The 288,358-nt window shown below is 45.2% G+C and overlaps 2 protein-coding genes across 3 annotated transcripts; both read right to left on the reverse strand.

The window, feature by feature from the left end:
* Positions 1 to 30,841: 30,841 nt before the first annotated feature.
* LOC140508592 (major allergen I polypeptide chain 1-like) lies at positions 30,842 to 33,105 on the reverse strand. The gene is made up of 2 exons (XM_072616508.1): positions 31,570 to 33,105; positions 30,842 to 31,507 (listed from the first exon to the last, which is right to left on the reverse strand). Exons 1-2 carry the CDS (start codon positions 31,689 to 31,691, stop codon positions 31,252 to 31,254), a joined length of 378 nt encoding a protein of 125 aa, XP_072472609.1. The 5' UTR covers positions 31,692 to 33,105; the 3' UTR covers positions 30,842 to 31,251.
* Positions 33,106 to 36,410: 3,305 nt separating this feature from the next.
* RUNX3 (RUNX family transcription factor 3) lies at positions 36,411 to 136,046 on the reverse strand. 2 transcript variants are annotated; one of them, XM_072609357.1, is made up of 7 exons: positions 135,858 to 136,046; positions 135,365 to 135,430; positions 77,280 to 77,536; positions 74,635 to 74,791; positions 63,734 to 63,838; positions 47,041 to 47,193; positions 36,411 to 39,703 (listed from the first exon to the last, which is right to left on the reverse strand). In XM_072609357.1, exons 2-7 carry the CDS (start codon positions 135,420 to 135,422, stop codon positions 39,180 to 39,182), a joined length of 1,254 nt encoding a protein of 417 aa, XP_072465458.1. In that variant the 5' UTR covers positions 135,423 to 135,430; positions 135,858 to 136,046; the 3' UTR covers positions 36,411 to 39,179. The 2 variants fall into 2 exon arrangements, with proteins under 2 accessions (XP_072465458.1, XP_072465459.1); XM_072609358.1 differs by having other exon boundaries at positions 135,365 to 136,046.
* Positions 136,047 to 288,358: the final 152,312 nt, after the last annotated feature.

The raw sequence follows: 288,358 nt of genomic DNA on the forward strand, positions 1-288,358 counted from the left end.
TCTTTTATCCCAGGTCCTGGCTTGCCTGTGAAATTCTCCAGCCTTCCATGATGAGCTGATAGCGGAAAATGGCCCTGTGGGTGGTCACATCTTCCTAAAGCCCTGTCCTCCCTTCAGTTTCAGTAATTGATTTCATTCCAGGCTTCTGTTGGCTTCAGCATCCCAAGCCCTTACCTGTTCCTGGGGCTCAGGCTGGGCACTCACTCACTGTTGGGGTTTAGGCACTCCTTCCACTCTACTGGGCTGTGGATTTACCCTTCTCAGATGCTCAGCCTTCCAGCTGCCCTGGAAAGGGGTATTTTATAGAAAGCCAAAGAAGCCATGTCTATCCATGTGGAAAGACTCCCTACGGTCCCATTAGACCTGTTAGGTTTCCCACCTAGAACTCAGTTTCCTTCTCTGTGAAATCAGAGCGTTGGACTAGGTGATGTTAGAGATGCCTTAGAACATCTCATATTGTGTGTTCTAGGATTACAAAATTTCAGAGCTCAAAGGGACCTCAGAATTCACCCAGTCCTGACCAACGATCCCCTTAGCACCATCTTAGACCCTTGCATGAAGACCTCCAAGAGGTAGGGGATGAGTCAGACCCCCTCTCCTTCCCCCTCCTTCTCTGGGGTATCTGCTTCTAGCTTTGCCACTCATCCCATGATGGAAGTGCTTGGCCAGCTCTGTAGTTTATGTTTAATTTAATCCAAGAAGTGTTTATTAAGTTCAAAAGCTACTGGTCAGGAGAGGGCCATACAAAAATTTTGACTAACTTCAATATTCTATGTTCCTAGAACTTTACCTTTAGAATTTTGAGAAACCATAGAAGCCATCAAGTCCATGAAGAAACTGAGCCCCAGAGAAATATCCAAGGTCACTGAAATAGTAAATGGCAGGACAGGGTTGTAAATACAAGTCATCTCACTCCAAATCCATCACCCTTTCCATGGTACCATGGTACTATTCTAAAGTTCTCTCTACTCTCTGGTATCATAGGTTCTAATTTTCTTTTTACCCTCTGACATTCTGAGTTCTAAGGTTCTTTCTGCTTTCTGAGGTCTTGTGTTCTAAGGTCCCTCCCAGCTCTGATATTCCATGTTCTAAGATCCCTATTAGCCTTGACATCCTGAGTTCTAAGGGCCCTCCCAGCTCTGGCATTCTGTGTTCTAAGGGCCCTCCCAGGTCTGATATCCTGTGTTCCAAGGGCCCTCCCAACTCTGATATCCTGTCTTCTAAGTTTCCTCCTACCTTTGCCATTCTCTTTTCTAAGGACCTTCCCAGCACTTACATCCTGTTCTGAGATCTATATTGTTAGATCTTATGCATTCTAAGATCCCTGCCAGGTCTGGCATTCTCTGTTCTAAGATCCCTCCCAGTCTTGACATTCTCTTTTCTAAGATCTCTTCAAAATGTTGTATTTTGCATTCTAAGTGCCCTCCCAGCAGTACCTCTCCAAAGTGCCAAAGTGCTTTTTGCAGAGAGCAGCCCATTCTAGTGGAGATTGTTGTAAGCATTTGCAATGACCTGGGCACTTAAAAATGTCACCCCATTTTGATTGATCTTTTTTGTTTCTATATACTTACATTTCCTGGTGTATGTAGGTCTCTTCCTTTCCTTCCCAGAAAGCCATCCCTTGTAAGAAATAAAAGGACCCTAAAAAAACAGTTCAAGAAAAATAACCAACATATCAAACAAAAGTCAGATGTTAAATGTCGCGTCTCACACCCATAGCCCTCCACCTCTGCAAAGTATTCAGGAAGTCATGGGCTCATAGATCTGAAGATAGAAGGAACATCAGAGAACTTCCAGTCCAACACCATCATTTTACAGATGAGGAAAATGAGGCCCAGGGAAGGGCAGTGATTTGCCCAAGATCACACAGGTGGTAAAAAAAAACCAGAGGCAGAATTTGAACTCAGGCCCTCTGACTCTAATGTTAGAAGTCTTTCCACCAGATAGAGGGCCTGCTTGCTCATTATATTTTCATAGCATTTCATTTAATTGTTGTATTGTTGGTTTTCTCATTCACATTGTTGTAGACAATGTGTCTACTGTTTTCCAGGTTCTGCTTTTCATCAGTTCATGTAAATCTTCACATGCCTCTCTATATTCATTATGTTCATTGTTTGTTATAATTCTATTTCATTACATTCATGGACCACAAGTTATTTAGCCATTCTCTAGTCTATAGGTGTCTATTTTGTTTCCAGTTCCTTTTTTTAACTACAAAAAAAGTGTTGCTTAGCATATTTGAGTCCTTTCTTTAGGTCATAAATTTTCTTAGCATATCTGCCTAGAAAAGTGATTGCTGTATCACCGGGTACTGACATTTTAGTCATGTTCTTTGCATTATTTCAAATTACTTTCCAGAGTGGTTGGACCCATTTACAGTTCCACCAATGATGCATGAGTGTGCCTGTCTTTTTTCAAGATCTGGGCACTTCTGAGTCACAGGCAGGGCTCTGAATCAGGCAGAATGCTTTGTTCGACTGTCTGGAGGTTTATGGTGCTCCTCCAGCAATTCCAATATTTCCATTGGAGAAAGTGAGTATGAAGCCTGTTTCTATCTTGACTTTCTTCTTGTTTGGTTTGAAAGTCCAGGGAAGCAGTCAGGATTGCCTTTTGATTTCCCCTTTGCCTCTTTTCCCAGATTGGTGTGAGCCAGTGGGGGGGGGGGGGGGGGGACGGGAAAGAATGTCTATGGATGAGGCATTCACCCAGTCCACTGGTTTCCTACCTTCTTTTTATAACTTTTCAGAAGCATGAGGGTGGGATAGAAACAGCCCTGAGCTAGGAAGAGGTTCTGGAGCCTTAATTTCCTCATTTGTAAAATGAACATAACACTTGCCCTCTCCCCCAACTCCCCTAATCCTTAATATATCATGTTGTGGAAAGAACCTTGGACTTCAAGAGTCAGAAGGCAGGGGTTCATTGTCTCTCTTGTTCGGGTGTAAGCTCCCCAAGGGAGCATATCCTTATATTCTCAGCCCCTAGCCCAATGCCTGACATACAGTAGCGGCTTTATAAACGCTTGTTGATTTAGTGATTAATTTGACTTGAATTCTGACTGTGGTGCTCATAAGCTGTGTTATCAATGGGCAGTCCCTTCATCTCTTAGACCATCCATTTGCTCATCTGCTAAATGCAGATACATATTGCAATACAAGGATGTTTGGAGAACCAGATGAGAGTGTGGTTTTTGTCATGTATACCAGCACAGAAAGTACTGCTTTAATTGTTACAGACGCTAGACTCTCCTTCACTTTAGGGAATTAAAGGTCATGGAACCAGATGAGGCCTTGAAACAATAGAAGAATACTGCCCCCTGAAGTCAGAAGGCCTGTGCTCAAATCTTACCTTTGATGTTGATGAATGGTATGATTTAAAGAAATCTCCTCATATCCAGAGCCTCATCTTCCTTAAATGTAAAATCAGTTGGACTAGATAGCCTCTGAGATCCTCTCCAGTTCTAGAACTAGGGTCCTAATATTGAATGTTAAAATGGAGAATATTAGAGCTGTGAGGTTTCTTAGAACACGGAATGTTCTTAGAATACAGGATGTCAGAGCTGGGAGGGCCCTTAGAACACAGGGTGTCAGAGCTGGGAGGGTCCTTAGAACACAGGATGTCAGAGTTGGGAGGGGCCTTAGAACACAGGATGTCAGAGCTGGGAGGGCCCTTAGAGCACAGGTTGTCAGAGCTGGGGAGGACCTTAGGACAGAAAATCAGCTGAAACAGACCTTAAAACAGAAAAAGTCAGAACTAGGAGGGCTCTTAAAACTTAGAATATTTGTGCTGGAAAAGACCAAAAAACCTTAGATATCATATAATTTAGACTTCTCATTTTACATGAGGGAACTAAGTCCCATTAAGTGACTTGCCCATGTCCCAGCCAAGAGAATGGGTTGGTTCTGCCTCTTGGCCAGCCCTGACAGTGTCTGAACAGAAGCAGGCCCCATCTCTTAGTGCATCTTTTTTAAAATGACAGATATCTGTTACTGTGGACAACCTGAAAGCAGTGAAGCTCAAGCAGCCCCTCAGGAAATCTTGTTCCTTTTAGTTTCCTGACTTTCAAAGGGAACTAGCCCAGAAGAGCTGCTGTTCTGGCATTAGTTGATGGGACGGCTTATGTGTCTGCTGACCTCATCCTTAGGTGTTAAAGTTGACTCTGATTACCTGTATACCAGGGGTGGGGAACCTGCAGCCTCCAGGCCACATGTGGCCCTCTAGGTCCTCAAGTGATACCCTTTGACTGACTTCAAACTTCACAGAACAAATCCTTGAGGCCACATGTGGCCTCGAGGCTGAAGGTTCCCCATCCCTGGTCTAGACTTTTAAGTTCCCTGAGGGCAAAAGCTATTTTTATTTTTGCCTTATTATAACCATGTCTGGCACGTAATAGATGCTTACCAAATGTTTGTTGATCGACTGATTCATTGGCTCCAAATTTAGGATTTCAACTTAAATATACTCTCTGTGGATTGTTGAAAAAGTCTCTGCCCCTTTCTTAGCTTCAGTTTCCCCATCTGTAAAATGGGGCAAAATTAGACTAGATGACCTCCAACGTTCCTTCTAAGAAGTCTTAAGATCTTATGCTAGGTCTTTCCCTCAGTTAAGGAAATTTCCTCCTTATCCAATTTCTCCCCCAACCTTCCTCCTTCCAGAAATTCATTATTGCCTGCTATCTTGGGAAGGAGACTTTAGCAATTCTCTTTCCTTGACTGCCTCACCTCCTTTCCCCTCCATCTAGTCCCTAGACCAGGTCAGATTTCTCCTCAGATCAGAGCAGGGACCTTTCTGGGGACCTGGTTTCCAAAGAATCTTTGAGATTCCTTTCTAGGCCCTGGCTAATGGAGTCCCTGCCTGTGGCCAAGGTAGTTCCATCCTCTATGGGTGGAAAGTCATAGCAGTGAGTTTCACATGCCCCTCCTCCCCTTTTGTCCTCCTCCTTTCCTTTGAAAGATAATTATCTTTAAGCAGAAATATGAGGGCACTTGAGATTGTCAACATTTGTGTTGAAGTGCCTAAATAAACCTCTCTTTATACTTGCCTTACTCTACTTCCAGGTGAGTCCCCTTTGTTCCTCTTCTGAAAAGTGGTGGAGGGCTCCTCCCCAATATTTTTCAGCTTCAGTTGTGTCATGGTAGTATAGGGGCTTATGAATAGAAGAACAAGGATGTCTGGTGCTTGGGTTGCTATTTTCTCCCAGAGAGTAGCTCTGAATTCATGGAAGTGATGCCGTTGAGTGACCTCCACTCCTACTCAGACAGTCGTGTGGAGAGAAGCCATAGGTATCAAGGCATAATTCCAGTCCGATGCCAGAGATGCAACCCTGGAGGCCTACCTCCTGACATTTTGATATGTTGGATCATGGTGGGGATGGGGGGAAGGGAGAGGGAGGAAACCCATCATAGACTCCCTGAAGGGGAAGAGACTTCATGAGATAAGATCACAGATATAGAACCAAAATTCATCTAGTCCAACCCTCATTTTTTAGAGATGAGGAAACTGAGGCCCAAGAGATGATTGAGGTCATACAAGTCAAGTAAATCACCAAGTTGGAATGGGAACCCAAATGTCCAAATCCAATGCATTTTCCATTGAGCTCTGCTCACCCAATTCATTCTTTCTTGGATTCTTTTCTCTAACAAATCTGATAAGGGGCCTTTGGGCCTCAACTTGGAGGTCTCCAACGAGCAACCCTAAAGGAAGAGAAATCACAGGGTGGCTAAGCTTTGTTTATGTTCATTTGTATCTCCTAGGTGAGCTTTCAGAAGCCTGGCAACGAGGTGGCTGCCATCAGATGTGGCTGTCCAGACAGCAGTGAGGGATGGTTTATGTCCCGTGACATACCTGCTGTTCTCTGCTTTATCTGGATATTTTTCTTCTTTCCCCCTAGATTCCTCCTGAACCTCATTAAATGCATTTTATCCCTAAGCAAGAGACTTTTCATTCAATCCAGCATAATTCAATTGAGCACCTACTATGTGTCAGGCACTGTACTAAACTGGGAATATGATTAAGGAAACAAAGACAATTCTTGCCCTCTAGTAGTAGTAGTAGCTATCCTTCTTTCTCGAAGAGGACCAAAACAACTTCACCATGACAAAGTGAAGTTTCAGTGTGTCTGACTGTGGCTGATCAGACCAATACGAGCTTGGAATGTTCTACCACAGGTTGGGCACAGACAGTCTGTATGAATATTTGGGGTGGATAGCCCAAATTTGCGCATCCTGTGTTTACTTTGTGCTGTCTCAATTCTACTTTGCTCACAGAGAGCAGCACTTTTTCTGATGTGGGCATGCCATGCTGAGCAGTCCTGTGGCAGTGTCTCCCATGTTACAAATTCAAATCCAAAGTTCTTGAGAGAGACCTTGAGTGTGTCCTTGTATTGCTTCTTCTGACCACCATGTGATCACCTGCCCCATGTGAGTTCTCCATGAAATAATCTTTTTGACAAGTGTACATTTTGCATTCAAACAATGTGGCCAGCCCATCGGAGTTACACTATCTTAAGCATAGTTTGAATGCTTGGCAGTTCAGCTTGAGCAAGGACTTCAGTGTCTGGTACCTTATCCTGCCAGGTGATCCTCAGAATCTTCCTAACACAGTTCAAATGGAAGCGATTCAGTTTCCTGGCATGGCGCTGGTAGACTGTTCATGTTTCACAGGCATACAACAGTGAAGTCAGCACAATGGCTCTGTAGACCTTCAGTTTGGTAGTCAGTCAAATACCTCTTCTCTTCCAAACTTTCCTTCAGAGCCTCCCAAACACTGAGCTAGCTCTGGCAATGTGTGCATCAACCTCATTGTAAATGTGTACAACCCTGGAAAGTATACTACCAAGGTAAGTGAGCTTATCCACAGCATTCAAAACTTTTCCATTTGTTGTAACCGATAGTTCCACATATGTATGGTGTGGTGGTGGCTGATGGAGCATCTGTGTTTTCTTGGTGTTAATTTTTAGGCCAAAATTATCACAGGCAGCAGAGAATTGATCCATACTTTGTTGCATCTTGGCTTCAGAGGCTGCATTGAGTGCACAATCATCTACAAAGGGAAGATCATGCACCAACACTCCCTCCACTTTGGTCTTGGCTTGTAGCCTTTTCAAACTGAAGAACTTATTTCTCACTGGAAGCAGCAGTGGCATTCGGCAGCCCCTTGGGTGTCTGAGCAGCCTTTTAAGGATCACACTGCTCACCTCCTGGTGTGAGGAAGGGAGCTAGAAAAGGTGCCCTAAACATTATCTGCTTACCCAACCCTGGTCTGATTACCACGGCAGGAGGGGAATCCCACTATGCAGTCAAAACACACACACACAAAATGTAAAAAGTATACAAAAACATCTACAAAAATGATTCCACTCACCATTGACACACTTATGGACAACACAAAATTCAGTAGACCTGAAAGATGAACTATTCTTGTTGCAAGAGAACTCAACAGGTATCACATCCAAATAGCAGCCCTGAGTGAAACAAGGCTGGCAAATGAAGGCCAGCTTACTGAAGTTGGAGCTGGATACACATTTTTCTGGAGTGGTTGCAGTGAAGGGGAGCCCCATGAAGCTGGTGCGGGTTTTGCAATCAAAATTTTGCAAATAAAACTAATCTAGTCAGCAAGTTGGCATGCCTACCAAAAAGAGTGAATGACAGGCTCATGTTAATGCAATTGCCACTTGCAGGAAAATGTCATGCCACCATCATCAGTGCCTATGCTCCCACCATGACGAACCCTGATGAGGTCACAGAAAAATTTTATGAAGACCTAGAGACCCTTATCATCAATGTGCCAAAAGAAGACAAGCTTATCATTCTGGGTGACTTTAATACTAGAGTAGGCTCTGACTACCAGACTTGGCAGGGAGTCCTAGGGAGGAAAGGAGTTGGAAACAGCAACAGCAGTGATCATTTACTACTGAAGACTTGTGCATCACATGACCTTCTTATCACCAACACTAAACACAATAAAACTTCATAGATGCACCCTTGCAGCAAACATTAGCATCTAAAAGACTATGTGATTGTAAGGAGAAGAGACAGACAAGATGCGAGAGTGACAGAGGCAATGTGTGGTGCAGAGTGTTGGACTGATCATAGGCTTATCTTTTCCAAGCTAAATATTTGCATTCATTAAAAGCACCTCTCCCAAGACAAAATGACTACTAGAAGAATTAATGTCAACAAATTAGAGCTCTTCTCTGAGCGTGAACAGTTTGTCGCTAACTAGGAGGGAAAGTTGAGCCAACACATAGTTGGCAACAGTGGGGCAGAAATGGAGTGGTCAATTTTCAGAGATTTGGTATACAGCACTGCATTTGATCATCTGGTTCAGAATGCTCACAAACACCAAGACTGGTTTGATGAAAATTATAGGGAAATTCAGAAGCTGCCAAATGAAAAACGAGAACTCCATAGGATATACCAGCAGGATAGTTCATCCACCTCTAAGAAGGCAGCATTTAATTCCATCAAAAGCAAAGTACAAGCAAAGTATAGAGAGATGCAGGATTCCTGGCTCAGTAAGAAGGCAGAAATTCAGTTTTATGCTGACAATAACAATCCAAAACGCTTTTATGATTCTCTGAAAGCTATTTATAGACGAAAAACCTATGGTGCATCACAACTACTCAGTGCTGATGGAGCCACATTGATTAGTGATAAGGACATGATTCTAGAGAGATGGGCTGAATACTCCCTTAGTGTTCTCAACAGAACATCATCAATCAATGCTGAGGTCATTGGCCATTTACCTCAGGTTGAAGTCAATCCCTCCTTAGCTGAACTTTCAACTGAAGAAGAGGTTTTGAGGGCCATTAGGCTCCTTTCATGTGGCAAAGCACCTGGTGCTGGTTTTATTCCAGCTGACATTTACAAGGTAGGGGGACCATTGCTCATACAAAAGCCAATTGAAATTCTCCAGGTTATATAGCAAGAGGAAGTTATCCCCCAGGAGTTCAAGGATGCCTCCATTGTCCTTCTTTATAAAGGTAAAGAGAATAAATTGTCCTGAGACAATCATAGGGGGATTTCTTTCTTAGCCATTGCTGGCAAAATTCTTGCTAGAGTCCTCCTTAATAGGCTGATCCTTCACCTGGAAGATGGTCATATACTTGAGAGCCAGTGTGGCTTCAGAAAGGGCCAAGGAACAGCCAATATGGTGTTTGCTGACCACCAACTCCAGGAGAAATGCCAGGAGCAGAACAGAGGTCTGTACACAACTAGATCTGACCAAGTTCTTTGATGCTGTTAATTGTGAGGGCTTATAGAAAATTATGTCAAAATTTTGGTTGCCTGGAGAAGTTCATCAGAACTGTACATCAATTTCATGATGGCATATTTGCCCAGGTTCTGGATAATGGATAATGCTCTTGTGCCTTCTCAGTCACCAATGGAGTGAGACAGGGCTGTGTGCTTGCTCCCATGCTTTTTAGCATGATGTTTTCAGCTATGTTGTCAAATACTTTCTTGCCATCTAATGGGGAGACAACATGTAAAAGGAAGATGAGACTTCCCAGAGCCAAGATGGTGGAAGAAGTAGTAAATTGCCATCACTCTCTCATATTCGCTTACAAAGAATCATAAAATAACACCCCAAAATAAATCTTGGAACAGCAGAACCAGCAAAAAGATGGGTAAACAATCTTTGAGCCCAAGAAACTTGGACAATTGGCAGGAAAGGTCTGTATCACTTCAGGAAAAGGGGAGGGTAGATCAAGACAGGAAGCATCCCAGCAAACCAGCAGCAAGCCCCACATCAGCAAACCAGTAGGAGATCCTGAGCCCCAGGGCAGTGGAGCAGGCAACACCAGGACCCTACACTTGCCTCAGTATAGCCAGGGGGACAGGCAGACTCCACTCTGCTCCACATGCTTCCGCATAGCCCTGAGTAAGCAGATGGCTGCCAGTGGCCAGACCACCACATGCTTCAGTGTGGATCCAGGAAAACACAGAAACACCCCACCAGCCTCAGCACATGCAAGACGCCACCACTAGGACCCCAGCTCAGCACCAGATAAGCTGCCAGACCCCTATGACCTTCAGCAATGCCACCCACCCTTCCCACCCCACCCGCTCCCTTAGTACAGCACAAGACTTGAGGGTCCTGAATGGGGCTCAGAGAAACATCAGTACAGCACCAGGCAAACAGCAACTACCTGCAGTCTCTCACACAAGAAGCCTGAGACAATACCCCTCCCACCCTGCAGCTTAAAAGTCATTATAAAAGAGTTGGAGAAAAACTGGGAAAAGAAGTGAGAGTGATACAAGAGAATTATGGGTAAAGAGTCAACAACTTGAAGAGAGAAAACAATTTTAAAAAGTAGAATTGGCCAAATGGAAAAGGAGATACAAAAATCCATGGAAGAAAGCAACTCCTTAAAAAGTACAATTGGCTAAATGGAAAAAATAAGTACACAAGCTAATTGAAGACAATAAAAGGAAGGTAGAAAGTGGGGGGAGGGAGGTAGGCATCAGGGAGTACCCTGAGAGGGGGAAGGGAAACAAGCAGAGCTGCTGATGGAAAGTGGAGAATTACCTATATCTTACTTTATAGTCCAAGAAGCAAATTCCTTCCTGCACCACTTTAGAAAACTTTGAGTCAGATTGATCTTCACTTTACATATTCTTTTTCATTTTCCAAAAATCCTATCTTCAGCTGGCAACTGAGATAAAGGCACTACCTACACTTTTCAGTTTCCTGCCAGGTTTTTGTAATGCCTGGCGGAGGGATTCTACACTTAGGGGGGCCATGAATGTGTTTTAAAAAAAATTTGATTGTGATATTTCAATATGCTTGGTTCCTATGGATTTTGTTGAATGTATTTAAAAATATGATTCTGAGAAAGGGGTGTGTGTCTCTAGACTTCCTTGGACTGCTCAAGGGGGCCAAGTTTTCCCTCCAGAAGTGAAGAAGCTCTCCCTTAGAGTCTCTTTCCAGGTTCATTCCCACATGGATTGCCAGAAGAGGGTAAAAAACATTTAGCACAGTGCCTGGAACATAGTAGGTATTATATACATACATATTCTTTTCCCGTTCCTCCTCCCCTTTTCCATTTCCCTATTTCCTTCCTCTCTTCCTTTTCCCCTTTCTCCCTCACTCCTCCCCCTTTTCTTTCCCCTTTTCTCTTTCCCCTCCCCCTCCCTCTTCTCCTTCCTTCCTCTTTAGTCTCCCCCTCCCCCTTCCCCTTGCCTTCTTCCTTCTTTTCCTTCTCCCCCTCCCTTTCCCTCCTCTTTACCAGGTTTGTCATGCCATGGGAAGGCAATACACCTCTTCATTGTCTATTATGATAAGCAAGGTATCACAGTAGAAAGAGAACTGAACCTGGAGTCAAAAGACATGAGTTCAAATCTTGTCTCAGGCACTTAATAGCTGTGTGTCTGTGACCAAATCACTGAACCTCTCAGACCACAGCCTCCTCATCTGTAAAATGGGGATAATAACCCTCAAACCTGGAACACTCTCCCTCCTCTGCTCTGACCACTGACCGCCCTGTCTCCCTTAAGTCCCAACTAAAATCCTTCCTCCTACAGGAAGCCTTCTCCAACCCACCTTGATTGTAGCAAACTGCCTTGTGGTCATTATCTCCTATTTATACCTTACAGAACTGGCTTTGCTTAGATTTATTCACATGGTGTCTCCCCCATTAGATTGTAAAGTCTCTCAGGGCAGGGGCTGTCTTTTGCCTCATTTTGTATTTCTGGCACTTGGCACAGTTCTTGACACATAGTAGGTGCTTAATAAATGTTTGTTGATTGGTTGACTGATTGTGGTCTTCCTAGCTCCAGTTAGCATTTATAGAGCACCTTGGGAACAGAGATAGGGACCAAAGTTGTGATTTTATTGGTATAGGGACCTCCCAGATGAGGAAACTCCCTCTACCTGTGCAGGTAGACACCTTCCAAGGTGGTTGCCTGGTTGGGGGGGGGGGGGGAAGGTGTGATGGGACATGGAAGAGGAGTGATTTGGGTAGCAGATGTGTAGCAGGCAGACATAGTGAGTGCAAAGTGATTTTCAGACATTGTCATCTGAGCTTTCCCTTCCCGCTGTGACAAAAGTGCTGATATTATCCCCATTTTGTAACTGAAGAAATTGATGATCAGAGAGGCTAGTAACATGCCCAAAGTCATGCACATGTGTCAGAGGCAGGCTTGAGTCTCTCTTCACTCAAAGTCCATGACTTTGAATCTTCTCCATCTTTCCCCCCCACCCCCAACCTTGCCTTCAAGGCTCAGACCCACCATTTACCAACCTAGTGACCTTGGATAAGTCTCTTCCTTGTTTCTTGACTCATTTTTTATATAGACCAAATGAGAACAGCAGCCCTCGACCTACCTATTTCACAGGGTTGGGGAGAGAGTCAGATGACATTATGAACACAAAGATTCTTTTAAAGGGGGAGGGAGGAATTAACCTAGGAGACAGTGGGATATACTAAGAAGAACGTTAAGCTGTGAAGTCAGACGACTTGGGTTCAGATCTTGCCTCTGATGCTTGATACCTGTGTGACCTTCAGCAAATCACTCCACTTCCCTGAGCCTCAGTTTCCTTACCTATAAAATAATTACCCTACAAGGTAACAGCTAGTCTGGAGCCCTGGGTTAACTGTGAGCCTGACCAGCTGTGTGACCACCTCTCTGGCCCTCAGTTCCCCATTCATGTTGTCTCTCCTAACCTCCACTTCTTGACATTTCTGGCTTCCCTTAGGACAGTTCAAATCCCACCTTTGGCCAAACCCCTAAGCCTTGGTTTCTTCATCCGTAAAATGGGGATGCAAATGGCCCTTACTTCACTGGGCTGTGTCCAGGATCACATGAGATAATCAGTGAGAGAAGTGTTTATAAATCTTCATAGAATTAACAAGACAAAAGCTGGAAGAGACCCCAGAGGTCTCTTGGTCCAACCCCTTTGTGTTACTATTGTCAGAGAAAAAATATCCATACTGGAAACCTTCCCCAGGTGTTAGACAGGCATTGATGATTATTATCATAGCTGCTTATAGAGTAGTACCAATTAGCTCTTAACCAATCACAAAGCACTTTCCCCTCACCCACCGAGTGAGTAGAAATACAGCATCAATCAATCAGTTGGACAACAAACACTTATTAAATGCCTACTGTGTGTGGGCCATCGTGCTAAGGGCTGAGGTTACAAAGAAAGGCAAAAACACAGTTCCTCCCATGGAGGGTTTGACGCCTAGTGGAGGAGATGTGTAATTAATTAGGTACTTACAAGATTTATAACCAGAAGAAAGAATGAGATCTTCAAGGAGAAGGGACTAGCAGCTAGAGGGATTATATCAGCTACGTTGCTACTATTATTGCTATCATTGCTGTTATTACCAGCAGTTATAGGGATAGGCAGAGACTTTTTGCAGAAGATGGGATCTGAACTGAGTCTTCAAGGAAGCCAGGGGTGTCAGGCGGTGGAGGTGAGGAGGGCAAGCATTGGTGGGAGGGAACGGAGTATCAGAGAGGGATCTGCCCAGAGTCACGCAGCTAGTTAACAATGGAGCAAAATCTCGAACCCAGAGTTTCTGGTTTTGAGTCAGAAACTCTTTCCACTAGACCACACTGCTCCTTGCATAGAATGCATTTATTATAAGTTGGAAAACCCAGAATCTGTGGAAAGGGGCCAGGTCCATTGCAGTCTTCCACTTGTGGTCCACCCACACAGCAGCCTGGCTGTTTCCCCTCCCTGCTCCCTGAGTCCTGGCTCTGGGTGGTCATTCCTTCTCCCAGACCTACTAAGTATGCTCAGGGTGTCTGCTCCTGCCACCTCTGCCTGTGGTTTGGCAGGGACTGTGGTTTCTAAGCTGTGGATTAATAGGGATATGAACCACTCAGGGCCACAGAAGCACTGACCTCCCATACTGGCCTGGTCTGGGCCTCTCCTCATAAGGGAAGCCTAAGTCTGAAAGAAATCTCTAAAAGCCAGCCATTCCAGGTCCCTGCCCCCAGGCAGCCTCATAGTAAAACATCCATCACTGTGGATTCCTCTCATTTGTGATCATTTGGATAGGCCCTCAATGAGCTGATCTTTATACTAGTACAAAAAATAGATGGCTGAGAATGGGAGTGATGGAAATGGTCAGAGATAATTTTATTCAAATTGTCTTGCATAGAATAGGATTGGGGGGGGGGCAGAGCCAAGATGGCAGAGTAGAAGGATGACTTGTAGGAGCTTTCCTCCCCATAGCCCATAAAATACCTGTAAAAAATGACTCTAAACAAATTCTAGAGCAGCAGAAGCCATAAAATGACATAGTGAAAGAGATTTCCAGCCCAAGTCAACCTGGAAGGCTGACAGGAAAGGTCTATCACACCAGGCTCAGAGCAGAGCACAGCGTGGCAGGGAAAGGATTGCAGCAGGCTTCAGGGCTCCACTAGCAGCAGCTGTGGTTCCCAGATCCCTCAACCCACAAATGCCAGAGATGGCTTCAAAGGTCAGTGAGAAAACTCTTTCATTTAGGTGAGAAGTGAGCAGGGTCCTCCCCTAGCCCTAGTTCCTAGGCAGCGGTAGCAGCATCCAGTTTTGGAACCCCTGACCTAAAGACCCTGGGGGAGTCAAGTGGCTGATCTGAATCTCAGCCCTGAGTGGTGGTCCTGGGGTCAAGAGGAGTACTGGCTGGTAGAGATGGTGGAAGCTCTGGAGAGGGAATTCTACTCACAGATCCTGGGCAGAAAAGCAGACCAGGAGAGGCGTAAACTCCTCTTTTGATTGTGCCACCTTGGAGGAACTGAGAACTTACAGGTCCCCAGAGTATACCCTCCTCTTGACAAAGGACTCAAAAGTCAAGTAACTTCCCAAAAAAGGGAAAAAAATAAGACTATAGAAGGCTACCTTCTTGATGAACAGATATTTTCTTCCATCTTTTCAGATGAGGAAGAACAATGCATACCATCAGAGGAAGACAAAAAAGTTAAGGCTTCTGCATCCAAAACCTCCAAAATAAATATGCAATGGTCTCAGGCCATGGAAGAGCTCAAAAAGATTCTGAAAATCAAGTAAGAGAGGTGGAGGAAAAATTGGGAAGAGAAATGAGAGCAATGCAAGAAAATCATGAAAAGCGATTCAACAGCTTGCTAAAGGAGACCCAAAAATGCTGAAGAAAATAACACCTTTAAAAAGAGACTAACTCAAATGGCAAAAGAGGCCCAAAAAGCCAGTGAGGAGAAGAATGCTTTAAAAAGCAGAATTAGTCAAATAGAAAAGGAGGTTCAAAAGTTCACTGAAGAAAACAGTTCTTTAAAAATTAGAATGGAGTAGATGGAAGCTAATGATTTTACGAGAAATCAAGAAATTACAAAACAAAACCAAAAGAATAAAAAAGTAGAAGACAATGTGAAATATTTCATTGGAAAAACAACTGACCTGAAAAATAGATCCAGAAGAGACAATTTAAAAATTTTGGGGACTACCTGAAAGCCATAATCAAAAAAAAGAGCCTAGACATCATCTTTCATGAAATTATCAAGGAAAACTGCCCTGATATTCTAGAACCAGAGGGTAAAATAAATATTGGAAGAATCCACTGATCACCTCCTGAAAGAGATCTGAAAAGAAAAACTCCTAAGAATATTTTAGCCAAATTCCAGAGTTCCCAGGTCAAGGAGAAAATATTGCAAGCAGCCAGAAAGAAACAATTCGAGTATTGTGGAAATACAACCAGGATAACTCAAGATCTAGCAGCTTCTACATTAAGGGATTGAAGGGCTTAGAATATAATATTCCAGAAGTCAAAGGTACTAGGATTAAAACCAAGAATCACCTTCCCAGCAAAACTGAGTATAATACTTCAGGGGAAAAAATGGTCATTCAATGAAATAGAGGACTTTCAAGCATTCTTGAGGAAAAGACCAGAGCTGAAAAGAAAATTTGATCTTCAATCACAAGAATCAAGAGAAGCATGAAAAGGTTAACAGCAAAGAGAAGTCATAAGGGACTTACTAAAGTTGAACTGTTTACATTCCTACATGGAAAGACAATATTTGTAACTCTTGAAACTTTTCTCAGTATTTGGGTAGTTGGAGGGATTATACACTCACTCTCTCTCTCACACACACACACATTCATATAGACAGAGGGCACAGGGTGAGTTGAATAAGAAGGAATGATATCTAAAAAAATAAAATTAAGGGATGAGAGAGGAATATATTGGGAGGAGAAAGGGAGAAATGGAATGGGACAAATAATCTGTCATAAAAGAGGCAAGAGAAAGCGTTTTCAGTGGAGGGGAAAAGGGGAGAGGTGAGAGGGAAAAAGTGAAGCTTACTATCATCACATTTGGCTCAAGGAGGAAATAACATGCACACTCAATTTGATATGAAAATCTACCTTACACTTCTGGAAAGCAGGCGAGAAGGAGATAAGTGGGGTGGGGGATGATAGAAGGGAGGGCAAATGGGAGGAGAGAGTAATTAGAAGTAAACACTTTTGAGGAGGGACAAGGTCAAAAAAGAGAATAGAATAAATGGGGGCAGGATAGGATGGAGGGAAATATAGTTAGTCTTTCACAACATGATTATTATGGAAGTCTTTTGCAAAACTACACATATTTAGCCTATATTGAATTACTTGCCTTCTCAGTGGGGATGGGTGGAAGGAGAAAGGGAAAGAAGTTGGAACTCAAAGTTTTAGGAACAAATGTTGAGAATTGTTTTTGCATGCAACTGGGAAATAAGAAATACAGGTAATGGGGTATAGAAATCTATCTTGCCCTACAAGAAAAGAGAGAAGATGGGGATGAGGGAAGGAAGGGGTATGATAGAAGGGAGGGCAGATTGGGGGAAGGGGTAATCAGAATGTACGGTGTCTTGGGGTGGGAGGAGGGAGAGAAGGGGAGAAAATTTGGAACTCAAAATCTTGTGGAAATGAATGTTGAAAACTAAAAATAAATTAAATTTAAAAAGTAAAAATAAAAAAGAAGAGGATTGGGGCTCTAAATCTGGAAGGAATCTCAGAGAATCCATTCTTGTTTTAAAGAGGAGGAAGCTAGGGGCCAGAAAAGGTAGGTGACATCATTCAAGGTCACACAGGAAGTAAGTGGCAAAGTCAGGATTTGAACTCAAGCCTTTGGACTCCAGAACCAGCATTCTGTCTACTGAACCACACAGAAGCCTTCCCAGAGACATCATTCATAGCATTGTCATCATGACAATTTTTATTTCTCTGGGTCTTCCAGGCTTACAAGTACTTTCTTTGTGACTATCCTGGGAAGAAAGGAGAGGATATGATTCTGTCCATTTTGCAGATTTTGTCTTTGTATCCCCTATGCTGCTCACAGTGACTGGTCCATAGTAGTCACTTAAAGAAAGTTTATTGAATGAATGAGTGAAGACTCAGATGACCAGAGACTGTCCTGGACTAATATCCCTCCCACTAGGCTTCACTACCTCCAATTACTGTGATCCTGAGTCACAGAGAAAAGGTTATTTGATGTTTAGATTCCCCCTGCATTAGAGGGAAAGGGTGTAGGCACTTTTCCATCCAGAATGGCTAAATGATTTTGTAAAAGATGTAAATCCTCAGCGATCCAGAATTACTCATTGTCCATTGAGTAAAGATTGTTGAGGTTTTATGTTTCAAGTATTTTTCTATTTAAACATATGGTTGCTTTTGCCCTACAATTTTTTGAGGTTTTCTGAGATCACTTTAAAGTCGATGAAGAGTGAAGAAAGCAGAGTCAAAAAAACAGTGATTTCAGTGATTGCCTGCTGTCTATAAAGTCTACATGGAAAGTCAAGTTTAACGGTCAATGTCAGGACCATACGGTCAAAGCTGGTTTGTCGTTCACCCTGCTTCCCTCTCAGGGAATTGTGTTTGATGATTGGGGTCATTGTGAAGCCATGAACTGGGTTTAAACCTTCATTAAAGGTTTGGATGAGATGACAGCAAAGGTACTTTCCAGTTATAACAGTCTATACTCTAACATTCTCTCTTCAAGGGCCCTCCCAGCTCTGACGTTCTGTGTTCTAAGGGCCTTCCCAGCTCTGATGTTCTGTGTTCTAAGGACTCTCCCAGCTCTGACATCCTGTGTTCTAAGGGCCTTCCCAGCTCTGACATCCTGTGTTCTAAGGGTCCTCCCAGCTCTGATGTTCTGTGTTCTACCATTTTGTGTTCTGAGAAGTGATTTAGTGCAGTAGAGAACCCTACTTGCAAAGGTGAAGGGGAAAATCCAAGGAGGGTCTCCCTTGACCTGCCCTTTCTGGATCCCATGAAATCCTTGCTTGGCCTGCCAATCTCTTGTTGGCCCATAGTCCCAGATGGGGTTGACCCAGGCCGCAAGAAAACATCGTAATGTTTTTAATAAAACCTCAGAGTCAATAAAGGTAACCGTTCTCACTTGCCTCTCACACCCGACCTAGCTGTTGACTTTATAGCTTATGTGGAACCAAGTGGTTGAGGCCTCTGTCTAACTCCCATGTAGTTTGGGGAGATATAAGATAGAGAAGCAGGGGCCATTTTATAAGAAACAACAACGAAAAAAAACACACACACCCCACCAAAAACACACACACACCAGCTCCTGGAAAGATTCCACCATCAGCCAGAATCAAAGGCCCATTCAAAGGGACAGAACCCCTCACATTCACTGTTTAATGAAAACCAAATTTCTCTTGCCTCTGAGCATTTCCAGGGGGATACTACTGAAACAGACTGATTTAGAGAAATTGGCTACCCTGGCTTGTCACCAATAGGGCCTTACTGTGCTCAAATATTTTTATGATAATATGGGCCCCGTATTTTTATAATTTTAGGCCTTGGCGATTTGGGCCTGGCTTGTTTTCGTTGAACAAGAAACTGAAACCCAGGAAAGGGAATGAAAGTGACACCTCGGCAGCTACTCCCGCCACGTCTATACAATGTTTATACAATGATTGGCAAGTGGGAGGATGGGCCACAGTACACACCTTGGTACCTTGGTGTCCTAGGTCAAGGTGACTAGGCCCCCTGGGGGGGATGCTCACTGACTCTCCATTCTCATAAAGGAAGCATCTATTTCTCATGAACCAGAGAATGCCAGGGCTAAGAGGGAGCCTGAGAGAGAATCCAAGTACCTGGAGCGCCTGGACTTGTTTTTAAAATATTTGGGTAACTGCCCAATGTCACCTAGTTAATGAGTGGCAATGGAAACTAGAACCTGGGTCTTGTGGGACTCTGAGTCTTGTCGCCCCCTTTCCCTTGAAAATAACTCTGAAACATCTCTCCACTTGGGTCAGTATAATGGATAGAGAGCCAACCCCAAAGTCAAGAAGACCTGAGCTCACAACCTGCCCCTGAAAGATACTGGTGGCGAAATCTTGGGCAAATCACTTAACCTTTGTGTCTCAGGCGAGTCTTAAAAACTACAGATTGCAAAGTAGCTGCTGACCTTCATTGGGAGAAGGAGATTTCCTCATAGGCATTTCACTGTTCCTGATAAAATCATGGATCTGAATAAAAACAAACCAATGACAAGACCCCTGTCCCTCCAAGGTCCCTTTCTCCCTCCCAAGGTTGCTAACATATTCATAGAATAATAGTTTTAGGGCTGGAAAGCACTTCAGAGGCCATCTGGTTCAAACTCCTTTCATACATGAGGCCTAGAGAGGCTTAGCAATTATCAAAGGTGATACAGAGAATAAGTATTAGAGGAGGATTTGAATCCAGGGCCTCTGACTCTAGAACCAGGGCTTTTTCTACCATTGTTAAGGGAACATACGAATGCTTGGAGTAGGCTGATGACTTTTGGGTCAGGCATTAAGAGATGTCTGTTATCCTCATAGAATGACAAGCCCAGAGTCAGGAAGTTCTGAGTTCAAATGTGACCTCAGATGCTTCCTAGCTGTGATTGTGGGCTGGTTAGTTAACCTCCATTCGTTTCAGTTTTCAGATCTCTAAAACGGAGACAACAGAACCCACATCCCAGGGTTATTGTGAGGATTGAATGAGATAATAAATGTAAAACATTTAACGCAGTAGCTGGTACACAGCAAGAGCTTCATAAATGTGTTTCCTTCCTTTCATTTTGGACCCTTATAATGACTTTTTAAGTTGGTCTTCCTGACTCAAGTCTCTCCCCACTCTAATCCAGCTTCCATACTAATCATTACTAGTAGGAAATCACTAAGTGATTTTCCCAGAGTATAGATCTACCCATGTCATTCCCCAATTCAATAAATTCCATTGGCTCCGCATTACTTCTAAGATCAAGCATAAACTATTCTGTTTGGCTTTCAATATCCTTCATAATCTGGCCCCAAACTACTTGACCTTTCCAAAGTCATTATGCATTAATCATCTTCCTACACTTTATGGACTAGACCATAGAGCTTTGCTGCTCTACACACATGACATTCCATCTCCCATCACCACTCTTTTGCATTGGCTGTGCCTCATCTCTAAGAATACATTCCCTTCTCATCTCTGCCTCTTAGAACCTTTTGTCTCCTTCAACACTCTACACAAATGCCACCACTTACAGGAAGACTTTCCTGATTCTCCTAACTGCTGGCATCCTCCAACTTCCTCCCCCAACTCCATCCAGTCAGAATTAGCTTTTTCTCATCTTATATCAATCTTGTTTATTCTTACCTAGGTACTTGCAGTCTCCCCAATAGAATGTGGACTCCTGGAGGGCAGGAACTGTTTTTTAAATCTTTGTTTTTATAAGCTGAATGCTTAGCAAAGTGCCTGGCACATAGTAGATAATTAATATTTCTTGAATGATAGCTCATAGTAGTTGCTTAATAAATGCTTGCTGACTGGTGGCACATAATAGGTGCTGAATAAATGCCTGTTGACTGATGAAACATAGTAGGTGTTTAATAAATGCTTGTTGATTGGATTTGTGTCCTCAGGGCCTAGCACAGTGCCCTACATAAGGCAAGCCTCAATAAACACTTATTCAATTGAACTGAGCCCACGGTGTAGGACAGCCATAGGCAGCCAGGGATCCTGGGGCTGGAATTTCCCTCCAATCAGGGACTCTCAAGCTTGCTTCAAGCTGTAAAACAGGAAGCCAGGAATCCGGAGCCCCCCACCCCTCGCAGCCCTGGACCACCCAGATGCAGGCTGTGGGGTAGATATTAGCCCCTGGCCCAGGCTGGCCATCCCCAGCCTGTCTGAGTCGGAATCTGCGGGGCATTGCAGGTTTCCGCTCCCGATGTGGGGGAGAACAGCCCAGGCTTTCATTTGGGCCCCCCAGGCCCCATCACTGCTTTACAGATCATTTCGTTTATGACTGAGGAATGAAGCTGTTCACACACACGATGGCCAAAAATGCTGGGCCTTTGGAGCTGTCGGAGGTGCCCACCCGGCGACAGGTCAAGGCCAGAGCCCAGGAAGGAGCCCTGGGAGTTCCCCAGCGGCATCAGAGGCCAGGCATGGGTGGGGCGGGGTCTAGAGGGTCTGTATCCAGATTGGGGCAGGGAAGAATAATATCGTTATTACGGTTTCTGACTTAGCCTGGGGGGAGAGGGACTATAAAGTTCTCTCTGCCCCTGGCCCACCTCAGCTCCTGATTTTCAGCGGCAAAACAGTGCAGTGTTTCTCTAACATTTTTTTCAGACCCTAGGGCCTCCCTGCTTACTTGAGGAAAGGTAAAGACCCCTCCCTCCCCCCACCATAAGCAGACCATGCTGCCTGGAGTGCTGCCAGGGGCCTCCAGAAATCCGTTGGAAGAGAAGGAAGGGCCAGGGAAAAGTCAATTCACCGCAGCTGGAAGGGGAGGCTTAGGAGCAGACTAGGAAGAATGAAGGAGACCCAGGTGGTCTTATGGGAGCCTTGGAAGGAGACAGCCTGGGCTAGATGGAGATCCAGGGCAGTGAGCCCCCCAACACCTTCTAGGCACTCATACCAGATGATGCAGGGGAGGGGGCATTCAGTTGGAAGTCATAGGCCCTGAATTGGAATTTGGGCTCCACCATTTACTGTCTGTGTCATCTCAGTAAAGTCACTTCTTCTGGGCCTCAGTTTCCTCATCTATAATGGGCTAGAGGCCTCTAAGGACACTCCCAGCTCAACGTATGACCCCCAAGGTCCTTTTATAAAGCAGGCACAATCTATTCTGTGGCTAATGGGACAGCCACTCACTTTCTTACCAGCCTCTAGATCCTGAGTGCCAAGGCTAATTTGTCACTGACCACATTTTACTAGATACCAGCGTTCTGCCTCCATCCCCAAGCCCTTAACTCTTCTGTAGAACTTAACTAGATCATCCCCTTCCCTCTCTGCTCTAGCAAGTATTTGGTACATCTATGCCTCTCCTCAAGAGGTAGCTAGATGGCTTGGTGGATAGAGTGCCGGGTCTGGAGTCAGGAAGACCTGAATTCAAATCCAGCCTCAGACACTTATTAGCTGTGTGACCCTAGGCAAGTCACTTCACCCTGTTTGCCTCAGTTTCCCCTGTAAAATGAGAAAGAAATGGCAAACCACTCCAGTATCTCAGCCAAGTGAGATCAGGAAGAATCAGACACAACTGAACAACAATGCCTCTCTTTCCATCCCCCCACCCTAACCATCTTCTCATCCTGTCCATGTCTCTAGAAACCCTCCACCCAAGATCCATTAATTAGGAATTCTTCCTAATACACACACACACACACACACACACACACACACACACACATCCCATCCCTGTGAGTAATATCACGATTCATATTGAAACTAAAATTTTGTAATAATCATGATAGCTAGTATCTATGTAGCACTTTAAGGTTTGTAAAGCACTTTAAAAATATTATATTATCTCATTTGATCCTCACAACAACTCTGGGAGGTAGGTTGAGGTTCTTATTATCCCCATTTTACAGATGAGGAAACTGAGGCAGGCAGTGGTGGTTTTTTTGGGGTTTTTTTTTTATGTTACTTATTTGCTCAGGGTCAGTCACCCAGCTAATGAGTTTCTGAGGCCAGGTTTACACTCAGGTGTTCTGACTCTGGGTCCATAGCTCTCAGCTGATTCTTTTTATTTTTAAATTTTTAAATTTTTTATTTTTAATTAATTTTATTTATTTTCAGTGTTCTACAATCACTACAATATAACTTTGATTTTCCCCCTTCCTTCCCCCTACCTCCTCCCTCCCTCCCCGAGACAGCATACAATTTTATATAGGCGCTACACATACATTCCTATTAAATACATTTTCACTTATAGTCATGCTGTGTAGCAGAATTAAAATAAATGGGAGAAACCATATAACAAACCAAAACACAATACACACACAAAAAATGATCTGCTTCATTCTGCGATTGAATTCCATAGTTCTTTCTCTGGATGTGGAAGGCATTTTGCCTTAAAAGACCATTGGGAATTTTTTTAAGTCCTTGCATTGCAATAAAGTTCCAAGTCTACCAGAAAAAATTCTCACACATTGTGGTCATTGCTGTGCACAAAGTTCTCCTGGTTCTGCTCCTTTCGCTCAGCATCAGATCATGTGAGTCTTTCCAAGCCTCTCTGAAGTCTTCCTGTTCATCATTTCTTATAGCACAACAGTATTCCATTACATTCATATACCATAATTTATTCAGCCATTCCCCAATTGACGGGCATCCCCTTGATTTCCAGCACCACAAAGAGTGCTGCTATAAATATTCTTGTACGTGTGGGACCCTTTCCCATTTTTCTGATCTCTTGGGATATAGTCCTAGAAGCAATATTGCTGGGTCAATGGGTATGCATATTTTTGTAGTCCTTTGGGCATAGTTCCAAATTGTTCTCCAGAATAGTTGGATCAGCTCACAGCTCCACCAACAATGAATTAGTGTTCCAACTCTCCCACATCCTCTCCAACATTTATCATCTTCCTGTTCTGTCATGTTTGCCAATCTGATAGGTGTGATGTGGTACACCTAAGAGTTGTTTTGATTTGCATCTCTCTAATCAATAGTGATTTAGAGCACTTTTTCATATAACTATAGATATCTTTAATTTCTTCCTCTCTCAGCTGATACTGTGAGAGGCATAGAGTCCAGGAATATAGCCGGGATAGTGTTAATGACCTCTGCATTTATCAGACTATACCTGGAGAACTGGGTTCAGGTCTGGGGGCCATGTTTCAAGAAGGACATGCCCACCTAGAGGATAGCAAAGGGCCTTTGAGATGCTGCCAAAGGAAGGTCAGTGGAAGGAGCTAAGGGGGCAAGAGTGGGGATGGGGAGGAGACATGTCTAGGATTTGGAAGGCTGACTCATTAAACAGTGGGGAAAGGGCTGAATTTTGACTTCCAAGATCTGGGTTTGAATCTTGGCTTTGCCACTTGGGCTCTAAGACCCGAGGTAAGTGAATCATTTAGCCTTTCTGCGTCTTGGTTTCCTGATCTATGAAGTGGGGGGATTAAATTAGAGGACCTCTGAGACAGGCATCTAAATCTGTGATTAATCAGCCAACAAAATTTTATTGATGCCTACGGTGCACCAGACAGGATGCTAGACTACAGGGATACAAAACCAAAAAGGTCTTCCATTCTGTTGTTGGAGACAATAGCACAAGCACACAATATAATCTTGGAAAGAGGTCTCTACTGGAGCATCCCATGAATGTATGCTTGATCCTATGTACAGACATTAGGTTTACCAAATTTGTAATAATGACATGGAGCTGGGAGGCATGACATAGTGGATGAGGATCAGGATGCAGAAAATAAAAACAAAACAAAACCATGCTGAAAAACTGGGGCAAATCTGGCACAATGGAACTTAGTAGAGTTCAATATATAGTTTTCCACTTGAGTTAAAAAAATCACTTTCACAAGCACAAAATGGGGGAAGATGGTGATTCATCTGATAAAGAACCAAGATATGCTAATGAATTGTAAATCCAAGATGAGTGAACAGTGTAACAACGTGGCCAAGAAAGGGTACTGCAATAATACAGGCACCAACAGAGAGGTGGGAGCCCTGGTGAACTCTCTCTTTTTTAAAAAAAATTTAATTAATTAATTAATTTTAAGTTTTCAACATTCATTTCCACAAGGTTTTGAGTTCCAAATTTTCTCCTCATCTCTCCTTTCCCCTCACCCCAAGACACTGTGCATTCAGATTACCCCTTCCCCCAATCTGCCCTCTCTTCTATCACACCCCTCCCTTCCTTTATCCCCATCTCCTCTATTTTCTTGTAGGGCAAGATAGATTTCTATACCCTATTACCTGTATTTCTTATTTTCCAGTTGCATGTAAAAACAATTTTTAACATTAGTTTTTAAAACTTTTAGAGTTCCAACTTCTCTCCCTCCCTCCTCCCTCTCCACCCATTCTCACTCAGAAGGCAAGCAATTCAATATAGGTTATACATGTGTAGTTATGCAAAAGACTTCCATAAAAGTAATGTTGTGAAAGACTATATTTCCCTTCATCCTATCTTGCCCCCCTTCTATTCTCTCTTTTGACCTTGTCCCTCCCCAAAAGTGTGTTTACTTCTAATTACCCCCTCCTCCCATTTGCCCTCCCTTCTATCATCCCCCCCACATCACTTATCCCCTTCTCCACTACTTTCCTGTAATGTAAGAAAGATTTTCATACCAAATTGAGTGTACATATTATGTTCTCAAGCCAAAAGTGATGAGAGTAAGCTTCACTTTTTCCCTCTTACCTCCTTACTTTTCCCCTCCATTGAAAAAGCTTTTTCTTGCCTCTTTTATGAGAGATAGTTTGCCCTATTCCATTTCTCCCTTTCTCCTCCCAATCTATTCCTCTCTCATCCCTTACTTTTATATTTTTAAGTTCTCATCCCTTCCTATTCAACTCGCTCTGTGCCCTCTGTCTATATGTATATAATCTCTCCAACTACCCTAATAATGAGAAAAGTCTCAAGAGTTGCAAATATTATCTTTCCATGTAGAAATGTAAACAATTCAACTTTTGTAAGTCCCTTACAATTTCTTTTTCCTGTTTACCTTTTCATGCTTCTCTTGATTCTCATGTTTGAAAGTCAAATTTTCTATTCAGTTCTGGTCTTTTCCTCAAGAATTCTTGAAAGTCCTCTATTTCATTGAATGACCATTTTTTCCCCTGAAGTATTATACTCAATTAGGTGATTCTTGGCTTGAATCCTAGTTCCTTTGACTTGTGAAATATCATATTCCAAGCCCTTTGATTCCTTAATGTAGAAGCTGCTAGATCTTGTGTAATCCTGATTGTATTTCCACAATACTTGAATTGTTTCTTTCTGGCTGTTTGCAATATTTTCTCCTTGACCTGGGAACTCTGGAATTTGGCCACAATATTCCTAGGAGTTTTTCTTTTCTGATCTCTTTCAGGGGGGGATTGATAGATTCTTTCAATATTTATTTTACCCTCTGGTTCTAGAATATCAGGGCAGTTTTCCCTGATAATTTCATGAAAGATGGATGTCTAGGCTCTTTTTTTGATCATGGCTTTCAGGTAGTTCCATAATTTTAAAATTATCTCTCCTGGATCTATTTGCCAGGTCAGTTGTTTTTCCAATGAGATGTTTCACATTGTCTTCTATTTTTTCATGGCTTTGTTTTGTAACTTCTTGATGTTTCATAATGTCATTAGCTTCCATCTGCTCCATTCTAATCTTTAAAGAATTATTTTCTTCAGTGAACTTTTGGACCTCCTTTTCCATCTGGCCAATTCTACTTTTCAGGACATCCTTCTTCTCATTGGCTTTTTGGATCTCTTTGCCATTTGGATTACCCTATTTTTTAAACTGTTATTTTCTTCAGCATTTTTGGGTCTCCTTTAGCAAGCAGTTGACTCATTTTTCATAATTTTCTTGCATCTCTCTCATTTCTCTTCCCAATTTTTGCTCTACTCACCTGATTTTCAAAACCCTTTTTGAGTTCTTCCATGGCCTGAGACCAACTCATATTTTTCTTGGAGGCTTTGGATGGAGGAGCTTTGACTTTATCTTCTTCTGTTTGTATATTTTAGTTTTCTTTGTCACCAAAGTAAGTTTCTATAGTCTGATTCTTTTTCCAGTTTTTGCTCATTTCCCCAGCCATTTACTTGACTTTTGAGCTCTTTGTCAAGGTAGTTCTCTGCTTCCAGTGGGGTTAGGGGATGTGCTGTCAGCTGCTGGATCCCCCCCCACCCCAATATGTGGGCCTAGAGCTCTGAAAACAGTCTGTGCTTCTGCCCCTGCTTCTGCTGTGGCTGCTGCAGGTTCCTCGGCCCCCTCCCTGCTCTGCCGCCCTGACACTGGGTTGGACCACTCCACTCTCCTGCACTGGTCCCACAGGCTTTTTCCACTGACCTTCTAGTTTATCCTTAGGTCATTTTGGGCTAGGGTCATGAAGTCTGGAAACCACCACAGGTAACTGAGATTCAGTCCCCCCAAGGCCTGTTCAAGTCCCATCTATACTGGCATGGCCTACACTTGACTGTGCTCTGCTCCCAGTGTGACGTGATAGATACTTCCTGGTGACCTTCCAGGCTGTCTTGGGCTGAAGATTTGCTTTACTCCATCATTCTGTGGGTTCTGCAGCTCCAGAATTTCTTTAGAGCCATTTTTTTGCAGGTATTTGGCTGGGTTTGGCAGAAGCCCTCTAGAAAGTATGTGCTGTTACTCCGCCATCTTGGCTCCACCCACCTCTCCCTTTTCTAGACTCCATCTGGAGCACTGTGTTCAGGACTGAGGTCAGGGTCACATTAGACAAAAGATGTTGATGAGCTGGAGGGGCTGTGGAGGAAGGGAAGGCCAATGATGAAGAGCCCAAGATTGCACTATCTGGAGATTGGTTGAAGGAACTAGGGACATTTAACTTGCAGAACAGAAGACTTAGAGGAAATGTGATAACTATTTATGAGTACTTGAAGTGCTATTGTGAGGAAGATAGATTGAACTAGTTCTGCTCGATCCCAGAGGAGATGTCTGGGAGCAGTTGGGTAGACGTGGCCAAAAAACACATTTCCACTTGACATAAATAAAAACAATTTAAGGACAATTCCAAAAATGGAATGAGTTATCTCAGGAAGGAGTGAGTTCCCTTTCACAGGGGTTTATCCCAGGACCCCAATCCTTCTTTGAAAAGGAGGAAAGCAAGATGGACCAATCTTCCCACTCTGGGAACAAGGGCAGGGGGATAGCCAAATACCCTCTATTGAGGTCCCTTTCCAACAGTTCCTCTTTGGAAATGAGCAAACCATGATGTTTCAAGTTCAGCCAAAGCCTGACTTAATAGGTGGTTTCTCAGTGGCTGTAAGCCTGGGGAAGGGTATTTAAAGCCATTCTGAGGACAGAGACAGAGGCCCTCCTGGAATGACCCCTAATGAAAAATGATTTCTCTCCATGGGAAAAGCTAGAGTGGCCTCCTCCCTGTTCAGGCTGCCTTTTCAAAGGTTCTGAGGGGATTCCTGGCAGGATGTGGGTTGAGGGTTGGAAGCAGGCTTCTTTGAATTACTATGTTTGGTCTAGTTGCTAGTACACAAAATGACATTCTAAGGTGGGGCTGGGGGAAGAGTTGAGCATTTTGAGACCTAGGGCAGCTAGGTGGCCTTGGAGTCACAAAAATCTGTGTTTGAATCCTTCCTCAGAGATTTACTAGCTATATAACCTTGGGCAAGTCACTTAATCTCTTCACCTCAGTTTTATCACCTTAAAATGAAGGAATTGCATTTGATGGTCTCTGAGGTCCCTTCCTAAGATCCCATGACCTTGAGCTAAAGAAAAGAGAGAAGCAATGGCCAAAGGTCATGACTTATTTCTCTATCAAGGTTATAGTTCCTTCCTCCGCATCACCAACTTTTCTTGCGTACTGGGAAAATTGACTCCCACCCTTGACTGGGCAGGGGGAAAACTAACCTTTCAAGATTCAGTTAAATTCCATCTTCTCCACTAGCTTTCCCTGATCATCCCAACCCAAAGTGACCTTTCCCTTTTCTGATCTTAAGTACTTCTCTCACTTATGAAATGGGAGACATGGGAGAGAGATGGGAGAAATCTTGGATTTTTACTTCCTACTTTCATGGTTGAAGAAGCTGGAAGAAAGATTTGAACTGAATAAGAAAGGAGAAGGAAATTTTGAAGGTGACGAAGGTCTTTACACTAGTAGCTAGGTCAAATTTGAATTTGGGGAGGGGAAAATCTGATGACATGTAGGAGATATTGAGGAAGCCAGATTCTACATGGAAGAGGAGCAAACACAAAGCTAGGTAAGGAGGATATAGGAAGATTAATAAGGATAAAGGAGAATTAGGGAGTAGGATCTGAAGAGGAAGACTCAAGAAAGAAAAGGTAGTTGGCAAGAAAGGACAAGTTAACTAAGAAAAGGAAAATGTAGTAATTAGAAGATAAGGCTCATTGAGAGAGTGGGTTGTTGGGTGGGGTAAATTGGGGAAACAGGTAGGAGAAAAGGCTCTTGGGAAGGTGGGTTATGTTTTTCAGACCAAGGAAAAGGAGTTGATTGGGGACATCAGGTTATTAAGAAGTGATAATTACTTGTAAATGTTTTAACCAACCGCTTAGAGTTGAGGTTAATCACTCACAGCTAGTTAAAAATAAAACAAAACCAAGGATAAAAATTTTCATCATCTCCTAGAGTAGAAGAAATTGTGCCATGACTATCATTAAATGTGCAGATGCTTTTATTTCTACCACAGACAAATAACCATTATCTGTGTCCAAGTGTAAGCTGATGTACCTCCTGGAAAAGGTGAAGTGACCCAAAGAATGCCTCTCCACACTCTAGGTTGTTAGTGTTCCTAGGGGAAACATCATTGAGTCTTCAATGGGGAAAAACAATGGGAAATGGAGTAGATAATCATTGTCAAGATGTCTGGGAGTGGAAAAGTACTATACACGAGAGACAGGACAGGTCAAGGGCAGCTGTACAACTAGAGTTTAAAACCAGAATTGGAGCTCCTCATGTCGAGAAAGGAGATGGATCCTCTGAGGAAGGAGAAGTGCCTTTTCTCCCAAGAAGGAGAGAGTAGAACCTTGGAATTCATTGGGTGTGAGTCCATCAGTGAGAAAGGGTAAAGGGAAGAAGAAAAGATCATTCTCTGCTCAGGTTTACTGAGGCAGCTATCTGGCACCTTGATAACAACAACAGACAGATCTGTTGTCTTCCTGGGAAATGGATGACAGAGAACCCCCCAAGACCTATCCAAACAGATGACAGCTACCTGAAAATGTCAGAATGACCCTCACAAGTACTGGCAGCAGTTCTGAAGCCTTGGTCAAGGTGTTTCCCCTAGTATTTGTCCGTTAAAAGCAAATGATGCAAAGGAACAAAATGAATTTGGGAAGTGAACACCTGGCTAAGAAGGAAGGAGGTAGCTGAATATGGGATATGGACCTCTGGATCATGGGTTAAAATTATAGGGATGACCAATTCTGAGTCAAAGATAGAACACAACGTAACAAAGCCTGGGAAGACTGCATTAGCCAGGTAAATGTGTAGATCTAATCAAAAGGCCCTTAAACTAAAATGGGGGATGGAGGATGGGGGAGGGAAAAAACTACTTATGTAGATACCACAGAGATTAGCTATAAAGCAAAAAGACTAACATTTAAGATACATAGAAGTTGATGATATAAACTCCAAGAAAGAAGCCAGTACTAAAAACCCATGGCCCCAAATGCCTTTACAAATGTCTGAGCTATATGATCAAAGTTTGAGTAATGTACAAGAAGAACTATAGATTCTAACTCAAGCAGGCAAATTTTACTTGAAAAGTATCCTGGGGGTATATGATTGTGATGGAATATTATTGTGCATGAGCAGGATGATTTCAGAAAAACCTGAAAAGACTTACATGGACTGATACAAAGTGAAGGGAATAGAACCTGGAGAACATTGTACATAACAACAGCAACATTGTTCAACGAACTGTGAATAACTTAGCTATTCTCAGCAATACAATGATCCAAGACAATCCCAAAGGACTAATGATGAAACCCGCTATCCACATCCAGAGAAAGGACTGATGTTGTTTGAGTACAAACTGAAGCATGCTATTTTTCACTTTTTATTTTGATTTTTTATTCAAGACTCAGGGAGGGGAGAAGGGAGGGAAGGATATAATTTGGAGCTCAAAACTTAAAAAAGCCAAATGTTAAAATTGTTTTGACATGTAATTGGGGAAAAATAAAATATATTACATTAGAAAAAAATTATCAGAGGGATCAAGTGGTATGAAATCTGTGACTTTTTTTAAGTGCAGGCAGTTTATTGAAGATTCATATGCCAACTGCCATTCTGCACCAGGGTGAGGAGGAAAGGAACACTGGGTAAGGAGAAGCACTATTGATTCAGTGTAAGAATCTTTATGGATCAGTTGCCAAGTGTGAAGATTCAGGATAAGTCTAGGCATTCAGTTGATTGACATCCTCTGTAAGTCAACAGAGCATACACTGGCATTTATTTTCTTCATTAAGTTGACAGCAGCATCCTTGTCTTCCATTGTCAGTTTTGAATCAATACAGGCTTTCAGGGTTCTGGCATTTTTTAAAATTGCCCGGTTATCTGTGTTTTTGCTCATTATATCTATATACTGTTCAGATGCACCATTAATAAATACAAAGACATCCTCTGTCACAGGTGGGCATAGTGTGCAGTCAAATGCTTCTCTGCCTTGGGAGCAGGTGCTAGTTGGGAAGTCTGCTCTCATGAGCACCTACTCACTGGGAACTCCAACAGCATGGCAACGTCACTGAACAGCATGAAGACCGCTACCGACTTCATGATGCAGGAATGAGTAGATGGACATTTCTTATTCAAAAGAAATAAAATAGGTTGAGAGTGTGGGGGCATATTAAGAAGGTATATTCATGTGAGGAAATCCAGGAACATATAGTAGGTGGGGTAGAGAGGAAGAAGGAAGCATAACTGAGAGAATTTGGCTGAAAATGAACAGAAAGAAAAACAAAATTGGAAATTCTATCATGAATCTGATTCTTACTGATAGGGAAAAAAAAAACTGGTTATTGGGTTGAAATAATGGGAACCCTGTAAGGGAAGTGGCTGTTTCTTCCTAGAGACTGTGACAGAGGAGAGGAAATCTGGGCACAGGCTGACATGCACCTTAGATCTTGGAAAAGCTACTTTCAAGGGATTAATTGGATTCTATGCAATATTGCAAGTCAAAATGCTACAGGGGAAGTTAGCCCAGAAGGCATACGAGATGTTCAAGAATGAATTTTGAAGACACAATTCCAATAAGGAAGAAAAATGGGATCTCTCTGAAGATAGCAGTGTGGATTCAAAGGAAACTCCCCAACCAACTCTGATCCTAAAAAGAAATATCCAGAAGATGGAATTATGGCTAAATAACAGAGGATGAAAATAAGAGTGTGGCAGAGCCCTGCAAAAATAGTGTCAGGAATGCTAAAACCCAGAATCAGCTAAGGCTGACAAGGGGCACTCTAGACCAATAGAAAGGATTTTAAAATTTCAATCAGGAGAAAAAAAGAATCAAAGAGACTGTTGCTAGGGTGAAAGGACAATGCTAACAGACAACAGAGAGAAGGCCAAGCTGCTCAGCTTTGATTTTTCTTTTTTTTCTCTGTTTGAAAATTTCACAACAAAAGTGACTAATGGGGGTTTGATACCAAGAGCATGTGGAAGCCAACTCAAATTGACCAATTGTTCAATTTTCATTACAAGCATTTACATGTAAGAAATTGGCAAATGCTACTAATTAAGGCTTGATTTATTGTTCTGTTGATTGTCTAGACTTAAATCAGTGGAGGAAACGTTAGCAGTACATATTAAACTTAAAAGTGTGCCAGGTGTACATTTTTGGAAAGCTGGTTATTAAACCTTTACCAAAACATTCCTGATTGATAGTTGAGAGATGTAAAGTGATAGTAAGAGAGTCCCAGACTGTCCTTGACGAATTCAAGTCCCCTGGCTCAGATGAACTATATCCTCAGATATGGAAAGAATTGGCAGATGGGACTGCTACATCACTGCCAGTGATTTTCAGTGGCATATTGGCAAATGCTTAAAAAAAAATCTCCTTTGGTGGAAAATGTTACCATGACATACTTTAAGATTTAAACTGCATTATGAAGACTTTAATTAAGTTATTAAGACTAGACTTTCTTAAGTCTAGACACTATAAATCAAGCCCTCATTTGCAGTGTTTGCTTCCAAGGTGTAAATGCTCATGCTGAAAATTTAACAATTAGCTCTTGGGAGCTGGTTCTACACCACTACCCCCTCCAATGACATCTGTAAGATCATAGAAAATGGGAGCAGTGTCACAAGACTGGAGAAGGACAAATATCCTACTTTGCAAAAAAAAATAAATAAAAGGGAATGGAACAATGTCTGACAATTATAGGCCAGTTAGCTTGTCTTAAATTCCTGGGAAAATTCTGGAACAAATCAGTAAAAGGATGTTGGTGACCATCTAAACAGGAAGGGAGGCAATAATTAAGAAGAAGCCATTACTAACCTCATTTTCTTTTTTTGGACATAACTACGAACTTGGTAGATAGCAGGAATGTTATGGGCATAGTTTATTAAATTTTCAGCAAAGCTTTTGACAGCTCTAATAATTTTTTTGTAGAGCAAATGAAAAAATATAGATTAGATGATAATACAAGTAGAGGGTTACAGAATTTTTTAGAAGGCTGGATTCAGAAAGTTAATGGTTCAGTGTCAACATGGTAAGAGAACTCCTGTGGAATGCCCAGTGGAATAATTTATGCTCAGCCTTGTGATGTTTAGAAATTTTTATCAATGACTTAGATAAAGGCATAGATAGTGTAAGCACCAAGTTTTCTGCTAATCCCAAAATATCTTCAGTTCCATATTTTCCCTTTTGTTTATCTTTCTGTTGGACTTGTCCAAAACTAAGAAGAGGATATTGAAATCTCCTGTCATTATTGTGTTAAATTGTGTCATATTGTGTCAATATCTTCTTGAAGCTCAGATGTTCCCTTTATGAATTTGGATGCTAAAGCATTTGGTGTATATAATATTATTATTGATATTGATTTATTGTTTATGTTCCTTTCAGCATAATATAGTTTCCTTGTTTATCTCCTTTTATTTTTGAATGGTTGTTTCTGCTTTGTCAGATAACACGATCACAACTTACTTTTACTGGATTCACTTGATTCATAGTAAATTCTACACCCCCCCCCCCGCCATTGGTTCAAAAGGATCTTGACAGTTCTAAGTGTTGGGCTGAATCTAATTAGGTGAAACAGTGGGGATAAATGTGAAGTGCTACATGTGGGTACAAAAAAAATATCCCCTCAAAAATACACAATAGGGAAGGCATTATTGAATAGCAGCTGTTCTGAAGAAGATCTGAGGGTATTAGAAGACTCCAAGCTCAGTACAAATTGGCAATAGGGTACAGTTAATAAAAAAGCTAATGAGATCTTGAATTGTATTAGGAGGCATGAGAGTCCTACTGTCTTTTGCCATCACCATACCTCATTCTGAATACTGTGGTCAGTTCTGGGTGATACAGTTTAAGGAGATTGATAAACTGGAGAGGAGAGAAATTCAGTTAGTAAAGGGTTGTGAATTCTGTCATACAAAGATTGGTTGAAGGAATGGGGTGTGTTCACTCTGGAAAGGGAAAGATTCAGGAGGGAACATACTAGCTGTCTTCAAATATCTGAGGGACAAAATTGAGGAGAGATGAGGCAGAACTAGCACAACTGGGGAGGTTTGCTAAGAGGTCAATAGGAGTTTGAGGTCATAAATAGCTTCCTAACAATGAGAGGTGGAAGGCTACCCCTGCCTGGAGATCCTCAAACAGAGCATGAAGGACCCCTTCTGAGGTTTTGGAGAATGGATTCCTTTGTACAGATGTTGGCTGAGGTCCCTGCCTATTCTCACATTCTGTGAGTCTGTAAATAGAGAATGTCAGAGCTGAGAGGGGCCTTAGAACCCAGGATGTCAGAGCTGGGAGGGCCCTTAGAACACAGAATGTCAGAACTGGGAGGGCCCTTAGAACACAGGATGCCAGAGCTGGGAGGGGCCTTAGAACACGGGATGTCAGGTTTGGAGGGGCCTAAGCAATCATGTAATATAGTAGAAAGAGCACTGGACTTTTGAATCATCTGATCCGAGCTTGACCTCTGGCTATGACAGGTATTGTCCATTTTGACCTTAATAGTTGTGTGACATTGGGTGAGTCCCTTAATTTCTCTGAGTCTTATTTCCTCACCTGTCAAAAGAGGATGATGATACTGGTTGTTTTTGAAGAATCAGGTGGAGAGAAATGACTCACGCAAGATCTCATAATGATTCAGTGGCAGAAGTGAGATTTGAACCCATGAACAAGACACATGGCAATCAAGAAAATGTAAACCTGCGGTCATCTTTAGTGAAAAGATGGTTAATTTGTCCAAGTCCTTTCCACGTGAAAGGGAGACTAAGCTCTGCGGTTCTTAACTGTCCCCAGTGAAGAGAGCTACCTTGAATGTGGATTGGGGGAGAGGAGGTATGGAGAGCTTTTCTGAGATCATCTGAAACCAAGTACCTTTGATGAGCTTCTGGAGAGAGCTGCAAGGGCCCCCTCCCCCAGAGATGGTTAAGCCCATCCCCTTCCCAACCCATCAGCGTGCACATACCTCTCTCCCTCTACCCCATTGCTTTCTGAAGGCATTCAACTCCAGAAGCAGCCGTAGCCACAAGGAAATTTGGAACCTTCGATGAAACGCTTCCTTTCAGTTTAACATTTGCTTTGCACGGATTTCCTTCCCTCCCTGAGCTGACAGGAGACACCAGTTAACCCTGGAGTCTCTACTAGAGTTAGAGACTAGTTAGCCCCAGCCTGGGGAGACAGGGGACAACATGATTAGAAGGGTTTAGGGGAATGGGGAAGGGAAGATGCACAGTTTTGGGGTGTATAATAAATGGGACGTCTGTGGTCAGTTTTGACATTCGGTCTGATCCCCCCAGGTCCTTGGGAGAGCCCATGTTAAAGCATGGGGACAAACAAAGTTCATCAGAAGCCAGTCCTAACAGCATCCTTGAGAGCACATCTCATCGTTTCTGGAAGTTCCTGGTTTTCTCTACTCTCTTCCTAGGTTCTATGGTTGACAGCAAATCAGGGGCTGCCTTCCCCAGCTCCAACAGCTGAGCCTCGAGGTACAGCAGCTACTCTGAAGGAACAGCAGGGAGAGCTGTGACCACGTGTTTATTCATGCAAGGTGAGAAGTTCCATGGTAAACAGAAAGTGGGGTAGAGGAGCATTCTGGGGGGGGTGGGGATCAAGTGTTCATGGGAGCCATCTCACCCTGCAGGGGCTGCCCAGGTGGGCTGCTCCGAAGAAGGCTGATTTCACGGCCCTTTTTCCATACAGAGCAGATCAGGAGGGCCAGAGGCTATGGACTCAGGGGTTTTTATTGGTTAATTGACTTCTTTCTTAGTAACCCTAAGTGACTACTGCATTCAAATCTATTACACAAACTGGCACCATCATCTTGGCTTTGCCCTAAGGGCCAGTGGGTGGCACACACACATACTAACACACACATACACAGTCTTAGGACAGGTTGCTTCAATGTCTCTCAGAATTATATTATTATAACAAGTACAACAAAATCGGATTTTACCATTAAATAGTACAGAAGGCAGACCCAGGTTTACCGTACAAGCATTAAAAATACTCCGGACACTCAAGCGAATTACAGTGCAAAGCCTATTTTCACCACCCAACAAGAGACAGGGGAACGGGGGTGGAAGTTTTCAAAAGACTTGGGGGAAGGGTTGGTATCTGGGCACCAAAATGGAAGGGGATCCTTTGGCTGGGCAGGGGGAGAAACCTCGCCACCTGTCTCCTGCCATCAGCAGCATGTTAGGCCCTTCCTTCCTGTTCCTGCTGCTGTGCATAGGGGTGGCCCCGTTCTACTTTCTAGGTGGAGATCAGGGTCAGAGCCCCTGCCTCTGCTGGGCGTGGCTGATGGGGGCACAGCGCTAGGTGGGAGCCACATGACGAGGAAGAAGTCACTGTTTCTGCTGGTATCCTTCTGGCTGGCAGGAAGGTGGCCACACAGGGGGGTGGTCCCTGGGACAATGGGTTTTAGAGATTTCCCAAAAGGCCAAGGTTAGGATGTTTGAAGAAAACAGGGTGATTAAGAAGGTAGTGACTATGCCTTTTTCTCCAGGGAACAGAGCAAGAAGGTACATAGGGGAGAATTTAGGTGAGCACTTCATAACGGCTCCCTATATCTACAGGAAACCTTCCTAGGAGCAGGCATGCTCCTGGTAGCATCAGGGATGGGCGACCTCACTGCAACAAACCCCATGGCAACCAATGACCTTTTCTTTTTTCCTCTTAGAAATTATTTCCACATCCCAGTAAACAGTTCTAAGTAACAAGTGCTTTCTTATCTGTTTACAGCAAACTGGAGGCAATGGATAGGTTCTGTACAAGAAGCTTCCTGCTTCCTAAATCCTTTCACTTAACAGTCATTTTCTATAACAAAAGAACCTGATGCTGACTGCACTATGGGTAGAGAATTGGGCCAGGGGAAACTCAGAATGTCACAGCTGGGAGGGCCCTTAGAACACAATGTCAGAGCTGAAAGGAGCTTTAGAACACAGGGTGTCAGAGTTGGGAGGGACCTTAGAACACAGAATGTCAGAGCTGGGAGGGGCCTTAGAACAGAGAAGGACAGAACCACAAGGGGCCTTAGAAGAGTATCAAAGCTACATAGGAACTTCTCACAGTGACAGACTGATCACAGCATGTGGCAGCTGGAAGGGCCCTTCCAACAAAGTGCCAGGAACAGAATGTAAGTGTTGTGGGTGGGAGGGGCACAGTAGAATATAGAATATGAGAGTTGGTAGAGATTGCAGACTGTCAAGGCCTTAGATACCATAAAAAAAATGGAATTTAGGTGGAAAAGCACCTTAAGGGTCATGTAATCCAACTTGTCTCATCATTCGAAGGAAGAAACTGAAGACAAGAGGGGAAATGCCTGACTTTGAGCTAAGGCCCTACTCTGTGTGCTCCAGTCAAGGCAAGCCTTCTGGTCTCCTTCAGGGATCTCTGTACCTCCCTGTGCACTTTCACCCTTAAAGTTAGGGTGAAAGATCTCTATCCTTTTGCTCTCCACCCCTTTTTATGAACCTCAAATAGAGCTGTCCTGCAAGGAAAACTTTTGATAAAGATGGTACCCAGTCAAGGGACCTGTGTGTGGACTTTACTGGGAGGCCTTTGCACCCTTCTCCCAGGACTCTCTGTCCCAAGGGAGAAGCCCTGGGCTTCATATCACTAGGAACTGGATCTCCCTAAAGCCATGGTCCTATTGTGTCCTTGGCCTGATACTTGGCCCATCCCAGGCTGTGAAAGAGAGATAGGGTCTAGCAAAGGCAGGGAGCAGAAAGATGTGGGAGGGTAGTGGGAGACCTCCTTTGCCTTTCAAAGGATGAGAGGACACTGACCAGGAGCAGAGGCTGTCAGGCACCAGATGAAGCAGGAGCCTAGAGCTAAGCAGGTGGATGGCTTTCCTGGTGATTGACAGTGCTCCATTGGGCAATCACTAAGGAAGGGATACAGTCCCTGTCTTAAGGAATCAAGTACTCTGATGGATAGAATGCAGACCTTGGAAAACGGAACAGGGAAGAACAAAGGCAGGGGATGTTGGGCAGGAGGAAAGGGGAAAGTTTTCCTTCTCTGGGGATTCAGTCTGAAGCGAATCCTAGAACATACATAGAATGCTAGAAGAGGCCTTAGAACACTGGCTAGAGAAGGAAAGGACCTTAGAACACAGAACGTTAGAGTGGCTCTAAAGGATCTAAGGGCACAGAACATTAGAACTGGAAGGAACATCAGAACACAGAAAGTTGAAGCATGAAGGTGCCCTAGAACACTGAAAAAAGTGGCATTTGAAGGGAACCTTAGAACACAAGATTTGGAGCTAGGAGGGACCTTGGAGGTCACTGGGTCCGGCTCCCTCATTTTACAGAAGAGGAAACTGAAGCTCAGAGCGGGGAGGGACTTGGTCTGAGGTCACACAGCACCTCACAGTCCTCGCCCAGGTTCTCCCATTGCTTCCATGATGGTTCTTGGAACATGGGTCCTATGTACACAGCAGTCAGCAACTGAAACGCATCCCCCCTCCCTCCCCAAGCCTGGGTTTGATGTGTGGACAGCTCCATCTCCTTCCTCCCCTGAGTCTCAGGGCTCCCTCTCTCTGGGAAGGAGGGGCCCTCGCAGTGAGGCTGGCAAAGCCCTGCTCAGAGCCTGGTACTTCAGGCCAGAGATACTCCATAGGGACCTGGAGTCAGCGTTGGCATGGGAGGATTCCAAGGAGCTGCCCATCAATATGGCCTCCATACAGATTCGTCCATTCTTCCGGGGGTGGTCATGGCTGTTGGGGAGTTGCTGTGGCTGCCATCGGCTTCAACGCCATCGCTCTGGTTGGCCAGGCTGGGGTTCATAAGGTTGTTCCCCGGGGCAGTGCTGGTGCAGGAGGAGAGCATGCGGGTGGGGGAGCGCTCCCCACCAGCCACCATGGAGAACTGGTAGGAACTGGAGGAGGTGCCGTAATACAAGTGGTAAGGTGAAGGATTGGTCTGGAAGGGCCCGCTCTGGTTCTGGGTGGAGCCTGGGTAGGGAGGGGGAAGGTATGTGTGGTGGAAGCGGGTGGCTGTAGGCATGCTGGTCATGCTAATGCCACCAATGCCAGTGGGGGAGGGGTTGGCCGTGTAGGAGAAGGCTGCTGACATGGCCCCCGGGTAATGCATCCTGGGGTCGGGAAACCTGGGCTCTGGGAGGCCTGGTAGGCTGGAAAAAGAGCGATCAAACTGGCGAGGATCGGTGAATGGACTTAGGTCAGATGTGCCTGTTAAAGGAAGGAGAACGCATCAGTAAAATGGGGAAGGATTTATTAGGGATGTTATCAGGGGGCAGGGCAGGGAGAAGAGTATGAGGCCTTAGAACCCAGACTACCTGAAAATAACACAACATGACACTCAGAGACTATGGGATGTCAGAGCTGGGAGGGCTCTTAGAACACAGGATGTCAGAACTGAGAGGACCCTTAGAACACTGGATGTCAGAGCTGGGAGGGCCCTTAGAACACAGGATGTCAGAGCTGAGAGGACCCTTAGAACACTGGATATCAGAGCTGGGAGGGCCCTTAGAACACAGGATGTCAGAGCTGAGAGGACCCTTAGAACACTGGATGTCAGAGCTGGGAGGGCCCTTAGAACACTGGATGTCAGAGCTGGGAGGGGCCTTAGAACACAGGATGTCAGAGCTGGGAGGGACCTTAGAACATATGATGTCAGAGCTGGGAGGGACCTTAGAAGTATAAAAACATTCAAGTCTCCTAGACTGCCACACAGTATCTGCTTCCAGGATTTCAAACCCCCAGCTTATGAGATGAAGGAAGGCTGATTCATGGAATGCTAGGACACAGGAAGAGGATAATGACTCCCACGGTTGTTGTGAGAACAAAAAGATAATATTTGTAAAACATGCTTAGCCTAGTGCCTGGCACACAGTAGGTTCTATGTAATGCAGACCATCCCCTCTCTCCATGTTCCCTTCCTTTTGCTCCCCAGAAGATAAAAGCTTGGGGGCAGGGGTTGTTTCATTCTTAATTTTTTTCTGTACAGTGTCTACCCAGGCTGGGTACCTAGTAGGTGCTTAATAAAAGCTGGTTGATTCACTGCTGAGCACCTAGAACATTCTATGTTCTAAACATAGGGGAAGTGACTGCTCTGGGTCATTTTGGTAGAAAGTGCGATAGATGGAGTATGAGAAGACCTGAGTCTGAGACCCAGCTCTGGGACTAACCGGATGCATGGTCTTGGGCAAGTTCACTTAGCCACTCTGGGACTCAGTTTTCTCTCTTGCTATGTGGGCGCATCGAACTTGGAAGGACTGGGCAGGTCCACCCTGCTCTGAATTCTCTAGTCCTAGATTTAGAATACAGTGTCAGAGCTGGACCAGGGCACAGGCCATAGCAGTAGCTGCCATTTCTACTGCCTGTAGAGATAACAGTGGCCAAAGGGCTGTCCTTGGACACCAGAAACCTGGGTTCAAATTCTGTCTTGCATACTAACTGTGTGACTTTAGGAAAGTCACCTGACCTTTGACTGCCTCAGTTTCCTCAACTATAAAACGGGGATGATAACAGCATTTATCTCCTCAGGTTGTTGTGGGGATTAAATGGAATAATGTTTGTGAAGTGTTTAGCCCAGTGCCTGGCACAGAGCTGGGGCTACAGAAATGCCAGTATTATTATCATCACAAGAACCTGGTGAGGCTGGGCTCTTATTTCCCTCCTTTGAAGATAAGGTAACTGAGGCTCAGAGATATTAAGTGACTTGCCCACAGTTACATTGCATTGTCAGGGATGGAATTTGAACCCAGGACCTTAAGAGGCCATTGAGCACAATGCTCTCATTTTAGAGACATGGAAAATCAAGGACAAAGAGGACTAGTGACTTGCCTGACGTTACATGGTAAGTTAAGGGCAGAACTGCGATAGAGATCCCGGCTCCCTGATTTCTGGGGGTTGGGTTTTTAGCCCGGACACAGGAAACTGCTTCCCTCTCTCTGCCTTGCCCTGCCGTAGGCACATCAATGGCCAATGGAGTGTGGACTCAGAGCCCTCCCCATGCCCTTGGGTCCCCCAACATCAGAGTAGCGCCAGCCTCATCGACGTTGCCCACACGCCCTTCCCGAGGTTGGGCCAAGGGGCGGCCCCTGGAAACCTGAGATGCATACTGCTGCTGTCTGGTGGCCAATGAAAATAGTGGAAGGAAATGTTTATTTTCTTCTCAAAATTGCCCTGGCTGCTGTACTCACTGAATGAGTCCATTGAAGCTGTAAGAATTTCTCTGTGGCGGGGCGGTGCCTGGGCCCCATCCCCCAACTGAGCGGGACTGGAGAACGGCTGAGGTGCCTGGACCACTGGGGCTCTGTCCCCCCTCCTCCAGCAGACCTGGCTGCCTCCACCCTACACAACCCCAGGGCTGCTATTTCCTCTGAGGCCCCCAATGCCTGGGCCTGCCTGGTGGTCGGCAGATACACAGAAGCTGAGCTGGGGGCTCCCCACTATTAACAGATGAAGAAGGAAACCCCAGAGGAGGAAGGCCAGCTAGAGGTGGGAATGGGGGAGGCCAAAGGGAGAAAAGAGAATGATGTCCCCCCAGCCTGCCCAGGTGGGAAGCAGAGCGAGGAGGAGGAGAGGCGACAGAGTACTGGGTTCAAATCCCACCTCACATGGTGTTGTGAACAGGGTACTAACTCTGCAATGAGAAAAGCTGGTTCTGAAACCCAGATTGGTCATGTACACCCTTTGTGACTTTGTTCAAGACGCTTGATTTGAAATGGGGGGCAACTCCTCCCCCATTCTCTATGCTGGGCAGAAGGGAATGCTACTGGAGGAATTCTCTGACCTGGAAACTAAATCTTAAGGCCCTTCCCAGCTCTGACACCCTGTGTTCTAAGATCCCTCCCATCTCTGACATACTGTGTTCTAAGGGTCCTCCCAGCTTTAGCATCCTGTGTTCTAAGGGCCCTCTCAGCTCTGACATCATGAATTGTAAGGGCCCTCCCATCTCTGACACGCTGTGTTCTAAGGGCCCTCCCAGCTCTTACATCCTTGGTTCTGAGGTCTCCTTCAATCTGACATTCTATACCCTAAGAAGGGGTTCTGAACCTTTTTGGAATTATGGACCCCCGTGACTGTTTAGTGAAACCTACATACAGATGGACCCCTTCTCAGAATATGATTTAAATGAATAAAATACAATCCATACGATTACAAAGGGACCAATTATATTTAAATAAAAACAAAGTTTATAGATCCTTGGTTAATAAGCCCTGCCCACCATGTCTTTAATGACCTATGTTCTAAGGTCCCTTTAACTCTTCACGGTCTTTCTTGTAAGGGCCCTACTAGCCCTGATGCCCCTTATTTCACATCCTTCCCAGGGCTACCATTTTCTGCCTCAAGGCAGAAGGCCTTCCATGATTTTCAATCTGGCTAAGTGGACTCTGGGCATTCCTGGCTGAGGCTGCTGAAGGTAAGTGTTACTTGTCACTCACCAGATTCCCTGGTTGGGCCCTGTGCTGGGGAGTGGGAAGAAGGAAAGGGAGGTGGCATGGGATGGGAGGCACAGTGTGGCCAGCTCCCTCCTGGCTCCAGGGGGCCAGAGCTCTCCAATCTCCCAGTGCTTGCTAAAGGTCTCTGATTATGGCGAGTGTGACATCCAAATGAAGGTTTCCTTGGGGGTCCTCACTGGCATGGGGCTGGGCATGGATGCTTGGGCATAGCCAGTACCAGTGGGGAGACCTACAAGGCTACTCTGTCTGAATAAAAATCCCTGCTCTGGAATCACCTCATGTGTTCATCCAGCCTCTACCTGAAGCCCTGTGAGGTTGGGGAGCCCAGCACCTCCCTCGGAGGCCCATATCACTTTACTTTTTCTTGACACCCTACTGGCATCTTGGTGACCCTCACTCTTGGGCCTAATGTTCTGCCCTCTAGGGCCAGGCTGAATAAGACCCTTTTTCTGTGGGTTAGTGAAGATCATATCCCCATGGGCCCCACCTTCCTCTTCTCATGGCATCATCCCTATATCTCACCTCACCCAGCTCCCAAAGCTAACATTCCTTTGAGATGCCACCAGTTTTCTCTCTGTCTGTGTAGTTTCCCTCAACTTGACAGGTCGTCCTAGGACACTGAAGTACTCCAGACCCAGCCACTCATTCAACAGACAAGGAACCCGAGCCCGAAGGGGTTCAGGTGAACCGCATGCTTCCAGTTACACGTAGGGACCAAGTGGCAGTATGTGAATTCTCCCTCTGCTCTGGAGCGTTTCCTGACTCCAGACCAGGCTTCCCCCAGAAGCAGCTACTGTACTTCAGCCCTAGCTGAAAGTGGCTACTATCTGGCTCTCTTTTATCCCCTCAAGGCCAGTCCCCCTAGGCCAGTCCCTCTAGTCCAGCTGAGCCTGGCTCTCTGTCACCAAGGCACAGGGACAAACTCAATCAACTCGCTTCCTCCCGTACAGACTTGCTGTCACTAGGGCTGGCTGAAGGGCTGTGGTTTTATCCTGAGAAATGGATATTCTAAGTAAAAAGGCAGCCAAGACAACAAAGCTTTTTGGCTGGACTATCTACCCCTACTGCAGCCCCAAACCTCTTCTGCAGAGGGATAAGGGTACCAAGGAAGGGGAAGATGTGGAGGTGGCCAATCAGCTGATCAGCAAGTATTTGATAAATATATCACTCACTGGAGAGGCAAAGACACAAATTAAACAGTTCCTATCTTCAAAAACACTGCATACCTTAGAAGAGAGAATGTTAGAGCTGGGAGGGCCCTTAGAACACAGAATGTCTGAGCTGGGAGGGCCTTAGGACATAGCATGTCAGAGCTGGGAGGGCCCTTAGAACACAGAATGTCAGAGCTGGGAGGGCCCTTAGGATGTAGACTGTAATAACTTAAGACTTGGATGAGCCAGTCAAGGCTGAGCTCTCTGGACCTCTCCCTCCTGGTCAGCCAGGTATGGGTTTAGCCAATATTTTCTTAGGCAGCATGAGTACAGGTGAGGGAAAAAGAAGTAGCCCAGAGCTAAAGACCAGGGTGTCATTCAGACTTTCTCCATCCCTTTCTGTCTAGGCTTCTCTGCCTATGGACTTTATGCTACAACTTAACATGTACCCCTTCAAAGAAAGGAAGATCTTGGTGGAAGCTGCTGTCCTCAGAAATAGATTCCCAGTCATCTTTCACAAAAGATGCCTTTCCTGTGAGAGAAGGGGGCAATTCTGGGGGCACACCCTGCCTGAGGCCTCACTAACTACATCAGGAGATGAGCCAAGCATTGATAGAGAAGAGGTAGCAAAGTCTCTGTTTGCTCAGGTGTCGAACACGTTAGGAGTAAAAGGTTTATTTATTTACGAGCTATAACTTAGGTGATGGTTTTATAAATCATATAAAATAACCAGATCAGAGGAAAGTAAGGAAATAAAAAAATACACACATATACAAACATACACACACACACAAATGGTCTATGTTCTGAGGCTTCTTGGAACATCCTCAGACATCCTCTGAATTTCCAAGAGCACGACCTCTGTTTATATTCTAGGTTCTCAGGGTGCTTCTAGCTTTGATTTCCTATTTTCTAGAATTTCTAGACTCATTCAGCAGCAAAAACCTCATGTTCTGGGGTGTTTCTCAGGTCTCACATTTTATGTTCTAATATCTTAGGTTTTACGTTCCTTCCTAATGTTTTAAAAGTCTAAAACATTCTTGAAGGAACTGTTGAGCTTGTGTCTTTGTATTCTCAGAGTCTGGCTCAGTGCCTGATCTATAAGAGCTATTTAAGAAAGTTTTCTTGAGTTGAATTGAATCTTACCTTTAGCTCTGATATTCAGCGTTCTAAAGTCTCTTCCATCTCTGACATTCTGTGTTCTAAGCTTCCTGCCAGCTCTGATATTCTGTGCTCTAAGGATACATCCAGCTCTGACATCCTGTGTTCTAAGGGTCCTCCCAGCTCTGACATCCTGTGTTCTAAGACCTCCCAGCTCTGACATCCTGTGTTCTAAGCTTCCTCCCAGCTCTGAAGCTCATAGAACCCCAGTTCTAAACAGGAAAAGACCTCAGAGTTTGCAGAATTCAAGCCCCTCATTTTACAAAGGAAGAACCTGAGGTGGAAAGAGGACAAGTGATCTGCCCAATATCACACAGATGTTAAGTACTCTCCCTTCTGCCCGGGCAGTGAGATAATATTTGTAATGTGCTGGGCACAGTGCCTGGCACCCAGTAGGTACACATAAATGTCTTCCCTTTCCCTCTCAGCCAGGCTACCCCCAGGCATCCCAGGCAGTCAGCCCTCTGTCTCTAAAGCTTCCCTTGTCTACCTGGGGTATTGTCAACTCCCTCTTGGAACAGCTGCCCTCCTGGGATGTGGAGAAGCCTAGCTGTTCCAGGGGATTCCATTGGAACAAGAAGGGGAGGGTTTACAAACATCCCTTCCTTTCTGGTGTCCTCACTTCCCCTGGGGACATGATCCAAATTGGCAGGGCCAAAGTGCCCTGGATCACCATGTCCCAGTATCCCTGACAAGCCTTCTAAGGTAGTGAGGCCTGGGGCAAGTCACCCTGTTCCATATCTTTACTATCAACCTTACTCAGGGAGGAGGGGAAATCTCTGTGAACCTTTCATTCATCCCCTGCTACTTCTGGTTTCTCTCTTCTCCCCACTACTCCCCAATCCACCCTTCCCACCTCCTGCCCAAGTATTCTTTCTAATGTCCTGCTAAGGTTTATCTCTTTCCTGTTAAAAAATTTTCTGTGGCCTTCCCCATGGCATTCAAGGCCCCATCCACACTGTGGCTCCCATGTGCCCACTCAGGCTTATCTTCCCTTTAGGTCTTCCACCTTCCAGAGAATCTGTACCCTCCTCTGTCCCTAGTTCTCACCCTATCTACTCCTAGCTCAGTACCTCTGCCCATGCTGCTCCCCATAGCTGGAACACTGTCCTTCTGTTGCTCTCTCCCTACTCCTGAGCTCCCCCTTTCAAAGTCCATTTCTGTATATGGCCTCCAGAAAACAGTCATTTTATAAAGTCATTTTATAAAGAAATCTTTTTATACACTTCTATATATACACACTTTTCTTTGAGACAATGTAAGACCCTTGTTTCGTTGTTTGTTGTACAATCGTGCCCGACTCTCTGTGATCCCATTTGGGGTTTTCTTGGTAAAGATACCAGAGTAGTTTGCCATTTCCTTCTCCAGCTCATTTTACACATGAAGAAACTGAGGCAAACTAGCTTAAGTGACTTGCTCAAGGTCACACAGCTAGTAAGTGATTTGAACTCATGAAGAGGAGTCTTCCTGACTCCAAGCCTGGAGCTCTATCTGCTATGCCTCCTATCCTTGAGGCAGGGCAAAAGTATTTATTAAACTCTTATTATATGCCAGGAACTAAGTTGTGAAGATATAAATAAAGGCAAAAACCTGTCCATGCCCTCAAGAAGCTTACATTCAATGGAAGAGACAACGTGCAGGCACCTAAATCAATCTATTCAAATCAGGATTAGCTATTTCTCCTGGCTTACCTTCCTTCCACACCCCACTTATCCAGAGGAGGGGCCCTTCCCCTGCTCCCTCCCTCTCCTGGGCACTGGCCTCGATCTGGCCCCAGCCCCTGTACCTTGTGCTGTAGCCGGAGTGCTGAAGTGAGTGGAGGTGGCCAGGGAGCCCCGGGGACTAGGCGTTGTTGGTGTCACTCGCATCCGAAGTCGGTCCAGGTCACCGAATCGATCAGGAAAGGCCTTTGGCTGGTCTTCCATTTTCTGCCTGTGCCCTGACAGGAGGGAAGGAGAATCTATCAGCATCGCATTCAAGGACTTTACCTGCTTGTCGTCCATACCCACCTCATCTTGCCTCTACTTACCCAGGGAAGGAAAGATTTCACAATCCCCCCCACCATGACCTTGCCAGGAAGGGCTTCCTAAGGGTCTCAATGAAAAGTCTCTGTATGAATCTCCCACCCCAGAGAGCCAGGATGATAGGATGGAAGTAGCATTGGAGAACATGAGCCTGAATCCTGACTTTGCTACTGTGTGACCTTGGGCAAGTTATTTCACCCTTCTAGGCTACAGCTTCTTCCTTTGTAACCTGAGGGACCTGGACCTAGAGCAGAACTTCTTTCTGCTCTAAATCCTATACTCTGAAACAGAAGCAAAACCTGGGGAGATTGGGGGAGGGGTGATGTACCTTGGTGGCTGTTACCAGCACCCTAAAAGATTCAATTCAGCCAACATTTGTTAAGCTCCCCTACTCTACCCGAGGCACCGAGAATACAAAGACAAAAGCAAAAATGATGCTAGCCTCCAAGAAGCTTCCATCCTGTGAGGTGTGTGGGGGAGAATACAACGCAAACATACTCACAAGTAGATAACATTATATATGCAAAGTAACTTCAAGAGGGAGACAATGATAACAATTGGTTGGACGGCGGTAAAGAGAGGGAAATAAGGGAAAACTTCACTTAGGAGGTAGTTTTAAGGATTGCAAAGTGCTTTCCAGACACCTCTGTAAAGCAGGCAATGAAGACCTCAATTTCCCTTTTACCTACTAAGAAAATGAAGCTAACTTTCCACACAGGTGGAAAGTGGCACAACTTGGATTTGAACTCAGATCTTCTAACTCAAGTTGGGCTCAATTTCCGGGTCTTCCAGATGTCTTCCTACATATGAAGGGGAATCATGTGGAAGAAGACATCAGTGGTACTGAGATGCCACTCTGGACTCCGGTGTTGTGACAAGTGGTGACAGGGACTTCTAGGGCTATGAGACTGAGTTGGAGTGAGGGATGGCCTCCCTCAAGAGTATCCTGGGGAGTCCAAAGGCCCTCTGGATTTTATCTGAACCAGGGGCAGGGAGGAAAATGACTCTCTTTTCTATTCAGGAGGAGGAGGGAAGGGGAAGCAACAGATGGGCCTCCAGAAAGGGGTCGGCACTCAGAAGCTCCAAGTGCCCAAACCGACTTGTCCAAAATGCTTTCTTAGTGCTAAGCCCTTCCCTGGGGCCTCATATTTCTCTAATAGAATATTAAACACTGATTAAGCATTTATGTAGAAAGGCAGCATGATGTAGGAGTTATAGTGTGGCATGGTGGAAAGACCATTAAATTTGGAGTCATGGGCCTGGAGTAAGAACATCTATTCTGTCAGTGAGTACTTTTGGGTCCTTAGGCAAGTCACCTAACCTCTCTGGGCCTCAGTTTCCTCATCTGTAAAATGAGGAGCACTAGACTAGAGGAACTCTGAAGTCCCATTCAGCTCAGAGCCTCTTCCAGAATGCTAGACTGGAGGCAAGAAGAGCTAGGTTCAGATCCTCAGTAGCTGTCTGACTTTGGGAAAACAACCTCTGTAAGCCTCAGTTTCCATATCTGTAGAATGGGGGAATGATAGCACCCTTCTCACAGGGATATTGTGAGGTTCTAATGATATGAAGTACACAAAGTGCTTGGTAAACCTTAAGGCCCTCTATAAATACGAATTACTTTCACCATCCACCACCAACAGAACTATTTTCAACCACTACCATCAACCACTGCTACCACCATCTATCACTACCACTAACCACCACCGTCCACTCTCACCTATCACCCCCACCCCCATCTACCTCCACTCCCATTCACCACTCTTTATTGCCACCACCATCCACTACCATCACCACATAAACCACCTCCACCCCCCACCACCATTCACCACCATCACTATCTATCACCACCAACATCTACTACCACAACCACTTAACCTATCTCCATACACCACCATAATCTACCACCATCACCTCCACCATCTATCACTACTATCACTACCTATCACCTACCACCACCACATGCCAGGTGCTACACTAGAATGCGAAATATTCCTTGACCTCAAGGAGCTTAATGCCCTATTGAGGGAAAGACACTCTCTCATGCATTTGGACATGACTTGTATGTCCAAACTCTTAATTCTTCCCCCTGAATCTAATGACCCCTCATGGTCTTATCTCAAGTCTGTTACATGCCTGGGGTCAAGCATAAAGCCCAGCTAATATGAGAAGTTTAACAAGTACTTTTGAATAAATATGAATTGGAAAGGGCACTTGATGGAGAGTCAGGAGACTCCCAGGTCTCCCAGGTCAGTCTCTGTGTGACCTCTTTATTTAGGTCTCAGACTTCTCATCTATAAAATGTGGAAGGAAGTGAGGATGTTACTAACATCTCAGGATGTTACTAACAATGACCAACAATGACACAGGTTCAAAATTTGCAAAATGCTTTTATGTACGTTATATGATAGGGCAAGAAGGCATATTAGTGATCATCTAATCTTACTCCCCTCATTTTACAGAGGAAAAAACTGAGGTACAAAGAGATGAGATAGACTGCAATATATAGATGTACTGGGAAAGAGCACTGTCTCTGGATTCAAAGGGCCTGGGTTCAAATCTCACCTCTGACAGGTGTGACCTTAGGCAAATCACTTAAGCTTCCTGGGTCTCAGTTTCCTCAACTGTAGAAGAGGGGCACAGGGTTGGCCTCTGAGGTCTCTTTCCATCCTAAATCTACAATGTGGCCAAGCTAGAATTCAAAAAAGTACAAAGAATGTTGGGCCCGAAGGAACAGGCAGAGGAACTACTACCTGAATAACTCTGGAAAGTAAGGCTTCCCTGCTCCTCAGTTTCCTCATCTGTAAAATGAGGGAGTTGGGTTATATCGCATCTGAAGTCCCTCCTGGCTCCAGCTCCATATGATCTTGCGACCAAAAGCAACATTTTTTGTCCCAATATCACTGTCCCCCCAAATCTCTCACATCTCTTCTCACTCTGATTCTACGAATGAATGAATCCCCTTGCCTTCATGAGAATACATGCGGGACAGAGGAGCAGGTGAGGAGGGACAGGGGGTCTGGGGAGGAAAAGAGCTCAGGTTACCCAAACAGAAGGTAGTAGAAGGCCCTGGAGCTCAAGGCAGAGAGGAAGAGGACTGAGAGGCAGAGAGGAGTGGTGTTCAGGGGCATTAGAAGAAGCACACAGAGCCCCCAGCCCAACCCAGCCTGATCCAGGGGAGGAGAGCTTTCTGAGGCCCGGACTAACTCATCCCTCACTCGTTTGAAGTGGGCCCGCTTACAACATCAGGTCATGCTATTCTTGGCACCGACCCCCTCGGTGGACTCACACACAGACTCTACTGTCTCTTCCCAGCCAGAGGCTGCAGGGGAAAGGGCTGGGGGAGGAGGTGTTGCAACAACAATGGCTTGTCAGGAGATTTACAACGATTGGCAGTCATCTCTGAAAAGCCAGATTAAACCGAAGAGAAAAAAAAACAACCAGAAAACATCCTTGATCCTTTGACAAGGTCCCAAAGGCCATCATGACCTGGGATGCTGATGAATGTGTTTGTGAGGAGGCTGCAGAGGTAGACCTGGCAGCCAGAACACCTCACAGCTGAAAATGAGAGATGGAAGGGTCTGGCATGGAAGAGCCCTGAGCCCCGGAGGCCATTTTCTACTAGATTTGTGATAGTATCTGAGTTTGAATGCTACTTCTGATGCTAGCTGCATAATATTAGGCAAGTCCCTCAATTTCTCTGATATTTCATCATTTGGGAAACAAGCAGGGTCAGCCCAGCACTGAACCCTGATAATTCTTCCCCTCTATGATTATTCCACCTGATACTCTGGAGGGGTAAGAAGATTGAGTCGAGGCTGGCCATTCTAAACCCATTCCTGAACATGGATATAGGGGTTGAAAGAAAACTGGTGCTTTTCCTTCACCTGAAACAATCACAGCTCATTCTCCTATAGCCCTAGTAATGTTACATGTACTTCCAGTTACCTTCTCCGATTTTCAGAAGATGAGGATAATTCTGCCCATTTACAGTTAAGAGAACAGAGGCTTGGAAAAGGAGGAACACAGAATCTCAAGAGATGGAACCAGTAACGGACTCCAAATCCCCTCTATAACAGGTGCCAACAAGTGGTGGTCTGGCCTGCACTAGAAGATTTTAGGTCAACAGTGAACCAATTAACGACAACTCTTTGGGTCCCCATCATTCAACTCGATCCTAATTCACTCACACAAACTATCTATCAGCTAACCTATCTCTCCATCTGGTCCACAAAGGCAGCAGGGAAGACCACGCTTCAGAAATAAAGACAAGCCCACTCAACTCATGGAAGCACTACTGCTATAAAACCAAATGAGATGACAGATTTGGTAACACACATCACAAACCTTAAGGCACCAGATAGGCAGTAACTGTTAGGATAGAATCAACTGTTAATCTTATTAACATAAAAGAATTATGATGATAATAAATAATAAAAAGGACTATTATAGTCAGTTATTAATAATAATAATATGTAATTATATAAAACATAGAATATATTCTATATGTTCTATAGAATATATAGTAATTATTATTATAACATGATAATAATAATCTTATTAATATAAAATGGTCTATTGGAAAGGGGAACATCCTGAGTGGGCAGGAATCAGAAAGGTCAGCCATTCCTGGTGTCACTCCATCCAAAGTGAGGCAGCTGGTAAAGGCTGGACTTGACCCAGGTCTCCAGATTCCCCACCCAGGGTTCTTCATTCTATCATCTCCAGATGACTTCCATCCCTCCTATTGCAGTATCACCTTTGCTCTGGTGTCCCAAAGATGAAGGTCAGGGAGCTTATAAGCATATAACTTGGGAATCAGGAAGACCCGAGTTCAAATCCCATCTCGGACACCAGCTGTGAGACCCTGGACAAGTCACTTAACTTGCCTGCCTCAGTTTCCTCATCTGAAAATTGGAGATAATAACAGCACCCACTTTGTATAGTTATGAGGAATGAATGACATATACATAAAATGCTTTGTAAACTCTGAAGCACTATAAAAATGCTACCTATATTATTATTGTTACAAGTAGTAATAAGACAATGAAGGAAAGAAAGGACAAAAAAGTCCTAGTCCTCAAGGAACTGACAGTTTAATAAAGGGAGTAAGACACGCATGCAAATGAAAATGATCCAACACAGAGTGTAAAGGGACAAAGGAAAGATTCTGACCGCAAGCTCAAAGACAATCTGAGGAGGGAGTAGAAGGTTTCCAGCTTAGACAAGGGAACGTCCTGGCAGACTTCATGGAGGAGGTAGTACAAACTGGGCCTGGGCAGAAGAAGGGGCAGGGAGGTGTTCCGGGCACAGGGGGTGAGGTTGGGGGTGGACAGCCTGTCTGGAACAGAAAGTACAGGAAGCTTAGAATATAATACTGGAAAGGTGGCTTGCACCAGCTCACAGAAGGCCTTGAAGGCCAAAGTCAGGCAATGGGTTATCCTATAGGTGTCAGGGAGACGCTGATGGTCTGAAGAGAAGAGGGCTGGTCTGGTCTAATTGTTTGGCCACTGCGTGGGGGGCGGGTGAGAGGGAAGGGAAGAGAGGACTGAGAGAGAGACAGAGACAGAGGACAGAGAAGGGACTCAGGATACAAATGCTCAGAGGGTGGACAAAAGATTATGGAGATGGAAATGCCAGTGGTGCGAGGGGAACCAGGAGAGACCCTCACAGGAGCCAAGAGGAGTGTTTGGAGAGAAAGGGTTGGCCAATGGTGTCAAAATAAAGGTCAAAGCATCCAGGTGTCAGAGTAGTTACAGCACTGGGCAAAACTGGAGGGATCCGAGTTCAAATTCTTCCTCAGACTCTCACTAGCTGTGTGACACTCTTTACTCCTGCCTCAGATGAAGTGTCTCCTCTCTTGGCCAAGGCCAACCCTTCTACCTGCACCTTTGATCTCATTCCTTCCCATCCTCTCCAGACTGTCCTACTATCACCCCACTGTTTAATCTGTAATCTCTCCCTTTCTCCTGTCTTCTTCCCCGATGCCTACCAGCAGGTCCATGTCTCCTCCATCCTTGAAAAAAACCTAACTAGATCCTGCTGCATCTGCAATCTATTAAAATAAAATTATTTCTTCATTCCTTTGAAGCTGAGCTCCCTGAGAAAGTCGTCCACACTAGGTGTCTCCTTCTCTCTTGTGTCTTCTGCAGTCTGGCTTCCAAATTCATCCTTTATCTCATCCTTTTCCTGGTCTCCCCAGAGTATCAACACTCTCTCAGTGGTGACATCTCACGGCTTCTCCATAAACCGATGCAGTCACCCTCTCTTACCAGACCCTCTGTCTTCTCCAGGTTTTCACTATGTTATTCTTTCCCTGGTCTCCTCCTACCCTCCCCACACTCCTTCTCAGTCTCCTTTTCTCGATCTTCATCCAGGTCACAAGCACTAGGCCATGGACTGTTCTGGGTCCACTCTACTCTCTCACCTGATGAGCTCATGAACTCTTGTGCATTTAATTACTATATCCAGGTGGATGACTCCAGGATTTATCCATCCAGTTCCAGCCCCGAATCACCAAATGCCTCATGAATGTCTCTGAATGTCTCATAAACATCTTCAACACAATAAAGTGTGACGGGTTTAAAAGAAGATCCGTTATCTAGCCCTCAATTTCTCTTTCCAAGTTCCTTGCAGGTAGTCATAGAACCCCCATCCTTCTAGTCACCTGGACTTAGGTCTTTGGTGTCACCCAATCTTCACACAATGGCCCATCTATGTTCCTTTCTCTTCACTCACAAAGCCACCAACCTCATCCCTGCCCTCATCAGCACTTTCCTGGACCACAGTAACAGTCATCAAGTGGGTGCCCTTGTCTCAAATCTCTCCCCACTTTGTTCCATCCTCCACTCAGAGGTCAAAGGGATTTCTCTAAAGGTAAGTCTGAACCACAATACACTTCCCTCTCTGCAAAAACTCCAGTACCTCCCTATTACCTTCAGGATCAAACACAGTCTCCTGACTTTTTTCTTTCTAACTTCTTCAGCCTTCCCAGACTTTACTTCTCCCCAGGCACTCTATGATCCAGAGATACCCACTTCCTTCTTACTCCCTGAATGTGACACTTCATCTCCACACTCTGCCTTTGCACTTGGCTGTCCTCCCACCTCCACCTCCACCTTTTTGGTTTCTTTATCATCAAGTCTCAACTCAAATCCTGCTTTCTACAGCAGAAGATCCTTCCCTCTTTTCTTTACCCTCCTCTCCCCTACCCCACCTGCTAGTGCCTTCCCTTTGGGATTCCCTTCTATTTACTCTGTGTATGTGGAAAGAGAGAGGCAAGAGACAGAGATATATACAGAGAGATACAGAGAGATACAGAAATAGATAGAGACAGAGAGACAAAGACAGGGAGGGAGAGAAACAGAGTAAGAGATAGAGAAAGAGAGGGAGAGAAAAAGAGAGACACAGAGAAAGAGACAGAGAGAGATACAGAAAGAGAGAAAGAAGAGAGAGAGAGAATGAGAGAGTGAGGCAGAGATAGACAGAGAGCTTGTGCTCACAGGACTACACACATGGTCCTCTGTACATGGTACAGTACAGTTATTTACCTGCTCTATCTCCCATTAGAATGTGAGTCCGTAGAAGGAATGGCCTCTGCTCTTGCCTTCTTCTTGTGGATCTCCAGTGTTTACTTAGCATGGTGTCCAGTCCACTGACTGACTTAGGATAAGTCACTTGACCTCCCTCTGAGCCTCAGGCCTTGAAGGTCCCTTCCAGCTCTGAATTCACAGTCCTGTGTTTAAGGGGGTCACTGGCAATGACAGCTTTGAGGGGTGGGATTAAAAGGCAGATTGCCAAGAGCTCAGGAAGGAGTGGTTGGTGAGAAACTGTAGGCAGTGAATACCGGTAATTAGAAGTTTGGCAGTCAAAGGGGAGGAGAGGAGGATGAACAGGGCTTAAGGAGTTGGCAGGATCAAGAGAAGGTGGTTTGGGGTTTGTTTGCTTTTTTTTAGGGTAAGGGTAAGAAGCTAGCTGAGAGACTGTTGAATATGCTTGAGAAGGGCTGGGCCAAAGTCAGAGAGGGATGGAATCCAAGGTACAAGTTAAGGCACCAGCCATGGCAAGAAGGGCCAACTTCCTATGCTGAGACATAACACAGAGAGCATCCAAAGGGAAAGGCTTTAGTCTTCTGGATCAAGTAGGAGGTAAGGTCGCCAATGGGGACTCAAAGGATAGAGATGGTGGCAGTGGTAGAATAGGGCAGGGCTGATACGAGGGACCAGAGTGAGGAAGAGGAAGCCTGGAACAATGACGAGGAGGCTGGCTGTAAGCTACCCAGCTTACAGAGTAAGAGATAGAGAAAGAGAGGGAGAGGAAAAGAGAGAGAGACACAGAGAGAGGAGAGGAAGAGAGAGACACAGAGAAAGAGACAGAGAGAGATACAGAAAGAGAAAGAAGAGAGAGAGAGAATGAGAGAGTGAGGCAGAGATAGACAGAGAACTTGTGCTCACAGGACTACACACAGGGAAGGAGCCAAGCTGGGGACACAGGAGCTATGTCTCCTAACTCCACGCTCCACTTTCTGAGCCCGGAGCCCGGGAATATACCCACTCATGGTCCTATGTATTGATGAGACCAGCATCTACTGGTCCCTGGGGAAGGCCTGGGGTCCTTGGGAATCTGAGGACAATTTCCACCACAGGGCAAGGATGGTGACAGGTCAAGTGATTGCCTAGATTCAAGAGGCTCTTAAGGGGAGGCACCTGATAGTCCCTCACACTAACTGGGGTGGGACATGGTTCTAACCAGCTTACTCTGAAGGTGGTCACAGAGGGCAGGGCAGGGAGCAACCAGAAGCCAGAGTTCCAGAGGAATTAATCTCCTGGGGCCCTAAGCAGGTGGGAGTCATTTCCTCCCTTAGGCTGGGGGCTCCCAAAGAGCCAAGATGATCTGGGGTATGGACTAGAGACCATCTCCTCCCCACAGATTGAGAACTCCCTCAGGGCAGAGACCATGATTCTCCAAGGGGGAGGAGAGTTCTCTAAGGATAATGATCATCTTGGCCCTCAAACTTCGATGCTCCTTGGGGGTACTGAGGTCACGAGCCATTCACCCCATAAAATAAGCCTCATGTGGCATCTCTTCAAGGAAGCCTTTCTTCATCCTCCCCAGGTGAATAAAAACACCACCGACATCTAAAGGATGAAGGTGGTGTTGGTGGTGGTGAGGATGATTAACACACACTGAGTGCTTTAAGGTCTAAAAAGTACTTTCTTCACTACACTGAGTCTATGATAGAAACAGTATAGAGAATGCTATAACCATTTAATGGACGAGGAAAATGAAGTTTAGAGGGGAAAGGGATTTGCCTGGGTTCTAACAACTGGTAAGGGCCAGGGGCAGGATTCCAAACCAGGTCTACTGACTCTATGCCCAGCAATCTAGTCACTACTCAATGGTATTTCTGGCAAGAGATGATGTTTAATGGTGTTTCAGTGGGGGTAAAGTTTAAACACCTCAAGGATGGTACAGGACAGAGTTTTTAACTAGGGCCTGTGAACTTATTTCAAAAATATTTTAATATAACCACGTCAAGAGAATTAATAATAATAAAGCTAATGATAGCTACGTATCACAGACCATGCTAAGCACTTTCCAAATATTATTTCATTTTATCCTTACAATCCTTACAATATCCTCACAATATATCCTTACAATCACCCTAGGAGGTGCTATTTCTATCCCCATTTACCAGTTGAGGAAACTGAGGCAAACTGAGTTTAAGTGATTTGTCCAGGGTCTCAAAGCTAGGAAGTGTCAGATGCCAGATCTGAACTCAGATCTTCCTGAATCTAAGCCCACCTCTCTTCATGATCTCATGCATTTTATGATTTAAAAACCTTCTTCTGAGAAGGGGCCCATGGGCTTTCCGAGTGCCGAGGGAGCCCAGGACATGGAGCATTTTAGGAGAGATTAAGATACCATCCCAGACTCACAGGTTGAGAGCTAGAAGAACGGCCAAGTCCCTCACTGTGCAGGTGAGGAAAGCCAGGCCCAGAGAATCTGACTTCCAACTAGGCCACACAGGTAGAAAGAATGCAGAATTCAAACCCAGGTCCTCTGACTGGATAACAGAACCCAGAGGGGATGCTAAGCCCAAGGGGACATGTCCAGGCTATGCTACTGTCTCCATCTCTCTCCCACATTGTCCACCAGAGTCAGGATGCAGGGGGGGGGGGGGGGGGTTAGGCTAGGGAAGATACAAAGGAAGCTTCAGAACCAGAGACCCAGGACAGTGACAGAGAAAGGCAGAGGACCATCAGTTAGTCAACAAGCAGCTAGTATACTCTTCCTGTGTGCCAAGCTCAAAAGAAAACAAAGAAAGGTCCTTGACCTCAAGAGGCTTATGTTCTAATGGGAGAAACATGTCAATACCTAGATACATACAAGACCCATGAGGAGAGCAGGAAAAGACCCCACAGAAGGTGAGATCTGAGCTGAGTCTTGAAGGAAGGCAGGAAGCTAGGAGGCAGATGGGAGCAGGGAGGGCAAACCTCATCTGTGAGGGTCAGTCACAAGCACTGAGTCCAAGGACTTCCTAGCTGTGTGGCCCATGACGAGCCCACATAACCTTTTTGAGTCTGTCTTCCTACCTCAAAAATGGGACTAATGACAATGTATCCTCTCCACCCTCACTGGGAGGTGGGAATTAAGGACTTTGAAAGCCTTCAAACGCTACAGAAACCTCACTGATGATTACTCCAGTCCTGTAATTTGGGGGCTAATTATGCAGCAAGAATTAGATTAAAACTGGAAGGAATTAACAGGAATTTTGGACGGATCAAGGAGTTCCTGAAGCCAGTTGGAGAGGCAGTGACAGCATGTCTGAGTTCAGAAACCACAAGTTTGTTCTGCCGGGCTTGAGGTCATCCAAACACCAAAGACGAGGGTGGAGGAGGTGAGCCGGGTGTCGACAAACAGATACACCTAAACTGGGGGCGCCTGAAGACCAGCCAACGCCTGACTGAACTGCTAAGAGGGCAGGAAACTGGACAGTGGTTTGGAAGCTCCCATTTGAAGGAATTCCCAAAGGAAAGGAACAGGAAGGGAAATGGAGGTTTTCGGCTTAGGAAAAGTGGCACGTGTCTGACATCCCTGAGCAGGGGCTGACGGAAGCAGGTTGAGGGAGGGCTCATGCAGCTACTGGGGGAGACAAATGTGCCAACAACTATGTGTGGACAAGTTATATACTGGCTGAATGGGAGATGATCCAGAAGGAAGGCACTAGCATTAGGAGGTATGGAAAAGGCTTCCTGTAGAAGGCTGGGCATTCAGCTGGGACCTTGAGGAAACCAGGACGCAGAAATGAGCATGTTGGCTCTAAGTATTCTGTGTGCTAAGGTTTCTTCTGGACTAATGTGCCAAGAGCAAGATTCTAAGTACCCTTCTACCTCTAACATTCAGTGGTTCTAAGGCCCCTCTTGGGACTAACACTCTATTCTAAGTTCCATTCCATGTTCTTAGAGCCTTTCCAGCCTGAGATCTGGGGCAGAGCTACCTTGCCCAATCCCCAGACATACCTTTTCACCTCTGTGAAAAACACAACAGTGTAAAGCCACCATCCCCTCCCCTCCCTTTTCACGTCCTTGTGTGGTATAAAGAGAGTTGGATTGAGTGTTGGAGGTCCTGGGTTTGCTGCCCCTGACTGAATGAAGTGTGACTCGGGGGGCAAGTCATTTCCCCCTCTTGGTGCCTCAATTTCCTTATCTGTGCAAGGAGGAGGTTGGACTGGATCAGCGGTTCCTTTTATTTTGAGCTAGGGACCCCTGGGTGGTCTGATGAAGGCTACGTACCCCTTGGCAGAATCGTATCTTTAACTTGTAAAATGAAATACATAGGATCACAAAAGAAACCAATTATATTGAGAGATAGCAGTCAAATTCTGAGACCCAGGTTAAGAGCCTCTGCTCTATATTAAAATACAAATGTCCTGACTTAGCACTGCATGGCTATGGCAGTCACGTTTGTCTTATCTCCCATAATTCTGCTTTGTGCACTCTCTGTTCCAGCCTAAATGGATTCCTAATTGCTCCACAAGCTTGGCCCTGCTCCCCTCCCCAGCTTTCCCCAGGCTTAGCTCAGGTGCCATCTCCTAAGCACCCCCTTCCCTTCCTCCACCTGGCTGGCAGGGATCTCTCAATGGCCTTGGACAGGGATCTCCCCCTCCCTCCAGGGACAAAGGCTCTCTGGAGGCACAGATTGCTTCATCTTCCTTTCTGAATCACAAGTGCCCAGGGTCCCTCGTGTCTGTGCCACACGCCTACTTCCTCCCCATCTCACCCTGCGCGTCTCAGCTGAAACGCCATCCTCTGTTGGAAGCCTTTCCCTTCCTTCTAGGGCCTTTCCTCTGTTAAGCACTGGAGGGAATGAAGTCATCCTTCAGCTGAGCCTGCATTTTATCTGTACAGGGTGGTTTGTGTGGCCTCTCCCCATCCAACTGCCACCCAACTGGGAGCTCCTCCGAGGCAGGGACTGTCTTCCGTCTTTCTTTGTCTTCCAATGCTTAACACAGTGTTTGGTATTCAGTAGGTATTTAATAAATGCTTATTGCCTAACTTATGTTTGTAGAACCGAATGGAAATGTTGGAAAGGCAGAGCATAACATAGAACAAGATGGAAGGGATCTTAGAATGTCAAACCTAAAGGATTTTAGGCAGAGAATCTAAGAACTGGGAGGGACTATAGAAAACCCAAAGTCAGAGCTGGAAAGGCCCTTAGAATATGGCATGTCAGAGCTGCGAGAGCCCTTAGAGCATGGAGAATGTCAGAGATGGGAGGGCCCTTAGAACACAGAAGCTCAGAGCTAGGAGAGAACTTAAAAATACCGAATGTTATAACTGGGAAGGGCCTTAGAACACAGAAGGTCAGAGCTAGGAGAGCCCTTAGAGCACAGGATATCAGAGCTGGGAGAGCCCTTAGAACATGGAATGTCAGAGCTAGGAGGACCCTTAGAGCACAGGACGTCAGAGCTTGGAGGGCCCTTAGAACCCAGGATGTCACAGCTGGGAGGGCCCTTAGAACCCAGGATGTCAGAGCTGGGAGGGCCCTTAGAACCCAGGATGTCAGAGCTGGGAGGGCCCTTAGAACCCAGGATGTCAGAGCTGGGAGGGCCCTTAGAACCCAGGATGTCAGAGCTGGGGGGTTCTTAGAACACAGAAGCTCAGAGCTAAGAAAGAACTTAAAAATACCGAATGTTATAACTGGGAAGGGCCTTAGAACACAAAAAGTCAGAAGTAGAGAAAACTAAAATAGAGAAAATCAGAGACAGAACTTTAGAACATAGAATGGGTGAGGATTTGTTCAGCTCTAGCTCTGTCCTATTTACAGAAGAACTTGGGGCCATGTTGCTTTTAGCCCAGTTCCCACATGGCGCTTTCCTCTGTTATTAGAAAGCCTTTGGGGCTTTCCCTGGGGATTCTCAGAAACAAGACGTTGGGTTCTTCCCCAGCCCTTTGCACAGAACTGCTCAGGCTCAGAGTGTTCCTCTTCCTCATGGGCCCTAGGAGATGGAGGGAGGGTGTGTAGGGAGACACTGTTCCCCTCTGAGGTGGCGGTGGCTCTGTTCTGGTCTGGGATTCTTTCTGTCTCCCTGCTGACTACTGAGGATCTGCGTGACAGAGAAAGGGGTGGAAAGTTGGAGGACCCCTGATAAAGGGACACCTAGAAGACTGCCACCAGCTCTCTGCAAATAACTCAATAACCAGCAGAGCTCATGGGCAGATCTCAGCTCCTCTGAATGGACTAATAACAGCATTTGGAGTCAGAGGAAGTGAGTGTGAATCCTGGTTGTACTACTTTCTATGTGTTTAACTGACTGGCCTATTCTAAGACTCATTTTCCTCCTCTCCAAAGGGGCTGAGTCAGATGTTTCCCCAGTTCTCTTCTATGCTGTGATTCTAGGGCTCGAAGAGGTCTTTAAGTCAGAAGACCTGGGTTCAAATCCTGCTGAGACACCTAGTAGCTGTGGGACCCTGACTTCTCAAATAGGGACAATAGATGCCTATGGCTCTTTGCAGCAGGGCTGTTCCGGGAGACTCAGAGGAGACAAGCTATGGCAAACACTTCTGTGAATCTCCGAAAACAATTTAGTTTCCCCCATTTTTAGCAGCTATTAGACCATATAGAAGGGGAATTGTCTCCAGGAACAGCCCACAGGCCTAGAGGGATCTAAGGAAATTGGGAGAAGGCCAATTCTCTGCCCCCAACATCTGAAATTCCATCAGTAGTGAGTCATTCCTTTTGGTCAAGTATCGTCTTTTTCCAGGGTCCATCTCTGCCATGTAAATGACTCTGGAAGTTCTGACCTAGCTGAGAGGGCAGTTCACTCAGAGCCAGATCCAGAGAGAAGAGGGTTTGGCCTGAGCACGGGATGGGGAAGATAATGAAGGCCGAAGACAGTGACCTGCAGGAACCACTGGACACACAGTGTCAGAGCTGGGAGGGCCCTTAGAACACAGGATATCAGAGTTGGGAGGGACCTTAGAACACAGAATGTCAGAGGTGGGAGGGAGACCTTAGAACACAGAATGTCAGAGAAGGGGGTCCCATATTATCAAGTTCATTTCACTTATTTCATAGATAAGCAAACTGAGGCCCAGAGAAGGCAGTGACCTGTCTAAGGACATACAGATGGCTGAGGGAGCTGCCCAAGTGGACACCACTTCTAAGGAACTTTGGTCTCATGAGGATGCAGGTGCAGGGGTGTGTGGGGAACTCAAGCCCCCTCCTCTCTGAGCAGCTGGGGCCTTTTGAGGCTCTCCACGGGGCATGGGTATCCATGTGGGAAGTGAGATGGGCAGTAGCAAAAAAAATCATGAAATGAAAATCTTTCTTGGCCTCAGCTCTGTGTATTTCTAGACCTTTTTTCTCCCTCTCATCATCAAAAACTCCTCTGAGGGTTCAGGCCCAAGACAGAGTACTCTCCCTTCCCTTCTGCCTTCTTCCTCTGTCTCCTAGTCCTTGTTCACCACTCCAGGGCCTGCCCTGCCCACATCTCTCTGGTACTCTTCCAGATAAATCTCTAGCTTGAAATCCGCTCATTCTTAGAGACTAAGGCTCCAGACTATTGAAGCTAGAACTCAGACATACCAAGGGTATGGCCCAAAGGCACACAGCCCTGTGGGAAGTGCTGAGGGGGCGAGGAAGGGCTGGGAAGATCACTCATGGCCTGTGAGAGCCAGCAAGGGTTTGGAGACCACCTAATCTGTCCTTTTTTTTAAGATGAGAAAAAAAAGCTAAGACCCAGACAGGATAAGCCCTAGTGATATGAATCACCTTTTACAATGGTAGGAATGGTGAGCAGAGATCTGGACCTTGGAGTCAAGAAGATCAGAGTTCAAATCCTGCCCCAGGAACTCACTAGCTGTGTGACCCTGGGCAAGTCATTTAACTTCACTGCCTGCTTCAGTTTTCTCATCTGTAAAATGGGGATAATAACCTCCCCTACTTCCCAGAGCTGCTGTGAAGATGAAACATAGTAATATTTACAAAACAGTGTAGAATCTAGCACAAAGTAGGCCCTATATAAATACTAGCTCGTATTGATAATAATAAAGTATGATGCAAACCAAGGTACTATTATTAGTGCTTTTAAAGAACGTTATTTTAAAGTTTTGTTGAGGCCTCTGATTTTCACATGACATTCATTTCAGGATACATGGCCTTATCCTCAATCTACTCTTCTAACAGAAACAGCATATGCAATGATCTGCACCCATAGTCCCCCACCTCTTTGGACTCAAGGGAGGTACAACTCCAGAGGCCTTTAATTTTCCAGTCTCCCATGGATGCTGCTCTGCTAGACCAATCCCTTCATTTTACTGATTAGGAAAATAAGGACCAGAGAAGTTAAGAGAGTTGCACAAGGTCATAAGGGGCAGGTTTTGAACTCTGATGCTTTGACTCCAGTGTTTTTTCTACCGCACAGCACTCTCTCCTGAACTCAGGTTTCTCTGTCAGCTCCTTTTATCCTCATCTAGCAGTGGAGTTTGTGTGACTTGCCAAGGGTCACACAGGTAGTAAATGGCATGGGAGATTTGAACCCAGCACCTCTTGACTAAAGCACATGCTTTTCACACCAAATGTGCGACTGCTTCCTTGTTCCTTTGTTTCCCATTCCCTCCTTACCTCTCGGCCCACAGAGAAAACTAAGGCCCAGAAATGGGGGGAAGCACCCCCCAGATAGTTAGTGGTAGAGCCAAGATGCCAACAGACGTCTCCCCTTCTGGGAGCTCCTTCTACCAATGAGATCTAAGATGTGGTCTTAGGCCCTCTCCCTGTGGCCTCCCAGGCTGGGGGCTGTTTTGCCATGTCTACCCACAGAGTGGTGCTAAAAGCACCCTGCATGGCCCCAGGCCCACCCCCTAGATGGTTGAGGAACCCACAAGCTCTACTGATAGCCTCACTCTTCTCCCCGCACCCCATCAGCAAAAGCACCAGTGGCACCTTAACACTTACTTCTCGGCTCTCGAGGCCCATCCACGGTCACCTTGATGGCTCGGTGGTATGTGGCTACTTGGGTGGGGTTGGTAAACACTGTGATGGTCAGCGTGAAGCTCTTCCCTGGGGGTGAGAAAAGGTGGGAAAGAAGAGATGAAATCAGGGAAAGGTGGTAAAGGGGTGAAGCTGGGGGCTCCACAGAGGAGGTGGAGATGCAAACTGCCAGGATCAGAGTCATCCTGGGGATCCATCCCCACCCAGGTACCAAATCCTGACTGTAGCCCCCCTCTCTTTGACCCTGACAGGGAGGGCAGAGAGAACTTATGGGGTGAGTGGGGATTGCCCTGGAAAACCCAGGAGACCAGGATCATATTGGAGGGGATTGACAGAGGAGGAAACTGAGGTCTGAGGAGAGGGGGACCACATAGGGAGTGACAGAAGCAGCATTTGAACTTGGATCCTATGACTCTAAGTCATTTTTCTCACTACCATGTAAAGCTGCCTTCTGAATTCAGGCATCTTCACTTCTCATCCTCATCCTGCCCCAGGTCAGGGGCCAGGAAACCCAGCTCTAGGACTGCTTCTGCTGATAACGGACCAGGTGACCACAGAGGGGTCATCTACCCTCTCTGGCCTCAGCATCCTACTCTATAAAGTGATGGAGCTGGACTAGGTTATCCCTTACAGTTCTAATATCCTGTGGTCAAGCACAGAACATGGAATAGACATAGTCATAGGATGTTTTTAAGTTCCTTCCCAGCTCTGACATCCCATATCCTAAGGGCCCTCCCAGCTCTGATATCCTGTATTCCAAGGACCCTCCCAGTTCTGACATTCTGTGTTCTAAGGGCCCTCAAACCTTTAAGATTATAACCTAACTCAAACTAGTTAATATGGATACCCTGGATTAATTGACCTTATTCTGTGGCAACACAGCCCCTCTCTGCCCACTTTTCTAACCTGACATCCCAGGTCCTGGTCTAACCCTGCCACCTTATCTCTCATTCTTCCCCTCTATGTCCCTTTAGCCAAACAGAGTGATTCATAGTCTCACAAAACCCAACCAGAAATTCCCTGCCTCTATATCTCAGTTCGTCCTTTTCCTTCTGCCTGTTAAAACTTCTGTTCATCCTTCCAGGCCAAGCTCATATTCCCCTGCCTCTAAGGATAACCCCTAGCCCACAGCCCCCTGTCCTTCCCCTGAACTCCTAAGATATTTGGCCCACTCTGCCTGGCTCAGAAATTGATCTGGGTGCATGCAGGTCCAACTTGGCTGAGGGCTGGACCCCTAGTCCTCTTTATGTGCCATGTGGAGATGCTACTTCAACCCAGAAATTTCAAAGAACCTTAGAACATGGGGTGTCAGAGTGGGGAGGGCCCTTAGAACCCATGATGTCAGAGCTGGTAGGGCCCTTAGAACACAGAATGTAAGGGCTGGGAAGGCCCTTAGAACAGAGGATGTCAGAGCTGGGAGGGCCCTTAGAGGACAAAAAGTTAGAATTGGGAGGAATTTCAGAGCTGGAAAAAGCCTATGTCTGAACTAGAAGGGACTTTAGCATAGAGTGTCATAGTTGGAAGGGATCCTAGAATAGAGAATTTCAGACCTAGAAAATACCTTAGAATGGTTTCAGAGCTGGAAAAGAGCCTAGAACATGGTCTGAGCTGAGAGGAGCTCTGAACATAAAATGCCACAACCAGGAAAGAACATCGAGAGAGTGACTTGACTCTGACCTGTCACCACTAGTTAGTGGCAGGTCCCAATCAGATCCTATTACTGTATGACTCCTAACTCCAGTGCTAGGCACACTGCCGCACCCTGAGCAAAGCCATCTAGGGGATAAAATCCCTATGTCCCCAGGAGGGCAAAGTCAGATGTTATCTGTGGTCTTATAGTCAGACTCAGTGCCGTGACTCAGACTACTGGGTATTCCAGACTCAGATATTCCAGACTATGGGGTACTAGTCTTCAATGCCTTTACTAAACCAGTTCTTGCTAAGACCTCAAGTGGACAGTGGCCCTTCCCTATCACACAGACTCAGAGACCTTTGGAAGAAGGAGATGGGAGTAAGCATTTATTAAGCTCCTACTGTGTGCCAGGCACTGTGCTGACTTCTTTACAAATGTTATCCCATTTGATCGTCACAACAACTCTGGAAGGGAGGTACTATTTCTGTCACCCCTATTTTACAGTTCAGGGAACTGAAGCTGAAAGAGTGACTTTCCCATTTGGGGAGGACCCAGAAGGTCTGAGGGTAGATTTGAACTCAGGTCTTCCTGACTGCAGGTCCAGTGCTCTGTGCACTATGGCATCTCCTACTTGCCTTGGTCTGGCTTCCCAGTGCCTTCCCACACCCACTGCAGATGGGATTGTAATTTCCTGCCAAAATCATGCTAGATGTCCACAGACACACTAGCCATGTGGGCCATGAATGTCTTTTTCACCCCACACAGGATGGTACCCTGGAGTTACCATAATTAGCAGGTGCCTACTGTAAGGGAGGCCTGTGAAATACATAAGGGAAAGTCACATCTACTTCAGGTATGAAGAGACTGGCTTGAAGTTACAGCAACTAAACCACAATACCACAGTGAAAACTCCAGGACCCTGGATTTTTAACCAATCAGAAAACCTGAGGAACTATCACTTATGATTTTTCTCAAATACAAATAATTTCATAAATCTGAAAAAAGACCCTAAGTAAACAGGCTGTCTCACTGATGACTTGGGCTAAGCTGGTGAAAGCCAGGGAGGAAAGTGAACACAACCTTTTCCCCAAACTCACATTGGTAGAAAGTAGCAAAGGGAAGATGGTAGACCAAGTGGCTTAACAAGTAAAATAGGATTAAAAATATAAGTTAGAAGTATCTCCAAAAAAAGAGAGAAAAAGAAATCAGAGACTGTATTCCCATCACGTTGGGAAAGAGAGCAAGAAATATGAAGGGGCAATCTCTCCCTGATTTTCACGTGTTAGGGGTGGCAGTAATAGGTAGTCTCAATTGACATACATTCCTTTCTCTGGGCCTCTGGGCTAGGCTGTGAGGAAACAGGAAAGCTATTGCCTTACTGGTAGAACTGTCTACTGGTGCCACCTTTTGAGAAAACAGTCTGGCGATTTTCAATGGAAACTGTGAATCTCATTTTAGCCTTTGACTCAAAGATCCCTCTGCTAGGACTAAATCCTAAGCATGTCACTGAAAGAAGAAGGAGAAGATGGGGATAAGGATATAAATATACACACATATGGATTATGAAAATCTTTAAAATACCTAATATTTGTTACAGCAAAAAATTCAACTGGCCTACGTATCCAAGATTGAGGAAGGACTGGACAAACTGTGGCCTATTTTAGGAGCATAGGAATTGTATCTGGAAGCATCCTTAGTGACTATCTGGTCCAGTTCCATCATTTTACAGATGAAGAAGCAGAGGAGGTGTTTGCAGTCACACACACATACACAGAGAAGAGTGATGCTCTAAAACTCCAAATTCCATCCATCTAACAGGCTAATATGGAACCATAAGTTAAGATAAATCTGAGGAATACAAGGTGAAATGACTTTATAAGAAGTGATGTAAAACAAAGCACGATTAGAAAAAGCGCATATAGGATGACCATATCTTTAAAATGTGATTAAAGACACAGGCAGTGAATAAGCATTTATCAAGCAGTCTGCAAATTATTCACTATGTATTATATAAAATTTATAATATATGTTACATCACAAATATACCATTATTTACATTATTATATTATACACATAAGATATTATATATCATATAAACATTATATAATATATGTTGCATTATAGACATTATGTATTATACACATATCATGTTATATATCACATAAATATTATATAATAAATACCATGCTATATTATAGACATCATGTTATATACATATTATATTACATATCATGTAAATATTATATCATAAATGTTATATATAAATGTTATGATACCATATGTAATGTTATATATAATTATGTGTGACATGATTATAACATATAGTATTATATATGTATATTTATATAGCATCTACTATGTGCCAGTCATTTTACAAATATTATCCCATTTGATCCTTACTACAACCCTTTGAGATAGGTACTCTGTTATTATCCCCCTTTTACAGTGGAGGAAACTGAGGCACACAGAAGATAAGTGACTTGCCTAAGGTCACACAGCTAGGAAGTGTCTGAAGTCAGACTTAGGCTAGGCACTATGCTAATTGCTGGGGATACACTCCCAATAGCTCCTGCCCTCCGGTGGCTCATAGTGTAACACAGGAGATAATATGCAAGCAATACAGGCGAAAAAAAGAGGTCAGAAGTAGGCACAGAGAAACTAATGTTATTACTTTGTTTAAAATTCACATATATACATGCTTGTATATATTTATATATGCATTTCTAAGTTCATATATGAATAGGTATGTGCGTGTGTGTGTGTGTGTATGTGTCTCTAAGCAACAGTGTGGCATGCTGAAGAGGGGGTTGACCTCAGTGTCAAAAAGACTTGACTTCATGTGGGATCTTGTGTAAATCACTTCTCGGTTCCTCATCAATGGTCTAAGACTAAACTACAGATAAGGTGCCAACCTGCATTAATGGAGGGAGTTTCCACAGTGGGAGTTCCCCATATTGATGAAATTCCCCAAACCCAAATATATTTACAAACATAAATGCTCCTTCTATCAGACTCTAAAGAATTTGGAATTGGTGCTTTTAAGCGTGATTTTTCTTCTTCATTTAAGTGATGGCCATTTTTTTCATGAAAACTGGAGTTTTCTTTGAGGTTTTTTTTGTTTGTTTTTAATTCAGAAGAGGGAGAGTCTGCAAAGTATTTTGTCAGTGCCACCAAGTCTAAGGTTCTCTCAGGAAATTCAAATCTGAAATTACTCTTCAGGCTTTAGCTAGAGCAAAATCAGTTGAGAAGCTGAATCTTCCCACCCTCCCTTCCTAAACCAAAAAAGGACTTCCCTACAGGTTAAAAGCACAGAAAATTCCCAAGATAGAGTGCTGAGGTCAGGAAGACCTAACTTCAGATCTAGCCTCAGACCCTTAGTAGTTCTGGGCACTTCTGTCTGCCTTAGTTTCCTCATTTGTAAAATGGGGATAAAAATAGTACCTATTTTTATATACCTATTGGCTATTATTATTTCTAAAGTTTTAGGGAAAGTCCAGATTGACTCTATTTCTAATAAAAGGCCCAGCATTTGCTTCCTGACCTGCTCCATTCCTATCCTAGGCTCCTTCACTCTATCCATCCATCCTCTCCTCTGTCTGATCAGGTTAAAGAATCTGGGGATTGGAAGCAACTTTAATTTCCATGCCCACTCCTGATTCCTTTCAATCTGCTTCCTCTAAGAGAGAAACATCACCAGGCAGCAGGCCCGTATCCAAACACTCATCCCTTTCCTGATGGAGAGGTGATATAGCTTTTCCTGAAGTCCCAGGATCACTGTGTTCTCCTGTCAGGGGATGGGGGCAGGGGGTTCACCTGTCTGCCCATGACCAAGAATGGGAGTTCCTTGAAAGCAGGGATTGTCTCCCCAATGCCTAGCACAGAATGCCATAGGCTACTTATTAAATGCCTGTTGGCTGACTGTATGTCTCTCCCCCGTGAAGTCAGACCACACACCCTCCTTCCCCATCAGTTGGGTTGGTCTGACCCCCTCTCTCTTGAGGGAAGGAGTCACGGCTTTAGAGACAGGTGGGGATCCCGCAGATGACCTAGCCCAATTCCCTCATTTAACTGATGGAGAATTGGAGCCGCAGAGGAGGAAAGCTGAGTGCCCAAAGAGGCAGGTAGTAAGCATCTGGGGAGGGACTTGAACCCAGGATCTCTGACTGCACCACTCACTCAATGTACCACCCCCGTGGCCTTGCCTCCTTCCCTGAGCATTTGTTCATCTGACCCTCTTCCTGAAGGTGTTCGTCTGTCCTTCTCCCACTGTGTGTCTCTTCTAATCTGGGATTCAATGAGGCAGATCAGTTTTGCTTTATTATTTTGAGAACAAGTCTCCCTATGTTGACCTTGCCACTGCCAAGGGGGCCACTCAGGCCCCTGAGTCTATTACTGATCAGTGTGAGAGCAATCTTTTTCCAATTAGAGTCAGTCTGCCCTCTGTAGGAAGCCTGGACCAACTCGCAGGGGTTCCAACCTCAACTCCCAGGGGTTCACCAGGACTCAGTGACAACTAGGGGGCCCCATGAAGAGTATCAGGTCTGGAGGATGGAAGACCCGAGTTCAAATCCAGCCTCCATCACTAAGTAGCTGTGTGACCCTGGACAAGTTACTTAACCACTTTTGACCTCCGTTTCCTCATCTTAAAATGGAAGTAATAATAGCACCTCCCTTCTAGGGGGGTCATGAGGATCAAATGAGATATCTATAAAACGCTTTGCAAACCTATCTACTGTATCACCTAGCTATCCATTAATGATAAAAATTTATGCTAACAATTATCATTATTTAAATAATAATAACCTCTCTGGAATTCAGATTCTTCCTTTGTAAAATGAGGAGACGGGATCCAGTGACCTCTAGATCTAAGAAATATTTCTATGGTGCTTTCAGGATCTCAAGGTACCTTCTTTACCACAGCCTCAGGACAGAAGAAAAGGAGCAGGGTTCTGTCCCTCATCTCACAGACATCATAATGGGGGCTTAGAGAAGGGAAGGCACACAGCAGTGCAGGAGCTGGGCCCTGGGCCTTCTGACCTCACCCCTACCTGACCCTGACCCTGACCCTTGACTGCACCCCCTCGTGCACACAAACCACCCTGCTGTTAAGACATGGGACCATCCACCTCCTGGTACAGATGAAGCCCAGGGAGATGAATCAATCTGCCCAAACTCACAGAGTAAACAAAAAAAGTATTGGAGCCAAGATTTGAACTCTGCCTTCCAATCCAATGCTTATTCCGCCACATCCCCTTTCCTCTCTTCGGGCTATTTCTATGTCAGTTGGCAGTCTATTCCCTCCTGAGGGATGGCCCATTTGCCTCTTCCCTACAGAAAGAGGTGGGGGAAGCCCAAGCTGGGACCAGCTACTGTCCTAAGTGCCTCTGTGCTGGGGACAGCTGGTAAGAAGGGCTGAGAAGCCTCGCACCCTTGTCAATCACAGACTTGTTCTCTCAAAAGGGGAGTTTCCCAATCTGTAAAATGGATCTTTCTGCACAGGGTTGCCAGCTGCAGAACAGGCACAAGCCGTCTTTAGAGATGTCTGGTCTTCTTACTCATAGCTGTAATCCTCTGCCTCTCCCACCTAACCAGATTATTTGCATCTCCTGGGATTTCCTGTTTCTCTGCCCTCCCCCCCCCACCTCACCCCGAAATCACATCTCAGTTCTGGAATCAGAGAATATGAGGGCTGGAAGAGTCTTCAGAATCCAGGAAGTTAAGGCTCAGGGAGGGGAGAACCCTGGGAGGAGAGCAGGGTCAGAAACCCTGCTTCTCTAACTTCTTCCTGGTCTAGGCATCCTAGCACCACAGATTTAGAACTGAGATGGCCCTCAGAAGTCATCGGGCCAACCTCTTCATTTTACAGATGGGGAACAGGCCCACAAAGGTCAAGGGCCCTGCAAGGTCACACAGCTGGTGTGATCTGACTGGGGTCTTGGGAGCCTGGGGCCAGTAATCTTTCGACTGAGCCCCAACGCATCTTTCCTGACCACAACAGATTGCCTGCACTGGGAGCCAGCTGACCCTGGTCCTTTCTCAAGCTAGCTAGCTGTCTGATCTTGGGCAAGTTGATTTTCCTCTATTTGGAAATTTTCCCTCTATGTTAAACCTCAATTTCCTCATCTGTGATATAGGAATCACCATCCTTGCCCTGCCTCTCTTCAGGGGCTGAGGTAAGGATCAGCAAGGTGAAAGCTTTGAGATATGAAAAAAGTCAAGATTCCATGTTTGGCAGCACTAGAAAAATATTACTAAACATCACTGTCTTTTCCATGTCGTCCCCCCTCCCCCACAGTCCCCAGCAAGCTACCTGAAACTTTTCACCAGTCTCTCACAACTAAGGGACAGTCAAATGCATAAGGAAACTACTGTGTGTATTTGCTGTCTGAAGTATGGGGTGGGGGTGGGAGGAGGAAAAGAAATTAGCAGTGGCTCCCATCAGAACGTCAGCAGTTACGAGGTAGAGAGAAAGAGTGTGTGTCTGTACGTGTGTGCGTGCGTGAGTGTGTAAGAGTGTGTGAGTGTGTGAGTGTGTGTGTGTGTGTGTGTGTGTATGTGCGCTTTGGGGTTGAGGCTTGGGGCTGGGGTTTACAGTTTTATCAGTCCTTCCGCCCAAATAAGATCGCTGGTAATGACAACTTCCTGAACTTCTGGGGGGTGGAAGGGTGTCTCTAGTCCTTAGGACTTGTACCCTGTTCTGTTCCGGGGTATGTGGTGAGTGAGGGCAGAGATGCAAACACCACCAACAGAGAATGAAGAGAAGGGGAGAAGAGAGGATTCCCAGGGAACTAAATAAGGGAGGGTTGGGGGAGCTTGGGTGGGGGCTGTGTGAGGTCAGGGAGGTGAGTGGAAAAGGGGAGGGGGAGGGGAGGAGAGGTGAGAGACTGGTGGATAATTCAGGGAGAAGAGGCAGAGGGCATCGATTCATGGGTACACAAGTGGGGAAGAAGGAAGGTGATTGATCTGCGGGTATATTGGGAAGAGGAAGGAGAGGCGAGAGATTCATGGGTAGGCTAGCCGCTAGGAGAGGTCATTGATTTGTGGACACCAGAGGGAGAGCGGGGAGATGGGAGGAATTCAGAAGAACTTGGAGAGAGAGAAGTAATTTGTGGATCCACCATAAGAGTGGACAGAGAGGTGAGCAACTCCTGGCCTGTGAAGAGGAGGAGGGAAGCAGAAATCTGAAGGTCCACAGAAATGCATGAGCAAACTAGGGGCACAGAGAGGGAGCAGAGAGAGAGGAGAGCACTTAGGGAGGTACCAGGGGGAGAAGAGGGAAGCAACCTGTGGCTGCATGGGGCAAAGTGGGGAGATGGTTGATGGGGGGAAGGAGGAAGAAGTGAGGAATCTGAAAGTACATGGAGAGAGATGAACCCATTTGTGGGAACATAGAAGGGGACAGACAAGGGAGTCATTTGTCAGCATAAGCGGGAGAGGAGCAAGAGATGATCAACTAGTGAACAGAGAAAGGGTCAGACAACAGCGGTGATTTGAGGGAAGATGAAAAGGGGAGGGAGAGGTGAATGATTTGTGAGTCCATCAAGGGAAGAGACAGAGAGGGGGACAACACCCCCCCCCTCCATGACCCTGAGAGACACTACATGTAACTCCCTTGATGCACGTCATCTTATGAGCAGAAAGGACCACCAGCCTCTCTTTGCATGGTCAGACCTAGACAGGTTCAAGGGGTCACCCCAGGCAACGGGAGGAGTGTCTAGGGTGAGAGTGCTCCCATATCACAGCCCCAGGCAAGAGGAGGGGTGTCTAGAGTGTGAATGCCCCTGCTCCACTCCGTCCTATCTCGTTTAAAACAAAGGCACCAGCCAGAGTGAATCCAGAGTACCAAATCAGGGCTCAGATTCAGTTCCATGCAGTTTGGAAATTTGGGGATGAAAAAAATAAAAGAGCCTAACAGAATAATTTAGCGCAGCAATGAAAGCTTAATTCATAAAAGAAAACATTTTCCATCCATCAACCTGTAACCAGTTAAGGGCAGTGTTTGAAAGAAATCTGCGACCGGGAAATCAGGCCAGCAGGAACAGGAAACGTCTAAAAGAATGTAAACTATTCCAGTTTCATAAAAAGCACGAATAAACAGTTATTACATGCAAATAATGCCCTGGTTTTAATTAATGCTGAAAAGTCAAAATATGTTTGACGTTTAGATGTATACATTTGAATAGTTAAAGAGAAAAAATGTAGCCCAGATGCCCGTTAAATGCAAGATTGGCCCTTTCTGAGGAACGAGAGCCTTCCCCCTGTCCTTGTTTATTGGTGATGAAATGCACAATTCTGTTTACTGAGTATCAAAAACCTCACAGTTTATACAGAATCAGGGAGGGGATGGCAAGGGACACCATTGGGTTTCTTTACAGAGCCGGCTGGCTGGCAGGCAGGCAGACCGGGCCCCTGAGGGACAGAATGGAAGGAGGGCATTCGCCCTGCTAATAATGTGCTACCATCAGCATGGAGTCCCTCGCCTCCCGCTGTCATCTGTTATCCTTCCTTGAAGTCATCTTGTGAGGCCCTGGCCCCCACTTTCTGCACTCCCCTACCCATAGCGGAGGAGATGATTTAAGTCCTGAGTAGGTTTCAGATCTAAACCGCCTGTCACCCACACTGAGTCTGGGTCTTCAGAGCCTGCCCGCAGAGGCCTCCTCACCACCTCAGAGGCCCCAAGGCTTTTCACCTCCTCGGGCTGGGCTGGGCTGTGCCTATAGACACACCATCATTCAGAAGCAGTCCCTGTTCCTGGAATGTCTGTGGGCCCTCTCAATCTGTCACTTACTCCTAGGATGGCTCCTCTGCCAGTATCCCCCTTGCCCACCTATTCTGAATGGAATGCAAAGAGGGTGGGCTTGGAGTCAGAGGACGTGGGATTGAATCTCAAATCTATGATTCTCTACCTGGGTGACTGTGGACAAATCACTGAACTTTTCCTCCTGTGCCTTGGTCTTCCCAAGTATAATCTGAGGGCATTGGATGTGATGACCCCTAAGGGCCTTCCTTGTTCCATAGCTTATGGAGCCTCACCTTGCATCTCCCTCTTGGGTTCTCCCAATCTCACAGCTCAGACAGGAGCCAGCATCTCATTAAGGCTGCTTCCTTTTAGGGACCTCTCTGCCATGCCCTGTCTCACACTCCACCTTGTAGCCATGCTTGGCATGACCTTCCCGGGCACCTCAGCCTCCCCACCGCCCCACTCCATCCAGGACAGACCCTGATTCCTTACCTCGGCCACTCCTGCCAACGAATCGAAGGTCGTTAAATCGGGCCACCTGGTTCTTCATGACGGCTGAAGCATTACGCAGTTCAGCCGAGTAATTCTCATCATTGCCAGCCATCACCGTCACTACCGTGCCATCGGGGACATCCCCTAGGGCCACCACCTAGGGAAAGGTAGTGAGGCAAGGGAAAAGAGGAGTCTGGGTCAAACTGGAGAGGAGCCATTAGGGGAAGGGGAGCTGCAGCCCTCAGAGCTCCCATTCACTAACGGAAGCATCTTACGAGAGAAAAAAAAAATCAGAAGTGTGGGTTTTAATTCAGGCTCAGTCCAGTATTGATTGTCTGAGGTTAAGGTTAACTTCAATGGCCTCGTGTCATCATCTGTAAAATAAGGGAATTGGACTCCACAGGGTCTGAGGCCCCTTCTGACTAAAATGAAGGTGCTGGACTAGGCAGTCTTTGAGATCCTTTTCTAGGGCCAATATTTTCTATTTGAAGGTCCCTTTCTAGCTCTAACGTTTCTTTGACCTCAGCTTTGTGACCTTGGGCAAGTCCCCATCTCACTGCCTTTGTCTATAAAAGGAAGGTGAGTAACCGGCTAATCTCTGAGGTCCCTCTCTATTGTCTATTCTCAGAGCCCTTCCAGCAGAGACACTCCATGAAACTACCCGAGGGCCTGATGAAGATTAAAAAAAAAAAAAATCTAAGATTTAAAACCCCAAACAATACCCTGCTCCTCCCATACCCTCCGTCCCAAAACAACAAGAACAGGGAAAAACGAACATAACGATGGGGGGCAAAGAACCCAATACATTAGATCAATAAAGGGCAAGTTATGTTCACTCTATTAAGCCTGCTTCCTCACTGGTCAAAAAAAAAAAAAGTGTATTTGTGAGGAATAACACCCACACTGGTCAACCTCCTAAGGCTGTCGAAGAAAAGCATTCTTATCATAACAAAGTGTTCTATCTATCCATACGTCTGTCTGTCTCTCTAAATGGGAGCCAATCTGCAGCTGGGACCTTAATTAGCTCGGCTCGGCTAGGGAAGAATTAGGACGCTGCCCACATTCCTGGACCAAAGACAGGAATGAAATAAAGACCAAAAAAAATAATAATAGCGCTGATAAAAAAGAAACGCAATAGGTTATTTTAAAAATGTCCTCCTTGCAGCCGTCAAGGCGGAGGACCAAATGGCTGGTGGGTTCATCCTGCGACCCCACAACTCCAGCCACCCGAGCCGCAGAAGGCGGGCTGGGGCTGGGCTGCCGAGCCCTGGATGTGCGGTTTTCTGGTTTTGCTTTGTCTTTTAGAGGGAGGGGGCGGATCCTGGGAGGGGAGAGTCTTTCCTAAGCTGGGGCCTTTTAGACCGAGTCTTCAGGAATGGGGACACACGGGGGTCTTCTCGGACCAGGATGCACCTGTCGGTCTCCCTGCAAAGCAGAGGGGAGTGCCGCTGCCCGCAGCCCACTGGACGCGAAGGACCGGTCCGCGGAGTGCCCTGCGGCTGGGGAGGTGTGCCCACTCTGAAAACGGAGGGCTCAGCTGCTGCGGTGGGAGCCTGGGCACCAGTCGCTTTAACGTGACTGCCGCATTCAGAGACTTGGAATCCAGATGGAAAAAATTTCAAGGAGAAAATTTTTTGGGGTCTGATTAAAAAGGCCAGATTTCCTGTCAGCATCCTGTCTTCTTTTAATTTCAAAAGATTCCTTTTAAGCCCCGAATGACAGTGCAACCCATGATCGGGCCATTCAAGTCCCAGTGGCCTCCTTTTCCTCCCCTCCCCCACGAACTGCCACTCCTTCCCCCTTCTGACCCCCAGGCTTTGTGCAGGATTTTCAGATGTCACCCCGAGAAAGAGGCACAGTTTCTCTTTTCTCCCCCCAATGTGGGATTGATTCCTTAACCGGCAAGGCCCCACTGGGTCGGGGATCCACCCAGGTGGAGGGAGCAGTACCCAGCAGCAGCTTTTGTGTCCCCCCCATCCTCCAGCCCATCCTCACGACATGAGTGTGATCGAGCTTCACGCCGATTTTTTAGGGGAAAACCGGCTACTTTCATTTCATCGCTGCCTCTTTTAAAAAAATTAAAAATAAAGAAGAAAACGAAACAGTTCCTGCGTCCCAGTTGCGGAGAAAGATCTCTCCAGATGACAGCGGAAGGGGGTTCCCACGTCTGGGCTAGGGGTTTGCAGGGATTAAAAAAAAATCCAGGGCTTGGGCTTGGGGTGTGGAAAGGGGGCCGCCCCAGCCGCGAGCACCCGTGGGGTGCTCTGCCAAGAGCCCTAGGTTTGCAGTCAGAAGAGCTGCGTACGAATTCTCCTCCTCGCTACTTTAGGGCCTGTGACCTTGGGGTGCCACCTCCACCTCTGTGCCCTCAGTTTCCTCTATCTACAAAATGGGTGACGGTGGCCAGAGGGGAGAGCGGACCCAGAGGCCCGCCCAGCTCTCCCGCAGGCAACACTACCTAAATTCTCTCAGAAGCCTGCTGCCGCAACTTCCTCTATCTCCCAACCGTAACGAGACAGATCGTGCGAGATGACCAGCGGCTCCCCGAGGATGGGCAGTCCGGTCGGGCCGGCCGGCCGAGGGGGCGGGGCCGCGGGGCCCCCCTGCCGTGCCCGGCCCGCCGGCTCGGGGCGGGAGGCACTCACCTTGAAGGCCACGGGCAGCGTCTTGTTGCAGCGCCAGTGCGAGGGGAGCACGGAGCACAGGAAGTTGGGGCTGTCGGTGCGGACCAGCTCGCCCGCGTGGTCGGCCAGCACGTCCACCACGGAGCGCACCTCGGGCCGGGCGCGCCCGCCGGGCCTGGCCGCGGCCGCCTGCGCGCTCAGCGCGCCGCTGTTCTCGCCCATCTTGCCGCAGGGGAAGGCCGTGGAGGGAGGTGTGAAGCGCCGGCTGGTGCTCGGGTCTACGGGAATACGCATAACAGCGGGAGTCAGGGCGCCGCGGCCGGCGGCGGGGCAGCGGCGGGGGACTGCGCGGCGGGAGGCGCGCGCCCCCGAGGCTCACGCGGGCCGCTCCGGACAGAGGGGGCAGAGAGGCGCCGGAAAGGAGAAGCGGGCACGGCCGCGGCGGCTCGGGGCTGGCTGCGAGCCGGGGAAGCCCCGAGGGGGGACCCGCCGCCTGCTCCCGGCGCGCCCCGGGCGGCCCACGGAGCCGTCCCAGCCCTCGGGGAGCGGACCCAGCGGGCGGCCAAGCTCGCCTCGAGGGCGCGGTCGGTCCGGAGCTGGGGCCTGCGACGCTCGCCCTCCTCGGCCCCTTCCCAGACCCCCCCCCGGGCGCCTAGGGCAGCAGAAGTGCGTCCCCTGCGGCAGGTTGCCCCCCCTCCCCCAGAGCTGGGGCGGCGGCGGCCGCGGCGTGGAATCCCGACGGCGGCAGGCTGCGGGTCCCGCCGGCCCGAGCTCTCCGAGCCGCCAGCAGCGTCCCCTCCCCCGCGCTCCCGCTTCCCACAGACGTTTCGCCGACTCTGACACCAGCTAAAAAAATAGAGAATCAAGCGGCGGCGCCGCAGCCACCCGGGGAGGGGAGTTACCCGGGGGCCCGCCGAGGGGCGGGGTCGGCCGGGAGCGACGGCCTGGACTGCCAATCGGCGTAGCCTGCTGGGGAAAGGCTTTACTTAAAAAAAAATTAAGAAAAGAAACCCAGCGCGGAGGGGGCGTGGCCTGTCCCAGGCAGGCCCCGCCCCCGCCCCGGAGGGTGTTGGAGCGCAGAGTAGGGGAGCTGAGGCTCCTCTGGGGTGAGACGAGGGGGGAGGGGGCAGTTTGCCCTGTTTATTTATTTGTTTGTTTTCTAAACGACGCAGTTAAAACGGGAGCTTCCGAAGTCCCGGGAGGTTGCACCTCTTCGCTAATCTTCCTTTCCTCCCTGCCCCCGTCCTGGCTTCAGCTCCCCTGCCCGGTGGGCGCCGCCGTCTGGGCCCCGGCCCAGTCTCCTTGGTGCGTTCCCTAGGCGCTCAGGCCTGGAGTGAAGTTTCCCCCTGCGTCCAGGCTAGGCTCCTAGAGCCCCCCTGGAGCCAACCGGTGTGTGTGAGGGGAAGTTCAGTGGCCGCAATTAGCGGCTGGGGCTTGAAGCTTCCGCCAACCCTCCCCGACGCCCCAACCTACTCTGCTCCCTACTTTTCATCCACCCTTCCAAACTCCTCCACTGCTCTAAGCTCTCCCCTTCCTCTTCTCGACGCACCAGCCTGCCTGCCCTTACCCACCCACCCCGTGCCCCAAGAAATCCGCAAACCGGTGGCAAGGACTGTAGCAGCCAGACAGGGGCGGGGCGCGGAGCAAACGAAATTTCAACAAGTCTCTGTTTTAAGGCTTGCTTCTTCTCTGGAAGCCGGCAGCTGGGACAGAAAAGGAGATTCGGGAACTCGTCGGTCCAGCGGGGGGCTCTCCAGGCCGGGGCCCTGGGGCGCCAGCCCCCGCTGTCTTTGCAGGGCACATCGTGGTCATCTGAAAAACCCCTACTCGAAAGGGAAAAGGAAACGGGCTTTCCAAGGCCATCCTTTCTGCGGCCTCGGGTCGGAGCTTCACTTCCTGGCACCCGGCCTCCTTGTGCCCAAGGAGGACCCTCTGTCCCTAACTTCGAGACGGCATTCACGGGGCCCCCAGACAGACAGGACCAGAAAGCTTGGCTAGGTTAACGCCCTTCGGTGCGCCCAGGGCACTGTAGGCGAACCCTCTAAATCAAGACACCTGGCAGGGCCACCGCCCTTTCCTTCGTTGGCCGTGACTAGGAAGAATTGGGCTTGGGGGCCAGAATGACCCAGGTCTTTGCTTTATCTATTTGCTAATCTTTTGTGGGCACGTTCTCCAAGTAGAGGAGAGTACCAGTTTGATGAGGAGAAGAAATGGGCAAAGGCCTTGCTCGCCAAGAGTCTTTAGTAAAGTGAGGTGTTTTTCCCTCCGGGGAAAAGGGGAATTTCCTCTCACCAAACGCTTTCAGGAGCTAGAAGAGTAAGGGGACTCTACTGAGCGACCCCACCTGAGCGCAGACGCCGGCGGTAGGCCACTTATACACATTTGTCCAGAGCAGTCGGCCCTACTGGGGCCGGTGTGAGCTCACCTCTCGGGCCCCAAGTCTTCTGCAACCTTCCTGAGCCGGGGTCGCATTGGCCAAGGTACCAAATACACGTCCCGACTGCAAGGGCCTGCTGACAGAGTAGTCTCCATGGCTCTCTGTTCTCAGACCCCTCGGGACTCGGCGCCGGTCTTCGACCCCTCCCCGGCCTCAAGGTCTATTTTTGCGAGCACCTCTGAATTACGCCCGGTTGCAGTGAATTGCAGGGAGAGGAGGGGAAAGTAGGCTTAGCCAACAAAGGGCCAAACCCGTTACTGCTCACAGAAGCCGGGGAAAACAGTCCAGGATTCGGAGGCGGTGCATCTGTTTCAGAATCCTGGCTCTGCTTGTTTGCTAACCTGGGTGACCTTGGGCGAGCTGCCTGCCCTTTTTCAGCCTCATTTTCCCCACCTGTAAAAGGATTGGGGGGGGGGGGGGGAGAGGAAGTGACTAACTGCTCTTTAAGATCTACTATCGAATTATTTAGTTTCTTATTTTAGTTATTTAGTTTCTTCTCTACCTTCTGTGCCGGAGGTGACTCAGAGGCCAGAACCTAACCCGGAACCTGCATCTCAGCTGCTCGCACCAAGCCCTGGTCTCTGATGGTTTGCAAAGTCCGGGAGACCGACTGGGCATTGACCGAAGCAGCTCGGACTCTCGATGGATTAGAAAGGTACTGATGACCTTGTTATCAATGCATTTTTAAAGACAGGTTTTCCTTCCCTCCTTTTCCCTGCTCGGTCCCAGCGCCACGGGCCTAGGTACACAAAACTGCAGGAAGAGCATTGAGAGTGAAAGGGCGAGCCAAGTCCGACGAGTGCTTGGACAGTGTAAGGAGCCCTTCCGAAATGAATTGCCTTCTTCGCCGGCGTTGTGCCTAGTAAACCCTGCATGATAAACAAATTCTTGAGTTTGAAACAAGCCGGGTCGCAACCCTCCTCCGAGCCTCAGTCTCCTCCTCCGTAAAATCACAATTTCAGAATTGGAAAGGACCTCAGTGTACCTCTACCTCTAGTCCAGCTCAAACCTGAGTAGAAGAACATGAAGGACAGAACTCTCTCTTTCCATTCTGGATAGATTTAACGGTTAGAGAGGTCTTCCTTAATCTGCCTCCTTGGCCACCTCTTAGCCCACGTCAGCTTCTAGTTCTGCCCTGTGAGACCCCTCTCCCCTCAAGAATAGGTCTAATCCTTCTGTCACCTGGACGTCCCTTCATTCAGCCACTAGGGGAAAAAGGCCACCATCTTCCCTTTAAATAGTGTTTAAGCTTTTGGTGCCCTGTTCTTTCTGCATTTCCTCAGATGCCACAGCCTTAGCACAGTGCCTGGCATGTAGTGAAAGCTTAATAAATGCTTATTTCTTTCCTTCTTTCCCCACCTGACGTCAGGAAGACCCGAGTTCAAATCCCGCTTCAGCCAATCGCTTTGCTGGGTGGTAGTAGGCATCACTTAACCAGCCAGCTTCTGTTTCCTCACCTGTACGTTGGAAATAATAATAGCACCTCCCTCTCAAGGTTAGGGTTGTTTTTTGGGGGGGTTTTTTTTTGGTGAGGTCAAAATGAGATATTTGTGCAAAGCGCTATATAAATGCTAGTTATCATTATCATAGTTATCTTCCACGTCACCCCCCTCTGGTTGCTCTCCAGTTTGTGAATGTCCTAAAGTGCCTTCCGCTTGCCCTCCCCCCCCGCTCCTCCCCCCCTTCCCGGGACTGGTCCCAATACTCCCTCCGCTGACCACTGAGCCAGGCTGGAACTCTTCGGAACTGTCAGTTCCCTTAGCCTGACCTGGCTCGCCTTGCCCCTTTGCCCAGCCCAGTGGGCCTAACGGTCCCTCCCAGCTCCCGCATCCCCGGATCCCGCGTATGCTGCGAGAACTGGAGACTTGGGGAACTGGAAACCGTCCGGGTGGCCAATGGTGATCCGGCCCTGCGGAAACGCCTTTCGATGCCTCAGTGGTCATGTGACGGATCACTATTATAACGATTAACCTATAGAACAGAGTCACAACGTCCCAATCGTTTTCGCTCCCGTATGCAACGACCAACGGCTCTGGGAAGGAGGCCGAGCTGAACTTGTGATTCCCATTAAGAGGTGGGAACTGAGTCCCTTATTGGACTTGCCCAAGGTCTCGCAGCGAATTTGGTTCCCCACCCCCCCATTCCCAGTGCAGGTCCCTCTCTCTGTGCTTGCAGGCGCGTACACAGGCCCCCCTCATCCTCGCAATTTGCCCGAGAAGACCCCAATTTCAATCTGGTAGGAAAAACACTGCTCTTGGATATCCGACTGGGCGGATGGCAGTCGGGCCGCTTCCCCCCTTTTAATCTTTTTCATTTTTCCCTCGATGTTACTTCTCCTCCCGCCTCCCCAGGCTCCAGCTGCAGCTCCTCCTGGGCTTCTCCAAGCATCCCCACTACCTGCAGGCCTCGTTTCGATCTAGCCCACGTTTTGATAATGCCTTCTAATGTACGCAGGCCCTTCTTCTCAACAGCCCGCGAGAGTTAAGGAGCCAAGAGATTTCCTAACTCCGTTTTGCACACTTAAGCACCCGGTGCTCGGAGAGGTCAAGCGACTTCTCCTAGGTAGAAAGTTTCGGGCTTGGGACTCGTGTGCACCCTAGCTCTGGGGAAGTCATCGGTAGTCATTCGGCTGACTTCTCCCAACATGCAGGGAAGTTACAGAACCCATTTCTCAAGGTCCAGCTGAAGAGGGAGTGGGGAGGTGGGCTGCAGGGGGGAAGGAACGGGACGTACAGGCCACCCGGGGTGAAGAGAGGCCTCTCCCCGTGCTGGTAACCGCGGAGAGGGGCAGAGTATTGTCTCTGTCCCACTGCATCCCGGGCAGGAGAGAGCAACCGCAGCCCTCGGAAGGGCGGGCTGGGGAAGCGGCTGGCTTCCACACCTCCCTCCCTCCCTTTCTCCGTCGGTTGGGGCTCGCTTTGGCCCTAGCCCGGGCAGGAAGAGCCTGGGCGGGACCCAACCGTTACCGATTCCCGTTACAACCGCTAGTAGGAGCCTGTGTCCCGTCGATGGCTACCTCCCCCTTCCCCTCACCCCCCAGCTTCGGGGCGTCTTGCGCACAGATGTGTCCCAGCTGCGGCTGGCACTGTCCAGGCCTAGGCAGCTGCTACTCGGGGCCGACCTGTTCGTTCTTGTCAATCCTAGCCCCAGGAGAGAAGCGTGCATGGCTCCTATCCCCCTCCTCCCGAAGACAGACTGACAGTCATCTCCCCCACGGTCGGGAATGAATAGACGCACTTCTTACTTTCTCGGCACTCTTCTCCCTTCTCGATCAGCTAGACTGACATCCTTCTTCGCTTTGCCTTGCTGACCGACATCCGTCTTTCTCCCTCCTCAGATACACCGAGAATCCTTGTCTCCATCAGATTAAGACCCTCTCTTCTTCCTCTCCCCCGCCCCGTCTGATAACCAGACACTCATCTCTGTCCCAAACTCATCTCCTCCGCCCTGTGCACACCTGATGCTGTCCTTTCTTTTTCCAATCCCCGGACAGAACATGTTGTTGGACCTGCTCTTGAGAAAGAGGGAGCAACAGAAAATTCCCTCGCGCCTCTTCCTCCGGGGATAGTTCCTAGGTCCTAGAGACCTGGCAGGTCCAGTCCTCCAGCAGGTAACCTAACGAGTCAGCCTAGATTCGACCTTCTCTCCACGTCCCAAGAGTTGTACATTACCCTTTAATCCCAGTCTCTACCTGCGCTCCTCAGCCTAGTTCATGGTCCCTCGCCCTCAGCCCAGCCCTGAGATAGTCATTCAGCCAACAAGCATATGGAAAACGCCTACTAAGTTCCAGACACCGTATGCAAAGAACAGCAAAAGCAGTCCCTGTCTCAAGGAGTCCAGCATCCGATGGGCGGAGGGAAAAGAGTTCGGCTGTTAACTGTCAGGCTCATGTGGTGAGGAGACTTCCACTCACACACACACACACACACACACACACACACTCACACTCGAAGGCCAACTGGACAGGTGAGAATAAGAACCTGTGAGTGAATATGGTTTTTTCATGTGGATCTACTTGGGAATACATGTACTGTATGAGCCTGAGAGTATGTCCTGTGAGTCTGCGCGGGTGTGTTCCATAAGCCTGAGTGCGAGGACTCAGAGGTGCGTGGTGCGTTGGGGTTGGGTGCCCTGTGAACATGGGAGTATGGGAAGACACAGGTCGTGTGAGCCTGTGCTTGTGTGAGTTGTCGCAGACTGAAAGGAGTGTGTGTGTGTGTGTGTGTGTGTGTGTGTGTGTGTGTGAATGTAAGCCTGAGTGGAAATGGGAAGTTGTGTGAGACTTGTGCCTTGGAGGCAGCGGTGGGGAGGAGGTGTGTGAAATAACCAAGGGAGGGGGGCAGACACGTGCACTGGTGGGGTTCCCGGTGTAATGGGCCTTGTTCGTCCCCGCAAACACGCGGGCTTTGAAGAAAGGCGCCGTGCCCAGCGGCTGGGCTGGTAAGTGGCAATTCTTCCTAAGCGCCACGTGTCCTCCGCTAACGGCTTCTCCACTGTTGTCGGGATCCTGGGGCCGAGACTGCCTGTCCTTTTTCTGGCGCGCATGGCCTTCCCAGGAACCAGCTGAGGGTGGGGTGGTGTGTGGTTTTCCTAAGTTCGTCTCAGCGCCCCTCCTCTCCATTCTCGGGGAGAGATCTGACTTGCCTTCCTCCCTTGGGGCCTTCTATCCTTCCGGCTGCTGCCAACTCTACCCTCTTGCCCTCTGGCCCAGGCTAACTACGCATCCCTCTTTCTCTTCCGTGTCTGAAAAGCCAGAAAGTGTCTGTAGTGACCGAACTGAAACTCGCTTATAACGTAGCCTCCTGGAAACAGACTATGTTCTAAGTGGAAGCGAAGAATGAAGGATATCGGAGCTGAAAGGGGCCTTTGAACATAGCATATAAATGCTGGCAGGGGGTCCTAGAACATACAGTATCCGAGATCAAGTCTAATCCTCTTGTTTTACAGAGGAGGAAATTGGGGTAATGAAATAAGTGACTTGTTCAAAGACATTCGGGGAATTGATGACGGACTGGAAACCCACTCTACCTACAGCATTTGGGGGAAGTCAGTTCAACACATATCTTCCCAGAACCGGGCTTCATTTCAGCGCGCACCTCAAAATTTCAGGCATCCCTTCTTGCCTCAATCCCGAGAAAAGGTTTCGATTGCATTTCTTAGCTCTTAGGAACTCCAATCATCATTTCAGGTCCCTTTTTCAACCTTCCAATCACAGACTCCAACTTTTTTAGTTTAGTGATTGTCAAGAGGAAAACTTAGGGGAAATGGTGATGTAATGCCAGGGAGTGACTGCCTGTATTTGTATGGATGTAGGTAACGGATCTCACACTATCGCAATCTTCGGGCTCCTGGTTTTCGAACAATCTTGTTCAGAACTTTAAGTTTTACGGTGAAGGAAACTAAGTCCCAGAGCGGTTCAATAACTTGCCCGAGGCAGAGCTGTTATTCGAACCCTAGGTCCATTGAATTCAAATTTAGCAATTCTTTTCAGCACACAAAATGCACTTCAAATGCACTCATAGGTCTCATGTTCAAATAATTTTTCCTAACGCAATACTCCCTGAGTGTCCCTCCCCCAAATCCAGCCTTTCACTGGCTTGGTATTGTTAAGGGTGGGGAAAAGAGAAACCCCGATAGCCGAAGTACTACAGTCTGCTCAGGTTCCAAGTTTGATGTTCTAGTACCGCGCGCTTCCAAATCCCTTTCCCTAAAAGTCATTCTGTGTTCTATTATCTCGCGTTCTAAGCTGAAGCTCTCCCGGCTTTTACTTGGTGAGTCTGTTTCCCCGGGCTCCCTCTGGATCTGCTCCCAGGGCCCAGCCGCAACCAGACCCCGGGTCTCACACCCGGTCTCGCCCGCAGGCAACTTTAGAACCCACGCAGGGCCGAGTCAGAGGCCCGCGGGAGTCCTCACCACGTGTAGTAGATGGCGATGGCCAGGGCCCTGGGTGGGATCCGCACGTGTCCAGGGCCGTGGGGGACTCCTGATTGGAAATGGTTTCTATAAATATTCTCCTCACGGTTCATTTTTCCGGAAAGTTGTTATTTTTCCCCCCTCTCCCTAGGTTATATTTAGCCAGTCGGTTATTTTCAGCGGCCGCCGCTGAGCTCAGCGGCCGGCCCAGCTCCCAGCGGAGCCGCCCCGAAGGCTGCTCGGGAAATGTCCGATCGCTGCTGGTCCTTGTTCAGATCTCGCTGCAACAGCAGGGGCCAGGATCTCCAAGACTCCAAGGTTCTGACCCGTAAGGTCCGGAGAGAGCCACTGGAGGCGTAAGAGGCCTGGCTGAGCCCAGTGAAACTCGTAGAGGGGAAGAGGGGGGCGGAGAACAAGCATTTATTAAGCTCCTTCTATGTGCCAGGCACTGTGCCATTATTATTATCTCATTTGATCCTCACAACAACCTCGTGAGGTCAGTGCCACTATTATTGCCACTTTACAATCGAGGAAACTGAGGCAGGCGTTTAAATAACTTGCCCAGGATCACACAGCTAGTAATAAGTGTCTGAGGATGGATCTGAACTCAGCTCTTCCTATCTCCAGGCCCTAGCTGTTTTTAAAGACACCTCAGAAAGTATCCCACCAATCCAATCCATCCAATCCCACCTAGACCTGACCTAGAGCCAGTCCTCTCTATAACATCGGAACAAGTGGGCAGCCTCTGCCTGAAGAACTCTAGCAAGGGGGAGCCTACCACCTCCGGACACAGCCCCCTCGGCTTTGGGACAATCCCTGACTGTTAGGTAGAGTTTCCACATTGCAAGCTTACATTTAAGTGTCTGCATTTTCCATTCCCTGTTCTTAGTTCTGCCTCTTAGGACCACAGGGAACAAGTCCAATACTTCTTCCAATTGAGAACGTTCAAATACTTGAATACAGGGAGTCTGGTGGATGGGATAGAGAGCCAGACCCAGAGTCAAGAAGACCTGTGTTCCAATCCCTCCTCAAACTCGCATTAGCTGTAAGCTTCTGGACGTGAGGAATGCGCGCGCTCTCTCCCTCCCTCCTTCCCTCAGCTTCGCTTCTTTCAGTCATAAAATGGGGGTGAAGATAAGTCTAAAAGTGCTCCTAACTCAAGAATTGGTTTTGAGGATCAAATGGAGTAATGCATGTTACTTTGCAGGCCCCCCCCCTTTAAATTTAAAACAACACATTTATTTTACACTTTAAAATAATATAAGGAAAGAAAAAAATATTGCCACTTACCCAGCAGAACATGAGCGGATTCAATATAAAGCAATAAATTTCCATTTCAAGAAAACCTATATAATAAACACTACACATTATTTTCAAAGCTGTCCATCTTTTCTTTGCTTCCTTGTAGGTTTTCTTTTGTTCTCTGCTGTGCACTTTTTACTCCTCCTTACCCCCACAATTAAGCTCGGAGACACACGCAAACACATACATATATACATATATGTAGATATCCATAAACACACGTATGTACGCATATATGTGTTATGTTTAATTCCACTTTGTAACCCTTAAAGCGCTATATAATTGTGAATTATTATAGTTATTAAGAGTGGGATGGGGAGCATCTTTTCTGCTTCAGGGGAAGTTTACATACTGCTGAATTGGGGTCCAAGGAGGTGGGTTTCAGTTCACATTCTGGCTCTACCGTTCTTCGCTAGCTGTGTAACCTTGGTTAATTCACATCATCTCTATGGACGTGTTTCCTTAATTGTAAAAGGCAGGGATTGGACAAGATGGCCTTCGACTGAGAACGAGCTTGGGAGACCCGCTAGGGAAGCTGCCCAGTAGGCGGAAGGCGAAAAATTTGCTCTGGATGTAGCCCGGCAAAGGGACAACACTGCACGGTTCTTTGAGCTCGGAAGTCTCAGACTGAGGGACTCCGACCCTCAATGCACAAAGCCCTGGCTCTGAACTTGAAAGATCTGTGTTCTACTCCCAGAGTCAGACCTGTGTGAGTCATGGGATCATAGATTTGGAGCGGAAAGGGACCTTCATGCTACTCATCGAGAACAATCCCAGGCGTTTTACAGATCAGGAAACTGAGACCCAGGTTATTAAGTGACGTGTCCAAGGTAGTAAACTGCATGCAGAGGTGAGATTCCAACCCCTACTATGCTCCAAGTCTCTTCCCCCTCGGCTTCCTCCGAAGTAAAAATGAGGAGATTGGATTAGCTAGGCTATCTGAAGTTTCTTTCTGCCTCAAATCCTGTGATCCCAAGGCCAGCTGGCGGGGCATGCATGCAGCTGCAGAGCTTAGCATCTACCCTAGTCCCGGCCTCCTCCCTTCCTCCAGCTAGGCCCCAAGGTGGGGGCCCTGGGGATGTCCACTGGTCGGGCAAAGGGAGCGCGTCGCATTCGTTTGGAAGAGCTATTTCTCCAGGTCCTAGAGCCAGACTCTTCAGGGAGTTCTGGGGGTGGGGCTCAGGCGCGACGCAGGTGGCGGGTGGTTGATTCCCGGTTCCTCTTTCATCTTCCCTTCCCCCTCCCTCCCCGCTTCCTGTCTCCCCCCTTTCCTGGTTCCCTGACCCTTGGTGTTCGTGTTCACCCCAAAAGAGAAGGCTGCATGTATTGGGGAGGAAGGAAGAAAGGCTTCGGGTCCGAGGGGTACTCCCCAATCGGGGACGGCTAGGGGTAGAAGGACTACAGGGGAGATCAGATCACAGTTCCAGCCCCAACCCTAGGCCATAATGCAAGGACACTGAAATGTCCTTCAAAGAGATGTAAGAGAATGCTGCTGTTGCGGGGGGTGGGGTGGGGTGGGGGGTGCTGAGCTTTCTCTGGTGAGAAAGAGTACACATATACCCCCTTTCACCGCAGGGAGGATGACTGCTGAAGGGGTAGGGTCTTATAGAGAAGCGATGGGCATACAAATCTGTGGAAGGCATCGGGGTCTTCATTTGGAAAATGAGTGTGTTAGACTAGCAGATCTCTAAGGTTCCTCTCAGCTGACATTCTATAGTGTAAGGCCCCTCCCAGCTCTGACATATTCTATTCATTCATTCTATGTACTAGGGTCCCTTCTAGTTTAACAGTCTGGAATTTCTGGGCCCTTTTAACTCATACTCTTATGTTCTAAGCTTCCTCCAACCTCTGACATCCTGTATTTTAAAGCCCATTCTAGGTCTGACATTCTGTGTTCTAAGATCCCTCCCAACTCTGACATTTTGTGTTCTAAACTCCTTCCCAGCCCTGACATCCTATGTTTTCAAGCCTCTTCAGTTATGACCTTCTGAGTTCTACAGCCCCTTTTAGGCCTGACATTTTGTCTTCGCCATTAGACCGTGAACTCCTTGAGAACAGGAAGGTGCTTAAAATATGTTTATTGATAGACTGACCAACTGGAGCATGTGTAATGCAGAGTACAAGTCATTTGGAAATAGAAAGATGAAAAAAGACATGATGGCAGACCTCAAGGAATTTCTAGTCTAGTAAGGAAGATGATATGCTTGAGGTAGCCTGGTATTATTGGAAGAATGAGGGAGTGGGAGTGGAGAATGGAGAGACAGACCTAGGTTCTGGTCTTGGAAACTGGATTTGAACTCAGGTCTCCTGATTCCTGGCTAGGCAAGTCACAACCTCTCTGAAACTCAGTTTTCTCCTGTGTAAAATGGGGCCAATAATATTTTGGCCACCTCTCTCACAGACTACTTGTGAAGAAATAAACTCGAATGTGCTATGAATATTTGAGTTCCTATCTGCACAAATAAGCAGCACATTAGAGAGCTAGGATAGTGGGGATCAATAACAGGAGAGTTCAGATCTTGACTCAAACTCTCAAACTCTCCCTAGTGACCTTGGGAAAGTAATTTATCTCTCTGGGATTCAGTTTCCTTTCTGTAAAATGAGGAAGCTGAACTCCATGGCCTCTAAAGTCCCTTTTAGCTTTAAATCCATGATCTTTGAGAATGTGATAAGGGCAGGGGAAAGATGCTAGGAGAAATCCAAGGAAGTGGTCAGTTTTGATGGCCCTCCCCCTCCCCCTAACTGGAAATGCCTCTCCAAGGTCACTGAAAGGCTCTTAATCATAAATTCAATGGCTTTTTCTCCATACTTCTTCTCAATCATCTCAATCTCCTGGGTAGGCTCTCTTTCTCAAGATTTTACAATGCTCTTCTCTCTCGGTTCTTTTCTTATGTCTGACCACTCCTTTTCATTGTGATCACTCCTTTGCTGGATGATCATTTATGTCCTACTCCCTAAACATAGGTGTACCCCAAGCCTCTGCCCTGGGTCCTACACCCTCTCTCTTGAGCATTTCATCACCTCCCATGGCCTCAATAATTATCACTGTGCAGGTGACTCCCAGGTCTATATAATCAGCCTATGACTCTTGAGTTCCACTCCAACATCCCCAGATGCCTGTTGAGCATTTCTAACCAGTTGCTCCAAAATCAATTCATACTCAACATAACAAAACTCATCTTTTTCCTTAAACCTCACCTGTTTTCCAAGGTACCTTGTTTCTATCAAGGTTACCACCATCCTTCAAGCCACCAAGGTTTGCCCTCTGGAAGTTATCCTTGGCTCTTCCATCACCCTCCCTCACATCCAATCAGTTGTAAAGACTGGTTGTCTATTCCTAGAGTATTGCTTTCATCCTTTGCCTTCTTTCCACCATTCTGGTTCAGGATCTTTGGATTGTTACAATAACTTCCTAACAGAACACAGCTTCTAGTCTCTCCTTGTTGCAATTTATCCTCCATATTGACTTCAAATAGTTGTTTTCTTTTTTAAAGCACTAAAGGTCTGACCATGTACTCTGCTTGAGAAGCTTTCAGTGACTCTCTCTTACCTCTAGCATAAAATGCAAATGGGTCTGATTGGTATTTAAAGTCATTTGTCATCTTGCTCCCACCTCCCTCTCCAGATTTATTTCCTATTACCACTTCCTTACACTCTGCAAACTAAAGTTGAACTCTTTTACCTGTTATTCCCTGTACATGGAATTCTCTTTCCAGTCTTTGTTCCTTTGTACTGGCTGTCACTCAGACCTAGAATACACGTCCTCCTCACCTTCAGCTCTGGGATCATCAGTTCCCTTCAGGGATAGGTGCATGTGCCATATATTACAAGAAGACCATTAATTTGCAAAATCATAGGATTTAAGAACTGGAAGAGACTTTAGCAGCCATTTGGTTGAACTCCTATCATAAAGTGCCTTCTCTACTCCCATTATTACATATTTGTCTGTACATGATTTATCCTGTAGTAGCATGCAAGTACTTTAAGGGAAGGGATTTTTACGGGGGGGTGGTTTAGTGGTTGGGGCAGCTAGGTGGTGCAGAGGATAGAGCACTAAGCCAGGAATCAGGAAGACTCGTCTTCTTGAGTTCAAATCTGACCTCAGACACTTAATAGCTGTGTGATCCTGGGCAAGTCACTTAACCCAGTTTGTTCTAGTTCCTCATCTGTAAAATGAGCTGGAGAAGAAAGTGGAAAACCACTCTAGTATCTTTGCCAAGAGAACTCCAAAGATGGGATCATCGAGGGTTGAACATGACTGAAACAACTGAACAAAAAAAAATCTCTAGTGTCTAGTGTCTAGAGTCTAGCACAGAGCTTCATGTAATGAATATTATATTTAATATATAAATATATTTAATATATTATATAATATATAATAAAATAATATATGCAATATATTTAACAAATGACCATTGGATGGGATTGGATTGGAATCTGGGAAGGCATCATAGAAGAGATGGCGTATAAACTGAGTCTTAAGAAGTTGTAGAGGGATTGCGTTCTGGTGGGGGAAGTGTTGGGGCGGTGGCAGGGGGGGAATATTTTTGCAAATTCACAGACACTGAAGGGATTAGGACCATGGAAAGGGGCAATCGTAATAGGAAAACCTGGAAGGAACAATGGATTTAGAGGCATAAGCTTTGGCTTCAGGTCTCTGCTCTGCACTTGGATAATTCATTTACACTTTACTCTCTAATATAAAGCAGTAGGGTGTCTTTAAGGTCCTGTCCAGTTCTGAATCCTTAGGTATTAATATGGAATGTGCTGTGTTTGCCCATTAACATCCTAGCATCTCTTCCTCACCTAAAAAAAGTTTGTATGCTATCTTTGTTTTTAAGTTTGTATTTTTTTTTTTAGCAAATTTTAGTTAATTAAAAATAGTTCAGTTAACTTTTAGTTCCTTTATTTTGATCAATAAAAATAATGTTCTTTATGCCTGAGATTTCAGTAAATGTTCACCTAAAATTTGTGAAATCTGGGTACTTCTTCTAATGAAATGTGCTGTGTATACCTATGGCTAAGTCCTACAAGCAGAGTGAAATAAGGCTGGAAAGTTATGTTGGAGATATGTTCTGGACAGACACGGGTCTAGAAAAAGTGGGGGAGGGGAAAAGAGAGAGAGAGAGAGAGCTGGTCAAGAAGCAGGGGTAGATTATCAGGGTCTAGGGAAAATATTCTTTGGCACTCAGTGTAACAACTGGAATTAATGGACAAATTTAGCACTTTCTAAATCCCATTCCAGATATTTATTAGCTGTGTGATCCTGATCAAATGACCCAACCTCTGTATACCTCAGTTTTCTTATCTGTCAGTTGAGGGGGTTGGGTTCAATAGCCTTTAATATTCCTTCTAGATCTAGGGCTATGATCCAAATGGGACTGGACCAGGTGCCCATCTGCAGTTTTGGAGGTCAGAGGACAAACCAAATGAAAGAATGTAAAATGGCCCCAAGATAAGTGTCTTCAGGTTTTGATATAGGTTGGAAGAAGATTCATTTGCAAATTGTAGGGAATGATTTTGACCTTGTTCTGGTTTCTCCCCAGGGCTGTGAGGGTCATCCTTTCATTTCTCCTGAGTCTATCTCTTCTTTCTTTTTTTCTTTCTTCCTGTCTTTCTTCTTTTCTTTCTTCCTTTCTTCCTTTTTCTTTCTTTTCTTCCTTATTTCCTTCTTTCTGTCTCTCCTTCCTTCTTCCTTTCTTCTTAAGCTCCTACCTAGATCCTTGAGCCCCTTTTTCTAACAGATTCAGGTGACCCCCTCACCCTTGGCCCAGTACAATGGGAAAGCAAGGGTAGAATGAGATCTGGGGTCACTAAGGCAGTCTTTGCTGCAGTGCCCAAAGTTACCTCCGGCACTGTTTTGCAAATTCCTCAAATCCTATTCACACCATGTATCCCTGGAACAAACAACCTGTGTCCTGTTCCTTTCCCACATTCCTTCTCCATGAAAGTTAGTGTCCAGACCTGGCATGACCACATCAATCCAGCCAGCCCCTCTGAGGCTGACCCTCAAGGACCCTCAGAGGAGGTAATGGAAAGATTGCTTGACTAAGAGTCAGAATACTTGGACCATTGCTATGAGCTGTAGCCTTAGAAAAATAATTTCCCTTCTCCAGGTCTCAGTTCCTTCCTTGTGCAAATGAGGGAGTTGGATTAAACTGGATTTAAGACCCCTTCCAGCTCTAACATTCTGTGTTCTTGGGTTCCTGCCATCTCAGGTGTTCTGTGTTCTAAATTTTCTTCTAGGTCCCTGTTCTAACATTCAACATTCTAAGATCCTCTTCCAGCTCTGACATTCTATTCTCTATAGCCCTTGCTAGCTCTGGTCTTCTGTGTTATAAAGTCCCTCATTGCTGTGATATTCCAAATTCTAGGGACCCTCCCAGCTCTGATATTCTATACCCTAAGGTCTCTTTTTAGCTCTAAACTTTTTTATTCTAAGATTCCTCCCAGCTCTGACATGCTGTATTCTAAGGCCCCAAGGTCCAACACTCTAGGATTTTATGATCACCCAACACTGCCCGTCAGTTTTCAGAAAGACCTTGCACTCCCTTCTCTGGCTCCCCTCCCCCTCGTTTCCCAGCAGCCTCTGAGCAGAGGAAGGGGGGAGTCAGGATATATGGATGGATGGCAAAGGATAGAAGCCGAGCAGCCCAATTGGGTCTCTGACCGCATGTCCCACATGGAGTTTCTCCTTGTCTACATTTCTGGGGGAAATCAGTTCATATTGGCTTGTGGGAAATGCATTTTAGAGCTCTTAACAGATCAGATCTGGCTCCCTGTGAGGCTCTTCCATGGCTATGTTTTAGCAGAGGTTAATAGCCAGTGTCATTTCCCTTCTTTCCTTCCCTCCCTCCCCAAACACAGGCCTCATTGGAGGAGGCTTCAGAATCTCTGGCAGGGAAGGAACCAGTCCCTTCCATGGGAACTGGCCCAGATGATGCCCCCTCCCTCAGGCAGCCTCCTGGGCTTTAATTCAGTAAACTGAGGTGGAATTGCAGCCACCTTAGCATTAACCTCAAAGAAATTCCCTTTCAGAAATTTCTTATTAACAATTCATGTCTCCCAAAAGTTCCAAGGTCAAATCGAGCGGCTTTGTGGTATAGGGGAGGGAGCAGTGGGCTAGGAGTCAGGAGGCCTAGACTCTAGACCCAGCACCTTCATTAATGTTCTATGTGCACTGGGGCCCGTCAGCTCCCCCACCCTGAACCTCAGCTTCCAAGGCCCCTTGCAGCTCTAACGTTCAATATTCTAAGGTTTCTAAACAGCACTGATACACGAGGGGAACTGAGAACACGGAATATCAGAGGCATGTTAGAATGTCAGATGTTAGCACACAGAATGTAATGTTGGAAGGACCATAGAATGTAGCACATTAGTCTCTAGAAGGTATAGTTAGATCAGGAGGAGAATGCCATGCTGTATGCATTCATTTATTCATTCATTCAGTAACAAATAGAATATATTAAGTTTCTACTTTGTACAGTAACCTCTGCTAGATGCTGGGTAAGGGGGAAAATGTATATAAAATGGGGCCCCTGCTCCAGGGACACAGAGAGAGAGGCCAAGTTACTTGTCCAAGGTTGAAAGACGCATATTTGGTACAGCTGGGAACAGAATGTGGGTCTCTCTGACCTCTTGACTTTCGGTCCCACCCAATTTTTTCCCACTCTAGCACGCTGAGTCCCTCTTCCTTCCTCCTACCCAATCCATGTTCTAGTACTGAATTGTCCCTTTCTCTCCCATCCTTCCCAAAGTCTGCAGAATCCTATCTCCTCAGGGAAGCCTGCCTTGAGTAACTATCCCTGAAGTACACTGGTGAGAGACTAATCCAAGGTCATGAACCATTTAAAAATGGTGCCCATGGAAAGGGACTCTCTGGAGTAGGCCAGAGCTACACTGCAAGGCTGGGAACGGGAGCGTTAGGGAAGGGGAAAGAGAACAACACTGGCCTGTCCTTTGGCCCCTGGCCCAGCAGGTCCCTGGGCTGGCCAGTCTCCATGGCCCAGTGCGGGCTCCATTAGAGTTTTTCTTCCACCTCCCTGGAAAGGTCCTAATGACTGTCAGCCCTAGTGGAACCATAATTAATTTCAGAGGCTGATTGCTTGGAGGAAACAAGGGGGCTTTGCCCTTACGCGCAGGAAGATTACAGCCGCATTTCATGTGGTTGGCCAGGAACGCAGCCCCCCCCAGCATTCCTGCTAGCAATAAAAGCCACATGGCTTTCAAATGTCGCCCTTGAAAAACACACACACACACTCACACTTGTGCGCGGGCGTGCACACATGCACACACAGTTTTCGGAAAGAAATCAACTATGTTTTGTATGCATGGCATAAGATAAAAAACCAGCCATAAACCAATGCTCTAAGAACAGTTGGGCCTTTATGTTTGGGTTTCAGACAGGTCCTGAGAGGGTTGGGGCTACCCACAGAGTGCCAAATGCCAATGCCCACTTTGGGCCCAGCTGCCAATCTCTGGGGAGCAAGAAGGACACTTTTGGACAACATAGGGCTCATGGAGGCTCATGGGACATCCCGGGGGGGATCTGTAGGGACCCCTGTCTTGGATTCTGCTTCTGCCTTAGGGGATTCTCCAAGTGAATTGATCAATGACTGGATCTTTACTGAGCTCCAGCTGTGAATCTATAGTGGGGGAGTTTTAGGGGGTGGTAGTGGTACCCCAGACTCAGAGGGAGAAGGAATGGTCACACACTTAATATCTCCTATCTGACTGGGGAGACAACACTTTGAATTATAGAAAGCTCTAACACAGAACATCCCAGCTAGAAGGGACCTTAGAGGTCATTTAATCCAACCCTTTCACTTCACAGTAGGGAAACTGAGGCATAGTGGTCACACATAAAATTAGTGCCAGAGGTGTGATTTTCTGGCTTCCAGTGTTGTTCTCATTCAACTACCTTTCATATTCTCCTCTTCTCCGAACCCTGCTCCCTTTCTCCTCAAGCTGGCCAGCCTTCCCTTCCATTCTTCCAAAAGCTCTAGAAATATTCCTTCTACCAAGAAACCAGCCACAACTAACAGGGGGAAGAAGAACCTGAATACTGATGGATTTTCTTCCTAGAAAACTTTTAGGAAGAAGGTTCCAGAGAGTCCCTTTCCATGGGCACCATTTTTAAATGGTTCATGACCTTGGATTAGTCTCTCACCAGTGTACTTCAGGGATAGTTACTCAAGGAAGGCTTCCCTGAGGAGATGGGATTTTGCAGACTTTGGGAAGGATGGGAGAGAAAGGGACAATTCAGGACCAGAACAGGGATTGGGTAGAAGGAAGGAAGAGGGACTCAGCATGCTAGAGTGGGAAAAATTGGGTGAGACTGAGAGTCAGAGGCCAGAGAGACCAACATTCTGTTCCCAGCTGTACCAAATACATGCCTTTCAACCTTGGACAAGTAACTTGTCCTCTGTCCATTCTAGAGGCAGCAGATGGACTAGATGGCCCCTAGGGTTCTCTTTCCCAAAAGATTCTGTCAGTTTATGATTTTTTTCCTACCTTGCCTCCAATGTTACCTTTCCCACAAAGCCTTCTTGGCCTCCCCCAGTCCACACCGATCTCTCTTTTTTCTGTGCGCTCATCACTCTTCCTGGCCGTGTCATTGACGCCCCTTCTCCCCTTTATAAGCTCTCCATTCATGTGTGTTAAATGAAGAACCAAATGTGTCTGAGGACTAAGGCATGACCAAAATGAGTCTGTTCTTACTTGAGTCAGTTAATGAGGAAGAACAGAATGGACTATGATTGCTGGTTAACTTAGTAATTAATACTGGGGAGGCTGAGACTAGGTTCCATGGAAGGTGAACTGGAAGACAGGATGTGGATCGTTCTGTACAACCCAGCCACTTTCTGGAATAGGAAGTCCTTGTGTACAGGTTCCTGATGAAAGGTCAGGAGTCCATATCTTGCTAGAATAAGAAGGGTGGCACTTTTTTGAAAGTTTTTTTAACTTCCTTCAAGTGGGTGAGACGTGTGTCTGCGCACCCTGCCCTGTGGCTCCTTTCACAAAGTAGAGGGAAGCAGATAAGGTCTGAGTCCTTAATCTATGTCCTTTTCCAGGGAAAGAGACAAACTCTTGAAGCCTGAAGGTTTCTCCATCAATATGGTCATCTTAGAATTGGAGTCTCAGCTCAGTTTTGCTGCATGACTTTGGACAAGTCACTTGCACCCTCTGGGCTTCAGATTGCTCTTCTGTAAAATGAGTGGTCTGAGAATGAGTCTTTAAGGACCCTGGCCATTCTTATGGGGGAACAAAGGCCACCATAAAGGTTGGTGTGTGTTCTCAGTTTTGAGAGCTAGAGAATTCTCAGAGAATCCACTGGTCTCCTCTATCTTCTTGTTTTTGCCAATTCTGCATTCTTCTTGGGGCCCCATTTCCTCCCCAGGACATACCCCATTCCCTCCCTTGAGTATTTGAGCCTTGAAAGTCAGGGAATTCCTCCTCATGTCTAACTGAATTACCTCCTGCTTCATTTTTAACCTTCCCTTTGTGACACTGTCTTCATAGACCAGGAGAAAGTTCTGTTCTGAGACAGTGCCCCTAGACCAAGTTGGCAATCAGTAGTTCATAAATGTGAGCCCTAGAAGGAAATTTAGAAGCTAGGATGTTAGAAATGGAGGGACCCTTAGAACATAGAACATCTGATCTGAGAGGGACCTTAGAACAGAGAATGTTAGAGATGGGTGTTGCCCTAAAGTATAAAACAGTATAGCTGGGAGGGACCTAAGACCATAGATTGTGTGATCTTGGAGAGATCTTTAGGAAATATAAGGTCAAAGCTGGGAGGGAGCTCATAGAGTGTTTCTTTCAAACGTTTCATTTTATAGATGAGGAAATGGAGGTTTAGGGGATGTTGGAACTTCCCTGAAGATGCCCAGAAAAATGATTGGCAGGGGCACGGTTGGAACCCAGCTGTCTGGACTCCTTGGCCTGGGCTTTTTGCACAAGATCTCTTTATTCAGGGTCACCGGCCAATCTCAGACCTTTTCTTCTTCAAAGGTTGTGGCCCCAGCCCTTTTAGTTTTCCTTCCCTGGGGGCTCCTGGCTGCCCCATTGGGGCATAGTCTCCTCCCAGCCCCCTCCCAGGGCCTAGTAGCTCTGGCTAGAGCCCTTATTATGCTGTAATGACCCTCATTAGAGAAACACCTCTTCATGGTGGAGACACCTTTCCTCCCCCTTTTTTCCACTCGCATTAAGGCTGGGTCAGTGTTTCCATAATAAACCCTTCTTTTTCAAGGGGCTAATAATTTGGCTATAAAACTGCCAGAGCTGCCGAATGAGGGCAGTGGGGACAGCCGTGGTGGTGGTGGTGGTGGTGGTGGTGGTGGTGGTGGTGGTGATGGTGGGGTGTGTGTGCGTGCATGTGTATGGTGGAAAGATTCTAAAATAATATGTATTTATAAAAGTACATCTGGCCCATTCCCCCAAGCTCTGAGATATTAGTGGGGACACACCCCTGCCTATAAATACACATACACATGCTCATAAACACACACACCTGTAAACACATATACACATCCATGAGCACAATGTCTGGCACACAGTAAGTGTTTAATAAATGCTTGGTGACTGATAGGCTGAGCACATTCTCAGAGGATGGGGAGATGAAGAAAGGAGGGTCCTCATGAATCATCTCATCCAGATAAGGAAATCCCTTTTAGTTATACCTTCCAGAAATCCATGAGAATTTAACAGGCAGCCCAGAGAAGTTAGGTCATTTTCCCAAGGTCACAGAGACAGAAAGTTGTAGACTCCCAATCTGATGCCCATCTGGTGTTTTTTCTACCATATTGTGCTGCGTTTTGTAAACCCACACCCTCATAAAACACCTGTAAATACCCATGCCTGTCATCACACAAGTGCTTATAAATTACATACAGAGAGTCCTAGGCACATTCCTATGTAGATGCACACATTTAGCACGTGGGGAGTGTAGTCGATCATGAATCAAGTGCTGCTCCTAGAAGCAGGAAGCCCTGGGTTCAAAACCCAACTCTGATGCTAGCTGTGTGGTCTGGGGTAAGTGTCTTAAATTCTCTCAGCCTCTGGTTCCTCATCTGTAAAATGGGGATAACAATACTTATCTCTGGTGGTATCAGGAAAAGCACCTGAGGAGTTGAAGACAGTCTAAGTAACTTGCCAAAGGTCAAGCAAGTAGGGAGCAGCTTGAACTGAGAAGCTCCAGCTCCAAAACCAGCACCTGTTCTGCTGAACGGCACTGCCCCTTCCCAAAGCTAACACATGTAGAGGGGGACATGTGGAGATATTGGGGCACTTACATGTGTACAAGAACACATGGCTCTGGAGCCACTCTTGTATGCAGCACTTGCTCACACATACACACATATGCACACACACATATACACACGTGCACATATGCACATGCACACGCACCTTTCCTCTGGGCCTTTGAAGTCCCTCTTTTTATTTTCAGGAGACCTTGGGAGAGTTCTTATGTGTCACCCATTGCACTTAGAACACCTAGGGCTACCCCCAGGCATCTATGTGGGCCTAGAACACTAACTGTCACACCTCATACCTCTCTAGACCTAGAATAATCAGTGTAATGCCATATATATCTATGGATTCAGATCAGATGCTTTTATGCCATATACTTATACATATGCATAATACATACATACATATATGTATATTTTTGTTGTTGAGTCATTTTCAGTTACTTCCGACCCTCTGTGACCCCATTTGGGGTTTTCTTGGCAAAGATAGTGGAGTGTTTTGCCATTTCCTTCTCCAGCTCATTTTATAGATGAGAAACTGAGGCAAAGAGAGTTAAATGACTTACCCAGGGTCACATAGCTAGTGTCTGAGGCCAGATTTAAATTCTGGTCCTTCTGACTCCAGGGCCAGCCTCTATCAACGGCACCACTTAGCTATCTGTTTCTGTCTCTATACACACACACACAGACACACACACAGCAGAACATTTAGTATCAACCTACATACCTCTATGCACCTAACACATTCCGTATCATACAACATACACAACTTAAAAGTACCCAATATTGTACTACATAACTTTACAAATCTAGAACATTCCATATCATGCCACATACCTCCATGTACCTAGAACATTCCAGATCATACCACATACCTCCATGTACCTAGAACATACCACATATCTCCGTACCTGAAGCAACTCATAACATAACACACATCTCCTGTGGACTGAGAACAGTGAGAGGCATGCCACATATTTCCACGTACCCTTAATATGCAGCATTGTGGCCGTACTTCCAAAGACTTAGAACACTCCATGTCACCCTGTGTTTTGTTCTGTACCATAAATCCCATCTCTGGGTTCTTTGAAGACCCAGTATCACACCACCCACCTCTGACAGTTTGAAGGCACAATATCACACTATTCAAATTCAATTCAATAAATACATTGATTAGGCTCGTACTATTTAGTTCAAAAACATTTATTAAGTGCCTACTATGTTCAAGGCACTGGGTCAAGGGATAAAGATACAAAGAGAAAAGTGAAACAGTCCTGCCTTCATGGAGATTATATTTTGGGGGGGTTAAAATATGTACACATGTAAGTGAAGGTCAAGTATGTTTAGAGCTATATGAGAACATATCAGAAAGGAGAGGACTGGTGGTATCAAGAAAGACACCCAAGAAGATGAAACCTTGATAGCATAGAATGTCAGAGCTGAGAGGGTCTTAGAACACCGAATGTAAGAGGTGGAAGGGACGTTAGGATACAGGATGTCAGGGCTGGGAGGGCCCTTAGAACACAGAATGTCAGTGCTGGGAGGATCCTTAAACTACAAAATGTCAACACCAGAAAGGACCTTAAAACACAGAATGTGAGTTAGAAGGGACCTGGAAGGGACCTAGAAGGGACTTTAGAATTCAGAGCCAGAACTCAGAACATAGATGTCAGAGCCACCTGAGAATGTTTGGTGAGAAGGGGAAGGGAATAAGCATTTATAGAGTACTTACTATATGCTAACTAGATGACACAGTGGATGGAGTGCTGAGCCTGGAATCAGGAAGACCTGAGTTCAAATCCCACCTCAGATACTAATTATATGACCTTGACAAAGTCTGTTAAACCCTGTCTGCCTCAGTTTTCTCATCTGTAAAAGGAGTTGGAGGAGGCAACGGCAAAACACTCCAGTATCTTTGCCAAGGAAATCCCAAATAGGGTCAGGAAGAGTCAGACATGATGGAAATGACTGAACATCAGTATGTCGAATACTGTGCTAAATGCTCTACAAATATTCTCTCATTAGGAGAGTAATTCTCAAACTTTTTGCTTTCAGGATCCTTTTCTATTTTTACAAATTATTGAGGACCCTAAGGAACATTTGTTTATATGAGTTGTATAAATAACATCTTAATATAATTATGAAAATGAATTTGGACCCTTTGAAAAGGTCTTAGGTCCTTGGACCACACTCTGAGAACCCCTACTATGGAACCTAGGGCATAGAATGTCCGAATTTGAGAGAATGTGTAGATCATCTCAAACTTTCTGGTCTCAGGAAATCCTTTAGAAGTCTTGAAAATTTTTGAAGCCCCTGCCCTCAAGCACTTGAGGTATTGGATGGATCCAACCTGAGAGTCAGGAGAACCCAAGTTCAGGTCCCAGCTCTGACTCTGACACTTAGTGTCCCTTAGCTTCTCTTTATCTCAAGGCCAGTGCCAACATGAGTTGGTATAAGGAGTTTCCACACTGGGAATTCCCTGCATTAGTGAAATCACAGGTCTAGCAAATAATATTAATAATTATAAATAACACTAATTTACCAAGCACTTTCCAAGTCCTGATCAGACTCTCTCCGTAAGGGAGCTAATCTCATTACCCCCAATTTGACAGAGACTTAGAGAGTCTCTGACTTGCCCAAGGACACACAGCAGGTAAACCCCCTGAGGGATTTAAAATAGAGTACTGAGTATGACATGAGGCTTTCTGGTCCATGGCACAAGACCAGTTTTGTTCTGGAAGGGTAGAATGATCATTTGATCAGGGACTTACACCTAACCCCCCGGCTCTGTGGCACTCACTGGCTGTGTGACCTCAGACGAGCCTCTGTCCCTGTCTGAGCGGGGAGCTTCCCAATCTGTAAAACTAGGTGGTTGGACTAAACGAGGGTCTCCAATGTTCCCTCCAGCTTTGACTCCCAGCAAGCCTACAGTTCTTCATTTCCCAGGGACTGCTCCCACCCTGCACTGGGCATCTTGGCTTCCGCTGCTTGGTGGGTGGTATGCCTGCCCAGATCCCACATGAAAGGTCTCCTCCCTTCCCTGGGTGTCCCGGCACCTGGAAAAGCCGGCAGCCTGCCCAAGACCTGGCTGGCCCTGTGGCTGGAACACCAGGGAGGATCAGTTAGGCCTGTCACCTTGTTCCAATAATGGGTAGACCAGGCAGCCCGCCTCAGCCCCAGCCTTGTGTCTCTCATCAACAGGCTCTCCAGCCTGGATCTCTACCTCTGAAAAACAGTTGAGGCTCTCTTCTTTCCACTGCCCCCAGAGGCAGGGCATAAAGGAGGAGAGGGAGAATGGGCCCTCCCCCCACCCCTCCCGCTGCTACAAGGCCAACAGCCATCAATGCAGCATGCATGTTGGAGCATAAATCACTTTTCTCTGGGCCTTCCTTTCAGCTCTCAAAGCAAACCTTCCCCTTTTCAGGGGGTCTGGAAGTCAAAAGTATTTTCATAATAAACCTAAAATGCTTTTTGAATACAGTGCATTTTAATAGGGGAAGGATCTTTCTTGCCCATCAATGGGGTAATTTATGGCATGTGAATGTAACAGAATAGTGTACATGCTATAAAAGATGATGACTATGGAGAAGGAAGTATGGATTTCTACGAACTAATGGTGGGTGAAGAACCAGAAGAATGATGTTTATAATGGCTACAAGGAAACTAACCTGGAAAGAGTGAAGGACTGTGATGAATGAGATGATTCCAGAGGAATGCCACCCATATCTTTGCAGAGAAGTGTTAGACCATAGGTGGACAATGAGATTTATTTTTTTGACATGGTCCATGTGTGAATTTGTCTTGCTTTACTACAATATATGTTACAAGGCAGGGCTTCTATGGAAGGGGACAGAACTGAGAGGAAGGAGTCAGTGAATGGTGAGAAGGGCACAAAAAAAGAAAAGAAAGAGAAGAAAAATATACAGAAGAAAGTAGAAGAAAATTTTGAAGGGGATACAGATAAGCAGGGTAGTATTGGTACTATTGAAGGGCAGCTAGAGTGCCGGCCTGGAGTCACGAAGACTCTTCTTCCTGAGTTCAAATCCTTCCTCAGACATTTCCTAGCTATGTGACTCTAGGCAAGTCACTTAACCTTGCTTGCCTCAGTTTCCTCTTCTATAAAATGAGCTGGAGAAGGACATTCCAATATCTTTTCCAAGAAAACCCCAAATGGGGTCATGGAAGAGTCAAAATGATTCAACAACAATTGGTACTGTTATGTTAAATTTAATATATACTTTCCAAAAAACCAACTTCGATGTAACAGAGATTCATGGTTTCATAAACAATCTTTTTTTCCATTTTTTTCTGTACACAGGAATGTTGTTTTTGAGTTCATAATAAAGTACAATTTTTAAAAAGGCTCTTGGCTCTTCTGCCCCAAATAATTCCATCACCCACCTGAATAGTGGTGCCTGAAATTCTACCATTAGAAATCCAGTTCTTTGGTTTTTAAAAAGTCTCCCATAAGAACACTAACCCATGAGAAAGGCCAACTCGTGTAGACAGTGGATTGTGTGGTAAGATCAAGGCGATACTATCTCATCTAGATATGGCCCATTAAAAACAAGGCCATGTAGACAAAACTTGTATAGACAATTCCTCATGGAGTTACTATCCCACGGAGATATAGCTTATATAGAAACCAACATGAGACACCATCATCCGTTGTAGACATAGCCTATATAATAGACATCCTGGGTAGATACTACCAATCTAGACTTTGCTTGCAAGGAGAAATGAATGACAGACCCATATGTCACACATTGTCTGACATATACACTGCTTCCACAGAGACAAGCCTATGTAGACAAAGGCTGTGGAGACTTGCTGCATGGAGTTAGAGCCTACTTAGAAGCTCACAGATGAGACCATGAAGACTCTGACCAATGGAGCCCCCCTTCTTGGGAAGACCTACTTTGTGCAGAAACTGCCCTTCAGGAGGCAGCCCCACATTGACTCTGTCCCACAGACTGGGGGAGAGAAGGGAGGAAAGCTTCATCTTTGTCTCTCTGTCCTTGGGACAAAAACATGACATCTTGAACTGGCATTCAAAGTCCTTCACCCTTTGGTTCCACTCTACCTTTTTAGCTCATTATTCCTTTTGCCATTTTAGATTCCAGACAAACTGGACCATTCCCTCAACCTTGAAAGGTCTTCTACCTCAACTCATATACAAACCAGAGCCCATGCCTAGGGTGTGCTCCTTCAGCCTCTTAGGTTCCTGCCTTTTGAGGATCAACCCAGCTGTACCTTGTAGGCAAAACCTTTCCTAACTCCCCCCACCCACTTTGTAAAATTACACCTCAAATTACCTTGTATTTACTTTGTCCTGGATGTCAGTCCCTTCAGAAACCCCTTTAGGATGGGGAGGGTTTTATTTTTGTCTCTGTATTCCTGGGACTAGCCTAGTGTCTGGCACATACTAGGTACTTAATAATGACTTCTTCAGTCAAATTTAATCAATTTATGGCTGCTGCCTTCCCCTGGCCTTGGGAATGTTTTCAGCCTCTGAGACAGTCACCCCCATAGATATAAGCAACAATATGGAATCAAAGGATCAGGGGTCAGAGAGGATGGGACCTCTGACCTGGTCCTACCTGTGACTATAACTCTGTGTGACCTTATGTGACCTTGACCAACCACCTTTCTGAGTCCTCTTTGTAAAATCAGGAGTTTAGACTATCAGGGGTTCTCAGCCTGGGGTGAATGAATTTTTTTGTTCTAAGGCGGTAACTGTATTTCAGTATAATTGGTTTCCTTTGTAATCCTATGCATTTTGTTTTATGCATTTGAAACATTAGCCTGAGAGGTGATTCATAGGTTTCCCCAGATGGCCCACTGGGTCCAGGACTCGGAATACATGAAGGCCTCCTGGATTAGATGATCGTGAAGGTCTCTGATGGCTCTGGAATTCTACATTCCAAAGCTCCATTCGATCTGTACTCTGAAGTCCCTTCCAGGTCTGATGTCACTTTAAGTCTCACCAAAAATCCCTTCTCTTATTGGAAGCCTTCCCCCTCCCCTCCCCACTTTTTTTTTTTTTGAGGCAATCTGGGTTAAGCAACTTGTCCAGAGTCATATAGCTAGTAAATGTCTGAGGCCAGATTTGAACTTGGGTCTTCCTGACTGCAGACCCAATGCTCTCTCCATCATGCTTCCTCCCCCATCCATCCCCTCTTAATTCTAGGATCTTCCCATGTTAATGACCTCTTATTTATCCTGTATATGGCTTGCTCTGTTTGTATGGTGTCTCCCTGAATTCGATTGTCAGTTCCTTGAGGGCAGGGACTGTCTTTTGTCTCTTTTGTATTCCCAGTGCTTGGCACAGTGTCTGGCACATAGTAGGTGCTTAAGAAATGTTTATTGATTGATTGATTGGCCTCATGTCCTAAAGTCCCTTCCAGTTCTGACCTGTTTTTAGGTCTCTTCCATCTCTGAAATTCTATGTTCTAAGGTCCCTGTGAACTCCAGCATTCTATGTTCTAAGTTCTTTCTTTGTTTTTACAGTCAATGTTTTAAGGCCCTTTCGAGATCTGACACTGTATCCTAAGGGTCTCCCAGCTCTGACATTCTGTTTTAAGGGTCCTCCCAGCTCTGACATTCTGTGCTCTAAGGGCCCTCCCAGCTCTGATATTCTGGGTTCTAAGGGTCCTTTCAGCTCTTACTGTGTTCTAAGGGCCCTTCTAATCCTCAGAGGATAAGCAGTGCAAACTTGGGTTGAGGAAGGGGTGGGGGAGAGGGCATGACCGATGCTGAGTCAAAGGAAGAAAGATTGGCTAGGCTGGGTGCTTTAGAGCAGCAGACCCTGACGTCTGGGTCTTGGCAGGCAGGGGAGGGAGTTTTATGTATGATGGGGAAGGAGGGCAAGCCCCCTTGGAGCTCCTCTGATGACTGGGATAGAAGGCTGACCTCCCTCTGACCTAAGAGAAAGAGGGTGGGCAGTCTAGGAAACTTACTTTTAATAGGCTAAAGAGTGAGGTGGGGACAGAGATGACTTCATATTAGCCCAAGCCCCCACGGGACCTCCCCATTTGCATCCTTCCCCACAGGGACCATGTGGATTTTACTGAAGACTCAGACAAGTGGCTGATACACCTGGAGGATGCTGGCTGGGGAGTGGAAACATCTAATGATGAACTTCCTGTCCATCAAAGCACGCAACACTGCTAGAACACAGAGTGTTAGGGGATGAGGAGACCTTAGCTTCTGGTGGGTCATCTTACAAAAGAGGAAACTAAAGCTTAGAGAGGATAAAGTAACCTGACTTGCTTGAAGTTACATAATGAATTAGCGGCTTCCCTGGGCCAAGCCTCCAGGCCTCCTGACTCCCGGTGAGGGACTCTGGGTTTTAGTTTGATGCTTCTCTCAAGAGATTGAGGATCTTTCAGTTTCTCCTCTCCTCCATGGTCTTTTCTCTAGTCCCAGATCTCCACCTTCCAAATCAAGGTTTCCTGCCCAGGTCTCTCCCTGCCCTTCCAAACCAGGGTGTGTGTGTTGAAAAGACAGAAAGAAGTAGCTCCACTCTCAGAAAACCCTTCAGTAGACTTCAGAGGAGGGCATGGTGGTCTTTCCCCTCCCTTCCCCAATTTGACTCTATTCGCTATGGGTTCTAGTCCTCCTTCAGTCTAAAAGAACACTGAATTCAGAGGCCCCTGTCTCTGATGCTCATTACTTGTGAGACCTTGGACAAATCACTTAACTTGATGTACCTTGGTTTCTTCAACTATAAATTGAGAGAGTTGGATTGGATGTCCCTTCTTACTCTAGATCTGGAGTCCTATAATCTTGACCAAAGCTTTAACCCCAGTTTTGCTGTACCAGAGGGGAGAGGGTGGTTTACTTCACAGACAAGTGAGTGGGAAAGGGGACCTCAGCTACTGCTGAGTCCAACCCCCTCATCTCACAGAAAAGAAAACAGTCCTAATGTGGGTAAAATCACTTGAATTCACTTAATTTGCTTAAGATGACACAGTTAGGGCCATATCTGGGACCAGAACCCAGATGGGTGTTTCCTTCTTGGGAGCCCTTGAAAGGGAGAAGAGAGGGGCCCTTGACTCATTATCCCCCTTTTTTTCAAAAGAGGAAACTGAAGATCAAATTATGGAAGGAATTAATTCAAGGGTATATAGCCATTAAATACTAGGCTAGAATTTCTAGCTCTGACATTCTGTGTTCTATGGGACCTCTCAGCTCTGCCATTCTTCATTCTAAGCTCCCTCCAAATCCTGACATTTTCTGTATTAAGGTCGTCCATGGCTCTGAATTTCTGTGTTCTAAGCTCCCTTTACTCCTCTGATATTCTCTGTTCTAAGGTTCATCAATTATGAGTGTTAAAAGGGACTTGACAATCATCTGCATATCCCCTTCTTGTCATCATCGTCATCATCATCATCATTTTTGCAGATGAGGAAACTGAGGTCCAGCGATAATGAGAGATTTCCCCAAGCTCACATAATTAATGGCATAGTCAGACTCCAACCTGTTTTCTGACTCTTAGTCAGGTACACTTCCTACTGTCCCACACTGCCCCTTTACACTTAAGGAAGTTGAAGCCAGGAAGTAGACATTTCCCTGCATTCCAAGGTCCTATAATGGTTCAATTCCTGAAGAGATTTATGATTTCATGCACCAACCCTACAGCCTTAGTGAATGGTCCCCCACACGTTATTCATTCTTAGGATAGCCACTCCTCTGGTGACGAGATGAAGTTGGTGCTTGGAATGTTAGATGCATATGAAGTATGTTCAGTTTAGGAGGACCTGCCAGGCTCTGACCTGCAAGAGTCCAAGGTCACCTGTACACTTCAGAGAGGCACTGAGGAAGGATGCCAGTAAGGCAGGCTTCTATGAAGAAATGTGTCATTACTGGGCTCTTCTGCCTAACTAGGAACCTAGGACACCAGCCAATAGAGTTGTCCTTACAAATCTCTCAATGGTCTCCCAGTTTGAGCACAGGGCTCTGTCCAAGGTTCTACTTAAAAACCTGAGACTTACCTTAATAATATTCTGAGATGTTAGCATGGAGTGATGCCCTTAGCCTTGGCTCTGATAGGGGATCTGTGAGGAGGGTAAGATTGTTTATGTAAATTTAGGGTTGTCCCCAAACAGCCCAGCTTCCCAGGCTTGAATCTGTCCTCCAAGGGTGGTTTTCTTAACCTGCAGAAGTTTCAGCTCCTTCCAGATTCTTCATCTGGGAAAACCCCCATGACCAAACTTGGGTGATGAAAACATCTGAGGTCAGAGGATTTGGTTTGGGGGAATTAAACAAACTATATATGTACATCTATTCCTGGCTTAACTGAGCTGGGGATGTGAGGCTGGGGAAGGTGGGTCAGCTTGGAGGAGGGGGTAGTAGAAGCCTGGAAAGGAAAAGAAAGCAGGGGATGGTGGAAAGGTGAGGACTAAGGAATGAGGATGGGAGGTGAGGTTGAATTAGTGATGTTGGAGAGACAAAGTCCAGGATGAGATCAACAAGGTGAAGCTAGGAGGCAAACAAGGCCTGGAAGGTGGTCACCACTAGGTGAGGGAGATGAGTAATGAGGAGGGAGATGGGTAAGGTGGGGCTGGGAAGGCAAGATCAGAAAATGGAGGATGTAGAAGTGAGGCCAATGGTGAGGTAAGAGCAGACACTGAAAAGTGAGGCCATTGAGAAAGTGACTCCAGGAGGTTGGAACTGCCTTTGAGTGAGACAGACCGAAGAAGTAGGTGTGAAACATGGGATGTCCCCCAGCACGCTTCATTCCCAGTCGGCCTTGACCAGAGTCTTATGCCCAGGTGCGAAAGAGGCTGCGATCTGGCACAGGAGGGAAGGAGGGGGTGTTGTGCTCAGGATTTCCCTTCACAGGCTCATGCCATGCCCTGGAGGATCTAAAAATTAAGGAATCACAGAATGGTAGGCCTAGAAAGAATCTTCAAACATAGGGTATTCGGGATAGAATAAATCTTAGAAACGATCTTGTCCAAGCCCCTCAATTTACTGAGAAAAAAACTGAAGCTCAGAGAGGAAAAGGTGAGTTAGAGAAAGACCTTTAACTCAAGCCTAGGTCTCCTAAGTTCCAAGTCTGGGAGACTCTTTTCTCTAAGCCAATAGGAGCCCAGTGCTTTTCCTCACACATTTAAGGCACAGAGTTGCAAAGCTGATCTCCCCATCAACAACAACAAATCAACCACACTTCTTAGGGTCATGAAAATTAAAGATGGGATGGTGTTAAGGGGATTGGGTGGGAGTCACCATGTCCAAGCCACAGGGACAACAGGAGTGCCCCCCCCACCCCACAGCTTTGACCCATCTTACTCTCCCAGTCCTCAATATTCCCAGCCCTGACATTCTGTGTTCGAAACTCCCCCCCAGCTCTGACATCCTGGGTTCTAAGGGCCCTCCCAGCTCTGACATCCTGGGTTTTAAGGGCCCTCCCAGCTCTGACCTCTGTGTTCTAAGGGCCCTCCCAGCTCTGACATCCTGGGTTCTAAGGGCCCTCCCAGCTCTGACACTCGTTGAAGTCACAAATCTAAGCCTGGGAGTGCTGGCTTATAGAGCTTCATGCCTATGTAGTTTGTGATCAGTACCCCATTCCCAGACTGACCCCTATTTGGATTCTGACTTGGGACTGTCCACTGATCTGGACTTCAGACTAGTGAGTTCTGACTGTAGCCACAGAACCAGTCCCACTAACCTTTGACAAAGACTAAGCTAGAACCCAGGACACATTGAACCTTAGTCCTGGTCCTAGATTGAGTTCAGGTCGTCCAGTACTTATCTCTCAACATTGTTGTAAGCATCAAATGAAATAATGGATGTAAGACATGTGCACAGATCTCTAAGTTCTATGTAAACGTTAGGCGTTATTAATTATCATATAATGCTTTAAGATTTGCAAAGCGCTTTGTACATATTGTCTCATTTGCGCCTTTCAAAAAGGCTGTCAGGTAGCTGTCATTATTACCCGCTTTTGCAAATCAGAAAACTGAGGCTGAGTGAGATTGAGTGACTCACCGAGGCCATTTATTAAAGCTAGTTGAGTGTCTGATACAAGATGTGAACTTGGGTCTTCTTGACTGTAATTCAGGCCTTCTATCTACTATGTAGATGCCTTATGTAAGTGTTTTCTATGCACAGAGTGTGTGGTCAGGGTTGGGGGAGGTTCCAAATTTAGGATAAACATAATCTTTTTCCTCCAGGGGCACTAAAAATGTATTTAGGACCTGGGATAGTCCGGGGGAAACAGGTAAAAAAAAAGGAGGGAAATTGGCTCTAGATGAGACAGAAAGCTCAGACTGAAGAGACCCCCCCCCCCATAAACATACTTTATCATGGCATGCCAGGGACAGACAGGACCCTTGTTATAAAGCAGTGAAATGTCTTTATGTAGGTGTATGTTCATGTATGTGTGTGTAATATAAGCATGTATATATATACATATGTATTACACACATATTAAATATATGTATGTATAGGCATCCAATAGAGTTCTGGGCTGGAGTCCAGGGTTCAGATCTATCCTCTGATACATAATAGCTGGGTGCTCTTGGTAGGTCACTTAAAAAAAAAGACATGTGCCTCAGTTTCCTTATCTGTAAAATGGGGATAATAACACCACTGACCTCCCAGGGTTGCACAAGACCAAATGAGATATTATTTGTAATGTGCCTACATATAGTGGGCACTTAATCAATAGTTATTCCCTTCTTTTTCCTTTTTAATTAACTACCTTGCTTCATTTTTTATGCTGGATATATATATATATTACGCAAATATAGACACATACACAAATATTTATTTGGAATATATACAAATATTTCCACATGCATATGTACAAATATCTATTCTGCATGTATACATATAGATGCGCATTTATTCTGTATATAGAAATACATTTACATACATATGCATTTACTCTGTGTGTGTGTGTATATGAATACCCATCCTTGTGTTTTCATGTATGTTCCTGTATAAGCACCCTGAGAGTAGGAATTATTTTTGGGGGGGTTTCTACATCCCAGAGGCCTTCCATTTCACTTAGCAGGTGCTTAACAAATGCCTATTGACAGATTGGTTGCTAGGTATTTGTTGGCATGTGTTCATGAGTACATGGCTTGTAGCAGGATAATCCTTCGGGGATTCCAGGGGAATTCCTGAATAAGGGAAGCCACAGACAGGGCCAAGTGGAATCTGGGAACCTTGGAAAGGTGTTCCTTTAGTTATCCCTTGGAGGGGTGAGGGGAGGCTTGGGGGATCCCCTGAGGAGCGGCCTAGGAGCCCTGGAAGCCCAGGTCAGCTCCTGGCCTCCCCCTTCCAGCCCCAGCCTGCAGCAGTGGATACCACGCTGAGGGCAGGAAGGCAGGCCAAGCCTCGATGGGGGAGAAGGGGACGCATTCTGAGAACTTTCACATGGTTGCCATTGACGGAGAAGCCACTTCCTCTGTCTGGGATCTACCGGCTCCTCCTACAGCAAGCCACCCTCATCTCCACACATCAGCCCACGAACCCTCCCCAACACACACGCAAACAGACTTGCACATGCACTCGCATTCTGGTCAGCCGTGTGGGGCTGCATACATTACCACAGCCCTGTAGCCCTGACAACAAGCGCCCACAACGCACATACACCGGCACACACACTTGCATGGCTGCTAACACACCCAGCCTGCAGTACGGAAATGCATCTCATGGGCAAATACCAAGACCCAGATGTAGGGGTGGCTCTGCAGAGTTTTCCTGCTGGGGTAGGGGGTGTATCCTAGAACAGATGCTCTCTCAGCAGGACTGAGATAGACAGATATGTGGCCTCCAAAGGCCCCAGAGCCCTAAGGGACCACTTACTTAGAATAACTTGGAATACTAAAACTGGAAGGTGCTGTGGAGTACTGAATGTCAGAGCTGGGGGAGCCCTTAGAACACAGAATGTCAGAGCTGGGAGGGCCCTTAGAACACAGGATGCCAGAGCTGGGAGGGCCCTTAGAACACAGAACGTCAGAGTTGGGAGGGCCCTTAGAACACAGCATGGTAGAGTTGGGAAGGCTTTGAAAATGTAGAACATACATCAAAAGGGGTCTGAGAGCATAAAACTTCAGAACTTTGACAGAACTTAGGGGAGGGAAAATCTACACTGGGAGGTACCTCAGCACCTAGAATATTAGAACTGGGAGAATCCTTGAAACAGAGCATCTACATTTTGTGAAATCTGGATTAGATTTAATTAATTTTACATTTATTAGGCAATTAGTCAATACAGGGGCAAGATATGGGTCCTGATTTCATGTAGGTTATAGTCTGCTAAGGAGATGAGAGAGACACAGATAACTAAGGCCTAAATTAGACTGTGAGAAGTGGGCAAGAGAAGGACAAAGTCTTATGAGGTTGAAGAAAGCCCTCTCCACTGGCTGTAGGGGGAATCAGAAGAAGTCACATTTGACCAGGATATCAGGGGTCAGCAGGTAGGGATTAGCGGGAGGGCATTTCACTAGTTCTTCATTAATTCATTTAACAATCATTTGGAAAGCACCCATTGTCTGTAGGGCACAGTGTTGACTGCTAAGAAAGATCCAGAGAGGGCTAAGGCATTAGTGGCGAGCCTCACTGGGCTCTCAAGCCAGCATTAGCAAGGAGCAGATCCAGCAGAGGCAGGGCTCTCTACCACACTCACCCAGAACTTCCTTGGGTTCCTCTGCACCTGTGTTTGCTATTTCTCAGAACCTAGAGGCAGTTGGGGTAGCAGGAGAAGCTTGGAGATGCAGGCTAAGCCCCAACTCTGACACCTACTAACCACTTGGCCTTTGACTTCCCAGGTCCTTGGTTTCCCTATTTTTATAAATCAGTGCATTGAATTCTATCCTTAAAAGACTCCTCCAATTCTGACATCCCATGTTCTATGTGCCTTTCTAGCCTTGACAGTTTTTGTTCTAAGGTGTGTTCTAGTTCTAACATTCTATATCCTAGTGTCCCTTCATCTCTAATATGCTATATTCTGATATTCCATGTTCTCAGATCCCTCCCAGCTCTGACATTCTGTGTCCTAAGGGCCTTCCCAGCTCTGACATTCTGGGTTCTAAGGGCTCCCAGCTCAGAGATTCTCTATTCTAACCTTGTTTGTTCTTTGACTGTTATTTTAGAGGGTGGAGGAGGGCTTGTGATCCAGTCTCCAGCTTGTTTGTACACAGTTGTTTGCAAGTTTTCTCCCCCATTAGATCGTGAGCTCCTTGAAGGCAAATACCATCTTTTTGCCTTTCTTTGTATCTCTAGAGCCTAACATAGTATCTGGCACACAGTAAGTGCTTAATAAATGCTTTTTGCCTGAGTGGCACATAATAGGTACGTACTAGATATTTAGACTGACTTTAGTATACAAAACTCTCTTCTGCTGTAAGATCAGCACATACTTCATCATTTCTAGTATTAGCTATTTCCCTGGAGGCACTGAAAGGTGGAATGACGGGACTTGCACTCAGTTCTCCTTGACCCTGAGGTCTCTATCAATGATACAACAGAACCTCACACTAATTCTTGGATAAAAATGAACAGGATATTTGGGGAGGGGGTACTGCCAGTATCTGCATTTAAAAGAGAACTCCACTGCCTTCAAGACTGGTGTATGTTCTATCCTGTTGGGATGCCTCTTCTGACCAGTGTACCTAGAGAGGTAGGGTAGAGTGACTCAGGGGCAAGAGCTCTGAACTCACAGTCATGGCCCCTGAGTTTGCTTCTCTGTTCTGTGATGCTAAGTTCTCTTTCTGTGACCTTGAGTAGGTTAGATTAAAGTTCCTGGGCCTCAGTTTCCTCATCTGTCAAATGATAGGACAGGCATCAGAGGTGTCTTCCAGCTCTAGACTCTTGACCCTATCATTGTGAGTCCATGTGTGTCCACACATGCACAGATATGTTGTTAGCATGTTGGATATATGTATCTATACTTATCCAGAGGGAGGGATGTGTGGGCTCTCACACATATGCACGTACTCAGCGGCCTATTTAAAACCAACCACCCACATGTATCGTGGGAAACCACTGCCCTGAAGATCTCACCGCTCCCCCCTTCTCAGAAACCAATCCATTCCAACAGGTATTTATTAAGCACTTACTACGTAGAGTAGTCGTCGGACAAAGACAAAACCTAAATGCTATCTAACTCCTATGGAACTGGGTCCAAAGCATTCAGCTTGGCCTCAGAGGAGCCCCCAAAATATGCACCCACAAGTTTTTCTCCACTTATCTTCCCACTGCCCTGCCCCCATTTCCCCCTGCCCCCTCCATGCAAGCATATCCCGGAGGCCTTAGCCTGGGCAAGGGGATGGAAGGAGGCCCTGATTGGAGGAAGATTTGGGTCTCTGTGTGATACTGGGCAGATCATGTAAGCTTTCATTGCTCTAAGCACTCTCTAAAACTAGACATGGAAGAAAGGTAGTGGCGTGCATTGATAAAGGGCATTTCCTCACTGCGAATTTTCCTACATCCATGAAATCACAGGTCTAAAACCCTATCCCTATCCCTTTCAAGTGAATCAGCCCAATGTAACGGATAGAGAGGGTTGGACTTGGCATTAGAAAGACCTGATTTCAAATCCTACCTCAGACAGGTTAGTTATTAGCTATGTGACTCTGAGTAAGTCACTTTACCTCTGCCTCAGTTTCCTCATCTGAAAAATGAGTGGTCAGACTCCACTGTTCTTAGGGGCTCTTCCAGCTGAATCTAGGATTAACCTTTTTTTTTTTTTTGCACTGTCTCCTTGGCTTCAAATGCTTACCAATGTTTCTTTAATCATATCTGGCCATGATCTCCCTCCCTGCCCTCCCCCTCCCCAACCGAGCAGTATTCTCTTGCCTCAAAGAAAACCAGTTCCACAAAACCAGCCAACAGCATGTCATGGTCCTCCACCTCTCCAAGAAACAGGAGATTCATTTCCTCATCTCTTCTCTTTGACTAAGACCGGTCATTACAGTCACACAGTGTTGTCTCGTTGTACAGTGTTTTGTCATATCCACAAAATCGTCATGTATCTTTTTCCCAGTTCTGCTTTCCTTTCCATGTCAGTTTGTACCAGTTTTCCCATGTTACCCTGAACTCATATTTGTAATTTCTTATAATGTGATAATATTTCTCTCCACATACCACCACATGCTCAGCCATTGGCCCTTCGATGAGTATTCAATGCAATGTTACCTCGATTAAATGCCACCTCATTCAGGAAGCTTTCCTTGATCCTACCCATCCAGAATCAGAGAATGATCTTTTGGGATCTTTATAGTTCAACCTTCTACCTGTACAGCAATCCTCCCTACAACACACCGGATAAGTACATATCCATCCATGCTCTGCTTGAAGACATCCCATGAGGTCAGGGACCTCATTACTCCCTGTGGAGGTCCACTTCATTTTTGGACAGCTTTCATAGTTAATAAGGTTTGTACTGATATCAAGCTTCTTTTTAACTTTCCTAGTTCTGCTCTCGGAGGGCAAACATCATCACCTCTTAAATACTCAAACGAATGAATGAATGAATGATTTCCTGGCATCATAATAATGAGTTGTTGTTATTCAGTTATATCTGACTCTTTGTGACCCCATTTTGGGGTTTTCTTAACAAAATACTGGAGTGGTTTGTCATTTCCTTTTCCAGCTCATTTTACAGATAAGGAAACTGAGGCAAACAGGGTTAAGTAACTTCCTGGAGTCTTGTCTGAGGCCAGATTTGAACTCAGGATGATGAGCATTCCTGATTCCAAGCCCAGTGCTCTAACCACTGGGACACCTAGCTGCCCCATCATAATAATAGCCCCATCATAATTTAAAATACTTACAATTATTAACTAATAATAGCAATAGGTCACATTTCCTCAATGGTGTCCCCTAACTCTCTCTTCTCCAGCCTCAAGAGCCCTCATTTCTTCAGCTAATTCTCACAGGTCATGATCTCAAAGTTCTTCATTGCCCTGGTTGCCCTATTCTGGATTCTCTGAAAATTCCCTCCTCTGAACTCCTGAAGCATTAACAGCTGGGCCATTCACTTGGAATTTGACCTGGCACATCTTAGATTCTTAAATGCTTATCTCATGGCCAGTGTGCACATTTGTTTTCCTTGACTATCCTTTTTTTTTTTTTTTTGTTACAAGGGAGGACATTATCTTGGAAAGAGTTAAGGGATGGAGAGAATTAATAGTGATGTCAAAAGACAGAGAGAGAGAGAGAGAGAGAGAGAGAGAGAGAGAGAGAGAGAGAGAGAGAGAGAGAGAGAGAAAGCAGCAACGAAATGTTTATAAAACACACAGGAGATAACAGAAGTTCACAAAGAGAAATAGAAAAGCCAGGCAGTACTGGAATAGTCAGTTTAAATTTATTATATATTTTTGTCAGGTACTGTCTCTTTAAGGTCCTGACCTTTGATAGGAGATTTTACACTTTAAAGAAAACCAAGTTATACGCAAGAGAGATTCATGGTTTCACATACAATTCTCTTTTTCAGTTCTTTCTTGTATATGGAAATGATTCTGTTTTGTTTATTGCTGTCAAAGTTCATAATGAAATTGTTTTAAATGTTTATAGAATGAATAAGTGATTTCCTGACATAATAAAAATAGCAGACATTTAAAATATTTTAAAGTTCTAATTAACCATAGCAATAGGTCACAATTATTATTACTCCCATTTTATGGATGAGAAAACTAAGGCTCAGCAAGGGGGAAATGTTATGGTGTACTACACCCATATGGAGACCCACAGTTTAAGAAGTGCTAAAGGGGGTTGAGTGGAAATAATTTAAGAAGCCCTGGTGTTGTGAATAGAGTGCCAGACCTGGGGTCAAGAAGACTTAAGTTCAAATCCAGCCTCAGATACTTATGTAGTTGTATGACCCTGGGCAAGTCACCTTACCCTGTTTGCCTCAGTTTCCTCCTCTGTAAAATTAACTGGAGAAGGAAATGCAAACCACTCCAGTATTTTTTACCAAGAAAACCCCATATGGGGTCATGAAGGGTCAGACATGACTGAAAAAATGACTGAACAACAAAGGAGTTGACTTACCCAAGGTCTAGTAGCTAAATCCTGACTTGAACACAGTCCTGATGCTTACCAATATAACCCGTCACCTAGTGGGTCATCAAGTGAGATAATGTCACCTGTCAACCTCAAAGCACCATATAAAACATCAGCTATTATTCTCTCTCTTCAGAGTCAGAAGAGACAGGAGAATGGTTTGTAGGGTGCTCTTGAGATTGAATCTGTCTGAGTCAAACTCAGAGTTGGTGTTCTGGGACACAGGTTGCCATTGTTTTCAGTATAACACCCTAGTAAGCTTGTATATATTCTCTGGTGTGCTTTCACATTCATTTTCTCAATGGGCGTCCTAATTGTTACCTTTGCCTCCCTCCAGCAGCTTATCTCTATTGTATTCTCTTATCTGTTTGCATAGGATAAGAGATTCTAGCTTTAGAGTTGAAAGGAACTTCAGGGGTCCTCTAGTCTAACCCCCATCCCATTTCACAGAGGAGAAACCAAGGCCTATGTAGGACAAGTGCTTTAGGGTCACACATTTGAACCTTGTTTCTGAGACCCCAACATGAGCACTCTTGCCATGTTTCACCCTAACTTGTCATATCCTGTTAAAATGGGAAAGAACACCAGGTTTGATCTGAAATCAGAGGACCTGCATTCAAATCTTGACTCTCTCCTTTTCCACTTCTTAGAACCACATGGCATGATGAACAGAGTGCTGGATTTGGAGTCGGAACAACTGAATTCAATGCTGCCTCAAATACTAAGCTACATGACTCTGGGCAACTCATTTAACCTCCTGGGACTCAGCTCCAAATCTATAAAATTAGGACTTGGACTAGATGACCTCTAAGATTCCTTCTGGCCCTAAATTTATGATACTAAGATAAATGAGTGACCAACTTACTTGGTATCTTTGCCTCTACTTTCCTCATATGTTAAATGGGTTAGTAGTTGGACTAGATGGTCTCCTTGTAGCTTCATGATTCTATGGTCCCAGTCAACCAGTTGTTTTCCACCTTGAATGATGCCTTATTTTGTATTTCATATATTATCCACTTTCACATTCTTTTAGGTTTAGCAATTAGTTAGCATTTATTGTGTACCTACTAGGTACTAGGGACACAAAGATAAAAATGAAATCATCCCTGACCTCCAGTAGCTTACATTCTATTTCTCATAGGTTCATTTTTGTCTTGAATCCCCACCCTGATCTAGCACATAGTTGGTGCTTAGTAAATAGAATTGATGGAGGGTCCTGAAGGCAGAAACTGAGAGCTGAGTAGTTGTTCTTGGGGGAGGAGTATGGCAAAAGTAGCCTAGAGGATAGTTCTACCCATGGTTGCAATTGTGCTAGGAAAGAAATCAGTCTATCCCTCAGAGAGTCAAGCTCTCAACTCTGTGATGAATAGGACGATGGTAACTCCAGGGAAAGGATTTCCCTGGCAGTTGTTATGGGAGGACCTCAAGACAGGACATGACAATAAGGTGGAACTAGAAGCAATGAGTGGAAGTTAGAGAAAACGTTTCTGATGCTGAGAGTTGTCCAAAAGGGGACTGAACTGGTAGGGTCCCTCTGTCCCTACAAGAAGTCAGTGACCTGGGACAACACCACATTTACCACCTGTTAGTTCTGGCTCTGGATTGGGACTGTGTTCTACTCCTCTGTGTGAGTACCACATAGGGAGCTTTGAGCAAGTACTCAAAAAAAAAATACCTGCTAAATGAACTAAGTTCCATTGGACAAACATTTTTTAAAAGCTCACAACATGAAAAGATTGGAAGGAAGGAAGCAAGGAAGGAAAGAAGGGAGGGAGGAAAGAAGGAAGGAAGGAAGGGAAAAGAAAGGAAAGAAGAGAAGGAGGAGTTAATTAGCCAGAAGATTGGGGCTTCCCTTCCAGACTCAAACCAGGACAGTTTCCTCAAGAGGAGATCTCTGACTGCACCCAAGCACTTCAGAGATGAACAGAAGGGACCTTCTGGGGTCCAAATGAGAATCTTCTCTCCAAATGACCCAACCTATCCAGCCTGAACTGGGAGGCCTCTAGGGAAGGGGTGGGCCAGCCAGAAGCCACCCCTCCATTCACTTTGGGGTCACTCTAGTTGTTAGGAGGTGGCTCCATCAGTTTCTATGGTTGCCATGTGAGTCCTCTGGCCCCTGGAGCGTCTTGGGGTGAGCCCCAACCCTGTCCTGGGCTAGTCTCCAAGGCAGGTGGTGACCTAATCCTAGAAGCCTTCCCTCCCCACCTAGGTTCTGCCTTAATCATGCCCATCTCCCCCATGGTGACCTTGGAGCCAGAATTCCAGGCTTGGCTGTATCTCCAATATGGGAGCCTGGAGAAGCCGGCATGCCTGGGAGTTGGGCAGAAGGTGGCTTCAGATTTGGATCTTGGACTTGGATTGTGCCCTATGGGAACTGAGCTACATTTGGAACCTAATAGTCCTCTCCCTCAAGGGCGGGAGGGAAGGATTATATCTCCCACACATTTGGGGAGTAAGTTTGTTTATTTGTGGTTATACCTTCTGAAGTCAATATTTCTTGCAAAAGCTAAAGAAAAGAAGCTGAGGCCACCCTCAGGTTATAAGGAGGTCTCAAAGGAGAGAGTTATTTGAGGTGAGTGAGTAAATGAATGAATGAATGAATGAATGAACTTACTGCTAGGAGAAGAAAGAGTTAATGACACTGGTAGGGAGGGGAGGGGAGGTGTCTGACAGAGCTAAGGAGAGACAAATACATTTAAGAACCTGGCTCTGAGTCAAAGTTGTACTTTTTTTTGTGGTTCAACAAACACTCAACAACCCGGACACCTCCCCACTGTTTCCACACTCTCTATAATTCCCTCCCCCTCTTGCATGCACACACACACACACACACACACACACACACACACACACACACACACTCCTAATCAGTCTCTCTGACTCCACTCTCTGCCCTGATATTATATCCTACATGTGGCTCAAAATGAATCTTCTTAATTTGCAATCTTTTTCCAACTCATATTTTTCAACAAATATGCATGAAGCATCTCTCATGTGCCCAGAGTATGCCACTCCAATGATGCCATTCCCCTGCTAAGAAACCTTCTGTAGCTCCAAGAACACTCTTGTTAGGCTGGTGTTCAGGGCTCTTCGTAGGAAAACTCTGCATGCTCAGCCTGAGCTCCTACTCCTCCACCTCCTAGATTCTTTCTACCGCAGCCAAACGGACCTATTTGTCATCCACCAAATAAGTCTGCTTCTTTTCTCACCCTACTTTATCGTCCCCATTCTCCCCAGGTTGTCTGACTCTACTGCCCCTGCCACCTCTGCCTGCTGCCATTCTGCCTGTCCTTCAAGATTCAGATCACAGAGACTCATACGAGCTGAGGCAGGGTAATGGGAGCTGACCCAGGAGAAGAGTTTATCCAACCACAATGTACAGAAAAAAAAACTTCAAAAGACACAGGAACTCTGATCAGTACAATGGCCAACCAGGATTCCAGAGGACTCATGATCAGGAGACTCAGGGCCCAGAGTGGGGCATAGAATTTTAGATGTAGTCAATGTGGGTATTTGTTTTGCTGGAATACACATGTTTCTTAAGAGGGTCATCTTTTCTCTTTCCTTTTCTAGGGGACTGGGGCAGGGGAGTTAGGAGGGAGAGAAAATGAAAAAATTAATTTTACATACAATTTTTTTAAAAGTATATATGTCCTTTAAAACCTCCCCCCCCATCAAGATTACAGAATTATAGAACTGAGAGTTAGAAAGGACTTCAGTGGACATACAGTTCAGACCATACAGAAAGGAATTCAAACAGGCAATAAATGGTCATCCATTATTTTGTTGAAGACCTCTAAGGAGGGGAACTTACTCCCTTAAAAGTCAGCCCATTCTACTGGACAACTCTCATTGTCAGGAAGTTGTTCCTGACATTAAACCTGCATCAACAGATTCATATCTTCCATGCACATTTTTGTACGTCTTTCTTTTTTGGTCTAAACTTACAGTTTCTTTGGTGTTGAAGACTCAGAACTTGTAACTGGGAAATATTTAACAAAATACAAAAGAACATAGATAATGTTAATATTATGTGAGGTCCACAGAGATCCTTATATACTGTTTAGTAGCCCCCCACTTTTATCTGAGTTTTGACACCCCTGGCATAGAAACACCCTTGATGAGGAAACTCCCTCTAACAATACAGAATGGCACCGGCTAGTCTTGGAGAGTTGACTAGGGTACTGAAAGGCTGAGAGATTTCCCCAGGGTCACATAATCTATGTTTGAGGTAGGACTTGAACCCAGGTCTTCCTGATTCTGAGACCAGCACTCTATCCACTACACTAGTCATGTCAAACTCAAATAGAAATAGGGGTTACTAAACCACACATGAGGACCCCTCTGGGCTGCATATTGACTTATAAAAACCATGTATTAATATCATCTATGTGCTATTATCTTTTTACTTATTTTTATTAAATATTTTCCAAATATTTTAACTGGTTTGGGCAGCATTCTCAAGTGTTACAGTTGCAATGTAGCCCTTTGACAGCATGTCTGCATCATACTATGCCATGATGTCTTTAATAATAATCATAATGATTTATTCTGTCTTATTCTATTGCATAGTTCTAGCAGGGGCGAGGAATCTACATTCTTGAGGCCACATGTAGCTCTCTAGGTCCTCAAGCGTGGCCCTTTGGCTGAATCCAAACGACACACAACAAATCCCTTTTGTAAAAGGATTTGTTTACTTGGACTCAGTCGGTGGGCTGTACCTAAGGACCTAGAAGGCCATATGTGGCCTTGAGGTTGCAGGGTAAGTCTCCACAGGCAGCCTCCTCTGATCTCTCACCATGGCCTGGAGAGGACTCAGGTTCCTTAAGGCTCTGACAGGAAAGCAGAAGCCCTAGCAGCTCCTACCCATCTGGAGACCCTTCAAGCCTAGGACCAGTTGGGAGGCTACCTTTTCCTCAGTGAAGCCTCCCTGATCTCATTCCCTTTCTCTCTTCAAATCTCTTAGGCCTCTTTTTTTTTTTTATAAGTACTCAGGAGATAGTTGAGCTGAGCTTGTGAGCTTGTATTTGAATGGTCATTCCATTCCCACCATCTCCTCTAGATTGAAAGTTCCTTCAGGGCAGGAGCAGTGTCTTTTTTTTCATCCTGAAGACTAACCACAAGGTCCTGTATTGGTCAGTTCCTGGGGACGAACCTAACTCTGACCTTCCAGTGGCAATTAAAGACTAGCCTTTACTAAGTATTCACCTTGTCTTTGGGTGGCCTCTTTAACATCTGGCCTCAGTCTATAAACTGAAGGGAGTGGGTCATATGATTTCAGTGGGGTCTTCTACCTCTGACATTCTGACTTCTAAGTTCCCTTTCATCTCTGACATTCTCAGTTCTAGGGATCCTCCCAGCTCTGACATTCTATATTATAAGACTCCTCCTAACTCTGATATTCTTTGTTCTAAGGACCCTCCCAGTTCTGACATTCTGTGTTCCAGTTCTAATGTTCTCTCCTCCAGGAACATAGGTTTTAGAGTTAGAAGGAACCTGAGAGAGCAACTGGGGCACTCCCTTCATTTGAAAGAGGAGACAATCAAAGCTTAGAAAGATACTTTTTGGTTCTAACACTCAAATTTCTGAGGTTCTCCTTTCTAGCTTTATAAATCTGTGATTCTTTGTGTCTTGGCTCCCAAGATGCAGAAGACTTGGTAACTTAGTGCCTGGGACTTTTTGAGGATGGGATGGGGAGAGGAGGAGCTAAGGGAGGAGTGGGTTCAAGAACATCCTTCTCAACCTCACTTCGTTTAGCTGGATCTTGGAGCTATGGCATCCTCTTCCTCCCACTGCAACTCTTTACGGGTGACATTGCTTTCCTTCCTCTACCTCAGGTCAGGGAAATTGTAGTTGCTTCATGGGGTAAGAGGACAGGCCAGAGAACAGGCTGGACATCCCCACACCCCAAAGAGGGGATTATCATATTATCTCCCAGCTTACCACAACCTCCTGTAACCAGTCATCATGAAACTAAGGGGCCTATAGGACTGTGTCCGGGCCTCATTCAGGACAGCTCCCTGCCTGTTCTCACACATTCTTTGGAGGAGAGGAAAAGTCTATGCCTGGGCTGCATGGGATGGTACCTCCTAAGGGAATGAAAGGGGATGATGGGGTTCGACCCCACATTCCTGGTGTGAGATAGGGAGAAGCTTTCTAGTGGCCTCTTCTGAGAGGATGAGACTTTGCCCTCCGAAAGATGCAAGGGAGAGGCCCTAAGTCAAGACTCCTCCCATCCACCCGACTGGAGGCACATCCCCCAAAGCAGGACCTGGGGAGGAGATTTCAGGGACACTCTTCTCACTGTGGCTAGCTTCCCCCAGATGTGGATTTTAGCTGCCCTTTCTCATGGGCATCGTGCCACTCTGGCCAGGACAGAGAAGAGAGTCCTCTGGAATCTTGAGATAATTCAATATTTTTAAGTGTCTACTACACATCAGGTACTTGTGCTAAGAGACAAAAGGCAGTTCTTGCTCTTAAGAAGCTTATAATCTGATGGGGAGACTAGTTGGGCCTATGTTGTTTCACATTGTTCGAATGCAAAATGTACTCTTGCCAAAAAGACTATTTTATGGAGAACTTGCATGGGGCAGGCCATCACATGGTGGTCAAAAGAAGTGATACAAGCACACTCTCAAAGTCTCTCTCAAGAACTTTGGATTAGACTGTGCTACATGGGAGACACTGGCACAGGACTGTTCAGCATAGCGTGCCCACATCAGAAAGAGTGCTGTGCTCTATGAGCAAAGCAGAATTGAGACAGCACAAAATAAACATAGGATGCACAGATTTGGGATATCCACCCCAAAAATTCACATGGACTATCTTGACCAACCTGTGGTAGAGCATTCTGAACTCATATTGGTCTGCTCAGCCACAGTTGGACACACTGCAGCTGAAATTTCATTTGATCATGGTGATATCATTTTGGTTCTCTTTGAAGATGAAGGACAACAACCAACCAACTAACCATACAAAGCAAGCTATATACAGGATAAATAGGAAATAACAGAAGGAAGCTACTGGAATTAAGAGGGGCTGGGGAAGGCTTTCTGTAAGAGGTGGGATTTTAGTTGGAACTTAAAGGAAGCCAGGGATATCAGTAGTCAGAGCAGCATTCCAGGCCTAGGGACAGCCAGAGAGAATGCTTAGAGTCAAGGGATGGTCAAAGGGAGGTCAATTCTCTGGCAGCCAAGCATGGGGTGGGTTTAGAACAGGAGTGGGGGTATGCCTAGGGTTAGACTTTCCGACTTCTTACCCCTTCCTTCTTTTCTCTCCCCATAGTATATGCTGTTGCTCAATTGTTCAGTTGTATTTGACTTTTCGTGAGCCCATGGACCATAGCATGCCAATAGTGCCCGTGGGGTTTTCTTGGCAAAAAGATATTGGAGTGATTTGCCATTTCTTTCTCCAGTGGATTAAGGCAAACAGAGGTTAGGTGACTTGCCCAGGGTCACACAGCAAGTAAGTATCTGAGGTCAAATTTGAACTCATGTCTTTCAGACTCCAGACTTAGTGCTGTATTTGCCACACCACCTAGAAATAACCCCATGTGGAAAACAGCCAATTTTATGCCAAGAGGCTCTAAACACTCTTCAGAATCCATCTCAGAGAAAGCCCGAGATTTGGGCTAATGAGTGCTAACAATAACCCCTTGTGTGTGAAGGGCATTTCAAGGTTTTCAAAGCATTCTCCCATTCATGAGCTCATTTACACCTCTCAGCAGTGAGGGCCAGGATTAACCTCTCCCCTTTTATAGAGGAGAAAGCTGAGGCCCAAATGCGCAAGAACACAGGGCCAGTTTGTGACAGAGCTAGGCCTTAAGCCCTGGGGGGGTATAAGTGAGAGAGGAAGGGCAAATCTATAAAGATTTAAAGGCTCTCCAACCAACCCAATTCCCATTCATTCATTCATTCCATATTCACTCAACTCCTACTATATGAGACTTAGAACTCACAGGGAAAAGGGAATACAAAGGGCGGGCCACTTAGCCCTGCCCTCACATGGCTCCCAATCTAAGCTGTTCAGGCAAGGCTCAGTGATAGACAGGTCCAGATAACTGAACTCACCTGAAACTTACGGTGTTTAGCACACAGAGCATGGTGTAGAAAGGTCAGAGATGGGAAGAAAAAAATCATTCTGTGCTGAGGGTAGGTGGTCAGGGAAGAAGGTGCTGGTGGATCTGGGCTTTGAAGAGGGGAGTGGGTGGGAATTTCTTGCCATGTTAATATTTTTAAAACACAAATCATTTTGTTGTATATTTGAAAGGAATAACAAGCTGTGTATGATAGATTTGTACTTTCTTATAAAATCATCTTTTTATTGTACTATATTATGGAAATGCTTGTTTTATTCAATAAATTAAAAATAAAGTTAAAAAAACATTTTCAGAAAAAAGCTTCAACACACCGATCTGAACCTGTTCACTGCTGTTCCCTTCCCACTCCCTTTTCCTTCTCCAACATGCGTGTACTTTCACTCTAAAACCTTCACTGACTCCCTATTGCTCCTGATTGTAACAGCATAAAAAGTTTAAAGCTTAGCACAGTGCCTGCATACTGTAGGCATTTGATAAATGTTTATTGATTGATTGAAAGTATTTTACCACCTGTATTGTTTCACATTTTGGGCATCCTGTCCCAACCTGCTAACTGTTCCCCATAACAAACACATCCCTGCTTGATCAAATCCCTGTACCTTCCAAGTCCAGCTCAAGTGTCCCCTCCTAACACGACACCTTTCCTGATCCCCTAAGTTATTAGCACTCTCTCCTTCTCAAGATTACAGTATTTTTTTCTGCCTATATGCTTGTACCTAGGTTGGGTCTCTCCCCTCCCAGTCCTGGAGGACAGGGACTGTTTGGATTTTAACTTTTTATCCTGAGCACTTGGCACATTATGGGAAGGCAGGACCCCTCCTCTACTTTGTTTATCTCTCCCTGCTTTCTGAAGATCACTATCTCTAAATCATTCAATGATCCCAATGATAATGATAATAATAAAAACTGACACTTAGAAATTTACAAAATGTTTTGCATACATTATTTCATTGGTTGTATTATTATCCCCATTTACAGATGAGATGATTAAGACTCACAAAGGTTGCAAGCACTGCCCAGGGTCGAACAGCTGGTATGTATCATGGCTGCCTCTCATCAGTTCATTCATTCAAAAAATATTTGTCAAGCCCCTACTATGTACTTAACATCGTGCTAAGCCCTGGGGACACAAAAAGAGGCAGAAGGCGGTCAGTCCCTGCCCTGAAGGAGCTCACAATCTAAGGGAGGAGACAAGATGCAAACAAATGTATACAAAAAAATCTCTATACAGGAAAAATAATAGACAAAGGGGAAGCACTGGAATAAAGAGTGGTTGGGGAAGGCTTCCTGCAAGAAGTAGGATTTTAGTTGAGACTTAAAGAAAATCAGAGAGGTTAGTAGTGGAAATGGAGGAGAGAGAGCCTTCAAGGCACCGGGGACAGCCAGAGAGAATGCCTGGAGTGGAGAGATGGAGCAGCCAGGAGGCCAATGTCACTGGATCAAAGAGTATGTGTTGGGGAGTGAGGTATAATAAGAAGGCTGGAAAGGTAGGAGGGGGCTCAAAGTTAAGAAGGGCTTTGAATGTCAAATAAAGCATTTTATAATTGATCCTGGAGGTGATAGGATGCCGTTGGTAATTAGGGAGATGACCCGATAGGAGTTGAGCTTTAGGAAAATCACTCCAGTGACTAAATAGAGTACTAGATTTGAGACCTAAGTTCAAACGCTGATTGACACTTATTATAGCCAGGTGATCCTGGCAATAAGTTAGGGTCAGGAGGGGAGGAGAGAACAAAATAGGAAGTAGGAAGTAGGAAGAAGGAAGAAAAAAGGAGAGAGAGCTCTGGATAATCAATTTCCAAGGTGGACAAATTGAAGAGTGAAGAATTAGAATTTCATCTTTATATTTCCAGCAACAAACACAGGACTTTATGTATGTAGGTGCTTATTACATTAAAAATAAATAAATTCTATGTTTTAAGTGTTCTAAGATCTTTTCTACCTCTATGTTCTAAGATCCCTTCAGAAGCCAATATTCTGTGTTCTCAGTCCTTTTTCTGTTGTAACAGTCTGTGTCCTAAGATCCCTTGTAGATCTGACACTGTATTCTAAGGACCCTCTCAAATCTGACATTCTGTGTTCTAAAGGCCCTTCCAGTTCTGACATTCTGTGTGTTCTAAGGTCCTTTCCACTCTCATATCCTTTGTTCTAAGGACATTCCAAGCTCTAATATTCTGTCATCTAAGGTCTCCTCCTGCTCTAGAACATTTAGAATATTCTGTGTTCTAAATTCCCTTCCAGTGCCTTTATTTATGATTCCCTGAGAAAAGAGAGCCATGTTTCTGGAGGTTGAGATGATAACTCCAAACCATCCAAGATATCACCTTGGACTTGCTTCTGTCCTTGGGATTTTTGTCTAGGACATGTTTCCAGATGGGAAAACTCTAGCTCCAGGCTACCTGTAACCTTCCCTTAGCCCTGTCACCTCCATCCTACCACCCCTCAATCATTGTAGAAGGCCTATGTGAGCCTTTAGTCATGCTAGCTCAAGACAGGCTGCCTCAGGGGCCCTGTACCCTTCAGATCCTTCTGGTGGGTCATGCTTTCAATGCCTGCACCTTTTGGGTGACCACTCCCTGTCTCTTTCCCCACCCTGTTCCTCCCCAGGTGGTTTAGAAAAACCTCATTCTTTCACTGGGACCACAGGACAGCGGTCTGCTGGTTGGGAAGGGCTGGTGAGCCTTTCAATGGTCTCTCTATGTGGATCGTGGTGGGCAAGGCTAGGACATAGAGTCCCTGTTGTTTGCAGATGAATCAGGAGAGAGGGTGAGGCCCCATCGGCTTGAGGTGGGATCATGTGGGGAGAGAGAGGAAAGGGCCACCCCTTTGGAATGTGCCACACTTTGGTCTATCTGGGTGGTCTCTGGGGTCAGGCCTAGGTATGTACAGGAGAGATTTCAAAGGACCAGCTCTGAAACTGCTGAGTGGGCACTGCCAGCCCGCCCATCCACCTTGGAGTCATCCCTCTACGGGCACAGCCAGTGCTGTGACCCCAGCCTTTCATGGATCCATGCTGGCTGGCCATTGCGGCTCCAGTTTCCTTCCATGCCTAGCTGGGCTTTTTCACTCTCAAGGGGACAATGAGTCAAACCTTGATTAAGTCTCATCCTCCTTGGGCCTCCGTTTCCACATGTTTAAAATGAGACTAGATGCCCTTTGAGGTCGTTTCCAACTCTAGATTTAAGACCCTATAATCATGATGAGTTTAGACTTTGGCACTCCTTCCCCTATCCCCACCCTTCAGTCTCTGGACAGAAGAGTTTAGATACAAAGGGAAGTAACTCTCAAGTTTTCATGGTTTAGGGGAGTTTCTACAGGTTATCCCATACGTTTTCCACCTCTATCCAAGTTTCTACCTGCTCATATTTGTCTACAGCAAGAGTACTCTGTGTGTGTGTGTGTGTGTGTGTGTGTGTGTGTGTGTGTGTGTGTGTGTGTGTGTGTGTGTAATGGGTCTCTTTGTCAGTCAGGGATAGCCTATAGACCTTTTCTAAGAGGAATGATTTTAAATGCCTAAATTAAAATGCAGGAGATTGGAGGTTAGTAAAAAAGAAGCAAATTTTCCTTTATCCAAGATTATAGGCTCCTTGATATCTCTCCATGGAGCTGCAAGGTAGAGGAGGCTTAAGACCCCCTAGTGTCCAATTGTTTGACTCCTATAGATCTTCAGAAGAGTGAAAGCGCCCAATCCCACCTAGAGCGCCCCTACACCTTCTAGCAGCCATTATGAGCAGAGGATCCTTCCTTTTGAGGTCTAACCCAAATCCTGCTTATTGCAACCCGGACCCATTTCCTCTTTTTCACTCCTTGGTGGGGGCGGGAAACAGCTGCCTCCTGTCTTCCTCAGAAAAACCCTTTTATTCGTGGGAGGTGTTTGGGGCTGAGCACAGTCACTGGGAAAGGAAATGAGACCTTCTTGTGACGTGCCATTCTAGTGTGAGGATCAGCCCACAGGGGAGAGATGAGACCAGAGAAGGACAGGGAAAAAATCAGTGACAGCCAGGGGAAAAGGAGGGAAGGTCCTGGACTGGGGCAGGAGGGTAGGGGGGTGTGGGTGAAGAAGGATGCTTCACAGACTCACAGAATCATATATTATCAGAGTTAGGAGGATCCTTGGAATACAAATGTTGAGTTGGTAGAAGATCTTAGAACTGATAAGAGATTATCAGAGCTAGGAGACACCTAAGAACACAGGATGTTAGAGATAGAAGGGGTCTTAGAACATAGAATATTAAAGGTGGAAGGGACCTTAAAACATAGAATGTTATAGCTGAATGGGTCCCTAGAGGCTGTCTAATTTTTTTTACAAGTGAGGAAACTGAGGTTCAGAGAAGTAAGTAAATTTCCTAATGTCATACAGCAAATTAGTGCCAGAACTAGGAGTAGGACAAGGGCCTCTCATTGTTAATTCTGGACTTTTCCCACCATGTCACATTAAAAGTTAGCTGGTGCCTCATGGGTGTATCTCTGAAGGGGTTACTGATTTCCTCCCATAAGTAGCTAAGATCCTCTAAGAAGGGCCATGGAATTTGTGCACTGTTTGTATCCCTACAGCTTCTCCCTGCCTTCATCCTTTTGGCTAAACTGTCTCAGGAAGAAATGGGGGCTTGCCTTTCTTGGCATACCTCATGCCGGCAGAATGAAAGTAGTGACTTAGGATGACACAGTTGGCATAGCACTGACCAGTTCGACCATTCCATAGGTGAACAAGTCACTTCATTTCTCTCTGGGCCTCAATTTTTTTGTCTGTGAAATTCAGGGGTTAGACTTGATGGCCTCTAAGACCCCTTCCAGATCTGACATTGTATGTTGTAAGTCCCCTATCAGCTCTAACATTTCACATTCTAAGGTCTCTTGTACTTCTGACATTCTGCATTCCAGGGTCCCTTCCATCATCAACATGTTGGGGTTCTAGGGTTTTTTTTGACTAACATTTGGTGAACTGATGATTCCATAGCTATACCAGGCAGGGGAAGAACATAAGGCCCTGGGATTTGGAAGTTCCATCAGCAGCATATCTGAACTAAGGGAGGCAGATGGAAAAACACCTATTCAACAGCAGGAAAACAGAGGCACAGAAGGTGTAAGGAAGTGAGGGGCCTCATATTTCCAGTAGTGGAACAAATGAGTGAGTGAATGAATGAATGAATGGAAAGGGAGTTCTGAAATTCTTACTGTATGTAAGTCACTGGGCTGACCCTGAAGCAACCATGCCTATTACCTCTCCAGTGACAAAATTCAAAGTTTCTGTTGCAGCTGATATTCAGCATGGAATAGTGGATGATATGATGGTGACCCTCAAGTCTGGAAGACCTGGATGCAAATCCTGCCTCTGTTACATACTAGCTGTTTGACTCTGGACAAGTGAATTCAAGTCTGTAAACCTCAGTTTCCTCATCTAGAAAATGAGGAAGTTGGAGTAGTAGCCTCTGTGTTCCCTTCTTACTCCAAAGCTAGGGTCTAGGAGTTAGTCAGTCTTGTCTGGGACATATTGAGATTCCTTTTTCCAGCTGCCTTGACAGCTGCCACCAAAACCCTGAGGGATATCAACTTAGAAAGACCTCCTAACACCCTTAGCCCCTGGGCCTCCAATCTCCATTGAGGTGGGAGTCTGCTATATGGGATTCCTATGATGGAGGACTAGAGTGCTTCCCTCTGAGGCACAGTGTAAGGTGTCCTGCTTCACATGGCACGCTGACACCCCCATTCCCATACTGACCATCCAGCTAATTCTTCATCCCACCCCATCTTGACCTCATATCCTCCACAATCCATCCTGGAGATGGACCCATTTAGGTAGGAGTCAGTCAGTCTCAGAGAAAGATTCTCCTTGGACAGTAATTTCGACAGACGTTCTTGTAAAGAAAAATGAGACTGCGCCATTCACTGCCTTCTGTTACACCTCTTGCAGATAATAGAATTGTGTGGATAGTATGTGGCAGACACAGTCTTTGACTTCTCCTTCCCATTACCCCCTCTATCCAATCTATTAACGAGTCTTGCTATTTCAACCTTCTCATCTTTTGGCTACATCTTCTCTCCATTCACAGAGGCCCTCATCACCTGGACTACAAAATCCACCATCTAGTGGGTCTCCCTGCCCATCCTCTACAAATTTGCCAGTGATGATCCTAAAGCATGGGTCTGACCAAGTTACTCTCCTGCTCAACAAACTTCAATGGCTGCTTATTACCTCTAGCATCAAACACAAACTCCTTTGTTGAGTTTTCAAAGCCCCTGCCACCTGGATCCACTCTATTTTTCCAGGTGTATTAAAAGTTACTCTGTTCCTTGATGGAGACAAACCATCTTTCTTGCTGTTTCTCACACAGATCCTGTCATCTCCCAGCTGGTCCCCAGGCTCAAAATATACTACTATCTTCCCACTGCCATCTCTTAGGAGCCCCAATTTCCTTTAAATCTCAGCCCAAACATCCCTTCCCCCGTGAGGTCTCTCTTGATTCCCCTCAGTTGCTAGTGCCTGCCTTCTCTCCTTCATTAAATTAATTTTTATTTGCTTTGAATTTATTTTTGTGTGTTTTTTTTTTCAGTCAGCTGATATTTACTAAGCACCTACTATGTGTCGGGTACTAGGCTAAGCTCTGAGGCTTCAAAAAGTAGCAAAAGGGAGTTCCCTGCCCTGGAGGAGTTTATAGTCTAATGGGGGAGACTGGCGAACAACTGTACAAATAAACTGGAGACAATGTATATCCTTATAGATGTAAATGTTGTTCTTCACAGTAAAATGCCAGTTCCTTGAATGGAAAGATTGTTTCATTTTTTTGTATCCTTAGTGCAACAGGCAGAGAGGTTAAGGACCTCCCCAGGCCACACAGATAGCGGCGGGTCTGTGATTTGAACCTACAGCTTCTGACTTGAAATCCAGCTCTTTTCCCATTGTTCCCTACTCTGCTTTAATAATAGGGGCTTAATAATGCATGATAAGAATTATATTAATAGTTAACATTTATGCAGTATTTTAAGGTTTACAAATATTATTTCATGTTACAGACGATAACTGAGGAAAGGTCGGTATTATTGTGATCCTCATCATACAGAATAAGGAAACTGAAGTTTTAGGAAGTGAATCCACTTGCCCATTACATAGCTAATACAGGTCTGAGGCTGGATTTGAACTTGGAGCTTTCTGATCCCAAGTCCCGTTTTCTAACCACTTAGATGCCTAGTTACCTAGTCGTAATCTGCTTGGTCATTGATTGAACTTACTTGATCATTTGGGAAATTTAAATTTAAGACAGGCAGGAGCGTGTCTGTCCTGAGAACCCTGAGTCAAACCCTAGTATTTCTTCATCTGGCTGGTAGAAGAGGGAACAGACATCGTAAAGAGTGGCGCAAATGTTTCTTATAAACTCCTATTTTCTTGCCATCGAAGCTGTCTTTCATTAGCACAGTGAGGGGACAAAGGGACCTCTATATAACAAGAGCATCCTAGAAGGAGGGAGTGGAAGGAGCTCACCACAGTACACCCAGGCCCAGCGTTTCCCGAAGGACTGCTTTCTGCTGGTTGCTCAGGCTTGGGGAAAGAGGACCCAGCTAATCTGAAGATGGCGATCCCAGCTGGTGACCTGTCCCCCCTGAATCTGCAGCCTTCTCCTTAATGCACCTTAGGGGTCCTGTTGGCCTGTGGCCTGGATCAGCCTTAGTTGGGGAAAAGAGGAAGCAACCAGACAAATGATACTGATGTGGCAGCCTCTGTAAGAAACTGAGTCTCCCAATTACCAGGCTGGAGCCTCCTCTCCTCTGGCCCCAGAGTCTTGTCCTGCCTGGGCCTGGCTTCTAGAGATGGAGTCTGGGATTTGACTCACAAGACCAAATGACTGGATTCAGTGAAATGCAGGCTGGTTGGACACAGATGGACAAACTAGGGAATGGTAGTGTGACCTCCAGCTGGCCTCCAAGTCACTACTCTTGTGGACCCAAGTCTACTAGCGATTTCTACTGTAATATAAAGAACACTAGCTAGGCAACCAGGAGACAGTCCAAGTCTTAGCTTAGCCAACAAAGTCTGTTTCCCAAAGCCTCCTCTAAAGAGCCTTAGTTTCCCCACTTGCTGAATTCTTCTCAGCTCGGATAGTCTCTTTTTCAAGGTCCAGATCTCACATTCTGTTCTAACATTCTATAGCCTTAGGTCCCTTCTTGCTCTGACATTCTACATTTGAAGGTGCTTTTGAAAATGTTATTGCAGAAAGAACACTAGCTTGAATCTGAGGATGTGGGTTCAAATCTCCCTTCTGATGCCCTTTCCCTGGGTATGCTGGGACAACATCCCTAGTTAATACCTTTGTCCATAAAATGAAGAAATTGAGTTAGATGGGCTCTGAGTTCTGAATATCCGTGTCCCACAGATCTTACAGAGATGAAAGATCTTGTACAGTTCTAATAGTCTATATCTTAAGCTCTTTTATATTTAGGGTCTCTTCTTATATGCTGTTACAGAAAGAACATGAGCTCTGGAGTCTGAGGTCCTGGGTTCAAATTCCACCTTTGGGACACAGACACTGGACAAATCATAGAACCTCCTAGAGGTTCAGTTTCCTCATCTGTAAAATGAAGATGTTGGGCCGAGTGGTCTGAGGTCTGGTCCAGTTCTAACTCTGTGTCTTAAGAACCCTCCCAGCTCTGACATTTTGGATTCTAAGATCCTTTCCAGCTCTGACAGTCTGTGTTCTAAGATTCCTCTCAGTTCTGATACTCTGTGTTCTCAAGTTCCAGGTCTGACATTCTATGATCCTGGAATGGACTTATTTCCTGTATAACATTGATCAGTACAATGAGGGGCCAGTATGCCTATCCCCATTCCCCCAGAACCTCACATTACACACACACACACACACACACACACACACACACACACACACACACACACGGTTCTGAATGTGATCATTTAAGCTTCTGACAGTTTCTGAGAAAACTAGCAGCTATGGTTGAGCATGGTAAGGTGAGAGGACTCTCTCTCTAGGATGGTTTGTCCATCAGAAACATCAGTAGGTCTCCGTCCAGTGGACTGCTCTGGGGAAGCCAACAGTCGGATCCTGGTAACCCAAGGGTAGGAGTCAGCCTGGGCCACCATGCTCCAAGATGTATATTTGCAACTTTGCCCCCTTGCTGCTCTTGCCCTCGGCAGATGCTGGACAGAGTTTCTATAGAAATACACCTTCTCCTTGCCCAGCAATAGAGACCGCAGATCTCTCATAGGGGAAGTTATTTTCTTACCCTTCCACCTAAGCAAGAAGCCACCTGAATTCTCAGCTAGTCGCTGGGTGTCTTCCTTTCCCTATTTCCTACCCTGAGAATGATAATCCTTGAAACGAAAATGTTAGGAATATCACCTGACTTCACAGCTCACACCATCCCTGCTTTGTTTAGAACTGGGCCTGGGATATTCCAGAGGGCTTCACTGAAAGCCCAAATCCAGTCCCCCAGTCTCAGTTTGTGACATTCATGGTCCTTAGCAGGTAAACCCAGAGGCCAAGCTCCCTTCTCCTCTTTCTCTGGCCAGATCAGGACAACATTTGCCCCAAAAGCCAGAGCAAAGTGAAGGGTCTTGTGAACACAGTCAGTGGGTGAGGGGACACTGGTTCCCCCTACTCCCAAATTAGCCAGGGGAACCCTTCCAGGAATATTGTCTTTGAGATACTGAGCAGTCACCACCCACCCTTCAAACAGCCATGGCCTAGCCCCTCTCAGCCCCCATAGGCTGAGGACAAAGGCGGCCCCCTACCCCCACAGAGAGGCTAAGAATATCTCTCAGGTCATCTATGAAGATTCTCCAAGGGGAGGGTCCCAATGTTCAACAGAAGAAATTCATTCCAAGAATCAACTGTCCTGTCTTTGGGGTGGCAGTGAGGGGTAGGGGGAAGGAAGTGTAGGGAAAGGAGGGGATTGAGTTGGGAAGGAACAGTGGCGGACCACCTTCAGAAAAGCCAGCGTAAGGTAGAAAAATGCCCACCAGCCAACCCAGCTTCTCACTCCCGCCCCAAAGTTCCCCCTATACCCCTGCCCCTGCAGTGGGCAATGGGCATCGGGTAGCCAGTGACTACGTAGGGATTTCTCTACTCACCGCGAATGAAGGGCTGCGAGTAGGTCGTGAAGGAATCAAAGATACTGTTGGACGCCATGCTCTGGTCTGAGGAAGGCAAGAATTCAGTCCTTGAAGGGGGTTGGGTTGGAACTGGTGTGTGTGTGTGTGTGTGTGTGTGTGTGTGTGTGTGTGTGTGTGTGTGTGTGTGTGTGTTTTATTTTTTTCTGCTACTTTTGAAAATAATTTGAAAGAAGGAGAGGGGGACAACAAGAAAGAAAAAAAAGTAGAGAGAGCAAAAAAAAAAAAGAGAGATCCCAGAGGAAACTAATGCCTATTTGTACCCAAGAATTTGGGTTCTCAGTCCCACAGGAATGTCTGGCCACAGAGTGTTCAACAGAAGTATATGCAGACTATCATTAGTGATGGAAGGGGCGAGAGCAGAGGCAGCAGCGGGCAGCAAGGGGGGAGACCCACAGCAGGAGCGGGCAGGACAGGCTGGGGGCCAGGGCTCAGAGGAATGAATGAAACTTACCCCAAAGGCAGACAGAGCGACACCCCCTCCCCAACCTATGAGAGGTGTAGGCAAGGCTAGGTCCCCCCCTCCCCAGAGCAGGGGAGTGGGGATGAGGGTGTGGAGAGAAGCCAACCTTCCCCCCAACTCAGGTACCCCTGGGGATGGCAGAGGACTCCCAGCTTGTGGTTCTGTGGTTGGGGAAGAGGCCTTCAGAGTGTCAAGCCAACCTCAGCTCCCCAGGCTGAAAAAGCCTTTAGCCCAACACGGGCTCATTGGCCCGGGGGGAGTCACCTGACCCAAAACGTCACCCTGGCCCTTGGATCTCACTGTGGCTCCTTCTTCTTTTGAAAAAAAAAAAAAGAAAGAAAGAAAAAAAAAGAAAAAGATAGTTTCTGTGTTGGTTGGTAAAGAGCAGCCTATACTGTTGGCCCAGTTAGTTTTCTGTTCTGAAAACAGTTAACATGGTGGAGAGGGGGTGTGGAGCTAAGGAGAATTTTTTTCTCATCCTCCCTTTTAATTAATGACAGTGTCCTCCTGCCTGGGCTGAGAATAATGTGGATAGCTAATTGGTTGATGGAAGTCATCATCCCTGGGCACGAAGAGGTTTTCTCCCTTGAACTGGCCCTTCTCCCACACCCACCACTTGTCTGTGGTGCAACTCTCATCCCACCAGCAGGGCCGACCCTGGGCCTTTGCGTCTGACTATTGTTACTGGTGAGACCACTTCCATATGTGTGGATGGGTGGCTCTTGACGGGGGTTTTATATGAATTAGTATTAAGTAAAAATTCAAAGCATATGCCGCAATATAAACAGTGCTCAGGGCTGGTCTCTGGTGTCCCGTCCTTCCCCCTCCCTTCCTTCCCCCTTCCACCATTCATAGTTCTTGCAAAGTGGCTGGGCCTTCCTTATACACACAATAAATGGATAGCCAGGTTGTATTCCAGTGGCATTGTGGGAAGGGGACAAGGAGAAGACTGGTGTGGAAACACACCAGTTGGGCTGATCTCCACAAAGTTCAGGTTGTGAGACTGGAGCCCAGATAAACTCAATCTCCTTTCTGAAATTCACTAAACAGAGTGACTTGAGAACCCTGAAGGTCTTCTGACTGGTGGGCAAAGAAGATCCCGAGGAGGTTGAGGGTCAGCATTTACTCCCCCTCCTCTTCCTCTATTCCTACCCCTACCTCTTGTCCTAGTTAACAAGGGCACACATTTTGTGACAAGAGCCAGAGGGGAAGAGGATCAGGAAAGCACACTGGAATGGGGGAAGGATCAACAGAGCACCTTAGGTGCACTCACAGGCAGCAGCTGAAAAGGACTTGTGGTTAATGACAGAAGGACTTCATTAAGGAACAATGTCAAAACTGTGGTCAAGACTCTGCTATCCTCTGCAGCTAGGCGGTGCCACAGTGCACAGAGCACCTGGTCCAGAGTCAAGAAGTCTCATCTCCTTAAGTTCAAATCCAGCCTCAGACACTTACTAGTTGTGTGACCCTGGGCAAGTCACATAATCCTGTTTGCTCATTTTCTTCGTCTGGAAAATGCATCACTCCAGTATCTTTGTCAAGAAAACCCCAAATGGGCTTATGAGGAGTCAGAAACACCTGAAATGACTAAACAACATAGTAAGAGTTGTTGGTAGGCAGGCTCTGATCTTGGTGACCCGGTTTGGCTGCTGGCCTTTGTTTCTCCACTGACTTGGATTATCATTGTAGGGAGAAGCTTTGTTGGCTCCCCTACCCCCACCCAATCCCCATATACACACATATTTGCAGGACAGTATATACCATGGAACACCTCACCCGTATGCTCGGACTCTGAACCATCTGGTTGGGTGAGTTGTCTGTCCAGCTGGGTCTGGGTCTGGGAAGCTGCTCCTTATTTCTGCGTTCTCCAAGCACAAGAACCCCATGGCAGGGGACTTCTTGGCCTGTGAATGTTCCAGAAATGAGTGCTTCTTTGCTATGTTCTAAGGTCCATTTCAGTTCTAACATTCTCTTCCAGTTCTATTATTGGTCTATGGATCTATGATGAATTTACAGTTAGCCCAGGGGAAGATTGGAATCCTGAGGATGGGGCATGGGAGGGTGAGGAGCAGCAGGGTTATCAGGAGGAGGGTAAAGGATGCTGACATGGGAGGTGGTAATGTACCCAGGGCCTGGGGGTGGGAGGTGGATGGGTAGGTCAGAAGTCTAGCCTGGAGTCTATACTACGGCTTCCTCCAGCCTCAGAGTAAAAAGGAAAGCCATCTATGTTCTTCAAATTGACTTTTGGTCTTAACTACCCCTGGCCCACCCCCTGCCCACCACAAGCCAGTTTCCAAGTCCTACGATGTGCACTGTCAGCTGGTGATGTAACCCAATAAGAATGTGCAGCTGTTGATGACCACACACTTTTAACTGGCTTCCAGAGGTTGGAACCCCAGAATGGGGTGAGGAGGAGGGAAGGGGAGGAGGAGTGTTTCAGAACCTTAGTCGGCCGGCTGAGCACCGGGCATCACAGCAGGGCCCTCAGAAGCAGTTAGCCCAAGCACCGACCCTTGTCCAGGGCCTTCCCCAGCCTGGAACTTGCCACCCGTCTCCTGAGCTGTGGCCATCTCAGGATCATGGGCATTCCCGACACCCTCTATTGCCAGAATACAGCCAAAAGCCCTTCCAGAAACTCTAGTCCCTGTTGGAGCTATTTTTCCATGAAAGTGCCCATCCAGCTCCCTCTAACCTGGGCCAAAGGGGCCCATGGGCCAGAGTTGGTGCAATTGTCTACAAAGGCTACTATTGTTCCTCAGCTCCATTCCAAGGAGGTTCCTGGCCCCACATGAAAGAGAGAACATATTCTTTACCATAAAAAGGTCTATGGTTTTTCTTCCCCTCCCCCCTTTTCCCTTTAATGACCCCATTTTCCATGGGTGTGTCTGAAAATTTGAAACATACCAAGTTTACTTACTCGTCCAAAGGAAGGGGGGTCATTATGTGGTTGAGAAATTGATGGGTGTTCCATGTGCTATCGATGGAGCATCTCAGGCATGTACCGTCACTCCAGGAGATTAGGCAATTAACACGAAGGCCCCAAACCAAGCTTCCTGGCCGACAGTGGGGTCTCATAGGGGCAGAGCTTTCTGTCTAAAACAAGGAGCTTACCTTCATATGGATACAATGCTATGGATGGAACCTAGAAGGGAACTATTTACCTTATCTCTGTACTTCAGGTATACACATTACTACATATCATAGAATACACAAGGTCAGAGCTGGGAGGACCCTTACAACTCAGGATGTCAGAGCTGGGAGGACCCTTAGAACACAGGATGGTAGAGCTGGGAAGGGACTGAAGTCTAACTTCTTCATTTTACAGATTGAAGAAACAAGAAAAGATGAGATTTACTGAGAAAATTAGAACTAGAATCCTGGTCACCTGATTGCTATTCATGCCACTCATGGAACCATATAATTCTGCAAAGAATCTTAAAGGTCCTCAAGTCCAAATTTAACTTATAGAAAAGAATATTGAATCTCAGAAAGGAGGAAATGACTTGCCCCGAGTCATATAGACAATAAGAATTTGAACCCAAGCCTTCTGACTCTATGGCCAATGTTCCTTCCATTACATCAGGAGGCTTCCATATATTCATAGGGTCATAGATTCAGAACCAAATTTGTTCTTTAAGATTATCAAATCTACCCAATTGATAAATGGTCAAAGGCAGTTTACAGAGGAAGAAATTAAACCTATCTATCATCATATGAAAAAATGCTCTAAATCACTATTGATTAGAGAAGTGCAAATCAAATTAACTCTTAGGTATCACACCACACTTATCAGATTGGATAACATGACAAATCAAGAAAATTATAAATGCTGGAGAAGATGTGGGAAAATTGGAACACTAATGCATTGTTGGTGGAGTTGTGAATTGATCCAATCATTTTGGAGAGCAATTTGGAACTATGCCCAAAGGGCTATAAAAATGTGCATACCCTTTGACCCCGCAATACCACCACTAGGTCTGTATCCTAAAGAGATCATAAAATTGGGAAAAGGACACACATGTACAAAAATATTTATAGCAGTTCTTTTTGTGGTGGCCAAGAACTGGAAATCGAGGGGATGCCCATCAACTGGGGAATGGCTGAACAAGTTGTGGTATATGAATGTAATGGAATACTATTGTGCTATAAGAAATAATGAACAGGTAGATTTCAGAAAAACTTGGAAAGACTTACATGAACTGATACTGAGTGAGGGGAGCAGAACCAGGAGAACATCATACGCAGTAACAACCTTATTGTGTGATGACTAACTTTGATAGACTTAGCTCTTCTTAGCAATGCAAGGACCTAAGACAACTCCAAAAGAATAGTGATGGGAAATCCCATCCACATCCATAGAAAGAACTATGCAGTCTGAATGCAGATTAAAGCATACTACTTTCTCTCTTTAGTTTAGTTTAGTTTAGTTTAGGTTTTTCTTCCTCATGGTTCCTCCCATTCATTTTAATTCTTCTATACAACATGACTAACATGAAAATGTGTTTAATAGGAATGTATATGTAGAGCCTGTATTGGATTGTGCATTGTTTTGAGGAGAGGGAGGGGAGGAAGGTGGAAAAAATTTAAAACTTATGGAAGTGAATGTTGAAAACTAAAAATAAATAGTTTGTTTAAAAATGTTTTTTTTTATAAAGATCATCAGATCCATTGGGAGAGAGGGGCAGAGATAGAAGAGGAAAGAAGAAAGAAATAGAAGAGGAAATTGAGACCCAAAGAGATTAAGTCGTTTGCCTTAGGATTCTAATTCAGATCATCCTGGTTCAAAATTCAATGTTCTACCCCTCCAACACCCTAAGCCTCTTTCAACAACACTCCACTATCCAGGAGGTGAACTCCCAATGGAGCCCATTTATAACTCATCCACAGGTCTAGTGATCACCTTGAGACTGGAAAGGAGAATTACAAAATCCTAGTGTTTAAAAGGACCCTAATTGTCATTTTCTCTGCTACTTCCCCTTCCCCAGTATTGCTATGGTGTGTGGGCAGGGACTAAAGAAGGCAACCAGAGGATGAGGGTGAAGGTGTTGGAAAAGGAAATAGCTTCTCACCAGTTATCTCTGAAAGATCTCTGAAGTTTGACTTCTGGGGACTAGAGGGTCACTGCCACTGATGAGCCATCAGTGATTAGGATATATGTTTAGGCATCTCTACTTATATGAAGTTTTAAGAACTACGGGAGAAGTCCCTATGTCCTGCACTCTTGACCCTGCAGCTTCTGTGTAGATGAGACAATGGCTATTTATTCACTGAGTTTGATGTGCCTCTTGAAGGGGAGGAATGGCAAGGAAATGGGGCTGGTGAGTTTCCCATGCAGCCTTGCAAGGAGTAAGGGGAGAAAGATACTCTCTCCCTCTTTGCCACCCCCTCCCTAACCCCAGTTTGCCCCTTTACACAATTTCCCCTTTCCAAAGAAATACCCCAAAGAATAGATATTTTAGTTAAACACTGGAAATGCAAAGAAAGGTAAAAGACAATCCCTGATGTCAAAGTTAATGGTGGAAACGTGAAAACAAGTAAGTGTAAACAAGATACAGGCAGAATAAATTAGAAACAATCAACAGCAGGAAGGCCCTAGAGTTAAGGGGGTTTGGGAGACAGTTCCTGCAGAAGGCATGTTTTTAGCAGGAACTTAAAGGAAGCAGAGACGAGGAAGGAGAACATTCCAGGTGTGTGCGCGTGTGTGTGCGTGTGTGTGTGTAGGGAAGAGTCAGGGAAAATGGCAGGAGATGGGAAGATATTGCATCATGTTTAAGGAACAGCCAGGAAACCAGTGTCACTAAATTGAAGAGTCCATGGGGGTATGTAAGGCATAAGGAGGCTGGGGAGGTGGGAGAAAAGGCAAATTATAAAGGGCTTTGAATGTCAAGCAGAAGGTTTTATAGTTCATCTTGAAATTAAGAGGAAGCCATAGGAGTTTCTTAAGTAAGGGTGTGACATGGTCAGTCCTTCAATTTAGAAATATCATTTCCTACTCTTTGAACACTATTTACTAACCAGGTCTCCCTGAACAATGATTGCTAAACAATACCATGTCTTTGACCACCAGTCACTGAATAGACAGGCCCCTGACTGTACAAATCCAACAGCAGAGGAATGCACCAAATCTTGAGATTTCCAAATCAAAGAACTGTATAGATTATTAGAACAAGAAGTACCTTTTGGAATCACAGGATCTTAAAATTTAGAGCTAGAAAGAACCCTAGAGACTCCCCAATTTAATCTCCTTTTAGCCAAGGAGGGGCAGCTAGGTGCTGCAGTGGATAGAGTGCTAGGCTTGGAATCAGGATGACTCATTTTCATGAGTTCTAATCTATCCTTAGACACTTACTGGCTGTGTGACCCTAGGCAAGTCACTTAACATTGTTTGTCTCAGTTTCCTCATCTGTAAAATGAGCTGGAAAAGGAAATAGCAAACCACTTGAGTATCTTTGCGAAGACAACCCCCAAGTAGGGTCACACAGAGTCAGACAGGACTGAAAAACAAAAACCAAGAAGGAAACCGAGGCCCAGAAAATGATTTGCCCAAGATCTCTCAGGAAGTATTAGAGTCCAGATCACTTGATTTCCAATTTACCAAGTGGGGTTATTGAGAGATGAGTCCATCTTGGTACACCTTTTATCTCCTGGTCCAGACAGGTCTTGTGCCTAGGTTACACCATGCCACTCTTACATTCAACAAGTTTTGATGGCTCCCCATTGCCTTTGGAGGAAACTGTAACCCTCTCTGTTTGGCCTTTGAAGACCTCCACGATCTGGTCTCCGTCTCCTTTTCTGGGCTGATTGCCAATTATTCCTCCTCATTCACTCTCTGCTGTAGCCCAATGGACCTGCTTGTGAGCTATGTGCCATCTTCTGCCTCAGTACACAGGCTGCTCTCCATGGTAGGAATTTCTTCATCCTCGCTTCCAGCTTTTGGAACCCCTACCTCTCTTTAAAGTCCAACTTGAGGGCCACCTCCTTCCTAATTTTCCCTGATTCTGCACCAAATTTTAAAATTTATTTATTGTATTTCTTTTGTATGTAACATGCAGTTAATTTTCTGTGAGTATGTTGGACTCACCTAGTAGGATGTAAAATCCCTGAGGGCAGAAACTGTCTCATTTTCATACTTGTATCTCCAACCTTCTCTTAGTGGGTCCCCACCCCTGAGTCCTAAGCCCCAGCTCAAGATGTTTAAGGTTGGCTGGAAAGCTCTGATTCAGCACCACATTCTCAGCAGAAGGGCTTTGGAAGGTTTTTCCAAGTTTAGAAGTTGGTTGGAAACCATAGACAGAGCTTGCCCCCAGGGACTTTTTCTTTCTTCATCAAGGCTGTGGGGACTGGGAGGGAAACATGATCCATGACTTTGGGGGCCCCCTACACAAAAATCATTAGTGCTCTGAGTAGGAGGGAGGAGGGTGTGGGGGAGGGGAAGGGGAGGAGATGGGGTAATGTCACTGACATCACTGAGCAGTCAAACTGAGCTTTGGAAATTGACCTTATCTGCTACAGGAACACTGTTCCAGTCAGCCTAGGCCCTTCCCTGTCCCCACACTCCATATGAAACAGAGTCATAAAAAATCAGTACTGGAAGGAGCTTTAGAACACAGAAAGTCAGAGCTGGGAGGGCCTTAGAACACAGAATGTCAGGACTACGAGGAGGCTTAGAACATAAAATGTTAGCTGGGAGGAGAACTTTCCTATTCTCATCAACTCACATACAGAGGAGGAAAATTGAGGCCCTCAGAGGGTCCAGGCCCCCTGCAAAGTGATTTGCTGTCAGTCATTGTCACCATAAGTGGCATCCCCAGGACTGGAGCCCATGCCTCCATGTTCAAGGCTACATTTTGGCTGATTGTTCACCTGTTGTAATAGCCACTATAGATGGCATTTCATGATTAGGAAAGAGGTGGGGAAGGTTCCTGGGGCAGTTCCACAGTCCAGAAAGCTATAGCATCATGGTGGTAGATTTTAAGGGGCTGGCCAGAACAACCTTAGCTCTTGGCTTTGTCTCCAAGTTAAGCTGAGAACGATCTGCCTCCCCAGAGATCAACCAAGTTTTTAGTGCCCACCCCAGGAGAAGAGCACAAACAGAGAGGAGGGAAATCACTCCTCAGGTACTCTGAATTGGGGCACATCAGATAAACGTTTTGGCATATCTGTATGTGGTAGAGGTGTCATACCAAGCTATACGTGCCTGTTTTCCTCTGTGGTTCTCCCTGCCTTTGGGGTATTTCAAGGAGATACTGGGAGGACACAGCAAATCTCCAACACCAAGAAGTTTTCAGTGCTTACCGTGTGATGTTGGGTTAATTTCATCTTGCTGACGGGCCTCAGTTTCCCCCTAAAAGACAGTGTAGGGGAAAGGATAGAGTTAGCTCAAGGTTCTAGTTCTGGCACAGTGACAGACTAATTCTGTGAGCGTGGGCAAGTCATTTCCTCTCTCTGGGCCATGGTTTCTTTCTCTGTAAAAGTGAGGGTATTTGTCTAAGATCCCTCTCAGCTCTGACATCCTATATTCTGATACCCCTCCAAGCTCTGACATTGTATGTTCTAAGTCCCCTCCCAGTTCTGATATTCTATGTTCTAAGGCTCTTCCCCACTTTGACATCCTGTATGCTAAGGGCCATCTCAGCTCTGACATTCTGTGTTTTAAGGTCTCCCCCAGCTCTTATATTCTATATTCTAAAGTCCCTCTTAGTTATAACTTTCTGTTGTAAGGTCCCCTCTGAGCTATGACATTCTGTGTTCTAAATCCTTTCCCAGTTCTGACATTCCCTGTTCTAAGGCTTCTCCCCACTCTTACATTCTGTGTTCTAAAGGCCCTCCCAGTTCTAACACAAGGCAGTTAGATTTAAATTCCTAAGGCCCTAGACATTTAATGTTTGCGGAATGGAATTGACTTATATGGCATACTCATAAACACACACACACACACACACACATACAGACACACACACATGTGCACACACATGCACACAGTCCCATGCAGACAGAGGGATAAAAGTTTGGATCCTCAGTTTCCCCATCCATACATTGAGGCATTTGGACCAGAGAGCCTCTAATATTCTTTCCAGCTTGAAATCCTGGGCTCCTGTGACCTGTGGTTGAGAGTAAAACTATTGTATCCTCTCCTCTCTCGCTCCCGTTTTTGTGGATTCCCTCCTCCCATCATGTTCTGGGGCCAAAGGAGGAAGAAAGGAAGAGCAGATGACTGCAGGGTGGGCTCTTTCTGAGTGAAATTGTGTCTAGGGAACCACATAGTTTGACTTTTTTGAGATGGGGAGCCCACAGAATGTCAGAGCAGAAAGGGACCTTAGATATCACCCAATCTGACCACCTCATTTTCTAAGGGAGGAACCTAGGCTCAGAGAAGGGAAGTGACTTAACCAAGGTCACACAGGAGACAAGTTTTTGAGATAGGATTTGAACTTAAGTATTCCTGACTCAAAGTCTAGCACTCTATCCACAGCAGACTGGAGCTGTCTCTGAGTAAGTCTTTACACTTGTCCCATGAAGAGATTGTGTTTGGATTAATTGTTTCCCCAATGGGCAAATGTGCTGCTCCCTTCAATGTGATCTTGGGCTTCTCCTCCCTCAGGGCTTCCTTTTCCTCATCTGTAAATAGAGGACTCAGACCTCTTCCAGTTTGTACATTTTCTGCTCTCATAGCAACGTGGATAGCAAGCTGGTCTAGACCTGGGTCCCAATTCACTCTCTCATATTTGCTATGTGACCTTGCGTAAGACCCCCTAACACTTCTGTGCTCTGGCAAATCTCCAAGTTTCAGGGAATATGTTGGACCGGCAATCTGGATGTTCCTCATAGTAGTGAAATAAACCAAAGGTCCAGTTCTCATTCCTAGGCCTTGTTCTAATGTACCCTTCTGCTATGACATTCTGTAGAGTTGAACTCTGTTCCAAGCACCAGATTCTGTGGCTTTGTGTTTTCAGCTCTGAAATCATATAATCCCAGAATTTCATAGAGGGAGTAGTGTTCAGAGATTGGGAAAGATAGATAGATCTAAATATATAGATTGTCTACCATCTATCTATAATCATCTATCATCTATCCATCTATCCATTTATCTATCATCCATCCATCCATCCATCCATCTATCTCTCTATCTCCATCCGTCTGTCTGCCTATCAGTCTGTCTGTCCATCTCTCTATTCATTTGCTTATCTATCTAGTCATCTATTTGTCTATTCATCCATCTACCTAACTTTTGAGCTACCTATCCATTCATCTATCATCTGTGTGTCTATCTATCTATCATCCATCTATCCATCTCTCTGTCTCTCTCCCTCTCTCTCTCGCTCCTCTTTCTTTGTGTCTCTGTCTCTCTCATTGTTGTTCCATTGATACTGTACTGGTTGACCCTCCTGTTCAGAATGTATTCCCTTCTGATCTCTGTCTTATTGAATATCTTGGTTTCTTTTGGAAGGTCAGACTAGGTGACCCCTGAGGTGCCTCATAACTCTAAGTATATGATCCCATGAGAAGTGAGGGCCTCTCCTCTACTCCACTAAACCTCAGAGAACTCCAGTAGAGACAAAGGATGACACCTATCAGCCAGGTAGCTTGTGACAGATGTTTGAAAACCATACAGCTCATTCTCCTTTGACACCTTCCATCTTCTACCTGAAGCCTTTGCTCAATCTGTGCCTCATGCCTAGAAAGGTCTCCTTCCTCACCTCTGCCTCTGAAAACCCCTAATCTCTTTAAGACTCAAATCAAGTTCCATCTTCCCCATGAGGCCTTTTCTGAAACCCCCAATTGTTAGTTCCCTTTCCCTCAGACACACAAAAAAATAGGATCATAGACTCATAGAGCTAGGACTGGAAGAGGCTTCTGAGGCTGTATAGTTCACAGATGGCTTCCTGAGGCTCACAGATTAAGTGACTTGTGTAAGGTCACAGAGCTAGGAAGTATTTTATCCTTAAGCCCCCTGATTGTCAATCCAGCACTATTTACCCATTTGTGCTCATGATTTTTCTCCAATAAGTAAAATGTAGACTCTTTCAGTGCAGGGGATTATCATATTGTCCTGATAGCCTTACCCCATGTGTCAACATGGTCATTAACAGACACTTCAGTCTTGTCTAAAGAAAGTCTGTACCTGAAACCCTGCCCTGACCCCTCCTCTACCATAGAGGTTTCCCTACAAATCCCTAGTCCAGAGTTGTAGACCTCCAGAGTCACAGGTAGCACCCTACAGCAACTAGGACAGAGGAGGGTATTTCTAATGTTTGCAAATACTCCAGGGTCAGATCAGTTTACATCCCTTTAAAATTGAGGATGAGACATTTCTTTTGTTCTGTTAAAGGGGATTTTTGAAAATGCAGAATGGAGCCCCTCAGACCTGGGAGCCCTGGAGCAGCTGTCACTTTCTGCTGGTGGATGTTAATCCAATCCTGGCAATACCAGGCATTTCCCTGCGAAGATGAGAAAGGGGCTGCCCCAGGGGATCTCCTGACAGTCATGGCCATGGGAGCCAGGGAGTCTTTGGAATGTTTCCTCCACCCTTAGAGTAGTGGCTGGGTAAGGGGAGACAAAGGGGTGAAGATGAGAGACGGCAAGGTGGGGGAATCCCTAAGACAGGTAACTGATTGGAAGATAAATCCATGTCCAGGACAGGGTACAGAGAGAAGGAGATAAGAACTTAGGACAGAGCCTTATACCTACAGTAAGTGGGCCCAAAGTGGATGACAACCCAGCAAAAGAGGGACTGGTGGGAGATGAGTCAAGAAAGAGAAGGGTAATGAAAACATAGAGTCTCCAGGAGGAGAGGGCGGTCAGCAGGGTTAAATATTCCAGCTCTGAGTTAATGATCCTGTAACCTCATCTACTAAGAGGCAGCATTATACTGTGAGAAGAATGCCTGGATTTGTATATTGCCTCAGTGGTAATGGTAGTAGTAGTAGTAGTAGTAATAGTAGTAATAGTAATAGTAGTAGTGGTAGTGGTGGTAGTAGTAGTTTCTTAATTCTGGCCAGGTCGCCAGCCCCAAACATGTCCACCACATATTGCCTGTATTCACCAAGGCTCTCTATATTCCCTGTCCTGTGCAGGACTTCTCAGTTCTGAACACATCCCTAACCCTAAGCAGGTCTTCCTTCCACCCCTAAGCAGCTTCTGTCAATGTTGTGCCCATAACTTAGCCCGGAGTGGCTGACCACCTCCAGGTGGGTACTGACTTCTCTATCAGCCCAAACCACACCCTCTTCTCTGAACATAGTCAACCCTTGTATATTCTGCCAAGCAGAAAACATCATTCTTCCACTGTTTTTGTTGTTGTGTCCAACTCTTTGTGATTCTGTCTGAGGTTTTCTTGGCAAACTGGAATAGGTTGCCATTTCCTTCTCCAGATTGTTTTTACAGATGAAGATACTGAGGCAAACAGGATGAAGTGACTTGACCAGGGTCACACAGTTAGTAAGTGTCTGAGACCAGATTTGAACTCACAAAGATGAGTCTTCCTGACTCCAGGCTGGCCCTCTGTCCGCTGTACCACCTACCTGCCTCCCTATTCCTCCCTAGCCCAACTCAATAAACATTTATTAAGTACTTAAGGTGTCGGATATAAAGAAAAAAGCCACACCATGCCATCTCTTAAGGAACTTTCATTCTGTTGGGGGAGAAATAATACATACATATAAATGTAGCATATGCTGAGAAATTATATTCCCAGCTGCCCACTCCCCTTCACGTTGATTTTCAAGAATTTCTCCTCTGGTAGACATCTATCACCTTATTTTCTCCCTTGCTTTTCAATAAGTGAGCCTTATTTTACCTGGAACCAGGCCCCCACATCTCTTCCCACACATCGTTTCTGAGCCACACTGCTGTGACTGTGTCCTCTCTCCCTCAACTTTCTATCTCCCCTATATGGACTGTCCTTTCCCCATTAGAACGTAAGTTAATTAAGGGGTATCGTTTTCTTTATTTGTATGTTTTGGAAAACATCAGTTCATGTCCCAATCCTAAAGAAGAACAATACTGAGGAATGTTCAAAATACTGTAAGATTCTGTAACCTAGGCTTCATCGATATGTGAATGGAGAATTACCAGAAGAACAGACTGGTTTTTGAAGAGGCAGAGGAACTAGAGACCAGATTGCCAATGTTTGCTGGATTATGGAGGGAAAGGAGTTCCAGAAAAATGTCTACTTCTGCTTCACCAGCTACACTACAGCCTTTGACTCTGTGGGTTACAACAAAAAGTGGCAAGTTCTCAAAGAGGTGGAAGTATCAGATCATCTCACTTGTCTCCTGAGGAACCTGTATGTAGGTCAAGAAGCAACAGTTAGAACTGAACATGAAATAAGTTTTTGGTTTAAGATGGGAAAAGAAATACAAGAAGGCTGCACATTGTCACCTTATTTATTTAACTTATATTCACAATACATCTTGCAAGATGCCAGGCTGGATGAATCAAAAGCTGGAATTAAAGTTGAGGGCAGAAATATCTTCAGTCTCAAATAAGCAGATGATACTGGTCTGATGGCAGAAAGCGAAGAAAAATTAAGAAGTCTCTTCATGAGGGTGAAAAAAGAGAGCTTGTCTTGAAGCTTAGCATCCTAAAGCTAAGGTCTTGAAGTGGTCCTATCACTTTCCATCAAATAGAGGAAGAAGAAATGGAAGATTTTCTATTCTTAGGCTCAGAGATCACTGCAGACACTGACTGCAACCATGAAATTAAAAGATGCTTGCTTCTTGGGAGGAAAGCTATAGTAAATCTGGACCACAAAGTAAAAAGCAGAGACATCACCTTGCCACCAAAGGTCCATATAGTCAAAGTTATAGTTTTTCCAATAGCGATGCCTTGTTGTTAGAGTTTGACTATATGGAAAGTTGAGTGCCACAAGATAAGACACTTTTGAATCGTGGTGTTGGAGAAGATTTTAGAGAGTCCCTTGGGCAGCAAAGAGATCAAATTCGTCATTGTTTAAGGAAATTCATTCAGGCTATATTATTCACCAGATGGTCAAATACTGAAGTTGAAGCTTGAATACTTGGGTCACATAATGAGAACATGGGACTCATTGGAAAAGACCCTGATGTTGGGAAAGATTGAAGGAAAAAGGAAAAAAAAAGGGGACAGCAGAGGATGAGATGGACCAATAGTATCATGGAAACAAGAAACATGAATTGGGATGGATTTTGAGAGATAGTGGAGGACAGAAGGGTTTGATGTGCTGTAGTCCATGGGCTCACTAAGAGCTGAAGCTCTGAACAGCTGCAGCAATTTATATCCTATGTACTTAGCACTTAAGCACATAATAGGTGCTTAATTCCGGGGAGGGGAGGGAAACAAGCATTTATGAAGCACCTACAATTATACCAGGTACTGTATTAAGCATTTTATAAATATTGTTTCATCTGATCACATAGTTGATTGTATATATTTAACGTATAATACATACAAAATATATAAGGTAATATACATATTTGTATGATAAATTCCTTGTCATTTATTCATTCTTATTCTAACTATTCTAATGCCCTTGATTGATTGATTCAATAGGGGTACCCTCACCTTATTTACTTTAAACGGGGTTGAGTGATTGATTCAGTAGAAACACCAAGGCCTTCTTCACACATTGTTTCTGCCTTCTGGTGACCCCCTACCCTTATAGAAGTAAATATGGTTTCCTGGGTATGAGTGTGGGAAAGGAGTGAGAGATTGGGAGGATCAGGAAAGGGGAAGTAGACCTTGGGTTGAACTTTGAAGGGAGCTGGGGTTCCAAGAAGTATTGATGAGGAGAATTCCAGGCATTAGAGACAGGATGTAAAATCATGGAAAGGGAGATGGAATGTCTCACACTGTCCCTTGTTCCCCTTCCCATTTTGTGTTCTTACTTCCTCTGTGTGAAATAACATCCTCCAATAATGGCCTCAGATCCTCCCACTAGAGGATCCCAGGGCTGTCCTGTGTGAAGGACGGAGGGTGCTGGGGGGAATTGCTGGGGAATTGCTGGGCCCCTGGCCCTTTCCACTCTTAATCCCATGAGACTACAACTCCACTCCCCAACCCCGACCCTGATCTTTCAACAGGATTCTGAAGCCTGGCCTTCTCCAGACACTTAGGCCAACCCGTCAGTTTCTTAGTAGCTCATCCCTTCATCTGCAAAATGGGACCAGTGATAGCAGTTTTGACCTCCATGGGTCCCAAGGACCACCTTGACTCTGTTTGTGACCTATTTTCCTTCAGGACCAGGGGACAAGGGAACCAGTCTCCAGTCTCACTTCTTTGGAATTGGCTCCAGTTCCTCCAAACTTCTCCAGTCCTCCAACAAGGGGAGGGACATCTCAAAGCACCCAGGAAGTGGGGGGGATGCTCAGTCACCAGCACCACAGACTTCATAGGAACATTGGCCCCTGGCACATGCTTAATAAGGGCTTGTGGGCTAATTGATTGCAGACAGACCTCAGGAAAACCTAGGAAGGGTTCTTGTGTCTGCTCTGTGGCTTGGTGGGATGTAGGATTGAACCCCAGTTCTTCCGGGGGTTAAAAAGTGGGTTAGAGCACCGTGGTCTCCAGCCTTAGGTAAAGGGATGAACTTTGGGGCAGGAGGGTTTGGCAGCTTCACCAGGGCTGGGTCAGGCCACCTCCTGGGACTCAGCACCTCTCTTGTTTGGTGATCACTGGTTCTGGGACTTATTGCATCTCTGTCCCTCCATCTGACTCTCTGTGTCTCTATGTTCCCTCTTCTCTCTCCCCTCCTCTCTCCTCCTCTTCCCTCCCTCCCCTTCTTTCCTCTCCCTTCTCCTTCTTTCACCTCCCTTCCTCTGCTCTCCTTTCCTCCCTAACCCTTAATTCCACTCCTCTCCCCTCCTCTCCTCTTTCTAGGCAGGACTTTACAGGGTTGATTGGTTTGTTTTTTTCATCTTCTTGAGAACAGGACGTGAAAGGCCCAGATGAATTTCCTGTGTCAAACGGCAAATGGGGTTTGTAAGCAAAACACTGGTTGGGTTGTTGTCCTGAAGGCCCAAGGACCAGGACTAGACATCCCCCTCTCCCCAATGAACCCTCCCCCCATGTCTTCAACTGCCTCTCTCTCTCTCTCTCTCTCTCTCTCTCTCTCTCTCTCTCTCTCTCTCTCTCTCTCTCTCTCCCTCTCTCTCTCTTTCTCTCTCTCTCTGTTTCTGTCTCCTCTCTCTTCCTTCTCTCTCTCTTTCTCCCTTCTCTCTCTGCTAGCTGTCTTTCTCTCTCCTTCCTCTTTGCTTCTTTCTGTGATGGGGAGTGTTCCCAACAGGAACAGAATTTGCACTCTCCCCTAGCTTCTCCTCGGTGAAGATCTTTTGGAGGCTAGTTCATAATTGTAAATCATATTGACAAGAAGGTTGAGTTCTTGATGGAGACTGAACTTTGAACTAAGTCCTGGAGGGAATTATCAGAACCCTAAAAGACTCATCCCCTGCCCTGGATTATATATCACAGAGTAGGGAGGGACCAAATAATATAAGATGTCAAAGATAGAAGGAACTTCAGAGTAGAGAATGTCAAGCCTGAAAAAATACTTTAGAATATGGGACATTAGGTTATAAAATGTTAAAGGATTGAAAAGGATTGTAGATAACCATATATAGAAAAGACCTTGAATACACAGGGTCAGAACTGAAAGAAACCTTAGAACACAGAATGTAAGAAATAGAAGAAATCTTAGAACACAGAGTGTCAGATCTAGAAGGGCCCTTAGAACACAAAATGTCAGAGCTGGGAGGGTCCTTAGAACTCAGAATGTCAGAGCTGGGAGGGCCCTTAGTGCCCATCTAGTACAGTCCTCACATCTGTAGATAACAGCCTGAGGACAATGACTTACCCATAGGTTAGCAAGGTCTCCTTAGCCCAAGTTCAAAACTCTTTCTATTATACTGGGAGTGTGGGAAAAGACTTAATTACTTAATTAATTAATTAGCTGTTTAGACATAAAGACAATGGTTTTGAAACAGCCAAAGGCTTTAGAGCTCATCTGGCTCTTTCCTCAGAAGGCCACTGCTTGGAGTTTCCCCACTTCAGGCTATATACTCCACTCATCTGTCAAACTGATCTTCCTAAAGTTCAGGTTCATGACTCTGTCTCTGAGCTTCAATAAAACTCCTGTGTCTCCCTATCACCTCCAGGATCAAATATAAAATCCTGGCATGTAAAGCCCCTGGAAATCTGATCTTGTCCTATCTTTTCACTGCTCCCCACTCCAGACTTGTAACGTTGGCCTTCTCGTTGTTCCTTGAACGAGAGACATCCTCTCCCAGCTCTGGAAATTTTCACTACCTGTCACCCAGGCTGGAATCCTTTCTTTCCTCATCTCCACCTCCTGCCTTCTCTGGCTTCTTTCAAGGCTCAACTAAAACCCCACCTTCTGGAAGAAACCTTTCCCAAATACACCTGGATCCTAGTGCCTTCCCTCTGCAGATGACCACCCATTTATCCTGGATACATTCTGTTTGAAAGCAGTTGTTTGCATAATTGTCTCCTCTTTGGACTAGGAGCTCTTCAAGGGTGGGGACTGTCTTTTACCTTTCTTTGTATCCCCAGAGCTTAGCACAATGCCTGTCATACTTTAAAATGTGCTTTTAAAATACTGATTTATTTGGGAAGACAAGGACAAAAAAGAAACAGTCCCTGTCTACAAAGAGTTTATGTCTTATAGTAGGAAATGTATTCAGAAAATTACAGACAGAATATAAGGTGTTCCAAAAGTCACAGTGCAGTTTTAAGTATTAATAATTCCAGAAGTATCGATGCCATAAAATTTTAAAAAATTATTTGAAAGGTAAATTGTTTACATTTTAAAAATACTGGCATCCTCATTAAAATTCAAACTAACCACTGCCTTGGGTGCTATTAATTGCTCTAGTCAATTTTTGAACTTGGTAAAACTTTTCAGCAACTGCTGCTCAGTGATTTCAAAATTGGTTTCATTGCATTTAGTTTCAAGATCATCCAAAGTAAGAAGGCTGGAGGCAGACATCACAGTTTCGATACAGCCCCATAAGTTTAATGGAGATAAATCTGGTAACCTGGGTGTCTTCTCATCCATCAACCTGAAGAAGTATTATCTAGCAACTGTTGCACACTCAGTGCAAAATGATAGGGTGCTTCATCTGGTTAAAATTGAATAGGAAATTAAGGGGAAGCCTATTCATTGGGGAATGGCTAAACAAGTTGTGGTATATGAATGTAATGGAATACTACTGTGCTATAAGAAATGATGAGCAGGACGATTTCAGAAAAACCTGGAAAGACTTACATGACCTGATGCTGAGTGAAGAGAACAGAACCAGGACATTGTACACAGTAACGGCAACATTGTATGATGATCAACTGTGAATGACTTAGCTATTCTCAGCAATACCAAGATAATTCTGAAGGACTCATGATGAAAAACACTATCTATTTCCAGAGAAAGAACTGATGGAGTGTGAATGCAGATTGAAGTATACTTTTTTTTACTATGGTTATTATTCTTGGTTTATTTTTGTTTGTTTTGGTTTGCATTTCCTTTTGCAACGTTGCTAATATGGAAATGTTTTGCATGACAGCAATATATAATTGATGTTAAATTGCTTGTCTTCTCAAAAAGGATAGGGGAGGGAAGGAATTTAGAACTCAAAATTTTAAAAAATGTGGATGTATGTATGTGAGACATACACACATATACATATGTGTATATATGTGTGTTAGATTGAGCCCCTCATCTTAGCCTCTGGTATTCAATGTGTTAGCTTGTCCACAGAGGCAGTATGGCATTGTGGACAGAGTGATGGGCCTGGAATTAGGGATGCCTAGGTCTTCTGCAAATCCTGCCTCTGACATTATGTAAGACCTTCGGCAAGTCACTAAGCTTCTCTAATCCTCAGTTTTCTCATCTGTAAAATGAGGGCATTGGATGGGTTAGTTTCTCCAATTCCTTCTTACTCTAAATCTATGATCCTATGCTACTGCTCCTTTCAGCTTCGTTCCATAAAGCTATTATGCTATGACACACTAAGCTACAAATTTGATAAGTGGGCCGTCTATGTATTCATTTGGGTCACGAATAAAAACATCAGGTGCAAAATACCATAAAAAGATAAGGAACATTTTTGAGTAAGGACTTTACTGCTGAGAAAAGATCAGGGTCCATGAAATATGGGGATTTAATGGGATCCAAATGGATTCCAAAGAACATGAAAACAGTAGCCAAGGACTTTGTCAGTGGGTGGCGGGTCTGTTTGCTTTTCAAGCTTACCTTGTCCCCACAGTGCTGATTCATTATCAGTTATCAACTGGTTTTGATGCCTGATACTGATACCAGGGAAAAATATTTTGCCTCTTATCTTTCCAGGTGAACAGAGAACCCTGATGGAGCCCACTGATCTGTGACTGACTGTGGGCAGCAAGAGAGGCAGGGGGTAGGTGAACATTGATCTGGTTCCTGAGAGCAACAGATGAGACTGTTTAGAGCCATTTATTTCATTGATGTCTCCCTCCCCATCTTAAGTCTGGATTTCTCAGAATAATGTTTGTAAATGCACAAAATAAAATATATAGGATTAACAAGGAATCCAACTGTGTTGAAATACAATTATCAGAATATGGATATGAACATATGTATGTATATATATGTACATATCCCCACATACATACATATCTGTATATATAAAATTAAAATTCCCAGATCCCAGATTAAGAAAACCTGGTCTAGACTCATGTCTGAGAGTGTGACTCTGAGGTTTCCCCATGGTGAGTGAGGGTTATTAGTCAAGAAGTGTCTGCAGACTCCTTTTCTTCCCCGATCACCCTGACCTTCTCGGGCATTACTCCCTTGACAGTCTCGACTTTGGGGATATTACCAAGCTCTCCTGCTCAGCCCAACTTCAGAGTCTAGTCCTTCAGGCAACTCAATCCTGCTGCTGTCCGTGCCCACTGTGTGTATGTGTTATGTGTGTGTGTGTACATGGTGTCAAATGAGACAGACTCCTTGGAGAATGAATTTCAAGTTGTGTACAAATAGATAATATTGAAAGGGATTAGGGCTAGAGAACACCATGGGAGGTGGGGAGGTTACCAAATCAAAGAGGATAAAATTAGTGTTTAGGGAATGTCAAATATGTCAATACTTTGATTCCCCCTAAGTGCTCACTGGCTTTCAAGGCGCTCCTACATGTTTGGGAGGGAGCGTTATGCATCACAAGGGCAAGACGGGACGGAGGATAGGTGTGTCAAGAATGTTAGAACATGGGAGTGTCAGGGCTGGAAGGGCCCTTAAAACAGAGGACGTTAGAGCTGGGAGGGCACTTGGAATACAGGATGTCAGAACTGGGAGGGCTCTTAGAACCCAGAATGTCAGAACTGGGAGGGACCTTGGAACACAGAATGTTAGAGCTGGGAATGACCTTAGAATATAGCATGTGAGAGGGACCTTAGATCATAGAATGATAGTCCCAGAGGGAATATGAGACATTACCTTGGGCCAATTTTCTTTTTATAGAGAGGGAGACTGAGGCTCAGAGAATGGAAATGATTTGGTAAAGGTTACACCAGAAGCAAAGAGACTGGCTCATGACTCCCAAGACCAGGGATTTTTCCTGCCCACTCAATTCTGCTCTCTTCTGACAATAAAAGCTAATCTAGTGAATTAAAAACTCAACCCTCCCCCAAAAAAACCTCACCCAGAACTTTTTTTTTAATCCTAGACTGAGGTTCTTTCTTAACTCTACAGCTTTTCTAAGTTAACTTGGCTAGTCCAAGTTTCTGGAGCTGCCACCAACTCTCTTCTGGTTGGAAGATGAGTAGGAATATTTCCAATGGGCCTCAGCTGAGAGACCTCTTAATAGGATTGGGGCAGACAACTAAAAGTTAAAGAGATTTGTAAGTCTGGGGCTAGATAAATCCACACACACACATCCTCTCCCCACCCCCACCCCCCAAATGATTGAGGAGGGGCTTTAGGTCAGAACTGGCAAACCAAGATGAAAGGGCAAGCTTTATAGATTGAGTGTGTGTGTGTGTGTGTGTGTGTGTGTGTGTGTGTGTGTATGGGGGGGGCGGGGGTTGTGGTGGAGTGGCAAAAGCAGCTGTTTTCTTCCCAATTGGAGATCAATACTGGCTGACCCAACAGATGGAAAGGAGACAAAAGATCCAGGAAATGGCCAGACCCAAGTTTCGGAAATGAAACAGCCAGGTTGAGGCTGTGGGGTGGGTCCCTGGGCCAGGGTCATTTACCTAGAGACCCTACCTTTCTTTTTTCTTTTAAATAAGTTTTTATTGATATTTTGTTTCTTACGTCACCACAGTATCCCATAAATCCCTCCCCTTCACTCTCTCAGTGAGCCATTCTTTATGGTAAATCATATTTTTTAGAGAGGAAGAACGAGTCAGCGCAACTGAGTGATCCATAGAAAAAGCATGGAAAACACATGCAATATGCGACACTTGTGGACTTCCCACCTCCATGAAGGGCTAGGCAGGGCTGTCTTCTTTCTTCCTTTGAATTCCATTAGATCTTTATAATTTTTTTACATTTATTTTTTGATATTTTGATTTATCATTGGTCTTTCCACTTGCATTGTCATAGTTACTGCATATGTGTGTGTGTGTGTGTGGTGTGTGTGTGTGTGTGTGTATGTTCCTTTCTTGGCTCTGCTCACTCCATTCTGCATCAGTTCATATAGATCTTCTCATGTTTCTCTGTACACAGCACACACATTATTTCTTACAGCCCAGTAATATTCTATTATATGCATGGACCATCTTTGTTTAGCTATTCCCGTTGATGGGCATCCATTGTGCTTTCAGTTCTTAGCTATCATGAGAATGCTGCTTATGGACACACTACCTTTCTATTATTATCAGAAATCAGTCACTACACTAATAGACCATTAGTTCTAGGAGGGAACTCAGAACCTAGAGCATCAGAGCAGAGAGGGATTTTAGAATAACAGAATGTTTGAGCTAGAAGGGGTCTTAGATCAAAGAACACAGGCTATTCCAAAGACAGCTGTGGGCTGTACTTGGACTTAAGAGAAACCTGAGGGTAACTTGGAACAAGTAACTTTTCTCTTAGCCTTGATTTCCTCATCTGTAAAATGGAGATGGTATCTTTATCATACGTCTGCTAGGGAAGTTCTTTGCAAATCTTTACATGCTATAGAACTATGAATTGTCATCCTTACTATCTTCTCCTTATATAATAATAATAGGTAGCATTTATCCAGCGTCTTAAGGTTTGCAAAGCACTTTACTGATGTGATCTCATTGGATCCTCCCAACAACACTGCGAGGTAGGTGCTGTTATTATTCCCATTGAACAACTGAGGAAACTGAGGCTAAGAAAGTTTAAGAGACTTGTGTAGGGTCCCACAGTTATCAAGTGTCTGAGGCTGGATTTAAACTCAAGTCTTCCTGATTCCCATTTGAGCACTATCCACTGTGACATCGGAAATAGGGTAAGTCATTATCTGGCTATTCGTTTTATTTAATATTTATAATTTATATTTACTATATCATCATATATTTCATATATATTATATTCATTACATATTTATTTATATTTATTATACAATAATAGTAATATATTAATATATTGTTTAACAATATATTATATTTTATAATAATATATTATATTTATGTTTCATGTTCCTTGGTCTCCAGGCATTTTCACTGTCTATCCCTCTTTCTTGGAACTTACTTCCTCCTCATCTTCCCATCCTGACCTCCCTAGTTTCTTTGGAAGTCCCTAATGGGACTAAAACCCTGCCTTCTGTAAGAAATCTTTCCCAATCCCTCCTAATGCCACTGTAGTCACTGTGGGTGATCTCTAATTTATCCCATCTATATTGTTGTTGTTCAGTTATGTCCAGCTCTTCGTGACCCCATTTGGGATTTTCTTGGCAAAGATCCTAGAGTGGTTTGCCATTTCCTTCTCCAGCTCATTTTACAGATGAGCAAACTGAGGCCAACAGGGTGAAGGGTCCGGGGTCACACAGCTAGTAAGGGTCTGAGACCAGACTGAAATCCAAGTCTTCCTGACTCTAGGCCTGTAGCTTGTTTTCTATAGATGTTGTCTCCTCCATTAGACAGTGAGCTGCTTGAGGACAAAGACAGTCTTTTGCCTTTCTTTGTCTCCCTATCACTTGGCGCAGCATCTGCTACATCGCAGGTACTTAATGCTTATTTACTGATTGAGGTGGAAGAGATGACTGCTTTTTGTGCTTGCATAAAGGCATTCAACTGTAAGATCACTGATAGGCCCACTGAAAGCATTGTCAGGTCAACTCCCACAGCAGACCCAAGAGCTTCAGTACGACTGTGGGATATGCTGGATATCAGAATATTGCACATTCTTGTAAATTTATGTTGCTTTATGGGTTGGTTTTCCTTCATTCTTTTTCTTTGTTATAAAAGATGATTCAATGGTGGAGTGTATATTAGTAAAAGAAAAACTACTGTAAAAACCACATGCATCAACAGAAGATTTTAAAATATTGAATTGGATTGGGTTGAATTGAGATGATCTGAGTTGGGTTGAATTGTTTTATATCGAGGGAGATTAGATTGGGGAGGGTTGCTTATATTTGGGTTGAGTTGGTCTAGGTTGTGATTGAACTAATTTAACTTGTGTTCTAGTGGGTTGGTTTGAGTTGGGGTAGATTTATTTCAGTTAATTTAGATTACATTTCATAGGTCAATGGATGGCCTGAAAAATATGAACAAATGCCTTAGCTGTACACTACAAGACCTGCTCCCAAGGGTCTCTCTGAGTCAGATTAAAATGCAGTTGAGGAATATTTAACAAATCAAAACAAAATTGAAAATTAAAACAAATAAAAAAATAAAAAACAAAAATATAATAAGCTATAGATAATGTTAATATGTGGTTTTCTATGTCAACATGGGATCCTTCTGTATGGTTTAGTGACCCTCTTTTCTATTTGAGTTAGACATCACTGCTCTGCACCATCTCAAGCTTTGACTCTATGAGCTTAGGTTGGGTCACTCAGTCAATGAACATTTATTAAGCACCTATTATGTGCCAGGTACTGGGCTGATTAAGTTGAATTAGGTCGTATTCTGTCATGTTAGAATGTATCAGGTAGTATTGTATCCAGTAAGGCTTATATTATGTTTTGTTGTGTTGACTTAGGTTGGGCTGGGTAGGATTAGGGAGAATCAACTGGTATACAGAGTGAATATGACCGTGGTTGGCCTCACGTAGTTGGACTGGGTTAGATTAGGTTGTATTGTATTGGGTTGAGTTTGTATGTAATAGATTAGTCACAAGGGGTGTTAGGCTATAGTAGGGTGACATTAGGGTAGGTTGTATTATGTTGACTTAGGTTGAGTTATATTACGTTGGGTTAAATTGAATTGAGTTGGGTTACATTGGTTTGGTTTAGACTGGGTTACTTCGGCTTAGGTCAATTGGTATTCCGAGAGAACATGGATAATTCATTCTGTTGTACACAGCCTCAGAATCTGACCCCATTTCTGGGAGTGGGGTGGGGGGTGTAGTGGTGGTGGACCAGAGAGTGGTGTTGGCTGCAAATAGCTGTGGTAAAAACAATTTGGGCTTCAAAGACCTCCACACAGCTGGTAACTTTCCACCCCCAACCCTCTCCTGCAGGCCTTGCCTTCGGCTCTCTGGGCTGTTGTTTCCTTTGCATGCAAACCACAGTACTGCGGAGGGGCCTGGGGGCTGAGGTTGGGGGGGGAGGAGAGGTGGTTGAGGGAAGGGAAAGGGGGGACTGAGCCTTCTCCTTTGCAAGCAACCTCTGTGATCTCAGGAGCTGGGCCCCAGGGGTTTCAGTCCCCTCCACCCCCACTGCTTGTCTGCAGCTTAGCTCAACTCACTTGTATATGGCAGCCCCCCACCCCCACCCCAAGACATTAATAGAGAAACCTCTGGGTTAGAGATGGGCCAAATCTTAATCCCTCCCAGCACAAGAATGGAGTGGTCCGCCACTGCTGGTTCTTCTGACTTTCTTAGGCTTGGGAGGTTTCTGGGAAGTGGCGGTGACTACACTGTTTCAGCGTTCATAAGGTCACAGATCAGTGCTCAAAAGGACCTCAAAGATCATTTAATTCAATCCTCTCATTTTACAGATGACGTAACTGAGACCGATGGATATTAGGTGACTTGATCAAGGTCATAGAGGTAGAAAATTTCAGAGGCAGAATTTCAACCCAAGCAATCTGATTGGATGAAACTGAGGTCCAATTTTCTTTTCCTTAATAATCAGTCATGACAATGGGGGCTTATATTGAGATATCACACCTTTTTATCATACCTTTCAGAAGGTAAAAGTGGATGAAGGACTAGACTCAGATTCACTAAGACCTACATTCAAGTCACCTTTGACACTCACTGGTAGGTAGACTGGTGTAGTGAAGTATCTTAAGTGAGCGGTAGCAAAAGTTGGCTCTGACACTTCCTACCTACGTGGCCCTGGCAAATTGATTTGCATCTTTAACCTCAATTTCTTCATCTCTAATATGGAGTAATACTTGCACTAAAGCACATCAAGGGTCATTGGGAATAAGGCGTTTCATAAATTGTAAAGCATTATAGCCATGGGAGCTAAGATGAAGTGACAAAGAGTACTGAACTTGGAATCAGAAGACCTGGGTCATTAGTCTGTGAGCTCCCTGAGGGCAGGGACTGTCTGTGACCTTTTTTTGGATCTTACCACTTACCGTAACGCCTGGCCCATAGCAGGCCCTTAAATGCTTGTTGGCCTCATTTGACTTGACCTGGTATAGATCCCAGATTAATTTCACACAGGACCTTAGGCAGTGGAACATCTTAGAGCCTGAGTTTCCTCATTTGTAAAATTTTTTATTGGATTTGATAGGTTCTAAAGTTCCTTCCAAATGTTCTTCAGTATCTCAGTTGAGCAGGGATCTCATCAATCTACAGTCAACTAGCATTTGTTAAGCATCTACTTAATAGTGCACCAAACACAGCTCTAGGCACAGACAAAAATGAGACAGTCAAGGACTTTCCATTCAACTCGAGAAGACAACGTAGCCACAGACAAGTACAGCCCAGCCGAACGATTCAACCCAGAATGTATGTCTCAGTCAGTATCTCTAACTGGTCAGCTCTCTGCTGAGAATTGGGAGGTAGATTTCATTATCAGTCTTCTGAAGTCAAAATTGTTCATTGCTATGATCAGAGTTCAGAAGACTTCATATTCCTATTGTGGTCATCATGTTCTTTGTATATCGAAATGCTTGTGTTGGTTGATAATGGTTAAACATATAATAAAAGAAAAAGCATTTACCAAAAAAACAAAAACAAAAACCCAACAAAAACCCAAAACCCAAAACCCAACAAGTCAAGCACGTGGTAAGGACTGTTTTGATTTTGCTTGTGTAGACCCAAGACCTAGCACAGTATTTGACATATATAGTAAATGCCTGTTGAATTTAATTAAATTAGAGACTAATTTGAAGAACATAGTAGAGGATGGTAAAAAAAAATGTTATAGTGAAAAATAATGAAGGCCAAAATCTTGAAGATTACTCAGAAGCCTCTGGCCTGTATATTATTGTGGATACATTTTTCTAAATGAAAACCAGAAAGTACCGAACATGGTAAGCACAGAATAACATCACCACCACCCCTAATTGAAATTGACTGTATCTTAATAAGCAGGAAGAGACAGGTAGTCATCTCTGAATCAGATGTACGTGTGCCATCAGACCATATACTAGTTGACTTGGTTTGGAGGACCTTGTGAAGTTCACAGTGGCAAATGCTGGCCCATGAATTGGGATTCTGTTCTTTCTTGTTCCCTTCAAGAGGACCCCAAGACAAAATGACCAAGAGTCCCATGAAATGGTGAGTTATTTTTGGTAACCTTTGGGTACACAAAGAAACCTCCTCTTGATGATTTCTTGATTTATCTCTATGAGGAGAAGCAATGAGCCTTTCTTTCACTGAACTAAAACTTCTCTTTATCGCCTGCTTTCATGTATAGTGAGAATATCTTTTCTGATGTGGTATGGATCCTTTGTCATCCCATGCATCAGTTCATGGGTCATTGGGCAAAGACAACCAACTTTTATGTTAATGTTGAAGGAAAGCCTGAAAACCAGGTGATACTTTTGTACCTTCTGGTACCCTTTCTGATAGGGGCAGCTAGGTGGTGCAGTGGATAGAGCACCAGTGCAGGAGTCAGGAGGTCCTGAGTTCAAATCTCACCTCAGACACTTGACACTCACTAGTTGTGTGACCTTAGGCAAGTCACTTAACCCCAATTGCCTCATCCTGGGTCATCTCGAGTCACCCTGATGAATATCTGGTCACTGGATTCAGATGGCTCTGGAGGAGAAGTGAGGCTGGTGACCTGCACAGCCCTCCCTCACTCAAAACAAAGTCAAGTGCAAGTCATGTCATTATTTCTCTGATGGCATGATCTTGTTCGCCAATGAAGGATGAACACATACCCTTTCTGACATCCTGTTCCCATCACCACAGAAGGAGAAAGGGTCCACAGAAGATGGAAGATCATTTTGTGTTTTTCTTTGTTTCATGAGTTTGCCATGGCCAAAAAATTCATCACTAAGCTGCCAGCTTACTGTGCTCAATTCTTCTATACTTAAAGGCTAGTCCTATAACAGCAGGACCATTGGATCCTCTCAGTTCTATGGTTCTAATCCTGGAAAGGATCTCAGAGGCCATACAGTCCAACCCTCCTGCTTTCCTTTTACAGATGAAGAAACTGAGATCCAAAGAGGATCAAGTGATTGGCCCAAGGCCACACAGGTAAAAGTGGCAGAGAGAGAATCTGAACTCAGATCCTTTGAACTCCAAAGTAAGTTTTAGGAGTTTTTTGGTTTTGTTTGTTTTACACAACTTGTCCCCAACATCCTCCAGAATGATAGAGCTTACCAGAATGTGAACTCCATTAGTTTGTCCCTGCCATGATGAGGCATGTCCTGGAGTAGGAGTCATGGAAGATTTCTTTTACCACTAGGTTGAATAATATTACTTGAACTAATAGCTTGAATAACATTACTTGAATTCATAGGATCATAGGAATTAAACTATTCCTTACACAATACTTTAAGAATTCAGCATCTCTGTGATCTCCTCTGCCTAAGTCGTCCTTGCAATGATCTTCTCATCTTGGATCATCGTTAGCTCTGTCCTCTAACAAATTCTCCATCAATGATCTCTTCAGTGTGGGACAGGCCTTTTGATATTCTGTGGGTTCCACAGCATCATCCCAGGGGTCTCCCCAGTATTCTTTACTCTCACTAAAGGACTGGCTCTCCTGCTATTCCAATCCTACATTTAAATGTAGGATTTCCGGAAGACCTTCCAGAAAATTTAAATGGACTCACTTAAACCCGGATTTAAGTCTCTTCTACACTCACCAGAAGGGGGACGGTGATATAGTACAAAGAGCATGAACTGCGGGATCAAAAGACCTGAGTTCAAATCCTGCCTTTGATACTTAACAATCTATGTGACCTTGGTCTAATCAGCTTGGTTTACCCCTTTATAAAGTGAGGGGGTTGGACTAAGTGGCCTCCCAGGTCTGTTCCCAGCCCCCCAGATCTATGATCTTGGACTTCATGACTCTGAGCAAACTACTTAACTCCTCAGTACCCCAGGCAGCTCAATGAGACTAAGTTACAATCTGTATTAGAAGAGGGAGTTCCTTCTCCACCATTAAAAAATTAGAGTCTAGAATTCTCCTCCATGTCCCCCATCACTTTTACCACTTCATTCAACAACTACTTATAAAGTATTTACTTTGTGCAAGGTGCTATGCTCACCACTGGGGATACACAGAAGATGGGGGGCAGGGTTTTCTCTCAAGGAACTGAAAAACAAACATTAACAGTCAATAATGGTTAATTATTAGAGGCAACCAGGTGTTGCACTGGATGGGGTCCTGGACTTGGAATCAGGAAGACCTGAATTCAAATCCTAATCAGATATTTTAAATCTTAGTGACCTTGGTCAAATCATTTACCCTCTATCTGCCTCAGTTTCCTCATCTGTAAAATGGAGATAATATTAGCCCCTCGGTCCTGGGGTTGTTGTGGAGATCAAATTAGATAACATGTGCAAAGTGCTTTTGCAAACCTTAAGTGTGCTGTAAGTGCTAGTTATGATTTTTACAGTTTATTGTTGTTGTTATTAGCTGAAGATGATACAAGCAAGAGGTGAATAACAGCGTGGTCTAGTGGATGGAGAGCCAGCCTTGGCATGGTGTTCAAGTGACCTCTCTGGCACACACAGGGCCACTCACACCTTATCAGGGAAATTCTATAGGATTATAAGCTATAGGCAAATGGCTTCTTGTAATGCTAGGGTTTGTCCGGTATTTATTTTGCTTGTATATAGTTGTTTGCATGTTGCTTTCCCCATTAGATTATGAGTGCCTTGAGGGCAGCGACTGTCTTTTGCCTTTCTTTGTATCCCCAGGGCTAAGCACAGTGCCTGGCGCATAGTAGGGGCTTAATAAATATTTGCTGGTATACAGTGTGACTTTGGAGAAACCCATGAACGCCTCTGGACCCTAGTACAGTCTTTGAACTAGAGGGTCTTTGAGGTCCCTTTCAGTTCTAAGTGTGCGATCCAATAAACAGGTGATGGGAAAGGAAATGGTGTAGGCAAGAGGCATTCCCATTAGACTCGAAGAAGGCTGGAATACTCTAATTTATGACCCAAGAACATGGAAGAATCCAAATCTGCCTTGTCTTCAGTATCCCAAGTGGATTAGCTGTGGTCCTGACTACAGGTGGGAGCCTGAGTTGACGAATTACTTCTTTATAACAGTACAAAGAGCACCAACTCTTTGTTCATATTTCACCTCTGATGTTTACTTATCTCTATGACTTTGGGCAAATCACTTGATATACCTGGGCCTCAGTTTCCTCATCTGTAAAATGAGGGTGTTGGACAAAATATCTGGCAAGGTTGCTTCCAGCTCTAGACCCTATGATCCCATGATCGGACAGGGATTTTTGTTGTTTAGTTGTGTCTGACTCTTCATGGCTCCATTCAGTGTTTTCTTGGCAGAGATACTACAGCCATTTGCCATTTCCTTCTCTAGCTCATTTTACAGTTGAAGAAACCGAGACAAACAAGATTAAGTGCTTTTCCCAGGATTATACATCTAGGAAGTGTCTGAGGCCAGATATGAACTCATGACTACGATGAATTTTCCTGATTCCAGGCCCAGCACTCTTTCCACCGTGCCACCTAGCTGTCTTCAGAGAGTGATAATACTATACATATCTTTTGCCTTTACCTCTCAACAATCTTGTGAGGTCGGAATTGGTAAATATTATTCTCTCCATTTTACAGGTGAGAAAACTGAGGTGACATGGCTTGCCCAAAGTTACAGAGGTCTCGAGAATAAGAACCAGGATGGAAGTCCAGGCCTCCATACTCCAAGTTCATACCTCTTCCTATTCATTCACACTCTGGTCCCCTTTCCAGATTCACAGTTCTAAGGCTTGTGATTATTTTTTTCTACCAAACCAAAGGGGAACAAAAGTCTCTTTGTCTCCCGATGAGTGAGTGACAAGAGAGCATTGTACGTCTGGTGCTGTTTGTCAGCTGCACCTTTTGAAGTGGTTCTTCCCTGAGTTCTTAGAGGGGCTTGGATGGGGGTGGGTGGGTGGAGCACCCATTTCCTCCCCCAAACAGCCACCCACCTGCCCACAAGCTCTAGCCCCCTATCCCTCCCCACCTAGATTCTCAGGGCCCCAACCCCGTCAGTGTCCTCACCACCCTGTACCAGCCTGCATTCGAGGAAACATGGCGGAAGACTGGGCTGGGGTTGGCCTTTGGGTTGAGTTGGGTCTTATTTCTTTATTTTTCTAGCAGGATAGTTTCTCAGGCTTGAGGCCCAGAGCTGGGGGGCTGGCTTCGTTTTCTCTCTAGGTTTTCCCTTCCTGAGCTGGGGTTGACCCATTTCCCAGTCCCCAAGGCTCATCCCACCCCATTTTCGTCAGGACTCTACAGTTAGACCTCACGGGGTGGTAATACCATAATATAACAGCAATGGCTGATATTTACGTAGCACTTCAAGGTCTATAAAACATTTTACCCATGTACCCTTATTTGATCCTCACAATAACCCTTAGAAGTAGGCCTTTAATGTCTTATTAGCCCCACTTTGGAGATGAGAAAACTGAGGAAAGGAGAGCTTATCCCTTGTCCAAGATCACACAGCTAGTAATTGTCCTAGATTATTCTAGCCAATGAGTTAGAAGGAGATGTGACTAATATACTGCCACCACAAAAAGATATTGGGCAGAAACTTTACCTGAGACAGGCTGTTATTAGAGGCATCCTTGTGCTGTCCAGGGTAGTAGATGCTCAATAAATTTATATCAGTCTATTGATTAATTGTTCTTGTCATAACATAGAAGTGACTCCTCTGCCCTGGGCAATTTCTCTTTGCAGGGGATTCAAAAATCAGAAAAATGCCTGTTTCTATAGCCCAGAAATGTTTAAGAACTGGAAGAGATCTTAAAGGTCATCTAATTTTGATTTTTCCTTTTGCAGATAAGGAAACTGAGGCCTGAGGGAGTTGAAGTAACTTATCCAATGTCATACAGATGGGAAGTGAGTCAAACTCCTGTGCCTCCTTTCTGATGTTCCAAAGTATGACCTCACAACATAAGTAGTACAAGAACCACTGACCCATTTTACAGATGAGGAAATGGTGAGTAAAGTGAGGTTAAGCTCTGTGACCCTACCCAAGTGAGTATGAAAGCCCCAAAGCAGCTAGTTTTTTCTGCCCTCAAGGAACTCGCATACAAAAGGAATGGAAGAAAATAAACTGAAACAAGGCTGTAAAGGTAACTCAGCAGTCTAATGGAACAGTCTGGTATTGGAAGGCAAATCCCAGCTCTGTAGCTTACTAGCTCTGTGATTTTACAGGAGTGATTTCAAGTCTCTGGGACTCAGTTTTTTCATCTATAAAATTAGAATGCTGAACAAGGAAGTAGCTCCCAACATTTTTAAGTGTAAGAGCCTCTTTTAGCATCAAAGTATTTCTTGGACATCCCCTTCCCACCATGAGAGTATTTGCCCTATTAATATCTGTAGATTTTAGAATAGACAATAGTTTTTAAAAACTACTATGAATTTGATGCTTTTAAATGAATCTCTACTTTATTCATCACAATAGCATTGACACACATTTGAAAAAGAACAATATGTATAATTCTTTCAATCTATGTAAGGTGTGGTTGCTTAATAATGACACTGAGTCATTGAGAGAGATGACTGACAATTTACAGGTCTGGGGGAAGCCCAAAAGTTTCACCCTGAGAGATAGCGTCGAATCAAGCTCGCCTCAGTCTCGAGATTTCAACACACTGAGTACAAAAAACCAAACAAAAGCCTGCTTTCACAGATGTGGTACTTCATAGCTCTCTATTGGGGAGTTCTGGGGCCAGAAACCAATCCACCTGATGCTCTGGAGCTGACTGCGAGCTCCACAGTCACATCACAATCATCGCAAAACATTTTTACTGAGCTATTTGTTAAGCCACAAAACGTGACTCCCTGTTGCCTCTGAGATCAGAGGCATACATAAGATGTTTACTAAATGCTTACCCTGGGCAGGCACCGTGCTCAGCCCTGGGGATGCTGAAACCTTACCTTCCACCTACCAGGCATGAATCCTGTACGTACCTGGTTATTTTCCTATTTAGACAAACGTATCTTAGGACGTGAGCTTCTTGAGGACAAGGCCCGTCAGGGTTTTTGTTGTAGTTGGTTTTCTGTTTTCTTTTTGTGTGTTTGTGCTTGTGGTTTTGTTCTGCTATTCTTTTTTTGTTTTTTGTTTTTACCCTTCTTTGTATCCTCCACATAACACAGTGCCTGACATGTTGTTTAGTCATTCAGTCGAGTCCAACTCTATGTGATCTGGTCAAAGATACTAGAGTGATTTGCCATTTCCTTCTTCAATGTGAACCTATTTTACAGATGAGGAACTGAGGCAAATAGGGTTTGAGTGACTTGCCCAGGGTCACACAGCTAGAAAGCATTTGAAGCTGGATTTCAACTCCAGCACTATTCACTGCACCACCTAATTCTTAGGTGTCCTCAATAGATGACTGTTGACTGGCCTTGCACTGTTTTTCCTCTCCTCTAGATATGTTCTCTCCCTCTGGGTCTATTAATAACTCTCAGTCACCAGCCTCAGTGTCATAAAGGTAGAGAGCCAGCACCTACCCTCCCCATTCCAGAGGTCTCCACTATGCCACCCTACCACCATCAATTTCTCTCACTCCTTTATTAAGTAACATACTTTGTCTTTCTCTCCAGACCACACTCTCCAGATGGATCCCCGAGCTCCAACATCCAAAATATCATTGGCTGTTTCCAAAAATGAGCCCCACCCTTGGAGGAGGGAAGATTTACTCTGAGAAAAAGGACTCAGAAGGTTTCTTACCAAGAGGAAATCAGAAATGATCCGAGGAAGCCCCTTTGTGGGGAGGAGAGTGCGGCCTCCTAAGGGGGACCTGGAGAGGGGACAGTTACCTTCTGGCCTCCTTAATGACCAGAGAATCTCTATTTGTTAAACGCTCAAGTCAGACCCAAACAGTCAATAGTCAAGAAGCATTTATTAAGTACCTCCTATGTTCTAGGCACTGTGCTAAGGGCTCAAAGAAAGGCCAAAGAACACCCCTGCCCTCAAGAAGCAAAGGGGGAAACACCTTGCAAACCACTCTGTGGTGTACAGAACTGGAGACAATCACCAGGTGGAAGGCAGAGAAGTAAGGGGGCTCCATTAAGCCTTCTCCAGGAAGGTAAGATTTCAGTTGGCAATTGAATGAGATCAGGGAAGGCAGGAGGAAGAGAAGACGGGAGCAGATCTTGCCGGGTATGGGGGATGGCATTATTTTTATGATCACTAACATCATGCAGGAGGAGGGAAAATTTGTGTTTGTCCTTCGTTGCCAAAGAAGACCATGCCATCAGAGAAATGATGACATGACTTGCACTTGACTTTGTTTTGAGTGAGGGAGGGCTGTGCAAGGTCACCAGCCTCACGTCTCCTCCAGAGCCATCTGAATCCAGTGACCAGATATTCATCAGGATGACTGGAGATGGCCCAGGATGCACTAGGAGACCTTGGGCACTTTAGGCCAAGGTCTTTGCAGGTACTCACTTAGAGTGAGGCAATGCCCATTCATTGAATAGGCCTGTTAAGAGGTAGCCAGGGCATGGCCCCTTTAATGAGGCCAAGAGAAAGACCTCAGGCTGGGAGGGAAACAGCAACAATTACTATTGATAATCACTCTAAGCTAGGAGGGGCCAGAGGACACCTCAGGCAGGGCCCATTGGAGTCTGGGTTTTAGGACAGGGCAGGAGAAAGCGAAGGGAAGGGAAGAGAGAGGAGGGGAAAAGAAGGGAAAGGAGAGGAAAGGAAAGGATCCCTCCCAGCCCGATGTCTGTCTTTATCTTCACCTCATTAAAGAGGCCATGCCCTGGCTACTTCTTCAACAGGCCTATCCAATGAATGGGCATTGCCTCACCCTAAGTGAGTACCTGTAAAGGAGGGAAAATACGGCACAGTGGAAAGACTAAAGAACTGGATGGCAGGGACCCAAAGTCCTCGTTTCAGCCCTGCCATGAAGTGCTCTGTGGCCCAGGCTCCTCTGTTCTCTGACCTTCAGACATCTCTGGAAAGTGAAGGTTTTCAATTTAATGGTTGCTCCTGTCCCCCCCATCCCCTGTCCCCAGCTCTGACATCCTGTGTTCTAAGGGCCCTCCCAGCTCTGACATCCTGTGTTCTAAGGACCCTCCTAGCTCTAAATACATATATTCTAAGGTCCAAGACAAAGTGCAGGGACCCTTAGGCTTCAGGAAGTCAGCTGGCAGTGCCGGGGGTCTGGGAAGCAGAGTGGCAGTCGACAAGGTCCAGTGGTCTTCCATCTCACTTGAAGGAACAAAGTGGGAGACTCCCAGTGCATCATCCAAGCCATTTGGGCATTTGAGTGGTCTAGATGTGTTCTGGGTGACCCCAAACTGGGGGAGGAGGTAAATGGGAAGATCAGAGAGGGGAAACCAGGACCCCCTGGGTGGTGATGGGTCTTTAGGCCCTGAGATCCTGTTGAGAAGAGTAGTAGTATATTAAGGTGGTGTAGGGCTGGGGTGGGGGAGGAGGAGATTGTTGAGGCCTCAAATGCCAAGCTGAGGCACTTAGCCACAAGGGACATATTTGTAGTATTCACACAACTGCATTTTCTTTCTCTCTTTCCCTCCCTTCACTCTCTGGATCAGATGGGGCCTCCCTTTTCCAGTAGTGACACTTATTGTTGCAATTTAAGCAAGTCTAAATATTTTTTTAACAAGGTAAATTCCTTCACTCTAAACTGGCCCCCTGGAAGGGCTTTCAATTTGCCAAAGGAAGGCAGAAGCCAGAGCTGTCGTCTGCTTTTCAGCAGACCTTTGCCTAGGTCCCCAGCAGAGCCCAGCCTTATGGTTTCAGCTTATTAACACCAGCTTCCTCAGCTGGCCTGGCCCAGCCTCCTTAGCTGAGGAAAAGCCAGTGGCCTGCCTCTGCTCGCTGACCTTTAAGGCGAGCCCTTCCCCTGGGCCATCCCCACCTTCCCAAAGTGACCACTGACAGCCTGGGCTTGCCTGGATCTGGAGTCAGAGAAGGCAGCAGATTTAGTGAAAAGGTCAAAGACCAATATGACCTGGTTTCTAATTGTGCTTCTACCTCCTCTCTGGGTGAGCTGTAACCTTGGGCAAATTCACTCTCAGTCTCAGTTTCCCCCGCAATAAAGTGGGGAGGTTGGATGAGCTGATCTCCAAGGTTTCTTCTAGTTATGATTCAAAGATCCTAAAACCTTAGACCTGAAATTTAAGAGTTCCAGGAACTTAGAATAAAGACCATTTGAATGTAGAATCCCAGAGGTAGAAGGGACCTTGGAGATTAACTCGTTAGACCGTCTTCTTTTACAGATGAGGAAGCTGGCGTCAAATGAGGGGAAATAAATGGACCAGGACCATACAGCAAGTTCTTAGCAAAGTCAGAACTAAAACTGGGGTCTCCTCATTCCCAGTCTGGTATTCTACCCTGTTACCAGGGAAACTGGACAGGATGTGAAGGTCAAGGGGTAATGATTGATGTAGGTATTTCAGGCCTCAGTGTGGGGATTAGAGTGGACTGAACAATTCTGTGATCTATGGGCCCTCCCAGCTCTGACGTTCCGTATTCTAAGGGCCCTCTAGCTCTGACATTCTATGTTCTAAGAGCCCTCTCAACTCTGATATTCTATGTCCTAAGGGCCTTCCTAGTTCTGATATCCTGTGTTCTAAGGGCTCTCTAGCTCTTACATCCATCTCTGATATTCTATGTCTTAAGGGCCCTCCCCACTGTGACATGTTCTAGGATCACTCCCCCCATTCTAACTTCTACATCTTAATCTTCCATGTTCTAAATACAATCTAGTTCCAAAATTTCATGGAATGTTTCTAGGATTCAAAGGGTCTTGGCTACTACCCTCTCCTTTCCATATATTCCCCAGCCTTCATATACTCACTAGTTTTAGACTTGGGATCTACCCCTTAAGAAGACTACTAGGGTTTGGGGGTAGAAAGCTGAGTACATTCTCAGGATCGATTTGTCTGCCCTGTTGGAAAAGCTGGCCACTAAATCTGAAGTCGACTCAGTTCTCATGATGAGGGTTCCCATTGGCCTGTCTCAAGGGCTTCTGGCCACTGCAGGAGGTGGTTAAAGCTTATTCGAAGGCACCCCTCTGCCCTGGTGGTCCCAGATGAGGAGAGAGAAGTGCCCCCAGCATGCTTGGCACAGACTGTGATTTTATTAGTTAGAAAAACATGTCGCCTTCTCTTCCCCTTGTAATTCTTCCCCTCCAATCCACCTTTTAATTTAATTTCCCTTGAAAAACAATAGTGTAAATGAGGGGGAAACAAGATTTTCCGAAACCCCAAAAAGTTTTGCAAAAACCCTTAACTGTCAAAAAATGCTTTCCCATCTCCCTATCCCCAAATGAAAATCGAAGAGCTTTTCCCTTAAATCCCCAATCCCAGCTCAGTCAGCTTGCTCCTCTGCTCCTCCTCTCTCTAGATCAGCATACAGTGTGCCAGGACCTACCACTGCCTACGATTCCCAGAGAACTCACAGCCACTTGCCCCTACCCAGCCTCTTGGACATTGAGAGAGGTCAGTATCACATCTCCTCACTACTTGTTCTCACAATACAGGCATGGGATGGAGGAGAATGGTCCCCTGAGGAGAATCTCATTGGTCTCGTGAACCCCTAACTTCTCTGAAGTCAAAGGAATATTGAGTGTTCCCCCAGGCCTGGCAGAGCACTGGGAAAGAGTTCTCCAAGAACTTGAGATCATAGAATGTCAGAACTAGAAGGGATCTAGAAGTACACTGTCATCTGGAGAAGGAACCTAGGACATAGAATGTCAGAGATGGGAGGGCCCTTAGAATATAGAACATCAAAGCAGGGGAGGCCCTTAGAACAGAGAATGTCAGAGCTGGGAAGAGTCTTAGAACATAAAATATTAGGCTTGTGATAGATCTTAAGCCAAAGAATAGTGGAAATATGGGAGACTTCAGAAATCATCCTGTTCAACCACTTCATTTGTACAAAGGTTGAAAGGAAAGAGCAGAGAAGGAAAGTGACTATCTCAAAGTCACACAGCAGATTCATGGCAGAACCCAGACTAGAAGATTGAGGACAACTTTCACTAACCACTGCCTGAGAAGGTAATAGGGTCTACCCAGAGCTTCCTTGAGCAGGCCTGCACTCACTGCCTTCTGCTCCATAAGGACAGGTGGCACTGGCTTTAAGACCTCAGTCCATATGGGCTTTTAAAGTGTTTGTTAAAGAGTCTCACTTTTTAGCCACAAGAGCTCAGTGACACCCACTCCCCTGTGGCTCTTCTAGAGGTTTCCAAGTTCATGTTCGAATCGATATTTTGGTTACACAGTCAACCACCAATTCTTGGGTAGGCGGGTAAGGACTAAAACCACTTGCTTTCTCAGCACTGGTCATGCCCAACTTTCTGCCCTCTCTTATCCCTTCTCCTCCACCGTCTAGACCTGTTCCCCTCCTCCATAGGACCTTGGTAGGTCACATTCTAGAGCACCAAAGAAGTGTCATAGAAGTTCTCTTGGTCTAGGGGTCAGGCAATCTAGGTTTGAATCTTTGCCCTGACATTTAACAGCTGTTTGACTTTGCAAAAGTCATCTTTCAAAAGTTCGAAGAAGAGTGATTTTCCTTCCAAACCGGCCTATGTATCTTTCATCCCATTTCTGAGCCTTTGCCTGGCCTGGCCACCATGCCTGAGATTCCATCCCTCTCCACCTGCTCCTAGGAATCATGAACTCTCTGCCATGTTTAATTCAGATGGTGCCTTTTTTTGATTACCCCAGGTGTTAGTGCTCTCCACCCCAAGCCCCAGAAATTCCTTTGTATTTATTTATCTGTTTGCTTATTGTATACCCCCTAGTAGAATATAATCCTCTTGAGGGCTGAAACCATTTCATTTCCACCTACTGCCTCCCACAGTCCCGGGAAGCAGTAGGTGCTTATTGCATGCTTATTGAATTGAGTCATCTCTAGATTTCAAGGAAACCAAGAGATCTGTTTTTTAAAAATTCTGATCTTATCCACAACTGAATTAATGGGGGACTTGTGTGTCCAGAGCAAGGACTACTCTGATTGCATCTGGAGTATGGTATTCAACTCTGGGAACCATGTTTTAGTGGAATCTGTGGTCTTAGGCCAAACTTCAGGGTTTATAGCAGCAATCCTAGAGGCTTCTTAATAATCCTTTTTGTGCCCCTACCCGTCTATAGCACAACTTTCAATGGGTGTGCTAGAGTCAAGACTCTTGTCTCAGATAAGTTCCACCTTCCTCAGGGACTTTCAGAATAATAACACTGCCCTGGAGCTGAAGGTCTCCACCAAGGGTAAAGAACTCAGGACTGCTAAAGAGTCAGCTCTGAACCTGCATAGTCCACAGAACTCACTGTACCAGAGAAGGGCAATATCTGAGTATGAAACACTGCCTCTTGGCTCTGTCTCCAAATGTTCTTTAGATCCATTCCTTAATTAGTTCAGTAACTCATTCACTTGACCCAGGAACTCGGTGTGGAGCAAAATCTCTGCCATCACCCCCACTTCCACCATTCCTCTGCTGTAGCTTCCAGCTTGGCCCAGGAGCTCCTTGACCATCACTCATCACCACTACCCACTGCCATTCCTGGGACTCTTTGATTCCTTCTCCAAGTCCAAAGCTGTAGTCAATGAATTATCCTTAATGTGTTGTCAATGGATCAAGACATCAGTCTGATAGAATCCTTCTCCCAGAATCAGGAAGACCTGAGTTCAAATCTGTTCTCAGATACTTACTAGCTGTGTGACCCTTGGCATGCCACGTAGCCTCCATCTGCCTCAGTTTCCTCATCTGCAAAATGAGAATAATAGTAGCAGCTCCCTTTCAGAGTAGTTATGAAGATAACATTTGTAAAGCATTTTGCAAACCTTAAAGCGTTATATAAACGCTTTTTTTGAATGCGAGCTATTAGCGCCAGCTATTATTTTTACTATGAATGCTAACTAGGACTAGATCCTTATAGCTAAGCATTACCATAAATTATCTTTATTACAAATGCCAGCTATTATCTGGGTTAGCTGTATTAGTATGAGCTGGACCTTGAGGATAGTTAGGGATTCCAAGAAGAGGAAGTGAAGGGGGAAGCCTATGCAGACACACAGGTGGAAGATGAACTGTTATATGTGGGAAACAGCAAGTAACATTTGCCATGAAAGAGAAACAAAGAGGGAGGGTTCTGAAGAGCCCACCCACAGACCCCCTGAAGCACTCACACAAGGCTGACCAGCACAGAGAAGAGACTGGACACCATGAAAGGTCACTTGAAGGAACCAGGAACATTTAGCATGCAGCAAAGCACACCTGGAAGTGTATGACAGTCAAGTATCTGAAGGACCATCATGCCTCAGGGCCACAATCCAGTCCAAACCGGTTCAACCTGGTCCAAACTGGCTCAATCCAGTTTAAATTGGCCCGTCTGGTCCAAAATGATCCATTCTGGTCAAGTCTGGTTCAAACTAGTCCAATCCAGTTCAAACCAATTCAGTCTGATCTAAACCAGTCCAGTTCAGTTCTACATATATTAAGATTTTAAAATACATGATTTTTTATTTCAAGGAACTAACATTTTATGCCCAAAGTGGGGTGACATTTATCCTGAGGAGTATAATCCAAGATGCGATTTTGTGGGGGGAATGGACACATAGCTTTTTCAGAAAATGTGAAGAGATAAGGTTTTTCTACCTGAAAGGATCAGTGAAGGCTTAAAGGTGCCTGTGTGTGAGAGAGTATTGGGGGTGGCACAGACCTTGCCTCCTGGCTCCCCTTGTGGGACAGGGGCTGGCAGAGGGGGTAGAGATGAAAATGGCAAGAGGGAAAAACCAATTGGCATGAAGATTCTCCCCAAGGCAGAGGGTGTGGGAAGGACTGGCCCTCCACTAAGACTTCTTCTTGATGGCATGACTAATCTTTGGGCCCAATCCTTTAACCAGTTCTGAAATCCCCTAATTTTACTATTGTCCACACTATGTCTCTCTACTTTGTTCACAAGAATAGTACAGGAGACTTATCAAATACCTTGCTGACATCTAGGTAAACTAGGTAAAATTCTCCTGATTTACAGGAAAGAGAAAAAGAAAGAAAGAAAGAAGAAGAAAGAAAGAAAGAAAGAAAGAAAGAAAGAAAGAAAGAAAGAAAGAAAGAAAGAAGGAAGGAAGGAAAGAAAGAAGGAAAGAAAGAAGGAAAGAAAGAAGGAAAGAAAGAAAGAAAGAAAGAAAGAAAGAAAGAAAGAAAGAAAGAAAGAAAGAAAGAAAGGAAGAAGGAAGGAAGGAAGGAAGGAAGGAAGGAAGGAAGGAAGGAAGGAAGGAAGGAAGGAAGGAAGGAAGGAAAGAAAGGGAGGGAGGGAGGAAGAAAGGAAGGAAGGGAGGGAGGGAGGGGAGGAGGGAGAGAGGGAGGAAGGAAGGAAGGAGGGAAAGGAGGAGAGGAAGAAAGAGAAGGAAAAAAAAGGGAAGGGGAGGGGAGGAAGCTAGTTTGATCTGACCTGTACTGGATGAAGCAGCACTAGCTCTTTGTGATCACTGTTTCCCTTTCTAGCTGTTCACTAACCATTCCTTTAATAATATGGTCTCAAATTTTGATAGGAATCAAAATCAAACCCATTGGCTTATAGCTTGCAGGCTCCATTTGCCTCCCTTTTCTGATAATTGGGACAACCATTTGATTGGACCAGGAAGCACTCCCATGCTCTCTGATTGGGCCAGGGCACACCCCCTCGTTCTAACTGGGCAAGGAGATGCTTCTTTTACCCTCTGACAGGACCAGGAAGCCTCCTTATCACCAGGCAGGCCAGGCGCGGCCTTTCCTTTCCTTGTCCTCCATCAAGGCACCAGCTTTGCCCAGGAGAGCTGATGGCATATGGGGAAACAGTGCCATGTGATGCCAAAGCATGGAACCGAGTGTTTTCATGCCCATTCATTCATAAAAAGTCTCTCTCCTTCAACAACAGGCTGCCTCCAGTTCCTCTTTCCTCCTCCTCTTCAGTCTTCAGATGTTTCGTCTTGATCCCATGTGAGGCAGTTCTGCAGCAGATCTCCCACTGACAGCTGAGAATAGGAGGGAAGCCAAAAGGAACATAACAGATTGGGATCTGAGCATCCACACATGGGAGCTAGAGATCAGAGGATTTGGGAGAAGGAGCCAGGGCCCTGTGAAGGGGGCAGGGGAAAGGAAGGGATGAAGTGAGGCAGACAGATTCTCTACACACACTCAGTCCATGACTGGGAGGGGGAAAGCCTTCTCAAAGCCGACTCTCTCTCCATAGAGATAAGGAGACCCCTGTCATGGGGTTGGGATCTAGAGAGACATTGCTGGTTAGGAGGTGGGGTGGATGCGACAAGAGACTCAGTGGAACCTGAGAGAGAACTAAAACGAGGGTCCAGGATAAATGGGTAAAGGGTATCCCAGGTTGCCTTTCTTATAGGTAAGATAAACAGTTAATGAGAACAATTTAAGATTTGGGGGATGAGGTGGGTAGACAGACCAATAATCTCTTCAGTGAATGGAAAAGTCCTCCACCAAGGCAGATGCACAGTTATTTTGCTAATTAGTCTTACATATGTCATTTCCCCATATTGAGCCCTCTGAAGAGTTTGACCCTGTTGACTTTCCCTCCTCCTGGATACTCTCTCTTTCCTTAGGTTTTTGTGATCCTGTTTTCTCTCACCACTTTCCCCCTCCCCGTCTAATGGGTCTTTCTCATCATCCATGTCTCACGTGCTGTGTGAGGGTGATCCCCAAGCCTCCTCCCTAGGTTTTCTCTTCTCTGCTTTTTTATGGATCTCATCTGTGCTCAAGGGTTAATAAATAAATCCTTGTTATTTGTCTATTGACTGAATGGGCTTGGCTCTCACCACTATGTTGATCACTCCCATTTCTATATAGACGGCCCCTCACCTTCCTCTTGACATTCAATCCCATATCTCCACGCTGGTTACTGATGCTTTGGTGTCTCATTGGGGTCTCAAACTCAACACGTACTGAATAGAACTCATTATCTTGTCCCCTAAGCTTCCTGACTTCTCTCTTCCTGACCAATGCCTCCATCGTCCCTCCAGATACCTCATTTTGCAACCCTGGAATTGTACTTAGCTCTTCACAGCCCTCCATATATTCAATCAGTCCCCAAGTCTTGTCATTTCTATCTACCTCATCTCCATCTCTCACATTGTCTCCTCTCTAGTCTATAATTAGAGGCAGTGTTGATTTAAATTTCACCCTGGAAAAACAATCTCATTTGGATTGAGGGAAGAAATATTTGGTGAAACGTCGCGGAAAGGGGGTGGGGGCTAGGAAAAGGAAAGAGCCGTTTTATAAAATACACTGAAACTTCAAACCCAGAATTTTTTCTCTCCTCTCCCTCTTTTTATTGATAAATTTTATTTCAACACATCATACAAAACCCCAACATTCTCCCATGGGGTTGCATGAGAGCCCCCCATGGGTGGTTGAAAAAGAAATAGGCTTGCAGTGCAGGAACCGTGTGTTCACCTCTTGGCCCCAGCACTGACCAGCTACTCCTAATTCAGTCCCTCATCACCTCTGGACTGGGCTGTGACAATAATCTTCCAAGTAAGCTCTCTGTAACCAGCCTCCCCCGTTCCCAATTTTTAACAGGTCTGCCAAAATGATATTCCTGAAGCAGAGGTCTGGCTGACTACCTCCTGGGCACAAAAAGGCTTAGTAACTCCCTATCATTTTCAGAAGAAAACTGCAAGCACATTGGGATCATAGATTTAGAGCTAGAAGTGTGTGTATGGGACGGGGGAAGGGGGTCCCCTTTCCAGGTTCATACCTCTAAGGCTTGTGAGGTTGGAGATCTTAGAAGATCATAGAATGTGAGACCTGAGTTGGAAATCCTAATTGTTAGTTACCCACTGCCAGAGTGAGCTAGAGTAAATCTGGGCTTTGGTCTCCCTCACTGTTAAACAAGAGGATTGCATTCTATGTTCTCCCATCCAATCCCTGTGCTGATCACTAATCTCTAAGGTCCTTTCCAGTTTTATCTTTGTTCCTAGGTTTCTATTTTAGAGGTGAAGAAACCTAGAACTTAGAGAAGTATAATCTGCCCACAGCCACACAGCATTTAATGCCAGAACTCTTAGTCCCTTCCCCCTCACCACTAGCATTGGAAAGAGAGCTGAAATTGAAGTCTGAGGTACTGGGTTTGAATTCTGACTGTGCCCCGTCCTTCTCTGGGTGTCAGTTTCCCTTCATGTAAAACAAGAAGGTTGGGCTAGGTGGCCCCTAAGATCACTTCTAGCTGTAGAACTATGGTTCCTAAGTGGAAGATCATGTGGTGCATCAGAGGCAATCATTCCTTTATTATGTTCTGTTTGGTTGTTTTCAGGGATTTTATTTCTTGGGGAACTAACTCAGCCGGGAGCATGTTGGGGTTTTGTATGATGTGTTGAAACAAAATTTATCAATAAAAAGAGGGAGAGGAGAGAAAAAATTCTGGGTTTGAAGTTCCAGTGTTTTTTATAAAATGGCTCTTTCCTCTTCCTAGCCCCCACCCCCTTTTCGCGACGTTTCACCAAATATTTCTTCCCTTAATCCAAACCATTGTTTTTCCAGGGTGAAATTTAAATCAAAGCCACATGTTGCCCTCCCTAAACAGGAGCGTGTTCTGGGCAGACAATAGGGAAACTCATGGGAGATGAAGCTGGGACTCCATTACTGGGAGGACCACCAGGAAACCCTGGCTACAGGGCCTCAGTGGAGCTTGGGTCGACCCAAGACATCAGGATTTTCCAAACAGGGGTTTGAATGCAGAACCAAGGACTATCCTGTGAGGCCTGCACTTGGCAGAAGCAGCCTCTCCCTTTCCTTCCCATGGACCAATGGGCATTCTAGCTCTGCAGTGCAGGGAAGAGAAGAGGGCCCATCACTCCCTGCTCGGTGCTGGCCTGGGCAGGGCTCCATCATGAACCCACTGGAATAGGACTCTGCCTCCCAGGCATATAGGATAGGGAATCGAATGAGGTTTAGTCAAGTCCTGGCTGCCCCACTTATACGCTGTGTCTCCTTGGTCATGTCTTTTCCCTTCTCTGACTTTCAGTTTCTTCATCTAAAAACTGAGGGCTTGGGCTAAGTCATCTGTAAGGTCCTTCCAAATCTACATTTACGGCTCTGTGACTAGCTAGTCTCTCTGGTCTCTTCTACCTTTAAAAGGAATCATGGGGATTCTTCCCATATCCCAAGTCACTTCTCTCTGGGACCCACCTTGATTTCTCTGCTTGAGATGTCCTGTCTGCCTCACCTATTTTGAATTTCTACCAAAAGTCCAACTCAAATACCACTTCCTCCGGTTGACAACGACCTTTCCCTAACCCAGGACCTCACAGAACACCTTTGCTGTATGTTACATATTATATTGCCTTATATTGCATTGCATTATTATGTTGCAGTATATTATATTCCCTAGGCTTTGTATATCCCATCCCACGCCATCTCCTTAGTGCTCATGCCATGCAGACAGGTACAAAATTGGCACTTGGTAGAGAACATAGAGATTCTAGACTGACAACCTCATTTGACAGAGGTGGTGATTGACTCTCAGAGAGAGGAAGGAACCTCTCTGAGCCTACAGAACTGGGGAGGGGCAGAGCCAAGGACACTCACCCAGGCCCTGGGATCCCAAATAAGGGGCTCTTGAATTTACATTTCAATTGGAGACTCTTGGAATACTTTGATGGCCCACAGAGATGTGAATAGTCATCCTTACTGAAAGCTGTGGTGGAGAACTTTCAATAGCTACTTAGGTGGCTTAGGAGGGAGATAGAGTCAGGTCTGGAACCAGGAAGACCAGGGTTCAAGTGTTGATGGTGACCCATAATGGATGTGTGACCCTGAGCAAATTCTCATGATTTAGGCCTACAAATCTCATTGAAGGTGCCGAGTGGCATCAGCAGCTGGGATCTCCCTGTGCCAATGAAGTAGGAAGTCCAGGCCTTGACCCTACTTAAAAAAAGAATGTCTGGAAAAGAGAGAAAGGGAGAAGCCACACTGGTGGAGAGAGTGGTATCCCAGGGGCAGTAAAAGGAATTTGGAGTCTAAGGGTTAGAGCTGGGCTCCCAGATCTGCTGCTTAAGAGCTGAGAGACCTTGAGCAAGTCACTTCCTTTCTTTGGGCCTTAGTTTCTTATTTTGTAAAATTAAGGGGAGGGAAGAAAGTAAGAGTCATCCATTCCAGTGCTAAGTCTGTGATCCTATGTTCTTTTGGCAATCACTGAGGAGAGAAAAATAAGAGCAGGCAGGGAGTGAGGTGTGTGTGTGGCAGCAGGGGTGGGGTGGGGGGAGGGGGGTGTCAGGGAGAGGGAACCTGGGGAACAAATAAGCCAGAGAGACCTTTTTTTGTGCCAGGTGTATGGGAAATCCTTTCATGGCATGTGGGGAAGCAGGGAACTGATTAGTGGGAGGTGTGAGCAGGGGTAAAGGAGACTGGAAAAGGCAGCTCTGCCAGGGACCTCACAGCCCCTTCTCTTTCCTTTCTTCTCTGTCTCTGTCACTCTTTGTCTCTGTCTCTATCTCTATCTCTGTTTCTGTCTGTGTCCCTCCCTCTCTCTTTCCCTCTCTTTCACTCTCTCTCTTTTCCTCTCTGTGTCTCTTTGTTTTTATATCTGTCTCTCTCTCTGTCCTATCCTCTCTGTCTCTGTCTATCTCTCTGTCTCTCTCTCTCCATCTCTCATTCCCAGGTCTCCTTCTCACCAAGCTTATTTGCATAGACCATCTCCTCCATGTGGCTTCTTGCCTGCTTGGGAAAAAATGCTGCAGGATGCTCATGGAGGGATGGAGAAAGATGGCCACAGATGTGTGATATGTGAGGTGCTACACACATTAGGTCTTTTGTGGGTTATTTTGGAATGGCAGAGAGTTTAGGGCCTTCTAGTCCAACTTCCTCATTTTAGAGATGAGAAAAGTGAGGCCCAGGGAGCTGAGTGACTTCCTTCTGTCATAGTTAGTAAGAAGCCAGGATGGGAACATCAGGTCATCTACACTGACCCCGCCTCCCTTCTGCCTTCCCTTCGCTCCCCAGTCCCTCTTTCCTTTCCTTTTTCTTCTTTCTTTTTATTCTCTGTCTCCCTCCCTCCTACCCTCTCTCTGTGTCTCTCTCTCTGTCTCTCCTTTCCTCTCTGTCTCTGTCTATCTCTGTCACTCTTTGTTTGTCTCTGTCTCTGACTCTGTCTCTCCCCTCTCCCTGCCCACTTCTCTCACTTTCTCCTTCTGTATTGTATAGATTTTATCTAGCCCCCCCCCCCAAAAACGAATAAGCTTGTACAAAGCCAAGTCTATTGACAATCAGGAAAACCCTTCCTGAGGGTCCCTTTTAGGAATGCATCAGACAGTCCTCTCTTTTAGTTGGTTCTACCCTCCTTCTGGACTTTTCCAGTCTGCATGGCTCGCAGGGAGGGAGAGGATGGAACAGGGATGCTCCTTTGTACCCAGAGCTTCCGGTTGTCCCAATCCTTCTTTTCCTTTGGAATTACAAAGGTTCACTTCACATTTCTAAAGCTTTAAATGACAAGTACCAACATCACTCACATTTTTATGGTGCTTTGAAGGATGCAAAGAGCTTTTCTCCCAACTCTGTGAGTTAGGCAGTTTAATTATTATTATTTCTATTTTATAAATGAGGAAATTGTGGCTCTGAGATGTTTTGTGACTTCCTAGAAGAGGTCGGACCTTGCACTGAGCTTGGAGGTTGAGGAAGAATCAGCCAGAGAGAGAAGAATGGAAGAGAAGGCAGACAGGACCTTCCAGGGTGAGAAATAGAAGGAATAACTCAGAACTTTTTTGGAGGTAAAAAGTCAGGAACAGAGAGACTAGTTAGAGAAGCTAGCTAAACCCTCCACTCACCGTGTTCTTGCTCCCAGTTCGCCCCTCCCAGAAACCTCCTTCACCCAACTACTCAGCCCGATTCCTCTCCCTTGACCTTTATGAGGCTCCATGCACTTTAGAGGGGTGATCTTGAATGTCACCCCAGACGTTTCCTCTTCTCTGGCCCTGTCCTTCTGATGCACAGCCAAGTGTTGTGGCCTTGGGCACATCACTTTCTCTCTCAGCCTCAGTTTCCTCGTGTTGAAAAACATGGCTAAGACAACTTGGGTGAGAGAGAGGTAGTGTGGCTTCACTGTTCAATGAGCATCAGACTCCTGTCCAAATGTGTTCTTGGATTTACAAAGAAGGTTCCTTAGATCCCTATCAATCTAGTCTTGGGGTTCTAAATCTGTTTTGTATCATGGGCCCCTTGAGCTGACTATGACCCTCTTCTCAGGATCTTGACTTTAAAATGCATGTAATAAACTCATAGGATTACAAAGGAAACCAATTATGTTGAAATATAGTCATCAGCATGTTAAAAAAAAAAAAAGCAAACAAACTCATTCATAGACGTGTCCCTGAGGGTTCTCAGTTTTCTAGATCTGGAAACAGAGAGAGCAAAAGAGTGAGATGCAAACAGCAGGATTTGAACCTACATTCCATGTCTTCTGACCTTAATTCAAGCCTGCTTCACTGTATGGTGCTGGTTCCACTATCTCCACCACACAATGGAGAATAATGATAATTTGGATCGCCTCCCTCATAGGGTCCTTGGGAAGAAATTGCTGGAGGTGTCATGGTGGCTCCAGGGCCAACTTCAAGGTAGGAAGTGTTTGAATCCTGCCTCGGACACATTCTGATTGTATGAGCACTGGCGAGTCACTTAACACCTCCTTGCCCCCAGTGCAAGATCAGACATTGGAGCTGAGTTGCAGATCTATGTTATTGGAGAGAGTTTCCACACGTAGGAGTTCTTAACACAGTTGATCTAGATCCCAGCCTCCCGTCTCTCCAGAGAACAAAACCAAAAACTGTTAACCCAGGAATGAATATCATTGCTCCTCAGTAAAGTCTTTTTAATGGATTAATTGATATTAAGAGGTTTGCAGTAAGTACTCCCAGAGTTTTCACCTGCTTCTGCCAAATTGGGGGGTGGAGGTGGTGCTGGACCTAAGTGGTTTTTGCTTTTTGATCTATCCTCAGTTTTCCCTTTAGGAAAATGAATTCAAGATCCCATGGTTTTGTAGAAGTAACCCTGAATTTGAATTTAAGAAACCTAGGTCTTACTGCTGGTGAGATACTTACTGGATAACTCCTTAACCTTTTTGAAATTCTGTTTGCTTATCTGTAAAATGGGAATACTCCAGCTTTTGAAATCATCGCATGAACTTCTAGCTTGCTGGAGAAATGAGAGCTCTTCTTTAAGCTTCTGACAAGGGGAGGAAGCTCTGATCCGAGCTGGACAGTTTCTCCCAGCAGAACCAGGCAGCAGAGACCCTTTCTCTCCAAGCTTGGTCTCTGAAGTCTGAAGCAGAGGGATAGGAGGCCCAGTGGACCTCCCAGGACAAAAGGAAGGAAGAAGATGCTCCCCCAGGGCCTTCTCAGAACACCCCCCCACACACACACACACCCCTCCTGATACCCTCACCCCAGGGGCTGCAGGGTAAATGAGTTCATTTACTAGAAGTGGCCCCTCTGTCAGAGGGTGGAGTGGGGGGGCCATCTCTTTCTCACCAGGGCCCAACCAGGCCTGGTAACAGACAAGTGCGTCAGCAGTGCAGCCGGGCTCCCTCGCTCCGGAAACGCCACCCCGGCAATCAGTCACGAACCCCAGAGAGCAGAGAAAGAATCAGGTGACTTGCAGGGAAGCTGAGACAGACTGAGGTGCAGAGAGCTCCCAACTTCCCCCTCCTTCCTCCTCCCCCTCTCCCCCCTTATCTGGCCCCTCCAGGCTGGCCAGGAAGTCAGTAGCAACAGCAGGGCTGGCCTGCATGCACCTGGCTGGCCCACAGAACTCCCACCATCAGGCAACGCCCCTCACTCCCCCAAACACAGGCCTGATGCCCTGTTGGAAGGATGTAGGGGAAGGAGTCAAAGATCAGAAGAGAGGGTTCCCATTCTGGGTGTACCACTCACTACCTGCGTAACCAGGATAAGCTACTTCCGCTTTCTCTCTAGCTCTCAGTTTCCTCATCTGTAAAATGAAGTGGCCTGGATTAGATGTCTTCTAAGCTTCCCTCCTATGGTCCTGTGACTTCATGCTAGCAGAAATGAAGCGGAAAGGAGGCAGATGAGGTTTGGGGAGGGGGCAGTGAGAAGGAGGAGGGGGGACAGGGTGTGGAAGTGTGACCCAGCCCTGGGCAAAGCTCACCCCCCTTTCTTTCTGAATCTATTTAAAGCCCATAATCGTGGGAAACTTCATCAGATGTGTGGTTTCTTCTTCAGTGGAGGGAGCCGGGTGTCTGCTCCCTCCCCTGTCTGGTGACTCATCGAGAGTGAGAAAATGCGTTTTTTTTTTTCTTTTATCCTTTTTTTTTTTTTTCTGTTTAACACCCAAGACTCCCCTGGGCTGAGAACTAGGACTCCAGGAGGCCAACTTGTCCTTCAACTTGCCTCTAGGAATGATGGAGCCTGCATCTTGGAGAGATAATGAATGAGAAAACCGGTTCTAGTACTACCTTTGCAACTCACTCACTCATTGTGTGACTTTAAGCATGTCACTTCCTCCGTCTGGGCCTCAGTTTCCTCCTATGTCAAATGAAGGATGGCACTTAAAAGATTCTCTTCCAGCTTTGGCATTTTATGTTCTAAGGCCCCTTGCAGCTAAAGACCCTCCCAGCTCTGACATCCTGTGCTCTAAGGGCCCTCCCAGCTCTAACATCCTGTGCTCTAAGGGCCCTTCCAGCTCTGACATCCTGGGTTCTCAGGGCCCTCCCAGCTCTGACATCCTGTGTTCTAAGGGCCCTCCCAGCTCTGACATCCTGTGTTCTAAGGTTCCTCTCAATTCCAGTATTTCATGTTCTAAGGTCTTCCATTATACAGTCCTATAGTCCCTTCTAGATCAAACATTTTATATTCGAAGTCCTCCCCCCACTTCAAGACAGTGCAGCTTATTCATGGGTTGAGGCCAAGTCAAAACTGTGCCTGTATAACATGAAATCATAAAAGGTCAGAGTTGGGAGGAACCAAAGAGACCAGGCTGTTCCCATCTTGAACAGAGATCCTCTTGGCAAAATACCTGAAAAAGTGGTCACCCATCCCCTTCTTCATGATGTCCACTATATCCCAAGGCAGCCCCCTTCATTTTTTAAAAGTTCAAATTGTTAGGGAGTTTCCCCTTTATGTTCAGTCAGTTAACTTAATAAACTTAATTTAATAAATAATGGGTATATAAACTTAACATTTATCAAGGGCCTATTATGTACCAAGTTATGTTAAGTCCTACTAAGGAATACAAAAATAAAATAAAATAAAATAAAATGCCACAAAAAGTCCCTGATCTCAAAGAGCTCACATTCTGACGGGACTGGGGGATACTACGCTCCAATAAGTACGTCCAGAAAAATGATTGACAGGATCCATTGGAGCTGGTCTCCGACAGAAGGTATTCAGATTAACGATGGGCTGGGAAAGGCTTCTTGCAAAAGACAGGACTTTCGCTGAGACTTGAAAGGGGCCAGAGAAGGAAAGAGGTGGTGATGAGGCAGGAGAGTTCCAGGCAAGGGGAGAGCCAGGGGAAAATGGTTGGAGTTAAAGATCTGAGGATCTTGGGAGGAAAACAGCAGGGAGGTCCATGTCACTGGATTCTAGAATATCTCCAAACAGGAAGGTGTATGAAGACAGAATAGGTGATAAGGGCCATATAGGGCTTTTAAAAGCCAAACAGAAAATTGGATCACTGATCCTGGAGGCAATGGGGATTCCCTGGAGCTTGAGTCTGCCTCTCCTCACCTTTCCCCAGCTATTATAATGCTGCCCTCTGGGAATGAGTCAGCAAGGTGTCATAATCCCTCGTCTAGTGTTTAAAAAGAAAGTAGAGACTGAGGACCACTTTCCTCCCTCTCCTAGCTCCATCTCCACCCCTGCCATCCAGGAACAGGGGGATGGACTAGATGACCTCTAGAGAGTCTCTTGTTGACTTCGCAGTATGCAAGAAATTTATCACTATGGCATAGTAAAAGCAAACAAAAAATCTAATAAGAACACAGACTATTTTTAGTGCGTACCTCCTCTTTTCTCCTTTCCCTCTCTAAAACTTAAGACCCCAAAAGCCAGAGATGGGGCTAGATGATCTTGGTGGGGCTCCTGGGATTATGGGTACGTCCCACACAAAGGAGATAGGGGAAATGGGAGACAAAGGAAGCAGATGAAAATCCATGCAGACAGGACCAAAATTCCTATACAAGGTAGGAGAAAAGTCACACTGAATTGTAGAATTCCAGACTGCCATGGACTTTAGAACAAAAGCATTATAGCACACAATCTCAGAGGTAGAAAGGACCTTAGAACATAGAATGTCAGAACTGAGAGAAGCCTTGGAACACAGCAAGCCAGAACTAGGAAAGAGCCTTAGAACACAGGATGTCAGAGGTGGTAAGGCCCTTAGGACACAGTGTCAGAGCTGAGAGGAGCCTTAGAATACAGAATATCAAAGTTATAAGGGACCCAAAAGGCCATCTAATCCATCCTTGACATCAATCATCCAGCTATAATTGAAGGTATCCAGTGGAAAGAGCTCTGGACCTGAAGTCAGAGAAACTGTGTTCAAATCTTGGATTTGCTGCTTAACCATAGTGTAACCATCAGTATGGTCATTTAATATCTCTGAATCTTAGTTCCTCTTGGGTAAAGTGAGAAAGTTGAAGTAAATGTCTTCTAAGGGCCCTTGAATGCCTCTTAGTCCAGGGGTTCAAATCCCAAGTCTAGCACTTACCACCTATGTGACCCTGGGCAAGTCCCTTCCCTTCTCTAGACCTCTATTTCCTCTCTATAAAAGAAGAAGTTAGATTTGATGGCTTCTTGAGGTTCCTTCTAGATCTAGAACAATAAACTAGGGATCATTGAATGGTGTGATTCCAAACTCTACACCATCCTGACTGACCTTTTCAAGACACACTCTCTATCTGATTCATTTTCTTTCTAAAATGGAATGTCTAACACTGAATATGATGCTCCAAATGTTATCTAATCAGAGCAGAAGGCAGTAGGGGCTGTAACCTCTCTAGTTTTGTACACTGTAACCCTATGTTGTCGTCTGAGATCATATTGGCTTATCAGGTCGCCATACTTTACTATTGACTCATGTTGTACTTACCATTCACTGAAATCCCCAGATATTTTTCCAGATAAGCTGCACAGTCACACCTTCTCTACTATGTGCTTATGGAGTTGATTTTTAAAAACTAAGTGGCAAACTTTACATTCTATACCTGTTAATTAAATTTTATTTGATTAGAGTTGACCCATCTTCCCAGCCATTGAGAGATAGATTTGGATCCTAATTCTGCAATCCCTCCTAGTTCTGTGGCATCTATACATTCGACAAGCATGACATCTCTAACCCAGGTGACTCATCAAGAGTGGGAAAGTGCATTTCATTGGGTTTTTTCTTTAATAAGAAAAGATCTTAGTCATGGAACACCATATTATAGGACGTCATTGTTGCTGGAAGAGAACTTAAAATGGAGAGTCAGAGATATGAAATCTTTACAGATCATCTAGTCTAACCTCTCCAGTATAGAAACTGAGTCCCAGATTCCAGGACTCTCAGCTCCTAAGGTGTGGCTTGGCTCTGAATGTTGAAGAAGTCACCTCTGTCCCAGGCATTCCCTCCCTGCTAGGCCCTTTCAACCCCTGCAAAGTCAAGGATCTGGTTTTCCCAGGACCCTAGGGTCAGTTGGTGGTAATAGAATATAAGCACCTTGAGGGCAGAGCCTGTTTTAAATTAAGTCCCTAGCATGTCCAGAGTAGCACTTGATAAATGCTTCTCAGATTGAATATAGTAACCTTCAGGCTCCTGCTTGGAAATCTGGTCTTCAGATATTCTGCCTAACCTTCCTTCCCTCACACACTCCGCACTGCCCCCCCCCCCCAAGCAATTTAGAAGGGGAAGCCCAATCCCATGAGCATATAAAACCAAAGACCAGACTAAGGCAGGAATCAAAATCCCCCAGGGCTCTTTGCGCAAGACCCTGGCCCCAGCCCTGTCTAGTTTTCCTGATGAGACCAAGAATTTTGTTTATAGTTTTAAGCAGATTCAGCTGCCATTTTTATTTCCCTGGTCTATCCTGGGCTATTGAGTGTCCTGGTGAGATCTCAGCTGAGAAAAGAGGAGGAGGCTCAGAGGAAGACAGGATCCCACCTCTGGTGTTGCATCGAGGATGGTGTAGGGGTCACATCATAGCTTATATCCCTCAAGAACAGCAGGAAACAATTCTCATTTGTTTCTATATTCTCCTCTCATAGAAGAGGCCTCAATAACGTCGCAATGGATTAGCCTAAGTAAGAGTGAAGGGTCTCCTGGGGGCTTATACTCTAGATGGTAAAGTTAGGACTCAGAGAATGTCAGTAGTGCATTAAGGAACATTAAAATGTGTAATATCAGATCTGGGAGGGGCCCCTAGAACACAAAATGTCAAAGGAGCGACGGACCTTAGAACACAGAATGTCAGAGTTGGGAAGGGCTTTAGAACATGGAATGTCAGAGCTGGGAAAGGTCTTAGAAGAGATGGATGGAATCTTAGAAATCACAGCCTCTGGCCCTCCATTTTACAGAGGAAGGTAATAAAGCCTTAATGGCGGTCTCGCCTAAAGTTTCATAGGGAATTATGGGCAGATCTAGGGCTAGGTTCCAGATCTTGCCCAGGAGCCCACCAACTCTCCATGGAGCCATGGGACAGTTTCCCAGTAGGTCATGGGAACACATGACTTTGAGGAGGGGAAGCTAGCTCACCCCACACACCTTTACCTGAAGTCTGTGCTTCACCTATGCCCTCACCACCTCCACTGCCATCTCCTTTGCCATGGCCCAGCAGCCTAGGTTCACATAGGATGTAGAAATAGGGGACCTGGCTGTCTTGTGGTGGATAAGCCCCTTCCCCCATCCCTTCTCTGGGTTGCGATTTCCTTCTTTGTCAAACAAAGATGTTGGAAGTGATGATTTCTGAGGTCCCTTCCCCCATATTATGATCCTGCAGGTCATTGTCAGCCTTGAGAGGGATGATGAGATGGTTGGCTCAGGCCCTTCCCTTTGGGCAGGCAAGGGGTTATTTGTCCCCATTTTGTAGGTGAAACCCAGAAAGGTGCTGTGGCTTCTTTCATTTAAAGCATCCGAGGACTTAGGGCTGGAAGAAACCTCAGCCATGACAGAATCCAGACCCCTCATGCTACCGAAGAAGAAACCAAGGCTTGGGTGATATTTTTGTTGAGTGACTCACCCAAGGTCACACAACTTATCCATGTCTGACCTGGGATTTGAACCCAAGCCTTTTGGCCTCACATCCAGCGCCCTTTTCTTGCCCAAGACCATGCATTAAGTTTGGGTTAGGGCTCAGAAAGGTTCCCAGGCCTTCTACCTCCTGGGGCCATGTACTTTATTAACTGACAATGCCTCCAGATTCTTTGTTTCCCTAACAAGCCCTCAGCTGGGTCCCAAGCCTTGCCTTCCTCCAAAAGAGTAGATAGGCAGATGTATGGTAGTAGTATCTGAGAGACATTATGACTCACCCCACCATCACCAGTTTCTTCCCTGTTGAATTTCTACTGCTAGAGAGTCATTCCCTTGAATCAAGGAGAATGTACCTTTTCTGTATTTCCTTGAGAGGAGAACAATGAAGTGTATAATTCCTCCTTGTGGATGAGGATGACAGAACACTTGAGATTTGAGGGTAAGAGGGGACGGGCTCTAAAAAGAGAAAAATAGAATGTCAGACCAATTCTGCCTTTACATCTCTCCCATCTATCCCCTAACACAAACTCATAATCACCACTGACCACCACTCTCCTGCACTGTTGAAATAGTTTCCTAAATGACCCTTCTTCTCATCTCTTCCCTCTCTAATCCATTCTTCACACAGCTGCCAAAATAATCTTCCTCCGTCACAGATCTGATCAGGTCACTCCCCTGCTCAAAAGTCTCCAGTGGCTCCCTATCGCTTCTGGTATGAAATGCAGACTTCTCAGCCTGTTGTGGAATGCCGTCCACTATCCCACTCTCTCTGACCCTCTTCTTTCTTCCTCTTTGAGATCTGTGTCTTAGTCAAACTGTACAACCAAATGGTTCCAGAACTCAACATTTTGTCTCCCGCTGTGGTGCATCTGCCTAGGCCTGGAATGCACTCCCTCCTGTAAGGCTTAGCTTAGGTGTCACCTCCTCTGTGAAGGCTTCCTCTGTCTAGTAGAATGTAAACTCCTTGAGCATAGGCCCTTTTGTTCTGGGATGTATTTGTTGTTTAGTCATTTTTCAGTCATGTCAGACTCTTCGTTATCCCATTTGGGGTTTTCTTGGCCAGAGATACTGGAATGGTTTGCCATTTCCTTCTCCAGCTCATTTTACAGAGGAGGAAACTGAGGCACACAGGGTTAAGTGACTTGCCCAGGGTCACCCAGCTAGTAAGTGTCTGAGGCTGGATTTCAGGTCTTCGTGATTCCAGGCCTGAAGCTCTATCCGCTGAGCCACCTACCTACCATGTGTGTAGCAGACACTTAATAAATGTGTGTCAAACTGAAGAGTTGTTGAGCAACTTCCCTGAGCCTTGGTTTCATGCTCTGCAAAATGGGGACATTACTAGTCGCACTCTCTTTCCTCATTGGGGATGGGGTCAGAGAAGTGCTTTGTAAACCCTAATGCACTAGAGAAAGTTGAGCTAATATGATTAGAATACAGTAGTTTGAGGAAAACAATGCCCATTCATCAAGCAGGAAAAGGATGAGAAACGGCAGGCTTCCATTTTAGAGATGAAGAAGTTGAGGCTAAGAGAAATTAATGACCTGCTTAAGGTCACGCAGTCACAGAGAAATGATGTTAGATACTTATTAACTAATCTCTTTGGGCCTCAGTTTCCTTTTCTGTAAAAACCCCTTTCAGCTCGAAATCTGTCATCTTGTAACAATTTCCAGGCAGTTTTACTGATGCAGTTCTTGCTCTCTACAGGGGAGTAAAGTCACAGAATCTGGAACTGCCCAAGAAGATCAGATGGCCATGGATTGTGTGTGTGTTCATCCTTTGTTGCTGAAGAAGACCATGCCATCAGAGAAATGATGACATGACTTGCACTTGACTTTGTTTTGAGTGAGGGAGGGGGCTGTGCAGGTCACCAGCCTCACTTCTCCTCCAGAGCCACCTGAATCCAGTGACCAGATATTCATCAGGATGACTGGAGATGACCCAGGATGAGGCAATTGGGGTTAAGTGACTTGTCCAAGGTCACACAGCTAGTGAGTGTCAAGTGTCTGAGGTGAGGTTTGAAGTCAGGTTCTCCTGACTCCTGCACTGGTGCTCTATTCACTGCACCACCTAACTGCCCCTGGCCATAGATTAGAGACACTATGGAGAGGCTAAGGCATGGGTGGGAAGTTGGCTGGGAGGGTCCTTCTGTCTCCTGGTAACTTGAATCTCCCAGATGCTGGAGCACTCTCCCCTTCCTTATGCTGTCTAGTGCTTATATGTGAGCACAGATGTATTCTCCCGACGGCATGCAAGCTTGGCAAAGACTGGTGGTGGTTGTTGGTGGTGCTGGTGTTGGTGTCGTCCATTTCATCTTTGAGTTCCCAACACCTAGTGGAGGACCTTGCCCATAGTAGGCAGTTAATGAGCACATGTTTGGTGAAAGACAGAAGGCAGACCTGGTGTCTCTTCTCTCTCTCTCTCTCTCTCTCTCTCTCTCTCTCTCTCTCTCTCTCTCTCTCTCTCTCTCTCTCTCTCTCTCTCTCTTCCTCCACATTTATTTATTCGTTTTGTTTTCAACAATCACTTCCATAGTTCTTTCTCTGGATGTGAATGGCATTTTGCAACATGAGTCCTTTGGAAATGTTTTAAGTCCTTACATTGCTGTGAAGGGCCAAGTCTATTAGAAACAGTCCTCGCACACTGTGGCTGTTACTGTGTACAATGTTCTCCTGGTTCTGCTCCTTTCACGCAGCATCAGTTCATCTAAGTCTTTCCAGATTTTTTTGAAATCTGCCTGTTCATCATTTCTTATAGCACAATAGTATTCCATTACATTCATATACCACAACTTGTTCAGCCATTCCCCAATGGATGGGCATCCCCTCAAATTCCAGTTCTTGGTCACCACAAAAAGAGTTGCTATAAGTATTTTTGTACATGTGGGTCCTTTTCCCATTTTTAGGATCTCTTTGGGATACAGCCCTAGAAGCAGTATTGCTGAGTCATCTTATCTTCTCTCTTTATAATGTATTTGGCTCTGGAGTTCAAAGGAGAGAGAACAGGGTAGGTGTAAGAGCAATCAGAAAAGTCTTCTTGGAGGAGGCATACACTTGTTCCTAGAGAGAAAAAGGAACAAGAACCATTGGTTGTGGTTGAGAATGACCCAAGGCAAAGTTTCAGGGTGGAGTCTGGGCCCCCCAGCACAGCACAGGGGGCTGAGAGTCCAGAGGCCTGGATTCAAGTTCATTACATGGCTTTATTAGAGGTCACTTCTCTTTTCTGGGACTCATTCCGCATCATCTGGAAAAATAGAGCCTACGGCGGGAAAGAACCAATTGCACTACATAATCCTGAGGGCCCCTTAGGGCCCCAGGGTTCTGTGACATCCTCCTTGGCAGCCAGTGTCACCTAGGACACACCCTGTGACTGAGCCCATGGAAACTGGTAAAGATTAAGTTCTGAGTTCTTGTTATCACTTTCTCAGTGAATCATGGCTGTAGAGTGAGTCACTTGGGGGAAAGCTTCAAACCACAATCCATTCATCCCCAAAAAGGAGGGGAGGCTTCTGCCCTGTGACTGGTACACACCTTGGGGCCAGCATTCCCAGTTTTTTCTCTCCCCCAGCCTAAATCACAGAATGTCAGTTTACATCTCAGTGGGGTGGCAAGCTCTATAGAGTGCTTTCTTCACAACAGCCCTTTGGGGGAGTGCCAGAGACTGGCATTTAGATTTAGAGGGGGCAGTGAATGGTTCCTGGTGAGTTCAGGCCTGAAACTTTGTCTCCAAATAATAATAATTACAATAAAATATATAATGTGTGTATATAACAACCACAATAGTTAACGTTTACATGGCATTTTAAAGTTTGCAAAGTACTTTACACATATTCCTTCATTTTATTCTTATAACAACAACCCCTTGAAGTATCATTGTGTCCATTTTACAGATGACAAAGTTGAGACTCAGAAAGGTAGAGTCATTTTTTCATAGTCACACAACAGCTCAAGAAACGAGATTTCAGATGCTTCTTGGTACAGGCTCAGGGGTCGAGGCCACATGTATACACATCAGCAGTGCAGTGATAGCCTGATTATGTATATATGTTTGTATGTCTATGATTATATGTGCATACTATCTCCCTTTAAAAATGGAAATTGCTAGAGACTAGGGATTACTCATTTTTTTGCCTTTGTATTCTCAGTGCCTGGCATACAGTAGGAGCTGACTAAATGATTGTCAGGTGATTGACTGATGCTCAGAAGTGATCCTTTCTGTTAACCAGGTATGGTGAGATGGTGATGAGAGAAGAGTGGAATCTTGTCCTGGTGACTCCCATTGAAACACCTGGAAGAGAGGGACACGTAGTGTGATTTGGAGACTAATGGGAAGCTTCCTCAGGTCCCCAGACATCTCCCATGTCTGAAGTGTTATCATTAGCCAGCCTTTCATTTGGGTTTACTATTGACTATTGCGTGAGGAGCAATGAGTGTTGGGGACAAAATGGTGGTATCAGACCTGAGATGTCTTGCTTTGAGTACTGGCTGTATTGATCATTTTCTGTGTGACCTTGGATGAGTCATTTCCCTTTTCTGGGCCTCAGTCTTCTCTATAATAATAATAATGTATTTGTGGGGAGCACCTCAGAGAGGGCTTTACGAATGTAAAAGGAATATTTTCTCATTTGACCCTCACAGAAACCCTGGAATGGAGATTTCCAAAGTATAGGGAATTCTCAGTGTGGAAATTCCCTCTAATGGAGCTGATTGATAACTTTTCTGCAACAGGGAGAGGATGAAAGTTGCCCAGAACAGTGAGGGGTTAAGTGACTTGTACAGGGTCACATGGGGACAAAGTATCAAAAGTGGGACTTGAACCTGAGTCTTTCACCCTAACTCTTTATGCACCAGTTTAGAGGCATTAGACTCTTTGAATATGGGTCTTGGGCAACCAGGAAAACTTCAGAGTGGGTTCTGAACCAGATTAAAATGTCATTGGGAAATATTTGACAAAATAAGGAAAATATAGATAATGTAAATTTGTGGTTTTCTAAGTTCATAAACCTCCATTTCTGTTTGGGTTAGACACCACCGTACTACACTTTTGGTGCCTCTTAGGGTATGTAATATTATTATCCTTCCCTCCCCATTAGTGATAAAGAAACTGAGGTTCAGGGAGGTAAGATGACATGTCTGTGATCACATGCCTAGTACCAAAGTAGGGTCCAAATACGTATTTCTCCTGAGTTGTCAGTCAACAAGCATTTACTAAGATACTGTGCTAGACCTTGGGGTTACAAAGAAAGATAAAAACAGTCTTTGCCCTTTCTACTATAGAACAAAGGGATAGACAAGATGATGCCCAAGGGCCCTCCCAGCTCTGACCTTCTGTGTTCCAAGGGCCCTCCCAGACCTGGCATTGTGCCTTCAAACATTCTATGCCCTTGAGTCTCCTCTTCATGGAAAGAACTCTTTGGAGTAGGGGTTTGGGGTAGGAGCTGCCAGGGAGTAGCTTTTCAGAGAACAATCCAGAAAAGGCCATTCCAAGGTCACCATGTGCTCAGGGAGGGTGTCTCTTGGCTGACAGGGCCAGTAGCAATAGAGGCTGCTTCTGGGGCACATGGCTGAGTGTTTGTCTCCCCTGATCAGGGGATTGCTTTTTAGGTACAGAGAGAAGGGTCAGGGGATCCTAGGATTTGAGTCCAGTAAAGGAAAATGAGGCCCAGAGAGTTTGTGTAGTCTGCTAAAACCATACAGGGAAGAGGCAGAGTTGGGACTGAAACCTCGTGTCTCTGAATCCAAAACTCCTCTCTACCCAATTGGTTATGAAAGTAACAAATACAAAATAATAAAGGGAAGCAGCATTGGGGAGTAGAAAGAACTTCCATTTATGTCCTAGCTCCTCATCGTCATCCACACCATTATGGTTAGCATTTATAGAGGAACTATTATGCGCCAGGCACGTGCCAAACCCTTTACAATTATTATCTCATTTGAGCCTCACAACAGTCTTGGGAAGCAGGTGCTAGTATTATCTCCTTTTACAGTTAAGGAAACTGAGGCAGACATAAGTTAAGTGACTTGCCCAAGGTCACATAGCTAGTATGTGTCTAAGATTGAATTTGAACTATGGTCTTCCTAGCTCCATGCCCACCCTTCTTTCCACTAGGATGCTTAGTTGTCTCGGTGACGTTGGGCCAATCACTTTGACCTCCCTGAGCCTCAGTTTCCCCATCTATAAAATAAGAAGGTTAAATTAGATGATCTTTAAGGTCCCTTCCAGAACTGAATCTCTGACTATATTCTAAGTCTGTCCTCAGGTCTCCAGGGTCCAGCTCAAGGGTCCCTTGCTTGGTAAAACCTTCCCCGATTAACTAAACCCCTGACATTGAGCTCTTGCCCCTCTTTGCAGGAATAGCCTAGTCAAAAAAGAACCATGTTTGGAATCAGAAGACCTTGGGTCAAAGTCTTCTCTGGCTCATGCCTGTGTGACCTTGGGCTAGTCATTTACCATGTGTGATCCTCAGTTTCTTTACTTGTAAAAGGGTCTGTATTAAATGGCCTCTAAGGTAGTTTCTACTTTCAAATCTATGATCTATGGATTTGTTATCAGAATCATCCATTTTAACTCTTATTCCTATGCTCTCCTTTTTTGTAATTTCACTTTAAACACTTATTAAACACCTACTGTATGCTAGGCACTAGGAGTACCAAGACAGCTAATGTTAGGAATACCTCACAGTTATATAGCACATTAATGTTTGCAAATGTTCTCTCATTAGATCCTCACAGCAACCCTATGAGGGAAGCTCTGATACTACTCCCATTTTACAGATAAGGGAACTGAGGTTGAGAGAGGTTGACTTTCCCAGGGTCATAATGACCTTAAGCAGGATTTGAACACAGATCTTCCTGTCTCCAAGTCCAGTTAGTACCATGTCTACATTGACACCATTTAGTTGACGTTAGGGATAGGGGAAGCAACATAAACAGAGAGAAATAAATGAATGTATATAACTTATCATATACATATGCATCTATCTATCTATCTATCTATCTATCTATCTATCTATCTATCTATCTATCTATCTATCTATCTATCTATCTATCTATGATAAATGAATGTATATGTGATTGGCCCAGAGTCACCGAGACAGCTAGAAAGTGGAAAGAAGGCTGGGCATGGAGCTAGGGAGACCAGAGTTCAAATTCAGTCTTAGACACCTACTAGCTGTGTGACCTTGGGCAATTCACTTAACCTGTGTGTGCCTCACACACACATACATACACACACATATACATACACAAATAATTCATGGGGTGGTGGCAAGTGGGGGTGAGGGCTAGCAAACACTAACAATTACAGAAACATCAGATAAGACTTTTTGAAGGAAGTCTATTTTAAAGGGACATGGTTCCACCCATCCAGCTATTTCTAGTATCTTCTTCTCCTTCCCCTTCCCCCTACCCCTTTTTGAAACCATAAAAGCCTCTAGGGATCCCCCGAATCTCTCTGCACAGGGCATAAGGCTGGACACACAGTAAGTTGGACATGAAAAGGATTCCACAGGGTAAAGGTCCATCCCAGAATGATGACTCTGCCTCTGTCTTGGAGCCTGATGTGCCAAAATCTCTGGAGTCCTGGCCCTGGAAAGTCCTGATGGGGGAGGCAAGGGTGACACGGTGAAAAGGATGCTTGCTTTGGAGTCAGAAGGCCTGGGTTCAACCCCTGGCTCTGTCATGTCCTACCTTTGTGACTTTGGGTGAGTCACTCAAAAACTCTGGGGCCTCAGTTTCCTCATCTGCAGTTTTACTGACCCAGATGGGGAAAATCTCACACTCCCGTAAGGGAAATCCCACAGTCTTGGCTCTGGAGATGGAGGGGACCTTAGGGATCATCTCATCCAGCCCTCTTATTTTATAACTAGCCAAACAATATAAAGACATAGAGAGTTAAAGTGGCTTGCCTAAGGTCACACAGATTGTAAGGGGCTAAACTGGGACTCTAATCAAGGACTCTTACCATACTACCAGGCTGCCCCCCAGGGAGGAGAGACTTTGTGTAAATAGAAGGACACGGCAGCCACACCCGGAAATGCCCACTGACCGGCTGTTGGTGGCTTCAGGAAAGGGGGAGGGGAATGAAAAAAGGCAGACAAAGGTGGGAGCCGCCCTCAGGCCAGGGGAGCCGTTCAAAGCTCCTCACCCCCACTCCTGGGCTCCAAAAAAGGGAAGGGTGGTCCGGACCGGGAAGTTCTCAGTTTCTGATGGCCGGTGGGGTGGTTGGCTGCTACCACACCAGGGGCTGGGGCCCCTCTGGCTCCGGGAGGCAGGAAGTGGTTAACTTCTCTCCTTCCCTGGCCCCCACACCTAACCAGGCATTTCTCTATGAGCTCACACTTGGGAAATGGCCATGTCCCCAAAAGCCCCTGGCTTCTTGTACTTGGTCGTGGTAGGATGGGGTGGGGAAGTGGGGAGTCTTCTTAGAAGTTCATCCAGTATTGATGTTGGTGGATTTGGGCTGGGGGTGATGTAAGTAGACTGAGACTTGGAAGACATGCCTCAAATCCCCTGTGTGATTACGGGCAAGCTCCTTCACTGCTCTTAGCCTCAGTTTTCCCATCTATAAAATAGAGAGAATCACACTTGTCCAAGAGGTTCCAAGGTGGTCCTTCCCTGTCACTAGTGGGGTGGGAGTGGGGGGTTGAAACTGCCCAGTCAGTAAAGATGTTAAGATCCCCCCAGTTCTCTTCTCCCTACTATAGATCGCTTTTTGTCTCCAAACTCCCCCATCCTCAGTCCCATCATCCATCAGTTGACTCTTAGCTATGATCATAGAGTCTCAGAGCTGGAAGAAGATGGGAAGGGGATAGACTAGGTCATTGTGGTACAGTGGAAAGAGTGTTGGCTTGGAGTCACAGCACCTGAATTTGAATCCTGGCAGCCAGGAATGTGACCATGGACAAGTTATTTAGTTTCTCTGGGTCTCAGTTTCTGCATCTATAAATGGAGAGCATTGAACTAGATTTCACAGCTCTAGATTTCACTTGAATATCTCTAGTGAGTGGGGAGCTCACTACCTTGTAAGGAAGCTAGGAGAGCTCTGATTATTAGACAGGTTTTTGTTGTTGCGTTAACATTAAATTTATCTCTTCACACTTTCTACCCATCACTCTTAGCTCTGTCTCTTGGGACCAAGTAGAACAAGTTGAATCTTTTTCTACATGAAAACCTTGGCAGGTTCTAACAGGCTAGATACAAGGGTGGGGAACCCTTGGATTGTCGTTCCCCGATAAATAAGTGGTCAAAGATCAAAGAATAGTCTCAAAAGAACTGCATACTGATAACAACATGACAAGTAGAACAAAGCAAATCAAAACAAACCTGAGGTTTCATCTCATACCTTGCAATTAGGCAAAGATGACCAAAGATGGGCATAGTGGATGCCGGAGGGGTTGTGGGAAGACAGGCACACTGGTACCAACCATGTTGGAAAGCAGTATGGAAAGAAGCAAATAAAGTAACTAAAATGTCCATATCTTTTGACCCAGAGATTCCATTCCCGAACTTATATTTCAAGACCATTGATAAAGAAGTACTCATATGTGCCAAACCACTTATAGCAGCACTTTTTTTGTGATAGCAAAAAAAAAAAAAAAAAAAAAAAAAAGGAAACAAAAGAGATGCCCATCAACTGGGGAATGGTTAACCAAACTGTGGAATGCGATATTACTGTGCTATTAAAAAAAAGGCAAATGTGATGAAGCCTGGAAATATCTATATGAAGTAGTATAGTAGAAGGCAATTTACACACAGTGATGCCAACAATGCAAAGGCAAAGAACAGAAGGGAATGTTGCAAAATTACAAAGACATGACTCCAGAAAAGAGAAATAGGAAGGCACTCTGCACCCCACTCCTATGCAGAGGCAGAAGATCCAGCCTATTTCACTTATTTTCAGGTTTTTGTGATTTATTGATTGGTTTTGCTGATTTTTCTTTCTTTTTCTTTAAAAAGATATTTTGTGTTATAAAGGATGGGAGAAGGTGAAAGACAGAAAATTCTGATCTTGTTAAGAACAAAAGTTACTTTATTATTAAAGAAATAAAAAGATTTTATTTCAAAATAAATACATAAAATTAATTAATTAATAATTTATTTTAAAATAATTTTAAGCTGACTTCAGGTACAACCTTGGTATCTGTCTGTGATCCAAGAACCAGTCTAACTAAGTTTAGAAAGACTCATGTCCATGCTGGCCAGATAGTGTATATTTTTAAGGAACCCACAATAGCCATTAAAGACCTACCAAATCCTAGAGAATCTAATCTGCCTCTGTGAAAAGACAACTCACACCAGTGAAAGCATAGGTCATGGAAGTGTGGAAGCAGAGAAATTTCAAGCCTTTAAGACAAAAGAATGAATGTCTAATGGTGAGCTCAGGCGCAATGAAGGTGGTAGGGCAATATTTGAGGGCAGAAAGTGTTTTCCAAATCCTTTCAATGCATCTCAGGAGGGTGGTTGACCACTTACTCCCCATCATGGGTAGCCTGACCCAGCCACTGGGCACCAGCCCCATCCATGGACATTTTCTTTCTTACATCTTCAGTCAATCAACAAGCATTTATTAAGTGCTTCCTATACACCAAGCTCTGTAGTAGGCACTGGGGAATAAAAGGGAAAAGTCCCAGCCTCAAAAAGTTTTGTTGCTCTAAGAAGATACAATGTGTTCTCTAATAAATACAAGATTGATACAAAATGCTCAGTGATAGGGGAGGCACTGCAGGGTACCTAGGTGACTCAGAGCATTAAAGCACTGAGCCTGCAAGTCAGCAAGACCTGAGTTCAAATCAGCACTCAGATACTTGCTATCTGTGTGACCCTGGGCAAGTCACTTCACCCTGTGGGCCTCAGTTTTTTCATCTATAAAATGAGCTGGAGAAGGAGATGGCAAATAGCTCCAGTGTCTTTGCCAAGAAAACCCCAGATGGGGTCAGGGACTGAATAACAACGATACCAGGGAAGGCACTCATAGCCAGGGTAATCTAGAAAGGTCTTTGGAAGATGCTGAGGCTTTAAAGGAACTGAGGCTTTCAAGAGGTGAGGTGAGCAGAGAGGAGGGTTGGCCTTTCAGGCATGAAGGACAGCCTGGGCAAATGTCTGAAGGCGGAAGATGGGACAATATGTACCGTAAATCTCACGGCAAGTCCTCTTGGTTGGAGCACTGAGTTCCAGAGAGGAAGGAATGCACCTGGCAAGACAGCCTGGAGATATATTGTGAAGAGTCTGTTCCTAAAGACAGCCCTCATTGGACACCTGGGTCCTTTTCCTCCCGGCCTCTCCCAGACTCACTGCCGGACTCCATGGTGGTGGGAGGGAGTTACCCAGGCAGGATGCCACCAAGCTCATTCTCTGTCTCCTCCTAATCCCCAGCAACCACTTTCCAGGGATGTGGCAAAGAGTGTGAAGATCACAGCTCACCCACGTCCAGAAGATGGTATCTGGGGGCTGAAAAACAGCTCCTTCAGGCCCAACTTCTGCCAACCTCAGCCCCACCTTTCCCACAGCCCCAAGGAAATGGGGACTCCGTTAGTCATTTGGGGAACCCAAGGCCAGCGTTGGAAGATGGTACTCCCTGCCCCACCCTTCATTGTCAAGCTCATCCTACCCTTTCTCTCCCATGAGATCGGGAGGCCTTGGCTTCACCATTAACTTGTGGGGTGCCGCTGAGGAAAGGCATTTTCCCTCTGGACCTCAGTTTCCAATTCAGTAAAATGGGCAAGTTGCTCTAGGTGATCTCCAATGGTCTTTCTTTCACTGGTATCTCTGTGATCTAAGGGTCCTCCCAGCTCAGACATCCTATTCTAAGGACCCTCCCAGCGCTGACACTCTATGTTCTAAGGGCCCTCCCAGCTCTGATTTTGTGAGTTCTAGGATCCCTTTCATTTATGACTCTTAACATTCCAAATTGCCTTTCAGTTCTGACATTTAATGTTCTGACACCTTCCATCTCTAAAATTCAGTGCTCTAAGCACCTCTCAGATCTGACATTCTGTGTTCTAATAGAAGGCCCTTTCTACCTCTAACATTCCTACCATTTGACTACTATATTCAATTCAACTCAATCAGCATTTATTAAGTGCCTACTGTGTGCCAAACAGAGTCCTCCTAGGCAATAGATACACAAAAAAGGAAATGAAATCATTTCTGCCCTTAAGCAGATGGTTAACTGGGGAGAAAATAATATAAAAGTAATATACACGAAAAGTAATATCTGTGGTAAGGAGGGGGATGAGGGGACACACAAGCCCCTTGGAAAGGACAGTTTGTTAACAAGAGCATGTTACAGAGGGCAGAATGGAAGGGTAAGGAAGAGCGGGTTAGGGACATGGGAGGTCTGACCTGGATGGAAATGAGGTAAGTTGAGTGGACCTGATTATATCATCTCATTCATCCTTCAATCGATCAGCAAGCATTAGCTGAACACCTCCTATGTGCCAGGCATTAAGACTACACGGACAAAAGGGGATTTGACCTCTTCTTGTAAGAGCATGCTTTCTTTAGGGGGAGGTGACATGACTATCTACATTGACTTTTATGTAAATAAATGAATTCCTGGGGGTCACAGATGAGAGATCTAGACAGAAGTGGGAACTCAGGTGACTTGGTCACATGGTATGTGACTGAAATGAGTTCTGATCTGACCCCTACCAATACCTGAGACTAAAGAACAACTAAATCGGCAGCAGAAGGTGGCATGAGCCCTGAGTGAAGCTCCCTCCTCTCGTGGTCCCAGGAAGAAGGGATCAGGAAGGAAAGATGGCAGTACTTTGGTTGATTATCAAAAGTTATGCATTCCCTTGGCACAGAAAACCTTTGACTTGGGTTGTATATTCAGTGGTGCCCAACGCTTGGTGACCCCATTTGGAGTTTTCTTGGCAGAGAAACTGGAGTAGTATGCCATTGCCTTCTCCAGCTCATTTTGCAGATCAGGAACTGAGGTAAACAGGAGTAAGTGACTTGCCCAAGGTTATACAGCTAGGAAGTGTCTGAGGCCGGATTTTAACTCAAGAAGATGAATTTTTCCTGGTTTTAAACCCAGTGTTCTATCCACTATGCCACCTAAATTGCCCTTAACTTGGATTCTTTGGGTCAAAGCATTGTCAGAACTAGAGGGATTTTGGACCTTTCTGTCAGAGCTAGATGGGGACAGTAGAGAAGAATGACAGAACTGAAAAGGGTCATCATCCTCATCAGAGGAATAATAATTACAACTAATGTTTATATGGTGTTTTAAGTTTTACAAAGTACTTCATAAATATTATATCACGTGATCTTCACAACAACTCTGAGAGGGAAGTGCTATGATTATTCCCATTTTACAGAAGAGAAAACTCAGACAGATATACAGCCTAAGTGACTTGCTCAGGGACACACAATTAATAAGTGTCTGAGGCTGGATTTGAACTCAGATCTTTACTCCAGGCACTTTGTGTACTGAGTCATCCATCCACCTCTAGAACAGAACTGAATGGGAAGCGAGGTCATCACCTCAAACCCATTAGTTTTACAGATAAAAGCACCCACACAGAACTGAACTGACTTTGCCAAGGTCACCTTGCTGATTAGTGCTATTGGTAGAACTGGAATCCAAGTCTCCAGACTTCCACAGGGCAAGAGGACTCCTTCCATACTACATTAAGTTGGGACGTGGAGCCCTGGCCTCAGTGGACAGTAGCCCTTGTGGACATGGCCACGTCGCCCCCTAGTGTCCATTTCTTCCAGATCCAGAAACCAAAGGGACCCTGGGTTTGTCAGTTGGGCAGTGGTTGGTAACCAAGATCCCACTGCGGGCCACTGACCCCTGTCCCCCTGTTAGGTGCTACGGAGCTCACGCTAGCCAGGGAATTGTAGGAGATATTAGGGAGTATACAGGGTTGCTAGCCCCTCGGCGGTCTTTCCCTCTGATTGGATGGCTCCTCCTTGGAAGGAGGGCCCTGGGCCAGCCTTGTCTTCACCCCAGTCCAAGCTGCCCTCCTTACTCTCCCCACCATGGGCTGAGGCAGGGCAACTTTGTATGAATCCACTCCAGTTTTCTCATGTGTGTTGTTTTCCCCCTTAGAGTATAAGCTCACTAAGGCAGGGTCTGTCTCTCAGTTTTATTTATATTCCTATGATTAAATGCAGTGCCTGGCACACAGTAGGTGCTTAATAAATACTTGTTGCCTAACTCTGGAGGAGACAAGAGAAGAAGGACCTTACAGTGTCACTGAGGAGAGAGTGGTGAGCAGAAGTAGAGTCCATTAGAAAGAGAGCTGGAACAGAATCTAAAGACCTGCGTTCAAATCCTAGTTCTGTCACATAATCAAAGCGTGTGAGCTTGGGTAAATCACTTCCTTTCTGAGTCTCACCTTCCTCTTCTCTAAAATGAGAAACTATAACTCTCTAAGAGTTTAAAGCTTGTTCCCAGCTCTGACATTTTGTGTTGTAAGGTCCCTTCCATCTCTAAACAAGGGTTCCAAGTTCAAGGGTTTGTTTAGGAAGTGGGAGCACAGCAAGACCTGTGGAGATGGGAATCCTCAGGGCCTTGTGGACTTCTGAGATTGGGTTCAGATGTAGGCACAGTAAGATGTCATAGGATCATAGGAAGAAGAAATAGAAAAGGCCTTAGAACACAGGATGTCAGAACTGGGAGGACCCCTAGAACATGGGATGTCAGAGCTGTGAAGGGTGTTAGAACACTAAATGTCAAAGCTGGGAGGGCCCTTAGAACTCAGAATGTCAGAGCTGGGAGGGCCCTTCGAACACAGGGTGTCAGAGCTGGGAAGGACTTCAGAAGTAACAGGATCCAATTCCTCCACTTTATAGATGAGGACCCAGTAGCAGAGGCTAAGTGACTTGGCTAGGGTCACATGGAAAGTCAGTAGCAGAGGCAAAATTTGAACCCAGGTCCTTCACCTCTAGATGCTCTTTCTCCCCCTCTTCCTCCCTCATCCTCATAGAGACTGTCCCAGGTGCCTTTCGTAGGTATTTGGGTGGGGGTGGGGGTCTCTTCCACAGTTTGCCTTCTTCTGACCACAAAGAGGAGGGACATAAATAGGCCTTCACAGGACTCCTCCTGGTCTTCTCAGAATAGTTGAAAGATTTCTCCTGACCTTGGTTATAGTTCCTTCACACACACAGACACAGACACACACACACACAGACACACACACACACACACACACACACCAGTTGGAATAGAACTCTGGACCTGCAGTCAGAAAGACCTGAGTTCAAATCCAGCCTCAGATACTTAAGAACTGTGTGATGCTCAGTAAATAACTTTAACTTCTCTCTGCCTCAGTTTCCCCAACTGTAAAATGGGAATCATACTGGCTCCTACCTTGCAGAGTTGTTGTGAGGATCAAATGAGATACAATTTGTGAGGTGCTCAGCACAGTGCCTGCAACATAGTAAGTGTTATACAAATGCATATTTCCTTCCTTCCTCCTTTCATGCTCTTCACACAATGTTCCAAACTATCTTCCTCACTGTGCTTGAGATTTCACCCTTAGAGTTTCATTACTTTGGCTCGCATGGCACCTTATCTTTTTGTGAGAAGTCTTCCTCTGGTTCCATTGCTGAGGAAACATGATATTGAGTGTTGTTTTGGGGGGGAGCAGAGATAGGAAGCAGTATCAGCCTCACATATCAGATGGGGGGAGGTCTCACAGTAGGACTGAGCTTCTGGCCATGGCCAAGTTTCTCAGGATCTTTAGATTCCCTCATGATCTATCTGGTCTTTGATTCTCTGAATTTTATCCAGGTATTAGAAAGAAATACCTTTTATGATGTGAGATGTGAAGAAGACCTCAGAGACTGGTCCAACCCACACCTGAACAGGAAGCTCACTACCCCTTGTACAACATCCATGGTTAGGAATTTTTCCTCTTGCTGAGACCCAAACTCTTTTTCTGACCCTTCCTCTGTGGCTGAGAGGCCTGCCCTCTGGGCCCTAGAAGAAGAAGGCCATTACCTCTTCCAATGACAATGCTTCTGATGGATGAGGCTGGCAAGCATGCCTTTTCTTCTTGATTTCCCCAATCTGTTCCACCAGCCTAGCCTCCTTCGGTCTTGTTTCCAGACCATTTGGTTGTCCCACCATGGACCGGATAGGACCTTAGGTTTAGAGCTGAAAGGCCTGTCAAGGCTGCTGAGTCCAAATCCCTCCTTCTACAAATGGGGAAACATGCAGAGAGAAGTGAAATGTCATTTGTCCTTCGTTCTCAAAGAGGACCATGACATCAGGGAGGTGATACCATGACGTGCGAGGGAACTGGATTTACATCAGCAACAACACACTCGGGCCCGCCTAACTAGGCTTAACACTTCAGTGCCACCATTTATCTTCTTGGCTATCAATTAATTAAAGTATATTAATGGATGCATTGTGTCCAAGGCATTAGCTTTGGGCTGGGGCTGGAGCTGGAGCATGGGGAGAGAGAGGGAAATATTGGGCTGCTGACTTATACTAAGCTTTTAATCTACTGAACCAGCCTCCACCAGCCCCATCTTGGTGGATATGAAATTTGTAGAGAGAAAATTCTAACCACAGCCCAGACCCCAACTGTAGGATGAATCCATTTTGAAAGTAGAGATTTCAGGGAAACAGCATTGCTCCAGTATTGAGGAGGCATGGGTTCTGGGTCCCAGTTCTTCTGCCTATCTGTTTTATGACTCTGGAGAAGTCCTTTAGCCTCTCCCGGCCTCAGTTTTCACATCTGAAAAATGGGGACAGAGGCGCATCTCCTTTCTCACTGAAATTACAGAATTTGTTTCTGAAAAACACTTTGTAAAGTGTGTGGTACTATGAAAATGCATACTGCTGTTGTGACTGCCCATGTGTGTCCCTCAGGATGTGTGTCTGGCCAGATGATGCACTGTGTGGGAAAGGGAGGGGCATACTGAGTCAATAAACATTTATGAAGTGCTGACTGTATGTCTAGCACTGTGCTTACAGCTAGGAATATAAATGCAAGTAGAAGGAAAGATAAGCCTGCCCTCAAGAAGCTTATATTTCTAAAGGGGAAGATAACGCACAAGAGGAAGATGAAAAGCTGAGGGTTTGTTAGGGGTAGGTTGAAGAGGTATTGGATTAACATCAGAGGCAAAACTAATTCTGCTCAGGCCCATAGCTCTTGGAGCTTTGCCGTCCACTTTTCTCACAAGAGCCCTATGAGGGAGTCAGGGCACATGTTAGCTCCAATTTCAGAAGGACTTTGACTCAGCTCAGAGAGTGAAAGCAACTTGCACATGGTCCCTCATGTCTGCTGTTAAACTCAGCTCCTAAGTCACTGCTCTGTAATGGCGATCAGAAGGGTCTTTACTTTGACAAAGGAATGTGCTCCTAAAGGCAAGTGTCTCTGTACTTAGTCAAACCTTTTTCTGTTGATTTGGCACTCATTTTCTCCCTTATAGAACCCAGAATGTCAGAGCTTTTGACAAGGTAAAAGAACATGGAATGTTAGAAATGGGAGGGCCCTTAGAACACAGAATTTTAAAATATCTAGACTTTTATAATAGGACATCAGAACTGGAAGGGAACTTAGAGACCATGTAGGCCAGGGGTTCTTAACTGGAGATTTTGGGTTTTTAAAATAATGTCTTATAAACTTTTTTTTATATCATTGTCTTCCTTTGCAATCCTATGTCCTTCATTCTGTGCATTTAAAACATTATTCTGAGAAGGGGTACTTAGGTTTTACCAAATTGCCAAAGGGGTCTACAACAAAAAAAAGGTTAAGAACCTTTGATCTACTCCACCTCCTTATTTCATTATAATTTATTTATCAATATTAATAATAATTAGTAATAATAATGGCTAGCATTCATAGATCACTTTAAGGTTTACGGAACACTTTCCACGTTAACTCATTTGATTTTACAGATGGCGAACCTGGAGCTGGGTGCCAGGAAGGTCTGTCCAAAGTCAACAGCACAGCTAGATCTGTCTCCTCTGACCTGGCCCTTGGCATCAGTGATTTCCCCATGGGGTCAAGCTGTCCAGCCCAGGCTTCATAGTTTTGCTTAGTGCTGACCCTCTGGAAAACCTGGCTTTTCATCTGCCTCTTGACATGGCATGGTGTAGGCGGGGGAGAAGGAAGAGAAGGAGATGGTTTTATGGGGCAACATGGAGGGGCTGCATGTGTGTGATGTGGGGGAAGAATGGGTCGGTTGGCCACCCGTCCCTCTGGCCACTGCTGTGGTACTGGTGTCTGTGGGGAAGGATGGGAGGTTACCGTGAATGGGCTTGCTTTCATTCGGTGAGAATGACCACAGCAGGCAGCAATGGAGCCCAGTGCCGTCACCACTAATTGTTCAAGTGTGCTTATGGTTAGCACCACAATTCCCCCTTGTCCCTCAGAGCTGTGGCAGCCCAGTCTCCCCCCCACCCCGCCCCCTCCAGGGATCATAGAACCAGAGTCTTGGAGCTGAAGAAGATGCTAGAGGTCGGCCAACCCCTCCAGCAGCCACGTCAGCAGAAGGCTGGTCATCTTGTCCCATGTGCCACACACTGTGCTGAGGTCCGAAGAGGAACCCAGATAAATCAGAACCATAGTGCTAAAACTGGAAGGAATGGTCATAGAATCCAAATCCCCCATTTTACAAATGAGAAAACTGAGGCCCGTGCTTAGGTAAGGATTGTCCTCAATTAAGGGGATGAAGCGTTAGCCTTCCAGGGAGGGAGCAGGTATGGCTGAGCTGAGCCCCCGTGATATAAAATGACTTGCCTAAAATGTAGGATTTGAAAACACAGGATTTGAATCCAAGTCTTCTAAGTCTAGAATTAATGCTCTTTGCCATGCTGCCTTTTAGGCAGGTGCTTAATTAATGTTTGTAGATTCATTGGCTGGGATTGGGCCTCAGTCTAGGCTGGAAACTAGTACATTTCTAGGTGTGTGATTGGGACTGAACCAGTGATTTCTTTGGCATAAGGAAATTTCAGGATGAGAAAACCCCCTGTACCAGTGCAGCATGGCACGACCAGAAGGCAGATGCTTTCTCTGGACTCTATAATCAGAACATTGACTGAAGGACATGGAGAGTTTAGTGATTTCCCTGTATGTGTGTCAAAGGTGGCACTTGAAACCAGGTCCACTATATCACACTGCCTCTGAGGCCTAGGGGGAAATATGGCATAAAAAATACCTGTGCTAGGGTTTCTAGGTTGGTGCATCTGCCTCTGACTCACCATATAATATAACCTTGTCTCTGAGATGCAGTCTCCTCCTTTGTAAAATGGAGGTTCCCTAGAGACTACTGAGAAGAGGGGCAGCCCAAGCCTTGGAAGTGAGAGAGACCTGAGTTCAAATCTTTCCTCCAATATTTATCGGTCATTTTGGGTTTTGATGGCTCAGAGTGAGTGTAAATAGCAATTGTTTCTGTTTTGGTCAGAAACCCTGAAGGTCTTCCCTTCTCAGTCTGATTTCTTTATAGACAAGGTTAAAAAGGTAAATTTTTTGCCTCACTTCTTACCTAGCCTCAATCACTAAATAAGTGTTGCTTCAGACAAACTGAGACCTGGGGAAAAAACCTTAACTTACAAAGGCCAAGGTCTCCCACTGCATCTGGGATCATCTCCAGTCCTCCTGATCTAGATCTTGCCACTGGACCCAGTTGACTCCAGAGGAGGAAGTGAAGCTGGTGGCTTTGCACAACCCTCGCTCACCTAAATCCAATTCACTTGCCAGTCAAGACATCACCTTCCTGATGTCATTGGCCTTGGGCAGGTAGTCCCTTAATTTCTGAGGTCCACTTTCCTCATCTGTAAAATGGGAATAACAAATACTTATCACAAGTACCTTTCATGGTTGCCATCATGAGATAATAGATGTAACATGTCACTGAAATTAATTAAGCTTTTTACTATCCCTTTTAAGGTTGTATGATCTTGGCCTGGGTTTATAGGAAGGTGTGAATTGTACCTGCATCACTTGCTAGCTGTGTGACCTTGGGGAAATGTCCTTTCCCTCTCTGGGCCTCAGCATGGTCATCCCACCTCTGTCCATCACAGTAGACTGAGCTTTGTTGAGGGCAATCCTTGGTGACAGGATAAGCTGAGACTAATCCTTCTCATCCCTATCCCCTATTCCATCTGACTCTCCCATTATCCCTCTACCCCCAATCACCCACCTTGAACCCCTGGTCATGCCTTGGAAAGATGCTGTAACTTGCCAGGCGGTGTGGTTTGTGGGGTGTGTTCTGCATAACGGCTTGTAAAGTGCCGTCAACAAGAGCTGCGGGTGCATTAGTGGCCCAGGCCCCCAGGGGGCCCACCCCTGCCCTTGGCCCATCCGTCTTCCTGACACCCATTACTGTGAGCTCATGGTGCTGCTTTACAACCGGAGTAAATGGGAGATTTGCAGCTTGGTGGCTTGGGCTGGGGCTGGGGCCCATCACGCTGCTAATGATCTGCCTATTGATCTCTAATGATTTGCTTGCATTAGACCTCATAGTTTTAGCCTCACAGCCAGTTCAGGCTCCAAGTGACAGGCCCTAGGCTGGCCTGAGCCATTCACCTGGCTGGGCAGTGAGAGACCTGCTCCTACAGGGGAAGATTGAAGGGGCTCACAAGCAATGACAGAATGTCAGGGCTGGGAGGGGCCTCAGAACACAGGATGGCAGAGCTGGGAGGGCCCTTAGAACACAGGATGTCAGAGCTGGGAGGGCCCTTAGAACACAGGATGTCAGAGCTGGGAGGGTTCTTAGAACACAGGATGTCAGAGCTGGGAGGGCCCTTAGAACACATAATGTCAGAATTGGGAGGGCCCTTAGAACTCAGGATGTCAGAGCTGAGAGAGGACTTAGAACACAGAATGTCAGGGCTGGGAGAGGCCTTAGAACATAGGATGGCAGAGTTGGAAAGGGTCTCCTCTGCTGACAAGAAGCCCCTCTACTACATATCTAGTCCATAGTCATCTTGTCTCTGACGTCTGCAGGGATGAGGTGATTAATATGCACTATTGTACCCTGACATAAAATGAGGACATTCAAAGACTCTATCTATTGATTCCTCTAAAGCTCCAAACAATGACCCTATGATGTAACCAGCATGTACAGCATCATGGAATTAGAGCCAGAGGGGACCTCAGAGACCCTCCAATCCACCCCCTCCTTTTACAGATGAAGAAATTGGAGCCCAAAGGATGAAGCCACTTGCCCAATATCCCATGGGCAGTAGTGACAGACTGGGATTTGAATACAAGACCTATAACTCCAATACAGTATTCTTTCCCCTGGACAGCCCTGCTTCTCTGTTCATTATTCTCATTCACAGTCTGAGTTCATTTATCTTACTCTATATATGAGGCACACACGTCACACACAGAGAGACAGGTCTAGACATGGGCAAGCTGCTGGTACAGAATTCTAGCTACTGCAGTATTTTGTCCACACACAAACACAGACACACATACACATACATACACACAAACAGACACACATACACATACATACACACAGACACAGACACACGCAGATACACACACAGACACACACATATGCATGCCCTTTTGTCCTTGTCCATGGGGGCGATGTGGGAGGGGACTGGGGTGACTTGGGAAGAGCCCTGGATATGGAGGCAAGAGGACTGAGCTGGCCTCCCTTCTCTGATTCTGGACAGCTGTGTGACCTGAGGTCAGTCACTTCAGACAAATGGAATAACATTCATACTGCTCCCCTGTCAGGATAGATTGGAGAAAAATCCTTTGTGAATGTTAAAGCACTACGGGAACATGAACACTTGCCATTGTTGTGATTAACATTATTTTTCTTTTTTTTATTTTAGGGGATTCAGTCTCTTCATCTTGTCCAGGCTAGAAGTACATTGGTCACTCACAGGCCTGGTCCCACTGCTGATCGATATAGGAGTGTTAATACCTTCCATTTTTCTAGCGTGGGCTGGACCACTCACTCCTCTTCAGGCAGCCTCATGGACCCCCACTAGTGGGGGCTCATCCTATTAGTGCCACACTGAGTGCAGACACCTGACGGATGTCAGCCTGACTGCAGCTCAGGACTCCAGAGCTCAAGGGATCCTCCAGCCTCAGTCCCAGGAGGCAAGGATTATAGGTGTGGGCCACTATGCCCACAGCATCATCATCATCATCATTCTTAATAATACTAATACTAGCTAGAATTTATATAGTGCCTACTTTGTGCCAGGTACCATGCTAAGCACTTTACAATCATTATCTCATTTGATCTCCACAACAACCTTAGGAGATAAACATTATTATTCCCATTTTAGAGTTGAGGAAACTGAAGTAGACGAAGGTTAAGTGACTTGCCCAGGGTCACACAAGCCAATAAGTGTTTGAGGCTGAATTTGAACTCAGGTCTTCCTGACTCCAGGCCTGGTGCTCTGTATTACTTGGGGTCCACTGTATTACCTAGCTGCCAAGATAAGTTTCCAGGTGTTTAATGATATAACATAGACAATCATGAGGAGTCGCAAATAAGAAGCTACAGGATCTCCAAGGTAGGAGAGACTACTGCTTATTCAGAGCATAAGAGGAGGATCAGAGCAGGTTACCTGGAGGACATGGCACTGGAGTGGGCCCTGAAGGATGGGCAGCATTTTATAAGCAGACATGTTGGCAGGAGGGGAATATTCCCCACGGTGGGAAAACATCTGCTGCCTTAAGGGATGACAGAGTAGACTAGTCTGGTTGTAAGCAAGGGTTCAAAGGGAAGGGTAGTGGGAATGGGAGGAATATTGATAAAAGTTAGGAAGGGTATGATGGAGGCTAGATCCCAGAGGCCTTGAATGCTAGGCTGAGTGTGGTGTTTATCCTATAGGCAATGAGTGACCACTGACGACTTGTAAACAATGGAGGGTCATGATCACACATGTGTGGTACAGAAATGAGTAGGATGGATGGAAGGGGACTAGGGAAGGTAGAGAGATAGTGAGACAAGTTAGGAGACCATGACAGTCATCCATGCTCTGGTGGGGCAAGGCTCATTCTCCTTCTGAGTCTTAGTTTCCTCATTTGAAAAACTGGTAGTGGTTTGGTGGGTGCCAGGAGAGGGTGGTTTTCTAAGGACTCTTCCAGCTGTGACAGTGTATGTTCTAACTTTCCTTGTTCTATGGAAAGGTTGCTTCCATCTCCAATAGTCTATGTTCTAACATTCTGTGTTCTATGGAAAGGTTCCTTGCAGCTCTGATGGTCTATGTTCCAGGGTCTCTGCTAGCTCTGACATTTTATGGTCCTTTCCAACTCTAACATCCTGGATCCTAGGTTCCCTTGCAGTTGTGCCAGGCCATGCTCCATGACGTGTCGTTCTCTCTCTGAATGCTGGATGCCATCAGTCTCCTCCACTTCAGAGGAATCTTGACCACAAGAAGAATTCAAAGTCGGTCACCAGACTGCCCCTCCTCCCACTATCCCTGAACATGAAGCCACTTCTGACCTTGGCCTCCTGACAGACCCACTGATCAGAAACCAATTGATTAATTAAGCAAAGGGCTGGGGCCACCCCCGCCTTTGGAACCCTGGGCAGTACGGCCCACAACCCGGCCCTCAATCAATAGGTATTATATGCTGGGCTCTAGGCGGCCAGGACGTTTGGGGCTTCGTGTCTGAACCACCAGTCGGCAGAGAGCAGCTGGTCCAGACCACGGAGTTATGCCTGGGCCTGGGAGGCCACAGAGCAGAGGGAGCTATTCATCCTTCCTCCCGCACTTCCCCCCCTCCCCCATTAGAGGGGCCATTGCTGTGGATAGGACCAGCATCTCCTGGCTGAGTATGGGGAAGTTCCTGCTTCCTGAGACCAAGGCAGCCATGGGAGCCTGGCTCTATCTGACACCATCTGCCAATCAGTGGCTGTTGGGCTGATACTTTCTTAGTGTATAGAGATCCAAGGCACTAGGCCGTGTACAGGGGGAAGGCCCAGCACCTACAGGAGTTCTGGACTATACCTGTAGTCACCAACAAGTCACTTTCCTAGCCTGCAAAACCAACAGCAGAGCAAGCACAACTGGAATGAATGAAGATTCTTAGCTTTGTAGTAAGAGAAATAAGAACTTGGAGGTTTCAAAGCCCTCTACCAGCCCCCTGATGGGGCCCTGTCCCCCTAACCATAGACCAGACCAGAGGAGATCCCTCCTCCAGTCAGTAAGGGAGGGGCAGGATGGGGGAAAGGAGATGGTGTGAGAGTGGAAGCAGAGAGGCCTAGGTTCTAATGTGAGTTCTGTTTACCACCCAGCTGTGTGATTGGGTGAGCTAGAGATCTTCTCTGGGGCTCAGCTTTTGCTGTCTAGCAAGAGAGAATTCCCAGCTCTGACACTTTGTGTTCTAAGGCCCCTCGCAGCTCTGACTTTCTGGGTTCTAAGGGCCCTCTCAGCTTTGACATCCTGTGTTCTCAGGTCTCTCCTATCTCTCTATGTTCTAACATTCTATCTAGGATATAAAACAGAGACCCAAAGACAGGAATTCATAGGCTTCCAAACCCAGTGTTTGAAGGGACCTTAGAAACCTAGCTTCCTCCAGAAGAAGGAACTAAGGCTGGGGTGGGAGGGGGAGGTTTTCCATGGGTCATCCTGGTAGCAAGCCACAGCTTTCTGATTTCACATGCTCTTCTCCACAACATAACCCCAATTTTATGCAAAATTGTGTGCCTTGCACCCACCTCCTAGGAGCAGACTTGAGCCCCAGATCCCCACCAAGATTGGCCGTGAGTTCCACATACTCTAAAGTATGCTAGGGAGCCAATTGTTAAATTTTTAGTGTGAGCATTTATGCCTCTGAAATTGAATTAAAAAAACACATCAAGACAAATCAAAACTTGGTTTATGGCTTTGTTGATTGTCTAGACTTAAGAAAGTGATGGGAAAATGTTACTAAGGCATATTAAATTTAAAAGTGTGTGATTTGTACATTATTTTTTTCTGGAGAGCCAGATGTTAAATACTTACCAGAACCCGCCTGACTCTTACTCCCCTCCTCCTTGCCAGTGACGATGAACCCCTTCATTAACCCTTTAAGGGTCATGGGGAAGGAAAGAGAGAAGACCAAGTGACCTGAAGAGCTTGGGGGGAGAGAGAATGAAGGGAAAAATCACAGAAACAGATCTGAAATGGAGTTTAGAGGTAACTGATTCTGACCCCCTCACTTTTTATAAAGGTCTCTCTGAGACCCAGAGAGAGGAGGTATTATATAAGATCATAGGATGTAAAGTAAGGAAGACACCTTAATTCCCATATTAACCCAGGCCCATTTTACAGATGAGGAAAGTGAGACCTGGAGAGATATCTGTCAGAGCTGGGATTTGAAATTCAATCTCCCACACAGTAGTTCCATTCTTAGCATCCTGATCTGCTCAAAGTCATATAAGGGAGGGGACTGGAACCCATGTGTCTGAACACCCAGGGCCAAAGGGGAAGAGAAACACCTGTGAGCTGGCACCTTCTTAGAAGGATGACCCCACCCATCACAGTGGGGAAGGCAGGGAGGGGGTGGCTCTCTTTCCAAGACTTATAGGAAGAGAATGCGGACATTCCAGGGCTATCTCAGAAGGCCTTTGTACTGTAAGTTGGCATTTCCTTCCTTTGGGAAGGGGGATAGCCTGTATCTCAGGCTCAGGGAAAAGAGACTTGGTCTTGGTTGCAGTCACTGCTAATGTAGGTCACCTGAGCCATCGGAGGGTGGAAAATCAATCATGGGCCCATTTTCTGGGTTTCATAGAGCTTTTTTAGGGTCACATGCCACTGAATCAATGGGGCCCTGAATGGGGCTAAGGTGACCATCCAAGCCTGGGAGCCAAGCATCCTCCCAGCACCCTGCTTGGGCTGGGCCAGCATGTCAGGCTTGGTTCCTCCCCCAAACCACCCCTCAAGTGACTTGGCTCTAGACAGACTTGGAGGCCAGATATGCTCATGTAGAGACAGGGAGCAAATGGCCCCACAGGCCTGATTGGAAAGCAGCCCCACCTCCCCCCTGGATCTCCCTCCCTTCTGTGGTCACTAACAGGCCTCCTCATCCCCCATCCAGCCAGGCCACTCGCCTCCCCAAGAGCTGCAGGTTGCTATTTTTAGCCTTCCTCTGTGGCTCAGCCACAGACCCTACTACTTTGTTCCTGATGGGGTGGATGCAGAGCCCACCTGGGTTCCCAGCCCTCTCAAGCCGGCCTTGGAGGCTTTAGGAGAAGTAGGGGGAGGGCTTGCTAGGGGCTAGGGGGTGGGGCTTCTTTTCTCTCCACCCCCCATGAGGCTCTGATTCCCGTCTTCTGGAGGAGAGCCCTGTTTAAAAAAAAGAACAATAAAGTTTTTTAGTTATTACATTGATTTATTTACCATATATTACCTATATATTTCTATATAATATACGTTGTATATATATTATATATAAATATATTCATTTATTATATACGCACAGAGTTTTACCCTTTGTAAAGCCTTCTCCCAGCTTTGGTACTTGTTCCCTGATCGATGTAGGGCAAATCATTCTGTTTCTCTGGACCTCAGTTTCCTAATCTGTAAAATGGGAGGTTTGGACTCCGTGCCTCCTAAATGAATCCCTTCCTGCTCTCTGTTAATGATCTCATCGGAGCCCTGTAAAATTGCAGCCAAGCAAGCAGGTTAGGTAGGTGTTGTGATGTTCAACGTGCACAGGTAGAGACTGGGGCCTTTAAAGTGAAGTGACCGGTTCAAGGTCATTTTACAAACCACGTTAATTCAATTAATTAAAACAATTAATTAGTGCCTGTTCTAGGGCTCTAACAGTCAAGCCCCGAGGCTCCCAATCCAATTCAGGGAAGTCTTTTGGCTGGAAGTCAGAGGAACTCCCCCTTCTCCTGCCCAACCGGCACATTAAACGCAGCAGGCCTGCCTTGTTTTTATTCAGTTCACAGTCCCAGAAGACAGCTCAGGGTCATAGTGTCCTAAGGAATCTGAGGACAAGGGACCTTACTGAGACTCGACCTTCAGATAGTCAGTCAATAAGCATTGATTAAGTGCTGGCTCTGTGCAAGGTGCATTATAAAGAAAGGAAAGAGACAGTCCCTGCTCTCAGGGATGTCCCAGCTGAGCAGGCAGCCCCAGGACAGGTTTGGGATGGACTCTTCTCCCCCCATCCTCATCACATTAGGCTGGTAAAAGCCCGTCCTACCCTGAGGTGAGGGAACACATCCCTGGGAATCTTCCAGGACTGGGCCCAGCCCTGGGCTTGACTCTTGATGGCTCGGCAGGATTGCAGGTGCTTCCTCACTGCTTCTAAATTCCCAGTGAATAAATGAATAATCCAAAGTGCCGAGATAACAGCTTGGGCAGCCCCAGGATCTGGAAGGCTTGAGGGGGCTTGGGGGGGCGGGGAGGAAAGTTTGGCCAAACCTCCTGAGTGATGGGTTAAAGGTCTCTAACAGCCCTACCTGCACTTTCACTGACCTGAGGCCTTTTCTGATTCTCCCTCTCCTCTCCTCTGTGGGTGACACCCTTCCCCTAAGACCTCCCAGGGCTTCGAACCTCTATCCTGCACTTGCCAAAGCCCAGTTAGAATGGTCTGTTTAGGGCTTTATCCATTAGAACAGAAGCTTCTTGAAGGCAGGGACCCTACTTACTTTTTGAATTTGTTCCTCCAGCGCTTACTTTGCACACATAGGTTAGTCATTTTTCAGTCATGTAGAGTCTCTGTGATCCCATTTGGGGTATTCTTGGCAAAGATACCGGAGGTGGTGGCCATCACCTTCTCAGCTCATATAGCTTAGCATATAGTAAATGCTTAATTAATGCTTATTAAATTATTCAATAGTACTTAATAACTTGGTGCTTAATAAATACTTTTTTCTTATGTTACTCAACTTATAGGATCACAGAATTAGAGCTGAGGCCATCAATTGCTTTGTTTTATAGACGTAGAAACAGAGGTGCAGAGAGGTTCAGTGACTTGCTCAGGGTCATGAAGCCAAAAGTGTCTGAGGCTGGATTTGAAACCAGGTTTTCTTAGTTTCATGATCGGCTCCCTATTCACTATGCCACTCTGTACTTCCATTACTCTTATATGTGCTGAATGAACACAGGTCAAAAAGTAAAAATCAGCCTAGTTGGCGTTTAATAAGTGTTTGATGAATGTATGAGTGGGGATAGCTTTCCCAGATCACAGCTTTGTGGTCTATGTATGCTTAATAAATGCCAAATGAATGAATGAAATGACAAATAAACAGAGGATTTACTTTAGGGGATGGGGAGAATGCAGTAGGTGTGTATCGTGGTCCAGAGTGGGTGGAAGACAGAGGTTGAGTGACTTGTCCAAGGTCACACAGCTAGGAAGTGTCTGAGGCTAGATTTAGACTTAGGCTTTCCTGTTTTCAGGCTCAGTGTTCTACCCACTACACCACCTGGCTGCTTTAGGGGATTAGTTAGGTTGAGTGAGTCTTGGGATGGTGGGGGTAGGGGGAGAGGAGGGGGAGAGGAAGAGGTGAGGAAGATATTGGAGAGTGCAGGGGCTGGAGGTCAAAGGCTGGGAGTTCCACATTTTTTTTATGTTCCTCAATCCCTTAGCTTTCAGTAAACTTTCCCATAGCCCCTCATTGACATACAAAGTAATAAATTCTAGAGGTGACCATGCATACATATACACATAAAAAATGAAATGGATTGATTTCAGTAGGACAATATAGTAATGTACCAAATATTCCCTGTACCTGTTTGACAAGCTTCTCATATTCCCTGCTGGCATCCCTAGGCCAGTTTGGGAACTCCTGGTTTGGGGTTTCAGGGGGATTGAAAGTGGCTTGGAGCTTGAGTAGTGGACCTTAGAGCTGGCAATTTAAGCAAAGTGGATCACCAGGCTCTATCTTGTCAATATTCACAAATGGGTCTTTTTCTTGGTTCTTTAAGGATCTGGGCTCTGGGGAGAAAGATATAGCCAGTACTGGGAGGGCAAGGGACAAGCCTGTGACCCAGCTTTTGATTAGCAGCTTAGCAGAGGAACACGGGATGGACCCACCTACCATACTGGGAGGAGGAGTATTTTCAGTGTGTCTTATTCCCCTGCAAGACTTTTATGCCAGCCAAGAATAAGTCCACTTCTAAGTTTCCATTTCCCTCAAATTCCAGCTCTGTTAATGAGACTTTTGTCATATGTCCAACAACCCCATTTTACATAATGAGAAAACTGAGGCTGAGAGAGGCCTGTGACTTGCCATGGGAGTGCCTGAGACTGGATTCAAACTCAGGTCTTGCCAAATCCAACCCATGGCTCAGGAGGGATCGCAAACCCTGTCAGACCAAAAAACGTTGGAAACTCTGAGCAAGGGCACCTCCGCCTCAGCCCTCCCATACAAACCCTGCCAGTTCTCAGAAGAGGCAACTAGCAGGTCAGCTGTCTGTAGCCCTCAGAGCCCAGGGCCATACTAACTGTCGGGCTGGGTGATCTTTCATTGATCTGCTGATCTCCCATTGATCTCCCTAGTCGCCCCAGAGGCCCCTTTTGTCCTCAACTGGCCTTCCTAGACTCAGGGAAGGCTGCCCTCTGCCAAGTTCAGGGTCGGGATCAGCTGACCTGCCCAGCTGGGCCTCCTGCTAATGTTGTCATTGATTTTAGTCCATTCAGCCCAAGCAATGACTGCAGCATCTGGCCCTTTCTCTCCATTCTTACTGTCCTCACCCTACCCGAGGTCTTCAACCCCACTCAGCTGGGAAACTGCAGATAGTCTCCTAGTCAGCTTGCCTGATTCCACCTCCTCCCCAACTCCTCCATTTGTTCATTCATTCAAAGACCATAGGAGTTTGCTCTGGAAGGGCCCTTAGAACCCAGAATGTGACAACTGGAAGGGCTTTAGAACACAGGATATCAGAGCTAGGAGGGTCTTAGAACACAGAATGTCAGAGCTGGGAGGGCCGTAGGACACAGGATATCAGAGTTAGAAAGAACATTAGAACACAGAATGTCCATACTAGGAGGGACCTTGGTACAAAGAAGATCTAAGAAGGAATTTAAAGCAAAGAATGTCAGTGCTGGAAGAGAACTTAAAGGTCATCTAGTCCAGCCCTTACATTTTGCAGATGAGGAAACTGAGGCCCAGAGAGCTGAGTGGACTGGAGTCACACAGGTAGTAAATGGTAGTGCTAGGTTTTTAACTCCTTTGACTCTCTTTCCCCTGCAATGGCTTAATATTTTAAAAGATTTGTGACATTCATAATGTGGGTATTCCCTCCATCAAAGCAAATTACAACTCCTTCCCAGCTTAACAATCAATTTCATGAGTTGTTGAAGTCAAAACAACTCATCCCCAGGTGGCCAGGCCTCACCACACCAAGCTAGGCTGGTCTTGCCACATGAGACATGCAGTCAACCAGTGGAACAGTGCCTGAAGCCTTTCCAACTTGGTAAGTCACCTCCATGACAAGATAAGGCATCAGAAAAAGATGTCGGTGACAGATATCTAGTAGATGTCCAAAATTTACTGACTGATGTCTGAAATTCCATCATTAAAGAGTCGTTGCTTTGGGATAAGCAATATTGCTTCTAAAAACAAAGGTGGCAAGGTATGGTTAAAAAGAAAAAGTGTCCTGGCATTAAACTCAGAGCCCTTGGATTAAAATCATTCTTCTGACGCTTATTAGCTGTGTTACACTTCTAGCTCCCACATTCTGTGTTTCAAGGTCCCTCCCCAGCTCCAACATTATGGGTTCTGAGGGTTCTCCCAGTTCTCACATTCCAAGTTCTAAGGCCCCTTCCAACTCTAGTATTCCATAGTGTAAAATCTCTCACAGTTCTAATATGCTATGTTCTAAAGTCTTTTCTACCCCAGAAACTTGTTCTATGGCCCCAGCCAGCTCTGAGCCTCAGTTTCCTTAGCTGTATAATGGAGGTGAGGGGAGATCATAATCCTTACCATGCCTTATTTCATGGCATTCTTACTAGGAAAATTCTGTGAACCTTAAAGAACTATAGAATTATGACCTGTTTTATAATTTTAAAAAATTATTGTTGTTATTATTTTAAAATGCAATCCCCCAGGGAGAAAAAGGACATTAAGTGCCAGACACTGTAGAGTCAGTGAGTTGATCGTAGAGTTCCTTCCCTCCTAGTTTCCTGGCCATATTGAAGGGAACTGGGGAGACTATTTGCAGATGGAGGCTGGGCTAGGCCCCTGAAGAGGCCCCCAGGGCTATGGGAGGCCCCTGGGTCCCCCGAGGGTCTGAGCCCTGGCTCCCTGACCTGAGCTCCCCACGAGATGGCGGTTGCAGACAGAGTGTCTTTCATAACCCATTAGGGCTGGGCAGCCCTGCACGGCTGAGTGCCCAGGCCCCCCACCCCCACCAGCCTCTCAGCTTATATATTTAATGATGTTGTTTTTTGTTTAAAAGCCAGTGGCTCTCCCCGGGCCAATGTTCTGTGCTTGGGGCCAGAGCGGTGCTTCTGCCTCCGAGCACCCAGGGCAGCTAAGGGCTGGCTGAGGTTGGAGAGGTTCTCTCTCCTCTCATGCCTGTGGGTGTCCAGCTGGCACCCTTGTTCATCAGCCTGAGAAAGAATATCAGGGGGTCAAACCAGTTATATCCCTGTCTTGGGGAAGTATAACTCAGCCTGTGCTAGAGAGAAACGTAGAACACAAAATGTCAGAGCTGGGAGGTCTTTAGAACCCAGAATGTCATAGCTGGGAGGGCCCTTAGAACACAGAATGGCAGAGCTGAGAGGGGCCTTAGAACACAGGATGTCAGAGTTGGGAGAGGCCTTAGAACCCAGAATGTCAGAGCTGGGAGGGGCCTTAGAACACAGAGCTGGAGAGTTCTGAAAACATAGAATGGTAAGCTGGATAAGATCTCAAAAGACAGAACCTTAAACCTTAAAGGGATCATAGGACCTAGAATGTCAGAACTGAGAAGGAACTTCAGCTGAAGAACTTTCCAGCTGGAGGAGTCCTTGTGAATCACCTTGTCCAGCCCTCTCATCTACAGATGAAGAACCTTACTTGGAGGGGTGGGGTCGAACAGTGAAGGGGCTGCACCTGCGCATCTGTGGCCTGGGATAGAGGGAGACCCTTGAGCTCTCATCCCCAACTAGACTATAGTGAAGTTGCCTTCTTCAGAGCACCTTGGGTGCAGGTAATGGGTCATTTTGGGTTTAGGGGCTGCCCTTACATCCTGCTTGGAGACAGGGAAGACTGCAGTAACTTCTAGGTCCCAGTGTATGTGAAGGTCTTGGGTCACTTTGTCTCACTCAGGAACCATTGCAGGTTGATGTCCTAGAATGACCAAGCTGAAGGAGATCTTCTACTCCATCTCATTCAAACCCCTCATTTTACCAACAAGTAGAGGAAGACTCAGCCAGGGTGTGTGACTTGCTCAAGGTCATCCAATGACTTGCTGAAAGGCAGTTCTAATGTGTTTATGGAGCTGGGGAAGAAAAGGAGGAAGGGGCCTCCAGAACTCTGTCCCCAGGACTCCACCCACATAATAGGGTACCCCTATTCTCTACCCCTACTCCCATCTCCTCTAGATCAGTTATTTTTTTCGGCCTCTGCAAACCCCCCATATAAGATCTCAGACCCTCTAGTCTCTAGCCTCTGCCCCATCTCTCCTGCCATCCCTAGCTTTACTGTCTAATGGGGGTGGTTGTATTGTTACTCAGATGGTAGGAAGATCAGTCCAGAAGGTCTGGGGAGGGAGCTATCTGGGGCAAATATGGATCTCTCAATCACCTCCCGTCCCATATTGGAAGGGGCTCAGTCTCTCAGTTACAGTGTCCAGAAAATGTGAACTACTCAAACTTAGTGTAAGCCTGTTTAACCTGCCACCCATGGGTAAGGACAAGAAATGGGAGTAGAGGGTGTCTCTATCCACTGGCCTAGGCCCTTACCCATGGGACCTTGGATAACTGAGCCTTGGGCTGGTTGCTTCCCATTTCTCCAACTACTGACCACCAGGGGTTTTCCATCCTTGGCCAGTGTGGCCGTCCCCAGGTGATGTCTCCCACTTCTCTATTCCCAGCTCTGGCCCGGTGGCGTAGGGTTTGCCACAGGGGCCATGCATCCCCATTCCCTTCCTTCCCCAGTCCAGCTTCCTGTTCTTCCCTCACGGCAGGAGAGACCCAGGTTCCAGAGCAGTGCCCACCCCACCTAGGTGCCTGACTTTTTCTCCATCAATGTTTTCAACTAGAAATCCCAGCAGACATCTTCTTGAGGCACTCCCTCCTTAGATTTCCCACTGACTCCTGTCTGAGTGATCCCACAGAATTACTATCAAATGGTACTCTGGATATGGTATTAGGAAACCTGGCTTTGAATTCTATCCTGATGCTTAGTGACCTTGGACAGGTCCTATTTCCTCTCCAAGCCTTGGTTCTTCAGCTGTAAAGTGGCTGTAACAACAATAAGGGGAAGAATGTCCAGAGAATGGGATCCAGGGTATTGAACAGCTTTGGGTTCATTGCCTGTAAATTTAAAATGGAAAAAACTGTACATAATGTGTATGGAGAAGAGAAAGGTGTACGTGTGTGTGTATGTGTTTGCATGTTTGTGTGTGTGTTGGGGGAGTGGGGACATGATAGCTGTCTTCATGTACTTGAAGGTCTATCTTGTGGGAAAGGATTATTTGTTCTCTGTTTGTCTCCAAAAGGCAGAAGTAGCAGCAATGAGTGGAAAGTATAAAGAGGGAAATCGAGGCTTCATTTCTGGAAAACCTTCCTCAGGTTAAGGGCTTTCCCAGAGTGTCCAGGGGCTGCCTCAGGAGATGGTGAGGATGCTATGATGTGAATCACCCTGTGGAGTTTGTTTGCAAAACACCTTCGATAGTGATCTCATCAGAGCCACCTCAGAGCCCCAAGAAGGAGGAACTTTAGGCACCCATTATACAGATTAGGAAACTGAGACAGGGAGAGATCAAATGACCTGCCCCAAGTGACACCCAGCAATCACCAGGGCTATCCATGACAAGTGATTTCCCTCTTGTTGCAGACATGGCAGAGGACGAGTCTGGGTTAGGGCTGGTTTGAAGGCCCCTTCCATCCTGGAGGTTCTGGGATGCTGTGAATACTTTCACTACCTGCCTCCAATGAGCTCTGGCAAGGAAAGTTCTGCGTAAACCTTAATGATATAGCAATCTGGGCTGTTTTCATTATCAATAATAATAAATATTGCTTCTTCCCCCATCCCAACCCCAGCCAAGGTAAATCTTTCAATCTCTCTAACCCTCAGTCTCTTCTTCTGTAAAATGAGGGGGATGGCCAAGATGATCTCCAAGGTTCTTTTCAGCTCTGATCATTTCATATATCTCCAAGCCATACTCTATCAAAGTGATATTCTTGGGGCACAGGTCTGAGTATAGTTCTCCCTTACTGAAGAATCTCTCAAGGCTGCCTATGGCCTCTTCTATTTGACTTTTAAAGCTACTTAACAAACTGGAGATACCACTCTATTTTAGATCACACTGGGCTCCTGGTCATGGGTTCGAGCCCCTCATGTAGACTCAACACCATCACTAAGATGAAAAGTCATTCCTGACACTCTCATAGGCTGTTTCATTCTCTACCAGGTCTGTGGAAACTGAGGCCCAGCCCTGGGGTAAGTCCAGCTTCATGATCCCCTAACCAATCATGGAGCTGAGCTTAGATAAGAATCTTAGAAAGTATTTCTAAGATGGTGGAGTGGGAAGAACTGTGGCTTTAAAGTCAGAAAACCTAGATTTGAATCTACTCATGGAACAGTGGACAAGTCCTGGGGCTTCAGTTTGACCATCTGCCAAATGGGGGGTTGTGAATGAGGTGATTTCTAAAGTCCCTTCTAATCCTAAGGACTGTAATGTATCCATATCTTAGTCACAAAATGGCAGAGCCAGAGACTTTTCTATTCACAGATTCTTCCAGTTAGAGCCCACAAGGTCTCACCCTTTTATGCCAACTCTGGGTAGTCTGGTAAAGCCCGTGGAACCCCTCTCAGAAAAAGAGTTGTTTGCTTGTTTGTTTTCTTATCCATAATCGAAGGAAAGGCTAAATTTCAGTTAAAGGTTAATGAAAATAAAGATGTAATTTTCTTTCCCATCCAAGTTCATGAATCCATCCCCCCACTCCAACCCAGAAATTTATCTATGGACTTACCAGGTTAAGAACCATTGTGGAATCTTAGCATCTCAGAACTGGAAAGGTCCCTTAGAGATGACAAGACAGGCCTCCCACCCCATACCCTAGTACTGCCTTGGCAGCTTCCTTGTCTGGCACACAAAACCTTCAGAGTTTTATATCTTTTTTTCTGACCCATTAGCAATTCAATCTCAAACCCCAAACCCCAAACCAGCCAATGGGTTCCCAATACCACCTTTCATTTTCCCTGCAAACCAACCTGACCCTGTCCTCACCTAAAAATCCACTGAAGGTTTCTCTGGCTGGGATGCTCTGGTTCACTGGCTTGCTGTGGCCACCTGGAGTTTGAGACCTTTGACTTTTCTTGCTCTCTCCCGAGCTTGAGGTAACAGCCAGAAGAGGAAGGCCTGAGGACTGCAGCAGCATAGTGTAATGGAGAGGATCCTGGGCTTGGAATCAGGAAGACCTGGGTTCAGATCTCCCCTCCCATGTGCTTACACTGTGATTTAGGTAAGTCATTTCAGCTTGCTGGGCCTCAGTTTCCTCATTTGTAAGATAAGAGGGATGGCCTTAAAGGCCTTTAAGTTCCCTTTCTTCTCTAGATCCAGAATCCTCTGAACAGAAGCTTACAGTTTCTTAAACATACCTCATTTGCTCTTCTTTGTGTATTGAAATTGAATTTGTTGACAGATGTTAAGTTCGTATTAAAATGTATATGTCAAAGATTTCATATTCACTTAGGCTGGGGGAAAGATTTGATTTTAAGAAAGGAGCAAAAGGGGGAAGAAAGAAAGGGAGATAGAAAAAGAACCAGGGAGAGAGATGGAGGGACAAGGAGAGGTACAAGAAACAGATGAAAAGATGGAGACAAGGAGAAATAGAGAAAGAGAAAGACAGGGAGAAGGAGAGAAGACATTTAGAGATGAGGAGCAGTCAAGAGACAGACAGGGGACCAGGGAGAGCGAAGAGAAGGGGATGGGGGAGGCAAGAAAGTTATCTAGACAAGTATAGGAGAGACAGAGAGACAGGGATGGGATGGAAAGGCAGGAGGAGGAACAAAGAGACAGGGAGAGAAACAGAGAGGCAAGGAGAGGGGCAGAGACAGACAAGGGGAGGGACAGAGAGAGAGAGACAGAGAGACAGAGAATACAGAGCTAGGGAAGAGGAGAGATACAGACATAGCCACAGATACAGGGAGGTGGGCAGAGGCAGAATCAGGCCTAGGACACACATTAAGCCAGGGGTCGGGAACCTGCGGCCTCAAGGCCACATGTGGCCTTCTAGGTCCTTGGGTGTGGCCTTTTGACCCAGTCCAAGTTTTACAGAACAAAAAATTCCTTTTATTAAAGGGATTTATTCTGTGAAGTTTGAATTCAGTCAAAGGGCCGCACTTGAGGACCTAGAGGGCCACATGTGGTCCTAAGGCTGCAGGTTCCCCATCCCTGCTAAGCCATCATTAGCCAGTGAGACCTTGGAGTGGTCAAGTTTCTCTTCTAAGTTTCCATGGCTCTCACTACTTCTATTTCTCATCTGGCATCTATGGAGGGGGCTAGGTCTTCCTAGACTGTGAGTAGTCTTTTGATACTGGCATAATTTATCTCCCCTTAGTAGATTGGGAGCTGCCCGAGGGAAGGGACCAGGGTTTATTCCCTTATGTTTCTCCTGCTGGCTTACCTGAACAAGAAGGTGCTCAGGGAAAAGGTGAAGAATAAATGAGTGAATGAGAAATGAAGCAAATGAAAAGAAGGATAAAAGGGAAGGAAGAAAGAAGGAAGGGAGGGAGGGAGGAAGAAAGGAAGGAAAGAAGGAAAAGGGGGAAAACACAAGTTACATTTCTATAGCTTGAAGGTTTGCAAAGGTTTTTCTTACAGCAGCCCTTTCGGGGTAGCTAGTATAAGCACGATTATACCCATTTTACAGATAATAGTGATGATGATAGCAGTAGTGAATGGAGAGCAGACCTCAATTAGCAGATCCACATTTAAGCCCTGCCTCTGACCCAGGCCAGCTGTGGGAGGCTGGGCAGGTCACTTGGGCTTCTCTCTAAGACTGTAAATACTAGAGAATTTGGAAGGGGTTCCATATCCTAGTAAAATCATGGACTTGACCCAAGACAACGATGGTACTAACTGGCATTTGCATAGCACTTTGATGGGCATGACCACAGTGGAGCCCCATAACCCCTCACACAGGAAACAATAGCACTATTGTCCCAGTTTTCTTGGCAAGGAAACAGGTATCAAGAAAGGGGTGACTTCAGGTTTTAGAGACAGGATTTGAACCCAGGTCTCTCCTGACTCCAGATGAGAAGAGTTGAAGTGACTTGCCTAGGGTTATCCAGGGAGTAAGAGTCAATGCCAAGCCCAGACTCCCAGACTCCTGATTCTAATCCCACAGCTACATCAGTGAAAGACTGAACGAATCAACAGCTGAATGAATGAGGGGACAAATAAATGAACATGCTGGTTTATCCCCTTGAGTAACCACGGTGCCCTTGCCTTCTTGCGCCTTCTCCCCTCGGAGGTTCTTCTGTCCCAGGTGGTCATCCAGAATGTGGCCTCATTGGTCCTGGCAGTGGCCAGGCAGCATTGCCATTCATGGATAACACAAGAGACCAATGCATAGGGTCAAAGCAGAGGAAGAGACAGGGGCTGGTCTGGACCCAGCCTAGGAGGGTTCTGGGAGCGAGGGCCAGAGACCAGTGACTTCGGCTCCAGAGCCCACTTCTGAGGCCCCCACAGCTTCATCAGATGGATGAACAGATCATTGTTCAGGGGCTTGGCGGGCATATCCTGGACAGGGGGGCTGGGCTGGCCCACAGGAGAGCCACTTTCATCTCTGGGTAATGAGGGTCAAAGCTGCTATTCCACTTGGTTCTGCCCAGGAAATTAAACTGCTCACCATAGCAAAAGTTTAATATCAGTGGTTGGGCTTGACACCTGGTGACTAATGTGCTGGAGGGGGGCAGAATTGAGGACCAGGCCTGGTCCCCTGTGAGCAGAACAAACCCTTACGGCCTCCAAAAAGTGATCCAGGAGGGAGTGGACAGGGCTGGGAGTCCAGACAGTTATTTTGCCCTTCTGGTCTAGATCCAACCCCAGTCACCAATACCTCCAACCCCAAGGAAGTCCCATGTCCTGATTCTTCCCCAGAGGGGACCAGTGATGCATGTCAAGGAGGGTCAAGGAGAAAAGAGCAGGAGAAGGGGCAAGAGAAGTCAGAGCCTCGGATTCAGAAGCAAGTTTGGGGGTAGACCCCTGGATTTAGAGTCCTGAGCCTGCGAATCCCAACTGACACTTAGGGCTGTAGGACCTTAGGGGAATCCTTCCACTTCTCTGGACTTCAGTTTCTTTCCATGTAGAGTAGCAGTGTTGGAATAAACAGTCTCTGAGGCTCCTTCCAGCTCTGCCATTTGATGTTCTAACGTTTGATGTTCCTTGGTCCTTCCCACTCTGACATTTTCCAGTCTCTGATCCATTATCCCCAGACCTAACATCTGAGCAGCTGTTCAGTGAGAAGCCTGGGGGCTGGCTGTACATGGGGCCAGACTGTCCCAAGTCCACATCATCTCATGTGATCTTCCCAAGAGCCTTGGGGCACAAACTAGAGCTGGGATTATTATCCTTCCCATTTTATAGATGTTTTCTAGGAAGGAGGGAAAAAAAGTGGAAGGAAGGAAGGAAAAAAGGAAAGACAGGCAGAAAGAAAGAAAAAAAGGAAGAGAAAAGGAAAGGAAGGAAGGAAAGAAGGAAGAAAGGAAGGAATGAAAAACAGAAGGGAGGAAAGAAGGAAGGGGAGAAGGAGGGAAGGAAAGGGGGAGGGAGGAAAACAACAGCTACTTACATTTCTTCAGCTTTAAGTTTTGAAAAGGCTCTCCTCACAACAGCCCTTTTGACGTAGCTGGGGAAACTGAGGCTGGGAGAAACCAATGGCTTGTCCCAAATAATAGAAAATCAGTGGCAGAGCTGAAGGTCAGAGTCTGGTTCTCCATCTCCCCATCCAGAGTTCTCGCCTAGATACTCTGGATTATTAACTCCAAATAGGAAGTCCTCCTTGTTGTCCTAGAGGCATCTCTCCCTTTCTCTCCACTCACAGGGCCCCCCTCCCCCAAGCTGAGATCCACATCACCTCCTAACTCAATCCATAGCTGCCAATCTTTCCTTTCTCCAATTCATCCGTCACACAGCTGACAGAATGTTTTCCCTAAAGAGCAGTTCTGACCATGTCACTCCCTCACTGAAGATCCTTCTGTAGCTCCTTATTTCCTTTAGTCAAACAATCAGCTGATTGTTTACTATGTGTTGGGGCATCTAGATGCTGTAATGGGTAAAGCGACAAGCCTGAATTCAGGAAGACCCATCTTATGAGTTCAAATTTGTCCTCAGACACTTACTAGCTGGGTGACCCTGGGTAAGTCACTTAACCTCTGTTTGCCTCAGTTTCTTTATCTGTCAAATGAGATGGAGAAGGAAATGGCAAACCACTCCAGGATCTTTGCCAAGAAAACCCCAAATGGGGTCATGAAGAGTGGGACATGACTGAAAACAACCGAACAACAACAAATGTGCCAGGTATTGTGCTAAGCACTTGATATACAAAGAAAGGAACAAACGGTGTCTGTCTTTAAGAAGCTTGTATTCTGAGAAAGGGGTCAGCTAGATGGTGTAGTGGATAGAGCACCAGTGCAGGAGTCAGGAGGACCTGAGTTCAAATCTCACCTCAGACACTTGACACTCACAAGTGTGACCTTGGGCAAGTCACTTAACCCCAGTTGCCTCATCCTGGGTCATCTCCAGTAATCCTGATTAATATCTGGTCACTGGATTCAGATGGCTCTGGAGGAGAAGTGAGGCTGGTGACTTGCACAGCCCTCCCTCACTCAAAACAAAATCAAGTGCAAGTCATGTCATTATTCCTCTGATGGCACAGTCTTCTTCGACAATGAAGGACTAATACACATTCTGACAAAGATGCTATGTAAATAACTAGAGATCTGTACAGAGTGGATGGGAGATATTTGCAGAGGAGAAGGCAGCTGGTGGTGGCTGGGGTGGGGGACTGAGAAAGACCTCCTAAAGAAGGTGGGTTTGAACTGACTCTCGAAGAAAGTGAAGATTAGAAAGGAGGTCATTCCAGACATGGGGGACTGACTATATATTTGATCCTAGAGGCATGAGGGAGCCATTAGAGCTTATTGAGTAAAGGATTGACATGGTCAAACCTCTCTTTTAGGGAAGATCATTTTGGCAGCCATGGGGAGGATGGATTATACTGGGAAGAGACATGGGGCAGGAAGAGGTTATGAGGGTGAGAATCGAGTCAATGGCGGTATGAGTAGAGAGATTTTATAGGGGCAGAAATGACAAGATTTGGAAGTCAACTGGATGAGAGGGGTGAGTTTGAATAAGGAGTCAAGGATCACACACACTAACATGATGAACCTGGGTCACTGGGAGGATACTGGTGCCCTCAACAATAACAAGGATGTTCAGAAGATAAGAGAGTTTGGGACAAAAGAGAAATGGCTCTCCTTTGTACAGGCTGAGTTTGAAATAGAATACAGGCTTCTCATCTTGGCAATCTGAGCCCTTCACAATCTGATTCCAGTCTTACTGTGTGGACATCTTTAACGAGAACTCCCATTATTGTAAATTCTTATCTAATTGACCTATTTCCTCATTCACAATATTCTTTTCTCATCTCTGTGCCTTTACAAAGGTTAGTCTTCACACCAGGAATGCCCTCCATCTTCAATTTTTCTTCCCAGAATCCCTAACTTCCTTCAAAGCTCAGTTTCTTAAATCAGGAAGACTTTGGTTCAAGTCTCCTTTTGCTACATAATATGTGATCCTGGACAAGTGACTGAACATTTCAGGGCCCGGGCAACTCTCTCGGACTATTCATTTCACCAGAGCTGCTCACTGTATTGTTACAAGGGTCATCTTTACCAGGAGTTCCATATACACTTCTCCAGCAGAATAAGCAACTCTTTAAGGCCTCCAAAATGTCCTGTGCTTGCGTTCTCAGGTTCCACCATCATGCCTTGCACATAGTAGGTACCTAACAAATCAATGCCTGTTGGATTACCTAGGACTAGAAGTTTTTAAACAACTCTTCTTGGTAGGTCTTAATAAGGCGAAGAGGACCTGTCTGCCAGTGGAAACAAGAACCAAAGACAAGACATTTGCAGAGGGCCCCAAGAGCCAGAGATATCTGAGCAGGGAAGCCCTTCCCCCACTTGGAGTGATATGTATCCGGCTGTAATCTGTATTGACAGACTGTTTGTCTGTGCTAATAACTAGAACTAATTGTTCAAGGTTAATAGGGAAGCAAGAGAGGCCCCCTGCAACAACTGGGGCAGACGGACAGGCTCCCAGCAGTAAGGCAAATGGGAGTTGGATGCTGGCAGAAGATAGTTAGAAGGAGAGAAGAAAACATTACGGTCACATTGACATGACACTGCAGATCACACGATTTAATGCTGGAAGGGACTCAGAGGGAAACTATTTTAGCTACAGCTCAGAGGAGAAGGGCAGCTAGTGACTTAACCAAGGCTACATAGATTGTATGTCCTCATATTTGAACCCAGGCCCTCAGACCATAAATCTAGGGCTACCTGCCCTACAGAAAATGCCATTATCATCTGACCCTCACAACAGCCCCAAGAGGGAGATTCCCCTTTTGCAGATGAGAGAACCAAAGCCTTGAGAGGTTGGAATTTGTTCAATGTCAGGAAACTGGGAGGGCCCTTAGAACCCAGAATGTCAGACCTGGGAAGGGCTTTAGAACCCAGAATGTCAGCTCCAGGAAGAGCTTTAGAACTCAGAATGTCAGATCTGGGAAGGGCCTTAGAATCCAGAATGTTAGAATGTTTGACATGGAATGTTAGAACTAGAAAGGACTTAGACCATCTCCTTTTTTTAAGATGCGTAAACCCAACTTGACCAATATCACACAGTTTTGACCAGAACTGGGAAGTATCCCTTCCCTCCCCCAGTCTCATCCTCTTTCTCTTAGCCCTCCTCCTCCAGAGTCAGTCCTGAGCACCAGCAGGGACAAGCTGATGAGCCTTTTAATGAGTCCTTTCTAGAATTTCTTTGGCCAGTCTTTTCCAGGTCCCATTCACCCACTCATTCATCTGTTCATCCAACAAACATTTATTGAGTCTAATTGTTGGGAAAAATCCTCTGTCTTGTGCTGCTCGTATCTAAGCTTGGGGTGTGGGGATCCCAAGGGCAGCCTCTGTGGTCACCTTATGTCTGCCCTGGGGCTTCCAAAATCTCTCAGGGTGAGATGGGGGAAGGAGGAGAGCCAAGAGAGCTGAGGTTCAGAGCTTCTTTACTAATGAGAGAGAAAGCACACACATGCATGTACACATACACAAACACACTCATAAATGTCCTTATATATACTTGTATTTGTATGCACAAACACATGCCCCCTCAGGTGCACACGTTCATATACAAATACTCCTCTGCTAGCCCCTAGCCCCTCATGTTCATGGACATACTTGTATACCCCATCTCATAAAAGTGTGCATGGACCTTTATGCACATACATATCTATGGTCACTTATACTCGTATCTACCCATGCACCTGGGCCCCCCCAAACACATTCACCCATTCCCCAGACTCTCCTTGTATATCCTGGATGGGTAAGGTTCATGGTCCCCATCTTTCCCTGACTTCCCAGACCAGGCTCCCACCATGCTCTGGGCAAGCCTGTGGCTCCCACACTCTGCAGAAGCCACAGCTATCCCGACTCCCACAACCAGCTCGAGTCAAAGAGCAATTAATATTCTGATACCTGTGGCTGATGAAGTGATAAAGGGCGGAGGATTCTTTTTCCATTTTACTCCAGCCGTGGTTTTGTTTCCCCAGCCCTTCTCTGGTCAGTGGTTTCAGGGCCACTGGAGTTCACTTTTGTGGGTAACCTGCACTGTGAGCTGTTGATTTAATTAACTCAGCTGCGCTTTCTCCTCCTTGACCAGAGCGAAGGAGCCAGGCACCAACAGGGATGGTGAATGGGCTGCTCTCAGAACAGAAGGATCAGCAGGGGGGCTCTCTGGAAGGTGCAAAGAGCACGGTGTGGGGGGGGTCCTCCCAGATTTTAGCCTTCCCCTCGCTCCTCCTCAATTTCCCATTCTTTTTCTCTTGTGTGATCACCATGACATCCCTTTGTGGAAGGCAGCCAGGGCCCATGCCAATGTGCCCATTTGACAGACCAGGAAAATGAGGTTCAGTGGTTAGGTGGCTTGATTAAGGCTACAGAGCCAGGTTGGGACAGAGATAGGGCTAGAACCCAGGCCTTCTGACTCTTTAGTTTTCTTTTCAATGAGCTACACTTATACTCACAAGGTCAGCACTGGGAGGGCCCTTAGAACACAGGATGTCAGAGCTAGGGGGGCCCTTAGAACACAGGATGTCAGAGCTGGGAAGGGCCCTCAGAACACAGAGTGTCAGAGCTGGGAGGGCCTTAGAACATGGAATGGCAGAACATTAAGAGACCTTAAAATATAGAACTTTAGAGCTAGAGGAAACCATAGAACATGGAAAATCAGAGGTGAAACAATTCTCAGAACCTGGAAAGTCAAGCCTGGGAGAGACCATAGAATGCAGAACATTAGAACATTATAGTTTGAAGAAACCTTAGAGATCATCGAGTCCAAATCTATTTCTTTGGTCTTATATTTGATGCAAAGAATTTTTTTCTCTGTCTGCTCTTCCTTCTTATCCTTGCTGCATTGATTTCCTATGTGCAAAAGTTTTGCAGTTTTATGTAACTGAAATAATCTGTTTTGTCTTTTAAGACACCTTTATCTATCCCTGGTTTGGCAGAACCCTCATTTTACAGAAGAAAGTTAAGTGATTTTAACAGAAAAGTTCAGTCATTTTCCTAAGGTCTCGCAGTAATTTATTGTCAAAATTGGAACTGGAACCCAGGGTTCTTTCCATGGACCCAGAAATTTCAGGTTTGGGTGCCAGGGGAAGGCTGTGGGTGATGGGCATAGGGACTTGGTCTGTTAGTGTCCTTACTTGGGAAAGGAAAATGAGCAGAGATTCATGGAGAGAAACTCTCCCAAACTGCTCAGTTGGGGGAGGTAGAAGGGGGCTAAGGAAGATGCATAGCACAAGAGATAGCCCCCTCACACTGGAAAGAAGCAGCATGGGCTAGAGGGGAACAGGGAGTCTAAGACTAAGGGTGCCACAGCCATGAGCACGTGGATGTTGGGGAGCGAAAGTAGTATCCCACATCACTCAAGAACCATAAAACCAGGTTCCCCAAGCCCACCCAACACACCTGCCCAGCTGTCAGTATCCTGAGGCAAATCCCCATTTGCTGGTTATATCTCTGTTAATCGCATCCCCTGTAGACCCAGAAGATGCTCTTGTGAAAGAAGGGGGCTAGTGACAGCAGAGGAAACAAAGAGAAAGCAAAGGACAGAGACAAATTTGAGGATGCCAGCAGAGGAAACTAATCCTCTTCTGAGTCTGGACTGTCCTATTCCTCTCTGAATCCTCAATCACTTACCCAAGGTCACCCTAGCTAAGAAAGGATAGAGGCTGAACTCAAACCCATGTCCTGATTCCTAGGAGTCCTGCCATCTCCTTGCCTCTAGGAATTCTAGCTTTGGGGCCAAAGGGGAATTGGGATACAGGAACCAAGGATGGTCACAACAGAAAATTGGGAGGGGACAATTTGGAAGCAAGGAGGCCCTGGGACTTCAACCCTCCTTTTCTGGAGGGGACCCCCTCCTCCCGGAAGCCCTCCCCTATTTTTTTCCAACCACTGAGGCCCTCCTCCATCCTGGGCTCCTCATCAAGGCCCCCACATGGACTTGTTTTCATCCCCCAGGGGGTGAAACGTCAATTGATTTGTTATTTATCCCACTGACAACAGAGAGAGTAAAAGAGTCATAATTCTGGGCACTGGGGAAATTCAATTCCTGTAGTACAGTCAGCTACATTAACTGGCTTCCTGGATTTCAATTCAATTAGAGCAACATTCCTGAGCATTAATAAATCAATACCCCTGCCATTTGGATATATTCTGAATGTCTTTCATTATGCATTTCAGGCTGGGGGTTACTGTTGAATTGGAAGTTAATGGGACGGGACAGGGCAGGCTGGGTTATTTGGGTAAAGGCTCCAAGCTGGGGGCTCTAATTACTCTCTGTTGCAAGAGTCAGCCCAGTCAGCCTTTAGGAAACCAGGGGCCTGGTTAACTCAGCTACTGCTGAACTACGGCCGGAGCAGCCAAGCCTGGCCTCTCACAGACAAGCAACTGTTGGCTGGGAAGTGAAACCTGTTTTATGGGATTGAGGTCTCCTGAATGGATATGGAACAGGACAGTGGGTGAGCAAGGCGGCGTGGGAGGCACCCAATTGTCCCTGCACGTGGTCATCCCTTGAAGTTGTTACCAAATTTAATGCCCATTCATAAGCTCAATGGGAATGAGTCTGGTACAATGGGAAAAGGAGCAGGAGCCAAGAGACTTGGATTCTAGCCTCCATCTTGACTATTCACTGACTGGGTGACCTTGGGCAAGTCACCTCTCTGGATATCAGATTTCTCTTCTGGAACCAATTAATTAGCAAGTGTCTCTTAAGCTATTAAACTGTTCACCAGGCACTGAACTAGGCAGTGAAGAAGCAAATACAAAATGAGACCATGTGCCAAATGTGGAGGTTGATCTAGACAATTCCCAGTGTCCCTTCTAGCTCTGATACTCCATGTGACATTTGACTATAATACTTTTGAGGGAAGGGACTGCTGTTTGCCATCTTTGTATCTTCAATACTTTGTACGTAGTAACTCATTAAGATATGTTTGTTGAATTAAGGAGCCTCCAGGCTCTAATATTCTATATTATAAAGTTCTTTCGCTTTTGCCATTCTGTGCTCTCAGGTCCCTTCCAGTTCTGAGGTTCTCAGTCCTAAGGTCCCTCTCACTTTAAGATTCTAGATTCTAAGCTATTTCTAGCTCAGACAGTCTATGCTCACTCTAACATTCCATATCTGGTGGTCCTTCCTTGTTCTAACATACCATGTTCTAATATTGTGTTCTTTTTACTTTAAGTAGCTACTATGTGTTAGGCACTGTGCTAAGAGCTGGAGGTACAAAAAGAGGCAAAAGATAGTCCCTGCCCTCAAGGAGTTTAAAATCTAATGGGGGAGACAACGTGCAAACAAAAGTACACAAAGTTCACTTACATTCCTTGTTCTACCATGCATGTTCTCAGGTCTTTTCTTACTCAAATATTCTGTGTTCCAACATTTGGCATTGTAAGCTTTAGCTCTGACATTGTATGAGTTTTAGAAACTAATCCTTATCTAACAGTCAAGAGTTGACAAGATTTTTGCCATTTGACCTATGAGGAAACTGAGACCCAGAGAGATGTGACTCTTCCAAAGTTCTATCACTAGTTAGTGGCAGAGCCTTCGCTATCAGTCACCACACTAAGGCCACTCTAGAAGTATACAGAAATATGAGAGGACCAGGAGATGAAGGGACAACCCAGAGAAGAGCCTTAAGCCCTCAGGAAGATGGAGCAGAAACCAGCAAGTGGCCAAAGCTTGGCAGAAAGACCTTCTCCATTGGGACACCAGGATTTAGCTCATGCATCCTGCCTTTCCCACCAAACATCCTGCCCCATGTCTGCTACCTAGAGCCTCCTCATTTGAAGATGAGGGGATGATGTCAACTGAGTCTTTCTCTGACTGTGCTTTTATGGGAAGATAATTGGTGTCAGTTGTTTTTGTAAGATGAGGAGCTAGCATCATGGAACTCTAGGTCTGAACAGCCAGGATAGGGTATGGAGCCATCATGTATACCTGGCTGGGCTGCTCTCAGATGCCCTCCTCCCCATCCTTGGCACTGTCCCCCTGCCTTGGCTTGCTCATTGCCTTGTCCCATATTCAGCAGGTAACCTGACCATGGCTGGGTCATTTCCCTAATCTGACCTCAGGTTTTTTTTTTTATTTGTTAAATAAGGTCCCTTACAGCTTTGAGCTCCTTTAGTATGTAACTCCTCAAATTATTGGTGCAGGCGTTTTGGGTGCTCGGAGAAGCTTTGCTTGTTTTTAAGCCAGGAGCTTCAGATAAATTCAATGTCCATTTAAAGTAAAAGTGACTATGGTAAGTGTGGACACTCAGAATCCTAGAACCTTGGCACTGTATACGTGCAGAGACTTCAAACCATGGAATCTAATTTTTGGAATCACTTAGAATCAGAATCTCAGAATCATTGACTTTTAAAAATCTAGACTTTTAGAATGTTGGAATTGCACAATCACAGACATAGACTTAGAGTATCTTAGAATCATGGAAACTTAGAATTCAGTGTAATCCAATTCACTATGCATTTTTTAAGTGAAATTTATTATTTATAAGCAAGGCAAAGGTGACACAAAAAATAAGAATTAGAAATAATAGCTAATTTTTATAATCATATGATAATATAATCATAACTGAAAACTTGCAAAGGTCTTTACAAATATTATCTCATTTGACCCTCATAATAACTTTGGGAAGGAGGTGATATTATTTTCTCCATTTTACAGATGAGGAAACTGAGGCAGACAGAGGTTAAGTGACTTGACGAGGGTCACATAGCTAGTAAGTATCTGTGGCTGGATTTGAATTCAGGGTCTTCTTGACTCCAGGGTGAGTGCTCTTTCCACTGTGCCATTAGCTGGTTAGAGTGGGGCAGCTGGGTGGTGCAATGGATAGAACACCAGTGCAGGAGTCAGGAGGACCTGAGTTCAAATCTCACCTCAGACACTTGACACTCACTAGCTGTGTGACTTTGGGCAAGTGAATTAATCCCATTTGCCTTATCCTGGATCATCTCCAGTCATCCTGATGAATATCTGGTCAGTGGATTCAGATGGCTCAGGAGGAGAAGTGAGGCTGGTGACCTGCACAGCCTTCCCTCACTCAAAACAAAGTCAAGTGCAAGTCATGTCATCATTTCTCTGATGGCATGGTCTTCTTCGGCAACAAAGGATGAACACACACAGCTGCTTAGACAAATAGTAATAACAATGGAGGAGGAGAAGTAGAAGAAGGAGGAGGAGGAGGAGAAGAAGAAGAAGAAGCTGGAGTATGTCTGGAAAAAGATAATACGTACACACAAAGTAAATGCAAAGTAGTTTGAAGGGAAGGGGCAGGGTGAGGTAGGTGGTCAGGAAGAGCATCATCCAGTGAGATAGGGCTATCTGAGCTGAGACCAGAAAGAAGCTGAGGAGAGAACATTCTAGAGATGGGGGACAGCCTCTCCAAAAGCATGGAGGGGATGAGTGAGGGGGAAGGGTAGGACTTCAGAAAATGAAACTGTGAAACTCCAGATAGATCCTGGGCCCCAGAACCAGAATTCCTGCTCCTGGTGAGCTGTGCCTAACCCTGGGAAGTGACTGATTGGGTCAAACCAAGATGCAGCTAGTGTTGGGAGCCAGGACAAATGAAAAGGGTCTATATAGGAATGGGCAGCTGTTACTGGGGTGAGGTGAACGGGGTTGAGTCGCAGGGCATGCAAATTTAACAGAGGCATATCAGCTGCATGGAAGATACTACAACTAATTCTCCCCACTGATCAGCTGAATTTGACTTTGTCCTTTCTTTCATCATTTTTAAGCAGCATGTCATAAAGGTTGCCTAAGAATGCTAGTGCATTTACTAAGCATCTATTAAGTTAGGCACTGTGTTAAATACTAGGGATACAAAGAAAGGCAAAAAACAGTCCCTAAGCTGACCATAAGCTGTTGAAGAGTTAGGATCTGTATTGGTAGAAGGAGTTTCCACACCAGGCGTGTGAAATCATGTATCTGAACCATAAAAAAGCGCGGATTTTCACACCATGAATCACAGAGTTGATCCGAAGGGTCATTTCATGTTGTTTGCCTTATATGCCCAAATGGTAGTTATGGCTCTGGCCAGGAGGAGACTCTGCTAAGTCAGGGAGCCCTGCAGATGGGCAGGAGTTCCTTAGGTTTAAGTTCAGGTTAGCCTGACCCTCTCAGAAGGTTCTGCATCTCTTTCCAACCTCTTGCCTCACTACCCAAACCCCTCACCGTGGCACAGCCTTGGATTCTCTGCTCCAGTCAAGCTGGGCAATTTGCCCTGGCCGAGATTGGCCTCAGTGTTTGTGCTACTGTTGTCTGGGCCTCAGAGCCAGGCCCAGGAGCCACTTTTTCATGAAGCCTCCCTGACTGTCCCTCCTTTCTTCCCAAGTTGAATGGCCTTTCTCCTTGTCCAGTGTCTTCACACTTCAAGTGACTTCCCTAAATGTTCTGTACAGAGGCAGCCAGGACCTAGAGGTCAGCCACCTTGAGTTCCACGCTACTGCAGACCCAACTAGCTCCATGACCATGGGCAAGACATTTAACCTCTGTGAGACTCAGTTTCCTCTGAGTCTATAAAATGTGGACAAGAGTATGTACCTCTCAGGACTATTGTGAAGATCAAATGAAATGTTACTTAGAAAGCTCTTTGCTAACTTGAAATGCCATACAAATACTAACTAATGTGATTATCATATTTAGCTAAGGACATGTTTTGGCTCCCCTATTCGAGTGCTGGTAAACTCCAGGAGAGTGGGATCATGTCATTTTTAAAAATGCATTTTTACTGATGTCTTTTTACATCACCTTGATTTTCCCCTCTATCCACTCTCTCCTTTTCCTTGAGAGTCATTCCTTATATGAGAGAGACAGACAGACAGACAGAGAGAAAGAGATAGAGAGAAAGACAGAGAGAGAGAGACAGAGAGAGAGAGAGACAGAGACAGAGAGAGAGAGGGAGAGAGAGACAGAGAGAGACAGAGACAGAGAGACAGAGACAGAGAGGAAAAAGGGAAGAGAGAAACCAAGAGGAGAGAGGGAGGAAGGAAGAAAGAAAAAAACAAGAGAAGGAAGAAGAGAAAATATTTGACAAAACTGATCAAGAGCATGTCTCATTGATCGTTGTGTCTCCTTTACCTCTGAGCACAAAACTTTGTATATAGCAAGCATGTAATAAAAATTTATCATATATTCAAAAAGGAGTCCTGTGGATTCAACAAGCCTTGCTGACCACTGACCATATGGCTGGCACAGTGCTGGTCACTGGGGAGAAACTATGGGAACTGACTCTACACATTCTACAGCTTCCTCCTCCACAACATCTTGCCTGTTTGCTCACGTCACTCCTCTACTCCAGCAACTCCACTGACTCCCTATTACCTCCAGAATGAAATACAAAATCCTCTGTTCCAGGGCCCCTCCTCCCTTTCCAGTCTTCTTACACCTTCCCGTCTCCATATCAGAGGAAGTGACCCTGGCCTCCCTGCAGTTCCCTAGTGCTGGGGGACTCTCGTTTGCTGTCCCCTATGCCTGGAATGTTCTTCCTCTTCATTTCTGTTTCCCCAGCTTCCTCTGAGTCTCTGCTGAAGACCTGCCTCCCACAAGAACCTTTCCCGTCCTCCCTAATCTTCCAGCCTTCCCTCTTAGATTATCTCCAATTTATCCTGTAAACACATGGTCGTATATACATGGTTGTTTGCATGTTATCTCGTCCATTAGATTGTAAGGTCTTTGAGGGCAGGACCTGGTTTGTTTTTTGTATCCCAGTACTTGTCAGAGTGCCTGGCGCCTAGTAGGAGCTTCATAAAAGCTTGTTGCCTTGATTGGATGACCCCCATTCATACAGCACCCACTCTAGTTCAGTCCCTCATTACATCTCACCTGAACTACAGAAACAACCTCCTAATCAGCCTTTCTGCATTCAGCCTCTCCCCTCTCCAATCCACCCACCAGGTAGCTGCCAAACTGATATTCTTAAAGCAAAGGTCTGACTGCCTCACTCCTCTGCTGAGGAAACTTCACTGGATCCCTGTTGCTTCCGGGCAAAACGCAGATTCCTCTGTTGACCCTTTAAATTTTTTCCTAACCTGGTACTTACATACAGGTCTTTCCAGGCTGATGACACATCACTCATTTTCACACACTTCTTATTCCAGTCAAACTGGAGCAATTGGACTGCCAACTTCTAGTCCAGTGGTGGGGAACCAGTGGCCTCAAGGCCATATGTGACCCTCTAGGTCCTCAAGTGCAACCCTTTGACTGAATCCAGACTTCGCACAACAAATCCCCTTAATGGAAGGTCTAGACCAGTCTCTCCCCTTTCTGTCTCTCGTATCTCATCTCTTGCCTCTGTGACTTTGCGTAGATTGTCCACCATGGCTGATGTGCTCTCCCTTCCTTCTGCCTTTTGGAATCCCTCACTTTCTTGGAAATACAGCTTAGGTGTCAACTCCTGGTCTCTCCACTGGTCAGTGGTCTCCACCTCTCCCTCCAGCACCCCAAAGTTACTTTGTACTTAATTTGCAGTTTCTCATTTGTTCATAAGCCAAATGAATGAATCCTCCCAGTAGAATATAAGCCCCTTGAGGGCAGAGATTGTTCCACTTTTGCCTCAATATCTCTGGAGTCCAACCACAAAGTAGGCACTTGATGGAAGGGTCACTGGATTTAGAGTCTGAGGCCCTAGGCCTGGGGTTCAAAGCCATTAATTACCATTTACTGGCTCTGGTCAAGTACCTCCCCTCACTGGGACTTATTTGTAAAATAAGGAAAAAGAATAATCATTTATTATGCACTTACTATGTGCCGGGCACTGTGCTTAGCACTTGAATTTTGTAACAACCCTAGGAAGTAGGTTCTATCATTATCCCCATTTTACAACTGAGGAAATTGAGATAGGCAGAGGTTAAATGACTTGCCCAGGGTTATCCCACTAGTGTCTGAGGCTCGATTTGAACACAAGTCTTCCTGACTCTAGGCCCAGTGCTTTATCTATTGCACCACTTACTGCCTTGGCAAAGTTGGACTTAATTCCTTCCATCTCTAAGTCTATTGTTCTATGATGAATTGATATTGCATTTATTACGTGCCAGACACTCCACTAAAGGCATTATAAGTTTGATCTCATTTGATGCTCACTTCAACCCTTGAGAAGAAGGAGCTATTTTTATTCCTATTTTGCAGATAAGGAAACTGAGGTACAGAGAATAAGTGACTTGTCCAGGATCATATAACTAGTAGGAGTCTGAGACTGGATTTGAACTCAGGTCTTCCTACTCTAGGTCCAGAACTCTCTCCATTATATCCCCTAGCAGTGCTCCCCAGTGCCCCACGATCCCCAAGATTTGCCCTTTTCGATATCTAGTCACCCCTGGACCTACACTGTCCCTCTTCCCTGAGACAGAGAGGGAGGCACAAAGTAACCTCAGTCTTTGAGATTTCTAAGCGTCTTTATTGTCTATAAAACTAGGAGAAAGACAGAAATAGTGGAAAACTAAAACCCCAATCCATAAAGGATAAAGCCTTCCTTGATCCTGCCCCCTAACCACCCATTAGCTAGAGGTGAGCTCTACCTCTCATACCCCCCCAGACCTACTGAATCCTTGACTATGCACAAATTCATCCTAATCTATTTTGTTCAGTTCAATGCAAAACATCGATTATGTTCCTATGAAGTATAAAGGCACACATTTAGCTGAGCTCAGCCCCCACCACACACACACATACCACTTCTAAACGTCTTTCTCTCTGTGTCCCACAGCACTGAGGACAGAACTTGGGGAAGTGATGAGGGAAACTTTGGACAACTCCCTCCTTCCCTCTCCTCATTTAAGGCTACATTTCCTACGACTTGTATTTCACATGCCCTTCATAAATATTAGTCAGATTGAATTAAATTGAAATTCACTTGAAATTATTGCAAAAATATCTACAAGTATTAAGAGATCTTATTTGTGAGTTTCTGGCATCCTTGTTGGAATGGGGATGAAGCCAATTTAGAGGAAGAAATATGGAAGTAAGACGGATTTGGTGTCAGTTTGTATAAGATCTCTGTGCTTTCCTATGTCATGCTGGTCAGTCATTATTCCTCTCTGAGCCTCAGTTTCTTACTCTATAAGATGAAAGTGTTCGACTAGATGACATATTTATGTACTAAATGTATTGTTTTCCTTATTTTCTTCTTTCACTGATCTCTCAAGATCTCTCCCTCCCCTGTCTCCTCTGAAGACCCCCTCTTTGTTCTCAGGGCTGGCATTTTTCAGTTTAACAGAATGCCAGATCTGGTGGAATCCCTAGAATGGAGAAGAGACCACAGCATCAGAGACCTCAACCCTCTCATTTTATGGATGAGGAAACTAGAGTCCAGATAGGGATTGTCCAGAGTTATACTGGTTGTGTTGGAGAGGCAAAGATGGGATTCAAACCCAGGTCTACTGATTCCCAATGCAAATCACTTTCCAGTATACTGCTCTATATCACAAGATCTGTCCTCACTCTGACATCTCTGTCTGTCCCTGTTGAATGACAATATTTGCTAGTCAAGTTTCATCTATGTTCACCATGCACCTGGCCTCCTGGGCAAATAGCAGCTAAGATGGAGTGGTTCCTCCCTCCTGAAAGCATCCTCTAAGAATAGGGATCTCAGAAGCCATGGGGGCCCCGTCCATCATTCCCCGCCATTCTGTCCAAGCTCCTCTGGCCAATGCACTGGCCGATGGAGTCATCTCTATGCGCGTTGATCCCGTTGGGCCCATCCATCAGGGCGCTCAGAGCTCCGTTCCTTACTGAACATTAGAGAGTGAATGTATCATCGTGCCTAGAGGCCCAATAAACCAGGCACCTTGCGGAATTTTGTCTTCAACTCTTAAAGGTCTTAAAAGCATTTTTCAATTATGAATGGCCTGGGGGGAGTCATTCCTGAGTCGTCGGGGGATGAATAAAGATGGAAAATAATAGCATATCAATATTGTTGCAGCTTAGCAGGATTAATCTGGAAGAGTTAAAGCTGCTGGTTCTCTCTGGCTCAAATAGGGAGAAGAGTCCAGGTGGAGGGGAAAAAGAGCCAGGACCCACTGAGGCTAGTGATCATCTCTCCTCCAGGTGAAAAGGAGGTTGCCTCAGGTTCCACCTCCTGGAATCTGATTCATCCTTCTCACGCTCACCAAGGACCTCAGACCAGGAATCATGGGATTGTCAGTTTAGAGCTGGGAGATGTCCTGAGCCTTGACATGACACCAACTTCAGGACTTCTTTCTAGATGACTTCAGGACTTGAACATTCGCTTGGATATTGTCTTTTGCTCTGAGGATTCCAGGTATAATGTCGTTTCCTCAGCTATATCCCATAAGCGAGAAGAAACAAAAAATAGAGAACAGAAGGATTCTTGGTACAAGGGATTTGTAGACTTTGAGTGATGGTCCACTTAATTAGGGCAATACTGAATGAAATAGAATAATTTTGATCGTTCCTTGAAGTTTACCTTATTGGAATTTAAAGTCGTAAAATGTTAGCATTGGAAGGTATTTTCAAACAGAGGAAATTATAATACAGAACGCTAAAGCTAGCAAAAGGCATTAGAACATAAAATATCAGACTTGGGAGAAACATTGGAACTTACAATGTCAGAACTGGGAGAGTCCTTACAACAAGAAAGACAAAGTTGGGAGGGCCCTTAGAACACAGTGTCAGAGCTGGGAGGGGACTTAGAATGTAGAATATCAGAGCTGAGAGGGATCTTCTTTTATACAATAAAGAACAAACAAAAGGAAAGAAAAAAAGCTTATCAAAATTAATGAATACATCATCTTCAGCATTCCATGCCTATGGTCCCTGTTTCTACAAAGAGACAGATCAAATAGCTTCTCCTGTGTTTACTTTGGGGCCAAGTTTGGTCATTCTAATCACACAACATTCAGCCTTGATTGCTTGTTGGTCTTAACCATTGTCGTTGTGGTTACTACATACATGGCTCACTTCACTTTGCATCAGTTGATAGGGGTCTTCCTTTGTTTCTCTGTTAGAATATACCGTGTTAAAACATAGGCTTTTAGAGCAGTGCTCCTGGTGGTCATAATAAGCATTTAATAAATGCGCATTGAATTAGATTGAGTTGGGAGAAAACAGAACATAGAATGCTAGAATTCAGAGGGATAAGACCTGGACTGTTAATGTTGGGGAGGAGTAAAGAGAGGAGTCCCTCAAGGGACTTGGAGACCATTTATTTCAACCTCCTTTCCAATCTATTTGACCCCTAGGGAGGTTTATTCAAGATCAGTTTTCTTCAGATACAAAAACTATAACTTTTTCATATAATAATAACAGCTGTTCACATTTTGCAAAGCACAAGGGTGCTTTTTGATGGTTTCCAATTATGGATGGCTCAATAAGTCAAAATAATTTTCCCAAAGTCACCCAACAAGTCAGTAGCAAGTCAAGGACTTAAACCCAGAGCAACTACTCCTTCTATTATGCTACACTGACTTTCAGTAAATATAATCCTAGACTAATGTCAGTTAAGTATGCAATAGTTGGTACAGAGAATGGAAGACTGTAGTCTTAGAGTCAGGAAGAACTTTGTTCGAATCCAGCCTCACTTATTAGTTGTGTGACCATGGGCAAGTCTCTTAACTTCTGCCTCTGTTTCCTCATCTGTAAGATGAGGAGATTGGACTAGATGGTCCTTAATGTCCCTTCCAGCTCTGAAGCTACTATGCTATGGTGTAGAGAAGAAGGAGCACTATTCCTGGGTTCTGGTCCTTCCTTTTACCCCACCCCCACCCCCTGCTGTGTGTTCTCGAGCAAACCCCATCTTCTCTCTGGGCTTTAGTTTGTTCCTCTGGGAAATCAGAGCCATGAAACAGATGCTCTCGAAGAGCCCTCCCAACTGTGACATCCTGTGTTCTGGGGCCCTCCCAGCTCTGGCATCCTAATTGTTGCTGTTTGTGCTTCATTTTGGAAGAGGACCGTGGCATCAAGGAGGTGATGCCATGACATACAAGTGAGTTGGATTGCAGAAAGGCAAGGCTGTACAAAGTCACCAACCTCACTTTCTCTTCCAGAGCCATCTGGGCCCAGTGTCCAGATGAAGTTCAGGACAACTATATACTTTATTCTTCTCCAGGCTCCAGTCTAGACTCAAAATGTTTTCTCCACCATGTCCCTTCTCCCCATTCCCCCAGTCTCTCCAATTTCCATTTACATATTGCCATCCCTCATCAAAACATAAGCTTCTTGAGGACAGGAATTGTCTTCCATTTTGCTTCTGTTTGTATCCCAGTGGTTAGCACACAGTAAATGCCTGGCATACAGTAAGAGCTTAATAAATACTCATTGACTCTATTTAACTTGACCATCTAGTCCAAAATCCTCATTTTACATAGCATGGCTCATTCAGTTCCCATGATTCTATCTTGCCACAATATGAAGAAACTGAGGCATGGAGATGGTAAATGATAAAGAAGTGACTTCTCTGATTTTCCATCATGAGCCCTCTCTGGACTCTAGGGTCCACACGATCTCCTTGCTTAGGGGTTTTCCATATGCTGTGGATCCCTTTGCAGTCTGGTAAAACCCATGGACCCATTCTCAGAATACTGCTTGTCTATATTCATAGCCTGCTGTGGGAGGTCTATGGACTTCATGTTTAGAATCCTACGCTAGTTTTTCTGTGTTGGCTGGGTAAGGACCAAGTATCTTCCTTTAATGTCACTGTATATATTTGCCAGTGGGGGGAGATTGGTGACATGGAGATTAAAAAAAAAAGAGAAATCACCAGATAATTAAGAGTCATATCAAGGAGGTATCCAATGACATTCTTTGGCTGTTGAGAGTCTCCTTTCCAGATCTATGATCTTGAGAGACACTGCCAGTGATTGGTCCACAGGGGAACCAGAAAGCAACAGGGCCTCTGGGGAAAAGCACAGACTAGGCTAGGGGCCAGGGAAACTTTGCCATATGACCTGGCTCATGGCAAACTGAAGACATTTGTTCCCATCTCAATGACCTTGGGTAAGTCACTTCCCAGAGAGCCCTCCTCCTATCTCCCAGCCTTTCCAAGTGCTGCTATTTGCTCCAGATGCCTCCTTGCCTCCATCCTAATATAGCGGGGATGGTTTCTGTTCCTTCCCTGCTTCCATCTTGACTTGACTCCCCATTCACACTGAAGTGCTAATGGCTAGAACTGAAACTCCATTGCTAGAATTTCAGGATTCTGGACAGACTGAGAAAGATATTTGGGGTCTTCCAGTCCTGCTCCCCCACAGTCTGCCTTATGGGGAATGCTAGCCCTGCCAGCAAGGGAAATAAGGTCAATCACAGAATTTTAACTGGAAGAGATCACCAGTCCTAATGCCCCTTGAAGGGTGATTTACTAGTTCAGCAAGATAGGTACTAATACAATTCCCAGTTGAGTCAGGAAACTAACAGTAAAGAGAGTGATAGATGTGGCTTGGGTAGACCTAGATTCAAATCTTGACTTTGTTACTGGCTAGCTGTGTGACCGCTGCATGGACAGCAGCCCCTAAACCTTCGCTCCCAGGACCAAGGCAACCTGAGGCTTGAAGGGCAGGGAGAACAGCCAGCCCTGGACATTGACGGATGCCCCGAGCCACAGTGATACTATTCCTTCCTCGAGCGCACACCCCCAAGCCTCCCAATTTAGCCGCTTAATGCAGCTCGGCCTCTCCTGTCCTCACCTCCCAGATTAGCTCTGGAACACGGCTTGAACAAGTGCCCAGATACACTCAGCTTAAAACCCCGGGAACAAAGAAAACCAATCGACCGCATTAATGGAGCCTTTGCAGGGAGGGTCTGAGCAGCGTCCATTAGGCAGAAGGGCCCTCGGAGGGAGCTCAGCCACAGAACAGTCAAGGGGCCAGGCTGGGCAGCGGGCGTCCTGACCGCAGCATTAAGGCCACATTAGGCCCACAGCAGAGGGAGGGAGGGAGCTGCCGGGCCAGCGTTGGCCCTGGGACCCAGCTCCCCTGTTCCCTGGGGCCCAGCCCCTATCCTTGGAGAATGTCAGAACTGAGGGGGCCTCAGGACACAGGATGTCAGAGCTGGGAGGGCCCTTAGGACACAGGATGTCAGAGCTGGGATGGTCCTTAGAGCACAGAGTGCCAAGTGTGAAGGGGTCTTAGGACACAGAACAGAAGACCTAGAAGGTGATTTTAGACACAGAATTTCAGATTCGAGGGGGCATTAGGACATGTCAGAACTAAAAACTTAAGACATTGTAAGAGCTGGGGAGGATCTTAGAGCATGAACTGTTGGAATTGGAAGAGACCTTGAAACATAGGTTACAAGGCAGGTCAGGAGCATTTACTATATGCCAGGTACTGCCCTCAGGGGTGAGGGTACAAATACAAACAAAAAGAAAGATGGTCCCTGCCTTTAAGGAGCATACCTTTTAACAGGAGAAGACGAGACACAAAAGGGAACTAAAAAGCAGGGTCTCTGGTGGAAACCCAGGAGGGGAATGAGACACCCTCCAAAATAGAGGTCCCTGAATGGGAGAAGGGGGCCAGAATGGTGGATGGATGTTCCAAAGGGAGAAAGGAGGCCCTAGGTGCTGAGGGAGACTCAAGGGTGAGACTGTAACTAACATGATGTCCAAGAAGGGAAAGTTGGAACCACAGCTGGGGGCGGAATAAATCCAGAATGCCAGAACTGGGAGAACCCTTAGGACACAGGGTAGCAGAACTCAAAGGGATGGGAGATACTTTTTAGACCAACCCTTCTTATTTTATAAGTGAGGAAACTGAGACAAAGAGACAGAAAGGAACTTAATCGAAATGATTGAGTTAGGAAGTGGAAGAGACAAATAATTGAGTCTCCCATTCCAACTTCAGGACTCTCTCCATGATACTGTGCATCGTTCTTGTTGTTCAGTTATGTCCAACTCTTTGTGACCCTATTTGGGGTTTTCTTGGCAAAGATACTGTACTGGTTTGCCACTTCCTTCTCCAGCTCATTTTCTAGATGAGGAAACCAACGGAAACAGGGTTAAATGACTTGCCTAGGGTCACACAGCTAGGAAGTGTCTGAGACTGGATTTGAATTCAGGAAAGCTCACTTTCCTGACTCCTGACCTGGTGCTCTATCCACTATAGCCCCAGCTAGCTGCCCAAAGCTTCCTTACCCACACAAAAAGCAAATGAGAGCCCTGAGTTGTCTGCAACTCCTGCCATCCAATATCCAGTGCATGCTTAGCGTAGTCACAGTAGGTGCTTAATAAAGGCCAGCTGACTGATGCACTGATTGATGCGGGAGGTGGACCACGACATGTTTATCTTTGGCAAGCATCATGTCATCATGATCATTATTATGAACTGTCAGGAAGTTGATCGCTAGCATTTAGATAGAGCCCGAAGGTTTATAAAGTGCTTTCCATACGTTATCTCATTTGTACTGGGAAGAGCGTTAGACCAGGAGACAAGAGATGCCTTGACTCAAACCCTGCTTACGACTGAAACCCTGCTTATAGCACTGAGTAGCCAAGGACAAATCCTTTAATTACTCTGAGCCTTTTCTGCACCTTTCCAATGAACACTGTGATACTTGTAATATCTGTATCAAAGGTTTTGTGAAGATCAAGTGATGTATGTTTAAAGTGCTCTGCAAACCATGAATATGAAAGGTCCAGAATTCTTCTTCTTCAAAAGTTAAATGGTACTGTAAAGCAGGGTGAACTAGGCATCTATAATATCTATAAATTAAGTTGAAAATATTATTAAAAATTTTTTTCTTCAAAAATTTTTTTTTAATTTAAATTTAAAAAATAGTAGTAGAACTGAAAAAAGGCAGTATTGATGGCACTGTGAATAGAGCACTGGATTGGAACCAGAAGGACTCATTTTTCATGTGAAATCTGGCCTCAGACTCTTATTAGCTGTGTGGTCCTGGGCAAGTCACTTAATCCTGTTTGCTTCAGTTTCCTCATCTGTAAAATGAACTTACGAAGGAAATGGCAAACTGATCTTTGCCAACAAGATCCTGAACAGGGTCACAAAGAGTCAGACATGACTGAAATAACTGAACAACCACAAAATCGAGGAAACTAACCCCAGTTCTCTATGGGCTGAGGTACTTAAGAAAGGTGAGGACATGAACTGAGCTGGGCCTTGGAGAGTGGTTAGGCTTATGTGTTTGAGTCTCAGGATAACCCTGTGATGGAGATGGGGGAAAAACCATGTTAGGCTCCTTTTGTCAGAGGAGGAAACTGAGGTGTAGAGAGGGGAAGGGACTGGGCCAAAGTCACCCTGATAGTTAGTGCCTAGACTTTCTTGGTATCACTCAAGGAATCCTAGTGCTCACATTGGATTTGGCACCTGGATCAAGGTCCTGCCCTGCATTGTGCCAGTCATTTCGCTTTCTAAATCCTCAGTTTTTCCCTGTTCAAAATGAGGCAGACATCAAGATAATTTTCCAGACTCGTTGAACTCCACAGTCCTACCCACAGCTTTCTGGCCAATTTGCTGTGTAACCTCGGGTCAGGCATTAGACCTCTCAGGGTCCATTCCCTTCCCCTCTCAGCTTCTGGGTAATCTCTAGCCTGTAACCCAAAAGCACAGAGAGGACCAAAGTGGGGCTCTCTTTACACTGAAAAGAGAGGTCACCCTCCAGAGCTCTGTCTAGATCTTTCATCTCACTCATGTCTCCAACACAAGGAGGTGCCACATAAAATTCTCTTCAGCCCATAGACCTAAATCAACAGACTGTCAGAGCTGGGAGATCCCTTAGAGCAAACATGGCCAACACGTGGCCTGCAGTCACATGCTGCCCAGACCAGACTGAAATGTAACTGGGAAATATTTAACAAAGTGAGTAAAAATATAGTAAAACATAAATAATATGGCATTTTAAAACCGAGTTAAAAAAAATAAAATAAAACTGAGTTTATATGTGGTCTTGATTTCTATTGGAGTTTGACACTACTGACTTCGAACCCAGGTTGTCAGAGCTGAGAAGGCCTTTAGAATACAGAATGTCAAAGCTGGGAAGGGTCTTGGAGCCCAGGATGTCAGAGCTGAGAAGGCCTTTAGAATATAGAATGTCAAAGCTGGGAAGGGTCTTGGAACCCAGGTTGTCAGAGCTGAGAAGGCCTTTAGAATACAGAATGTCAGAGTTGGGAAGGGTCTTGGAACCCAGGATGTCAGAGCTGAGAAGGCCTTTAGAATACAGAATGTCAAAGCTGGGAAGGGTCTTGGAACCCAGGATGTCAGAGCTGGAAGGAACCTGTACAAAATAAGGCCCATAGAGGTGATAGGGCTGGCACTGGCTCACAGAGTGGATAAAGGGCAGGGCCAGAAGGTTAGCTTGGTATTTCTTCACATCTGGCCCAGGGTTTGTCCCAACACATCCTGATTTAGTTGCACCTCAACAGGTCAGTGATAATGGCAGGCCAAGTATCTTTATTACATCATTACTACTTTATTGCAGAGCACAAGACTGAGGGGAAGAAACATGAGCATCTCCTCCAAGGAAAGCCCTAGATTAGAGGATATACTGGGCCCCTCTAACTCTTAAGACCCTCTGACTTATCCCAGGTTCCACATTCAGGTGAGTGGCAGAGCTGGCTCACCACACTCCCAGTCCAAGACTTGTTTCATGAGAGGCTCCAGCCTTTCCTTTGGATGTGCCCAGTTCTCAAGGCATCAGGCAGAAAGAGCCACAAGAGCACCTTCTTCCTGCCAGCAGGTGGACAGCCCTGCTGACCACCAGGCCGCCAGGCCCCTACCCACTTCCTCCTCCTACCAGATGTTCTCATCCCCCACAGGAGGGAGAATTCCCCTTCCTAGCCACGCACAGTCTTCCGGAAAAAAGTAGAAGTTCTGCTTGGGGCAGGGCCTGGCCAAACTCCACCTTTCACAGTGGATCAGGGTAGGACTGGAGGCGGGGGAGGGGGGGAGGGGGGAGGACCTTCACAATGAGAAGCAATGTCCTTCCTAATGGCCTCCTTCAAGTCAACTTTCTAGACCCTAGGTCTGAGCCTACAAGTCATGGGCTCTGCCCCCCCCACCATCTCTGGCAAAACTGCAGTAAGAGTACCTAGAGAGAGAATTCTTCCTATGTACAAAAGTCTTCTTAGAAACACTTGATAGCCAAAGAAAAAGAATTCAGAAAAACCCCAAACACTTTCAGGCCTCCAAAAGTCCAATTTGGCCTGATAATCCCTCTCAGTCTTGACATTCTGTGTTCCAAGGGTCCTCTCAGCTCTAACATTCTCTGTTGTAAGGCATCTCCCAGCTCTGACATCCTGAGTTCTAAGAACCCTCCTAACTCTGACATTCTCTGTTCTAAGGCCTTCTCAGCTCTTATATTCTCTGCTCTAGATGTAGACCTAGTTCTCAAATTCTCCCTCTCTCTCTCCTCCCTGATACCCTGAGTAGCTAGTTTCATTAGCATACCTAGCATTCAAGAAACCCAAAGTCCGTTGTCCAAAGACTCAGAACCAAACTGGCCCAGTTCAGGGTGTCAGGCCTCCAACAGACTCCCTGGTTTGTTTTCCCCAGCTTCTCAGCACCCCCTGTCTCCCAGTGGGTCTGTCTTAATCTTCTGTTATCAGCCTGAGCCTGACAGGAGGTGCAGGGCAAGTGTTCGTTCCACTGGTGGGTCGGCTGATTTCAGACATGACCTTTGATTTCTCGGGTAGAGTGTAAATTACATGTCGCCGGCATAAAATATTAAATCCAATTTATACTTAATTATTGATGCTATTATGTATTCTGTAGTAATGGCACCAGAAGGTGCAGCCTCCGTCCTGGCCCATTAAAGGGCTTCTTTGCATTAGCAGGTCCTTGAGGTAAGAAATCTTGCTCTATCGCTTTCTGTGTGATTGATGATGATGGGGATGTTTGTAAATAGTCTTCCAGAAATATTTCTCTGGTCGCCTGCAGCTCTGCGGGAAGGTGGAGGGGCTGTGGCTAATTATCGGGCCGGAAGCGAGCCCAAGGGCCCGGCCAAGCTCCTGCTGCCACCATTTAGAGCTGGGTGGATTGAGGGCCTGGCTGGAGAGAGAATGATGGTTTACACAAAACCAACCTGGGCTGTTTAAGAGGTAGCGGACAGAGGCCCGCAGTGGTTTTCTCCTAGGCCTTTCACCTCCTCCTTATCTTCAAGTGGATGTTGGGGTTTGGTTTCTTTCGTTTTTTTTTAATTGAGGCATGAATAATTCCCATTTCTTTTAAAATATTCATCGTTCCTGAGGCTGCTTTTGATTCCCCTTTCCGGGGGCATTTTTAATTTCCACTGCCAGGCAGGGTTTTATATTCAGTGAGTTCCAGCCTGGGCTGGCAGGTGGGGGCTAGTTGTGTGGTCTTGGGGTAACAAGGGCAGGGGAGGTCTTCAGGACCTTGAAACAGGGAGGCTGAGGACATAGGAGCATTCAGGAAAAGTATTCACAGACACAAGCCCTTGGGCCAAAGCTCTCAAAAGCATAGAAGTTATGGAATATTACAGCTGAAAGGGACCTTAAAATATATTTTCTACAGTGCAGAACATCAGAGTTGGAAGGGACCTTAAGGATATATGTGGCTACACCACAGAATGTCAGAGCTAATAGGCAACTACAACAGAAGATGTCAGAGCCAAAATTTAGGATGTTAGAGCTAGAAGAGATATTGGAACAAAGATTATTCAGAGCTGGCTAAGGTCTTAGAATGCAGAGTGCCAATGCTGGAAAGGACATGAGCTTTAAAATGTAGAATGTCTGATCTGGAAAAGGACTTAGGAAATAGAATATTTGCCCTGAAAAGGATCTTGGGATTCTATTGAATGCCACACCTGGAAGGTGATCTTCAAAGATAAGTTAGAATATAGAATGTTAGAGCTTGAAGAGAAATTAGGGCATAGAACATTAGTGACACAAGGAATCTTAGATCACCAGCTGTCACAGCTGGAAGGCTATCTTAAAATATAGACTGAGCTGGAAAGGGTCTTAGAATATAGACCATCATAGATGGAAAGGACCTTAGAACAGGGAGTGTCAGGGCTGGGAGGGCCCTTAGAACACAGGATGTCAGAGTTGGCAGAGACTTTAAAACAGGGAATGTCAAAGCTGGAAGAGATCTTAGAGCAGAAAAATATAGAGTTGGGAGGAACCTTAGAACAGGGAATGTAAGAGCTGGAAGGGCCCTTAGAACACAGGATGTCAGAGCTGGAAGAGATCTTAGAATGTGGGATGTCAGAGTTGGAGGGGCGTCTTGGAACCTAGATTAACACAAATGGAAAGATTGTCAGAGCTGGGAGGGCTCTTGAAGGTCATCCTAGTCCAATCCCCACATTTTCCATCTTGGCTCCCGAGGACACACAGATGAGAAGACTTTGCTTTGATGCTTCCCATCTATAAAATTCAAAGGGATGTTCACAGGATGTTGGGGGGAGCTGGCAGAGCCTGGTGAGGAAGAGGCAGATCTGAGAGAGAGGATGGGAATCTGGGTCGCAGCAGCCTCCGTGGCTGTTGAAATTACATAAACCAGAGCAAAGGGTATGTAGAGCATGTGATGTGTGTCAAATCTGTATTTCCTCCTGTCGGTGGGACTGCTTTTTCTGGGGCAAGCTTCAGGGCTCAGCATCCTCCACACTCCTTTTAAGAGTGGCCTGTATCTAATTCTTCCCCCATTCTGTGATCCCTTTGTGATCTGGCCCTTCCCTCGATGTCACCATGCCCAAACCATGCCGTAGGCAGAAAGGGCAGGAGGTCCAGGCCTGGATTGAGCCTTTGGTCCTCAGTAACTGCCGTGAGACTCTGAGCAAGGGGTTTCATCTTTCTGAGCACCTGTTCTCTCCTCTGTTAAGTGCACACAATCAGATTGGTGACACATCCCTCATAGGATCACTGAACCTTATAAACCTTAAAGCATTTTAGAAACTTTTTATTGGTATGACCATGGAAGTCATAGACCCTTCCATTCCCACGTTCCCCAGGAATGGCTCTCAATTTCAACCATCCCTTTGATTTTTTTTTAACAGGAAGCATCGAAGTGAAGCTTCTCATCTGTGCTGAGTCAGGAGCAAAGATGTAAAATGTGAGGACTGGATGAGGATGACCTTTAAGGTCTCTACCAGTTCTGACAATCTGTGTCTACAATGAAAGGTCTGCTCCATTGGTGACATTGTATGCTCTATGATCTGTTCCCCTATAATACAAGTCAATATTCTAAGACTCCTTCCAGGTCTGTCAGTCTAGATTCTAATATTCTATTTTAAAACCATCTTCCAGTTCTGGCATTTTATATTCCAAGGGCTTTCTAGTCTCTGACATCCTGTGTTCTAAGAGCCCTCTCAGCTCTGACATTCTCTTTTCTAAGATCTCTTCCAGCTCTTCTTTACAAGTGCCTTCCCACCTCCACGCCTTTGTTTATCTTCACCTTTTCCTGCCCTCTGTCCAGATCTGCTTCTGATAAGCCCCAGCTTAGAGCCCCACCTCCCTTAAGCATCCTCCTTCACCCCAGACTTCCATAAGCACTCAAGGAATTGTAGCATCAGAAAGGATCTAAATGTTGGAGATTTAAATCTGGGACAGACCTTAGGGGCCCTCTACTCCAATTCCTTTGTTTTACAGATGATGAAACTGAGACCCAGAGTCAAGGAGTGACTTGACCAGGATCACAAAGCTAGTAAGTATCTGAGTAGACTATAAACCCTCAATCTGCATGACTCCAAGTCCAGTCCCTCTCCACCCCCCCCACCCCCGCAACAAGGGGTCCCCTATACCATTTAAGTCTCTGGGGAGGAAAAGGAAATTAGTTCACAGCTTAACTCAGTTCCTACATAACATGATCGAACTTGTAGGTCCAAAATTCCTTTGGAGAGGCCTCAGTGCTTCCCTGCTGCACGGACAGCAACATCTGACCTGGAAACCCAACTCCAAGGTCACCTCCAAGTTAGCTTGAGCTCCCAGGACCAGGGACTCCATCACCTGTACCTAAAGTGGAAGAAGGAGGAGTGAAATAGACCCAAACTCCAAACCTGCTCATTGAGGCCACAGAACTTCAAAAGGGGAGGCACTCCTTCCCTCCACCCAGCCTAATTCATGGTACTCATACTGAGGGTAAACAGGCCCCTTTGGCTGGTGCTGGAAAAATAGCCAAACCCTCCCTGTCTGGGAGTTTTAAAGATGCAGCCTGTTCTGTCCATGCAGCTAATGGAAAAGAGGCTCTCCTGTGTACATGGTAGGAGAACACAGAACATCTTCTCCCAAAAGCAGGTCTCTGACACCTCCCTTATGGGAACCTCCAATACAAGGGATCTGAACACACACAGCAAAGATCCACAAAAATCAAACTAAGATCAACTCACCCTCGTTTGTCCGATGAGAAAACTAAAAGTCCACAGACCAGCGGTGATTTGCCCAAATTCATATAGTCAGTCAAGAGGCAAAGGCAGATTCGAACCCAGATCTTCTGACTCCACATCCCAGTTCTCTCTCTACTATACTTCAATTGTATTCAAACATCCTTTGCCTCTTTGGAACATCTGAGTCATTGATCCCAGTTATTCCTTCTTGGGAGAGACAGAACAAGTCTTCTCTCTCTTGCTCATGAGGATTCTTCTGATGCGTGAAGACCCAACCAGATCCTTTCTAAATTTCTTTTTCTAAGCATCCCTCATTTTTTTCCTTTGCTCATGAGTGTCTTGAGAGTTCCCCTCCTCTTAACATGGGTATCACTGTATGTAAGACACACTTGGGATGGAGTGTAGACCCTGGGTCTTAGTGGTTATTTTTTTCCCATATAAATACATATGTGAAATATGGAATGCATATGGAATATATTTTCATATTCATTTATTTCCATAGATTTATTTATATATGTGTGTGTACGGAAAATGTACACATATTTATTTAGTTCCACACAATCATTGACACATATTCATATATAGATATGCATATATACATATACGTACATATATACATATACTCATATATACATATACATATTAGATACAAACATATATATATTATTTCCAACTAAATCATAGAATTTTAGAATTTCAGACCTTGAAGGAATCTTTAGATTATAGATTTTGAGCTAGAAACAGACTCCATGATCTTCTGGTCCAATTTCTTCATTTCAGAAATGAGATACAAAGGAAGATTAATGACTTATCTGAGGTCACATATATTAAGTAGCAAAGCTGGGATTTGAACCAGGCTCTTCTATCTCCATATTCCAGTACACCATACTGCATTTAAGGGCATAGATTTCAACCTCCCACTCAATACAAACATTCCCTCTACAACTTCCTGTCTCTTCTAAGCTCTTGACAAACTGACTTGTCAGAATTAGGTCCAGAGTAGTAGTTCCTTTACCAATTTCTTTCCCTCCCAAGAGGCAAAATTATCAGAAAGGTAAACCAAGAACTTACCAGAAGTTCTGGTTTTTGTGAAATGAGATTTCCAAAGAAATCAGAGAACTTGAAATTCCCTATCACAATAATACCTTTCCTCTAGGCTAAAATTATGATCTATGTCAGAATGCATCATCCATTTTCTCCATCTGGCCTGGTTGTCTGTAATATACTCTTACGATATTACTGGTTGTTTCTTTTCCTTTTATCTCTCACCTAAATTCTTTTCTCCATTCAAGTTCATAGATTTCCAAGACCAGTATTCCTGACATACTGTATTCCTCCTTCTGCCCGGTATAATTTTTCTATCAGGTATGATTTTCTCCTACCCCATGAAGGTTCAGTAAACTCTCAGAGGAGAGAAATTGTGCCTTTGTATTGCCTGTGGTGCTTTTCACAAAGAGCTACTCAGTTTGTATGTATGTATAAGTATATATACGTATATGTATTTGTACATTTTCTGATAATGTTTTGTTTTCTAATTATTTCAATGTAAGCTTTAAATCCCCACAAAGTCAGTAAGAACCTTGAAGGTAAAGACTGTATATTATTTTGTATAATTCCCAGCAGAGTTCTAAGCATAGAGTACAGCCTAAATTTTATAAAAAGTAGATTATACATAACAGAATAGTAGAACTAGAATGGACCTTAGAACATAGATTAGAGCCATCCTTAGTTCAAATCCCTCATTTTATAGAAGAGGAAACTGTTACAGAAAAAGGAAAGGACAATGTTATATAGGGAATTTAGTGGCATAACAGCAGCCAGAAACTGGGCCTCCTCATCCCCAGGCAGCACCCTTTCAACCCAATGTGTTGGGTTACACTGAGCTGAATTCATTCTACTACCCACAGACATCCAGCCTCCAGAGATTTCCTGGACCCCCCAGGAGAAGGACAAGCAGTAAGGCTGGCAGGAAGAATTTTGTCCAAGAGGTAAATGGTTCTCAAGAGGAATAAATGCTGAATTATCTGTTAAAATAGTCTTGACTGACATAGAACATTTCCCTAGAACAAGGTTGGAAATATAGGGGACTGAGAAGCAGTGTGGATAAAGTCAGCGTGGTTTTGGTTAAGGCCAGACCACAGAGTACAGACTGTTGACCAACTACTTCCTTCTTCCTGGACCGGTTCTGTCTCTAGTTCAGCATATTCAAAGTAAGCAACAGCTCTCCCTACTGTGCGTTGGTGGTGATACATACTAGGAGTATTCTTAGGATCTAGTTTTGGAGACATGGACTTCCAGCAAGAGTGATGAGCTTCTCTTGTGAAGAATTTGTCACGTGTAAAAGACAAGTGTAATCAGTTCTAAATTCAGAGGATTTCAGTTGGAAGTGCTCTTAGAACATGGAATGTCAGACTTGGGAGGACCTGAGAATATGTAATATAGAAGGGAATGAGGGACAGAGTGTTAGCACTGGAAGGGGTCTTAGAATACGGAGTGTCAGAATTGAAAAGGAATTTAAAAATCAGAATATCAGAACTAGGAGGAACATTAGAACGTAGAACACCATAGCTGTGAGGGCCTTTAGAACACAGGATGTCAGAGCTGGGAGGACCTTTAGAACACAGAATGTCAGAGCTGGGAAAGAGGGTCTTAGAAATCATTCAGTTCTAGAACCTCCTTTTTACACATGAGAAAACTGGGACCACAGTGAGCCTGTGAGACTTGTCTGAGAGAGCTACAACTAAGCAACATAGACAATGCCAGAACCCAGGTCTTCTGACTACTAGGGAAGGTCAGTTTTTACTGCAGAAAGTTTGGTGGTCTAAGTAAACATAGGATGTCTCCAAAGTCTTACTGTGGTTTTCAGCTTTGGGAACACCTTCTATAAGTAAACCACAGAATCTAAGAGCCCCTTGGTCAAACCCAAGCCTTCTACCATGTTCCTGAAAGAGCCTTGGCCTACAGACTGAGAGGGACAAGAAGTTCACTGCTGCTGAGGGAACCTACTCCATTTCTGGACAGCTCCAGGCTGGAGAGGAAAGTGAGGCTGGTGAGTTTGAACAGCCTTCCTTCACTCAAATCAAAGTCAACTGCAAATCATGTCATCATTTCTCTGATGTCATGGTCCTCATAGAAAACGAAAGACAAACATAACCTGTGAGTACACGGAGCTGCCAGAATGGGGGCCAAGCTAGCTAAGTAACTCAGCTTGTCCTCTCCCTCTTCCTGTCCCTTTCCTTCTCCTCTCCCTAGGAAGGTAAATTTTGGTGGCCAGAAGCTGCCCAGTTAACTTTGGGTTTATTGGCTACATTTTTTTCTTGCCTTTCATCATCTCTCCCTCCCTCCCTTCCCTCCTTCCCTCCCTTCTTCTTTCCTTCCTTCCTTCCTTCCTTCCTTCCTTCCTTCCTTCCTTCCTTCCTTCCTTCTTTCCTTCCTTCCTTCTTTCCTTCTTTCTTTCCTTCCTTCCTTCCTTCTTCCTCCCTCCCTCCTTTCCTTCTTTTTCTTTCTTTCTTTCTTTCTCTTTCTTTCCTTCCTTCCTTCCTTCCTTCCTTCCTTCCTTCCTTCCTTCCTTCCTTCCTTCCTTCCTTCCTTCCTTTCTTTCTTTCTTTCTTTCTTTCTTTCTTTCTTTCTTTCTTTCTTTCTTTCTTTCTTTTTTCTTTCTTTCCTAAAACCTTAAACCCAATTCACTCTGTAGCCCATAGATTGGGCTATAATACGTTTTTGCCCAAGCTCCACTTCATGACTATTTTTGGACCCTCCTGGCTTAGAGTGAATGTCAATGGTAACTGTTTCTCTTCAGAACAGCAACCCTGAGGGTCTTGCTCTCCCACCTTAATCTTTTTTTTTTCCTTTTCTAATTAAAGGGGCTATCCGCTGTCTACTTGTTAAAGAGTCCTATCCACCGAATGGGTGTTGTCTCACTCAAAGTGAGAATCTGAAAAGGCCTTAGCCTAAAACGGTAAGGGTCTCCCACTGCATCCTGGGCCATCTCCAGCTGTCCTGATGAATATCTGGTCACTGGATCCAGATGGCTCAGGAGAAGAAAGTGAGGTTGGTGACCTTGCACAGCCCTCCCTCACTCAAAACAAAGTCAACTGTGAGTCATGTCATCACCTCCCTGATGTCATGGTCTTCTGAGAATGAAGGACAAACACAACAACAACCAACTTCAAAGCCTAAAACTGGTCCATTTGTAACTTCCGGACATGGCTCTTCTGCCCTTGGGAACCAAACAGGACCAGCTTAATTCCTTGTCCACAGGACAGCCCTTCATCCCTGAGTTTTGTCAGTCACCTAAATGCTGTTCCTTTAACTGTTGAATGAGGGCACCAAACGCTACCTTTCAGAACTTCTACCTGAGCACTTCAATCCCAGAAACTGCTAATTTTAGCCTGAGAGAAGACCAGCTTCTGGGAGCACAGATCTAGGCACCTAGGTGCTCTGAAATTCTGGGCCTTGAGAGATTTGTCAGGAAGAGCCTTGTCAGGGTGCAGCTGTAAGGTTGGCCTTAAACCACCCCCCTCCTCCCCACGCACTTAAAGTAAGTCTCAGTTTATTCATTTATAAAATTAGGAGGTTGGACCAGTCACTAGATGGTCTCTCTGTCCCTTTCAGGGCTGACCTATCTTCTAAGAGTCCTTCTAAGAATAAAATATCTTCCAAGACACTTTCTAGCACCGACATTCTATTCCTAAGGGCCCTTCCAGCTCTGATATTCAGTGTTCTAAAGCCCCTCCCAGCCCTGACATTCTATGTTCTAAGGGCTCTCCAGCCCTGATATTTTATGTTCAAAGGGCCCTCCCAACTCTGACATTCCACGTTCTAAGGTCTACCCAGTTCTAACATTTTATGTTCTTAGGTCCCTTCCAGTCCTAACATATTGTGTTCTAAGGCTTCTTCTACCTCCAATATTGTGTGTACTAAATGATTCTTTAGTTCTAACATTTTGTGTTCTAAGATCCTTTCTATACCAGTGGTTTATAAATCTCTGACTCTGGGATGCCCTGGCACAATTCTGGAAGGACAATTCATTCTTCCCTGTGCCCCCAGGGGAAGTGATTCAGGCTTGTAGGGACCCTGGGGCCCAAGGCAGTGAGTGGGTTTTTGCCAAGTCTCCCTTTCCTGCATGGGGTGGGAAACCCACTTGCATTTCTAAACCAGGCGGAATGTGGCTTCCTTACCCTCCTGGTGGGACTGATTATCTGGCTTTGGGGAATCTGGCCACATTTTCCAAAAGCCACTTCCAATTGGTGTTGACACGTTTGCTGCTGCTTCTCCCTGGGCCTGGGCACGCTGTGAGGAGGGTCTGATTGGAAGGGAATGCTTGAATTCTCTCACATCTTTGTGAAAGCTGGGCAAGAGGCTGGAGTCTTTGAGGTCCCGACAGTCTCTCCCAGTTTCATATTATTCCTAATAATAACAGCAGATCCCATTTGTACTGAGCTTTAAGGCTTATAAATGCTTTTTTAGGCACTGTAGCATTTGATCCTCATAATGGGCCCATGTGGGAGATGGGGCAGAATGAACAGCCTCATTTTACAGATGAGGAAACTGAGAGACAGAGAGGGAAGCTACTTGCCCAATGTCCTTAGGGCAGTGATAAAGCAACTCCTGGAGTTCAACCCAGGTCTTCTGACCCGCATATCTATTGCCCTTTCTTTGGCTTAAGCAGGGGACCCAGGCTTCGTTCCTTCCTCCCTGCTTCTCCTTCTGGTCTTAATAATAACTCATATTACAAAGAGCTCTTTGTCTATGTCTTGTCATTGGATCTTCACAACCCCCACCTGGGAGGAAGGTAAGACTAGGAATTTTCTATACTCATTTTTCTAACTAAGGCCCAGTGAGGTTCTTTGACTTATCCAAGGTCACACACAGGCAGAGCTAAGACTTTAATCAAGGTCCTCAGATTCTAAGTTCAGGGTTCAAGGCTTTAGAGGATCATAGGTCTAGAAATGAAAGAGGCCTAAAAGACTCAATGTCACCCAGCAAGTGAGTGGTACTGCTAAAATCAGGGTCTTCTCACACCATATATTGTACTTTTTGGCCTCTATAGTGATAAGTATGATGCAATCAATCCCTATCAGTACACTTTTATCCTTTGGAGGGTCCAGAAGACAGACAGAAGAACCCGAATCAGTCATTTCAGGCATGGAGAACATGGATACAATCCTGTATTCATATGTGTCATCATTTATTGTTTTCATTTGTTCATTCATTTAATAAGCATCTCTTAAGCACTTCCTAGAAGGCAGCTGGGAAGAATGGAAGGGTATAGGTTTAAAAATCAGAAAACCTGAGTTCTAGGTCATGTTTTGCCACCTGCTCATCATTTTCCCAATCTGGCCCTAAATTTCCTGCTTCTTAAATCAAGAGTTTGGACTAGTTGACCTCTAAGGATCCTTCTAGTCTAAACATTCTATGTTCTTAGGTCCCTCTCAACTCTAACATTCCATGTTCTAAGTTCCCAACTAGTTCTGACCTTCCATGTTCTAAGGACGTCACAGGTTCTTACCTTCCCTTTTCTAAGAATATGTCCATCTCTGACATATTATGTTCTATAAATCCTTCTAGCCCAAGCATTCTATGTCCTAAGGCCCTTCCAGTAACTACAGCCTCCTTACTATTCCTCCACACTATTCCTCACTCTGTTGCTTTTCCTGTTTCTCATACTTGGGATGTTTTCCCTACTCATTTTCACCTCCTGGCTTCCCTGGAATATCTCCAGGCTTTGGCAGCAGATTGGATATGGGAGGTAAGAGATAGTGAGGAGTCAAAGATGATACTTAGGTTACAAGTGTGAAGGACTGGGAAGGTGGGGTTGCCCTAGATCAGGGGTGGGGAATCTGCAGTCCCTAGGCCACATGTGGCCTTCTAGGTCCTTGGGTGCAACCTTTTGACTCAGTCCAAGTGCTACAGAACAAATCTTTTTATTAAGGGGATTTGTTTTGTGCAGTTTGGATTCAGTTAAAGGGCCACACTTGGGGACCTAGAGGGCCATATGTGGCCCTGAGGCCACAGGTTCCTCACCCCTCTCCTAGATAGTGATGGGGAAATTGGGGCAGAGGAAGGGTTTAGGGGGAAAGATAGTGAGTTCATTTTTGGACTAAAATATCTATTGGACATCCACTTCAAGAAAGGCAGTTGGAAAAGAGAGACTGGAGATCAACTGAGAGGTCAAGGCAGAATAGGTAGATTTGAGCATCTTCAGCATGAAAATGAAAATTAATCCATGAGTATGGATGATATCGCCAAGTGAAGTAGTATGGAGGTGAAGAGATGCCAGAATCCTGTGGCAGCATGTGATTTGAATGAGGATGTAACAAAGGATACCAAGAAGTAACTACATGATGGGTAGAACACATGATGAAGAACCAGAGAAAGTGGTGTTCCAAAAACCTAGAGATAAGAAGGTATCAGGGAGAAGAGGGTGATCAACAGGCTATAGAAAGAGGTCACAAAGGATGAGCACTAAGCAGAGGCCAATGGATCTGGCAGCTCTGATCATTAGTAACTTTGGAGAAAGCAGTTTCAGTGGAATAATGAAGTCAGAAACCTAATCGTAAGGGGTTAAGAAGACAGTGAGAGAGGAAAAAAAGTGGAGGTACCTGTTGTAGGCAGAGAAGTTTAGCCAAAGGGCAGAAGAGAGATAGGATGTTAATTAGCAGGGATGGAAAGATCAAGTGAGGGTTTTTTCCAAAATGGAGAGATATGGGCATGTTTGTAAACAGTAAGAAATGAGCCAGTAGAGAGGAAGAGATTAAAAATAAGTCTTTTATAACAATATAATCATTTAGATAACATATTTATATAGTATCCTTTATTTTATTATTATTTCTGTCACCTGGGGATGACAGAAAGGGCAATCTGTTGGAGGAGATGGAATGGAGTGGGATCACTAGTGCAGACAGAGAATTTTGACATGATAAGGAGTAGAGTTACCTCTTCATGTGAGTCAGAGGAAGTGGAGGAGACAGTAGTAGAAGGCATCTGAATTATACAAGATGAGAAAGAGGGGAGAAGAGGGAGCTTATGGTGAATGACATGAATTGTTTCTGTAAACTATGAGATCATATTCTCAACTGAGAGAGTCGAGGGAGGGGAAGTCGTAGGATCTGATCATGTCTCCCCTCCCTCTCCCCCACCGACTGAAAATTTTTCAGTGGTTTCCTATTGCCTTTGGAATAAAGCACAAAATCATCAGCCTGGTGTTCACAGCCTTTCACAATCTGGCTGCCACCACACCTTTCCAGGATTATTTATGTAAGTCCCTTTCATGAACCTTCTGTAATCAGTCAAATTGACCTCCTCACCATGGTCTACCATTCACTCCACCTCCTGTCTCCATGATTAGAAAAGTATTTCTCTTTTCATCCCAACCTCTTTGAATCCTTAACTTCTTTCAAGGACCAACACAGATGCCTCCTTTTACCTAAGGAGTTTTCTGATTCCTTCCCCCACCCTGAGTTGTTCATACACTTTCCTTCCTAAAATTTTTACACAACATCTACTTCATATTTATTTCTCTGTATATATGTCATTCAATGTGTTCTTGTTCAGTTGTTTTTCAGTTGTGTCGAGGTCTTCTTTTCCCCTTTGGGAGTTTTCTTGGCAAAGACATTAGAGTGATTTGACTTTTCCTTCTCTAGTTTATTTTACAGATGAGGAAACTGAGGTAAACAGGATTAAGTGATTTGCCCAGAGTCACATGGCTAGTAAGTGTCTGAGGCTGGATTTGAATTCTGGCCTTCCTGACTTTAGGCCTGGGCTCTGTACACTATTGTGCCACCTAGCTGCTCTGTACATGTCATAAACCTCCTGAATGGAAGGGTTAGGAGGACAGAGATTACTATCTTGTCTATATTACTACTTTGTCTAGGGCTAGAGCTATTCTTGTCTACTCTTGTCTTTATCTCTTCATCACTACATATTCTTCACAAATGGTAGTCATGCAATACATTTCCTTTAATATCTAATTTTATTTATTTATTTTTAGTTTCCAACATTCATTTCCACAAGATTTTGCGTTCCAAATTTTCTCCCCATCTTTCCCCTCCTCCCACCCCAAGATGGCATGCATTCTGATTGCCCCTTCCTCCAATCTGTCCTCCCTTTTATCATCCCCCCCTCTTAACCCTTTCCCCTTTACTTTCTTGAAGGGCAAGATAGATTTCTATACCCCATTGCCTGTATATCTTATTTCCCAGCTGCATGTAAAAACAAAGTTTTTTTTTAGTATTTCTTTTTAAAATTTTGAGTCCCAAATTCTCTTCCTTCTTCCCTCCCCACCCATTCCTATTGAGAAGGCAAGCAATTCAATATAGGTTATACATATGTAGCTATGCAAAACACCTCCGTAATAGTCATGTTGTGAAATACTAACTATATTTTCCTCCATCCTATCCTGCCCCCCAATTATTCTATTTTCTCCTTTGACCCTGTCCTTTTTCTAAAATGTTTGCTTCTGACTGCCCCTTCCCCAATCTGCCCTCACTTCTATCATTCCTCCCTAATCCGCTTCCTCCCTACTTTCCTGTATAGTAAAATACCCAACTGAGTGTATAGATTATTCCCTCCTTGAGCCAAATATGATGAGAGTAAGGTTCACTCATTCCTTCTCACCTCCCCCCTCTTCCCCTCCATTGTAAAACCTTCTTCTTGCCCCTTTTATGTGAGATAATTTACCCCATTCTATCTCTCCTTTTCTCTTTCTCTCAATATATTCCTCTGTCACATCTTAATTTTATTTTTTAGATATCATCCCTTCATATTCAATTCATCCTGTGCCCTCTCCCTCCCCCCCCCCCATCTATCTGTCTATCTCCTCCAACTACCCTAATACTGAGAAAGGTCTCATGAGTTACAAATGCCATCTTTTCATGTAGGATATAAACAGGTCAACTTTGATAAGTCTCTTATGATTTCTCTTTCCTGTTTACCTTTTCATGCTTCTCTTGATTCTTGTGTTTGAAAATCAAATTTTTTATTCGGTTCTGGTCTTTTCAGCAAGAATGCTTAAAAGTCCTCTATTTCATTGAATATCCATTTTTCCCCTGAAGGATTATACTCAGTTTTACTGGGCAGGTGATTCTTGGTTTTAATCCTAGCTCTTCTGGCTTCTGGAATATCATATTTCAAGCCCTTCAGTCCCTTAATGTAGAAGCTGATAGATTTTGTGTTTTACTGATTGTATTTCCACAGTACTCAAATTGTTTCTTTCTGGATGTTTGCAATATTTTATCCTTGACCTGGGAACTCTGGAATGTGGCTACAATATTCCTAGAAGTTTTCCTTTTAGTATCTCTTTCCAGAGGCAATCAGTGGATTCTTCCAATTTCTATTTTCCCTCGGGTTCTAGAATATCAGGGCAATTTTCCTTGATAATTTCTTGAAAGATGATATGTAAGCTCTTTTGTTGATCATGGCATTCAGGTAGTCCAATAATTTTAAAATTTTTTTCTCTGGATTTATTTGCCAGGTCAGTTGTTTTCCAATGAGATATTTCACATTGTCTCCTATTTTTTCATTCTTTTGGTTATGTTTTGTAATTTCTTGATTTTTCATAAAGTCATTAGCTTCCATTTGCTCTATTCTGATTTTGAAGGAATTATTTCTTCAGTGAGTTTTTGGACCTCCTTTTCCATTTGGCCTCCTTTTTAAGGCATTCTTCTCCTCATTGGCTTTTTGGACTTCTTTTGCCATTTGGGTGCATATTTTTTAAGGCATTATTTTCTTCAATATTTGGGGGAGGGGTCTCCTTTAGCAAGCTGTTGACTTGATTTTCATGATTTTCTTGTATCATTCTCATTTCTCTTTCAAATTTTTCCTCTACTTTTCTTACTTGATTTTCAAAATCGTTTTGGAACTCTTCCATGGCCTGAGACCAATTCACATTCCTCTTGGAGGCTTTTGATGCATGAGATTAGACTCTGCCATCCTTCTCTGGTTATTCTATAGTCTCAGTTCTTTTTTGATGTTTACTCATCTTTTCAGGCAAACACTTGACTTTCTAACTCCTTGTCAAGGTAGAACTCTGCTTCCACTGGGGGTGAGGGTGGGAGTGGGAGTGGGTGTACTGTCCCAGGCTTCAGGGATTTTGTGTCAGCCATTTGACCCAATCCCCCACTGTCTGTGGGTTCAGAGTTCTGGAAGCAGACTTTGCTGCTGTCACTGCCACCAACTGCCACCACCCCCAACACCCTGGGGCTGGACAGGTCAGACTGAGAGCTCCTCCTTCATCCAGATCCCACAGAGTTCTCTCACTGACTATTTTGGCACTTTTGGGTTGAGAAGTCTGGAAACTTCCACAGCTGCCAACGATTCAGTCCCCTGAGGCCTGTTTCGGCCCATCTGTGCCAGTGCATCCTACACCATACTGCACTCTGCTCCCTGCCCATCATAAAAAACCCTTCCTGTCAATATCTCAGGTTGTTTTGGGCTGGGAATTTGTTTCACTCTGTCATTTCGTGGGTTCTGTAGCTCTAGAATTTGTTTAGAGTGATTTTTTACAGGTATTTGGAGGACTTTGAGGCAGAGCTCAAGAAAGTCCCTGCTTTCACTCCACCCATGTAATAAATTTTTTGTTGAATTGAATTGAACACATAGACAAATAATACATAGTCCCTGTCTTCAGGGTGTTTTTAATTTACAGGAGTGAGTAAAATGTAATTTGGATGATGGAGTTAGAGCTAGAAGGGACCCATTTTGCAGATGAGGAAACTGAAGTAGGGAGAGATTATCCTTGTCCAGGATCTGAAGGGATTTGAACGCAGAACTTATTGACTCCATTGACTCTAAAGCTTTATCTACTAAATACTGCTACTTCCCATAGCAGATTTTTGGTACAATGGAAAGAATCATAGAAGCTGAGAGTTGGAAGGAACTTTGGTGGCCCTCTCATCCAACCTATTACATGAGAAGGAATTCTATTTACGTGAAAGGAATCTCTCCTATAACATACCCAATGAGTGGTACCCAGCACTGAGTTTGAAGTCAGAGTACCTAGGGGGATTGAATCCTAACTACCTCAAGTGATGTTGAGCAAATATCTTCACCTCTCTGGGTTCCAGTTTCTCATCTCTGAAATGGGAGCATTGGACTAGGTGACCTCCAAGTTCCTTTCCAGCTCTAAATTTATGATCCAAGAAGGGACCTAAGAGAATATCTAGCCCCAGTCCTTCATTTTTGTATACAGATAAAAATGATACAATTAAATGATGACTAAGTGCACTAAAGTACGAAATACCATGGAATCAAGTGAGAGAATAATCACGTTGGTTAGTGGTTGGTTGGAAAATGGGCTGATGATAATCTTGGAAATGGAACGTTTAACCACTGACTGCCAACAACTACCACCCAGTGCTCAATGTGGACCAACTACTTCTTCCTTCTTGTAAGAACCAGCTCCTTCTGTGAATACATGCTGTCAGCACCCTCTCCAGTCCATCACAAATATGGTGCCAGCTGTGAATTTCCAGCAGAAAAACCACCCAGGGAAGTAGAGGTCTGAGAGGTACCTTGCCTGTGTCTCCCAACTTGGTCCAACTTTTGTAATCAGGATAACCTTATACGGCCCCTTTGTTTAAGTCAAATACACTGAGAGTGAAGCCAAACAGCTCAGCACATGGTTACTATTTAATCCCTTTGAACATTTTTCCTCGGCATCCTCCCATCAACCAGCAAGCTCAGAATCACATCACATTAGGACTGGGAGTGGCTATTGTACACAGTGTTAAAAACATCCAATTCCAGGACTGGAAGGGAGCTTGGAATGTTAGAATGTCAGCACTGGAAGGGTCTTAGAACACAGTATATTAGAGGTTAAAGGGGCTCCAGAACACAGAATTCTAGAATATATGGGAATGTTAGAAATTAGAAAATCACAGCTGGAAAGGATTTTAGAGCTAGGAGAGATCCCAGAAAACAGAATGTCAGAGCTGGGAGGGACCTTAGAACATAAATCATTAAGATGTAAGAGGAACCTTAGAGACCACCTAGTCTAATTCTCCTTATTGAGCAGATGAGGGAATCGAGTCCCAAAGAGTAGAAGACACTTACCCCAACCAGCCAGTGCCAGAGCTGAAACCCTTAGGACCTAGGTCTCCTACCTCCTGTCCTAGGACCTTTTCTGGGCTTCACCTTTCCCAACACTGATTCCAGGTTTTCTTGCCCATGCCCAGTTGAGCAGAGAAAGGGCAGATAGGCAAGAGTTAGTTTAAGGGGGATTGGGAGGAAGGGGTCCAGAGCCTCCCAGGAGACAAACTGAAACCAAAGCACATGTCTGGTCCAGAGTGCCCCTTCTCTCCCCAGCCAGAGCCTCTTCTCCCATTAATTGCAGTCAGCTGCCCCCAGGGAGATAGTGAGAGGCTCCTAACTGCTCCCCCTTCTCCTCTCACATGTGGCTGTTTGAACAAGGGCTGGGGGAGGGGGACCGTCAGTCTGGCTCCCTTACCAGCTGTGCCAGCTGTGGACCAGCCCTGCCTGGTGGCTGACAGTTGAAGGCCCAGATGTGTGGGGTGGGGTGGGGAGAAGGGGGATGGAATGATGAGGGGATTGAGGCAAAAGTTTGCTGCCCCACCTCCCCTAGTCTCTGTGGGAATGAGCCGCCACCCCCACCCCAACTGCCTCCTACCCTAGCCTCCCCACCTGGCCTGGGATCAAGGCAAGGCCAGGGGTGGGCAGGAGATCACAGAACCCAGATGATCACAGGATTTGGAGCTAAAAGGGGCCTTAGAAACCAGAATCTGGTGAGCCCTCCCTCATTTTACAGAGAAAACCCAGGCCCAGAGAGAGGATCTGAATTGCCCAAGAATGTACAACTGACAGGTCAGGTCTCTGATGGCAAGTCCCAGGCTTTTCCTGTCACACCAGTACAGGGCCTTGAGCAAACCCAGAGCTCCAGTGGGAACTCTTGACCCATTATGGACCAATGGCGGGGGGCAGCAGCCAAGGCTTGGGCTGGGGAAAGAAGCCCAAAGATGGAAGCCCACTGGATGTGCCAACCTTGGTCCTTGGGGGCCAACAGGTGACCCTCAGCCACTCAATTCAACCAATATTTAGTAACAACAACAACTATGGCATTTATGTGGTTTAAAGTTTGCAAAGTACTTTATGCTCCTTATCTAGATAATCCTATTAAAACAACCCTAGGAGATAGGGGCTATTATCCCTGTTTTACAGATAAAGAAACTGAGGCTAAGTGACTTGCCCAGGGTCACCCAGAAAATGTCTAAGGCAGGATTTGAATTCAGGTTTCCCTGACTCTACATCGAGACCTCTATCTATTGTGCCACCTGTTTACTGGGGTTCAAGGCTGTTTGAGTCATAGCTCCAGACCCTCATAGTGCTCACATATACAGCAAACTCTAATGCCTAATGATAGTTAACATTTATATAGCGTTTATTGTATGGCAAGCATTGTGTTGAGTGCCTTACAATTATTGTCTCATTTGATCCTCCCTACAACGCTGGGAATTAGGTGCTATTATTATTCCCATTTGACAGATGAGGAAGTTAAGTGACTTGCCTGAAGTCCCAAGAGTTAGTATCTGAGGCTAGATTTGAACTCAGGTCTTCCTGACTCTCGACTCAGAACTGTACCACCTAGTTACCCAGCTCAATCATTGTAAGTAGGTAGGTGTGCAAGCATAGTAAGATATAAGTGTAATAGAACATTATAGGTATGTGAGAGATATGAACTTGGTGGTAAGATATGGTGAACAGACAACACAGAGGAGGCGGTGTATATTGGAGTTGGATTTTTGGAAACCTAGCTCTGGAAAAGAAACTGTAGCCCTTCCAGGGCAACCCTTTGCTTTTACAGAATTGGAAACTAAGGCCCACAGAGGTTATATGGACTGCTTAGGGTCACATAGGTAAGAAGAAAGAGAGCTAGGATTTGAACCCAGGTTTTTTGACTATAGATTCCAGGGTGTTTTCTCCTCAGTTGTAAAAGACCAGGAGGAATTTCAGCTGGTGACACCTTCTTGGCCTCTGCCCAGAAAAGTCATGTGTTCCATTGCCCATGCGGTCACTTTCTGCTGTCGATGCTCTGCCAAAACCAGAATCCATTGAGGGAAAGCTTCTAGGTTGACACTCCCTGGGAGTTATTCTGTACATTGCACACTCAAGCTTGTCCCTTTCCCCAGCCCTGACCCAAGACCACCCTTGACCTTAGAAGGGAGGCCTGAAAGAATGTGACATAGTGGATACAGCCCCGGACTTCAGAGATTGGAGTCAGGACAACCTGTGTTCAAATCCTGCCTCAGATAGCTGAGTTCTGTGACCTTACACAATTTCTCTGTGCCTGCCTCAGTTTCCTCATCTGTAAAACAAGGGAATTGGATTTTGTGACCTTTAAGGCCCCCTCTAGCCTTCAAACTATGACATTATGATTGGCTGAATGAGGAGACCCAGGTTCAAACCCTAGTTGCTTATTGCGTCTTTGGGGGATTCCTATAATTTCTGACTATTTCCTCACTGATCAAAGTGATCAGTGGTAATTGACTAGTAACAATGACTTCATAGGGCTGGTACAATGTGGTCCATGTCAGGCTCTTGAGTTTCCCAAGGCTACTAAGTCCCCTTGGAGACTAGGAGCCTTCCACTTCTGAGGATCTCTCAGATACCCTCCCAGGTCTCACCCAACCTCTACCCTCCCCAGATCTACTCTCCTTTGTAGGAAGGCTCAAGGTGCTCAATGACAAAGGGGTGGGGGCTTTGGGCAGGGCCTGAGGTGGTAGAGAGACCCCTCCAAAGTGTGTCCCACTCTCTACCTCCAACCTACTATGTGCCAGGCAGCCCCTTCCCATGGAGGGAGGTTAGAGCTTGGAAGGCTGAAACCAGCTAAGGTCTCTCTCCAAAGAACCAGTGGGAGGGTCCCTTTTGACCCCTATCTGAAGTCCTAGTTTTACAGAGAGGGCAAGAGAACACACTGATGACACAGAACTTTAGAATTAGAAGATACCTTACTTAGAACATGGAACTTAGAACCTTACTTAGAAGATAGAACTTTAACACATAGACTATAAAGACATAGAAACTCAGAAGTGGAAAGGACCCTAGACCATAGGTTGTTAAAACATAAAATGTTAGAGGTAGACAGAACTTTAGAATACAGACTATTAGAACTACAAAGGAACTCGGGACAGATAATTTTGAAACTGGAATGGACTTTAGAATATAGAATGTCAAAGTTGGGAAGGTCTTTGGAACACAAGCTGTCAGAGCTGGGAGGGCCCTTAGAACCCAGAATGTCAGAGCTGGGGATAAGGGTGGGGAGAGGCCTTGGAACAGAGAATGTCAGAGGCGGGAGGACCCTTAGATCACAGGATGTCAGAGCTGGGGGGGGGGGGGGGCTTAGAACACAGATTATTTGAGTTGCAAATGACCTTTTGAAAAAGAGTACTGAGGCAAAGCCAAGATGGCAGAGTAGAAAGATGCACATACTCTAGCTCTTCCCCCACAGCCCAGAAAATACCTGTAAAAAATGACTCTCAAATTCTAGAGCAACAGAAGCCACAGAATAACAGAATGAAAGATATTTCCAGCCCAAGGCAGCCTGGAAGGCTGACAGGAAAAGTCTATCGCAAGGGGAATGGAGCAGAGCGCAGCTCAGCCTTGGCTGTTCAGCGCTAGGAAGAGCAGGGCTGGAGCAGGCCTCAGGGGTGGAATCCCCAGCAGCAGCAGCAGTTCTTGGATCCCTCAGCCAACAAGCACCAAAGGCAGACTCAAAGGTCAGTAAGAAAGCCTTTTCACCTCAGTGACAAGGGAGCAGGGTCCTCCCCTACTCCTAGCCCCAAGTGATGGCAGCAGCAGCATCCATTTGTGGAGCCCTCAGCCTAAAGCCCCTGGGGGAATTGAGCAGCTGATCTAAATCTCAGCCAGCCTGGCCAGGGAATAAACTCCTCTCCCTTGATTGTGCCACCTTGGAGGAACTGAGAACTTTCAGGTCCCCAGAGTATACCTTCCTCTTGACAAAGGATTCAAAAGTCAAGTAACTGGCTGGAAAAATGCCCAAAGAGGGGGGGGGAAATAAAACTATAGAAGATTACTTTCTTGGTGAATAGGTATTTTCTTCCATCCTTTTGGATGAGGAAGAACAATCCATACTGTCAGAGGAAGTCAAGACTACTGCATCCAGTACCTCCAAAATAAATATGCAGTGGTCTCAGGCCATGGAAGAGCTTGAAAAGCGAGTCAACATCTTGCTAAAGGAGACCCAAAAAATGCTGAAGAAAATAACACCTTTAAAAATAAGCTAACTCAATTGGCAAAAGAGGTCCAAAAAGCCAATGAGGAGAAGAATGCTTTAAAAAACAGAATTAGCCAAATGGAAAAGGAGGTTCAAAAGCTCACTGAAGAAAATAGTTCTTTAAAAATTAGAATGGAGCAGATGGAAGCTAATGACTTTATGAAAAACCAAGAAATTACAAAACAAAACCAAAAGAATGAAAAAATAGAAGACAATGTGAAATATCTCATTGGAAAAACAACTGACTTGGAAAATAGATCCAGGAGACACAATTTAAAACTTATAGGATTACCTGAAAGCCATGATCAAAAAAAGAGCCTACACACCATCCTCCATGAAATTATCAAGGAAAACTGCCCTGATATTCTAGAATCAGAAAGCAAAATAAATATTGAAAGAATCCACAGATCATCTCCTGAAAGAGATCCAAAAAGAGCTACTCTTAGGAATATTGTAGCCAAATTCCAGAGTTCCCAGGTCAAGGACAAAATATTGCAAGCAGGTAGAAACAATTCGAGTATTGTGGAAATACAATCAGAATAACACAAGATCTAGCAGCTTCTACATTAAGGGATCGAAGGGCTTGGAATATGATATTCCAGAAGTCAAAGGAACTAGGATTAAAACCAAGAATCACCTGCTCAGCAAAACTGAGTATAATACTTCAGGGGGAAAAAATGGTCATTCAATGAAGTAGAGGACTTTCAAGCATTCTTGAGGAAAAGACCAGAGCTGAATAGAAAATCTAACTTTCAAACACAAGAACCAAGAGAAGCATGAAAAGGTAAACAGGAAAGAAGAATCATAAGGGATTTTCTAAAGTTGAACTGTTTACGTTCTTACATAGAAAGATAATATTTGTAACTCTTGAGACATTTCTCAATATTTGGGTAGTTGGAGGGATTGTACACACACACACACACACACACACACACACACACACTTATAGACAGAGAGTACAGGGTGAGGTGAATAAAAAGAGATGATATCCAAAAAAATAAAATTAAGGGGTGAGAGAGGATATATTGGGAGGAGAAAGGGAGAAATGGAAGGGGGAAAATTATAAAAGAGGCAAGAAAAAGCTTTTTCAATGGAGAGGAAAAGAGAGGAGGTGAGAGGGAAAAAGTGAAGCTTACACTCTTCACAATTGGCTTAAAGAGGGAATAACATGCACACTCAGTTTGGTATGAAAATCTATCTTACACTACAGGAAAGTAGGGGAGAAGGGGACAAATGGGGTAGGGGGTATAATAGGAGGGAGTAATTAAAAGTAAACACTTTTGGGGAGAGAGAAGGTCAAAAGAGAGAATAGAATAAAAGGGGGGCAGGATAGGATGAAGGGAAATATAGTTTTATACAACATGACATTATGGAAGTCTTGCAAAACTCTACATGTATAGCCTATGTTGAATTGTTTGCCTTCTCAGTGGGGAAGGGTGGGGAGGGAGGGGAGGGAGAAAAGTTGGAACTCAAAGTTTTAGGAACAAATGTTGGGAATTGTTTTTGCATACAACTGGGAAATAAGAAGTACAAGTAATGGGGTATAGAAATCAATCTGGCCCTACAAGAAAAGAGAGAAGATGGGGATAAGGGAAGAGAGGAGTGTGACAGAAGGGAGGGCATATTGAGAGAAGGGATAATCAGAATGCAAGGCATTATGGATGGGAGGAGGGGAGAGATGGGGAGAAAATTTGAAGCTCAAAATTTTGTGGAAATGAATGTTGAAAACTAAAGATAAATAAATAAAATTTTTTTTTTAAAAAAAGAGTATTGAAATTAGAGGGGACCTGACATTGTTATTGATAACAATATCTGAGCTGGAAAATAAGAGGATCATGGAGTTAAACTGGAAATGACCATAAAGTTCTCATTCTCTCTCTCTCTCTCTCTCTCTCTCTCTCTCTCTCTCTCTCTCTCTGCCTCTCTCTTTGTCTCTGTCTTTTTCTGTCTCTCTGTCCCTCTCTGTCCCTCTCTGTCTCTCTGTCTCTGTCTATCTTTCTCTCTCTCTCTCTCTCTCTCTTTTACAATTCTACTTTTATTCAGCTTAAGAACCATATCATCCCATAGACACATATTGGTTTGCCATCTTACCTCCTTTTCAAGGACAATATCTGTAAATTTTATCCAAGTAGGGTAACCTTTCTTTTCACACTAATTCTTAACAGAGCAAGGCATGAGTTGTTGATGAATAGTCAATGTTCATATAAAACTGATTTTCTTAGCTATTTGTAAGTACATATGTACTAGGAAAATTACATTTAATCATAAATTACAAATTTAAAGATATCCCAAAAGCATAAAAAGTTCTCTCTCTCTCTCTCTCTCTCTCTCTCTCTCTCTCTCTCTCTCTCTCTCTCTCTCTCTGTATACACATTATATATGCATAACACACTAAATAGAGAATTCATTGAGCCCCTGTATACGATAATATACTATTTAAAATTCAAAAACACCAAAATTAGGTTTAAAGAAACCTCCATAGAAATCAGTTTTCTTTATTTTGCAGGTCTTTTTTTCTTTTTTCTTTTTATCAAATTAACCAAAGGTTTATCTATTTTATTGATTCTTTTCATAAAACCAGCTCTTAGCTTTATTTATTAGTTCAATAGTTTGCTTAATTTCAGTTTTATTCATCTCTCCTTTGGTTTTCAGTGTTTCTAATTTGGTATTTAATTGGAGATTTTTAATTTGTTCTTTTCCTAGCTTTTTTAGTTGCATGCACAATTCATTGATCTCCTCTTTCTCTCTTTTATTCATATAAGCATTTAGAGATATAGAACTTTTCCTAAGAACCATTTTCACTGCATCCCATAAGTGTTGGTACGTTGTCTAGTTCTTATCATTCCTTTGAATGAAGTTATGGATTGTTTCTATGATCTGTTGTTTAACCCATTCATTCTTTAGGATTAGATTATTTAGTTTTCAATTGAGTTTTAGTCTATCTTTCCATGGCCCTTAATTACATTTTTATTACATCATGATTTGAAAAGGATGCATTTAATATTTCAGCCTTTCTGCATTGGATTGTGAGCTTTTTATGCCCTGGTACATGGTCAGTTTTGGTGTAGGTGCCATGAGGAAGTTTTTTTTAAAGAGATTTCTCTACCCACTTTTAAATAGAAATTACCTCCTCACTAAGTAAATAAGGCATTTCTATGAACCTTAATGTGAAAAATGATAAATATCAGGACCTGACTTCAGAAATTCAGAATTCATATCTAACTTAAACCTTTTCTTCATAAATAGCACAGATAAGATTACAAGAAATTCTGAAGCTCTCCTTTACCTACAGATAAGTTATGCTTACTGACATATAATAGCACTATTTCCTAACCTAGCTGGAGTTACTAACTTTCCTTCAAAATAGAGCTTCATTATATATATTTTAATAAAACAAAATTTATAATTCAAAGAGAAGCCCCTCCCTACTTTGCATTGGTCCATACTGGAGAAGGTATACTGAATCCTGCATCCCACCCTCATTTCTTTGAAAGTGAATGTGTTTTTGTATCATATATGGATGTCACTCCAACTTACCACGGCCTTCTTAAAGAGACTTTGTTTTGAACAAAACCAAGAATCTTAGGTGAGACAAATCAACGGTCATCTTTGAAGGAGACACCAAGAACAGAGATGCTTTTCTAAAGAGACTTGGGACAGTTGACTCTAGTGGACAAATGCACATGTGAGAGGCTCAGAGTCTAGAGAGATGATCTGAGGGAACTGACTTAGCTCTGTTCTCATGTCCACACAACTGTTCTATTCTGAGGAAAGATGACCAGTTAATGGAGTTTTCTAAGGAGAACAGAGTAAACTTTCACTTCAAGAAGTTCATTACCAGCATTCAAAAAGAGCCTGAATATCCAACACCCTGATATTAAAAAGGAGGACATGGAGGTCCAGAAAATTTGAAGTACTTTCTCAGATAGTAGTAGTAGTAGTAGTAGTAGTAGTAGTAGTAGTAGTAGTAGTAGTAGTAGTAGTAGTAGTAGTGGTAGTAAACATTAAATACCTACTATGTTCCAGGCACTGTGCTGAGCACTTCATAGATATTAATCTCATTTGATCTGCAAAACAACCCTGCAAGGCAGGAGTTGTTATGATCCTCTGTTACAAGGAAACTGAGGTTAAATGACTTGTCCAAAGTTACAAAGCTAATTATTAAAGTATCTGAGGCTGGAGTTGAACTCGGGTCTTCCTGAGTCTAGGCCCAGAACTCTATCCTCTGTACCACCTATCCAGTGTTGCCAGGGGCCCCACTATCCCCAAGATTGGCTTCTTTAGCTAAGTGTCTTAGATTATGAGTTGACAGATCCTAAGTCTGAACCCTGGTTCTCTGAATCCACATTCAGCACCTCTTGTCCACTGTCCCATGCTACTGTAGAACATAGAAGATAGAATCTGAACTCAGCATTGAAAGGAATGGCATGCAGTCCAGCTCCAATCTGAGGTTGAATGTCCTCGGCAGCTTTCTCAGTAGTCAGGCAATTACTGCTTGAAGATGTCCCTTGAGGGGGAGCTATGATTGCTCCCTACCCCTCCAGAAAGGACTGCTTGTTCAGAATGATTTCCAGGCCAGGTGAGGCCTCCCCACCACCTCCTTTCCTCAGCTTCCAGAAGCCCCATCCCTATGTGGCTGACGCCTTGGCCAAGGGGCGAGGGTGGAGTCTCGGCCCCCACGGGAGGCTCCAACCACAAACTCGCCCATGTTTACTTTCTCTTGAAGATGGTGAAAGGCGCAGGCCAGGCCGAGTTAGAGGAGAGACATGATTATAGGAAGCCATCACCTGGAACACATTACACCAGCTGGAACTGATTAAACTCTGATTTCCTCACATTTCGCTCTTCCTTGGAAGTTTCTTTTGAGAGCAATGGTATCCAGAGCAGGAGCAGAAAGTAAATAATAGGCAGAACCCAGGAGCCAAAAGGGATTGGTTCTGTCTTCTTTCCTCTCTCATGCTCTCTCTCCCTGCTTCATTCCTCCCTCTCTCTTTCTCCCTCCCTGTTTCCTTCCCCCTAAAGATTCCTAAACTTTTTTTCCTCTGAGTATTGTAAAGCATAGCATGTGAGGGTACAAAAGCGTGTTCTATTTGAGGAGGATGGTGGGGAATAGTAACAGCTTGTAGCCATACCTAAGGCAGGGTCATCAGGCCTTTGTCCCAGGCCACAAAATTTAAGAGGGGCTAATAGTCCTTTAGCAGCAGAGCAACAATGGAGTTTGGCACCGAGTTGGCAAGAATATCTAGTTAAGTAGGAAAACTGCTGAATGATATATTTCTTTCCCAACACTTCCCAGAACCTCACCTTAAGAAAACTCGACCCCTAGCTGATCCTGTCCTGTCCTGTCCCTCATACTTTGTGATGGCAGTGGTCTTTTGGTGTCCTGGGTCTCCTCCCACCACTGAATGTGTCTTAAAGAGTTAGTTTACAGGTCCATGTCATGCCATGTGCCCTGGATGTGGATCTTTTATGCCACCTCAAGGTTCTTTCCAGTGGCTTTGGAGAAGCTATTTCTGAATCTTTGGTCACTCAGGGAGGGCACTGAGATCTGGGAGCTGCATTTCAGAAAGGACACTGACAACCTGGAGCACAAATGGAGAATGGTGGCATTCTCCAAAAGGAGGATGGTATGGAGACGGTATTGCCTAGCGAATAGCACACCAGTCCTGGAGTTTAGAAAACCTTGGTTCAAATCCTGTCTCAGACACTAACTGGCTGTATAACCCTGGGCGTGTTTATCAGTCTTTTGGACCATTTCCTCATCTATTAAATGAGAGAGAAGCACCCAATGATATCAGTGGACCTTTTCTGTTCTAAATTTATGATCCTATGAACTAAAGGCCAAGCCATGAGAGAATTGCTGGAAGGAAATGAGGATGATGAGCCTGGAGAGGAGAAAATTTGGGTGGTGGGGGGACGGAGGTGGGGAATCTGTCTCTGAGTATTTGAAGGAGTAGGAAGGAATTAGGTTTATTTGGCTTGTTCCTAAGAGGGCTGCCAGATTTAATCACCGCCCCTAGATATGGTTATTCACAGTTTAGTGGAAGTGGACCAATGGTCAACCTTGGCATCCATACTGGCTAGGTGACTCTGGGCAAATCTAACCTCTTGGGGTCCCTAAGCCATTCTCTAAGACAACAAATTGCAAAACACTTGACCACCTGCATCTGCAAGACTTTTCTCACTAGGAGTCTTGTAAACAAGTGAAATCTCAGGAGCTAGATCTATCCAACACTCAACAAATAATGTGATACTTTCGTTGATCAGTCATTTCAGTTGTGTCTGACTCTTCATGACCCCATTTTGGGCTTTTCTTGGCAAAGATACCAGAGTGGTTTGCCATTTCCTTCTCCAGCTCATTTTTAAAGATGAAGAAACTGAGACAAACAGGATTAAGTGACTTGCCCAGGGTCAGAAAGTTAGTGTCTGAGGCCAGATTTGAACTCAGGAAGATGAGTCTTCCTGAGAAGATGGCTAGCCCATGTGATGCACTGGTGCATCTATGATGACCAGAGAACCAAAGGAAGGCCCCCAACATTGAGTAGAATCCCTGAGAATTTATGGGACATGGGCAAGATACAAATGGGATAAGCTGTGATCTGGATGGAGGTCAAAAGATCACAGAACTATAGATGCTGATGGAACACCCAGGTGGAGGTCAAAGGATCCCAGAATTTTAGAGCTGGAGAGAATCTTTAGGTCATACAATGTTAAAGCTAGAAAGAGTCATGGAATATATATCAGATCTGGAAAGGCCCTTAGAACACAGAATGTCAGAGCTGGGAGGGTGCTTAGGACAGAGAAGGTCAGAAGCAGGTGTCTTAGAGGTTTAGACCATTTAATCCAATCTCCTCATTTTACAGAAAAGGCAATAGGCCAAGAGAAAAGGAACATCTTCCCCACAATATTAAGTGATGGAGCTAGACCTCATACCCTGGTCCTCTGACTCTCTTTCTTCCACATTCAGCTAACAGGGTCTTTGCCTTGGGAGCAAGGACCACAGCTGCTAGAGCTGCCACTAGGCTGGAAGCTGAACCAAAGCAGCCAACCCCATTTCTTTGGAATCCCTTTCTCATTTTCAGAAGTCATTCTGGTTGTTGCTCCCAGCGGGAGCTCATGAAAAGGCTGCCTCCACCCCCTTGAGAAGGGTTCAATGGGCCTTTATGAATGAACCACTCCAGAAAAATCAATTAACCTGTCAGTCAGGTCAAGTAAACAGATGTGCTTTCTCCCCTTGGCTCAGGGAGGGCTGGGCTCCCTCATCTCCTGCGCTGTCTCTTGAGCAAGGAGAAGCAGGAGAAAAAATTCCATGTCAACAGAAGCAGTGTAGCATGTGGAAAGAAGGCAGAATTTGGAGTCTGAGAGGAGTTAGAGATTCAAATCCCATATTTACCACTGACAAGTAATGCGATGTTGAGTAAATCAGATCCCTTCTCTGGGAATCTCTTCCATTTCTTTATCTGTCAAATTCAGGAGGTTAGATTCTCTCAGTTCTGGGTGACACCTTGTGAGAGGGACATGGATAAACCAGAACTCATCCCAATAAGTGTGGTTGGAAAGTTGAGGTCCCTGGAGATCAGGCCATTCAAGGATTGGTCTAAGGAACTGGGAATGCTTAGCTTGGAAAAAAGAAGACTTGGAAAAATGGGTCAGTGGTCTTCAAGTAACTGAAGCACTACTGTGGGAAACAGGAATCAGGCTTTGGTCCTAGATAGCAGAATTAAGAATTATGGGGGAAAGTGGTGGAGAGATTGATTTGGGCTACATTTTCTAATGGTTAGTGACAAAAATGAAATGGCCAGCAATTCAGTTCAACAAATTAAAAAATTAAATTAAAAATAAAATCAAAAGTTCCTGTCTGCAAGGAGTTTCCATTCTTCTGACATTCTACCTTCCTCGGAAGATAGTTCATCTTTCTTGGAGGTCTTCAAATGGAACTTAGGCAAATGGGTGTTATAGTGAATTGAGTCCTGGACTAGGAGTCAGGAAGACCTGAATTCAAATCTAGCCTCAGACACTTGTGATTGTGCGCAATGACTTAACCATGGTTTGCCTCAGTTTCCTCATTTGTAAAATGAGGCTAATAATAGCACCTTCCTTTCTTGGTTGTTGTGAAGATACAATATGTTTGTAAAGCTCTCTGTTAACTTTGAAGAGTGTATTAAGTACTTTGTGTAATGTTTCGGAAAGGATTCAGAGGAAAGAAAGAGGTTGAACTCAAAGCTCTAATGAGATCCTTCCCACTCCCCAGTTCTGTGATTCTGAAGTCCCTTCCAGGGCTGAGCATATGGTTCTTGGTTTTATATTTCTCCAATGCCCTTTTCCTGAAATGATGGGTCCTTGGCTCTCTGGGTTTCTTTCATGTCCCAGCTGAAGTCCCACCTTCTACAGGAAGCCCTCCTTGATAATCTCCGATTTGTCCCCTCGGTCTCATTTGTACATGGTTGTTTTCCCATTGTCTCCCCTATTTAGATTTCCTAGGCTTTTACTTGTCTCCCTGGTACTTAGAACGGTGCCTAGAACATAAGAGGGGCTTAATAAATGCTTGTTAACTGACTATCTGTGTTGCAGTCTTATCCCTTTACTAGACTGGAAGCTCTCTGAAGTCAGGTCCCTTCCTATTCTAAACCTGTGCTCTGTGAACAACCTTCCCCAATCCCTTGCCATGTTCCAGATTATATAAGCCATGACCCAATGTTCCCCAAGCCTAGGCTGACCAAGGGCTTCTCCCCAGTGAGAAGTGGCAGTAGGGATGGGGGGGAGGAATGGGCTAGTAAGTATTTAACAACCAGCTTTCGAAAAAAAATCCACTTTTTAAAAAAAATACTTTTCAATTTCACCTACATTATTTACATTTTCTCCATCACTTATCTTAAGTTCAGATTCTAGACAATCCAGAAAACAATAAATCAAGCCTTGATTTGTAGCATTTGTTGATTTCCAAAACGTAAATGCTCGTATTGAAAATTTTAATAACTGGCTTTCCCTTTGGAGCTTACTCTAGCGCAACCCTGAGGATGAAGAAGAAATGTAAGAGAAAGGAAAGAAGGAATGATGGGGGGGGAGGAAGAAGGGAAGGAAGGAAAGGAGGAAAGAACGGAGGGAGGGAGGACAAAAGGAAGGGAGGGAGGAAGGAAGGGAGGAAGGAAGGAAGGAAGGAAGGAAGGAAGGAAGGAAGGAAGGAAGGAAGGAAGGAAGGAAGGAAGGAAGCATTTGCTACAGGATCTCCTCTGCTTGTCATTTTATAACTCTCCCATTTCCAGAGTGTCTTTTAGTGTAGACTGTGCTGTCATCAAACCAACCCTGGGACGTGAGTAGCACAAAGGAGGAAGAGCACAGTCAGGAGAGGACTAACTGAGGCTCAGAGAGGGAAGAGACTGACTCGGGGGTGGGGGGGGAGAGACAGCTAGTAACTGGTGACCGTGGAGCTAGAACCCGGTTCTTTTGACTCCAAGGCCAGGACACTCTTCTCTTCTTCCTTCCTTCTTTTCCTGTTGTTACCCCTTTTTCTCCTCTTGTCTTTTTCCTCCTTTGGTTTTTCTTTCTGGAGGAGTCAGAGGTAAAAAGTCCCTTTCCAACTTTTCCTGCTTAGACACTAAGTGACTTATTCAAAGACTGTAAAAGGAGTGAAGCCTTTGAGCTGTGCATTTGAAGATGAAGAGGTACCCAAAGAGGCTAAGGGCTGACGAGCACCAGGAGCTCCCCAGCGCCTTCTCTCCACTCATTCACCAACTTGGGTTGAACGGAGAGACAGAGTTCCAAAGCAGAGGAGTCCAGTCATGGAGATAAGGCCAAGTGGCAAGAAAAACAGAGGGTCTGAAGTTGAAATCCCACCTAGGAAATGGCAGACATGTTTAGTCGGGCTAAGATTACTGCTAGTTCTAGAATGTAGACTCGTCTCTTTCTGAAAATCTACAGCAGCTAGTAACCTGCTAGGCCAGGATATCAGCTGAGCAGAAAGCCCAGGCAGTGATACCTACAGCCAAGTCATGAAGAGGCATCCATCAGACGGTGTCCATTGGAGACTTCTAGAGCAAAATTGATGGGGATGGCGGGAGGAGAGCAATGGCTTTGTAACCCTGTAGTACAAAAGGCTTGAGTTTACCCTTCTCCAATATGGCCTTTCTATACAAGTTCCTTATGAATGTGACTCTCCGCTCTTGGGAGGAGAGGGAGAAAATAAGCATTTATTATCACGTGCCAGGCACTGTGCTAAGTGCTTTACAAATATTATCTTATTTGATTCTCACAACCACCCTAAAAGATGGGTCCTACTATTATCCCCATTTTACATATGAAGAAACTGAGGCAGTCAGCAGTTCAGTGACTTACTTAGGATCATACAACTAGGAAGTATGTGAGGTCAGATTTGAACTCAGGTCTTCCTGACTCCAGGCCCAGGGCACCATCTACTGTATCACCTAGCTGTGCATTTATATCTGTATCTACTTTTCCCACTTCAGCTGTGTATATTTGTGAGAACGTGTCAGGTTTGTAAGAGAGATCCTTGGTTGCTACTGTGATTTCTAGGTCATTTCAGCCAATGGCTTTGCTAATTGTGTCCTATGGCTGACTTAAATGTAAGGTGGACTCATAAATGGGGGCTCGTATGTTTTAGAAGTGTGAACTCACAGTATCCCCTGAACCAGGGGTATTCATACCTGAGGGAACCTAATAAGTTGTGGAGGGGAGTAGTTCAGAGGAGTATTATATTCCTTTATTTTGTGTCTTGCCTTTCATTTCTCTTACTCTTTTTCCTCTTTTTTCTCTCCCTAAGAGGTTGTTAGTGGTTCTTTGACAAGAAACCTGGCCTAAGAATCAGGAGGCCTCAGTTCCAGTCCTGACAGTCCTGTCATTTTGGTGTGTGACCTTGAGCAGGTTACTTTCCACTCTGGGTCTCAATTTCATCATATAGAAATGAAGAGGATGGAATAAGGTCCCTTATATGCAAGAATCCAGTTTCCTTCTTTCTCCAAGCAGATTACAGAGTCTGCCATACTCGTCCTCCCTCATAGACTTACATAGAGGATAGATTCTCCTATTATACACAGAGAAGTCCAGGACAGCACAGCTGATCTGCAGGACAGTCCAGCTAAGGCCTCAGCTGTGCCTTACCATCTGGCCTCCTTATCCCTCCCCCAGAGGAAAGTTCTGTAAGAGTATGCCCTGTCCATAAGATCAGCTGGCATACACACATATGTATACAGATCTGTGTAGACATACATAATGCATACATATATGCATAAATATATATGTACATATATATACACACACACTCATATGTATACACAATCACATTTCCTTAAGGATTATAAAGCGCTTTACAGATAATTTCATTTGATCCTCACAACAACCTTGTTGTTGAATTCTAGAACGTCAGGGCAGGAAGGGCCCTTAGAACACAGAATGTCAGACTAAGAGGGACTTTAAAATATAGAATGACTGAGCTTCATAAAATATCATAGAAACATAGAATATTAGAATACAAAATGTCAGAGCTGAGAAGGATCTTGAAACATGGAATATCAAAGAAGATCCTTAGAGTTTATCTAATCTGGAGTTTTTAACCTGGAATTCATGAACTTGTTTTTTCAAAAATATTTTGATAGCTACATTTCAATACAATATCATTTCCTTTCTAATTCTATGTATTTTATTCTATGTATTTTACAACATTCCTGTGAGAAGGTGACTAGAGGGATCCAGGACACAAAATTGATTTAGGTTAACCCCTTCATCCCATGGGTAAGAGACTCACTTCCAGAAAGTTAGAATAATTTCTCCAAAGGTAATATGAGAATTTAGCGGCAGAGAAAAAGACTAGACATCCCTCCGACCCCAGAGTCCTATCTCTTAGTTCTTCTTTCCTTCTACTCCACTGTGTTCCTTCCTCCTTAGGAATGGTTTTATCCATTCTCCCTAGATCTTTCCTCCTTCCCACAAATCATTTTTTTTCATACTACTTAGTGTTTCTTCTTGAATTCTCTCAGCAAACTCTTGCTACCACTGTGCCTGAGAACTCAACCTTTCCACTGCCTTGCCTGGCAGTCTCTGGGTAATCTCCTCCAGGACCAAGGGGTGGTGCCAGCTCAAGACATCAGTTTGTCCTAGGAAAGATTTGAAAAGTGTTTCCCATCCAACTAGCATAGGAAGGCATCAGTTATCAAAGTATGGTCCAGGGGCTTCTATAAGGGAAAATAAGGTCCCTCAGACCCATTTGGGAATCCATGAAGTCAAAACCATTTTCATAGTAATACTAAGATATTTTAATTTCTAATACTGCAACTTATAAATAGATAGATCTACATAAACAAAAATTCTTTGGAAAATATTCAACATTTTTTAAGAGTGTAAAGGCGTCCTAAGGCCAAAAAGTTTGAGAACCACTGGAGTGGAAAGGACCCAGAAGTTAGAGTCAAAGACCCAAGGTTTGAATAATCTCTGCCACAGATTTACCTATGTGACTATCAGCCTCAGTTTTCTCATCTGTAAAATGAGGATATTGGACCCAGTGACCTTCTAAGTTCCCTTCCAATTCTAAATCTCATTGCAGAGCAGAGAGAGCACGAGATATCTCCCTGAGTCTCAGTTTCTTAGTCTGGAAAATGGAGAGAATAATAACACATACCTCACACAGTTTTCCAGGATCACATGAGATAACTCATGTAAAGCATTTCAGACAACTTAAAGTACTAAATGTCAGCTAATACTATTATTTTCATATTTGCTGAAGTTCAGAGAAATTGCTAGCCTACTCTTGTTCTTTTATACTTAATGTTATATATGATAGACTAGATTAATATTATGCATTTATATGTTTTGTATTTAATGTAGATGATTACACAGGTAGATAAAATGACTTTTCTTAGGTAAACAAATCTATTAGAATGTGAGCTCATCTTTCGGCTCACTGAAAGCATCCTTGGTACAGCTCCAGCACTATCATTACTAATAATAACCAGCATTTATATAGCATTTTAATATGATTTCATTTACTCCTCACGACAACAATGGGAGGTAGGTGCTATGATTATCCCCAATTTACAAATTGAGAAACTGAGGCAGTCGTAAAATGACTTGCTCAGGGTCATAGAGCTAGTGAGTGTCTGAGGTTGGATTTGAACTGAGGTCTTCTTGATTCCAGGTCCAACATTCTAACCAATGTGTAATCTCAATGTCTCTTATAATGGAGTTCAGATAGAAATGGGCCCCAGGGCAAGTTGCTACTCTGTTTGATTCTTTCAAATTGAATGTAGTATGAAACTTTATTCTGATTATCATCGTCGTCGATATTACATTTATGGTAATTCTCTATTGACTTATTATTTATTGATATAGCATTGATTTAGTATTATTCATTGATAAAGGTGATGCTGCTGACTAGATTTTGAACATTCACTCCAATACGCTATCATGGGATCTGGGGCATGAAGAGGTCTGAAAGGCCTTGTTGGATGCCTTAGATAAAAAAACTTGTCAGAGAGATGAAATTACTTGTCTAATGTGTCACAGACAATGTATTACAAAAGAAACTCTTGCATGCTATGGAGAGAGTGATTGTCTGGTATTCAAAGTTCATGTGCATTTGAATAATTAAAGGAAAGAAATGTTAAAGGCCTCCCATTCTGCTTCCTCACCTCATCCAGCACTAGCTCCCTGGACCAATGGCCCACATCCTACCTGAATGTTCTGAGGGCACCGCTGGAGAGCTGGCCGAGTCCCTACCCGCCCACCCCTCCTTACCCCCAGCTGCCAGAAGAGCAGTGAGTGTCGAAATCGTTCCGTTCTATGAGGCCAAGAATTTGATTATGTTATTAATTAAAGCAAGATGCTGGGCCTGGAAGATTTATTTTCTTTTCCATATCTTTAGCTGTAAATGCTACTCGGGAGCTCAAAAGAGCATGTCAGGCAGAATCAGCCTCCTGAACAGACTTTTTGTTCCTGGCCCCCCTGTCTCCCCCCAGTTCTCCTCATCCCCCCTCCTCCAAGCCAGGAAGGAAGCCTGTGTTGTGATACCAGCCCTCACCCCTCTGGCTTCCCCTGCTCCATCTGTATGGGGAGGAAAAAAAAAAGAATTCTGGGGCTTGAGGGAGGGGAGTTTCCAAGAAATTTGTTTCAAGATTTTTGCCTCCTAATTACAGCCCTTTCATTTTTCTATTTTTAGCCCCACCAATCGGCCAGTGCCCGAACTCCCTGCATC

The sequence above is a fragment of the Notamacropus eugenii genome, chromosome 5 (assembly GCF_028372415.1).
Source record: "Notamacropus eugenii isolate mMacEug1 chromosome 5, mMacEug1.pri_v2, whole genome shotgun sequence".
In the NCBI taxonomy this organism is placed as follows: domain Eukaryota; kingdom Metazoa; phylum Chordata; class Mammalia; order Diprotodontia; family Macropodidae; genus Notamacropus; species Notamacropus eugenii.

What these genes read in the sequence shown, in the direction of transcription:
- LOC140508592 (XM_072616508.1), bottom strand. Translation starts at nt 31,691, where the DNA reads ATGCCCCCACACTCTCAACCTATTTTATTTCTTTTGAATAAGAAATGT. An exon ending in GACGTTGCCATGCTGTTGGA is followed by an intron (nt 31,508 to 31,569) that starts GTTCCCAGTGAG and finishes CTCCCAAGGCAG; the next exon opens with AGAAGCATTTGACTGCACAC.
- RUNX3 (XM_072609357.1), bottom strand. Translation starts at nt 135,422, where the DNA reads ATGGCGTCCAACAGTATCTTTGATTCCTTCACGACCTACTCGCAGCCC. An exon ending in CGTTGGCAGGAGTGGCCGAG is followed by an intron (nt 63,839 to 74,634) that starts GTAAGGAATCAG and finishes TCTCACCCCCAG; the next exon opens with GGAAGAGCTTCACGCTGACC. An exon ending in CACTCCGGCTACAGCACAAG is followed by an intron (nt 39,704 to 47,040) that starts GTACAGGGGCTG and finishes TTCCTTTAACAG; the next exon opens with GCACATCTGACCTAAGTCCA.